This window comes from Salmo salar, chromosome ssa05, assembly GCF_905237065.1.
Source record: "Salmo salar chromosome ssa05, Ssal_v3.1, whole genome shotgun sequence".
Lineage (NCBI taxonomy): Eukaryota > Metazoa > Chordata > Actinopteri > Salmoniformes > Salmonidae > Salmo > Salmo salar.
The window spans coordinates 50351447-50633271 of NC_059446.1; the positions used below are offsets into that span (position 1 = coordinate 50351447).

At 42.6% G+C, this 281825-nt stretch overlaps 3 protein-coding genes across 3 annotated transcripts; 2 read left to right on the forward strand and 1 right to left on the reverse strand.

The window, feature by feature from the left end:
* Positions 1–44566: 44566 nt before the first annotated feature.
* On the reverse strand, positions 44567–105503 carry LOC106605058 (ER membrane protein complex subunit 2). Its single transcript, XM_014200315.2, has 11 exons — positions 105378–105503; positions 99413–99526; positions 90925–90989; positions 82019–82104; positions 75520–75577; positions 65837–65922; positions 65403–65462; positions 62397–62478; positions 62027–62137; positions 58955–59059; positions 44567–45156 (listed from the first exon to the last, which is right to left on the reverse strand). Exons 1-11 carry the CDS (start codon positions 105415–105417, stop codon positions 45076–45078), a joined length of 888 nt encoding a protein of 295 aa, XP_014055790.1. The 5' UTR covers positions 105418–105503; the 3' UTR covers positions 44567–45075.
* Positions 105504–114687: 9184 nt separating this feature from the next.
* On the forward strand, positions 114688–157360 carry LOC106605059 (eukaryotic translation initiation factor 3 subunit E-like). Its single transcript, XM_014200316.2, has 13 exons — positions 114688–114836; positions 117252–117369; positions 117665–117782; positions 126890–126932; positions 128848–128952; positions 134962–135087; positions 135466–135590; positions 139053–139179; positions 139926–140027; positions 149253–149362; positions 155234–155336; positions 155876–156010; positions 157148–157360. The coding sequence occupies exons 1-13, from the start codon at positions 114747–114749 to the stop codon at positions 157181–157183; spliced, it is 1338 nt and encodes a 445-aa protein (XP_014055791.1). The 5' UTR covers positions 114688–114746; the 3' UTR covers positions 157184–157360.
* Positions 157361–159876: 2516 nt separating this feature from the next.
* On the forward strand, positions 159877–242581 carry LOC106605060 (R-spondin-2). The gene is made up of 6 exons (XM_045718331.1): positions 159877–160454; positions 160753–161056; positions 199839–200027; positions 211643–211786; positions 212187–212375; positions 241303–242581. Exons 2-6 carry the CDS (start codon positions 160957–160959, stop codon positions 241416–241418), a joined length of 738 nt encoding a protein of 245 aa, XP_045574287.1. The 5' UTR covers positions 159877–160454; positions 160753–160956; the 3' UTR covers positions 241419–242581.
* The last annotated feature ends 39244 nt before the right edge of the window (positions 242582–281825 follow it).

Genomic DNA, 281825 nt, shown 5'->3' on the forward strand with positions numbered 1-281825 from the left:
TTGTAATGGACACCTATGATGTATGTAAAATAGTTTTGGGGTATTTTGTTGTACTGATTTTAATGAGCTAATGCTAAGCAATTTGCCAGCTATGTGTGGCACCATGTTTGTCATTCTGGGTGTCACGTAAACGTCTGTCAGACCAAAGATGTTATAATGAGGTGAAGGAATTGGTCACTTATGTTTTGAGTGAACTTCCAGAACTGAATGAAAAGAAGTGAATGATTGTAGGTGATACACCCCCTTCAACATGCATACTGTAAACATACCAAACTCATCTTGTCTCCTCTTATTCTCTTTGGTTGACACGAAAAAACAAACATGGCGGCGTGCACAAACTACCCATCATCAGATTACTTTTGATTTCTAGAAAGGTGTTTAACTCAATTATTTTGATCAATGTTGAGCTCAACCGTGATGGGGTTGAGCTCAAAAGGCAAGGGTCAGGATAAAGATGAGTCTTTAACAGTATAAGTGAAGTTTTTGGAAAAAGTGGACCCTCCATTTGTGGTTTCAGGGTGGCTGAAAACAGAGTTGGATGCTGTAGAATCGGTGAGGGTAACCAGAACTGGTCTTGTGATAATTGTTGGCATTTCTGCTGGACAGAGGGAGTAGGCACTCCGCATTAAAAGAATGGTGCAAGAGATGTGAATTGTTTTGCTCACAAGAAAAGGGCGCCATTAATAGGAGTGATTACTGGGGTTGCGGTAAATGTGAAAGTTGACCAACTGAAGAAGAAGATTCCAGGTGTTTGTGATGCTCGTCATTTGGTGCAATGCAGACAGGGTGGCATGAGTGGTGAAACAGTTTTGATGCTGAGTCTTTGCCCGACAAAGTGATGTTAGGGTATATAAGTTATCCTGTACAAGCTTTTGTGCCAAATACATTACGTTGTTACAGGTGTTAAGGTTATGACCATGTGGCCGCAAATCAAATCAAATTTATTTGTCACATACACATGGTTAGCAGGTGTTAATGCAAGTGTAGCGAAATGCTTGTGCTTCTAGTTCCGACCATGCAATAATATCTAACAAGTAATCTACCAATTCCACAACAACTACCTTGTACACACAAGTGTAAAGGAATGAATATGAATATGTACATAAAAATATATAAATGAGTGATGGCCGAACGGCATAGGCAAGATGTAATAGATGGTATGGAGTACAGTATATACATATGAGATGAGTGTTGTAGGGTATGAAAACATATAAAGCAGCATTGTTTAAGGTGGCTAGTAATACATTACATCAGGATGGCAAGATGCAGTAGATGGTATAGAGTACAGTATATACATATGAGATGAGTAATGTAGGTTATGAAAACATTATATAAAGTGGCATTGTTTAAAGTGGCTAGTGATACATCTAATTACATCAAGATGGCAAGATGCAGTAGATGGTAAGGCGTACAGTATATACATATGAGATGAATAATGTAGGTTATGTAAACATTATGTAATATAAATAATATAAAGTGGCAAGTGATAAATTGATTACATCAATTTTCCCATTATTAAAGTGGCTTGAGTTGAGTCAGTATGTTGGCAGCAGCCACTCAATGTTAGTGATGGCTGTTTAACAGTCTGATGGCCTTGAGATAGAAGCTGTTTTTCAGTCTCTTGGTTCCAACTTTGATGCACCTGTACTGACCTCGCCTTCTGGATGTTAGCGGGGTGAACAGGCAGTGGCTCGGGTGGTTGCTGTCCTTGATGATCTTTTTGGCCTTCCTGTGACATCGGGTGGTGTAGGTGTCCTGGAGGGCAGGTAGTTTGCACCCGGTGATGCGTTGTGCAGACCTCACTACCCTCTGGAGAGCCTTCCGGTTATGGGCGGAGCAGCTGCCGTACCAGGCGGTGATACAGCCCGAAAGGATGCTCTCGATTGTGCATCTGTAAAAGTTTGTGAGTGTTTTTGGTGACAAGCCGAATTTCTTAAGCCTCCTGAGGTTGAAGAGGCGCTGCTACGCCTTCTTCACCATGCTGTCTGTTTGGACCATTTCAGTTTGTCTGTGATGTGTACGCCGAGGAACTTAAAACTCTCCACCCTCTCCACTACTGTCCCGTCAATGTAGATAGGGGGCAGCTCCCTCTGCTGTTTCCTGAAGTCCACGATAATCTCTTTTGTTTTGTTGACATTGAGTGCGTAGGAGGGAGGTTCCTAGGTGTGAGAAGTGTGCAGAAGGGTCAAAGGAATGTGTAGCATTGGGGAAAGTAATGATATAGAGTTGAAGTCAGAAGTATACATACACTTAGGTTGGAGTCATTAAAACTCATTTTTCAACCACTCCACAAATTTCTTGTTATTAACAAACTATGGTTTTGGCAAGTCGGTTAGGATATCTACTTCGTGCATGACATCCCAAATTTTTCAATTAATTGTTTACAGACAGATTATTTCACTTATAATTCACTGTATCACAATTCCAGTGGGTCAGAAGTTTACATACACTAAGTTGACTGTGCCTTTAAACAGCTTGGAAAATTCCAGAAAATGATGTCATGGCTTTAGAAGCTTCTGATAGGCTAATTGACATAATTTGAGTCAATTAGAGGTGTACCTGTGGATGTATTTCAAGGCCTACCTTCAACCTCAGTGCCTCTTCGCTTGACATCATGGGAAAATCAAAATAAATCAGCCAAGACCTCCGAAAAAAATTGGAGACCTCCACAAGTCTGGTTCATCCTCCAAATGCCTGAAGGTACCACGTTCATCTGTACAAACAATAGTACGCAAGTATAAACACCGTGGGACCACACAGCCGTCATAGCGCTCAGGAAGGAGATGCGTTCTGTCTCCTAGAGATGAACGTACTTTGGTGCGAAAAGTGCAAATCAATCGCAGAACAACAGCAAAGGACATTGTGAAGATGCTGGAGGAAACAGGAACAAAAGTATCTATATCCACAGTAAAACGAGTCCTATATCGACATAACCTGAAAGGCCACTCAGCAAGGAGGAAGCCACTGTTCCAAAACCACCATAAAAAATCCAGACTACGGTTTGCAACTGCATATGGGAACAAATATCGTACTTTTTGGAGAAATGTCCTCTGGTCTGATGAAACTAAAATAGGACTGTTTGGACATAATGACCATTGTTATGTTTGGAGGAAAAAGGGGGAGACTTGCAAGCCGAAGAAAACCATCCCAACCGTGGGATGGCAGCATCATGCACGGGGATGGCAGAATCATGTTGTGGAGGTGCTTTGATGCAGGAGGGACTGCTGCGCTTCACAAAATAGATGGCATCATGAGGCGGGAAAATTATGTGGATATATTTAAGAAACATCTCAAGACATCAGTCAGGAAGTTAAAGCTTGGTCGCTAATGGGTCTTCCAAATGGACAATGACCCCAAGCATACTTCTGAAGTTGTGGCAAAATGGCTTAAGGACAACAAAGTCAAGGTATTGGAATGGCCATCACAAAGCCCTGACCTCAATCCTATAGAAAATTTGTGTGCGAGCAAGGAGGCCTTCAAACCTGGGCAAAATTCATTCAACTTATTGTGAGAAGCTTGTGGAAGGCTACCCGAAACATTTGACCCAAGTTAAGCAATTTAAACGCAATGCTACCAAATACTAATTGAGTGTATGTAAACTTCTGATCCACTGGGAATGTGATGAAAGAAATAAAAGCTGAAATGAATAATTCTCTCTACTATTATTCTGACATTTCACATTCTTAAAATAAAGTGGTGATCCTAACTGACCTAAAACAGGGAATTTTTACTGGGATTAAATGTCAGGAATTGTGAAAAACTGAGTTTAAATGTATTTGGCTAAGGTGTATGTAAACTTCCAACTTCAACTGTATGTTAATTGTAGGGGTGCCCATGGGGCTAGGGATGAGAAATGTCCGGTGCGAGAGAGGAAGGTTGAGGTTTCCAGGGTGATAGTAGTGCAGAAGTTGTCATATACTGAGGCAGTGAAGAAAGTAGAGGAAGATGGGTCAAGGGGGAGGGATCCTGAGAGTAGTGATGTGAGTAGTAGATCTGTACCAGTACAGAGGGATAGGCCAACAAGTCCCTGCAGTACAGTTGATAACCATTGCTATAAATGCTAAAAATCCAATCGTACTGAAACATGTATCACTTCAAATCAAACTGCATTGTTGATTAAGGACTTGTAAGTACGTATTTCCCTGTAAGGTATGCATACACCTGTTGAAATCTGAGCATGTGACAAATAAAATTGGATTTTATTTGAAGTGATACATGTTGCAGTAAGATTGGATTTGTAGCAGTTATAGCAATGGTTATCAAATGTATTGCAGGGATGGATAGTAAGTCGCAGAAAATTGAGGTTGTGGTGGCAGCTGCAGAGAGGTATTTGGGTGTGCGAGACTTGAAGTCAGAAGAGTTACAGGGTGTATTAAGTGGTGGTGTCCAATCCTTTCAGGCCTGAAACAGGACTAAATAGATTGAAATAGTGGAGTAGGGTGGTGTTTTATTTGTTTCGTTTTTTTTACAAGCAAAAACTAAAGCAGGAAGTACCAGTGACTCGCTCAATATGGAAGCGGTCAGATGACGCAGATGGTACGCTACAGGACTGTTTTGCTAGCACAGACTGGAATATGCTCCTAGATTCATCCAATGGCATTGAGGAGTATAACACCTCAGTCCCCAGCTTCATCAATATGTGCATCGACGACATCCGCCCCACAGTGACCGTACGTACATATCCTAACCAGAAGCCATGGATTACGGGCAACATCCGCACTGAGCTAATGGGTAGAGCTGCCTCTTTCAAGGAGCAGAACACTAATCAGGATGCTTATAAGAATTCCCGCTATGCCCTCAGAAGATTGAATCCGTCTCTGACACTCGTCGGATGTGACAGGACTTGCAATCTATTTTGGACTACAAAAGGGCGAGCTGCCCAGTGACGCGAGCCTACCAGATGAGCTAAATGCCTTTTATGCTCACTTCAAGGCAAGCAACACTGAAGCATGCATAAGTGCAACAGATGTTCTAGATGACTGTGTGACTCCATAGCCGATGTGAGCAAGACCTTTAGGGTCAACATTCACAAGGCCGCGGGACCAGACAGATTACCAGGACATGTACTCAGAGCATGCGCCGACCAACTGACAAGTGTCTTCACTGATATTTTCAAACTCTCCCTGACCGAGTCTGTAAAATCTACATGCTTCAAGCAGACCATCATAGTCCCTGTGCCCAAGAAAGTGAAGGTAACCTGCCAAAATGACTACCACCCCAGAGCACTCACGTCGGTAGCCATGAAGTACTTTGAAAGGCTGGTCATGGCTCGCATTAACATCATCATCCCGGAAACCCTAGACCCACTCCAATTCGCATACCACCCCAACAGGTCCTCTCCAACACCATCATTATGTTTGCTGACGACACAACAGTGGTAGGCCTATTCACTGACAATGACGAGACAGCCTATAGGGAGGAGGTCAGAGACCTGGCAGTGTGGTGCCAGGACAACAACCTCTCCCTCAACATGAGCAAGACAAAGGAGATGATTGTGGACTACAGGAAAAGGAGGGCCGAACATGCCCCATCCACATTGATGGGGTAGTAGTGGAGCGGGTCGAGAGTTTCAAGTTCCTGAAAAAAAAAAGACTGAAAAAATGTGGCATGGGTCCCCAGATCCTAAAAAAGTTATACAGCTGCACCATCGAGAGCATCTAGACCAGTTGCATCTTCGCCTGGCATATGGCAACTGCTCGGCCTCTGACCATGAAGAGCTACAGAGGGTAGTGTTGTATGGCCCAGTACATAATTGGGGCAAAGCTTCCTGCCATCCAGGACCTACATACTAGGGGGTGTCAGAGGAAGGCCCAAGTCATAGACTGTTCTCTCTGCTTTCGCATGGCAAGCGGTACCGGAGCGCCAAGACTAGGTCCACTAGGCTCCTTAACAGATTCTACCCACAAGCCATAAGACTGCTGAACAATTAATCAAATGGCCACCTGGACTACTCACATTGACCCCCCCCCCCCCCCCCTTGTTTTTACACTGCTGCTACTCAACTAACTTGTACCTCTGCACATTGACTTGGTACCCCCTGTGTATAGCCTCATTATAGTTATTTTATTGTGTTACATTTTGGAACTCGTGGACACCATTTTTTTGTCTCTGCGTTCAGTTTAAATGAAGTTGCCAACTAGCATTAGCGCAATTGCTAGCAAGCATTAGCACAATGACTGGAAGTCTATGGGAACAGCTAGCATGCTAACTGGTAGTCTATGGGAACAGCTACAGTGCCTTGCAAATAATTCATCCCCCTTGGTGTTTTTCCTATTTTGTTGCATTACAACCTGTAATTTAAATAGATTTTTTTGGGATGTCATATAATGGACAAACACAAAATATTTCAAATAGGTGAAGTCAATTGAACAAAAATTACTTGTTTCAAAAAATTCTAAAAAATTAAAAACTGAAAAGTGGTGGGTGCATATGTATTCACCCCCTTTGCTATGAAGCCCCTAAATAAGATCTGGTGCAACCAATTACCTTCAGAAGTCACATAATTAATTAAATAAAGTCCACCTGTGTGCAATCTAAGTGCCACATGATCTCAGTATATATACACATGTTCTGAAATGCCCCAGAGTCTGCAACACCACTAAACAAGTGGCACCACCAAACAAGCGGCACCATGAAGACCAAGGACCTCTCCAAACAGGTCAGGGACAAAGTTGTGGAGAAGTACAGATCAGGGTTGAGTTATAAAGATATCCTAAACTTTGAACATCCCATGGAGCACCGTTAAATCCATTATAAAAAAATTGAAAGAATACGGCACCACAACAAACCTGCCAAGAGAGGGCCGCCCACCAAAACTCACGGACCAGGCAAGGAGGGCATTAATCAGAGGCAACAAAGAGACCAACGATAACCCTGAAGGAGCTGCAAAGCTCCACAGTGGAGATTGGAGTATCTGTACATAGGACCACTTTTAGCCGTATACTCCACAGAGCTGGGCTTTACGGAAGAGTGGCCAGAAAAAAAGGCATTGCATAAAGAAAAAAAATAAGCAAACATATTTGGTGTTCGCCAAAAGGCATGTGGTAGACTCCCCAAAAATATGGAAGAACTCTGGTCAGATGAGACTAAAATTTAGCTTTTTGTCCATCAAGGAAAACGCTATGTCTGGCGCAAACCCAACACCACACATCACCCCGAGAACACCATCCCGATGTTTTTCATCGGCAGGGACTGGGAAGCTGGTCAGAATTGAAGGAATGACGGATGGCACTAAATACAGGGAAATTCTTGAGGGAAACCTGTTTCAGTCTTCCAGCGATTTTAGACTGGGACGGAGGTTTACCTTCCAGCAGGACAATGACCCTAGGCATACCGCTAAAGCAACATTCGAGTGGTTTAAGGGGAAACATTTAAATGCCCGGAATGGCCTAGCCAAAGCCCAGACCTCAATCCAATTTTTAGTCTGTGGCATGACTTGAAGATTGCTGTACACCAGCGGAACCCATCCAACTTGAAGGAGCTGGAGCAGTTTTGCCTTGAAGAATGGGCAAAAATCCCAGTGGCTAGATGTGCCAAGTTTATAGGGACTTACCCCAAGAGACTTGCAGCTGTAATTGCTGCAAAAAAGGTGTCTCTACAAAGTATTGACTTTGGGGGGATGAATAGTTATGCACAAACAAGTGGTCTGTTTTTTTGTCTTATTTCTTGTTTGTTTCACAATAAAACATATTTTGCATCTTCAAAGTAATAGGCATGGTGTGTAAATCAAATGATACAAACCCCCAAATAATATTTTTTAATTCTAGGTTGTAAGGCAATGAAATAGGAAAATTACCAAGGAGGCGAATACTTTCGCAAGCCACTGTATCATGCTAACTGTTCCTGGAGACCTCCAATCATTGCGTTAATGCTAGTTAGCATTGGCTGGCAAAACTACCTCTAATTTCCTTCATACTGGACATAGAGACATAAAAATAGTATCCACGAGTTAATCTGATTCTGGGGAAGCAGCCAAATATAATCCCAATAAAATGGCTATCCATGTTCGAAATGCAACAATCATGTCACTTAATGTCATCACCTTTCAGCAAATGTTTACATCCAACCCGGTACTTAATATAACTTGTCCCACTTGAAGGAATTATCTCTCAAACTACTTAATTAATCTTCACTTGTTGAAATTCATAACCAATAGTTATCACTAAGATTCTGACTCAGCACATTGATTTATGAAACTTCAGATCAACGTGGATCTTTGCTGGTTCACTGTGAATACATAGTACCTCACTCTTCTTCTTCAGAGCAAAGATTATGGATATACTGACAAGACAGAAACCTCTCTCCGCCCTAACAATGGGAGTTGTTGTCCACAAAGTGGCACGGCGGGCTGTCTAGCTCCCACTCATTTCTTTGGATTGGTGGATACCTCTCATTATTGTAATCCTTTTTTTAATATTCAATGAGGGTTGTTGACGTCAACTGCCTGTATTCAATGGAGAGAGGTGCTATGCTACTAGCCTCATTACAGGAATATCCATAGCCATCTCGAGATGAATCCGATGTAAAGTGTTTGTTTTTTTCAAGTTGCCAGGGCTTATATCAGTACACCCATAACAATTTAAGCATTACGAAACTTCTATTCGATCAAATAAACGTCACATAGGAAATATGCCATACTCTGACCTCCTTACAAAAACTCCTTGCTTGGTGGGCAAAACAATGAAAAATCGACACCTGCTGGAGGGAGCTGGATTTTCCGCCGAGTTGGGCCTCTCTTCCTCTTCCTCTCTGTTTCTCTTTTCATTTATCCATTGAGCTGTCAGTTGATGATGATTAAGAAGTTCTTTGTTGCATCTTTAGTCTGCACCAGTTGCTAGATTCGCGGGATGCTCTTAAAGGGGTACACACAAATTAACCATCATGAGTAAGGAACTATATAAACCATGAAATAAAATAAATAAACCCTATTTAATAATAAAAACGGTTTAAATATAAATACATTTTAGCCTTAACAGTGGTACAACTTGATGGGATATAAAATTCTGCAGCACACCTAAAATATCCACATAAATGTATTTATTTAAGCTCTTTTTATTTATTAAATATGTTGATTCCATTAGTTTTTACCCTGTGGGGAGTCACTCCCCTTCTCTCTGTCCCCTCCCTCCATCCTCCCGCCTCCTCTCTCCTACCCAGCGCTGGAGTCTTTTAAAACAATGGATCTCTCTCACTCGCTCTCTCTCACACTCTCACTCTCTCTCTCTCTCACACTCTCTCTCTCTCTCCAATGCCCAAGGTTACAGTGGCGCGAGGGAGACATTCGGTGGGGAGGGGGGGTGATGTAATGGGGGGGGGTCTAAATAAATCTGTGTCCTGCAGGACGTCCTCTTGCCAAGGTTTGTCTGGGGGGGGATGACGTGATCCCCTTTATCCCAGCCAATAAAAGAGAGTGGCCAGTGAGATCCGGAGCCGTACGTGCCGTCAAATTCAATAAGGTAGTGCTTTAATGTTTTATTTTAATCAATTCAATTGCATTATACACCCAGTGCTACCTCCCGCTGCAAGGCTCCCTGGCAGGAAAGCAGCAGGGGAGAGTCTGACTGTGCCAGGCAGAAGGGATCAACCGGACGCTCCGAGGGGGACGTTTACAAAAAAATTGTGTGACTGTGACATGTTGAACGTATGTCATATCCGAGTCCTATACCTTACAGACGGGCGGCTACGTCATCTTGATTATGAATGCCAAGTCAACTCCAGAGGATCAGTGCAGAGTGCATGTACACACACACATGGGCACACACACATGGGCACACACACACATGCAAGTGTGCCCTTGCGCAATGAGTCAATCACAACCCGTCCTCCTCCTACTCCTTCATCCCCCTTCCCCCACCCCTTCACCCGATGAGTTCACCATGCATTAAAGGTAAATCAGCGAAGTTCTTCCAAACGCTTCATTAAAATCAATTTTATTTGAGTGGAAAGGATTACAATGTACTGTAAACCAGAGAGGATTGCATTCCTGGATCTTGTAATTGCTACTTGGAATAGCATCACACATTCTGAGTTATTTGGATTTTAATTTGGATATAGGTTTTGTTGTTGGATGTTTCATCCACCTGCATCAAGCAGTGCTGTTGTAGCTCATAGTTTATACCCATTCGTCCACATTATATTATTATAATGATATAATAATAGCCTACTTCATCAAATGTAATCCAATGACGAATGATGAGTTTACTCATTGCCTAAGGCAAAATCCCATTGCCTAAGGCAAAATTCACAATGGAATATTTACCAATAATGACTATACCTCAAACCTGGGTTTTCTTTTAAATACTTTAGGTGAGCTTGATTTTCAGTAGCTTGCCTGGCATTATAGAAACAATAGAATAGTCCCAAAGGTGCAAGTCCTGCCCATCCGGCACAGTGGGTGAGCTAAATCAAGTGCGTCTAAAGTATTTGAAAACATACTTTTTCGACACAGGACTGCTACAGTAGGAATGAGGGCTTTACTGAAGGATGATTCAACAACAACAATAAGGTAATCTTAATCACCAGATCTACATGTCAGGAGGGCCGTTGCTATAGTGTGTACTGTGCACAACAACACAGAGAGTGGCTAGCCATGGCTAGTGCCTGTCGCTCCCAGGAAAATCAATGACTTCAGCTGCAAAGTCACTTCGGCTCAGCGAATCACGACTCAGGTAACAGGATCAGGCTACTTTAGGTGACTTCAAGTGAGCTGGCAGGTAGCCAGGTGAGCTGGACGCACAAATGGACATAGATTTTTCAATAAGGAGCCATGGAGCTGTCAGCCGACCAGGCAATGGTGATATCTTCCCTCTCAGGGATCGGCTTCTTCTGTCTGATGGCCTGACTGGCACCCGCCGACTACAGACCATACCTAAACGCACTCCTTCACCCCCATTCTTTATGGTCTCCTACCCTTACACAAGGGGGGGGGTCGGCATTGTACTTGTGTGAAGCATGTGATGTCAATTTGTGTCCTATACCGAATTCTGGGTGTGTCTGTGAGCGGGTTGACTTCTATTACCATTGACGTGAAGGTTTCAGTTCACATGCTCGTGGTCTGGTAGGATGAGGGAGGTTACACTCACCCTCTCTTGTCAGGTTAAACATATTTATCTAGTGGGGTTCTCTGTTAGGCCTCAGCCTGGCCTTCTCCAACCCAGGCCCGGAGGGGCCCTGCACCCTTAATGGTTTCCATCCATCAGGCCCTTCCCCCCTGGCCTCTGACCCCACTGGCCCCAGTACTGCAGCCCTGCCTGGGCTGCCCTCCCCCTGAAATTCTGCGGCCAGCTGGGCGTCCTGGAGGACGAGGGACTGACTGGACCCAACTTCACAACCCTGCAAACACACCTCGGGAACCTTTAAAAGAGAAGGATGAGAAAAAGAGGAAGGCAATGAGAGGAGGACAGGAAAAATGAGGGGGAGAAGTAAATGAGAAAGACACCGGGATAAATAAAGGCAGGGAGTGAGAAACAGTAATGAGAAAAAGGTCATAATTCTAAACGGTTTTCAGTTGGAAAGGTCTCCCTCAATTACATGCTGTACTGGCAATGGGGTATAAGCGCTTCAAGATGACCAGAAAATCCATGATTTACAGCACTGTTTAGTTGATCAACGTGTCCCCCACATGCAATGAATCAGGTTTCAAACAGATTTATACCTCATATCGCATCACAGGATTGAAGATGTGTCTGTTGTGCAACAGAAGCACAGGCTATATCTGTATTTGGCTAGGGCTCTCACTCGCAGGGTTATCAATTATGCTAAAAGGAATGAAAAACAAGGCCATTTTATTTATGTGCAATATGAGGTACTGGCCATCGGGAACATAGTAAAACTTAGCTAATGCTTACTGAGAAGTCCTATCCAATGAGAGGGCACTTTTCAACAATGCGGTCATCTTACCCAAAGAAAGAATGGTAAAATCTTACAGTGAGATAAAATTGTAATCTGTCTATCAAAAGATGAGGCTGTTGTCTGTTGTCTTTGTAGGGTGGGGCATCTAGGAGCCCCCTTATTGGAGTCATGGTAAACCAATTGTTTTATACCACAGACACTGTTCTAAGTGTTCCATTTCCCAAGAAGCACTTGTTCTCCATTTTGGTTTCTAATTTCACGCCCCGTCTCAATACTCTCCCCATCAGTCACCTCTGGAAGCACGTCATGTCCCTGTTTCTGCTATAGGCATTATATGAAGTCTGACACCAAATAGCTAATAATGACAAAACGTGGCAGCAGGGTGCAACCGAGCAACTAGCCTCCACAATGTTTGTATTTTTCTAATATTCAACTATTTTACAGATATTTACACTGTATTTACACTATATTTACAGATAGTGTTTAACTTAAATGCCCTGTAGTTTATACACTGAAACCTTACATGAACAGAGTATTATAAATCATACTCCCTGTCAGATGTCTCCAAGTAAGCCAGTCTCTCGTTTAGGAAATGAGCCGTCCTGTGTCAACAGTCTAATGTTCATAAAAACTCCTGCTCGCATTAGATATCAGGCTGTAAAAGAATCACCTGCAGCCTTTTGGAACTCCTCTCCCTCCTTACAGTATATCAATCAAGTGCAAAGCTTAGTTCTCACACCGGCCAGATTTTAATTTCTCTCTAAGCTTTATTGGAATTTGATTTGCCAAGATAAAGCTTGAGCTATTAATCGTTTTTTTTTCCCACTCCTCACTCGTCCCTTCCAATAAACTCAATAAAATGGGCATAAACGTCTCTGTGCTATGCATTTCTGAGGAGGGAATGAGAAGGTATTTTTTTGATGACAGAAGTTTGTGTTTTATTCAAATGTATACTGCCAATATTGAGCAGTGAATAAAACTCTTGCAGACATTTGAAACATGGACAAAATCATGACAGTAATCACTTTCACAGTTTGCAATGTAACCCCAAAGCCTCTGGCTGTATAACACAGCCCTACTCAGCCTAGACTAGACTCAACACGGTGCTCTAGCTCTACCTTATGCATAATTCATTCGGAATCGGTGAGATTGAAAAAGTGAATCCTCGATATTCTGTCAAACGATATTTCAAGATTGACCCAATACTCCACTCCTTGCAGACTACGTCATCTCAGAGCGTGATCTCACTCATTCTTTTATATGTATAGAACAAAAAAACGCTTCCCATTTTTATTAACGAAAAGTGCACTGGGTTCATGTCTATGGGAACTCTGCTTGCTCTGCTCTTTAATTGTTTTTCTTAGCATCTTGGATGAGCAAGCCCGTTCCACATCTGTCAACATCAATTACCCCTGGATTAACACTGCCTCTACACAACGACTTCCTCCACTCCCTGATGCACAAACACATACACACATGCTTATATAATTGGTCATAATTCTCCAGTGCTGTCTCAACATGGCCAGGGCTCAGTCGGGACTGCCACACAAGTTGCCATTGCAAGTCCAGCAAGGACCGAGCCCGCTGGATCACACCGCTCACCTCTGTCTTATTACCCGCACATTTCTCAAACAAATTTTCCCAAACTAGATTGTCTAGATTCCTGCAGCAATTAAAGCATTTCTCCCATTCCCCGCTCCTTTCTTCTCTGTCCCTTTGGCAGCAGAGGCAACCCATGTTGGTCAAGTCGTCTCGGTGTCCCTGGGCCAAAGCTGACACAACCAATTTGCGGAGGCAACTGTGATTTGACAAACAAAAGGAACAGAGGATTACTGCTCGGAGGACGTCTGAGGTCTGAGGAGCAGTGAGAATCTCACAGGGCGTGCCATTGTTTCCCAACCACAGACAGTTTTTGGCAGCCACCAGCCCTTTTCTATTCCTAAACTCGAGGAGTCGGCCTGCTCTGGCAAAAGCCTCATAAAAGAGACATACAGAGATTGCAGTGAAAATAAGAAGCACTTGTGGGCTTAGAGGCTGTTGGCGTTTCACTGGAATGTAAACCCTTTTCTGGAGGTGAAAGGGTGAGGGGGAGGGAAGGGAGAGGAATTCTGACGTATGCTAAGGCTGCTCTTCACAAAAATGATGAGTCACTTAGACTTGCATGTACAGTACATGACAAAAACAATGGCTAACAACATCAAATACCGTATTGCTGATAGGGTGATTGGTTGCAATAATAGTCTGGTTTATTTTAACATTAGTCTAATATTTGGGAGTCTTGGTCAGTTTTTTTCTCTGTTGGTTTCATGATCATCAGTGATAAAATTGTCAACACAGAATATTGAGAATGATATAATGGCACTCTTTCTACAATTGTGTGTGTGTGTGTGGGTGCGTGCATGTCTGTATATGTGTGTTTTCACTGTGACCCTCTGCCCTTCAAAGTTGATTGAGGCGAGTGATAGTAATATTTTAACCTATGTTTCGGAGGAAGGCTGCTCCGTGTTGCCCTCTGGCCCATCTGGTGAGACAGTAATGGCAGACTTTATCAACCATATACCCTACCTCTTTCTCAAACGACAAGGATATGATGGAGAGAGATGGAGGCAGCCAGGGCTAATGCAAACGGTCGACGTCAGACTATCTTTAATATCGTTAACTGCCTGTCCATTTCAAATCAAAACAAAGTTTATTTGTCACGTGTAAACCTTACAGTGCAATACTTACTTACAGGCTCTAACCAATAGTGCAAAAAAGGTGTTAGGTGAACAATAGGTAGGTAAAGAAATAAAACAACAGTAAAAAGACAGGCTATATACAGTAGCGAGGCTATAAAAGTAGCGGGGCTACATACAGACACCGGTTAGTCAGGCTGATTGAGGTAGTATGTACATGTAGATACGGTTAAAGTGACTATGCATATATGATGAACAGAGAGTAGCAGGGGCGTAAAAGAGGGGTTGCCGGGTGGTGGGTGGCGGGACACAATGCAGACAGCCCGGTTAGCCAATGTGCGGGAGCACTGATTGGTCGGCCCAATTGAGGTAGTATGTACATGAATGTATAGGGAGGAGGGCAGAGGGAGGAGGACAAGGAGGGCAAGGAGGAGAGAGGGGGAGAGTGGCAGAGGAGAGGACAGGAGAAGACAAATATGGCTGCCATTTTTCAGAGTGAAGCAGGACAGCGTCAGATTCCTGTCTCCTGCTAGACTGCATATACAGTATAGGCCGAAATCAACGTTGAGTACTTAACTATTATGTTTTCATTACAATATCCTGTCTTATAACTTCATAAACAATTCCAAAATGATGTATTATTATTTATAGAGCCAGGTGGTAGGGTGTGTATGGGCATACCAGTACAATAATATTCAATATCCTGGTAATAAACCGGTAAGGGTTTTGACGACGTGCAGGTTGGAAACTCCAAAATATTCCCACCTCATTCAGGTCAATAAAGTTCATCATAAAAGGCTATTTATTTTTGGGTTCCTGTGTTTGGATTACGTTTCTGTTTCTTGTGGGAAAGGTTTACTCTTGAAAAACACAAACTGACTTCAACTTAACACTTGAATGCAAATTGTCTGAATGATGTTATGCCGTTTTTTTTATGGACCTTTCGAGGGCATTGAAACATACTAATATTACCTTTTGAAAAGGATGGAGACGAGTTGATCACTCATGTTCTGGAGTGGATCCTCTGAGACATCCGTGTAAATGGACGCATGGAGACAGGTTGTGTGTAATTAGGGAGAAATACTTTCAGCAGCAGAGCTCGCTGTGCTAACGCAACAGAACACTCATCAGTTCGACGTCCGCAAACGGCAATATGAAAAACATCTGTTTCAACATCTCCCTCTTCCCAACAGCAATGTGCTTGAGTGGATTGTGGCACCCTGACCTTGATGGTGTTTCGTTTTTATTCGGCTTCTGGGCTCAGTTTAAATGGACAGCTCCTCTGCAGAAATACGACTGTGGGGTCTCGCTATCGCTATGCTACGACTGCTAACTATGGTTACAGTAATGGTCAGTCATGGTTATTCCCCTTCTATTCTTTCTGGGTGGGGGCTTGCTGGGTTCTTTATCCTGTACTCTGGCACTGTGTCAGACACCAGACTGACGTACAGTATATATTGTAAAACACTCCTTCAACGTTTTTTTCCGGAGCAGAGCCTTTAGCTAGTGTACAATACCCTTTTCACGCCATACCATGCAAATTAGTATTTGATCATTTATTTTTACATTGACGTTAAAAGCACAGTTCCACCAAATATGGTGGATGAATAACCAGAACTGCTCGCTACTGCTCAGCTTGGTTTGGCTTGACTTGGTTCTAGCTCAGTAGTGTGAAAAGCCCTTAAAACTGACCTGTTGAGAAATGACACAGGAAGGGAGAATCTGTGATCGACTGTGCAGTTTCCTGTATGAGTCTGATGGACAGGCGGTTGAGCACGCTCGCCCCCAGACGCCACGTCCAATTCAATCAGTGTTAAAAAGCTGTAGGACGAGACGTGAATGCCTAAGAGTGGCTGATCGCGTCTACTGTATAAGAGGGTTATGGTAAACCCCCCTTCCGCGATGTTCCCGACTTTGCTACTGCATAAGTGGTTCCATCGATAACATGTTGGTGTCATCCTGCTTATCTCCACTGGATTCTCCTCATCAACATCTTTTAGAAAAGCATAAAAAGAGGACATTTATTTGAGAGACTGTTTTGAGAAACATATCCCTATTTATTTGAAACCATATTCAAATGAAAAAATGAGACATTATGAAGACAGTATTTAGATTATTCTTCAATAACTTTCCTCAATATCAACTAAAGTAGGTTTCCTAGGCTGTATCCAAATACGAGTCTTTGTGAACTCACGGTACGGGTTACGTGAGGATATATTACAACTGGCACACTCTGTTAGCTGTGCTGTACGTCAGACCTCTTAGCCTAATGAGAGATGGTAGAGGGGAAGCAGGAGTAATGCCCAAGGGGATTGTCATACTTTCTTAAACACTGTTGAGACGGTTGCATCCTATTCTCCATTTTCACACACTGCTTCTCTGGGCTTCTGGGCCCAATGAACCGTCTGTACAGAATCTTGGGTCAGGCAGGAGTCACCAGGAAGTAAAATATTATTGCAGTGAAATCCAATATGTGGGCACGACTATGACAGTTAATAACTTGGCCCCCGCACTCCCCTTCACTCTGCCTGCACCACCCACAGAGAGACGGCCATGAGCAGCCTTACAGCTCCCAGCCTCTGACTGACTGACTGAATGACCTCACACCTTACAGGGTACACAAGGGTTCTTCTCGGTTGCGGCCCAGAAATTCACCCCATAACTCCCAAACAACGTTCTGTTCATTTGTCTCCCCCACTCTTTTACAATACAAACAGCACACAGTTACAGTTGCAATATTTTCAGTACAGGGTGCTCAATTGTCCGAAAATACTGTTCTAGGTGTGTCCAGATTAATTTATGCCGCGGCCGCCGACGCCTGCATTGTTCCTTCTTTGTTATTTTAGAATTTAAAAACCCATGAAGGATGGTTTTCTCTGGACACTGGGCGAGGGTCGTGTGAGCTCGTCTCCAGAGGCACCCACACCACACCGCCCCTCTTACGGTCATCTGTCTGGTCTGGCCTCCGGCTTCCTGGAGAGGCTCTAACTCTCAGGCCACACGAAGATATACCCATCGCCAACAATGTGTCATCGCGCTCTGACAGCCGTAATTACAATGTCTGCCTGTTTCAAATCGCAGCCTTATGGGAATGCTAGGGCCCTATTACTGCTCCGTCCCGTGCGCTAGGGGCTCATGGGACCATAAAGCGCTCATCTGTAACCAGCAATAAAAGCAGCAGCAGAGATTTTTTTTAAATAAATCTTGGCTCTGTTACAACATGGTATTTATTGCAATAATAACCATGCCCCCTTTTTGCTTTTATTGCATGTAAGCTTGATTGATTCATTGCCTTGGAAGGAGCACATGGGAATGTATTTGTCAGAGTGTTTCGTGACCCTAGTATCACTGTTTCCAGGGACCACGAACAGCCATGCAGTGTTTGTCTGTGTCCATGTATCTGGGATGAGAACCATAGGAGGTGAGACAGTTAGCCATATTACTGATGAAGGGGTCTACTCTACAGAACACCAAGCAGTCCTATGGTATTTAGTATTTATTTTTAAAGTCACCATTGGCCTCGCGGTGAAATCTCTGAGCGGTTTCCTTCCTTTCCGGCAACTGAGTTAGGAAGGACGCCTGTATCTTTGTAGTGACTGGGTGTATTGATACACCATCCAAAGTGTAATTAATAACGTCACCATGCTCAAAGAGATATTAAATGTCCGATTTTTTTCTACCAATAGATGCCCTTCTGTGAGAATCTGTGTTTGAAATTCACAGCTCGACTGAGGGACCTTACAGATAATTGTATGTGTAGGGCAGAGAAATTAGGTAGTCATGAACAAATCATGTTAAACACTATTATTGAACACAAAGTGAGCCCATGCAACTTTTTATGTGAGTTGTTACGCACATTTTTACCCCTGAACTTATTTATTCTTGCCATAACAAAGGGGTTGAATATTTATTGACTTTAATTTCTTATTAATTTGTAAAAATAAAAATAAACATGATTTCACTTTGACTTTATGGGATATTGTGGGTAGGCCAGTGACAAAAAATCTATTAAATTCAGGCTGTAACACAACAAAATGTGGAATAAGTCAATGGGCATGAATACTTTCTGAATCCAACCATGTGGTAGCTATTGTTAGATAGCAATTTAACCGGATTGTTAGAAAGTTTTATGTTAGAAAGTTTTTTAGTTTTATAAATACTTTATTGTGACTTTATTGTCACCAACCGATATACACTGAGTGTACAAAACATTAGAAACACCTTCCTAATATTGAGTTGCACCCCTTTTTGCACTCAGAACAGCCTCAATTCATTTCGGCATGGACTATACAAGGTTTCCAAAGCCTTCCACAGGGATGCTGGCCCATGTTGACTCCAATGCTTCCCACAGTTGTGTCAAGTTGGCTGGATGTACTTTGGGTGGTGAACATTTCTCGATACACACGGGAAACTGTTGGGCGTGAAAAATCCAGCAGCGTTGCAGTTCTTGACACTTTCAAACCAGTGAGCCTAGCACTTACTACCATACCCCTTCCAAGGCACTTAAATCTTTTGTCTTGCCCAATTACTCTGAATGGCACACATGCACAATCCATGTCTCAATTGTCTCAAAGCTTAAAAATCCTTCTTTATTAACCTGTCGCTTCTCCCCTTAATCTACACGGATTGAAGTGGATTTAATAAGTGACATCAATAAGGGATCATTTCTTTCACCTGGATCCACCTGGTCAGTCTATGTCATGGAAAGAGCAGGTGTTCCTAGTGTTTTGTACACTCAGTAGTTAAAAAATTCCACCTCTTCTTTGGAGCGCCACCTATACAAAATGTTTGATTGGTTGTGTCAACTTTTCTCCACTTTTTTGAGAATTTGGTTCTCCAAATGTACCAAACGGAGATGTGAGTAAACCTGGAACCGAGGTTACGTTAAAAGTAACACAATATGGACTAAGACTCCTACTTTTTTCACAGTATATTTTACTTGATCTAAAATGTAAGGATTCTGTCTCTCTTATATTAGTCAATTAGAGCATTTTACATTATTTTTTACCTTTCTCTGCCTTTAATGTCTATTAAACCCATCATATAAGAACCAAATTAGACCCACATGACCATTTCCATGACTAGCTGTCACGCCCTGATCTGTTTCACCTGTCCTTGTGATTGTCTCCACCCCCTCCAGGTGTCGCTTATTATTCCCGGTGTATATATCCCTGTGTTTCCTGTCTCTCTGTGCCAGTTCGTCTTGTTTGTTTTTCAAGTCAACCAGCGTGTTTTCCCGGACTCCTTTTCCTATTCTCTTTTTGCTAATCCTCACGATTTTGACCCTTGCCTGTTTTCTGGACTCCATTCCCGCCTGCCTGACCAATCTGCCTGCCCTGACCTCGAGCCTGCCTGCCCTTTGGTACCTCCTGGACTCTGAACTGGTTTTGACCTTTGCCTGTACATGACCATTCTTTTGCCTACCCTTTTTTGGATTATTAATAAACTTCAAAGACTCTAACCATCTGCCTCCTGTGTCTGCATCTGGGTCTAGCCTTGTGCCCTTATACTAGCTGCCAAAATAATATTGATCCTGTTAAACGACTGAGGGTAAAGATGGACAAAGCCCAGGATCAGAGAGGGACTCAAAAGAATCACTCAGCGATCAGCTCATCCCCAACCTGTCTTTGGCAACTTCAACCTGGCTTTATAGATATGGGGGTACGGCTCAATGAAAAGGCCAAGTTTTTGGATTTAAACACCAAGCCAACACAAAATAGATCCTCAGCGCTAACAACAGCCAATATGACGAAGAAACCCTTACCAAATCTATTCTTAACCACCCCAGCCAGACATACTTTTTCTATTTTCTATCCTGGGCCTGGAGAGCCTTATCTGATGAGTGACTTGGTCAATATCGCTCTGATTAGATGAAAATTCTGATGGCCCCTCCAGTAAGCATGGAGTCTCTGTGCGCTCAGTCCATTCAAACCTCCATGGGAGCGAAAGAGAGAGGCTCTGCTGCAGTGGAGATGGCGTGGAGTGGTGTGTAGTGGCCATTGAAGCCTCAGGGTGGAATTGTTTAACGGGCGGAAGGATGAGCATGACCAACATGATGGCCGACAGGATACACAGCTAAATTGAGAAGGGCACCCAGTATCGATGACGCACAAAATGCCATTCCAAGTGATTGGAAATAACTCAGAGATTTCCCCTAAAAGACAATATTCAAGGTTGACTTCATGTTGTCATTTGTTTTCACTGAAAGGGATGGAATTTCACAGATGGATTATGGTGAACCGATGCATAGATGTGTCAATGTTCCGAGGCTAAATGTTTCTATGTCATCAAACCAAGTAACCAACCAATATTGTGACTCGTCTCACATCAGTTCTACGTCATTTATGAGGAATAGCCTCAAAGTTAGTCATTGGTCTGAATGATCACTCAAAGTGGATTTATCGCCAATTCTATTTAACAACAATGACCATAAATAAAGGAAACAGGCCAGACAAAAAAGCAAGTACAGAGACATGCACGTTAATGCTCACTGTAGCATAAATCATGCATTTATATCAATGGGATATTTGCACACAAAAATAAGTTGCTTTCTAAAGTTAGAATTTTACCCTAACAAATATGCATTTTTACTCTCCATCTCTTTTCACGTCTCCTCTTACACTTATGTAACCTGAGTTGTAATATTGACATCCTGACTTAGCAACATAATTGAGATAATACCTACATGGTTATTATTATGACATTGTTATTACACTGCTATTATTCTGTAGACAGTAGACAGACAGAAAACAGGCAGATAATTGTAATAATAGCAAAGTCATTCAATTCAGTGGAGAAAGAACTCAAGCCTGTTTATCAATATTATATTGCTAGCTATACAGTATATCAATATTTATGATGCCTTCATAATCAATCTCCATCATACACTGTAAAATCTAAAATGATTGTGTTTCTTGCTGAATACCACATGAAAATATATCAACTATTTGACCTTGTGTGTTCTTCGGTTCATGTCGGGATATGTGAAAACATCCCAGCAACTGAGGATTTGATGCTTTGATCGCCGCACCGGTCCAAGCTGAGCTGAATCAATATAAAAGAACCACGGCAGACATCCAAGATTTTCGGAGAAGCACTGAATATCATTTTTCCTGCTCGCTCTGCTCGGTGCGTCCAAATCAAAGGTTTGGGCTGAATAAGGCCCATTTTTCACTCTCTCTTCGGTTTTTTGACTGGATTCCACGACAGAAGGCCTAGGCAGAAAAACAGGTCAATACCGACTGTTAAAAGCTCATGATTGGATGTTTTGTGGTCTAACCATTTAGAAGACTGCATACAATAACATTTTACTGGGTTCATAAACCTCTGGTGGATGTAAGAATGGCCCCTCCATAAATCCGAGGCAGGCGAGGGAGTAAAGCCGAAAGCTAAAGGAAAACAGAGAATGTATAGAGAAGCTGAACTCCACTCTTCACTCTCAGCCAGAACAGTTCACAGTTTGTTATGTGATCTTAAGATGATGGTGGAACCATGAGTGCTAGGCGATCATCACAGAAAAAAATGTGTCTATGGAGACAGCCATAGACACATGATATTCAGTCAGTTTACAAGTATGCCCGGGCCGGTGTGAATATGATTGTTTGATTGGCATTGCGTTGCATGGTAATGACTGATTTGATGTTACATAAACACTGTTAACCAGGCTAACAGGCCACTGGTAGTATAGGATGGATAAAGTATCACTGTATCGTTATACTGGCTGATGGAATGAATTCACCGTACCATGCATCACTTGATTTGGAACAGTGGTCTCTCATGAAGGACAATATTATGGAAAACGAAATACACTCTCAATGAACCGTCTAAGTTACAGTTCAAAGTAGATGTTCAGAGATCATTTTGGCAATATTTATGAAATATGACTCAGTGCAGTATTCTGGATGGATACACAGCCATTTCCACTCTTTTTCCTTTTATTCCCTTTAAAGAAAACAGGTCATTTGGTTTGACCGAGTTCATTATCACTGTCTCATGTTGTGAGGGGGCTCTCCATCCTCTTTTTTTACGTAGCACATAACACCTGCTAATCTCTCTTCTTCCCTCTAGGTAGAAGTAACAGAAGTTAACACGCACATGTGGAATCTAGCCCCATAGTGGTTGTTGGAGGCCATCCTCTCAGGAGTCGTGGCCCAAAATGGGAGGCCCCGCTGGGACCAATATATAACCCAGCATGAGTCATCCTGCTCTGCACCCGGAGGATCTGGTGTCCCCTCTGTATGGCTGGTTCAGACGGGCCTCCGTGCGAGGAGCGAGCATACACCCTCTCTGATCGAGTTCAGATGTTCCACTCGCCAGGGATGTGGAGACGAGGAGCATTAATCACTAACCCGGATGTCCTGGATGTCCCAGTTTCACGTTCTTCTAAACTACTGGCCCTCTCGGATATGTTTGGGTTTGCTGGAAGACACTGGCAAAACAATACAATGAATACAATACCACAATGAATCACCTTGTATAAATGGTTAATGTATGTGTGTGCATGCATCTGTATGTAAGTGTGTTTTTATGAATACAAAAATATAAATGCAACATACAACATTTTCTACTGAGTTACAGTTCATATAAAGAAATCAGTCAATTTAAATACATTCATTAGACCCTAATAGACTGGGAATCTGTTGGTTACAGATACCTTAAAAAGAGGCAGTGGCGTGGATCAGAAAACCAGTCAGTGTCTGATGTGACCACAATTTGCCTCATGCAGTATCTGTGCCTGGGTAAAACCACCGGGGAAGCCAATCCAGAAAAAAAGCCATATTAAAACTTATGTGTTGTGATAATTGCACTGTTTGCTCTGTAACCTGCTAGTTCATATGCCTTGAGACCATGATATATAGGCCTAACATGCTGACCACACCGCTCGTGTCACGTGTGCAAGCGTTGCAAAATAAATTGAAACATACATGTTATTCAATTATTGCACCCACACAGCTCGCACGCGCCAACGAGCGTCTGCTTTGCCAAGGGCTAAAATAGAAGTCAGTTCTATTTGTGACACTGATCGCGGTGCAAGTCCTGCCTCTCCCATCTCCTCACTGGTTTATAGAAGCAGATACCCACGTGTCATCTCCTCATTGGTTATACCCACGGGGGTGATTGAAAGATGAAATGAGTTCAGTCTGTCGTCATGGTATGAGATTCCAATCGCCATATAAAGTTCAAAGAAGAAAAGGCCTGGAAGGAGGAGAGATGACTAGAAACAATTTGGTTGACCGGTTTATGTGTGGATTAATTGTCGGAGTAGAGGACCTTGTGCATTTCAGGTAAAATAACAACTCAACGTTTATATCCCAGAACAAATTAGCTATCAACAGTAAGCTAGCTAAATAGGACAAATTAGCTAGCAACTGCAAGCTAGCTAGCTAAATTGAAATAAATGTTTAATGCTTTTCGACCTGTCCCCAAATTAATATAATTGGTTCAGAGTTTGTTTTGATATTTTACAAAATCAATTTGCGCCGCAGTCGGTTTGAGTACGGTGTAAGGCCGAGAAAATAAGAAGACACGGTGGCAGAATAAATTCAACCACACATTTCTTTCATTACAAAACCAGAGAGCAACATCTGTCCGCAAGTCCACAAAACATATTGCATGTAACAAGCAAGGTAATGTTTCCGACATTTTTGGACTACTATATAACTATTGATTTAGAACCACAAGGCACAAAGAAAACATGAGCTGCCTACACTATTCCAACAGCATTTCAACTTCAACATCAACTAATCACCCATGCTTAGTCTAATACAGTAACAACTAAAGATACCAAAAACGATTTAGTCCAATCAACATAAGCTACATATGATGTGGCTGTCCATGGTACTGATTTGTGTGTGTGTGTGTGTGTGTGTGTGTGTGTGTGTGTGTGTGTGTGTGTGTGTGTGTGTGTGTGTGTGTGTGTGTGTGTGTGTGTGTGTGTGTGTGTGTGTGTGTGTGTGTGTGTACGTGTGTGTGTGTGTGTGCGTGTGTGTGTGTAAGAGAGAAACGCCAATGTCATCCTCCTCTTTCATGTTGACGAAACGGTCTATGACTCTGTCATACAGTACACACTTAAATTTTTGTTGTACTTGGCTACCTGGTTAAAATACCTCTTCAGCGTCTCATCGGGTCAGCGGGATCAAAATCCAGCGAAAAATCATATCGCCAATTAGCATTAAAAAAAAATCATAATTTAAAAAAAAAAATAATAATATATCTATTTTTTTTTTATAGATACACCTCTCCTGAATCGACCCACGTCGTCCGATTTCAAAAAGGTTTTACAGGAAAAGCAAATCATTAGATTATGTTAGATGAGTCCATCGTAAAAAGCAGCTTCATAGCCATTTTCCGACCAACCACTTGCATCACATATAATCAAAAAACAGCTAAATGCAGCACTAACCTTTTACAAACTTCATCAGATGGCACCCCTAGGACATCATGTTATACAATGCATGCATTCTTTTGTTCAATAAAGGTCATATTTATATATAAAAACAGCATTTTACATCGGTCGCGTAACGTTGACTAAATAATTTCCCCTCAAATGCGTCCCGGTAAACAATGCTACATTTCCCTAAATTACTATCCGATAACGATTTTTTTAATTTCTATTGTCAATCTAACATTTATAGATGAATATCTCTTGAGAACACCTGTCATACCAGATTTTAAATTAACTTTACTGGGTAATCACACTTTGCGATAAAAGGAGATGCGATACTCAGAAAATGAGCTAATATACAGAGCTCGGCGCCATCTTGGAAACAATCGCATGTCACATCTCATCTTGTATAATATTGTCAATAATCGCCTACCTTTAGTTGTCTTCATCAGAAAGCATCCCAGGTCCACAACAGATGTATTTTCGGTCAAAAAGTCCATACTTCACGTTCCATTAGCCTGCTGTTGGTAGCGCGTCCTATGGCTCTCTCCAAGCGCAGGGCTGAAGTTCCGGATAAAATGAGATTCTCCCGCCTGTAGGTTCGTTCAAACATGTCAAACGTTGTAAAACATGAATCTTCAGGGCCTGTAACACCAAGAGAGCCAATAAGATTCGAGGGGGATGATTTCATGGCCTTTAAAACCGTTTCCAAAGGTGGGGGTAGACATGGCCGCCGGCGTCATAATGGTGATGGCCCATCCCCTGTGACCAATTTCCAATGCGTGTCATTCACTGAGTTTCGACTGTATAAGGCTCAAACCACTGTGAAAAGACTGGCGACATCTAGTGGAAGCAATAGGAAGTGCTCACTGAACCATTGTTAACGGTGTGATTAATAGGGAAAGATGAGAAGTCGAGTCCACAATTCAGAATTCCACTTCCTGTTTCAATCGGTCTCGGGGTTTTGACTGCCATTTGAGTTCTGTTATACTCACAGACACCATTCAAACAGTTTTAGAAACTTTAGGGTGTTTTCTATCCATATATAATAAGTATATGCATGCCCTAGCTTCTGAGTTTGATTAGTAGGCCGTTGAAAATGGGAACGATTCTTTTTCAAAATGCGCTGTGGCGCCCCCTATCCTAGGGTATCCTCAAGAGGGTTTACTTACTTGCTAGCCTAACTTCCTTTCATTGGCAATGATGTGCCAGGCCAGCTAGTTAACATTTGCACACTACATCTAGCTACATGTTGAACTTACATCCTCTCAAGCCAGGGGCACAATGTATGAATTTATGGTTGGATCAGAATCGCCGTTATAATCATTGGCCAGTACGGAGAATTACTGTAAGTAAAAGTCCAAATCCTTATCTCCATCCATGGCTAATTTAAGAAAGGGACAATTTTAGTTAGCTAGATAGCCACCTGAGGACAACAATACAACAAGATGCAACAATTCAAGTTTATTTAATGACATTTGGCTTGTGATGTGATTGGTCTGAAGCCAGATCCAAACTGGCTTCCCTTGCCACTTTTTTTTGGTGCGCCAGGACCATTCACAGCTGAGCTCACTCAGTTTAACTCAATGCAGATTGGCTAGTAGGTAGGCCAAATGCTCGCTGTCTTCTCCTGCATTCAGTGCTACAGGCGGCAACAATGCCATACACTTTCTGACCAGACAGCTTCAGATAGATACACTACACATACTGACACAGAGTGGCATGGTTTTGTTTGCTAGGATGCTTTCTCCGGTGAGATACATTCATCCTCTTGCGAATTAAGGACATTTATGAAACACAGAGAGATGAAAGATTAATTATTTTATATGTTTTAGTCTCTTTTTCTTGGATTTTTTTTTGGGGAAAGCCTAGCTTTCCTTGGGATCCATGAATACACGCAACTGGCCTCATGCAGTACAACACGTCTCCTTCGCATAGAGTTGATCAGGCTGTTGATTGTGGCCTGTGGAATTATTTATCTGTATTTATTTTTGTTCACCTTTATTTAACCAGGTATGCCAGTTGAGAACAAGTTCTCATTTATAACTGCGACCTGGCCAAGATAAAGCAAAGCAGTGCGACAAAAACAACACATGGGATTAACAAACATACAGTCAATAACACAATAGAAAAATCTGTATACAGTGTAGGGAGGTAAGGCAATAAATAGACCAATAGTGGTGAAGTAATTACAATTTAGCAATTTACACTGGAGTGATATGTGCAGATGAGGATGTGCAAGTAGAAATACTGGTGTGCAAAAGAGCAGAAAAACTAAAACAAATATGGGCATGAGGTAGGTAGTTGGTTGGAAGGGCTATTTACAGATGGGCTGTGTACAGCTGCAGCGATCGGTAAGCTGCTCTGACAGCTGATGCTTAAAGTTAGTGAGGGAGATATAAGTCTCCAACTTCAGTGATTTTTGCAATTCGTTCCAGTCATTGGCAGCAGAGAACTGGAAGGAAAAGCGGCCAAAGGAGGTGTTGGCTTTGGGGATGACCAGTGTAATATACCTGCAGGAGCGCGTGCTGCGGGTGGGTGTTGCTATGGTGACCAGTGAGCTGAGAGGGGGCGGAGCTTTACCTAGCAAAGACTTATAGATGACCTGGAGCCAGTGGGTTTGGCGACGAATATGTAGCGAGGACCAGCCAACGAGAGCATACAGGTCGCAGTGGTGGGTAGTACATTTACATTTACCTTTTAGTCATTTAGCAGACGCTCTTACCCAGAGCGACTTACAGTAGTGAATGCATACATTTCATACATTTTTTCTCCGTACTGGTCCCCGTGGTGACAAAATGGATGGCACTGTGATCGACTGCATCCAATTAGAGTATTGGAGGCTATTTTGTAAATGACATCGCCGAAGTCAAGGATTGGTAGGATAGTCAGTTTTACGAGGGTATGTTTGGCAGCATGAGTGAAGGAGGCTTTGTTGTGAAATAGGAAGCCAATTCTGGATTTAACTTTGGATTGGAGATGCTTAATGTGAGTCTGGAAGGAGAGTTTACAGTCTAGCCAGACACCTAGGTATTTATAGTTGTCCACATATTTTTTTGTCCCACTCCTCTTCAATGACTGTGCGAAGTTGTTGGATATTGGCAGGAACTGGAACACGCTGTCGTACACTTCGATCAAGAACATCCTAAACATGCTCAATGGGTGAGTATGCAGGCCATGGAAGAACTTAGACATTTTCAGCTTCCAGTAATTGTGTACAGATCCTTGCGACATGGGGCCGTGTGTTATCATGCTGAAACATGAGGTGATGGTGGCGGATGAATGGCATGACAATGGGGCACTCTGTTAACAACGTTGACATCAGCAAACCGCTCACCCACACATTGCAATACACTATGTCTGCCATCTACCCAGTACTGTTGAAATCGGGATTCATCCGTGAAGAGCACACTTCTCCAGTGTGCCAGTGGCCATCGAAGGTGAGCATTTGCCACTGAAGTCAGTTACAACACCAAACTGCAGTCAGGTTAAGTCCATGGTGAGGATGACGAGCACGCAGATGAGCTTCCCTAAGATGGTTTCTGACAGTTTGTGCAGACATTTTTTGGTTGTGCAAACCCACAGTTTCATCAACTGTCCGGGTGGCTGGTCTCAGATGATCCCGCAGGTAAAGAAGCTAGATGTGGAGGTCCTGGGCTGCCGTGGTTACACATAGTCTGCTGTTGTGAGGCCGGTTGGACGAACTGCCAAATTCTCTAAAACGACGTTGGTAGAGACAGTCCTGCAGTCAGCATGCCAATTGCACACTCCCTCAAAACTTGAGATATCTGTGGCATTGTGTTGTGTGACAAAACTGCACATTTTAGAGTGGCCTTTTATTGTCCCCTGCACAAGGTGCACCTGTGCAAAGATCATGCCGTTTAATCATCTTCTTGATATGCCATACCTGTCAAATGGATGGATTATCTTGGCAAATGAGAAATGCTCACTAACAGGGATGTAAACAAAATCTGGAACATTTCTGGGATCTTTTATTTCAGCTCATGAAACATGGGACCAACACTTTACATGTTGTGTTCATATTTTTGTTCAGTATCTATGGTTGGGGTGTCGTGAGTCAAATACACGCAGGGGAATGACAAAGGAGACAGCATACCCAAAATGCACTGTGTTGACTGCAGAGCCAAGTGGAGCAGAAAGAATGCATCCATTTGAGTGTTTTTCTTGTACATGGCTGGGTCTGTCATGAGTCAGATACACACAGATGTATCATATATAAAGCATGTACTGTATTACTTGAGGATTAATGTCTGTTGACGTACAGGGATCGATGCTAACAGAGGTCGTATGTTGTTGATTCATCTATATGTGAAGTGGACAAGTCACTGCCCCCAATATAATGGGTTTCAGAGATAGCACTTATCACTGTGGATATTCAGAATCACAATACCAGACTGACTCAGCCCTTTGTGTTATTTCATAGCAGTCCAGCCCTTCGTGGGCTCGGTTCGCCCACATGGGAGTGATTGCTGGACCTGAAGCTCTGTTCAATTCCAGACCCTGAGTGGTGCTAACCCCGTGCCTCCCAAAAGTCCCTGGCAGATGCCAGTAGCTCCCCAAACATAGATCACATGAAAGAGAAGTAGAGCTGTTGAAAGTAAACAAATGAACCATTGGTTTTTATACGCGGAGCAGTTTTGCATGCATTTCAGTTTTTTTCACCTGGATACAAAGAGCATTCGGTACGTGTTTGAAGTGATATCCATTAGATTAATACGGCGCTGGGTTAAAAAAAAAATACCTGCAGAGTGGCTGGAATGTGTTAGTCCAGGAGTTCACAGGAGAGGTTTTAATTTTTGTCTGTAAAATGAAGTGCCGCCCGCAATACGGTACTTATCTGAGGTAGTCTCAAACTACTCAAAAATCAACTACAGCAGCACTACTACGTTTTGTATGTGTTGTTTTTCCAATGAAATACAATCATGTCCACAGTTCAAGTGCATGTAATAACAATGCCATGTGCGGTAGACTGAAGATGTACTGTATGTTGTCCCCTGTGTTTCCTCCGCTGTAATGATTAGACCCAGTGACTGGATCAAACACATGCAATTCCCCCGCTTCTATGGACTGATGGGGCGATTTGCTTTACTAATTTCCTGTTGAAAGACAAAACCGTGCAATGCATACCTACATTATCTTCCTCCATTTCCATATATTTATTGCTCTCATAAGACATTGTCTCAGTTGTATAGCTGTTACAGTGCAGAGAGATTGTGAGGGGGAAAAAAGTGAGAACAAGAGAGAAAGAAAGAGAGGCCTAAAGAGAGAGACTGAGAGAAAGAGTCAGCCTAAACAAATTCAGTTGAAAAGGTCAACGATATTCAAGACAGAGACAGAAACACAGGTATGTGATGTATCTAGAACACGCACGTTTTCCCAGCCTTCCCTTTCTTTCTCCTGCATGATATCGTGTGGAGTGTGGACGGCCATGTGTCCTGAGCTTCACGCTCTCCCAGACTCCCGCCAAACCCTACTGACCCCCCTCCGGCCCCCCCTGGAATCCCATTGCTCACTGCTGTCCTGAGACCTGTCCCCCGGCCCTAATGAGCCTCTTTAGTAACCCGGCACCTTTCACGTCGAGCCAAGCGCTCTCCAGGAGACAAATCGGACACAGAAACCATATACACATTCCCACAGACTCCTCAACCAGAGGGCGGTTAATAAGCACCACCCCCATTGCTCAAACCTCCTTTCCCCACACCCAGAAAAATTGACAGTCACAAGGAGATTTCAGGAATGTGCTGATTTTTAGATGGATATACTGTGGGATCTATGACCTGCTGGGATCAGTATGGGAACTTACCACTGCATGGGAAAAGTCACACCACATTTTTCCATAAGCAAGGATGCAATAACACAAAGATAAAACAGCATAGAATCTAAAGGCCAGATGGAACATACCAAAAAACATCATAATGTTTGAAAAGTATACGGTTCCAAGAGCATGTGTTAAGTGTTCTCATGAGCAGCCTTTGCCATGTGATCGGGTTTGTCGGATTGTGTGAACAACTCAACCCAAAAATGGAGTCCTGTCAATCATGCTCTGTTTTGGACGTTCTCGACCCAGAACCTCTGTTCTCCCGTCATTGAGCCATCACATTTATTGGAAAACCATGAGAGGGGCTTATTTGGAGACAGAGGACTTGTGTTAATCACGATTTCACGATGTGGTTCAGGACGTGACTCTAGCACATTTCCGACCTGACTGGGCTCCACAGATGAGATCCTCTAGTAGGCGCTCCACTGGGCCCTGGTCCACGGAAAGCCTTGGCTCTCCACTTCACTGGCTGACATGTGAGTGACAGTGCCCCCCGCCCCCAGGACTTCAAAGCAGGCGAGGATGCAGAGAGAGCAGGCTAAGATGTCAGGGAGAGCTGCAGGGAGCATGCCATAAATTATAGTATTAAGGTTGGAAACTGGCAGGGACATATCACACCATCTCCTCTCCTCCACCGCTTATCGAGTACACTACCTCTCCTCATCCTCACCCTATTCTGTTGTTCACACGAGAGAGAGAGAGAGAGAGAGAGAGACCCCAGGTCACAGGGTCGTTGACATGGACAGGGGAGTTGGTGGTGGCTATGACGTTAATGTCTGTTCTGGACTGCACCGAGTAGCCTTGGTCTCTTAGACGCTGGGGAAGGATACGTCACCGGGGAGAGTTAAGTGTTAACATAAAATATGGCAAAAATGCCAAGCCTTGATCTGTCAGTGTGAAAAAATGGCCGACCTGTCTGTGGGACGTTGGGGTTTATGGAGGCCGCCTCATTAATCTCCTGTGACGGATTCCCAGGCAGTCAACCGTCAGAGATCAGGCTGTGCACCGCTCTTATACCCAAACCCAACACACATGTACCGTTGCAGGGCTCTTCCAGGGGAGAGGGGAGAAGGGAGAAGGAGAAATGAGAAGGGAGAAGGAGAAAGGGGAGAAGGGGAAGGGGAAGGAGAGAAAGGATAGGAGAGAAGGGGAAGTTGAGGCTTGCCTTTACTGTGCTCCCACTCTCCATTTCTGCCTCCCTACCTCCCTCACCAACCGACCCCTACCAAAAATACTTTGGCATCCACATGTTCCCTTGAAATAAAAAAAGAATGGCCCATATGGAGCTGACTTGAGAGGCAGATTTGAACACACTAGTTCTCCAACTCTGTTCTCTCAAGTTTGAACTGTGATTCGAAAGTGAGAGGTCAAAGCATTTTGACTTCTCAAATCAAATCAAATTTTATTTGTCACATACACATGATTAGCAGATGTTAATGCGAGTGTAGCGAAATGCTTGTGCTTCTAGTTCCGACCATGCAGTAATATCTAACAAGTAATCTAACAATTTCACAACTACCTTATACACACAAGTGTAAAGGAATGAATAAGAATATGTACATAAAAATATATGGATGAGCGATGGCCGAACGGCATAGGCAAGATGCAGTAGATGGTATAAAGTACAGTATATACATATGAGATGAGTAATGTAGGGTGTGTAAACATTATATAAAGTGGCATTGTTTAAAGTGGCTTGTGATACCTTTATTACATCAAATTTTCCATTATTAAAGTGGCTAGAGATTTGAGTCAGTATGTTGGCAGCAGCCACTCAATGTTAGTGATGGCTGTTTAACAGTCTGATGGCCTTGAGATAGAAGCTGTTTTTCAGTCTCTCGGTCCCAGCTTTCATGCACCTGTACTGACCTCGCCTTCTGGATGATAGCGGGGTGAACAGGCAGTGGCTCAGGTGGTTGTTGTCCTTGATGATCTTTTTGGCCTTCCTGTGACATCGAGTGGTGTAAGTGTCCTGGAGGGCAGGTAGTTTGCCCCCGGTGATGCGTTGTGCAGACCTCACTACCCTCTGGAGAGTCTTACGGTTGTGGGTAGAGCAGTTTCCGTACCAGGCGGTGATACAGCCCAACAGGATGCTCTCGATTGTGCATCTGTAAAAGTTTGTGAGTGTTTTTGGTGACAAGACAAATTTCTTCAGCCTCCTGAGGTTGAAAAGGCGCTGCTGCGCCTTCTTCACCACGCTGTCTGTGTGGGTGGACCATTTCAGTTTGTCCGTGATGTGTATGCCAAGGAACTTAAAACTTTCCACCTTCTCCACTACTGTCCCGTCGATGTGGATAGGGGGGTGCTCCCTCTGCTGTTTCCTGAAGTCCACGATCATCTCCTTTGTTTTGTTGACATTGAGTGTGAGGTTATTTTCTTAACACCACACTCCGAGGTACCTCACCTCCTCCCTGTAGGCCACCTCGTCATTGTTGGTAATCAAGCCTACCACTGTAGTGTCGTCTGCAAACTTGATGATTGAGTTGGAGGCGTGCATGGCCACGCAGTCATGGATGAACAGGGAGTACAGGAGAGGGCTAAGAACGCAGAACGCACCCTTGTGGGGCCCCAGTGTTGAGGATCAGCGGGGTGGAGATGTTGTTTCCTACCCTCACCACCTGGGGGCGGCCCGTCAAGAAGTCCAGGGGTCAAAACTATGTGGATTATATGTAAAGGTAACATATACACTCCTGGGCTCAATGTGATAAGTCCTTGATAATACTCCATGAGAGAAGCAAAACTAAACACAAAGAAGCTCAACTGTGGTGACGCACAAGGGAAAAGCAAGCAGTAATGGTCTCAGGGTACTTAATAGTTTTGGTTTTAATCTCCCTCCTCTGCCCCCCATCCGCCCCCAGAAAAATAGCTCAAAATTGGGGTTTGAGGAAACTAGGTCCATCCTGCTTTTTGGCCTGAGTCTCAGCCTCCTCCACAACATTTTTAATTAGTATTCAGGATCACTTGTCAATGGAAAAAGCTGCAAAATGTACACACCAAGTTGACAAATAAATAAAGCTCCAATAAAGTGCCAAACTCTTGTGTGAGAAAAAAGTCGGCCATGTTTCCCCATTTGACTTTAACAGTTAAAGGGATACTGCGAGTTTCTGGCAATTAAAAGGTTTTTCTGCTTGCAGTATGAAGGAAGTTAACAGTAGTTTCGCGAGCCATTCCTACCTAGCATTAGCGTTGTCACGTCTCCTCCCGCTCCCCCTCTCTGGCGCTCTAGGTCGCCAGGCTGCTCGTCATTACGGACACCTGTCACCATTGTTACACGCACCAGCGCTTCATCGGACTCACCTGGACTCACGTCATTGATTGTTTAGTTTCATGTCTATTTATTATTAAATCCTCACCCTGTACTTGCTTCCCGTCTCCCAGCGTCTGTAGTTACGGAACCATTACAAACGTAATGACTGGAAGTCTACAGGTAGAGTAGCCATGCTATCGCTAACTTCCTTCATATTGCATGCAGAGATATTCCTTAACCTCTATGGGATCGGTGTCCCTAAACCGGGACAGTTGTTGCTAATGTGTGCTAATGTGACAAAAATGATGTTGAATACAACAGCCAACGTTCCGGGACATAGACATGTCTTATATGGGCAGAAATTCTTGTTAATCTAACTGCAGTGTCCAATTTACAGTAGCTATTACAGTGATAAAATACCATTCTATTGTTTGAGGAGAATAGAATTGTTTGAGGAGAATGCACAACAACAAAACACTTTTAGCATGGCAACTGGTTTGATACATTCTCTGAAGGTAATTCAGTAATATTGCTCTGATTTGTCATCCTGAGGGTCCCAGAGATAAAATGTAGCATAGTTTTGTTTGATAAAATCTATTTTTATATTGTAGGAACTGGGTTCTACAGTTTGAACCCCAGCTGTCTCTGAAAAAAAGGGTCTGGTCCTTTTAAATGCCAGAATCTCGCAGTCTCTCTTTAAGAGTGACACTACAGTGTTTCTTCATGTGCAATGGCTTAGGTGGCGGGGGGACAGGGGGGACATGTCCCTCCCAAATAATAATAATTTGTTCGACTTTTATTTTGAAAGACGAGTTGCCAGATTGGCTGAAGTACTTTTCCCCCGCCCCTACTGACTGCTTCAATCGGACTCTCGGTTATTACAAGCAGTGTGGCAGTGTGTGAGTGAGAGAAAGTTCACTGTACAGCACCACCATCATTACTCACTGCACTGGGGAAAGTAATTGTTGTTCGCAACAACAAAGTAAGTTTAAGTACAAAGTGTATGAATGTGAATAAACTTTGATGTTAGAACATGCGTGAGCAACTATATGCAACTATATGCTTTCTCCTGTAGCTTTACATTTACAGTTTAGTAATTTTTAGCTGTGTCAGGTTTTATCTCTGGTTAATGCTGGGTGGGTAGTTCTGGCCCTGTGAAAACTGATAGTGAATGTTCCAGCAGTCAAGAAGAGGAAAAAAAGAGGTCGTAAGAATTTTTTCAAAGGAGTGCAAAGGACTGTAAGTAAGGTACAACCCGTACACCACCCCTGGCAAACTAGACGGCAAATTTTTGTGCTTTCAGCTTAGATGTCTTTCATTTCATCACAGTGACTATGGGTCATGACGGTGTGTTCCATGTGTTAAGACTTTGTTTGGTGCTATCATGATCATGGCAGGAGAGTGACAGCCATGAACAGACAGACAGGCAGCGAGGGAGAGAGAGGCCACAAACCAACAGGTAAGCTCATGAGAAGTGCCTCTCCAAGCTCATAGAGTTCATAGACTGATCATCTGTCATATTATATGATATCTGATGAAATGATAGCAGCTTATGTCTAGAGGATGTATTGCACGTGTTAACTTCATGTAGGAGAAAGGCAGCCGAGATATTTTATTTTTGATAATTGTGTTGCGGAGATTGATTTTCAGTTTAACCTTTCATGCATTTTTTTTATGTGTAATAACTGTATTATAAATTGGAAATATGAAGTTATATTTCAAACCATACAGTACGTACAGCAGCAGTAGTAACAACCTGACATAGCGGAAGTTTAAAAAAATACTATCGGTAGCAGAGAACGAGGACAAAATGGTTGTTTGATTGAACGTATGGACTGTACCGGAGTAAGTGCCCCTCTGCAAGGTCCCCCTTAGCCTTGTAAATTTGCAGATTTTTGTCTGTATCTTTTTCTCAAAAGTCACTAGAAATTAGCATTAAAAACCGGTAGCAAAATGTGCCCCCCCCCCTTTAAGGAGAACTCAATCTCCTCTTCAGATTCATTGTGGGGACATTGAAGCTCCACTGGATGTGCTGAATGCACAGCTTCTCCAACCAGAGCGGTTTCAGCCGTGTAATATTATCTCAAGACCGCGTGATGATATTACTTATCAATATGACATTGAATTTACATTTTCTATGACTCATTGCCACTTTGTGTTTTGAATCATAATTAATGATTGCTTAAAGGGATGGAATGGCCACCACAGTAAATGTGAGGCATTATACATCAATGCTTCGATTTTGGTGATTTTCCAATGTTCCAATTAAATGTTTCCTGAGATTTTTTAATGATAATTTAATTTCAATGTTCCATGTTTCACCCATAGATACCCCTTGTGAAAATAATACATAATACATACATTAATTCAAGCTAATGAGAAATCCTGTAATATGATAACAAATTATTAAATAAATAGTCACCTCAAACAAGTATTGAAGGCCAACTCTGAATTATATTCGAATAACTCAGCTGCATAACATCCACTTGTTTTTTGAATATTTCTGCTCATTTCAACTCTATTTAACAAGTTTCATTAGTGCCACTAAGAATATCCCTGGATAGATATTTTGTAGTGTCTGTGCATGATTAGTATTCGTTATGTGAGTCTACAGAGTCTGGTTGAACATAATTGTGTCTATAAAAGGGTGCCATTGATAATGACTTTGAATGCTTTTTATATTCATTTTCAGGCCAATGATTTAAAGTGTTCATTTGGTAGAGGACCCAACTCATAAAAATAAGTTATTTCATTTCATTTTTCTAATGCCTTTCTATTATTGGCTCAGCATATGGCTAACCTTTCTCTTTGGACCTGCTATATTCTTTTTCTCTCTATAAATATGTTATTTTTCTCCCCTTATATTTCCCAAGACCAAAATATCCTTTCCAGACAGAACATTCCCGATCAGCAGTTCATAAAAAGTAATTGGAAATAGGAGGGAAAGAGGAAAAATATTTTGTGAAGACAACATATGCATAAAAGATTTTGCACACCCAGTCGGCACGATCACAGACAACAAATCAAATCAAATCAAATTGTATTTGTCCCATGGGCCGAATACAACAGGTGTAGTAGACCTTACCGTGAAATGCTTACTTACAAGCCCTTAACCAACAATGCAGTTTTAAGAAAATAGAGTTAAGAAAATATTCACTAAATAAACTAAAGTAAACTTTTTTTTAAGTAACACAATAAAATAACAATGAGGCTATATCAAATCACATTTTATTTGTCACATGCGCAGAATACAACAGGTGTTTCACCTTACTGTGAAATGCTTACTTTACAAGCCTTTAACCAACAATGCAGTTCAAGAAATATTTACTAAATAAAGTAAAGTAAAGAAAATTATCAAAAAGTAACACAAGAAAAGACATAACGATAACGAGGCTATATGCAGGGGGTAGAAGGTGTTAAGGAGGTAGGTGTGAGCCGTGACCAGCCTTTCAAAGCACTTCATGGCTACCGATGTGAGTGCTACGGGGCGGTAGTGATTTAGGCAGGTTACCTTCACTTTCTTGGGCACAGGGACTATGGTGGTCTGCTTGAAACATGTAGGTCTTACATACTCAGTCAGGGAGAGGTTGAACATGTCAGTGAAGACACAAGTTGGTCCATGCATGCTCTGAGTACAACTCCTGGTAATCCGTCTGGCCCCGCGGCCTTGTGAATGTTGAACTGTTTAAAGGTCTTGCTCACATCGTCTACGGAGAGCGAGATCACACAGACGTCCGGAACAGCTGGTGCTCTCATGCATGCTTCAGTGTTGCTTGCCTCGAAGTGAGCATAAAAGGCATTTAGCCCATCTGGTAGGCTCGCATATATGGGCAGTTGGGCAACAATAGTATAATGGAAGTATTAGAGTAGTATGAGAGTGGTAATGAAACTTCTTAAATAATATACCATCAGTCAACATATCGTAAGTTAAGAGCCAATGTGACAACTAGCACATTTTAAATTAAATGAATCTTATTTCCAATCATAAAATGCTAGACAACAACAAGCTGTGAAGTTTCCATGTGCAGCATAATAATTAGGGCCCTTGCTTTCATTAGTAATTGCAGCGTCAGCCTGCCCCAGTGCGTAATTCTGGTCAAGGAATTAAGAGAAGAGTCCCTGCTACTGTCTCGGAGATAGAGACTAAGTGGAACCCATCACTATCACCTCGACTCCCCACAAACAGATGGTAACATCTGTCTCTTGCCAAGTTTACTGGGAGGAGTGTGTGTGTGTGTTTGTGTGTTTGCGTAAGCGTGTAAGCGTCTGTATGTGCACCCACGCGTACACACACAGCACTAACAACACTTTTAAAATCTCATCACTCGCCGCTCTGCTATTCATCTTGTCAGCCCAAAAATAAATATGATTGTATGTCACCTCAATCAGAAGAGCTCATCCTCTCTCAGAAGCAGATATCAGAGAGAGCGAGACAGGAATGTTAGTTGCTACTTTTACTACTTTTTATATATTCCCTGCCAAACATCTATCCAAGAGAATATGTCTGGCAACCTTAGCATGCCATACATTAACAGAGTGAATCAATTGCACACTATACACTGACTGAGAGAGTGGGGGAATTCATCACAGTCGACGCAACCGACCGCTCTGTCATCCTAAGCTCTCCACAGTTTGTCCTGCAAACGTACAGTTAGCACAGTTGTTCGTCAATCTCGATCTTTAATTTCAACCGATGAACAAATCACACAAAAGAGTAGCGAGTCCGTCTGCTCAGACGAGATCTTTGGGGTTAGTCAAACTCTTCCATGTTTCCCAATTATCATTGTTGGGAATTAGCAGTGGCCAATTACCCCTAGAGACTGTGGAGGAGTTTGAATCCCTTCCATGGGGCGAGGTCTAACCAGACTACTGATAAGTCAAACCATGCGTGTCCACAGATCCTCACGAGCCCAATGTGGATGCCGTCAATAACGCTGTTGTTGGTTTTAGAGATTAGAAAAAGAAGAAACATGTTGTTGTAATGAAAACAACAATACTCACATTTCCAGAGATGGGTGAGGGTTGCTTCAGTGTGCTATATAAAAAAAAGGTTAAAAAGATGATAAGGAAAAGCAGGAAAAAGCTGAGTCATGATGGAGGCAGGCAGGCGAGGCCTGCGACGTGTGGGTCCTGAGTACAGCTGTCACAGTGAAATCAAAGCCCTGGGGAGGAAGTGTTCACATCAAAGGAGAAATTGTGGAAATATGGAGAAAAATTCCTGTCATGTCCCATTGTTGCCATAAGGAATGAGGTCTGGCACACGGCCCCGGAACTCCCTTGACTCAAGCATTGTTGAAGCAGTTAAAGATATGTTACCCATACCTACCTACCTGGCTATGTTGTGTTGTGTTCTGTTGTGAGTTAAAACACTGACAAGGTGTCTGAAACACAAAACACCCACTATGTTGGTGAGCAAACATGTAACGGCTTGAGGGCGCCATTCATAAAAGTGTACTAGGTTACAGAAACCTCTCTCTCTATCCCCAACTCTCTTGACTTTGCCATCCTCCCAGTCTTTCTCTTATATCCAGCTCCGGGTACAAAATATCCCTGTGGTTGCAAGCAACGTTCACCCAGGAAGCTCAATCAGTAGCCGATCCTACTTTTTCCTTATTTTTTGTAATTAGGTCTTAGGCCTTTTGTGGGGTAAGCCGCATGCCTTCTGGCCGAGAAGACGCTCTGAGAGGGGATTTGTGGTCTGTGAAGCCTGGGCTGGAAAAGAACAACTGTCGACTGAAGCCAGCAGCCTGCCCCTTTCTATCTCTCTAATTCAGCACATGCCATTTGCTGTGACGGAGTGTGCAGACAGGATGCTGCTCGGGGTGTGGATGGCCAACCCATCACCACGGCCATGTGGAGCCCAATGCAGGGCCCAGCGACCAGACCAGAGCAGAGACAGGCCTCTAGAGGCCACAGAAGATCTCCTGGCTGGAAGGATATGGCAGCCGTCTGGAGCCTCATGGTCAAGTGGCCTGGGAGATGAGCTGCGTTCAGAGCCAGTCTCATTTCCCAATGCAAAGCTCACAGTATCTCAGAAATGACCACAAACACACACACACACACACAGAGATACACACGCACACACACACACATACACACTGGCTGTGAGTTGTCCTTTTGCTTTGAGAGAAAACTATTTCCCAGCATCATTGCCCTTTGAGAGTAAACTCAGTTTGTTCAGAATCTGTGAATTGGCAGGGTTCTGAAAGGAGACATTGTGCAGCAACAGAGAAAGGTTAGCATTTAGTAATTTGCCAATTGACCTCACAGTTTCATTTTTGCAATGTTGCCATTTTATTATGCAATAGCGATCTCTTATTTTCCAATGTGGAAAGTTATGTGATACCTATCTTTTATACTGAAAATAACCATACTCGCTACTAATGTCAAAACGCTGCATTGTGGCATAGATTCCGTCTCAACTAGTTGAATGAGAAATTTACTCAATTCTAAACCCAACTCTGTGTTTTTCATGGCATGAAACTGGAGGGTCACTGGTTGTCAAAACAGATTTTCCGTCATATGTATTTCACCCTGAAAAACAAAGTTACTTGAAATCACAATAAGTTACTGTTGACTTTTCAAGTGTATCCGTATGTAAACAGATGTGCATAAATTGGGGGTGAATTTATTGTTGTGGAATTAATATTCATAGATTCATGGCTCAGAACAACAGATTGAAAGCAGTCCTTTTTGTTGAGTTTTCGGGAGCAACATGCTGATCTTCTATGCTCTTTTCAATGGGGGTTTAAGCCCTTTTCGTGTAGGTAAAACAGGAATCTAATCACATCAGTAGACCAGGACCTCAAGATAAAATACTGCTTTTGATCCTCATGATAGGCCTGATTTAGACACACAAGCCTGTAGAATCTTGGTCCGTACTGATAAGTCATTGAATAGCTTTATAGGAAAAAGTCATTCATGAATTGCGGTGGCATTTGGGCATGTTTTTTTTATTTATTTAAATGTATTTGGGTACATCTTCCGTCTTGTTCTAAACTAATACCTTAATGACTTTACATAAAATGTACCATTATGATAACACTGTGCCACCAATAGGAGTAGTAACACTAAAGATGATAACATCAATGACAAATGTTAGGTAATTGAGGATTTTCATAGGCCACAGATGGTCAAATCTGAGATCATTAACCCTTTAAAAATGATTTACTAAAGTGATATGATTAATCATTTTGCTCACATTTAAATTGAGTAACACCGATGACACTTCTTATTTAGACACCATCTGCATCTGTGGGCATGTATGTTTCGGACAGACGAGCCCCTGACATCTCTCCACTTTGGGTCTGGTGTTATTTGAGCAATCCGTAATCGTTGGTCCCGGGGGTCTCCGTTCCTATCCAAACACTTTCATCACCTCGCTCTCACTCTGTGACTGGACAAGGCAGGATTTAGCACCGCATGTCTCATCCATCTTTAGCAGTCCCAGCCTGTCGTCCCCCCCCCCCCCCTCCCAAAACAGAAAGAGACGGATGGGCTCCCCGTTCCCCCGTCCACCCACTCCACTCCTTCACCTTGAGAAACTTCTCTCCAGTCCGCACCATGGATGGGGCGGGGCCTGTTCATCCTCCACACCCTCGCCCCGGTCCCAGAGTCAACATGTTTCACTGCGACGCATGACAGATGGTTCACACAAAGCTACTCAAGAACATCCACTCATAGTTCACATTAATGATGACATATTATTTTTTTCCTTCTCTTCAAGCCTGGCAGAAACATAATTTACTATATGGATTTCTTTGGTAAAAAAAAAATAGATATGCATTGCATGGTTCAGGATTTTTTTTTTCTGGAGGTCTTCTAATCGTGTCCCTAGCTCCCGATCAAGACGTCCAATCCGTGGCTAGCGGAGTTCAGATATCATCCCGATCTTGACTGATGTTCTGGCCGAGGACGGCTAAGTCACAGTGTAAGCTCATCACAGAGCATTATCCACTTCAGCTGACCTGACCACCATGGAGCCTGGATCCAATAGAGCCTCTAGACACTAGCAAGCCCTCTTCAAGCTAATCTCTTTGGGAATAAGGGATTACAGGCAACACTAATGGCTAATCCACTGCACTTTGTAACCCGCTGAGAAAGCCAACAGTTTAGGGCAGACTGGGTTTCCCTTCATGCTGCTGGTCTGTCTGGGAATCTTCACACTGCTGTGTGTGGTGCATAGCAGTGGACTGAAGCTGACTCTACAGTACATGTAGAGTACAAAAAAACAGAAAAGGACTATAAGGCTGCGTTTACACAGGCAGACCAAATCTGATCTTTTTCCACTAATTGGTCTTTTGACCAATCAGAACAGCTCTTTTGCACATAATTTGGCAAAAGATCAGAATTGGGCTGCCAGTGGAAACACTTGAATATAAAACGTTCACGTGCTAGTAGGAACTAGGAAACTCGTACATTTCTGACTTGTTATCTGGTTGTAGTTATACACGTTCAACCAGTTAGCAAGTCGGAAATTTCAGTTTCCTAGTTCCGACTAACATGTGAACGCGGCAACTGACTTGGTGGGAGTGCATTTATACAGGATTAGGTATTTCCTTTACGCGTCATATAATTTCTACCTTTTGACAGACTTATTATTAATTAGACCCTTTTCATATCCATGGGTCTGTAATTGATCATGATCCTTACATATAAGATGTTTATCAAGATAGGCTATCACTTCAAATGTATTATAACGTGTAGGAAAGAACTTCTGATGAGAGCGTAACCTTGCATTCCGACACTCATAGTCATAACTCCAAATTCTCTGAACTTCTTCCTTGAACTCCCAGAAGTTCTCAAAGTTCTACCTCCAGACTACAGATGGCACTATTGCATCAGTCACTATTGGACAGTGTCTCCATGTCAATGCATTGAACTGATCATTCACACATCACTAGGATTGACAATGAGCCTTTATGGACCATTTACAGGCAGCGTTTACAGGCATTTAATTACCCTCACCACAAGAACAGACCTAGTTGCCTGGGTCAGCAAGTAAATTACATCCTCTCTCAAATGAAACATCCCTTTAGCTCTTCAAAGGTGTCATTTACCTTCAGCGAATCCTGTAAAAGTGACCACTATCAGTTTATGCTCAGAAAAAGTCCCTTGGCTTTCATTGGTTCTGCCAGATTGGTGTTCAAAATCAAAGGCAGACACATCATACACTGACCAGGGTATTAAAAACTGGGGGGAAAATCGCTTTCTCCACGTCGGCTTAGAGCTCCACGACCTCTTTAAATCCCAAAGCTGTCCAAAAAAGGCCATAAACTCAACGCTCAACTTTTCCATCAGTCTGCGAGTGAAATTATGAGACAATTGCTGCAACTTAATAAACAAAAAGCGATGGAAGTACCAGCTGACCCTGCACGGGTGAGCGAGAAACAAGACATTCATTTGGACCAGCCCGGGTCCGACAATCACAAATGAGTGTGGTATAGGAAACCAGACCTCCTTTTCACAGCATTAATATCTATTTTTCCCCCCTCAGTTATAAATGTTCACAGTGGTATAAAGTACTTAAGTAAAAATACTTTTAAGTACTACTTAAGTAGTTTTTGGGGGGTAGCTGTACTACACTATTTATATTTTTGACAACTTTTACTCCACTACATTCCTAAAGAAAATAATGTACTTTTTACTCCTTACATTTCCCCTCACACCCAAAAGTACTCGTGACATTTTTCATGCTTAGCAGGACAGGACAATTGTCTAATTCACACACTTATCAAGAGAACATCCCTGGTCATCCCTACTGCATCAGATCTGGCAGACTCACTAAACACAATTGCTCCATTTGAAAATTATGTCTTGAGTGTTGAACTGTGACCCTGGCTATCCGTAAACAAAAAACAAGAAAATTGTGTCGTCTGGTTTGCTTAATAGAAGACATTTTAAATGATTATTACTTTTACTTTTGATACTTAAGTACATTTAAAAGCAAATACTTTTAGACTTTTACTCAAGTAGTATTTTACTGGGTGACTTTTACTTGAGTCATTTTATTTCAAGGTATCTTTACTTTTACTCAAGTATGAAAATTGGTTACTTTTTCCACCACTGAACGTTCCCAGATTCATGAATTTGATTTGTCTGTGTTTTTTAATTACTGGCAGCCAGTCCGTGTGCTCTGGGTCTCCCTAAACTGAAATGACAGAGGTGTTCTCCCACGCCACCAAGCGTTGCAGTTACAGAGCCCTTATGGTGTCTGGGTAATTGAAGGGCGGGATTCACAGCTGGATCCAGTGTGAGAAGCAAAGGCCTTTAACCTCGCTGCTGCTCGTTTAATCTCCCGCTCACTGGAAAATGGTTTAAGCAGAGTGCTCTAGTGTTGCTGATTGCTCTGCTGTTGCTACTGGTGGGGTAGAGTGGCTGGGGCTCAATCACCATAAGTTCAGAGAAAGCTTACAGAGAGGATTTTATCATTATTATCATCATAAAAGTAATGAATCTGCCGTTATCATTAGCAGTTGAGCCAATGTACTGATAAGATTGGTCCTATACACAAAACCTAATAGAACCCAGGAAAAACCCAACCCACTGAAATGAGAAAATTTGCTCCAGACTGCAAACAATTCAAACCTTTATTAAGACATCTGGATGGGCTGACAGAGAAAAAAATAACTATAGTTATGATAAAAACATTTGATTTTATTTCATTTACAGACAAGGAAATGTCAGAGGGCCAAGCTGCATACAGACGGACCTGTCTAAGCCCTCTCTTTACATTAGCATTTACTATAGCCTCTTCTCTACTCACATCTCAGTCCCTGATCTCAATGCGGGAGCATCCTCTACCTGTCCTACATCTCAAATGTCACCCTATATCTCATATAGTGCACTATATTTGCTCAGATAGGGCTTGGGTTAAAAGTACTACACTATAAAGGGCACTATGTAGGGCGTAGGGTGTCATTTCAGACACAATCCTGCTCTAAATCATTTAAAAACAGGGGGAGGGGAGGTGGTGGTCAAGTCTGGAGGGAGGAGTGGAGGGTGCACAGCATTGAGCCAACAGAGCTGTCTTGTTGAGCGATGTAGAAGGGGGGGGGGGTGTAAGAGTTGGGGGTGGGGCCTAGGACATGGTGATGGACTCCAGCATCTCCTCCACGGCCTTCACGGAGCATTTGTTCTCCTTTGTCCCGCGACCGGCCAGCTGCATGACAGAGAAGAGAAAAAAACATCAGCTCATCACATCTTTAAAAGAGACCAAAGCACAGGGCTGGCTGAGGGAGAGCCAGCCAAGCCAAAAGACTAGCGCACACAGAGTGTCACGATAACCTCATAGCCCCATATCACGCTACACCACATAAGGTCGAAACTAAACCGAGTATACCAAACATTAGGAACACCTTCCTAATATTGAGTTGCCCTCAGAACAGCCTCAACTCATCCAGGCATGGACTCAAGGTGTTGAAAGCGTTCCACAGGGATACTGGCCCATGTTGACTCCAATGCTTACCACAGTTGTGTCAAGTTGGCTGGATGTCCTTTGGGTAGTGGACCCTTCTTGATACACACGGGAAACCCAGCAGCGTAGCAGTTCTTGACACAGACCGGTGAGCCTGGCACCTACTACCATACCCCGTTCATAGGCACTTAAATCTTGTCTTGCACATTTATCCTCTGAATGACACACATAACACAATCCATGTCTCAATTATCTCAAGGCTTAAAAAAACATTCTTTAACTTGTCTCCTCCCTATCATCTACACGGATTGAAGTCGATTTAACAGGTGACATCAATAAGGGATCATAGCCTTCACCTGGATTCACCTGGTCAGTCTGTCATGGAAAGAGCAGATGTTCTTAATGTTTTGTATACTCAGTGTATATAACTCCACAGCATAATGGGGCAACGTTGGAATGTCACACCAGCAGCCTGACAAACCTAGAATGCTAACTTGACAGAAACACATGAAGCACCATGATGAATACAGATTGGCCATGTGCAATTCCAGAGTGACTAACAGGGCCAAGAGAAGAGAAGCACCACCTGGAATCAAGGATGTTCCTGGCCTGTTGCAAAAAAGCTGTGCGTCTGTGTGTGAGGAGGGGGAGAGGTGAGAGAGAGGGAGAGCCAGGACGTCCTGATGACTCATTGTCTCACGGCCCCTCGCCTGGACAGCCCCAAACAAACTCATAAAGCACTGCTACTAATCTCTGCCTCCCTCTCTCCCTCTCTGTGTGTGTGTGTACGTACACGGGCCAGACTGGACTTCCTCTGTGACTCACACACACACAGCCCCTCAATCTCCCAATTAAACCACAATCAGCCCTGCTATTATCAGAACTCAGGAGGGGGTCCTCTCCTCTCAGCCCTGTCCCCAAACTACAGAGACTAACAGAACCTAATTTAGCCACGCTAGGCTAGGACATGTGTCCCCTGCAACAACACCCACAGGCACTTGGCATTAGTGAGTTGTGCGGTAGACTACGCCTCTGTTCTCATTATAATAACTGCTACTTGGGCACAGGGACAGCAGCGTCGAGGTAAGCTTCCTAAGACTTGAGAGCAGGGTTGGTGTGTGTGTGTCTTGTGTGCGAGTGTAAGGCCACATATGCTGCTGGGTGGAGAGCACACAGACAAGTCAGAGCAACGCATCGGAGGACATCTTTGGCCTTTTCTCAATAAAATCATTATGAAAACTCACTATAAACTGGGTGCTTCGAGCCCTGAATGCTGATTGGCTGAAAGCAGTGGTATATCAGACCGTATACCATGGGTATGACAAAACATGTATTTTTACTGCTCTAATTATGTTGGTAACCAGTTTATAAACAGAAATAAGGCACCTGGGGGGGTGATATATGGCCAAGATACCACATCTAAATGCAGGTAATAAACCCTACAGGAAACCCTACAGTATAGGCTATAAAAGAATGCGTGCGGTTTCGTACTTGCGGCCCATACGAGACCTATGATTCAACAAAGACATTCTCCAGATGCACCCTGTGCGTAAAGAGTGCGCTCTGTGTCGAGGTAGCACATTTTAGAAGCAGGCTGAATTAACTGAGGAAAATGATTACTCGGAATTTACGAGTGGCCTGTTCCGCAATTCACAATAATGTAATTCATTGCCGATCAAAGACAGTTACTTCATCATTCATTACTAAATATCGGTTACATTTTCTTAGAATTCTTTACATAATGGCGCAGCCAACCCAAACAGGTGGCGCAGTGCTCCTCTTGTTTGGGGAGAACCCTGGCATAGTGACCATATCTTGGTTAATATCCTGAGACTATTTGTTACGTTCCCAAAAAAATGTCACTCAAACAGAAGGGGGAACTAACAAAGAGTCACTGACAACAACTAAAACGAAACAGGTGGAGTTTCAGGAGGTGTTCTAAAAACACTCATTGGGGTGTCCACTGAAATTTGCATAGCAACAACAACTGGGACCTAAAAGACAGCCACCATGAGCTCCCCACTAAATTTGCCCACTAAGAGGCAAACAAAAGAATAACCCACACCAAACCTAAAGACAGGAAGCAAACCAAAAAGTTGGCACAAAACGAAAATCTGGGAATTCAGAGAGGATTGTTTGCGTCGAAATCAAAATAGGGAGAGCCAACTAAAGGTGTTAAACGTCCGCATCTATCAAGACAACTGGAGCACTGGGCCAGCACAAGTGAAACACCTTCCAACTAACGAGATGGCAACCAGCACAGGTGTAACACATAATGACTAACGAGTTGTCGGCAATCGATGCGCCCTGCGTGCGAACGAGCTATACGTGCTAAAGCTCAACCTCATAACATAAATGGAAAAACCAAAACCTGTAACACCTTCCCCCTTCAGACTACAAATATATCCTATAGTTGCTCACCACCAACAGAAAACAACTTCCATTGCACAACATAACCAACATAAACCCATCACTACTAAAAATGAGTCGCCTTCTCCAATATAAACATGGCGTCTACTGGCTGTCAACAATTAAATACAAGACAAAACAGCCACCTCAATTGTTTTTCCTTTTTCTTTCTAAAGTTGCCGAACACACAGAAGTTTTCGAAAAACTCACATATGCTTCTATAACTCTCATCCCCTTCGAACGAGCGCAACCAAAACAAAACTGGTCTCCAAAACGGAAAAATGTGCAGTCAAAATCAATTGTGAGCCAGGGCTACACACGGGCTAAATACAAAACGTATTGACTGCCCATCCTTGAAAGACAAAATCAGCAACCAAGTTGTCCTTACCACGGACGTTTCAAAGGGAAACTTCTGTAATATACATACCAACTTTCCTCTCTTGATTTTATTTAGTGGAATGGAAAAGAGTGGCAGCACACATGATCAAATCAAAATGGATTTGTCACATGCGCCGACTACAACAGTGAAATGCTTACTTGCAACCCCTTAACCATCTATTTCTTTAACTGCATTGTTGGTTAAGAGAAACTGGTTACCACTCGTTGCTTGGGGCAAAAGACCACCAGAACCCTGCTGAAAGTCAAAAGCAAGAATAGGTTGCAAAGATGCAACCGGTACAGCTTGGTTCGGTTTACCCGTCCGGTGGAAAACGCGACAGGATTTACAGTAAGACAAAGCATCCTGTTTCAGACCAGAAGTTGTTAAACAAAATACGGTCACACATCTAAATGGCCTGCCATACTACCATCATGGGCAAAGGGCTGCCTTAATCGAAGTTCACGTCGACTCAAGGGGACATTTGTTGTTGTTTGGCAAGGATAGGTGATTTGGAAACGGCATAATCTGCTCTTTCTGATACTATATAGACATCAAACATCTTACCTGACAGTGACTCTGTAGGAGAATTTGATAAGTAATTTTTTGGCACTCACTTTCATTTCCCTGCCTCTGTGTCAATTCCAAGCTGCGCTGTTCATCAGATTTTTCATATACAATTAACAATTGATACTATTGTCACACATCAGACTATTATCAATGTAATATTGTCTTTAGGGTAACTATTGTATGTGAAATTAGTTTGGCTATATACTGAACAAAAATAGACGCAACATGCAACAATTACAATGATTTTACTGAGTTACAGTTCCTATTTATTACAGACAGAAATACTCCTCAGTTTCATCAGCTGTCTGGGTGGCTGGTCTCAGACGATCCTGCAGGTAAACAAGCCAGATGTGGAGGTCCTGGGCTGGCAAGGTTACACGTGTTCTGCGGTTTTTAAGGCCGTTTGGACGTACTGCCTAATTCTCTTAAATGATGTTGGAGGCGGCTTATGGTAGAGAAATTAACATTAAATTCTCTGGCAACAGCTTTGGTGGACATTCCTACAGTCAGCATGACAATTGCACACTCCCTCAAAACTTCCGACGTCTGTGGCATTGTTGTGTGACAAACCTGCACATTTTAGAGTGGCCTTTCAGTCTCCCCAGCACAAGGTACATCTGTGTAATGATCGTGCTGTTTAATCAGCTTCTTGATATGCAACATCTGTCAGGTGGATGGATTATCTTGGCAAAGGAGAAATGCTCATAAACAGGGATGTAAAACAAACTTGTGCACAACATTTGAGAGAAATAAGCTTTCTGGGATCTTTTATTTCAGCTTATGAAACCAACATTTTACGTTGCGTTTGTTCAGTATAGTTTCGATGGGCCATTAGCTGTGCACTCTGACTGCCAGTGAATGACTGGCGGTGAATGACAGGCAGGATGGGAAAAAATGACATGTCCTCTTAAAACACAAATTCTGTTTGTGATATTAAGATTCTAACAACGACAGAGTAATTAAAAATGTTAATTTGTTTTGAGTCAATATGACGCTATCAGGACTTCTCTCCTCTGGGTCCTTTACATGTCAAAGCCGGACCCTTTCTTTCAGTTTTAAATGTTTAACGGCCTTGCCCCAGTCGCTTTGACCCCATTGTGACGCTTGCTCCCACAACACCACTCACCTGCCGCCTTTCCTCACACTGAGGTATGACAATCACCAGGGACAGCGGGTCATAAAAGCGGGAGGGTTGACACGAGTAGCCCTTTAAAGACCCCATCAATCAGTCAGCACAAGCAGCCAGGCCAGCCCTGCGGAAGCCCACAATGTTCCACAGCGGCTCCCTTTCAAATAGCCCAGTGCCCATTTAAAAAGGAGAAAAAAACCCTTCGAGTTGGAGTTAAGAGTCAAGTCAACCTTGCGCCTTGTCATTTTTCCTCTCACACGCAGGGTGGGGTCCCGCTGCTCTGCTGCCCCTGCCATTACCAGCCAACTTAAAACAAACACAGCCCAACAGGTTGCTAGCCGGGCCCACCGGGAGCCTCTTCCTGTTCCCTGGCTGATAAGGGTGTGGCTCTGGCTCTGTCTGAGAGTGGAGACCAAACACACACATGGTATTTTCCCTTGTGCATTTACTCAAAAACCAAATAGAAATACTTGAAATGTTAACACATTTTCCACACCCACGATGTTGAGCTTAACATTGTAAAGTGTGCCTGACTGATTGTTTTTTACACTAAGTGTTGTCAATCAAACACAGTTAAGTGTTCTTGATTAATCAACACCCAAAGTGTTAGATACTAGTGATGCACCGATGACGATATCCACGCTTTTCCTTGCCAAAAAGAAAAACGATACCGATACCCGATATTTAAAATTATAGCGGTCTTTTAAGCATTCTAGTACAGTTAAATAGTTAACATGGACGCAGCGGTCTAAAGCACTGCATCTCAGTGCAAGAGGCGTCACTACAGTCACTATCCGGCCGTGATTGGGGGTCCCAAAGGGCGGCGCACAATCATTGTAATTAAGAATTTGTTCTTAACTGATTTGCCAAGTTAAATAAAGATTAAAACACACACTGACCAAAAAGTTATTTTGTTTGCATTTACATATGTTCCCATTACCTGTAAAACATAATCAAAACCTATTTCTTCACTTACTTGCTGTGCTGTTTCGTTGTTCATTTGTTCAGTCCTTTCATTCTCAACCAGGATTTCTATGGAAAGTCGTTTGGGTCTTTGCGTGTCAAAGAATATACTATCAAACACTATTTGGCGTGTCAAATAAGCTTGTTGACCAATCAGGACCTGAATATGACTAAGTCAGATAATTTAACGAGTTCATACATTTTTTGCATAGTTATTACACATTGATTACACCTACAATGCTGGTCATAAAAAAAAGCTATCTAGATCATGGATGCAGACAATGATCTTCCCCCAAAACATAGCAAAACCACAATCTGTTTCAGTAGCTAGCTAATCATACAGTAGGGGAAAAAAAGTATTTGATCCCCTGCTGATTTTGTACGTTTGCCCACTGACAAAGAAAGGATCAGTCTATAATTTTAACGGTAGGTTTATTTGAACAGTGAGAGACAGAATAACAACAGAAATATCCAGAATAACAACAAAAATATCCAGAAATACGCATGTCAAAAATGTTATTGATTTGCATTTTAATGAGGGAAATAAGTATTTGACCAACTCTCAATCAGAAAGATTTCTGGCTCCCAGGTGTATTTTATACAGGTAACGAGCTGAGATTAGGAGCACACTCAAAGGGAGTGCTCCTAACCGCAGCTTGTTACCTGTAAAAAAGACACCTGTCCACAGAAGCAATCAATCAATCAGATTCCAAACTCTCCACCATGGCCAAGACCAAAGAGCTCTCCAAGGATGTCAGGGACAAGATTGTAGACCTACACAAGGCTGGAATGGGCAACAAGACCATCGCCATGCAGCTTGGTGAGAAGGTGACAACAGTTGGTGCGATTATTCGCAAATGGAAGAAACACAAAAGAACTGTCAATCTCCCTCGGCCTGGGGCTCCATGCAAGATCTCACCTCGTGGGGTTGCAATGATCATGAGAACGGTGAGGAATCAGCCCAGAACTACACGGAAGGAGCTTGTCAATGATCTCAAGGCAGTTGGGACCACAGTCACCAAGAAACCAATTGGTAACACACTACGCCGTGAAGGACTGAAATCCTGCAGCGCCCGCAAGGTCCCCCTGCTCAAGAATACATTTACATGCCCGTCTGAAGTTTGCCAATGAACATCTGAATGACTCAGAGGACAACTGGTGAAAGTGTTGTGGTCAGATGAGACCAAAATGGAGCTCTTTGGCATCAACTCAACTCACTGTGTTTGGAGGAGGAGGAATGCTGCCTATGACCCCAAGAACACAATCTCCACCGTCAAACATGGAGGTGGAAACATTATGCTTTGGGGGTGTTTTTCTGCTAAGGGGACAGGACAACTTCACTGCATCAAAGGGACGATGGACGGGGCCATGTACCATCACATTTTGGGTGAGAACCTCCTTCCCTCAGCCAGGGCATTGAAAATGGGTCGTGGATGGGTATTCCAGCATGACAATGACCCAAAACACACGGCCAAGGCAACAAAGGAGTGGCTCAAGAAGAAGCACATTAAGGTCCTGGAGTGGCCTAGCCAGTCTCCAGACCTTAATCCCATAGAAAATCTGTGGAGGGAGCTGAAGGTTCGAGTTGCCAAATGTCAGCCTCGAAACCTTAATGACTTGGAGAAGATCTGCAAATAGGAGTGGGACAAAATCCCTCCTGAGATGTGTGCAAACCTGGTGGCCAACTACAAGAAACGTCTGACCTCCGATTGCCAACAAGGGTTTTGCCACCAAGTACTAAGTCATGTTTTGCAGAAGGATCAAATACTTATTTCCCTCATTAAAATGCAAATCATTTTATAACATTTTTGACAAACGTTTTTTCTGGATTTTTTGTTGTTATTCTGTCTCTCACTGTTCAAATAAACCTACCATTAAAATTATAGATTGATCATTTCTTTGTAAGTGTGCAAACGTACAAAATCAGCAGGGGATCAAATATTTTTTTCCCCCACTGTATAGCTAAGTGTCATGTAAAATAACCCGGGTATCCTGGAAGAATATCGACCTCGTCCCGTCAGTAGAGGATGCCTGGTTATTTTTGTAAAATGCCTTCCTCACCATCTTAAATAAGCATGCCCCATTCAAGAAATTTAGAACCAGGGACAAATATAGCCCTTGGTTCTCTCCAGACCTGACTGCCTTTAACCAACACAAAAACATCCTGTGGCGTTCTGCATTAGCATCGAACAGCCCCCGTGAAATGCAACTTTTTAGGGAAGTTAGAAACCAATATACACAGGCAGTTAGAAAAGCCAAGGCTAGCTTTTTCAAGCAGAAATTTGCTTCTTGCAACACAAACTCAAAAAAGTTCTGGGACATTGTAAAGTCCATGGAGAATAAGAGCGCCTCCTCCCAGCTGCCCACTGCACTGAGGATAGGAAACTCTCACCACTGGTAAATCCACTATAATCGAGAATTTCAATAAGCATTTTACTACGGCTGGCCACACTTTCCACCCCTACCCCGGTCAACAGCACTGCACCCCCCACAGCAACTCGCCAAGCCTTCCCCATTTCTCCTTCTCCCAAATCCAGTCAGCTGATGTTCTGAAAAAGCGGCAAAATCTGGACCCCCACACATCAGCCGGGCTAGACAATCTGGACCCTTTCTTTCTAAAATTATCTGCCGAAATTGTTGCAACCCCTATTACTAGCCTGTTCAACCTCTCTTTCGTGTCGTCTGAGATTCCCAAAGATTGGAAAGCAGCTGCGGTCATCCCCCTCTTCAAAAGGGGGGGACACTCTTGACCCAAACTGCTACAGACCTATATCTATCCTACCCTGCCTTTCTAAGGTATTCAAAAGCCAAGTTAACAAACAGATCACCGACCATTTCGAATCCCACCGTACCTTCGCCGCTATGCAATCTGGTTTCAGAGCAGGTCATGGGTGCACCTCAGCCACGCTCAAGGTCCTAAACTTTATCTTAACCGCCATCGATAAACAGTACTGTGCTGCCGTATTCATTGACCTGGCCAAGGCTTTCGACTCTGTCAATCACCACATCCTCATCGGCAGACTCAACTGCCTTGGTTTCCCAAATGATTGCCTCAACTGGTTCACCAACTACTTCTCCAACAGAGTCCAGTGTGTCAAATCTGAGGGCCTGTTGTCCGGGCCTCTGGCAGTCCCTATGGGGGTGCCACAGGGTTCAATTCTTGGGCCGACTCTCTTCTCTGTATATATCATTGATGTCGCTCTTGCTGCTGGTGAGTCTCTGATTCACCTCTACGCAGACGACACCATTCCGTATACTTCTGGCCCATCTTTGGACACTGTTAACAACCCTCCAGACAAGCTTCGATGCCATACAACTCTCCTTCCGTGGCCTACAACTGCTCTTAAATACAAGTAAAACTAAATGCATGCTTTTCAACCGATTGCTGCCTGCACCTGCCCGCCCGTCCAGCATCACTACTCTGGACAGTTCTGACTTAGAATATGTCGACAACTACAAATACCTAGGTGTCTGGTTAGACTGTAAACTCTCCTTCCAGACTCACATAAAACATTTCCAATCCAAAGTTAAATCTAGAATTGGCTTCCTATTTCACAACAAAGCATCCTTCACTCATGCTGCCAAACATACCCTCATAAAACTGACCATCTTACCGATCCTCGTCTTTGGCGATGTCATTTACAAAATAGCCTCCAACACCCTACTCAACAAATTGGATGCAGTCTATCACAGTGCCATCCGTTTTGTCACCAAAGCCCCATATACTACTCACCAATGCGACCTGTATGCTCTCGTTGGCTGGCAATCGCTTCATACTCGTCGCCAAACCCACTGGCTCCAGGTCATCTACAAGACCCTGCTAGGTAAAGTACCGCCTTATCTCTGCTCGCTGGTCACCATAGCTACACCCACCCGTAGCACGCCTTCCAGCAGGTAAATCTCACTTGTCACCCCCAAAGCCAATTCCTCCTTTGGCCGCCTCTCCTTCCAGTTCTCTGCTGCCAATGACTGGAACGAACTACAAAAATCTCTAAAACTGGAAACACTTATCTCCCTCACTAGCTTTAAGCACCAGCTGTCAGAGCAGCTCACAGATCACTGCACCTGTACATAGCCCATCTATAAATAGCCCAAACAACTCCCTCTTCCCCTACTGTATTTATTTATTTTGCACCCCCAGTATTTCTACTTTGCACACTCATCTACTGTCAAATCTACCATTCCAGTGTTTTAATTGCTATATTGTACTTACTTCGCCACCATGGCCTATTTATTGCCTTTACCTCCCTTATCTCACCTCATTTGCTCACATTGTATATAGACTTATTTTTCTACTGTATTATTGACTGTATGTTTGTTTTACTCCATGTGTAACTCTGTGTTGTTATATGTGTCGAACTGCTTTGCTTCATCTTGGCCAGGTCGCAGTTGTAAATGAGAACTTGTTCTCAACTTGCCTACCTGGTTAAATAAAGGTGAAAAAAAAATAAAAAATAAGACAGTTCTTATTTGATTAATGGTGGTCGGACCCATCTATGTGAAGCTAGCCAGAATAGTGGACTTTGCAGATAGCCTTCAAAATAAAAGTACAGCATAATTCTACTATTTGTATTCATTTGCATCACTGTCAATGACATACTTTTATACTGAAGGCAAACCGCACATCCCACTATTGTGCCTAATCCTGTTGCTAGCTTCACAACACATAACCCGGTCTGGTTGAGCCTCACTAGCCAGATTAAGCTAGCTGGCTGCTTATAACGTTAGCTTTGGACAACAGAGTTAAGTAGCTGGCTAGCTATTTATTTTCATGAACTGAAGTTCAATTTCAATAGCCGATCAACAAGTGGCAACCTAGCTAATACTTACTCACAAGGATTCATAAATCATTGCTAAGAATAATGAAAATGACTGCAGTTTTTACTGGTCATTGTTTTCAGGCTGGTTGTATTGGTACCAAGCTAAAGCTAGCTACCCCAGAAGTTGCGGTCGTACAAATTATGATTTATTACCAACACGGTATTGTAAACACATCGTTCGTGGCCGGTGTTTTCTTGTTTGCTGACTTTTTTTGTACAGCTTTGACAGTCCTACTCTATTTTTTTTGACACGCAAAGACCCAAATGGCGTTCCATAGTATGTATGTTGTGAAGCTAATAGCAGTGACGCTATTACTGTCTAACTCCGGTAGGGCAACATCGGAAAAATAGCGCCTACTTGATAGTGTGTACCGGTGCTCGACCAGTCGGCGAAAGCCAACATCACCCACAATATGGCATCATTACGTCATGTAGCTTTGACATCGGTTTTGCACATCGGGCGTTAAACTAGACATCCGATATGTTCACAGATATATCGTGCATCCCTATTAGATACCCAACACCCCTACTACAACTAACAGAGCCATTCCGTGCCTTTGTGGTGGAATCCCTCCCAGCACTCCAGGAGGGAAAGACGGCGCTGAGTGTGTAAAGACTTGGGCTTTAGTGGCTCAGCGTGGTTCCACTCTCCCGACAGAGTCCGCACATGCAGAGCAAGGAACTGCTTATTGCATGTTTAACTGTAAATGCCTAAATAAGCAAATTTATATCACCCCTTATGGCAGCAAAGGGTTATATTAAATACACATTTATGCCAAAGGTGCCATGGCAACAGCGTAAACCGGTTTAGTCATGCCATCTGAGCTGTGTTTCACTTTTTCCGCTCTTTCCCCACGTATCCCCCTCGCTCTTTCCCGACCCTTTTCTCAGAAAGGTAGACCCATCATACCTCCCCGTCCCACCACTAGACATCTTTGTTCCACTCAAATCTTACATGATTCAACTGTGTGTGGGGGGAAATTGATAGCCCAGCAGCACACGTAAAGGCAGAGTAAAAAAAAAAAATGCACAAAAAAAAAATCAGAGCGGGCCTTGTGGTCTTAAGTCAACACAGCTGAAATCTACCCAAACAGTAAGACACTGAATTGAGGTGGACCGTCTGGACCCCCCCCGCTGGTCAAAACCATTCCCAGTACAGCCGTGGCCTCAGAGGGTAAGTAAGGTGGTTCGCATAGACCAGGGGGAGGATACAGTAAGAACTCAAGAGTATGCAAGGGATTAAGTTACTGCATAGCATGGGTAGGTAAACCTGGTCCTGAAGTGCCACTGCAGGATTTCGTCCCAAACAGTCATGCACCACTAGGGCTGTGGTGGTCATATCATTTTGGCAGCTGGTTATTGTCAAGACTGCCGGTCTCAAGGTAAATTACTGTTAATTAACATAAACATGTTAGGCATCTCCAGGCCTCCACGCATACAAGCCGCTGATGCGGGCCTTTGGAACATCTACATTCTACAAAAAGTCAAATCAATCCATTTTATATACCCCAACACAATAAATCCATTATTTATTTTTGGCAGGTCTAAAGAAACATTATGATATGAAGAAAATGTATTTCTGAACAACCGAATATGAGTCGGCCTACTGTATGTTATCTGGCTGTATGATGTTATGATTTTATTGTAAGTATAATATAATTGAACTAAAATAGAAAGGACAGTGCGCATATGAAGTGGCTATGTTGGGCGTAAAAGTGATCATTGAAACAGGTCCTATACTCTATATTTAGAGTTCGTTGTGAATGATTCAAACCTTAGAATGTCTTAGAAATCAAAACATATATGGGCTGCATGATGAAACGACAGGCTATGGACAATTTTTTTTTAATTGCTAAAAAACTTTGCCATTCCTTGCCTCAGGCTGCACACCCTGTTCTCTCATCAAGTGATCATATATCACCCATCAGACTATTCTCAATTAAATCTTCACTAATATGTCAAATTGGTTTTGACTTAGAATGGCCCATTATCAAATGGGTAGTGGAAGGGGAAAAAAAGACAAGTCATCCGTATGCACTTGGATAGCGAATGGAGGCCGCGTTCCTGCAGTTAAATCATGCCGGGAAGGCTACTCCAGTTTAATAGTGGAGCAGCTGAGCAATGCGCCTAAATATAGTAGCAGCTGGGATCCTCCTCTTTTTAGTGGCAACCCATCAAAACTCTGCTTTCACACGGGATTGCATATAGAAATGTCTGGACTTATAAGAACACGCATCAACCATTGTTTGAGGAACATACAGCCTCTCGCTGCGTGACAGGTAATACTCCGCCCAAACCCTGTATGCCATGGGCTCTCCAACTTGTGTTCCTGCGGTTACTCAAGTGTTCATTTGGGAAACCAAGTGAAATCTGTTCGGGAACATCAATAGTAACATGTTTTCACAACAAAACATATTTAATTAAACTGTTGACAGCTCCCCATCTCTGCTCGCCGGAGAAAGGAATGAAGGAGAGAGGAGGACATGGAAATGCAGTGGTGAGATATTCTGTAGCTAAAAAGGTAATGTACCAGCCAATTGATTATGAAAATAGAAAACAATTCCCTATTACTAGGCTATTCCAAATCAAATTCACGATGGCACAATCATTATTTTAATTCATGTTTCTTTTTCGGGCATGGGCTGATACATAGGCAAATGTTTATGCATAAGCTGTAATATATGTATGGGTGTCCTACATGCGACCTCTTTAACGCTTTGAATTAATCATCACCTTAGAAAGCGCTGTCCATTTAGTTTTGTTTGGCTTTGAAACAACATCCACAACGACCATGTTTTTCACTCAGTTTCAACCTGTTGTTAAACTTCTTTCTTCAAACTGATCATCACAGAGAGGTGACTTTTTTTTTTTTCCTAACAGTGAGTTTTAAAAGCATGATTGTTTTGATGAATATGGTCTCCGCAACAGCCCTAGGCACCACACCCAATTCTGCCAATAACCTCACCAACAGTGATTGGCTAGATTAATGACACCTGGTCTAAAGCAGTGGCAGTACAGAACCAAGGCTGACTACCCTTGTTGTATAGGGACAGTTAAGTTGAAAAGGCAAGTGGGAAAGGTCCCATGTGGCTCAGTCGGTATAGCATGGCGCTTGCAACACCAGGGTTGTGGGTTCTATTACCACGGGGGACCAGTACGGAAAAAAAGTAGGAACATGTATGCACTTTACTGTAAATCGCTCTGAATAAGAGCTAAATGACTAAAATGTAAATAGTGTAGCTTTCATTATTAAAATAGACACCTGGCGTAACTCACCTGATAGGCTCGGTTGATTTGATTGGTGGCCCAAGTAGCATACTTCACATTGGCCTTTTTCACCGTGGCGTTCACTTTGGGGCTGGCAGCAATGTGGCTTGCCGACTACACAGGGGAAGAAGAAGGGAGTGGAAAGCAAGGGAGAGAGGAAAGAGGAGAGGAAAGAAAGTCATATCAAAAATCGCAATAAAAGCATAATTGAGATGAATGTGCAACCAATTCCACCGTGGGCAGGACGAGAAAAAAATTGGCCCGACAACACGAAAAAAAAACCGTTAACAGGAGAGGAAAAAGTGAGTGCTTTATTTAATTCCCCAGCCCCCAAGGGCAATGTCACCTAATGGGCCCTAATTTCTACAACACCATAGATAGCCGGTGATGACAGGGCCCGGCATGTCTTCAGTATGTCTTCAGAACCCGCGGTGCTGTGGCGAGCGAAGCGCGATGTGAATCATGCTCTCTGCCCGCCCCCAGCTCCCCTCAGAACCACAAAACCCATGTCTTTCCCATGCTACTGCCATCGTCTCCGAAGTGCAAACCCCACTAGGCTTGAACGGGCAGCACTCCAAAGGCGTCCCCATGGACATGCTGAAACTTTAACTACACCCCAATCAACCTTACCACCCCCCCCATTTTTTTTTTTTTTACACGCTTTTGCTTCTGGATTTCTTCTTCATAACCTCCGGCTTATGATGTCAGCTCTGACAGACTACCCCAGAATGATGTCGTCCTCTGTGAGAAGATGCCGCTAGTGCTGTGACACAGCACTGGCTAACACTAACCTCACAGTGGTCACGGCTACCAACAACTCAGCTGTACCAGGTGCTCTGAACGACTAAGCTGAACCAATCAAATAGCTCTTCGGTGAGGAGCTGCCCTTTGGTGGTGTTCACGAAGCTTCACTGTCGCCCAGAATCAGATGAAATGGTCAGAAAGTCATTGCCTTGGCACAATCCCATGTCAGGAACTAACTCGCACTTGTCAAGGATTTCAACTCTGGACCTTGTGGACACTAACTTTTTTATGATCAAATTTAAACCTGAAACCAGCGTTAGGCCAAAATACAAGTGGCAGTGGATGATTTGACAGGGGAACATAAAGTCCTCTACGTAACTGTGTATGCCTTTCCTTCGCACTTCAGTAGTTGTGGTATTCAGACTTACCTTATGCAGGTGCGTAATGGGCTTTGCAGGCGTGGTTCCCTTGCGCGCGCTGAATAAATTCAATTCAAACCACTGAAAACCCTCCCACTTGCTGGCCAACTGATTTTCTCGTGGAGTTTTCAGTACATTTATCTAAAGCCATCCCTTTTAATTTTGTGTACCTTTAATCTGAATTGTCTCGACAGGCTCACTAAAATAGATGGAGAGAACGGTTCAGGATATTAGGGATCAATTAAAGTAAGCCTTGTAGGCCTAAATGCATGCATATTTGTCTCATTTCCAACACCAATTGCTAGATTAAAAAAATATTCTGATCTTGTATATTATTTATGGTTAGGAAAGTATTTATGAATAATTTTAAAGAACACCACACACAAACTATATTGGTGAATCAAAAATACAGTGGTTCGATTCATCCTGAAAGCGGACATATTCAAATTGTTCAATCCATAGAATATCGGAAGGTGAGAAAAGTGTACAGTAGGGGTTGAACAGTAGTCATTAAGTCCACCCTAATAATCCACACTAATCATGGAACTGTAATGAGAACAGTCCAGTCGTTGCAAACCGTGCGCCAGGCCCCAGGTTTAAACTGCTACGTATGATTCCATAATGATTCAAATAGGCTACATGTCCCAAATGATTGCGCAACTTGTAATACGTTAGTTAGCCCAGTATGATCCACTATTTCTAGCGATCCTCAGGAACAACCACACAAATGTGACAGAGGAAAGAAAGCTAAACTAACTCCGTAATGGAATAATGCAAAATCTAAGGAAAGGAACACTAGTGACAGTTCTAAATGTGGGTATAACTGACAGTGGCATGGTGAAATAGATCTAAAACAATTGTCATTTATATTTCCAATCCCCTTATCCGAATGGCTTACTCATCTACCTAGCGCTTACCAATGTGTCGAGAGAAAAGTGCATACAAAGATAATTACGTTCCATTTACGTGCGCTTAACTCGGGTCGGAATTACCCCATAGGTGAACAGGAATAACATTGGACGTTATTAAGGGATCTGAAGGTCTTGAATTGATGCTGCTTTTTAAGCATGTTCTGCGGCTAGCTAGCACCTTGAAGACCTTTTTAGACTTACCTCTTTCTCCATTTACCCTGAAAGTAGTGGAGCGGCAGTCATTTACAGTTTGAATTTGTTTAAATAACATTAGCTAATTTTAACCCCATTGACTACTTTAAGAAAAATGAAAGGGTAGTCTATAAAAGTGAAGCTATCCCTTCAAAGACCATGAACAGATCCAGTGGTTGTGCCCCTTTCTGGGTATGAGATGTTTTACCTGCTTGAACCCCTGTTGCAATAGAGAGAAAACACTGGAAGGCCTGTGTCGCTGCTCCTCTCTGCTCTGGCCATCCACCCGCCCTTATTCCTGCACTCTCCGTTTGTGTTCTTATGTCAGGACTCACTTACATATGATGCATTGGTGCTAACGGACAACTTCCTGTTTAAATAAATATGGAGATGAAAGGGGGGCATTTGGCGCAGATTAAATTAAAACGTTAACCTGGGCTGGGAGCTGCCGGGACTGACAGAGCGCGGGAGGGAGGCAGTCGCCCTCTCTTTCCTTTTTTCGTACTACCACTGCTCTATTTATTTATTTTAGTCATTTTGGTCATAAACATGAAAAAAGTCCCGTACCAAAGCTTAGAGGGGTAATATTACCAAAATAGAGAGCTTGAAGGGGCAGACTTTTCCAAGCCGAGGGGGTTTACCCACAGGTCAGGTCAATGCTTACTCAATCTGAAAGCTGGGCTCTGTGGTCGCTACACAAAGGCAGTAGCAGGCCTGCACATTTTGACAAACCACAGGAGAAAAAGGATGAGTTGTTGCTCTTTCACCCCCTCCCTCGCTCCTCTATCATGCGACGGTTAGATGTTCGAACTCACCATATACAGACCGAACAAGGCCCTCATGTTTCTGTTGTTCAGCTTCAGAGCCTGGGCAAAATACTTTCTGGACAGCTCCAGGTTTTCCAGCCCACCTTGGGTGTACTTCACCTGTGAGACAAGGCATTAAAATATGGGTATGAGGCGTGCCGACCGGGGGGCTTACGCAATGTCTACATGGCATCTGAATAAGCACGACATGACAAGCCGTGTAAACATTTTTGACATTCATGAGCGTGTATTCCCACTGACGTTAAGAGCAGCGGCCAGCTCCTCCATGTGAGAGAGAGCATTCACGTAGAGGGCTGGGAGAAAACATTATTCCATAGTTAGGCCGCTTGATGATGGACATGCAGAGAGTCATACCTACCTCAGCGTACTGCTCACAGTACAAGTGATTGTGAGGGTTGGTCATCATCAGTTCCTCCAGACAGAAAGCTGCTTTTCCATAGCTGTGGAAACGAGGGAACAATGAATAGATGGATTGATGACCACTAGCGATGGACATTTAAATCTTTCAGCTTTAAAATAGTAAGGGGGGAAATGTGCTCTATTTCATCTGTGACGTAGTCTACCCATTCCAATCCGAGTGTAAATTTGTCCGGCAGAGAAGTTCTACTGCTGTCTTGGTTTACTGTACATTTTGGCAAGTTTGAGTCGAGGAAGATGCATCCAACAAACTAAGTTTATTTGCAGACTAAGGGGATCTGGTGGCCTATGTGATTATGTCTATATTGGCGAAACTCTTCAGTTTTGGAAAGTGGAACATTGAAAAGGAGAGGAGCGGGGGTCTCCAGACACACAGGATCAATCTGTCTGTCTGTCTGGCGATGTGTTTTTCACTCTGGTAATGTCTAGTTAAATACCTTCCTGTGGTCAGCGCTACAGTAGAAACTGGCACACTGTGCCCTACTCAGATGAGATCACTTCTCAGCAGACTGCTGAGCTGTTGACCTCACGCTAATCTACAACCATTACACATCTAATACACAGTTTCTCCTTCAGGGGACCCGTCCAAGGGAATGCAAGTTTATCTCTCCAGCACACACTCAGACGCACACAGTCAGAATTACACAGTCCACACACACACACAATTTCCCACGCCTTGACAGACTAGATGAACCCAGAACACTAAAACAGGGCTATTAAACCAAATCGAACAAAACACAAAACCCAGCACTCAATTCTAGTGTAGGGAGAGACTGTACGTGATCCAGCATACGCTGTATCAGTGCTTGGAAATGTGCAGATAAACCAAAAATTGTGCTTGTGGTGGTGGGATCATAAATGACGCAAGATAAGGATGCAAATTTGTAGCCATTTCACTGACATGGAGGGAGAAGGGGGGGTGGGACACTCTGACGCAACCTGGGTGTATTGGCGGGAACAGACACACCCAAATGCTGCCTCGCACGACATGAAGAGACTATCGGCCCATTTAGAATCTGTTTAAAGGACTTCAAAAGACAGAGAGCAGCAGCATTAGAGTGGTAGGGGAGAGTGAGGGGCAAGTTCGAATGAGAGGGAGAGAAGGGGGGGGCAAGCGAGATCGGGGTATTTGGAAGGTTGGGGGGGCTGTTTACAATTACCACTTCCTCCCCATAAAGACTTTCAGATGTGCTCCTGAAGTGGCCCCGGCCTGCAGCGGAGAGAGGAGAGGCAGCCTCCATCACCAGGCAGAGCCCTGGCTGACTGCAGTGCCGCACCGTCCAATCTCCACCCTCCGACCATCATCACCACCACTCAGCTCCAACTCCCTAAGCCTGGGCTCAGAGACCACGCTGCTAGCTCGTGGTGGTGGCACTGTTAGTTTGACTCACACATTTGCTTTGTTTTCTTTGAACACCAAACCAGACAATGGTTGGTTTTTGGTGCTACCAACTGTAATACCACAGTTGGACTGAATTCCAGCCCAAACGGATCAAGATTCCTCCATTAGAAAGTCATCATGCGCCATCGGATGACCAGGCAAATCTGAACCGATAGACAGTAGTTAAATAAAGACTAATTCAACAGCACTACAAGCTCAGATGATTCCCAATGAGTCGAAGCGTCTAAGCGGTTCAACGCAACAATAACAGAAAGGCGCAATCTCAACGTTTGAATATCACTCAGCGGTATGAGGATTAGTTAAAAAAAAAAAAGGCTATTAATTACTGTCAATGTTTGAACACTGATGCCTGTCGAGCCATGTAACAATGTCAGGTGAGAAACCATGAGTGATTTGTATATTTTTAGCTGGCGGGGCGCTACACAGTGAGGGCAGAGGCGTTTATTTCTCTTCCCCTCTTCTCCATCAGCCTCTGGTTTTTCTGGCTCTGGAAAGAAAGTGCTATCAACTTCTCCTGGGAATCTCTCCGCAGCCACTCTCCCTCCCTCTCTCTCTCTGTGTGTGGAAAAGAGAGGCGATAATGCCATGCTTTCCGGAAGAGGGTGAGGGGAAAAAAGGGAGTTTGCAACCCAAAATAAAGAAAAGAGAGAAAAGAAATGGACACGCCTGTAGATAAGGGGCTCGGGAAGTGAATGGGGTGATATTACAAAAGTTCGGCTAAGCTGGGAGATAATCCGCTCACCCCTGGATTTCCTCCCTCTACTACAGCAATAAAGCCCCTCAAGACAAAAACATGAAATATCCAATAAGCAGCCCTCTCACTGCGCTAAACATTCCTGCAGACACTGCCCTCCTGCCAGGGTGACCGCAGAGCCGGTGTGCTGCTCACACACACACACACACCAGAGCGCTTACACACACAAACACACCTCCGTGAAAGATGGCTGCTTCCCTGACTCCTAAGTCCCCAAGACAACTAAGGAGGGATAAAAAGTGAAACAAACAAAACAAAAACATTTCTTGCAATGCTCTTGTCTTGGGAGGCTGACAATTACCCCTGGCAACAGAGATATCAGTAGGGGGGTTGTCTTACCCCCATATGTATGAGCGGGGGGCTTAGGGTCAAAATCCTATTACCCTCTCCATGTGACAAACATAGACAGGGGCTCAATGCGGACCCCTGGCTGAGTTAGGTATTTCAACGCCCCTCTCCATTGTGCCCATCCTAATATATCCCCTCTGGGATCAAGCCGTCAATTCAGCCACCGAGACTGGGAGAGGAGAGGAGTTACTGCTTACAGACACTCCCCACTCCGTCTCGCCCCCGAGTCCGTTAGAAGCTGACAGATGCCCCTGGGAGATATGATAAAGGTGCCGCCTCCAGGTCTTGACACCAGGGAGTGCTGGCACAGCACTAGAGTGAAAACACACTCAAATCTGGAACGGTCACAGGTTTTTCTCACCACTGGACTAAGTCAGTCAAAACGTCACAAGTCATGTAGATAATGAGTTAAATTAAATGTGATAAAGAAATGCAATGCTTACTCGTGCTCGTTGATGTAGAGTTCAGACAGCTCGTGCCACGCTTCCTGGTCACCGACGAACCTGTAAAACAGTGAGAAATGTAGGGAGTCTCCCATTGAGGATGCTTTTCAGCACCATCCCACCATGCTATTTAGAATCCTTATCAGCAAGAGGATCATCAACAATAACCACTCTAATGTATAGTACAATAGCTGAAATAGCCACGTTTGAAATCAATCCAAATCGTGGCATTATATAACTAGGCTAACATAGACAGACATGTCAGACAGGCAGAGCTCCAAGATGGGGGGTTAAGTAGAGTTGAGGGGGTCTCATGGACAGGTTGTGGCCCAGCCCGGCTCAAATCGAATGCAAACCCCCTTTTAATTAAAAAGACCAGGGGAGGTGTGCGTGAGGAGGAGGGCGTCCAAATCCCCTTGTAAAACACTACTCACTGCTCCAGATACTCGTTGAGCTCGCGGATGGCCTCGGCACTCTTCCCCTGGGCCTTCAGAATCGAGATCTTCCTCTTCCTCGCCGCCTGTGGAGATCAGCATCAACAGAGGATTAGTAAGGTCTTAGCTCCTCAAGTGTTTGACCGAGGAGAGGGGGTCTTCCTCAGAGCTCACGCAAATAAAAAGGGAGAGGAGAGAAAGGAGGAGGGTACGTGTTAAATGAGTTAGGGAGTCTTGGAACTGTGCTCAGGTGGAAGTTGGGGAGGGGGTGGGGTTTGGGATGTTGGTCAAAGCCACCCCCCTCTGCTCCTGGCCAAGCCCCCTGGGGATAGGGATCGTGAGTTCACAGAACGCCAAATCTATGGGGAGTGGAGGACTGTAGTGGTGGGAATCAGGATTTTACATTTTCTCTACGGAAACATCAGCCAACAGCGTTGATGTGAAGTGGTGATGTTCAGTACCAAATCATTTCAGTTAAGAGATATCTTCAAATTAGGAGAGAGATATTGACTGCATGAACCAGCCTTACTGAGCACTTTTCTGTTACAGTTCTTACACAGCGGTGAGAAGCCTCGCTACTTAAAATGCTGATGTCCCTAATATTATTGATATTGTTATGGGGCAACTTTAAATTGATGTGCCAGCATCTCATAAGAGGTCATGGTTAACTAGGCTATATCTGTGGAAGGAAGAACACAAATCATGAGTCAACATTTGAGAGTCGGCGTGTGAGCTTAGCGTCTGAGATATAGTGGTGAGTCATCCCCGTCTAAGTGGGGAAAACAGCGCCTTACCCCAAATCCAACGGCCAGCGCATTCAGAATGAGCTTCTGAAGCCTAGCTAACTTACATCAGCCTCCACTTGCCTTTTCTTTCATTTTGATGTTGAAGTGACCTTAAAGTGGATTGGATTCTCATCAATCTGAATCAGAAAGTATTACGTTCCTGCTGACTTTTCCAGGCGGCGTTTTGGAGGGTGTGTGTGTGTGTGTGTGTGTGTGTGTCTAACGGCAGGCTGCTGTTGCCATTAGAATGGTGCTGCCCTGCCTGCCACGGACCACTTTATTTATGGACTGGCATTTGATTGAGTGGGGCTTCCTTTCTCCCACACTCAAAACCAAAGCCATTGTGGGCTGTGCATGAGTCATGTCTGAGCGGCCATAAATCTGGGAATCCACTGACACCACCGTCACAATAAATCCACTTATTCATCACCCTGGGACAGGGACCTGCACTACAGCCTGGCTATGGTGCTTACTTAGACAACACACACTAAAGTCAGCAAATGTTATAAATATCTATATTATTCATGACCTGTATTATTGTTTGCCTTTGTTCTAAAATAAACACATACCATGTGAATTTCTGTTTGAGAGTGGTCCTCACACAATTAAACACAAGCATTGTCAAGAAAATATTATTCAAAAGGATTAGGATTGGGGGGGGTGACACCAACTACTTCTCTCCCCCCTCTGCCCATAAAACACATATCTCCTCAAAAGATCAAACTATTCTACATGGACCATATTCTACTGGGGCTTGATGCTATGTGAGATTAAGGAATTTATACTCACTTCTAACCAAATTGCTAACATATGTATTTTTCCCCGTCCGATACCAAAACTATGTCAGAACACCAACTTTCAGTGTGGATGTTGCAATTGTTGGCCTACCCCACACCCCTCTCTTTCCCCCTTCCTCTCTTTCTCTCCCAGTCCTTCTTTCCCGATAAAGAACCACTTGGGGCTCACTCTGAACATATGGAAGTTGGTAGCCCCAAAGGAGTCACACCCCGAAGGAGTCACACAGATCTTTATTAAATGCGGAGCTCTTCCAAACCGCTCCTCTCGCTCTCTCCCCCTCTCCAAACTAATGATCCAGACGAACCTGGCAGCAGGGATAATCCTGCCGTTGTCATGATTCTTTTTTAATTAGGGTTCTCCAGGAGCACTCAGAGCACTGGATTGTTTAAATCACCCCTGGCTCTCGCTGAGAAGGACTGACCACAACCCAGGCTCTGACTGTGAGGACTACACTGGACACCTAGATAGCCTATGTTATAATAGTGTTATATAACATACATGGAGGGAGAGATGGAGGGGTCGAGAATGGAGGGAGGAGATGGAGAGAGAAAAGAATACAGAGAAAAAGGGAGGGACCATGAACGACGCTATGTGCCGCTGTTGTGAAATAGCTAGTAGATGAAGGTATTAATGCATTAAAGGCAACAATAACACTAAACAATTCAGAGTAAAAAATGTGTGTACAGTAAACGAATAAACTATTACACAGATGTTTCAGATGCCTAAGAGCTTAGGGAGTTTTACTTGTATTACTTGGAACCAAAAAGTATACTAAGGCATCCAGGAATCAAATACAGAAACATTGTCAAAATAGTGCCTAAATCATATGGTTGCAAAAAGCCAATATTTTCAATTTCAACAGGATCTAGTATCAGCTCAGTAGAAAACGGAGTGCATCTTGACCTCCGTAAAAACGATCTTGTCCTACACTCTAATTGCATACAATTCCCGTTCAACCTCAGTAAGGGATTCTCAGTGACCTCAATTGCTTTCTCAATAAATACTAGCTATGTTTCTACACACCAATTAGGATGAAATAAGGGTCGGAATTCCATATATTTAGATGAATCATCCACAGTGTCATTTGGACTCCGAATGAATAATTAATGAAGTTACCTTTTGTATGAAAATATGGTAGACAGACACTAGGCTAGGCTATAGCCTTTTAGTCAAAGTTCTCAAAGAAAAAGAAAAAAAGACGAGAGAAGCACAAAAATGCATTTACGCAAGCAAATGAGAATTTCGCCAGATCATTGCTGTAGGTATTGGAACACAATAAAACTATGGAAGGGCTCAGAGTTCGACACATTCTTTGGACACCGCCATGGCAGAGAAACCTTGAGCAATTTCTGTTGATTCAACAATTTTGGTTAATGGGTACCACATCTATTCCACAGCCTGTAATTACAACAGCTCAGTTTCCAATCTCCAGCTCGGGATGCTGGGATGCCTCACAAGTCCTTGCTGTGGTCGCCAATTTTCCGCCATTTCTTTGAGATCCATCCCCTCCCTCATTGTACAGAACATGTTAGAAAACATGCTGGACTGGGAGCAGTGGAGATCCTTCATTCAAAGGCAGGTGACCTAAATGATGTCAGCCCCCGTCCACACCATATCCTCACCACCCAGGACGGGTTGGTGGGAAAAAGCTGGTCTGGAAGACACCAGGGGACAGTGAGTATCTGTTTCCATTCCCGCCCTCAGGTTTAATAAAAGGGCGCTGGTGTTATGGGTGACATCCACCCTGCCTTTGGAGATCAGGAAACAGACCAATCACATCCCAGGACATTGCCTGGGTGGTGCTCTGACTAGCAAGTACTAGTACCCACCAATCCCTCAAGGGTACAGTTCCCAAGGCACCTCCCATTTCCTATTGGAGAAGATCTCACTACCCAAGGAATGAAAAGGGCAATGCATATTTTAACTTGTTTACCCATTAAGTAAACTGTTATGTGTCATAGGTAGAGCTCCTAGAAAGCCTTTGATAATTCAGGACCCGGTAGACTTTCAGCAAAGTCTGCCTAAAACATTGTCCTTTGCGAAGGCTGATTTTACGCTCTGCCCTTCCAAGTTCAGTTTAGGTTGAAATGTTTTACGGTATACCAGGGTATTTGGAAATGGCCACGTTTTTTTTTATACATTTAAATATTTGTAGTTTCATTTTAAGTAAATACCTGCAGTCAACTCGTGTAATACATTAGAAGGAAAAAAAAGACTGCATTCTTCATTTCACCTACCACATCATTTTTCATTATGGAGCTTACCAGTAGTCCCCAATCACGTGGTGTTTGTTAACAAGTAGACAACAACGAGAGACCGAAGCCTTGTGAGTCACTCACTGTTGTGCAGCACGCGCCAGGTGATGTAGTTACAGGCATTGACAACGAAATGTTTGCCTGCTAGATATCTTACCTTGCTGTCTAATATTTGTTTTGTGCGTGCAGCAAACTGAGCAGCATGTTTTTGTTACTTGTATACTTTTTGCATAGTTTAGGTCAGAAACGGTATAAAATGTTCGCAATTTGCTCGTTAGCATTTAGTTATTCTCTATGAGATTTTACATGTAGTTAATAGCATGGCTAACCTTCAAGTTGTAGGGCACAAGGTCGGTATAAAAGGTATGACAATTTGGATACCTAATTTTAATCAATTTCCTAATTTCCTGCACAAATTTGTTATCATTTACACACTGTGTCATGTTCACTGTCTTAGTATGCCTCTATTTTGTCAACAAAAAAATGATTATTCTCCTTTTTGATTGTGCATTTTCAGTTTAAACTGCAGTTCTTACTTTGGCCACTAGGGGTAGTCAGCGATTTCAGGCTGTCTATAAATCATTGACTTGTGTGCTAGCAAGTTAGCGATTCGTTCTCAGCTGTTAGTAGTTTCTTACTGTTAATAAAAACGGATGATTGCCATCATTACTTTGAGTCATTACTAAATTATACATAAAAATACCGTTATAGAAGGTAAAGTAAAAATCCAAACCGGTCAATGAATGGATACTGGTATATAGTCTCTTATGGTTTACCGCCCAGCCTTAGTTCAGTTTGAAGCCATAATACTCAAATACAGTAAATGGCACTAACAACTAAGCACAATTAGGCTAATTGACAGAACTATCAATGCTAACGCTAGCTAGCTAATGGGCTAACAAAAATACTGGGTGAGAGATACAAATTTGATGTCCCTTTTTAATGTATCCATTAGTTAATCTGACTGGGGAAACAGATAAAGGGCTTCAATTGCCAAAAACCCGAAGTATCCATTTAAAAGAGTTCAGTGTTTCCCAACTGGAAAACAACTAAAGTTAGCTTGAAGGTTTAAATCTAGCTACCATTATTACTTTTGTGAATATAAACCAGATGGTGGAAACACACTTAAATCTCTCTTCCACCTGTCACAGACACTGGTGGATTGGAGTTCGCCAGAGAGGAGTTCAGCAAAATATGTAGGCTGGGCAATCCACGATTGAACACATTTGACAAACACCTGACTTGATTTTTATGCCATTTTGTTGTTTAAAGCCAGCGAACAAAACCATTTCTAATACTTTAGACCCTATTGGTGATTCACTCGTGTTAATTATCTAAACTGAACAAAAATATAAAACGCAACCATTTCAAATATGTTACTGCGTTGCAGTTCATAAAGAAATCAGTAAATTGAAATATATTCATTAGGCCCTAATCTATGGATTTCACATAACTGGGAGGGCATAGGCCCACCCACTGGTGAGCCAGGCCCAGCCAATCACCATGAGTTTTTTCCCACAAAAGGGCTTTATTACAGACAAAAATACTCCTCAGTTTCATCAGCTGCACTGGATTGCTGGTCTCAGACCATCCCGCAGGTGAAGAAGCCGGATGTGGGGGTCCTGGGCTGGTGTGGTTACAAGTGGTCTGCGGTTGTGAGGCCAGTTGGTATGGAACGCCGTTTGGGTCGCGTTAAATAACATTTTAATTTGACATGTCAAATAACACAATTCTATTATAGAATGTTGTGTGTGCTGAATTTGCACGTGCAAGCCAAGCGCCACCACTACTATCACTAGCACTGTCAAAGCTGTACAAAAAAGTCTGCAAACACCGGCCACGAACGATGAGTTTACAATACCGCGTTGGTAATAAGGCATTATTTGTTCGACCGCTTCAATACACATAGGTTGACAATAAATGTGGCTCAATTCAGTTGTTTCAGAGTCCCGCAAGAAGAGCTACAATGCTAATGTTCTCTGGGTCTCACTGAGTAGACTGATACCCCATGTCATTGATCCACAATCCATAGGTAAGGCTGTACAGTGAAATAAGTATGCCCCTAATGCAATTCTAAAGTCTAACACAGCCAGTGTGATTTCAACAGATTTGTCAAATTAACAAATTATTGTCTTTTGTTGATTTCATATAACAACATTCCAACCTCGTTTATTATGATCTATTCAATTATGGCATAATTCTACTATTTGTACTCATTTGCATCACTGTCAATGACTTTTATTTTGAAGGCTAACCGCAAAGTCCACTATTGTGGCTAGCTTCACAAATGGGTCAGACCACCATTAATCAAATAACCGTTTTATAAATTTGGGTTATTTTAGATGACGAGACCTAGCTATATAGTTAGCTAGCTAGCTATGTAGCTAACTACAGCTACTGAAACAGATTGTCATTTTGCTGTTTTTGAGGAAGAACATTGTTTGCATCCATCAGCTTTTTTTATGACCAGCACTGTAGGTGCGCGAGGCAACTTTACCAGCATCATAGCATACGTAAATCGATGAATCGTTGTGACATATGAAATACGAGTGAGTGTAATCAATGTGTAATAACTTCGTAAAAAAAATGTATGAACACGTTAAATAATTATGTAAAGTGCAGTCATATTCAGGTCCTGATTGGTCAACAAAGTGTTATTTGACGTGTATCTTTTTTGACACGCAAGGACCCAAACAGAGTTCCATAGGTTGGATGTACTGCCAAATACTCTAAAACAACGTTGGAGGCCGGCTTATGGTAGAGAAATTGAACATTCAATGACCTGGCAACAGCTTTTGTGGACATTCCTGCAGTCAGCATGCCAATTGCACGCTCCCTCAAAACTTCAGACATCTGTGGCATTGTGTTGTGTGACAAAACTGCACATTGTAGAGTGCTGTTTTATTGTCCCCAGGACAAGGTGCACCTGTGTAATGATCATGCTGTTTAATCAGCTTCTTGATATGCCACACCTGTCAGGTGGATGGATTATCTTGGCAATGGAGAAATGCTCACTAACAGGGATGTAAACACATTGGAGAGAAATACGCTTTTTGTGCATATTTAACATTTCTGAGATCTTTTATTTCAGCTCATGAACCCAACACTTTACATGTCGTGTTTACATTTTTGTTCAGTATATTTATTGCTGAGGTTGTGGAAGTGCCTGCACTGGCAACTTGACGACCAAAAGCAGTTGCTCTGGAGGCATCACGGCCTATACAAACTAACTTGCGCTTCCCTTCCCACCACCTGTCTTGTCTTCCATGACAGAGTATTCAATGTGCTTATAATTGAAATAGGACATGGTGGATCTAACCTGTGTAAAACAAATAGATCTCTCATTTTAATAGAAGAACGGTGACTGGTTTGGTCCAACAGAAACAGAGAGAAAAATAAAGAATGACTGTAAATGACAAAGTGAAGGTGAAAAGGGCTCTGAACGAGGGGGAGCAGACAGTTACACTCCAGGGAACCAATAGAGATGAGGGGGCAATTCTTCCACACCAGAAAGAAGGGGAGGTGACTGCATCAGAGCATACCCGAGTTTATTGATTTTGTCAGCAAGGCCTCCGTTTGTTTGAAACAGACAGTCGGTGAGGTGCAGAATCCTCACAAGGTGTCCAAAAAACTAAATGTTTATGCTTCGTCTCTCGCACTTTGCCAGCCAAGAGAAAATGTTTAATATATCTAAGCAAGTCCATGTGTCGGTGTAACGCAGAAACTTGTCGAACGTCTACAGGAGGACTGCCAAAACAAATAAGGTCATGGTTTCTTTTGAAAACCCTTTAAAACATGTATTTTCTTGCGTGGCCACATGTCCTTATGGAAACAATTAACAGCAGGTACAATGTGTTTTGGGTTGGTGGTCGGGGATTAGCAGAACACTGGATAGACATGGTCTTGCAAGTCATTCAGCTGGAATTCAATATAAATTGAGAGACGATTGGATGGAATTTAAGGGAATAATAGTGTAAATCTAAAGGCTATACTCATTTATAATATGACAGACTCAAATGGTAAACTGCTGCGTAAACCAGAGGGTTGCATTTGTTTTGTGTTAACAGTTTTGCTACATCACTATGATAATGCAGACTAATTGGCAGATAGACAGTTATACAGATGACACACAAAAGACAACATGTGGATAGAACTGATACAGCAAGTGGCGATCAAGATAGTGGGAAAGTAGCAGCCTTGTCAGAGCCCAGATACTCTACAAATCTCACAGTGCATAGTGCATGGGCCTTAGATATAATATAACAAAAACATGAGTAAAAGCCAAATGGCTTCCTGTATCTGTTTCTACTGTTTAGAAGTGAACACTGGTCTTTACACCTGAAGGGATGCACATTTCGATACATTTTGCTGTCGACTAACCGACCCTCATTAACCGGTCAACAAAATGTAAAATATTTAAAAAATCCAAACAATAAAATTGTGTGACTAACAGAAAATACTATGCATGCATACAAGAAATATACATTTTTCATTAAGAGAACCATGCAACAATAGCAAGCCTATCGTCTTTCAGTCAAACGGTTTTAGCCTGTTATTGAACATGGAACTCCTGTAATGAAGCAGCTATTAATTTTCAAAATTCAATTTGCGGAAAAACCCTGTTCTAAAACAGCACACCTAATGCAAGGGGTTTCATGTGACAGATGAAAATCTCAGTTAGAAACACAGAACGAGGGGGACTCGAATAGCAACAACTAGGATGGCCACTGGCTTCTGGACAATGAAATAAAGTTGATATGAAAACCAATAAATCAGGAGAGAAATGCTGGTTAATGGCATGATGAAGTCAAAATAATTGCCTCCATGTTTCTATGGATGGATTTTGGCTACTAGGTTACTTTGAAGCAAGGTAAGACATGCCTCATTATTTAAGGTAAAGTAAAACTTTCAGGTTTCATACAATTATAATGCCTCATTGCAAAGTGGTGTGTGACACGCTGATAGCCTGCGGAGGTGCATTTTAATTACGAGTTGAGATTGAGAAACAAAAATAAAATCGTAGCCATCGGCTTACAAAAGCATGTTTCATTCAAGCTCTCGCAGTCTCACTGCAGAATTAGATGTTAATCCACGAGTCGTGGGATTAGGCACAAAGCCCTAGCAAAACAAAACTGACTTGTTAATAGTGCTCACTGTTGCCCCTAGTGGCTGGTTTTGAAGGCATTTCCCGACATCCTCAGGACATGGATAGACGTCCAATTTCGAAGTCAATCTTGAACGATCTCCCTGGTTTCACTCAAGTACCAGCTTTTTGAGGAGCTACTCTCGCGCTGTTTTAAAGGTGATTGGCTATTCCGCTCCTCAAACAAGGTTATGTATGCTGTGCACGTGTGATAAATAATATACATGATGACTAACGAAAATACACAAGTGCCAATTTAATAGCACTAACCTATGAAAATGTACTTATAGACTGATAAGCATGACCGGTAAAATGCATTTTCACTAAACACTCCTAACCTAAAGCCAGGACGTAATACAGGAGCACAGTCCTGCTCACCCCAGAAGGGGTCTAAGGACTACCTATACATCACAGTCTTCAAAGAGCAGGCATTTAGTTTAGCCTTAGTTCCACCACACATGTCCAACACTGCCTGAGACCATGAACCACTCCCCCCTCTCCCACTCCCTCAAACACTTGTCATTTGTGTGGGTGAGAGCCTGATCAGCAATGTGGTTGAGGTCAAAAAGGCCAAGGGGAGTTTAACTATGCAAACTCGCACCACTAATACCAAAGCTTTTCAGCAGATTCAAAGCTGTCCAAAAAAGTTTGGACCACAACTGTAACAAAATAAGAATAAGTGTGTGATTTCCCCTCTCTTACCGTATTGGTGGGATCGTCTTGCAGTATTGAATCATACTGCTTGCTGGCATCCTCGTACCTTCAAAGGCAGAAGGAGAAAAAAAAAAAGACTGACCAGTCAAGACAAATTAGGTGGTGTTGAAATCAAACAGAGTTCAAGGCAATCAAGTTTCTGTACACAATGCAGCCGGTCTCTATGGTTACACTGTGAACCCTTGCCGAAATCAGCAGTGATCTAAAAGAGGAAATAAACAGTCATTACTGTTGCTGCTCAAATAGCCTGTGTTGTGAGAGGCTTACGCCACTTAACAATGAGTCAAGAAACCAATACAAAGAGTAGGGAAGCACACTGATTTGATGAGTGTATACACAATTATTGCCTTTGATTTGCTTAAAAGGTGAATCAAATCAATCTGTTCAGTTTGCGTTTTAAAGGCCTTTCTTTTGAGCCGTGTAGAATAATAGTCTGATCAGAGCTATATTCAACACAATGTGTGTTTTAAAAAGTTACGGAGCAAAGGGGGAATCCATATGATTCTGTTTAAAATGAGTGAGTTATGAGCTGTAAATATCAAACCATGCAGAAATTTCCTGGCAACAGGGAGGTGGGGAGGCGTGTTCACTTCACTTGTCATGTCAAATCATGGGTCCGCAGGGATGATTTTGAACTTGTTTTTTTATTAGAGGCGAACTGCAATGCTAACGGTTTAGCAGCCAAAAAGCCGGGGCTCCATGATCAAAACCTGTTCTGCCCACCACAACCTACAACAGAAGCAACTCTGTTTCCCATTAGCAGTGAGCAGCCCCACTTCCAGTGCCACTCCTTCCCTCACATCCACTTTATTACTCAACTGCACTCTGGGAGATTTCAGATGGCACCAGGCAACCACTCATGAGCCACTTTGATATGCTTTATTTACAGGGGGGGGGTAGTTAGTTGTTTGAAGCTGTGTCATTCCAGTGTACCTCTGCCTGAAACCAATTAGAGGCCAGTGTGTGCCATTTATTTAATCTGACAGTGCAGGAGTTCAATTATCACATCAACTCCGACATAACCGATAAACGAGTCATGGTGATCAGGGGTGGTAAACAAATTGAATTACCCTTACTCCAGTTCCAGTCAAAAATACTGTGTTTATCTTGTCCCCTTACATTCACTCCCTTTCTGTTTTTATGAATCACAATTGCAGATGGATGTACAAGTAAACAGTGCTGAGAAGATACAAAGCTGAAACTGTGGTGGCATGTCAATATTTACAGGCAGGCAAGACCTCGTCTCTCAGCTCAGAGACGAAAAGCACAATAAGAGAATAATAATATATATTTTTTAAACAGAAGATTGAGGAGACCCCCAGAACAGCAGTGGGAGCAAACCACTTCCTTCCTGGAGAATCCGTCATACAGGATGAAAGGGCCGAGCACTGAACCATTCACTTATTTTTTCTCCCCCTTTTTGCCAGTGGAATGGTCGTTTCCAACACAAACAGAGCCCACACACACACACACACACACACACACACTCACCCAGACCATCGTACCACTTAGGATCAGTACACCCCACAGTACACCCCACCCCCCCACCCCAGGTCTATAGGGTAAATTCAGTTTAATTCAATCACTTTTTGACAGCATCCCTTTTGCTTTAAACAAAAAACTTTCCATATGTTCGCCCATGGAAAAAGTGGTCGGAAAGTGACTTTTTGGATGCCAAAACATTCAGGAGATAAAAGGTGCTCAAAGTGCAACCATTTTCCATTCCCCACCATACCATGTGACATCCATGTCTTCGTCACTGGAAAATATCAACGGTTGAGTTTGAGAATTTAAAAGCTTACAAAAAGTGGTCAAACTAATTATTTATTGAAAAAAAAAATCATAACTTTAACGTCAATTATATAAAAACACACATTTTTTCCATATTCGCATATGTTGGAGCTTAGACCCTATTTCACAAGATCTGTGTTTTTTTGTGTTGTGCCTGCCATAGGTTGAGACAACATGCTCTTGAATACAGGGTGGTTTCCATTAAGGGCTGATGCCATTTAGTCGACAGGTTGATTGTTTGGTCTATAGGCCTTTGGTCGGCAGAGATTTTTTTTAGTCGAGCGGTCGGTCGCAAATTGTTTAAATTTTTTGATGGCAGACGAGACACCTGTCTGATTTGTGCCTGTCTCAGTAGCCTAATCTATTGCGTAGGCCGTGGGGATGGCACAGTCCATCACCCTAAGACAGTGGTTCCCAACTAGGGGTACTAGGACCCCTGGGGGTACTTGGCCTATCCATGGGGGGTACTTGATTAGAACCATGAGACCATAGGCGTACTGATAAAATGCACATAGGGGGGTACCTCAGGTGTACTCCAGGAAGAGAAACATGCAATTGTTGGTTCAGTACGTGAAAAAGGTTTGAAACCATTGCTCTAAGACATACAGTGCCTTCAGAAAGTATTCATACCCCTTAACTTCTTCCACATTTTGTTGTGTTACAGCCGGAATTCACAATGGATTAAATCGATTTCTCACACATGCTTTCTCTTCTGGAGTGGCTTACGTCTGGCCACCCTCCCATAAAACCCAGATTGGTGAAGTGCAAACTCCACGCGGGCTGTCATGTGCCTTCTGTTTGGACACTACCATAAAGGCCTAATTGGTGGAGGGCTGCATAGATGGTTGTCCTTCTAGAAGGTTCTCCCATCTGCACAGAGCAACTCTGGAGCTCTGACAGAGTGACCATTGCGTTCTTGGTCACATCCCTGACCATTGCGTTCTTGGTCACATCCCTGACCAAGGCCCTTCTCCCCCGATTGCTCAGTTTGGCTGGACGGCCAGCTCAAGGAAGAGTCTTAGTGGTTCCAAACTTCTTCCATTTAAGAATGATGGAGGCCACTGTGTTCTTGGGGACCTTCAAAGCTGCAGAGGTGGTACCATTCCCCAGATCTGTGCCACAACACAATCCTGTCTCGGAGGTCTACGGACAATTAATTCGACCTCATGGCTTGGTTTTTGCTCTGACCTGCACTGTCAGCTGTGGGACCTTATATAGACCTGAATGTGCCTTTCCAAATCATGTCCAAACAATTGAATTTACCACAGGTGGACTCCAATCAAGTTGTAGAAACATCTCAAGGATGATCAATGGATGCACCTGAGCTCAATTTCGAGTCTCATAGCAAGGGTCTGTATACTTAAGTAAATACATTTTATTTTTTAATTATTATTTTGCAAAAGTAAAAAAATTAAAAATTAAAGAAATATAACTTTTTTTTTGCTTTGTCATTATGGGGTATTGTGTGTAGATTACATTATCATTTATTCTCTTCAATCAATTTTAGAATAAGGCTGTAACGTAACAAAATGTGGAAAAAAAGGGAAGGGGTCTGAATGCACTGTAGGGTACATACCATTTTGAGAACAGATTAATACAATATAATGGCCTGCCCTATTCTTCATTCACAATTGGTGATTACATAATTATGCATCTTTCACTTCACCTCGCTCATCAACTCACCCATTCTCCCTCATTATACTTAACTTCATCTGTGTGTGTGGTGAGTGAGTGAGTGAGTGAGTGAGTGAGAGAGAGAGAGAGAGATTTTTTTCTGTATAGTTTAAGTTCAGTTTCAAGGCAATTATCAGAGTGATTATCAACTGGACACAGCACCTTCTACTGTCGGGAGAAGGAACGGAGCAGGTCCTACTGTTGGGAGGAGGGGCAACGGGGGAAAACCATGAAAAATGTCCTGCTAAAACTGGTTATAACTCCAGTTCTGTTTGTGATATTAAGATTCTTACTACAGCAGTGTGTTGTAAAGACTTATTTAGGAGAAGTCAAGGACGGAGGAGGCCAAAATGGCAGAGATATATTTTTATTTTATTTTATTCATGAGCAGGCCAAATTACTGCTTTAGCGATTACAGTGAACTGGGTATCCACAAGATTGTTTTGTAGATGGCACATGCAAATGAGCCTAATTGTAGCCTAAGACTTACCTACCGGTACATACTGTAGTTACTTGATACTCTATAAAACTACCACAGTATGAGTCATAATACCCATAAAACCTAGTGGTCAAACAAGGAAATGTTTCCAATTGTTTATAGACCATTTATTTTTCCCATGGAGAATTTTAGAAACACTTAAAATATGGGGCTGTGTTTCATGTAGGCTTTCCCTGGCATTACGTTTTGATAACAGTGTAAATCACTCTAGGACAAGGTGACTTATCAATATGAATGAAACGCTAATTAGCAGCTTATGTGGCTATCATAAAGAACTACAAAATGTCATGATGATCTGGACGACACTGACGAATCGAGGCAAAGGTAAGCATCTCTGGATTAACCATTACATTTTACAATAATTTAGGAATGAATAAATTGGATACGTTTCTTTAAAAATGGACAATTCTGTGAACTGTTGACATAATATATGTTAACAAAAGGTATCAGCTAGAGATGACGTGCAGGACCTTGCAAGGATTTGTAGTCTTGCATGAGGTCTACTTTGTGGCTAATTAGCATTTTTGAAAGAATAAAGATCTGAATATATTGATAAAAGTCAACTTGTCCAAGAGAGATTTACATGGCTCACCCAGGTAAGCCTACACTAAACACAGCCCTTATTTTAAGTGTTCAAAAAATTCCCTACGGGAAAAATTTATGGTGGAAACCATTTCCCCAAATGACCGCTAGGTTTTATGGGTATTATGACACCTCCATTGTGGGGCTCTATTAGGCCTACTTAAGACAAAATATCTAAAAAGTCTGCAGTATGGCAGCATTTCATTGTAGTAAAGGATGACGCCAAAAAAGGGGAATAGAAAACCTGCAAACAGTGGTTTGCTTACCATAGTTGGACAACAAACATAACACTTGAAAACAGTAAATTAGTCGACTTTGTTTTTCTAGTTGCAGATTCTAGTTGACAGATTGTATATGCTTGACAGCGGCCGCTGCAGTGGATGGAGCTCTCCAAGGTGATGAACTGAATCTTCAGTGAGCGCTTTCTCCTACATTGGATAGCAGTCGCTCTCCTGCGTTCTGAAACAATCTTCGGAGCGCTGTTGAATTAGCGCAATGCTGGTTTGCACGTTAAACAACATAATGTTTTAAGATTTGGAAATGTGAAGTACACATTTGGACTGACGGGTGTTAGGCTAGCTTGTATGACATCAATGTGGTATTTACTATAATCTTCCATGTCTCATCTTTTAAAATGCATCAAGTCATCTCAATTTACAGCATTTCCCTCCCTCATACAACAACAAAAAATTGCAAAAGTTGCCCAATTACTGGGAGGGAAGGGGCAACTTTTTGTCATGTGAGGTGCTCAAATTCAGAACTGCTGTCAGTCAGAGCTCTAGCATGTTACTGTACAGCCACTAGGTTCCAATTTAGGCACTTAGTGCCCAAATCTTCCATTTTAAACCCGTATACGGTTACGAGTGTAAAGGGTTAAAGCATCAGACAAGCTCAGTACATATAGTTGATTTTATTAAAACACATAGGGTGTGTCTATATGGGAAAATAATTTTTTTAATATGTATGACCAATTGATTGTTTTTTTTGTAGGGGACAGCCCTAGTGTTATTTCAATCACAGCAATATAATTCATATAATGGACAAATCCCTTCAGACCACTGCAACTTAGGCAGTACATCATGGAAATGTAAAATTTTGACATTTCTAATTACTACCACAAATATGACCGCCTGTCCACCCACCAGCGAATTTCAACTTAAAATGGTCATGCCTTTTCTATTACAGTATCTACATTTCTATGATTTCAATAGGTTTCCTATGGATGATTGACAGTATAAATCAAAATAACATATTCCAATTCAAGTCAACATTCTGTGATGTGTGGACCTCCAACCATCTTTGCGGTACCATTTGAAATGTTAAATGTTATTCCCATTTTAGTACATTTATCAGCCAAAACATGACAACCAACCTATGTTCAAGAGAATGTTGTCTCTCAACTGATGGCGTGCACACCACAAAAACCTTAAATAAATGTAAAATAGGGTCTAAGCTACAACATTATTTTTATTTAACCTTTTTTTAACTAGGCAAGTCAGTTAAGAACAAATTCTTATTTACAATGATGGCCTACACCGGCCAAACCCAGAAGATGCTGGGCCAATTGTGTAACGCCCTACGATTTTTTTAAATCATTATAAAATAGTTTGACAATCCTGTTTGTAAACTTTTACATTATATAAATCAACTGTTTTTCTTTTCCAGTGATGAAGACATGTCTCAACGGGTCAACTTTGAAAGGGAAGGGAAAGGGGATATCAAGTCAGTTGCGCAACTGAATGCATTCAACCGAGCACCTTTATCTCTTGAATGTTTTGGCATTCAGGTCCAAAGTCACTTTCTGAGCACTTCAACAATGGGCAAATATGTATGGAAGGTTTCGTTCAAATCAAAAAGGATGCTGTCAAAAACTGATTGAATTCAAATGGATTTACCCTTTAGTCTTTCAGGCATTTTACAGTGAGAGACTCTGAAGCTTACTTCTCCAAAGCCTCCAGCCGCATACCCGCCAATCGCTTCACTCGTTGGCTACCTGGAAACTGCCTCTTCAGTTCCTGTAGACAAGTCTGCAAGGGAAGTGGGCAGAGGGGAGGTGCAATTAGAGTTGGCTGGGTGCAACATGCTACAAACATTCAAGACACATACACTTTATTTTACTTAAAGCCCCCATGCAGTCTTTGTAATTGTATTTTTAAATCACTGCAAATGATCACTCTGTTAATTTCATGAAAATAACATTTTGCATTTACATTCTAGTCATTTAGGAGACATTATTATCCAGAGCGACTTACAGTTAGTGCATTCATCTTAGAGATTCTCCGGTACTTTTGTAAACTTTTTTGCCATTAGTTCTGAAACTAGCACTCACGAACCAAAAATGGTCCCCTGAAAATTGCGCACTTCATCACATATGTGCACCACATTGCTCGCTCTATATCGGTCTCCGCGGTTCCCACTGTGCCGTTGGGTCCGCCCCGCAGATAACGCTGGGCAGGCCTCCTGATAGCTGTCACTCAAATGTGAGGAGCTGAAGCTCTTTGGCGAGAACTCTAATTGTTAAGGGATTGGCCTACGTGGGGGGAAATGTAGGGGAAAATGGCACAGCGTCAAGAAAACAGTCGCTTTCAAACTAGGGATTTCATGACCACCCCTACGTAAAATGTATTTTTTATTTCACCTATGAAGTACACAGACACATCCAGCCCTTAGTCGCCAGTGGCGAAGCATGTCTTAACGATAGTTAGCTGAGAAATGTTTTACATTTACATTTTAGTCATTTAGCAGATGTTCTTATCCAGAACTTTAAGGGCACTTTAAAATCTGTTATATTTTGTGCCTGATTCCAATCCATCTTTTCCCAAATTCCGTTTTCTCCTTTTTGTTTTTCCAGGTTTTCCCTTTTTTATCACACTTTAAATTAAAAAAAAACAAGTCCACAAAATGCTTAAACCACATCAGGACACCACTTTTGAGGTCTGGGAAAAACATCTAAGAAATGTTGCATTTTGGGTGTAGTTACCCTTTATTACAAGTGTGCACCATCCAGAGACCGTTGTTTGGTTAGCTGTGTTTCTGTAGCGCTCATGTGATTGCAGAGTTTGCAAAACAAATGGGCAGTGGATTGATGCAAAGAATGTCATTCTGCCAGGTAGGCATAGGCTACTTTGTAGTTAACATTTATTTTAAAAGGTTTTGGGGAAAGCCTTTCCATCTATCAGCAGACGATTATCATTAGCATTACCGTTAACGGCTACACAGAGTGCAGACTAGACATACTTGCATTGCACACAAACAGGCATTCCTGTGCTATTTCAGAAGGTTGCAGAAAAATAAGTATCACTGATGCATGTTCATATCTTATGATTAACTTCAGCAAATTAATACATTTTCTAATACGTTTAATACATTTAGTTGATTTCCTACTAAGTTAAATACATATTTGAATATTGCTGAATTACTTCTGGATTCCGTGATTCTGTCTGCGTTTTCCGCATTGCAGATTTTATATGCCCTACAGAAGAAGTTAGGGTTAAAACCTTCCGGTTACCGGCCCAACACTTACCCGCTAGGCTACCTGCCGCCCAATACATTTTTTTATAATTTATTTCCCTGAGCCTACTTTTGCCATTGAAATGCTCAGCCTGATCGTCTGGGCATATTGATGCAAATTTAAATAGATTAACATACACAGCCCGAGTGACGTGCAGTCAGGGTAGGTAGGGCCTACGCTGTGAAATGAATTAAAAATAGAACTAATGAAAAATAAATACACGTTTGATCAATAATCATTTTGTCATGCTTTTTATGCATGATAAAATCGATTTCTGAACATGTACTTACTTCACAAATTTGCGCAAGGAGGCCTGGGGAAAGGCAGCCTCGCTGTGCCTTTCTTCCGCCCTTCAAACTCATTGACATGACTTGTGTATCTGAGTTTCTTAAAAAAAAAAAATATTTCACCTTTATTTAACCAGGTAGGCTAGTTGAGAACAAGTTCTCATTTACAACTGCCACCTGGCCAAGATAAAGCAAAACAGTTCAACACATGGAATAAACAAGCGTACCGTAAATAACACAATTGAAAAAAGAAAGTCTATATTGTGTGTGCAAATGTGTGCAAATGGCGTGAGGCGTTATGGCAATAAATAGGCCATAGTAGCGAAGTAATTACAATTTAGTAAATTAACACTGGAGTGATAGATGTGCAGATGATGATGTGCAAGTACAAATACTGCTGTGCAAAAGAGCAGAAAAGTAAATAAAAACAATATGGGGAAGAGGTAGGTAGATTGGATGGGATATTTACATATGGGCTATGTACAGCTGCAGCGATCGGTAAGCTGCTCGGATAGCTGATGTTTAAAGTTAGTGAGGGAGATATAAGTCTCCAGCTTCAGTGATTTTTGCAATTCGTTCCAGTCATTGGCAGCAGAGAACTGGAAGGAAAGGCAGCCAAAGGAGGTGTTTGCTTTGGGGATGACCAGTGAGATATACCTGCTGGAGCGCGTGCTACGGTGGGTGTTGTTATCGTGACCAGTGAGCTGAGATAAGGCGGAGCTTTACCTAGCAAAGACTTATAGATGACCTGGAGCCAGTGGGTCTGGCGACGAATATGTAGCGAGGGCCAGCCGACTAGAGCATACAGGTCGCAGAGGTGGGTGGTATATGGAGCTTTGGTGACAAAACGGATGGCACTGTGATAAACTATATCCAATTTGCTGAGTAGAGTGTTGGTTGAAAAGGCGAACGGTTGTCGAACGGTTGAAAAGCATGCATTTGGTTTTACTAGCCTGTAAGAGCAGTTGGAGGCCACGGAAGGAGTGTCATATGATATTGAAGCTCGTTTGGAGGTTTGTTAACACAGTGTCCAAAGAAGGGCCAGATGTATACAGAATGGTGTCGTCTGCGTAGAGATGGATCAGGGAATCACCAGCAGCAAGAGCGACATCGATGATATATACAGAGAAAAGAGTCAGCCCGAGAATTGAACCCTGTGGCACCCGCATAGAGACTGCCAGAGGTCCTCCGATTTGACAGGCCCTCCGATTTGACACACTAACTCTGTCGGCGAAGTAGTTGGTGAACCAGGCGAGGCAGTCATTAGAGAAACCAAGGCTGTTGAGTCTGCCAATAAGAATACGGTGATTGAAAGCGTCGAAAGCCTTGGCCAGGTCGATGACGACGGCTGCACAGTACCGTCTTATCGATGGCGGTTTTGATATCGTTTAGTACCTTGAGCGTGGCTGAGGTGCACCAGTGACCAGCTCGGAAACCAAATTGCACAGCAGAGAAGATACGGTGGGATTCAAAATGGTCAGTGATCTGTTTGTACACATGGCTTTCAAAGACTTTAGAAAGGCAGGGCAGGATGGATATAGGTCTATAACAGTTTGGGTCTAGAGTGTCACCCCCTTTGAAGAGGGGGATGACCGCGGCAGCTTTCCAATCTGTAGGGCTCTTGGACGATACGAAAGAGAGGTTGAACAGACTGGTAATAGGGGTTGCAACAATGGCGGAAGTTAATTTTAGAAAGAGAGGGTCCAGATTGTCTAGGCCAGCTGATTTGTACAGGTCCAGGTTTGCAGCTCTTTCAGAACATCTATCTGGATTTGGGTGGAGGCTTGGGAAAGTAGCTGAAGGGGGTGCAGAGCAGTTGGTCGGGGTTGGGGTTGCCAGGAGGAAAGCATGGCCAGCCGTAGAGAAATGCTTATTGAAATTCGGGATTTATCGGTGGTGACAGTCTTACCTAGCTTCACTGCAGGGAGGAGGTGCTCTTGTTTTCCATGGACTTTACAGTGTCCCAAAACTTTTGAGTTAGAGCTACAGGATGCAAATTTCTGTTTGAAAAAGCTAGCCTTTGCTTTCCTGACTGACTGCGTGTATTGGTTCCTGACTTCCCTGAACAGCTGCATATCGATGCTATTGAAGTCCGCCACAGGATGTTTTTTTTTTTTCTTCCTTATACTGCCAGCTAACGGACATCGAAAGACAGTCAGAGAGCTTTTCTGCCTTTCATGTTTCAATATGTTCCATTAATTTTCATTGCACTCAAATAATAAATGGGCATGTGTATTGGCATGGGGGAAAAAATGAGATAGGCAGGAAGGACTCTGCCTGTGGACGTCACATGTCATCTTCCGCCTTTTGGCAGTTACGTTCGTTTATGAAGGCGCTGTACATATTCTTCCTCTACTTTAAATCGCTCTGATTTACATAGGATCTGATCAGGATGGCTAACATACTGCATCTGAAACGGTTTTCAATATGAATTTTCTAGAAAACGGGCTATTAAATGGATGGAAGACCAACACCTAAGCTTAGGGACTTAAATCAAAAGCTAGGGAGAAAATAACACGATCATTTCAATCTGAATGGTATCAAAAGAAAGACTGGCTCTGTGGCTGCGCTGCTAGCAGCCGACCACTGCTTCCCCTGCCTGCTGTTCTCCACCAGCGAGTTACACGCAGTGCAGCTTTAAACACAAACAAATATACTGTATCCATGTAAAACATGAATGGTTTTGAGATATCATGAGCAGTGTTTTGTGTTTTTTTATGACGCATTCACGTCCGCCCAGACCATTGAGAGCAGGGCAGGAGGGATAGTTGATGGTTTCCATTCATGGGATCCATGATAAAAGACAAACACAGTCCTGAAGAACTTACAGTGAGGGGAATAAGTATTTGATCCCCTGCTGATTTTGTACGTTTGCCCACTGACAAAGAAATGATCAGTCTATAATTTTAATGGTAGGTTTATTTGAACAGTGAGAGACAGAATAACAAAAAAATCCAGAAAAATGCACATCAAAAATGTTACAAATTGATTTGCATTTTAATGAGGGAAATAAGTATTTGACCCCCTCTCAATCAGAAAGATCTCTGGCTCCCAGGTCTTTTATACAGGTAACGAGCTGAGATTAGGAACACACTTAAAGTGCTCCTAATCTCAGCTTGTTACCTGTATAAAAGACACCTGTCCACTGAAGCAATCAATCAGATTCCAAACTCTCCACCATGGCCAAGACCAAAGAGCTCTCCAAGGATGTCACAGACAAGATTGTAGACCTACACAAGGCTGGAATGGTCTACAAGACCATCGCCAAGCAACTTGGTGAGAAGGAGACAACAGTTGGAGCGATTATTCGCAAATGGAAGAAACACAAAAGAACTGTCAATCTCCCTCAGCCTGGGGCTCCATGCAAGAGCTCACCTCGTGGAGTTGCAATGATCATGAGAATGGTGAGGAATCAGCCCAGAACTACACGGGAGGATCTTGTCAATGATCTCAAGGCAGCTGGGACCATAGTCACCAAGAAAACAATTGGTCACACTACGCCGTGAAGGACTGAAATCCTGCAGCGCCCGCAAGGTCCCCCCTGCTCAGAAAAGCACATATACATGCCCATCTGAAGTTTGACAATGAACATCTGAATGATTCAGAGGACAACAACTGGGTGAAAGTCAGATGAGACCAAAATGGAGCTCTTTGGCATCAACTCAACTCGCCGTGTTTGAAGGAGGAGGAATGCTGCCTATGACCCCAAGAACACCATCCCCACCGTCAAACATGGAGGTGGAAACATTATGCTTTGGGGGGTGTTTTTCTGCTAAGGGGACAGGACAACTTCACCGCATCAAAGGGACGATGGACAGGGCCATGTACCGTCAAATCTTGGGTGAGAACCTCCTTCCCTCAGCCAGGGCATTGAAAAATGGGTCGTGGATGGGTATTCCAGCATGACAATGACCCAAAACACACGGCTCAAGAAGAAGCACATTAAGGTCCTGGAGTGGCCTAGCCAGTCTCCAGACCTTAATTCCATAGAAAATCTGTGGAGGGAGCTGAAGGTTCGAGTTGCCAAACGTCAGCCTCGAAACCTTAATGACTTCCAGAAGATCTGCAAAGAGGAGTGGGACAGAATCCCTCCTGAGATGTGTGCAAACCTGGTGGCCAACTACAAGAAACGTCTGACCTCTGGATTGCCAACAAGGGTTTTGCCACCAAGTACTAAGTCATGTTTTGCACAGGGGTCAAATACTTATTTCCCTCATTTAAATGCAAATCATTTTATAACATTTTGACGTGCGTTTTTCTGGATTTCTTTGTTGTTATTCTGTCTCTCACTGTTCAAATAAACCTACCATTAAAATTATAGACTGAACATTTCTTTGTAAGTGGGCAAACGTACAAAATCAGCAGGGGATCAAATACGTTTTTCCCCTCACTGTATGTGAAAATAAGCAGTTGACGTGGTTGAAGACCATGTTGTCTTGTGCCTACCCACAGTTCACCACTTGCTACTATAAAAAGGAGAGGCAGGATGCTCTTTACGGCGAGTTTTTTTCTCTTCCGTCTCTATGAGGGAACTGGAGTCTGTTTTTTCACACACTCATGAGAAAGGTGTGGAATGGTTATCGTCATGTCCAACGATATCCTGGATGAGATGGAAAGTATGTCCTGCAGCCCTGATCTTTTGACCTGTCCAACAACAGTAATGGTCTTTCTCACTGGGAGCAGGTGATTGGACAACTTTCCGTAATCTAGTTGTCTTCGCCAATATTCTTTGCAATGCATAGGGAATCGTTGCAAAACATCCTCATATACTATTCCCATCACCCATAAAATTATTTTAGTTTATATAAATCACTCAATTTTAAGCAGATATGAGCAAAACTGACAGGACATTAACTAGGCTTCAATAGTACATTTAGCCAGATTCAAATCAGTCAAGAAGAGTGGGGAAATGCTATTGGTTCCTGCTCTTTGCAGTGAAAACGCATGTTTTGATTTAAATCGAGCTAAGCAGGAACAATGTTATATTCAACGCAAATTTGATTGAATTCCAAGCCAAAACGTATAGGAATATCAATACATGATGAATTGACTGTTAATACAGTATTAGTTCTGACTGTAACTCAAGGTGCTTTCTTCTTTTTCTACTGGATCATAGGAAGGACAGGAGATGGCCCTAAGTGATGCCTCAACAGAAATAGGCCCCATCTGCTCTCCTAGCATGCTTCTTTTCAACTGTGGGCATTCACTTCAAACGTTTCACTTGCGTTTGCATATGAGAATATATTGAACAGGAAAAATTATGAATTTCTGCTATCTAGGCATGGTTTCAGATCAACCAAGAAAATCAAAACCCACTTAATCACCATTCGGTCGTAAAATAATGTCTGTTTGCAATCTAGGCATGGTTCGTCATCAACCTAAAACTCACTAAATTACGATTCAGTACTAAAATGAGTAAAACAGAATAATCTCATTCTATCACAGGTGCTGAATTTGCAAATAATCAGATCTTTAAAATAAACTGGATAAAAACACTCATTAGAAATAACTTTGGTTTTAAATTCCCAATGTTATATTACAAAAGTGTGGTGGTCTTAACTTTTTGCTCTCGTCATATTGAAATGTAATACATTTTCATAAAGCCCTTGAAGCCTGAGAAATTGTTTTCAAGTATAATTTCTGTTCTCATGCCTGACACTTGGATAATTAAGAATAATCAATATGTGCTTCAGAGAAATAAAACCATGTATTTAACAGACTGGATGGACAAGGTCAATTAAAAACAATAATCATCCTTTTGTATCAATCTCTCCCCTGTATGTTATTCAATCAAAAGATGTGGGAGGAAAAATCATGGTGCCTTCAGAAAGTATTCACACCCCTTGATTTTTCCCCCCACATCTTGTTGTGATACAGCCTGAATTTAAAACGGATTGAGATGTTTTGGTCACTGGCCTACACACAATACCTCATAATGTCAAAATGGAATAATGTTTAGGCAAATTTTTACAAATGAAATGCTAAAATGTCTTGAGTCAATAAGTATTCAATCCCTTTGTTATGGCAAGCCTAAATAAATTCAAGAGTCATGTTATGGGGGGGATAAAGATAAACGGAATTGAGCTAAGCACAGGCCTTATCCTAGAGGAAACCATGGTTCATTCTGCTTTCCAACAGACACTGGGAGACAAGTTCGAATCCCCGAGCTGACAAGGTACAAATCTGTCGTTCTGCCCCTGAACAAGGCAGTTAACCCACTGTTCCTAGGCCATCATTGAAAATAAGAATTTGTTCTTAACTGACTTGCCTAGTTAAATAAGGGTCAAATAAAAAAATTAAAAAAATTATTTTTTTAAAACACTGGAATTGCTTACCAAGACGACACTGAATGTTCCTGAGTGGCCTAGTCTAGCAATGATCAAAAAAATCTCAAGTTGGTTGTTGTGTTTTTATAATAATGTGCAAATACTGTACAATCCAGCTGTGCAAAGCTCTTACCCATTAAGACTCTCAGCTTTAAATCACTGCCAAAGGTGATTCTAACATGTATTGACTCTGGTGGATGCATACTCATGTAATCAAGATATATTAGTGTTCTATTATTCATAATTCTTTTACAAATTTACAAATGTTTCTTCCACTGACATTACAGATGACATTGTGTAGATCATTGACAAAACATGACAATGAAATACATTTTAATCCCACCTTGTAACAACAAAATGTGTAAAAAGTCAAGGGGTGTGAATACTTTCTGAAGGCACTTTAAGTAACACAATCTGTAACATATCTATTAGTTAACTCTGTGATGGCAGATGAATCAACAAGAAAAGGGGAAGTTAAACGCCATAAAGGTTTACAGCTAACACTGTGTTCATCTATAGTGCGTTTTTTTACCCTCCATTAATCCAACACTGCTCAGCAAATGTTTGTTTTTTTCCCCAAAGTACAGACAGATGGAGTAATATTTTTGGCCAAATAAAAATAATTTTCAAATTTGCCATTGTGGGTGACGAAGTAGCAATGACTGTGAGAGATGGGTTTTGAGGACGGTGGGTATGTGTGGCAGCTGTTGGTAGTTCACTTACCCAAGCCAAATCATCCCGACTGCAGTCCAGCGCAGCTATCATCACCTGCTCATAAATTATCCATACTGGGCACAGGAGAAAAAGCACAGTTTTAATATTCCAGTACAGTGTCAGGCAGAACATCAAAACATGATCAATTGACATAGAACTAATACTGTATTAACAGTCTGACTGTAACACAAGGTGCTTTCTTCTTTTTCTACTGGATCATAGGAAAGACAGGAGACTGCCCTAAGTGATGCCTCAACAGGAATAGGCCCCGTCTGCTCTCCAACATGCTTCTTTTCAACTGTGGGCATTCATTTCAAACTTTTCACTTTCATTTGCATATCACAATATCTTGAACAGGGAAAATAATGTCTGCCTGCTATCTAGGCATGTTTCCTATAAACCCAGAAACTCATAACACCACTCAGTCCTAAAATAATGTCTGCTATCTAGCCGTTGAATCCTGGGGAATTGCTTTCAAGTAGACGTCGACTGATTAATCGGAATGGCCGATTAATTAGGGCCGATTTCAAGTTTTCATAACAATCGGTAATCTGCATTTTTGAACACCGATTGTGGCCGATTACATTGCACTCCACGGGGTGACTGCGTGGCAGGCTGACTACCTGTTAGGCGAGTACGCAAGAAGCCAAGTTAAGTTGCTAGCTAGCATTAAACTTATCTTATAAAAAAAACAATCTTAACATAATCACTAGTTAAACTAGTAATATCATCAACCATGTGTAGTTATCTAGCTTGTCCTGCGTTGCATATAAATCGATGCGGTGCCTGTTAATTTCTCATCGAATCACAGCCTACTTCACCAAACGGGTGATGATTTAACAAGCGCATTCGCGAAAAAAGCACTATCGTTGCACCTAACCATAAACATCAATGCCTTTCTTTAAAATCAATACAAGTATATATTTTTAAACCTGCATATTTAGTTAATATTGCCTGCTAACATGAATTTCTTTTAACTAGGGAAATTGTGTCACTTCTCTTGCGTTCCGTGCAAGCAGAGTCAGGGTATATGCAACAGTTTGGACTGCCTGGCTCGTGGCGAACTGTGTGAAGACCATTTCTTCCTCACAAAGACCGCAATTAATTTGCCAGAATTGAACATAATATTGAAGGTTGTGCAATGTAAGAGCAATATTTAGACTTAGGGATGCCACCCGTTAGATAAAATACGGAACGGTTCCGTATTTCACTGAAAGAATAAACGTTTTGTTTTCGAAATGATAGTTTCCGGATTTGACCATATTAAATGACCTAAGGCTAGTATTTCTGTGTGTTATGTTATAATTTAGTCTATGATTTGATATAGCAGTCTAACTGAGCGGTGGTAGGCAGCAGCAGGCTCGTAAGCATTCATTCAAACAGCACTTTCGTGCGTTTGCCAGCAGCTCTTCGCTGTGCTTCAAGCATTGAGCTGTTTATGACTTCAAGCCTATCAACTCCCGAGATTAGGCTTGTGTAGCCAATGTGAAATGGCTAGCTAGTTAGCGGGGTGCGCGCTAATAGCGTTTCAAAATTGGTGATGTCACTCGCTCTGAGACCTTGAAGTAGTTGTTCCCCTTGCTCTGCAAGGGCCGGGGCTTTTGTGGAGTGATGGGTAACGATGCTTCGAGGGTGGCTGTTGTCGATGTGTTCCTGGTTTGAGCCCAGGTAGGGGCGAGGAGAGGGACGGAAGCTATAGTGTTACACTGGCAATACCATAGTGCCTATAAGAACATCAAATAGTATATGAAAATCAAATGGTATAGAGAGAAATAGTCCTATAATTACTACAACTTCTTACCAGGGAATATTTAAGACTCATGTAAAAAGGAACCACCAGCTTTCATATGTTCTCATGTTCTGAGCAAGGAACTTAAACGTTAGCTTTTTTACATGGCACATATTGCACTTTTACTTTCTTCTCCAACACTTTGTTTTTGCATTATTTAAACCAAATTGTTTCATTATTTATTTGAGGCTAAATTGATTTTATTTATGTATTATATTAAAATAAAAAGTGTTCATTCAGTATTGTTGTAATTGTCATTATTACACAAATAAATCAAATGTAAAAAATATATTTTTTTTAAATAAAGAATAAAAAAATTAAAATCGGCATGGGCTTTCTTCGGTCCTCCAATAATCGGTCGACCTCTAGTTACAAGTAGAATTTCTCTCAATCCTCACACTTGTTTTATTAATAATCAACAATATGTGCTGCATAGAAATAAAACCATGTATATAAAGGACTGGATGGACAAGGGAAAATCTCTTCCATGTATGTTTTATGTAGTTCAATACAAATAAAAGTTATATTAAGCCTAATTTAGAGAATCAATCATGGTGAAAGACCACTGACCAAGTTAAGGCAATATAGATCAAATTCTGTTGGTATTCTAAGATTTCGTTCTTCATAGAAAATGTTCAAAACTTCATAAGATAATGTACAACTCCATACAAAAGACAACATTACGCAGCCCTTTCCTAAAACACAGAGAAAGAAAGCTTACACAGCTGTTATGCAGGGCAGCAGAATGTCATTTCCCCTCATTTCACTGTGATATTCTAACCAGTTACGGTGTGATGCCTTATTCACAACGTTTATCAACATTGCCCGATACATTTCATCCAGCGGTTTAAAAATAAAGATGAAATGTTTATTGAAGTGTTTATTCAATCCATCAACTGTAACAGTAAAAGACAGTGATTAATAATAGGCTTGGCTAATGGATCCAATTAATGGAATTAATGCTAAAATGTCTGTTTTGACAAGCATGCCAGATGTCCTCTGCCAAATGCTGTCTAACTGTAAATTGAGAAAGGACAATAAAACCCAACTCAACAAGAAAACTGATATGCCAAAACAAACAAACGCCTGGAGTTTTCCTTGCCTTTTTATGATTCCAACTCTTGTTTGACAATTGCCATCTTGTTTCACAGCCAATTTAAGAACTGGTTTCAATAAAACCGGGGCGTGTTAAGTGTTTACCCTGCTCTATAAAGAGTATGAATGAATCATAATGAGTACAAGGAAAATAGACATTCACAGAGTCGTTCAGCAAGACTACATAGTGAGACACTAGCAGGCTATTATATAGCCAAAAGGCAAAACTGAGTGTACCGCTACCAACCATCACATACGGGTTATTTTTTTTAATCAAGTAATGGCTTACCAAGCTTCTGCATCATTCAATTCAACAGTCGAGTCACATTGGTAAGCCTACTAAAAATACTGAATAGGCCTAGGCTTCTGAGAACTTGTGACATATTAAAGATGGAATTTGTGTAAGGTGAAACAACCCTGTTCGACCCAGCGTCTTATTGTTTTTGTTTTGTTGATGAAATGGAGGAAATGTTCAGCATCGTTGCAAAAAAAATAAAAATATATAAACCACAGTACATATTCTGCAGAGGGGTATACTACAAAGTAGGATCAAGGAATTAGCCAGCTAACTAACCTAAATATTTGGATAGCTTAACATTTTTAGAAAGAAACTTAAAAATTGGCATGGTCTAATTGATTCAATGGACAAAAACACAAGTTTGGCTTTTTTAATAAACGAGAAATGTGTTATTTCTGGTTGCTTTACAAAGATAGCTGGCTAACTTTTTGATCCTGCTTTGTAGTATACCCCTCTGTTCTAACAGTGTCTCAAGTGACTATTTGTTGTTATAACCCAAACGAATGTGGCAATTTCAAACGGATTTCAGCTTTAAAGATACTAGCCTATACTGTTTGTCTTTTGAGGTGGAAATTGATTATTTTGGATTAAAAATAACAACTTGAGGCTACAGTAGTGCCTTCAAAGTAGTCATACCCCTTGAATTATTACACATTTTGTTTTTAGTCTGAATTCAAAATGGATTAAATAGATTTCTCACCTATCTACACACAATACCCCATAATGACAAAGTGAAAACATCGTTTTAGAAATTCTTGCAAATTTATTGAAAATTAAATACAGAAATATCTTATTAACACCCCTGAGTCAACACTTTGTAGAAGCGCCTGTGAGTATGTCTGGGTAAGTCTCTAAGAGCTTTCCACACCTAGATTTCTCAACATTTGCTAATTCTTATTTTCGAAACATCTTCAAGCTCTGTCAAATTGGTTGTTATTCATTGCTAGACAACCATTTTCAGATCTTGCCATAGATACCAAGTATATTTAAGTCAAAACTGTAACTCGGCCACTCAGGAACATTCACTGTCTTCTTGGTAAGCTCCAGTGTAGATTTTCCCTACTGTTTTAGGTTATTATCCTGCTGAAAGGTGAATTCATTTCCCAGTGTCTGGTGGAAAGCAGACAGTCCCAGGTTTTGAGCTAGGATTTTGCATGTGCTTAGCTCCATTTGTTTCTTTTTTATCCTGAAAAACTCCCCAGGCCTTAACGATTACAAGCATACCCTAACTTGATGCAGACACCACTACGCTTGAAAATATGGTGAGTGGTACTCAGTAATGTGTTGCATTGCATTTGCCCACAACATAACACAACACTTTGTATTCAGGACAAAAAGTTAAATTCTATGCCACTTTTTTTTTTGCAGTATTACTTTAGTGCCTTGTTGCAAACAGGATGCATGTTTTGGAATATTTTTATTCTCTATAGGCCTCCTTTATTTATTTTGTCAATTAGGTTAGTATTGTGGAGTAACTACAATGTTGTTGATCCATCCTCAGTTTAATGGGTGTGAGAGGGGAAAAGTACGTAACAGTTTTAAAGTCACCATTGGCCTCATGGTGAAATCCCTGAGCATTAAAATGCAAATCAATTTATAACATTTTTGACATGCGTTTTGCTGGATTTTTGTTGTTGTTATTCTGTCTCTCACTGTTCAAATAAACCTAGCATTAAAATTATAGACTGAATGTCTTTGTCAGTGGGAAAACGTACAAAATCTACAGGGGATCAAATACTTTTTTCCCCTCACTGTATAGAAAAAGCGCTATAGGCTACAGTCAAATACAACAGAATTATTTTTTGACAGGGGGTGCAGAATTTTGTTTCTGCTTGTAATTTTTAACATTTTGATTGGCTATTTGTTAATCAACTTGTCTATAATTAGATACATGTAGCTTCTCGTTTGTCATTTTATGTTGCCCTAGAAGACTAAATAAACCCTTGCTCAACAGAATAATGTAATAGATGGATAGAATGAATGCTTCAATCAAGTTGATATCAGTAAAGTTCTCTCGGTCATTCACAGAGCAAATACGTTTAGGGACTTGGGAGAAAATACAATAACGTAAAAAAAAATAAAATAACGCAAAATGTCCAAATTACATCAGTTTGACCGGATGTAAGGAAAAAGAAAGCTGTGAAAAAGACTTAAGATTTCAGTTAAGCTTTGGTGCATATTTTATGTGATTGAAATACTAGCAGCTTTTATGAAGTTTTGATGATATAGACAGCACCTCTACAGATGGTATATAATTGAGCATTGCATTCTCTCAAGATACAGAAATAAAACAAATCCTATTTCTCACTCCTGTTCCCAAGTTCAAATTTTGCCTACATTTGGTGTATAATTTTACTGCAAGAAATGCTTAATTCTGCACGAGTTATTAATAAGGCTATGTGGTGAGGTTATAGACTTACAGTCAGTGTCCAGATTTCAGTTTCCATTCAACACATTTAAACAGTAGACCACAGTTTCCTTGACATGCCATAGACCTATTTGAAGTCCCATCTTGTGACTGTTGAATTTATGTAGTGCTTCAAAATCATCACACAACATAGCTGGCACTGCTATCATCCTCTTACCACTTCCCCAAAGAGGAATGGTCCAAAATTCCTCCTGACCATTGTGCAGGTCTGATCCGCAACTACAGAAAACATGTGGTTGAGGTTATTGCTGCCATATGAGGGTAAAGGGTTCACATACTTTTCCCACTCTGCACTGAATGTTTACACGGTGTGTTCAATAAAGACATGAAAACGTATAATTGTTTGTGTGTTCTTAGTCTAAGCAGACTGTGTTTGCCTATTGTTGTGAATTAGATGACCAGATCAAATTTTATGACCAATGGTTCACATACTTTTCCTTGCCACTTGTTAAGCAAACTTGTATTCCTGAACTTATTTAGGCTTGCCATAAACAAAGGGGCTGAATACTTCACTCAAGCCATTTCAGCCTTTTTTGAAAAACATAATTCCACTTTGACATTATGGGTTACTGTGTGTAGGCCAGTGACCAAAAATCTCATTTGAATCCATTTTAGATTCAGACTGTACAACAACAAAAAGTGGGAAAAGGCAAGGGGTGTGAATACTTTCTGAAGGCACTGTGTTGAGGCCCAAACTGCCCCTTTTCTGGCCCACAAATTGATTTTGACGAACAAATCGATCAAATTACATGAGAAAAGTATCAATACTGTGGCGTTTTGGGTGGGCAGTGTAAGCTTTCTGAGGCGAGAACTAGGCATTCAAAGAGCCAGAGTCAGACACGTTACCAATGCTCCAAAAAGAGTTACAAGAAGAAGTGCATGACTCCAACACCGTCATTAAGTTTGCTGATGAAAACAGTGGCAGGCCTGATCAACGACAACGACAGTCTATAGGGAGGTGGTCAGAGACATGGCAGTGTGGTGCCAGGACAACAAAGGAGCTGATCATGGACTACAGGAAATGGAGGGCTGCAGCACACCACCATTCACATGTTTACATCCCTGTTAGTAAGCATTTCTCCTTTGCCAAGATAATCCATCCACCTGACAGGCGTGGCATCTCAAGAAGCTGATTAAACAGCATGATCACACACATCTTGTGCTGGGGGAAAATAAAAAGGTCACTCTAAAATGTGCAGATGTCACACAACACAACGCCACAAGAATGTCAATCTGAGCTGTTGCCAGAGAATTGAATGTTCATTTCTTTAACATAAACTGCCTCCAAAGTCAGTTAGCTGAGGAGATTTTCTGTCTTTAATAAAGCCCTTTTGTGGGAACAAACGCATGCTGATTGGCTGGGCCTGGCTCCCCAGTGGGTGGGCTTGGCTGCCAAGTAGGTGGGCCTACGCCCTCCAAGGCCCACCTATGGATGGTCACTCTGACAGAGCTCCAGATTACCTCTGTGGAGATGAGAGAACTTTGCAATAGGTCAACCATCTCCGCAACATTCAACCAATCAGGCCTTTATGGTAGACGGAAGCCACTCCTCAGTAAAAGGCACGACAGCTCGCTTGGAGTTTGCCAAAAGGCACCGAAAGACTGACCATGAGAAACAAGATTAACTGTTCTGATGAAACCAAGATTGAACTCTTTGGCCTGAATGCCAAGGGTCACGTCTGGAGGAAACCTGGCACCATCCCTATGGTGAAGCATGGTGATGGCAGCATCATTCTGTGGGGATGTTTTTCAGTGGCAGGGACTGGGAGACTAGTCAGGATCGAAGGAAAGATGAATGGATGAAAGTACAGAGGGAACCTTGATGAAAACCTACTCCAGAGTGCTCAGGACCTCAAACTGGGGCGAAGGTTCACCTTCCAACACGACAACGACCATATGCACACAACCAAGACAACGCAGGAGTGGCTTCGGGACAAGTCTCAATGTCCATGAGTGGCCCGGCCAGATCCCGGACTTGAACCCGATCAAACATCTCTGGAGACACCTGAAAATAGCTTTGCATTCACGCTCCCCATCCAACCTGACAGAGCTTGAAAGGATCTGCAGAGAAGAATGGGAGAAACTCCCCAAATACAGGAGTGCCAAGCTTGTAGCGTCATACCCGAGAAGACTCGAGGCTGTAACCGCTGCCAAATGTGCTTCAAAAAAGTACTGAGTAAAGGACTACATGTATACAAAGTCTTCGCAGCATAACACAGGCCTAATCATCTCTCCAGCAGTTTCATTATGAGCTCAGGTTGGTTCCCTGTTATTCTATGCCTGTACAAAAGAACAGTCAGTACTCCTTGATTCCATACTGAATTAATGAATCATTGGACAACTAGTCATTTAAGAGATTGATGCCCTTCCTTGCTTTCATGAGCAGAGAACTGTGACAAGACCAAATCAGTCATAGGCCTACTGTACAACCTGTTCTAGCAATCATGTTGCAGTGAAACCACAAACCATAGCAGTCTATATTAAATCTAGATTGTAGCATTTCCATGTTTTCTGACAGACTAAGAATACAGTCTATTAATTAATTTCCCCTTCTGCCACTAAATGTTGTCTATATTGAACATGCTGCCTGACTGTAAATGTTGGCTTTGTGTACGTCTTTGATGCCTGAAAACACTATACATCTCCATCACCTATACGTCTAGGGTACATCAAAGTTTACATCCTTCCTATTATAATGCTACTTTTTCTTCAATTAATAAAATAAATCAAGAATGAAACCAAATTGACAAATCAAGTCCTTGTCTCCCAAACATCCTGTGATGGGTGGCTGGTGTTGTGGATCATTGTGTACAAACAGATTCTGCCTACTACAACAGCGCTAGAAATTGGTCTGATGTGACTCTTGATTTAATGCATATGTACTTACTGTCATCTCCAAGTTTGGACGCATGCTCATTTATCAATTCTTCACCAACATCCACGATTTGCTCACTGTTTCTGTGGTTATCCTCTCTCCACTTCCGCAGCTTGTCTCTCATTTCTGTGAACACAATTACCGAAACATTTCTCAGGATTCAGGCAATATAAAAGATGACATGCTTTCATATAACATATTGAATCAGGTAGAGCACGCGCACACACACACACACACACACACACAAAGAGTGAGCAGCACACCATCAGCCCCTGGAGCAATTGGGTTAACTTGCTCAATAGCACAAAGGTAGTGGATGGTAATGACCCTGACCCAGCAGCCCTCTACTCTAGTACGCAGTTCAGTGCACACTTTTTCTGGTTACTGGTCCATCTCTAAAATCTGGGCTACCTACTGGTTCCTGACATACAGTGCCATCAGAAAGTATTCACACCCCTTTTCCCACATTTTATTGTGTGGAATTAAAATGGATTTGTCATTTTTTGTCAACGATCTACACAAAATAAAAATTTACATTTTGTAAAATAATATATCTTGATTACATAAGTACCCTGAGTCAATACATGTTTGAATCACATTTGGCAGCAATTACAGCTGTGAGTGTTTCTGGATAAGCCTATAGAGCTTTGCACACCTGGACTGTTCAATTAGTTTGGCTGTGATAATAGATGGGCTGGACATGTCGGGAGATGAGTTTGGATTGGTCGGCCATGTAGCATGCTTCTATAACGTGAGCTGTGACAGTCCTTTCTACCGTGCCGGTTTTGAAAGATATAACATTTGCCATCGAGAACTTCAAAAGTTTTGCTACTTTTCTCAACAACATTGATGACCCAAATCGACAGATCAGTTGGATAAAGTGGTGGGCTACTTTCTGCACACGCCACAGTCAGTGTGAACCGGAGTGACTTGACACAACGCTGACCAAACAAGGGGTGTGTTCGTAAATTCACTCTGGCTATCTATTCCGACAGAATAACTGATGAATTTACGAACGCTCAACACACGTTGAATATGGCCGGTGTCAGTAAATGTCGGTAAACCGTCAGTAAATGCCGGTAAAGCACAATTAAAATTGTTGCCAGCAGCACAGTTACCAACGCTGTGGATACCATCCTAACCATGTCTGCTAGGGCGAGTAAAATGGTCAATGTGATTCTCATTTGTGTCTGGAAGTAGCCAACGTTAGCTTGGGTACTTGACTGCCATTGTGCGGTCTGAACGCTCCGAGAGCGAAACGCTCTGAATTTACGAACAGAAAATCTGACAACACTTTAGCTCCATTTTGTTTCTTTTCATCCTGAAAAACTCCCCAGTCCTTAACATGATGCAGCTACCACAATGCTTTAAAGTATGGTTTGTGGTACTCAATAATCTGTTGCATTGGATTTGCCTCAAACATAACACTTTGAATTCAGGACAAGTTAATTAATTACTTTGCCACATTTGTTTCAGTATTATTTTACATTCGTTTTTTTTACATCGGATCAAGCCCAAACTGTGTGATGTAGTAGGAAGTTGTAGTTTCCAACAGGCCCATATTCTACATAGTTTAGCGCATAAAAGTGGTAATTAACAACAATGACCATAATCTATTGTGCATCTACTTGTCCGGTCAGTTTCTTTTCGCCTGCTACGGAAGAGGCGATCGTAAGGTGATAAAGCGCAGTTGCTGCTTTGTGAGTTCTCTAACTGATAATACATGATCTAAGTGATTGATAGCTGGTATTCAGCTGTCATAAAAGTATGCCTTATTTACTTTGAAGAACTACAAAAAAATTTGATTTTGTCAGACAGTAAAGGTAGCAGCTCCATAGAGATGAGATGACTTCAAAAGAAATAAAGTAATCAAATAAAACAAATGTAATATACACAACTTAAATATTTTAAGTAATGTAATGTGAATAAATGGTTAATATGTGGTAAGCAGTAATAGGCAGTCACTACCATCATGGGAATTTAATTAATTGTTTTATTCTGTGTTACAGAATTCAATCCACATAATGCATAGTGAATTTAATGTCTAAAACAAACACCAAAATGTGATAATTTTTTAATAATCAAACTCAAAAAGCCCTAATCGTTTGGCACTACCAACAGGATGCATGTTTTGTAATATTTTGTATTCTGTACAGGCTTCCTTCTTTCACTCTGTCAATTAGGTTAGTATTGTGGAGTAAATAAAATGTTGTTGATCCATCCTGTTTTCTCCTATCACAGCCATTAAACTCTAACTGTTTTAAAGTCACCATGCTCAAATGGATATTCAATGTCTGCTTTTTTCTCTTTTTACCCATCAACCAATAGTTGACCTTCTTTGCGAGGCATTGGGAAACCTCCATTGTCTTTGAGATTGAATCTGTACAATAATTGTATGTATGTGTGGGGTTCAGAGATGAGGTAGTAATTTAAAAAATCATGTTAAACACTATTATTGCAAAAAGTGTCCATGCAACTTAAGCACATTTTTACTCCTGAACTTATTAAGGCTTGCCATAACAAAGGGGATGAATACTTATTGACTCGAGCCATTTCAGTTTTACATTGTTAATTAATTTGTAATTATTTTTTTTATCATAAAAACAATTATGGAAAACAATTCCACTTTGAGATTGAGGTATTGTGCATAGCCCAGTGAATTTTAAATTCAGGCTGTAACAACAAAATGTGGAAAAAGTCAAGGGTGTTAATACTTTCTGAAGGCACTGTATATACACGTTTAAAACAAATCTCATTAGCTAGGTATATAAATATCTACCTAGCAAGCAAGCTAAAGTAAACTCTGGAAAACTCGCACAACAATGCTCTCTCCTTCTGTGTCAACACGCAGGCTCTCTTGCTGATTTTAGCTAGCTAGTAATTAGTAGTAGGGACATCAAACTTTCAGCCTGTTGCACAGACCCTATGGACACTAGAGTGGCTGGTTAAATTGTGCTTAGAAGCATTTTTTACATCTAAAATGGTTTAACTAGTGAGAAATGTGATTATTAAAAGAAATCTGAGTTTCCATGATGTGGACAGTATGTATTACTACCAGGGGTTGGAACTGGTTCAAGGAACAGAACCGGAAACTGGAAAATAACTACATTTTGAGACGAACAGAAACAGACCCGGGAAAGTAAATTATCTATACCGTTCTGAAACAGAACCGGTATTTTAAAAGAATGAGAACAGGTTAACGTTCTTTTACGTTTTTTCCAGTCCCACAAAAAAAACACAACAAAGAGCCTATGCAAAGCCCTGACTGTCACTGAAACTTTTTCCAGTGTCTGACTGCCAGCTGAAAATCTTTGCCAGTGTGTAGTCGGACTATTTTTAGGGTCTTCCTCTGACACCACCTGGTATAGAGGTCCTGGATGGCAGGAAGCTTTGCCCCGGTGATGTACTGGGTAGTACGCACTACCCTCTGTAGTGCCTTGCGGTCAGAGGCCAAGCAGTTGCCATACCAGGCAGTGATGCAACCAGTCAGGATGCTCTCGATTGTGCAGCAGTAGAACTTTGAGGATCTGAGGACCCATGCCAAATATTTTCAGTCTCCTGAGGGGGAAATAGGCATTGTTGTGACCTCTTCAAGACTGTCTTGGTGTGCTTGAACCATGTTAGTTTGTTGGTGATGTGGATACCAAGGAACTTGAAGCTCTCAACCTGCTCCACTACAGCCCTGTTGATGAGAATGGGGGCATACTCTGTCCTCCTTTTCCTGTAGTCCACAATCACCTCTTTTGTCTTGATCACGTTGAGGGAGTTGTCCTGGCACCACACAGCCAGGTCTCGGACCTCCTCCCTATAGGCTGTCTCATCATTGTCGGTGATCAGGCCTACCACTGTTGTGTCATCAGTAAACTTAATGATCGTGTTGGAGTCATGCCTGGCCATGCAGTCATGAGTGAACAGGTAGTACAGGAGTGGACTGAGAACGCAATCCTGAGGCACCCGCATGTTGAGGATCAGCGTGGTGGATGTGTTGTTACCTACCCTTACCACCTGGGGGCGGCCTGTCAGGAAGTCCAAGATCCAGTTGCAGAGGGATGTGTTAGTCCCAGGTTCCTTAGCTGAGTGATGAGCTTTGAGGGCACTATGGTGTTGAACTCTGAACTGTAGTCGAATAGCATTCTCACATAGGTGTTCCTTTCGTCCAGGTGGGAAAGGGCATTGTGGAGTGCAGTAGAGATTGCATCATCTGTGGATCTGTTGGGGAGGTATGCAAATTGGAGTGGGTCTAGGGCTTCTGGGATAATGGTGTTGATGTGAGCCATGACCAGCATTTCAAAGCACTTTGTGACTACAGACGTGAGTGCTACGAGGCGGTAGTCATTTAGGCAGGTTACCTTAGTGTTCTTGGGCACAGGGACTATGGTGGTCTGCTTAAACATGTTGGTATTACAGACTGACAGGGAGAGGTTGAAAATGTCAGTGAAGACACTTTCCAGTTAGTCTGCGCATGCTTGGAGTACACGTCCTGGTAATCTGTCTTGTCCCGCCGCCTTGTGAATGTTGACCTGTTTAATGGTCTTACATCGGCTGCGGAGAGTGTGATCACACAGTCATCCGGAACAGTTGATGCTCTCATGCATGTTTCAGTGTTACTTGCCTCGAAGCGAGCATAGAAGTCATTTAACTCGTCTGGTAGGCTCGTGTCACTGGGCAGCTCGCGGCTGTGCTTCCCTTTGTAGTCTGTAATAGTTTGCAAGCCCTGCCACATCTGACGAGCATTGGGGCTGGTGTAGTACGATTCGATCTTAGTCCTGTATTGACGCTTCGCCTGTTTGCTGGTTCGGCGGAGGGCATAGCGGGATTTCTTATGAGCTTCCGGGTTAGAGTTCCGCTCCTTGAAAGTGGCAGCTCTACCCTTTAGCTCAGTACGGATGTTGCCTGTAATCCTTGGCTTCTTGTTGGGGTATGTACTAGGGATGCACGATATATCGTAAGTATATCGGCCCAACGTCTAGTTTAACGCCGATGTGCAAAACCGATGTCAAAGCTGACGTGCATACCTATATAACGTAGGTAGATGAGGGCCTTGTCGGGTGTCAGGAGTAAAACCCTCTCATCCGACTTGTTAAATAAAAAAGTATTTAAATACAAGGTGAGTAAATCGCTGTCCTGATTTCTAGAAGCTCTTTTCGGTCATAAGAGACAGTGGCAGAAACATTATGTACAAAATAAGTTACAAATAACGCATGGAAAGTATTAATTTCCCTTGACAAAGTCAATGCATCGCAAACTGTTTCTGCATATTGATTTGGACACTTTAAAACAGTATTTTGGCAATGTGCTAATTATCAATATGTCTAGGCAACAGGAAGCAGCTACATTATACTTTTAAAAGTCAGTTTTAGGTAAATAAATTACATTTACAACATTAATTTCCAATGGCATTATACTTAGCTAATCAGGTAACTGTTGAAAGATTCCAAAAACGTGCTGTGATTTACTTTGATGGACAAGAAATCACCAAAACAGGTATTCTCTGCCAATTAGTAATATCCAATGCAAGACCGTGTATTTTAGCAAGCCATCTAATGAGGCAGAACAATGACAGCAGGTAGCTAGCTAGCTAGCTAGCTAACTAACTTAGTTATAATCAGCTGACAGGCGTTAGGTACCTAGGCTGGCTAGCTAGCTTAGCCTGCTGTGTATCCTTGCAAACTCACACATGCTGTGAACTGTTAGCTACGACAATGGGATACAAAATGACAACAATAACAGATTAATCAATGCTTAACGTTAGCTAGCTAACGTTGCTAAAGAAAAATTGAAATAAGAAAGACAGGCAGAAATAATGTGCTAGCCAAGTGGCTCTCGTGTTAGCAAGCGGAGTTGTCTTGATGAGATGGACATACGCAGCTACATTCGCCGAACGATAGTTAAAATGCACTACGTCGAATCATACAAGGATTTAACAGCACACTTTCAGTCATACAGTACATTAAAACGTTTAATCGTCTGTGTTTACCTTCCCAGGTTACATCGTACATTTCTGATACCGACGCCATCTTTCTTGGCAGCACAGGTTCAACGTCATTGAACTGGGTGTAGCTTGTTTCTTTCTGCTCACTGAGCCTTTACTCTCTAAATAGTGTAAAAACAAATGATCATTCAATCTACGTACAAGCTCGAGAATAGTCAAACATATTTTTGAGACATGTTCAATGTATTTTATTCATTTCTATGGACTTTAATATTTCTGCTGCTTCTATTGTTTTTTCTGCTATTAACATGAGTGTAATGTGATTGAGTGATGGGGTGTAAACTGTCAGTTTTTATTGAAATGAGAAGATTCATGAAAGTCACATCATTTATGATTAAGGGGAATGGTAACAGAGAAGGACAAAATGTTACTTTATGCATGTCTTGCTCACATGCCATCTTCAAAAGGCTGTGTGTAATTGAGCAGGCAAGGCAATCATGGATGTTTCCTTTGAGGCAACTGTTCAATCATTGGAGTAATTGAATCCTACTATCTGATGCATAGATACATCAGGTCCCGGTCTATTTAATTTAACAATTGACACTCAGAGCAGACCACAGTTTCAACACTTCCAAAATCTCACTTTAGTCCCTGCGGAGAGGATCATAACAGACTGGTTAGCATAAAAGTTATGACAGTGCTGGATGTAGGACTAGATGTAAACAAAAGCAATGCATGCACTTGCTCTGACCCTTTCCCCCATCATACCCAGGTATTAAATCTGACAGCGCTGATTAACACACTGCCTCCAGTTATTATTTATGTAACTGTGCCTAAAATTACCTTGTTTCAACTGACCAGAAAACAGGGCCTGAACCGTAACACTAGCCCTCTCCAGAGGTTTAGGTCTCCGAGCTCTGCGATGCTGCTCACGCTAAATTTATATTCATGGTACACCTAGCTTTCATGAGGCTTGGTTAGATTTGTTGTTGTTACCAGGGAGGATTGGAAAGGGGTCAGAGATGCTGTATAGTCTCATGCTTAGTTGTGTAATTCATTTTCTTCTGAGGTAGGTTAAGCAGAATGTCAGGAGTGGAAGACTTGTGTGTTGAAAGCACATTTGAGATGCTGTGTTGTCCCTTTCTTGTCTTGATTTTCCTCTCAAGGGGCCTCTGACTGTCGATCCCATGTCTCTGACTTTGTAAGTTACACGCCACACTCCTCTACCACATTACGCACTTGTTGAGGTGGACTCAACACAAACTCACTTACAGAAACATTTCAGAATCCTGATGTCATCCCCAATACCTCTCACTGCAATGTAGATACTTTGTTAATGTTCTATTGTCTGAGCTCAACAGGACTATGTTTTGTTACAGGACACTGTCATTGTATAAAGGCAGAGCATGGTCGTTATTGGGCAAGTACAAGTGCACAAGAGGACTATAAAATGTCATCATCTCTGTCAGGGATACAAAAAAATAACATTATGTGCGGTTGAACTTACGTTCAGCTCAAACGATCCGTGGACTTGTAATTTTCAAGTCTGCACATGGCAGTCAGTTGATATATGGTCGGGTTTCCGCTGGAAACCAAAATACTGAGGCGACCACATTAAAACAAGCAAACACTGTCCTTCGGGGTAAAGGGCCTTTCTCTTCTCTGCCAGGGTGCTGTTAAAGGCCAGGGCCCTGCTCTCTTCCCGACCCGCACCAACGACCAGAAAAGACGGTGGGGCCTGACTCAGAGGATGAGGCCATGATGGTAAAGGCCCTCTGTACTGTGCACAGGTTTAACGTTGGCAGCATGAGATGTAGGTGTATCTGGAGGTAGTGAAAGAAAAATGATTAAATCTCAATATACGGCTGCTGTTTACCTTGGAGAGGGTCACTCAGCTAGAATGTCACAATGAGGAGAGATGAATAGCAACCGTTCTGAAAACCCAAATTGTGCTCCTTGACTGCTGCTTACGTAGGTTTTCATGCTCCGAGAGCCCCACATACGGCACATGGAACAGGCAATACACCGAGTGTACAAAACATTAATAACAACTTCCTGATATTGAGTTGCACCCCACCCCCCACTTTTGCCCTCAGAACAGCCTCAATTCGTCGGGGCATGGACTCTACACAGTGTTGAAAGCGTTCTACGAGGATGCTGGCCCATACTGACTCCAATGCTTCGCACAGTTGTGTCAAGTTGGCTGGATGTCCTTTGGTGGTGGACCATTCGTGATACACACGGGAAACTGTTGAGCATGAAAAACCCAGCAGCGTTGCAGTTCTTGACACAAACCGGTGTGCCTGGCACCTACTACCATTCCCATTCACCCTCTGAATGGCACACATACACAATCCAAGTCTCAATTTATCAAGGCTTAAAAACCCTTCTTAAATCTGTCTTCTCCCCTTCGTCTACACTGATTGACGTGGATTTAACAAGTGACATCAATAAGGGATCGTACAAGGCTCCACCTGGATTCACCTGGTCAGTCCATGTCATGGAAAGAACATGTTCATAATGTTTTGTCCACTGTATATATATTTTTTCCTTTCAGTCGCCTTTCCTTGTCTTCAAAAAGACAAGCTTACAGTAGAAACACTGCACAGGCATTATATTTTGATTTCTGACAGAAGCAATCGGAGTTGGCAATCACTAAAATGAACAGTTATGGCCTGAAAATTTATGTGGCGTTTAGGTGCTCTGCGGTTTTGAAACGGTTCCTGTTAGTTTCCAGCCTTTTCTTTATTTTTCACCGGTGTCATACGGTTGCGGGAAATGAAGACAGACGCAATTAGCAACAATGTTTGGGCTTAACCCTATGGAGCCAGCTGTGCTGTGTCTGCTTTGAAAGCTGACTACGACCCCTGTCTGACCAAGTTGCTTTCAGCTCACTGAGAATCACTCTCTACAGATGACTTCAGCACAGGTTGCCTCTGATGATCTCCTCTCCGTAGCACCCTTTGACCTCACCCATAGCCTGCATGAGAGGCCCAGAGCGGGAAAACTGTGACCCATCACAATTTAGCTACCTCAATCTCTCACTCCCTCTCCCTAGGTTTCAATGCCAAGAACAATATTCAGCTCAATGTCAGCCCCCGCACAAGTAATTGACATTACTCACACAGTTAGAAGCTCAGGATGTATAGCTCCCCTGACACCTAGTGTAGTAGTGTGATTGCTCATAGTAGAGTAGTGTATTACCACATGCAGTACATTATGTGTTGCTGGATTGAATTTAATGTCACCGTTCTTTCTCATTAAATTCATTTTAAACAAGTTTAACATCACCAGGCAAGAGAAGACTCTCAAAAGACTCATTCCCCATGTGTGTCCAGGCGTGTTCACCCACAAGTAACCCACTGCAATTTAGGCAGGTATGAAATGTCCCATCAAGATATGGGTAAATTTTAGAGGTACAAAATCAACTAAATCCCTGATTAAGTATGAGACTTGAAGGTGAATTCAGATTTCCTTGACTTTATCCTAGTAGTTGAGCAGTCTAGTGGAGTTAACTTGTCCATTTTAATTCAACAATAGTGTGAGTGAAATGTTTCATCTTTCAATGCCAACCTTTGTTAGCAATAAAAAAAAGGTGCTTGATATTATGCTGCAATATGGAACATTATTTCTTCTTTATCAATGACTGTATTGTTAACGAAAGGATCCAGATTCAGACTTTGAATGTTGACTTCTCACGCACATATGATACCCCATACAGTGACCAATCTGTCATCTACTGTAGAAAGCCTCTTTCATGTTTGGATGTTGATTTCCTCATATAACTTTATACTGGAACTGATTAAGATTAGGAAAAAAAAATTACTCTGAGTAGAGCCTAAATTGGAGTATCCTTAAAGAGGATACTTCTCAGTAACTGTATCCTGAGCAGTAGCGGTCTGACCTTCAGCCCAAAGCTATTGTTACAGATTGAAACATGGATCACTTCCACATCCTCCCGGGGGTCCGAGTTGAGGTTTACCATTCAGAGAAGTTATGGCTCTTGTTCACTCTCATAACTACTTTCCTCCAATTGTTTTGAGACTTGTTTTCTTCTGAGCCTTCAACTAACTTACATAAATATATGTAACGGCAATCATTCCAGAAATTCTGAATCCAGATGAAGAAGTATAAATGAATCCCATCCCTTCTTTGGCGGAAGCCATTGCTAAATGGCATGATCATGGAGTTATTGGATTTCACATTTCTTTTCCAGTAAGAATGTCCATGACCACACATTTGGAGATAACTGCATTCCCTGTAATGTCATGTTTTCAGAGATAATTCTAAAGGGGAAATCAAGCTATGCATATCATGAGGAGTGAGCATGGGAACAGGGTTTGGTGAGGTACTGTAGGGTTGGGGCCGAGGGGGTCAAATATTCTCTCTCTTTTTTTAGTGTATAATATTACTGAAGTGTACTAACTACAGGATTTCAGCATCACATGAACATACATCCTTACAACACACACACACACACACACACACACACACACACACACACACACACACACACACACACACACACACACACACACACACACACACACACACACAAACAACTTCTCCTCTATGTTTCCTAAGACATAATATGACACGTGGCCATGTGAGGATTCTTTGGGGTTAGAAAAGTATTTACATGTTACTCTTGGTGTAAAAAGTGGACATGTGCTGTGCAGATGTTCTGCCATGCTTGGTGCAACTGGGTGCCTTGCCTGTGAGTTTGTATTGTTTTCTGGCCCCCTGGCTCGGTCGATAACCCCGATCCCACTGCCATCGAATTGGACTCTGCTGATGTCAGCATTGGGCTCTGGATTAGGAGTGTGGGCTGCTGATTTATAACCTGACACGGACTGCGCGCGAGGTGATACATATCTAAAAGAATAATTGAAATTCATATGAGATACTGGCATTCAGATTGAGAGGAGATGCTTGGCTTTGCAACATCCAGCACAGAGGCATTTGTCTTCTGATCGTTTTGATATTTTTTTTGACAGATAATAGAGAGAAGAGAGGCTGGTGGTGGGTGTCTTTGGCACTGTCTGCCTTTATCCCTCTCTTGGAATCGTTGACTGAGGAGGCATTCAGAGAACTACAGAGCTGAGGTTTTTCATGGAATCCCTGGCTTATCACTATTGGCCCTTTAAGTTGATCCAGTTAGGAAAAGCTGAAAAGTATTTTTCCTCTGAAAGACACACACATCAAGAGATGGATCATTTTTCTGCATGCAGAAATATGTTGTTGTTTCTGACAGCATCCTTTTATTGGACTGGGATATACTGACAGTGGCCACAAACCCACACAGTCTCCAAAGGCCTCCGCCTATAGCGTTCACAACCTTTTCATTTTAATTCAAGGAAACAGAAATGAGCAAGTGGGTCTGTGTATTTACGCCAGTTATTGGTGTAGTGTTTTACAAGGCTCCACTCTGGATCACTTTCTTCATTAGCATGGATGTGTGATATTTCAGTGTCTTGCTGGGATCTCCTCTTTAGTTATGTGTTTTTGCCTTTCCTACATAGTTTGGTTGACCGAGAAGCTCCTTGGCAGTGGTCAACTAGACTAAGGTACAGTCAGAAATATAGCCCAGCCGCCATCGCTAATTTGGAGACCACCCTGCCTGCCCCACAGAGATTGAGTGTGATGCAGAACAATGGGGGAGGAGGAGGTTCAACTTTGTGCTTCAACAATAACTCCCCACAGCTACAAGCTAAACTGAGGCGCATGCAGCGGGGCCTTGCAATACACAGACAGAGAGTGTGGTGTCAGGCCCTCTAGCTGGAAAGGTCTGCTTTGGGTTGACCCCAACCTCCTGGTGCGGTCTCCAGAGTCTGGCACCAAGGTTCCAGTTTCTATTCTAGTCTGTCAAGAACATGGACTAGGCCCTCCAGTTCTGGTCGGTCCAGACTGGAACCCATCTAATGAGAGAACAAAATATAATAAATTAGGGGTAAATAATTGTGTGTGCACGTTTATGTATGCTAACACCTCTCAGTGTCAAAAAGGGGCAGAGTGCGTAGGCGTGCATTCTGCATTCACAAGTACATTCTGAGGAATGTGCATCAAAGTTTCCAGACAGAAGAAGTAGTAAAAAAAGGTGCAACATCCAGTACTACTAGGGCTACTATTGAAAATAGTTCTGCCTTCCGCAGTCATGTTACCACCCATTTCCATACACAGTGAGCAAACACAACATTCAAGAAGATTCCAATATGATAGGCAAGACCACCTTAGTTTTGGGCAGTACAGCACTTTAAACCTTTGTCGCAGGCAGCCCGCCAGTGAGGGCATATATCTTTGTATGTCAACTGTGCACGCATGAGCATGGGCTGTGAGCTATGAGCTCACTCAGCGCATTAGTAAAGTACAGTAGCCCTATAAAAAAACAACATTCAAAATGTGGTCTGCCCTGAAGTCTATAGACCTCAGAGCAGTGTTCAGGTCCAAGAAAGGCTTCGGTTCAGTAACCTCAAATGACTAACAGGTCCCCTATTTGCTGTGTAAGTGTTTCCCTCTAGTTGGAACCTCGATGTGTTAATCACCTTAGCTCTCACAGTTTCCTAAAACTTCCACCAAGCCACAATTGGGTATGATTCACTGTAAAACACATAGGCCTAATTCTGCTTTTCAGAGTAGGGAAATAACCCGCTGAAAGGATCCAGCAAGGGAAGGTGATCACAGCTTTTAGTGTGACTCTGAAACCTGATAGATGTTTATTTGGGGTAAATTGTGTAGTTTGTGTGATGACTTTTATCAAATGAAATTTGTGTGCCACATAATTCAAATCCAGCTCAGTATCCCCTTAGTGTTCTACTACGGGGAAATGTAAATAGCTTCTGAAATTAAAAAAATTCCCTTCAACAGAAAACTGATGCCATCTTAAGAGGAGAGAGTATTCCCTTGCTTTGATTTGTCCAACATACTCCCCAGGGCACCTTCATTTAAACAGTGGCTGGTTGAAATAAGAGAAAACAAAACAATTTAGTGTTTGAATCACTCTTTCAAACACAAGTTTCTTTGTCAATTATAATTTAGCTTGTGGTATTTAACCTATGGTTGAAACATATTTATTGGCTGTTGTTTGCAAATGTTAGGTTTTGCCTTCTCCAGATTCATTTGTATATTTCTGTACCATGGTGTGTTTTGTTGGGTATGTTAACAAAATAGGTCAAATATAAAATCTGCTGTCAAAGTTGGAAGAGAAGCACCAATCGTATCAGGGTTGGTTGTCATAATATTTACACTTTAACTTGGATTAAAAAAACTGAGGAAGACAAATCTTAACAAAAAAATATAAAAGACTAAACAGTGCACTTCTTCTGAGTAAAACCAAGCCACTTAGTAATAGATGGTAATTTATTCATAATAACCATGAATAATAATTTCACAGGTATTTTCATGGACGGACTCCCAAGAAGTAAAACTGGCAAATAAGTGAATAGGCAGAATTTGTCAAAGCAGTAAGCAAAAGTAATTTGGTGCCATTTTCACAAAAGGAACGCTGTTCAGTCAGTGGTGATCCAAATGCTAAAAGAGGTTAGGCTATATGATACAACAAAAAAACCATTTTCAGAGTGAAGCCACTGCTAGGCCTACAAGTACGTGAGCCAAATGGAGGCGCGTGCCTGCCAAATGGAGGCATGTTTGTCTTTTTGAAAGATGGATCTATTCTTTGGCAAATATTTTATCCACCTCAGAACTGGCTGGGTAAACATAGTTTACCATTGGCCAAAATAATGCAAAATGATCAGTGTGTCAGTTACTGATGATTGTGAGAGCTCAACATAAAATGTTGAAAGAAATTAAAGGTTTAAATCACTCCCTGAACAAAATAACAAACTAGCGAGCATCTAGAGATCAAATTACAGGGACATTTGTGAAATTAGCGCAAAAACAATAACATTAACAATACAATTAAAAGATCTGAAAGATCCTTCACTCAAAAAAAGCCTTACTCAAAACTCTTGGGCAGAGGACACAAAGGAGCATTGCTGGTGTTTTACTGAACTTTTTTTCTTCTTCTTCTTCGAGTTTTATAGAGTACTGACTTTAAGCCAGGGCTGGCTGTGTCTGAAGCCACGGTGAAACAGCATCAGCCATGGTGAGTGGTGTCTGTTTATGACTAATTTCTACCTGCAGTCGGAGGGCAGAGAGAGAGAGAGAGAGCGAGAGAGCTTCCTAGTAACAAGGGGGCAATTGTTTGGGGCTATAGGACAGGGCCATGTGGTTGTCAAGCAAACAAGGTAGTAGTGGAACCTATTAGAGATGTGCCCTTTAGTATCTGATATTGGCTCTTCACTGCTAGGTATGGCCAACACATGGGCATCTTTATGAGGCATCTGCTGAAGTGAGGAAAAAAGGGTTTGCTTTTCAAATCAAATCAAATTTGGTTTGCTTTTGAAGGCTAGTCAACACAACTAATAACTTTTTAGGCAGGCAGAAAACTAAAATGTTTAATTAGCTTTATTATTATTATTTAATCATGTCTATGTTTATTTAAATCTCTGTGTTTTCCCATGTGCTTTATTTCCTTGTGAAGAGTCACAGTCTTTGAGCTTGATGAACTCTATTAGATACTTCTCTGTTGGAGAAATATTGGTGGGTTCTGGGGAGGCCCAATGTTTTCGATTTCAACAAGTTCACTTGGCAAAGAACTCCCTCTTCATAAATGAAACGTTTCATTGTATCAACACTACAGTGAAATTATGGTAGTCTTGAAAGGTTTACTACATAGTCATGCTTTCTTTCAAGTGGGCCTATGCAGGAGAAAAGCTGAATACACATTTCCATATGAGCGTGCACGTAGTGCACACCACATTATAAAATATATTCATGAGACAGCCCTGCGAGTCACAAGAGAAGGAGTTGTACACTCACAACAAAAGTTAAACAGTATTAACAAATTGGTTGCCAAAGGGATAACTTAATAATGCTCTAATTGCAAGGTCTAATTAGAAGAAAATGCCTTCATGCACATGCCATTATCAGGAACAATTAAAAATAAATAAACTAAATTAGGACTTGAAAATTGTGAGACAGTGTTTGCACTGACCCGCAAGGTACTTTATCAGTGTTGGACATTTGTTTTATTAGTTGAAGGCTACTCAATCCACTCATTTGTTTTATCTTGTCTACAAAACTGTCTAAGAAAAAAAAAACATCTTGAATATGAATCTTGAACGCTACAATTAATCTTAAATGCTACAATGTGCTTCCAATTCGCTTTGAGGGAACAGCCGGGTCAGATAATGTACAGTATAATTAGACATGGTCATAATCGTCGTTATGCTCATTAAAATAGTATAATTTTTATCAATATGGCCAATCCGTGCAGGTACTGATGCTGAAAGTGACGCTGATTGGTCATTTACGTAACACGTTCTCGTGTCTACTTCCTCCTCTCTCGCAGTGAAAATGGCGGAGTACGACCTCACCACCAAAATTGCCCATTTTTTGGACAGACATCTCGTCTTTCCTTTGCTGGAATTCCTTTCTGTCAAAGAGGTAAATGCGTGTGTTATGTTAGGTTGTACATACAATCTAGATTTTCGGTAGAAGTTTGTAAATAACCCATGTAAATAATGTAAATGCCACGTGCGTGAAAGAGTCGCCCATGAATTGGGGCCTCGCGCTGTTTCAGGTCCAACAGCATAGACAGTTGAGCGAGCTAGCTAGCTTGCTAACTAGCATATGCTCCTTCTGTTAGCTAGCTATATATGTGATCTAGTAAACGCTATGTTTGGTGTCAGTGTGATTTATATTAACGTATGGCATAGCGTTAACTGCAGCACGCTAAGTAAACTAGCTAACGTTAGCTAACTTTATTTTAAAACCTAGGCTAACAGTAGTTAGCTACCAAACCTTAACCGGTTACTGTCGGCTGCTGCATCTTAAATTAAACTAGTTATCTGGCTAGTCTAGTGAACAAACATTTGCTACATGTATAGCTTTTACTTTTCAACATTGATGTATATGCAGATCTTGGTTACATGACTCCTAGATGCTAGCTAGATCCTCGTCTCGAGAATGTATACTGTCCTTTTCAACTAGCTAACGCGTTAACTGTGTTAGTTAGCTAGTAACATTCCATAGAAAGGTTGATTACTAGTTTACTATAAACACTAGATATGCCTCAAAGTGACGTCACCACAAGGCAATAGCAGAATTTCAAATGGCAAAGCAGGTATTGTGACGTAGAACAATAGGCTGGGAATAGAACTTTCGGAAGGCGAGTTGGTGCTCAATAGAACTAATAGGAGCTGGTAGGGTGAAAAATGCCCCAAAATAAGGCCTGTTTTTTTGTGTGTGATTACATCAAAACTATGGCAAGCAGCTGGGACATAAGGTAATATTATGAAACGGGGCTCCACGGCAGATGCAATAAACTAGTTTTTATCAGGAAAAAAAGCATTGTTAAAAATGTAATGTGTCCAGCCTACCAGCGGATCATTTATCATTCGGCAGGACACCAGCCAATCAATCAATGCATCCTACAGCACCCTGTAGGCCTATTAAGGTGTTAACACAAGACCTTTCAGTGCTTCAGGGTGTGTTCATAGTAACAACTGCACATAATACTTCAATGTACATGTTATATAGAAACTCATATTTAAATTTAGTAATGAAAAAAAACAGCCACTCAAGCGTGGTTTGCAAGTGAATTCCATTTTTCAAATGACTCAATTTGTTTGGCTCTTTTTTTTGCTGTGCTCATGTCTGACCTATGCGACAGTTCATTTGGCCTAGGACTATTTTACATTTAGCAAGGGCAAGCCTCCTTCACTCAAGGGAAAGGCTGTTAGGCTTAGTATAAACAATTCAAAAAATAAATATCCGATGGCTTTTCCTGAGATTTCACGTGAAGCGGAATAGCGAAGAGGCTTGAATAGCCTATTGCACACGGAAACCACTGGAAGAGAGGCTAGAGATGTGTTGAAGTAAGAAGCTAAATAAATAGTAGTTTATAAATATTTACCTGTCACAGTGCAAGAAACAAGTTAACCGACTAGGAAATGGCAGATCTACGCTCTGCAGGCTACTCTCTGCAGTCCCGGACACTAAAAGCTCCACTATTAATTAGGCCTACGTTTTTAGAAAATGCATTCCACTGAGTTGTTGTAGCCTAAGTAGAATAATTGTATTATTATGATCGAGAGAATGCACAATTGTCTAGGGCTGTAAACTGCGGTGTTTTAGGATAATTTGATTAACCACTCAAACATACTGTTTTGAATGCTTAATGACAAAATGACTGCTTACAGCCTAGGCATGATTCTACTTCCCCAGAGTCAGATGAACTCATGGATATAATTTTTAGGTGTCTGTGTGCAGTTTGAATGAAGTTGCTAGCGCAACTTCAAACTAGCGTTAGTGCAATGACTGGCAGTCTATGGGTATCTGTTAGCATGCTTCCTTCATACTGGACACCGAGACATAGCAATGCTATTCACCTACCAAAATCCCAAATTATCTCTAAGTTCCAGAAAGGTACATCAGCAGGCCATCACTCACTTTCTCTCCCCTTTCAAACTCTCCTTTTCTACATTCAGCAAGCAAGAGCAAGCTGGAATCACTCCTAGATAGGCTAGTAGTAAATGAAATGCTCAAATTAAGTCTACAACAAGCTATTGTAGTCTAGCTTTTCCTGGGACTCCAAGAGCTAAGGGATTAGCTGTACCCTCTAGGGCAGGAATTGCATCAAAATGAGGGTGGCGTTCCCCTCTGGTGGGTGCCTTTTTAACAAGCAGGTATCCATTATAGCTAAACACATTTTCTGACTTTGTTAGTCAGCTTAGTACCTGAACTCTGTCTTTGTCAGCAGTTCTCTTAAACTAGGTAGGCAAAGTTAAGAATTTGAAACGGTATATTCCAAAATAACCCCATTTTCCCCTTTTTTTAAAAAACTATTTCCACTTTCAGATCTACAATGAGAAGGAACTGCTTCATGGAAAATTGGATCTCCTCAGCGAGACCAACATGGTGGACTTCGCCATGGATGTTCACAAAAACCTCTTCCCTGAGAAAGAGATCCCCGCCAGTAAGTAGACTGCACACTGCGTAGTCTACCTCCTAACATTTTTGTTAAAGAAACCTGTACAGTGATAAGGATTATGCATGGTTCAGTGTTGTTTACACCGTTTCATCAATAAATCACAAGATGGTGGTGAAACTCATTGCACACCATCCCCCTCACATTTTAGTCATGTTTAATACAATCTTCACTGTTCCAAAAACTAGTATAAACAGACACAAATCTTTGTTGCATGTAATGGTATTCTCCTGGGTATTGCCTTGGTCAAAGCCTCTAATGGTTTCTCTCTGTCCATGTGAAGCCCTAAAGGAGAAGAGGATCACTGTGGTGGCTCAGCTGAAGCAGCTGCAGGGTGAGACGGAGCCCATTGTGAAGATGTTTGAGGACCCAGAGACCACGAAACAGATGCAGTCAACCAGGTGAGTTAGAACCTTCTGTCCCACCATTTAACCGATGGATGGTTTAGGAGTCATTGTTTGCATTTTATAGATGGTCCATCATTGACAACACCATTTTTTTTTTTACAATTCATGATGTCCCAGAGTAGTGGTCTTGCTGTCTGGTGTAAGATTCTCTGACTTTGCAGGCTTAATGAAGGAAGTTCAAGTGGTGTTAAATTGAGATGATGGTAATCAAAAAATTGATATGCCTACATTTTGGATCCATTTCCCTAGAGTGGCTTTAGGGTTAGATCTTACGAACTCTGCAAACGCGGAAGAGGAGACCGATACACGATGCTGCAGTGAATGTTAAGGATGGCGCTGACTTTGCTGTGATTAAAATAGTTTGGTTAAACTAAAGTCCTCATTCTTTACTTAGCTTCTTTGCAGTAGTGGGTTCAGTTCGTCAAAGGACACTTTTCATCCACTTGCCAATCTTGAATTCTTTAAAGGTTTGGCTTTGAGACATGTTTGTTTATCAAAGCAGGCATCTTATACTGACCGTTGTAATGGGAGTTTGAAGCCTTGTGTATGTAACTTCAAACTTTTTGTAGTGCAGCTACGGCTGTTTTCTATTCAGATTCCTTTTGAAACAAAACAATACTAGACTTGTCCCGGGTCACCAAAAACCTTTTCACAACACCAGAAGGGCAAGCCACACCAATTTTAGCGTACCGCGCATGTATCTGCTAGAGTTACTCTCGATGAGGTAGTGTGTTTTTGATATGATTTTAGATTTATTTAGCGGATCATCCCTGACTGGAAATTGCAGAGGAGTTCAATATTTAGATCCCCTAGTCCTATCATTTGGGATAAAACTGTGATGTAGAGATAATGGTTTGTGTTGGAGAGAGACTGTTTTAGGTGCACTGTTTGCCAACATGCTTAATATGAGGCCTGCCCTAAACTTAATATCTCCAGGAAGCAAATCCAATATATTTTAGGCCTAGCCAAATTCTGTCATTCACTTTCTGGATAATTGCCTTGTTTCTGATCCATCTTGATAGGTTAAGGAAAGTAAACAATTCTATGGATCTTGAGTTTGTCAACTTCCATTGCTTCTTTGCTCTTTTTTTGGTCCCGAAGTTGTTGGTAGTAATGCAATGCTGTCTCTTTTTGAAAGGGTTTTCAAGGCACAATGTAGATCTTTACGTTTGGATATGTGGGGTTTCTTGCCATTGTTCCTGTGGGGACTGTGGCTTGCAAGGCAGTTGTGGATGTGATAACCTGGGTCACCTAGGTCTTGGTGAAGACTAGGGCTGTTACGGTGACCATATTACCACCACACCGGCGGTCATGAGTCATGAAGGCAGTCAAATTCCATGTGACCGCTTAGTCACAGTAATTACGCTTCTCCAAGCTCTGATGCTGCTGATGGTCATTAGTAGCCTACCAAACTTGCTAATTGTCTGGTACTCGGCACTCTATTGCCCCTCTAATCACTCTGACCACTCTGACATCAATGCAAATCTAATCAAACACTTCATGAGGACTCATGTTGCCCACCATTTCTATAGGCTATGCAATTGTGAGAAAACGGTGATGGCTTTTATAACAAAAGAAGGATCCCATCAGCTTTCTATAGCTAGGCAAGTCATTTATATGTATACACAAGATTAAATCAACAATAGTATGATGGGTGAAAATATTAGCCTATCACTTGTGAATGATGCCCAGGGTAAGGCAGAAACAATACAAACTTTTTTGTTGGAATTCTTCAAATCAGTCGCACACCTCATGTTTTTAAGGAGGATTGTATCACAACTAAGGTGGCCAAATAACTTCTTAAAATTAAGCACATTAATCCGCTTTACAACGGGTGTAGAGCCTAACTAGCATGCATATCCGGCGTGTGAGTTGGAAGTTTGGGGAAGATTATTTTGACCATAAATGCACCTTTTTTCTAATTAAAGCATTACATGCATACTTGCATTTGAGGTCATTTTTGGTAATGGTGTTAATGGAACATTAGCGCTCATCGCCTACTGCCGTGTGTGCATTGCTGTGCTTTATAATGTGAAAAAATAGCCTAATAGTTTTATTAGCCTTTTAAGCTAAACATTCTGATCTGTTGCGTCAGCCTCCTTGCGTTTCAATAGAAGTTTTTTGGGGGATGCTAGTGGTTGTATACATTTTGGCTCTATTGCATCCCACAACTGTCCCAGACTGTTTGAAATATTTATTTCTTGCATAGAATAGGTCAACTTTTGTACCATGGGGATAGTAGATTGACATCGGCTAGTGCTTTTGCTGTTTGTTAGGCCTAATCCTCTTGTTGGGTGACAAAGTAAATGTGGACAGTTCGTCCAATAACTTCAATATGCGCCTCGGAATTGGATAAGGACGCGTGCATTTCCGTCCCCGATGTGTCTGTTTTCACTTGTAGCCTGTGAGAAAGACCCAATCAGTGACAGAGCCGTGAGAGGTTCTTTGGCGCAAGCAGGGAGAAGGGGATTATATTTATCATATTCACCCCGAGGCCACAATGGCTCCAAAAGGCATGACATTTTTTCGGGGGACATTACGACTACACGGGTTGCCGCCGGGAAATTCGAGGCATTAAGTGCTTGTCAAATTGTGAATGAGAGCCTGAAGTGTCGTGCCTACACAAAAAAAAAAACGAGGCAGAGCTCACCTTTTTAATGCAGCTTTTTCCAAATCATAATTAGTTGCATCATGCAGCCAGAGGATGTATTAACGAGCCAAACATGTATATAGCCCAACCTTTGTATCATAACTAAAGTTATATAAATAACTCTAAGCATATATGATTAGCTGTTTCTTTGTTAACCGCTCATAACAGAACAGCCGCATGTGCGCACTCCCTCAAATCGTTTGGAGAAAATATATTTTCTATTGTATTCCTCATAAAATAATGCCATGGAATTCTAAGCATATCTTGCCTGATAAATGAACTACTGTAGCCCACAGCCATATAGCATAGCCAGATCAGTACCTAACATAAAGACAAATGAGAGTATGCTATTCTGTTCTTCTGAAAGACATTTTATTCATGTTTTTTTTAGACCTGTTTAACATAATGGCTTTATTGTGAAGGGGTTAGGTATATTACATGCATTTATTAGGCTTGTTAAATTGTAGATGTTCCAAAGGTCTGCATCAGTGGCTTGTAGGCTGTGTGGAAGCCAGAAGATATTAAATGTTTGTTAATTATTTCTTGCGGATTAGTGGGACGCTACCGTCCCATTTCGACAATTTCCAGTGAAATTGCAGAGCTCCAAATTCAAATTAAATTACTATAAATATGAAACTTTCATGAAATCACAAGTGCAATACATCAAAATAAAGCTTAACTTGTTGTTAATCCAGCCAAGGTGTCAGATTTCAAAAAGGCTTTACGGCGAAAGCAAACCATGGAAATATCTGAGGACAGCGCCCAGTACACATGCATAACAAATCATTTTCAACCAGGGAGTTGTGACACAAAAGTCAGAAATGTCGATATAAAAAATGCCTTACCTTTGAAGATCTTCTGTTGGCACTCCAAAACGTCCGTTACATTACAAATGGTCATTTTGTTCGATAATGTCCTTTATATCCATAAAAACTCAGTTTAGCTGGCGCGCTTCAGTCAATAATCCACTCGGTTTCCCTCCTTCAAAATGAATCCCAAACGTTACCAATAAACTTATCCAAACAAGTAAATCAACGTTTATAGTCAATCCTTAGGTACCCTAATACGCAAATAAACGATTAAATTTAAGACTGAGAATCGTTATTGTCTTTACCGGAGAAAAATACCAAAGAACGCGATCTGTCATGTGCTTGGAAACACTACAGCCAAAATGGGAGCCACCTAGAAAAACTACAATTTCTTGCAAAAAAAAAAAAAAAAACGAGCCTGAAACTCTTTCTAAAGTCTGTTGGCATTTTGTGGAAGCCCTAACTGCAATCGGGCACGATTTCACCATATTATAAAAGTGCCAGCCATTGAAATCAGTGGTAGGATGAATTTGTTTTTGGGGGGGATGGTTTGTCCTCGGGGTTTTGCCTGCCATTTCAGTTCTGTTATACTCAGACATAATTTTAACAGTTTTAGAAAACACAAGTTTCTATCTAAATCTACCAATTATATGCATATCCTAGCTTCTGGGCCTGAGTAGCAGGCAGTATATTTTAGGCACACTTTTCATCCGGACATGAAAATAGCACCCTCAAGCCATAAGAAGTTAATTTAGCATCTCACATCAAGAAATTTAACTGAGGGATTTGATCTGTAGTAATCACAGAATTCTCAACTTCTCCCTTCATTATCGTCTCTCACTCAATTCCATTCTGACTCTCTAAACGTGTGCATGCCACGCACTCAAGCTCCTGAGTACTGAAATGACAGTCATTAAAAATGAAAGATCTAAGTAAAAAGTATGTAGGCAAGCTATATTCCCTGCCAAAATCACAACAGATTTATCACAAATTCAGAATTGGACTGATTTTGATTTGAGGTAATTATTTAGCATTACACGCTATTCAACCGCAAGCACCAGCAATTCCGGTAAAAGTGTTTCCCTCCAGTACCCCCAACAGCACACACGTTTGTTGTAGCCCTGGACAAACACACCTGATTTCAACTGCTTGGATTAGTTGACAAGTTGAATCAGGTGAGTTTGAGGCTACAACAAAAATGTGTGCTGTTGGGGCTGCTGGAGGATTGGGTAACACTGCAGTGAAACATACACTATACAGTGCATTCGGAAAGTATTAAGACCATTTTATTACATTACAGCCTTGTTCTAAAATGAATAGTGTTTTCCCCCCATCAATCCACACACTACCCCATAATGACAAAGCAAAAACTGATATTACATTTACATAAGTATTCAGACCTTTACTCAGTACTTTGTTGAATCACGGTTGGCAGCGGTTATAGCCTGAAGTCTTCTTGGGTATGAAGCTACAAGCTTGGCACAACTGTAATTGGAGTTTCTCCCCTTTCCTGCAGATCCTGCCCCACAGCTATTTTTCAGGTCACTCTTGCATTGTCTTGGCTGTGTGCTTAGGGTCGTTGTCCTGTTGTAAGGTGTACCTTCGCCCCAGTCTGAGTTCCTGAGTGGTCTGGAGCAGGTTTTCATCAAGGATCTCTGTACTTTTCTCTGTTCATCTTTACCTCGATCCTGACTAGTCTCCCATTCCTTGACGGTGAAAAACATCCCCACAGCATGATGCTGCCACCACCATGCATCACTGTAGGGATGGTGCCAGGTTTCCTCCAGACGTGACGGTTGGCATTCAGGCCAAAATTCAATCTTGGTTTCATCAGACCAGAGAAACTTGGTTCTCATGGTTTGAAAGTCTGTAGGTGCCTTTTGGCCACCTCCACGTGGGATTTCATGTGCCTTTTACTGAGGAGTGGCTTCCATCTGGCCACGCTACCATGAAGGCCTGAGTTCTGCATAGATGGTTGTCCTTCTGGAAGGTTCTCCCATCTGCACAGAGGAACGCTGGAGTTCTGTCAGAATGACCATCGGGTTCTCGGTCACTTCCCTGACCAAGGCTCTTTTACCTAGATTTCTCAGTTTGACTGGGCGGCCAGCTCTCGGAATAGTCTTGCTGCTTACAAACTTCTATAATTTAAGAATGATGGAGGCTAGGGATGCATATATCGGTGAGCATATCGGAATCGGACGATATTAGCTAAAAATGCCAACATCGGCCCGATGTCTAGTTTAACGCCAACGTGCAAAACTGATGTCAACGCTGACGTGCGTACCTATATAAATATATCTACCTACGGGTAGATGTAATGACGCCACACAAAATACAGAGCTACACAGAACAAAAGCTGAAAAATACTAAGCACACACTTCCAACAAGTTCAGGTCGAGCAGTCATTTGAAAGTTCAAGAAAATTTCAGTAGGACAACTCAAAGGCGAAATCCATTAATGCCAAGATAATGGAATTCTTTGCCCTTGACCTTCAACCGTTCTGTTGTGGATTATGGCTTTCGCCAACTGGTTGAGCACCGGTACGAAGTTGGCGCTATTTTTCAGCTATTGCCCTACCGGAGTTACACAGTATTGTTGAAACTCATCCATGAGCTACTTGCAATGGGTGTCACTGCTATTAGCTTCACGACTGACATTTGGACCGGCGATGTCAGCCCCATGAGCATGCTGAGTCTGACAGCACAGTGGGTTGACGAGATTTCATACTGAGGAAAGTCATATTGCATGCTCAAGAATGTGCTGGTTCTCATCCTGCTGCTGCCATTTTCAATGGCATTTGAGAACTTGTTTGAACCATGAACACACTCCAAGCGCAATTTGTACAACTGACTCGAAATAAGCTAATCAACTGCGTCTGCAGCCGACGTGATACCCTGTCATGGCATTGAAATGCCTGCTCAACATTACCCCACAGTCTGTCTGCATTTAACTTGGAAAAGTACTCGAGGCTGAACAAGTGATTCGGTTACATTCTCTCTGAGCCTCTTTACTGTTGCCACCATGCTCAATGCTAGGTACAAGGACCACTACTTCGATGCAGACACAGGGTTTACGTGAATTGTTACATACACAGCTGGGCAAGATGGAAACTGACATGGTCACAGTGCGCACCGAGGAAGAGAGGCCACAGACAGAGCTGAAACTTCACTGTTTGACATGTATGATGAAATCCTGGCTGAGAATGAAACGACTGAACAAATGAACAATGAAACAGCACAGTCAGTGAAAGAAATGGGTTTTGATTGTTTTACCGGTAATGGGGACATGTAAATGCCAACAAAATAACTTTTTTGTGTGTAACATGTAACTAGGCAAGTCGGTTAAGAACATATTCTTATTTACAATGATGGCCAAACCCAGACGACGCTGGTCCAATTGTGCGCCGCCCTATGGGACTCCCAATCACGGCCGGATGTGATACTTGCTGGATTCGAACCAGGGACTGTAGTGACACCACTTGCACTGAAATGCAGTGCCTTAGGCCGCTGTGTGTGTTAACTATTTAACTGTACTAGAATGTGTACAAGGCTGCAAAAATTTTTAAATATCAATATTGTTTTTGGGCAAGGAAAATACAGGATATTGGTATCGGACAAAAAATGTCATATCGGTGCATCCCTAATGGAGGACACTGTTCTTGTGAATCTTCAGTGTTGCAGACATTTTGTTACACTACCCCGGATTTGTGCCTCGACACAATCCTGTCTCGGTGCTCTACGGACATTTCCTTCGACCTCATGGCTTGGTTTTTGCTCTGACGTGCACTGTCAACTGTGGGACATAATATAGACAGGTGTGTGCCATTCCGAATCATGCCAATCAATTGAATATACCACAGGTAGACTCCAAGTTGTAGGAACATCTCAAGGATGATCAATGGAAACAGGATGCACCTGAGCTCAATTACGAGTCTCCTAGCAAAGGGTCTGAATACTTATGTAAATAAGCTATTTCTTTTAATTCGTTTTGCAAATAAGTCAACCTTTTTTTCGCTTCGTTATTATGAGGTATTTAAGAATAAGGCTGTAATGAAACAAAATGTGTCAAGGGGTCAGAGTAATTTCTGTTGGGGGGGGGGGTTGTATACATATATCTATCTGGGCACCCCTTCAAATTACTGGATTCGGCTATTTCAGCCCCACCCTTTACTGACAGGTTTATAAAATCGAACACACAGCCATGTAATCTCCATAGACAAACATTGGCAGTAGAATGGCCTTATTGAAGAGCTCTGACTTTCAACGTGGCACCATCATAGGATGACACCTTTCAGTCAGTTAAATTTCTGCCCTGCTACAGCTGCCCTGGTCAACTAAGTGCTGTTATTGTGAAGTGGAAATGTCTAGGAGCAACAACTGCTCAGCCACGAAGTGGTAGGGCTCACAGAACAGGACTGCCAAGTGCTAAAGCGTGTAGTGCGTAAAAATTGACAGTCCCCGGTTGCAACACTCATTACCGAGTTCCGAACTGCCTCGAAGTCGGCACAAGAACTGTTCGTGAGGGGTTTCCATGGCCGAGCAGCCGCACACAAGCCTAAGATCACCAAGAGCAATGCCAAGCGTCGACTGGAGTGGTGTAAAGTTCGCCGCCATTGGACTCAGGAGCAGTGGGAATGCGTTCAGTGGAAATCGCACTTCACCATTAAGCAGTTTGATGGACAAATCTGGGTTTGGTGGATGCCAGGAGAACGCTGCCTGCCCGACTGCGTAGTGCCAACTATAAAGTTTGGTGGAGGAATAATGGTCTGGGGCTTTTTTACATGGTTCGGTCTAGGCCCCTTAGTTTCAGCGAAGGGAGACCTTAATGCTACAGCATACTGACATTCTAGAAGATTCTGTGCTTCTGAGATGGGAGAAGGCCCTTTCTTGTTTCAGCATGACCATGCCCCTGTGGAAAAAGCGAGGTCCATACAGAAATTGTTTGTCTAGTTCGGTGTGGAAGAACTTGACTGGCCTGCTCAGCGCACTGACTTCAACCCCATCGAACACCTTTGGGATGAATTGGAACGTCAACTGCGTGCCAGGCCTAATTGCCCAACATCAGTGCCCGACCTCACTAATGCTCTTGTGGCTGAACATTAAGTGGAAAGCCTTCCCAGAAGTGGAGGCTGTTGTACTAGCAAATGGGGGACCAACTCCTATATGCCTGTGATTTTGGAAAGAGATGTTTGTTGAGCAATTTTCCACATAATTATGGTCATGTAGTGTGTATTTTTGATGCCTCCCCTGTGTAGACATGATTGGCGACTGTTTATGGCATATTAAACCATATTTATTTGGAGTCATAATCTATGGCTGCAATTCCAGTTTTGTAAAGTCAGATTGATCTTCCTCCTAAATGTTGTTGGACCATGTGTTTTAATGGTGTCAGTGATGAATGTTTTAAACAGCCTGTGAATGTTCACACACAAAAGTGCTTTTACTTCCCTGTCAGACTCTTGAAGTACAAAGGTGCAGCTCAAACTGTTTTGAAAATGAAAGGCCCTTGATTTGCCCTGAACTCTAGACCTGCTACAGTCCAGAAATTGGAAAAAGTACACCTGAATGGGGCTCAACACCCAACCTGCATCAGCCAACTCTAATGAAACAAGGCCACTAACTGTGAAAATCTTTTTCTTTCAGGGATGGACAGGCCCTTTTTAACTATCTGGCGGAGAAACACAGCGTAAGTTTGGACCGCTTTGCTGACGTTTCACTTCTAAACTGCATTTCTCATAACTCCTGTGTGAACCCGCTATTTAGGGAAGGGGGGACGGGAAGGCCCAAGCAGGGAGACGTAATGACTTCCCAAAACTTTAACTTTAACTTTTTTTTTTTGTAAAATTTTGAGCTTTACAGCTTGCAGAAGAAACTGTGGACATTTTAGTCTGTGGTGAATTGTTAAGAATATACAGAACAGCTCGAGACACATTGGTCTACCCGCAAAAATGCTGGGTGTCTATATTTGGCGTGACACCCTGGCATCCCGCTGACCTGCACTCTGTCCTCAATGCACCTCAGCAGCGTGAAGGCCACTCGGCTGTGGGAAAGGGCGGTCTCCCTCCGCTTCGCAGCGGCTCACAACCACTGCCTGTCAAAGCCACACTGCGTCTGAGACTGGCCTCGGTTCCCAAACTGACGTCAGCGCGCTGTGATATGTCCGGAGTTAGCAGGAGTGTACCGTTCAGAGATATTCTACCCCCCCCATGAACATGTACCCGGCCCCCACCCACCCAATGGACATTGATCATTGTTACGGCGTAAAGAGATTTTTTTATTTTCACTTCTCTCTCCCACCTGCTGTGCCCCTATGGACATTCCCCAACGTACTGTTCCCCTACCCCCACCACCCAATGGTCATTTATCATTGCTACAGTTGTGTGTACTGAACATAAATATAAACACAACATGCAACAATTTAAAGTATTTTACTGAGTTAGAGTTCATATAATTTTGAGACAGCACTTATTAATAAAATATTTAATCTGTTTTCCTAAAATGATGGGGATAACTCTTGCGAGAGGGAGGGAGATTCAGGATAAATGTACTTTTTTTTTGTCATTTTAGCAGACGCTCTTATCCAGAGCGACTTACAGTAGTGAATACATTTCATTTCATGCATTTTTTTTGTTGTTTTTTTGTTACTGGCCCCCGTGGGAATCGAACCCACAACCCTGGCGTTGCACACACCATGCTCTACCAACTGAGCCACAGGGAAGTAGAGTTGGCTCTGAGTTAGCCTGCCCCAGAGCAGGTTAGTTCTGAAGGATTTGTACTCATAGAAATGTTTCTTGGCTAAAAGGTTAACTGGTACCAAAGTGGCTATCTCAAGTTGAACTCAGACTTGACCAAAGTTGACTCCTCATACCTTATCCGTAGTATAGGGCTCAGGTCGGTTGTTGAAGGCTTTTCCCAAATAGCCACAGGTGACAAGTAAATAGGCCTACATGTGGCTCAGTTGGTAGAGCATGGTGTTTGCAACGCCAGGGTTGTGGGTTTGATTGTATGAAATGTATGCATTCACTACTGTAAATCGCTCTGGATAAGAGCATCTGCTAAATGACTAAAATGTAAATGTAATGCTGTGACATTCCGTATGGGATGTTGACATGGAGCTACTTGTACACACTGAAATTGCTCAAGTGCACAACAGCAGAAAACAGTATCTAGGATGTTACCAGCAAACCTCTGGTTGACTGTGCACTCTGCACCATGTTTTACCTTCTAAGCAGGGATTCGAACCAGCAACCCTCCCACTTGTGTAAATGGTCTAGGCAGCAGCTAATGGGGATCCATAATAAATACAGATATGAACTGCTAGGCTACATGCTCACCCCAATGATTAGTGATGGTAATCAAACAGAATGGGCTGTGAAATTGAACACAATTCTAGAATTGCCCTCCTTAGTTCAGCCACTCTGTTCCCAGTGGGGTGGTCTGGCATTGACTGGATATAACACCATGGCTCTCATCTTGGACTATAATCTTACATGATGCCTGTGAGAAAGCTGACAATATGGCCATCAAATAAATAATTGCTGTTGTCTATTCTCTGAATAGTTATTGGAGGAAACCATTGATCCAGCCTTTTTCTCTTCCAGTTCCGTCAGGAGTACCTGGACACTTTGTACAGATATGCCAAGTTCCAGTACGAGTGTGGAAACTACTCTGGGGCTGCCGAGTACCTCTACTTCTTCCGTGTCCTGGTAAGTCTAGTACCCCTCATTTCAGTGTACTCTTATGAAATATCAAACTGGGGACCTTGGATACTAGATGTTCACAGCAAGTTAATAGATCTAGAGACATTATTTATTTGATATTACAGATTTGTACCCTTGAAACTTCAGTAGTTTTTGGAATAAAAACTGGACCACTGACAAATGGACACTATTGGGCAGTGCTTTATATTAGCAAGCTCTTTAAGGGCAAACAGACGATGATTGAAGCTTCATTAAGAAGTATTAGTTTCTCAGGAACGACTCCCATTTGTTATGCGATTTTCCAGCAGTGGACAGTGTCAAGCGCCATAAATTATGAGCAGTATACATCCACTTAACATTGCATTTTTGGAATTAGACAATGTTTCCGTTGATGTATACTTTTTTGGCTCAACGCGTTTTATGAAAAATGGAATTTCCTACTTCACTGCTCGGTTGTTTGGCCAGGGTTCTTTCATTTTTCAAAGGGCTAGCACGTGGAAGAGAACCCCCTCAGTTAATTGCATGTGAAAAGCTGCCGTCATTCTCTCATTCAATTCTCCACACGTCTTCAGTATTAGGATGAGCTGACGTTCAAGGACAAGGGTAGGATTATTTTTCTTTTACTGTGCCAAGTGTTCAGCAGCAGACTTCATAATCTTTCTTTAGTCCCCTCGCTGGGCGGGCTGCAGTGGATGACTTATTGATTTGAAGCCAGATAGCTCCTTGTCAGGCTTATGAGTTATGTAACGTGTTCTGGTGGGCTTCGAAAAAGTGTCACATACATACATACATACAGTGAGGGGGGAAAAAGTATTTGATCCCCTGCTGATTTTGTACATTTGCCCACTGACAAAGAAATGATCAGTCTAATTTTAATGGTAGGTTTATTTTAACAGTTTAACAGTATTTTACTTTTTTCCCTCACTATACATACATGCATACATGCATACAATAGGTGCACTCAAATATAGTCTACTGACTGAGAGAACAGGTTTACTAAACAAAGAACTAGCATACCAGTTAGGCTATACATTTACAAAGTCCACTCATTTAGGCCCATCTTGTTTTGAACTAGGGATGTACATTTTTTTGCCTACTAACTAACCCCGGTTAATTCGTTCCAAACTGTAAAATGACGTGGCCAACAGGAAATACAATGCTGTTTAATGTACATTTCTAAATGCAAATGTCTGAATTTCGCTTCAAGCGGCAACCAGCTGTTTGAGGCGCTGCGAGGTAATATTCCACTCTAACTATACTCTGTATGCGGTGCCAATTTAATTCCACTAAATTATGCAAATTAACCTATAGACTGAGCTTGACCGGTCAAATGTATTTTCAGTTAACCGTTAACATTGCTAGTTTTTAATGTTTTGCCGCTAATTCCATTGCGTTTCTCGACCTGTGTGGCTATACACAGTATTTCCTTTTTGTTGTTTTTGCTAACATTTTGAGAGTCCGCGGTGATTGGAGCAGGGATTAAATCATTTTCACCAGCAATGAAATACTTTGGAAATCAGGTAATACCAAAGAGGGTTGGGGTGGCTGGTAATTACAGTTCACTGAAAGTACATGCGTACATCTTATTTCCTCTGAACAAAGGGATCATTGCGCTGGTGTTTGTGGCTTCTCTCCTGCTGCCATCAGAAATCAGTGAAAGATGAACTACACAGAGAATGGGCAAGGTGCAGTAGGACTGTGTGCACTGCTGTATAGAGTTAGAAACCTCTTAGGCCAAGAGAGGTGGTAACCTGACTGAGAGGGGAGGCCAGAGGAGTGTTTTGTGTCACAATAGAGTGGTGTAACACTAGATAAGTCCTGGGAATGGACAGCCTGTGACCTCAGTGGAAGGTGCCACCAGATCTTCAGTGCTGCCTTTGTTAGTCTCTCTCCAGGACCAGTGCCTTGTAAGGGCTACTCTAGGTCTGAATGCTCAGCTGACCTTTTGTGCCATCTTTGACTTTAACAAGTTAAGTCACCTAATGTTCTTCAGAAAGCCTTGGCGTCGAACCTAATTTCCAAACAAAAATAATATGTTGGCCAATGAGGTTAATTTCTACTGTTGGTACCACCAGACCCAGTGTTGGTGCTTTTAGCCTGAGGTGTGTGTTTTATATCTTTATGGTCACGCTTTTGAAAGGGGAAACAATGTTGTTTTTTTGCAAAGCTTTTTGCAAGTTTGATGCTCAAACTTGCCTATGTTTTTGGTGGTAGATTTCACCATTGTTTCTCCAAAGCCAGGGTTTACCATTTCATCTCTGTGTCTTGTAATTCCTCCAACCAAACAAGCACAACCAGTGTTTTCCAAGTCTTATTCAATTGTTTTATTTTTTGGGTTGCGGCTGTCCTCATTTGAGCTCTGTGGTATAGGAAAGACTTGTGCCAAAGAATGCAAGAATGCAAAGAATAAAATCAACACTTTACATGTTCATCAGAATGACAAACATTACAATCAACTTAGGTTTCCCATTTTAATTGACATTTGATACTCTCCCTCTGTCGTGAAGATGTCTGTGGCTAGTCATGCACATTGGTGATGCTGGTGTCCTCTCCTGAAAAACAGGCTTATCAGAGACTCTGAGCAACGAGCCCTACTCTCTGTAAACTGCCTCTTAACCCAAAGCAGTTGTGGTCCTTTTTTTTAATATGATTGATTCTATGTGATGCGCTCACATTTAAGTATGCTAGTGAGAGACATTGAAGACCAGATGATGGCAGCTCTTGATTAAACATGAGCAACCCCCCCCCCACATCAAAAGCATGCAATTGATGCGCTCCCTCTCCGCACAGTTGTTTATGGTTTACTCCTCAAATCATTAGCTCCTCATTTTAAATTTCAGCCAGGGCAGTTACTGTTACCAGTTAGCTGCTGCCTCCTCGTGACAAGCCGAAGGCTCTTATTTAAAAAAAAAAATACAAAAAATAGTTTACAAAATATATATAAAAAAAAATATATATATATATATATATATATATATATACCCCCACACCCCCATTATTGTGGACCTCCCATTTTCTAACTGCCCCTGTAAGGTAGAGGTGAGGCTCCGTAAGTCATCAAACGTGGGAAAGCCAGTCAATTAAACAGAGGAAGCCAGGCTTGCAAAATCCAGGCCTCGGGTTCTGTTACAGTGTGGCGTAGCGCGAGAAGAGCAATTTATTCATAGCATCATTGGATGTTGCGAATAAAGATTGCGTTTCCCGACGGCTCTTCAGCACAGTAAATTTGTTGTTGCTGGTCAGTCGGTGAAAATGTGCCCCTTTTCGCCAACAAATGGAAACTCTAGGTAACTGCTGGAAAAACCCTGGTATTGAAACTATTGTTGCGTGGCCACTAGTGAATGCCAGGCAGTGTCTAGAAAGCTGCCACAATGACATGGAGATTGGCCAAACCTAGCAGGCAGGGACTTCCAAGGCAGAAGAAACCACAAACAAACCTTAGTTTTTGTTGTTGTTGATGAAACGACAACGTTTAAATTGGCACCGTGGCTGGCTTTTCTCCTAAGTTATAATGCTTAATCTTATGAGGTCATTTATTTGATAAGTAATTTAAAGCAGTCCCAAGTTTTGTTTTATGATCAAAGAACTCCACTGTTGTGAGTGGATGAATGACCTTTTGCCCCTCTTTGTGTGTTTGACTCTAGAAGACTACCATGCCGCTGACTTTCCCCACTTGTTTTTTCCTACCAGTATTCTTTTCCACCGGTCACCCTTTTAATGTAGCAGTTCATTTAAAAGTTACTGTGTAGCCTAATAAAGTCTTCATGTAGCCTAGCAGGTAACCTAGCGGTTAGAGCGATGGGCCGCTAACCGGAAGGTCGCTCATTCAAATACGCAACCCGACAAGGTAAATCTATGTGCCCTTGAGCAAGGCACCATAATTTGCTCCAGGGGTGCTGTTCTGCTATGTCTGACCTTGTAAAACAACATTTAATTGCACCTATCTGTTGTATGTAATATAAATATATATGAATCCTTTATCTTGATAATGTTTTTCTCAATTACTAAGAAATCCCAGCTGGTTTCCGTCTCCACCTATGGATTATTCTAGTCTCACAGTCCACTCTGCTGGCTGTCTGAAAGAAGGGATGGGTTGCCTCTAGGTTTCTGTGGCCTTAAAGCAGACACTGCCCTCACTTCCTGGTTGGCTCTTGTCACTGACTGCGTTTGGTGTTTATCATAAGCTACTGTGGGCTGGCGGTTCCCATGAGCCATAGGGTGGAGGCCTAGCTTTGATTAAGCCGCCTTAGGGTGGCACACAATTGGTCCAGGTTTGGCCGGTGTTGACCGTCATTGTAAATAAGAATTTGTTCTTAACGGACTTGCCTAGTTAAATAAAGGTAAAAAAAAATAAACAGCAACTCTTGACTTTGAGGATGGCGTACCCCTCAACTGTTTCTTGTTAGCATCATTTCATATATCAATGCATTTAGCCTGTGATAATGGAATAGTTGGAATTAAGACTTTATAGTTAGCATGATTGGTTTCCTTTTGTGTTAATGGTAGGAGATGTATTACAATTATATTTTAACATGCTTGAAAAGCTGTAGGAGTTATTGAAATGTTCCTCTCAAAGACATGCAGTTTGCTGTACAAACTGAAATTAAGTGTTCTGGCAATGTACCAGGCATAGACTTTGGAAAAGCATTTTACCTGGTTAGGACTGTTTTTTTGAAAAGCTTGATTTCCTTAGGGCATTAACAGATTTCTTTGATGCCTTTTTCCATCAAGTCAAGCATCCGAACACTGTCATTTATCTAGACTAGACGGATTACCCTGGCTCGGCGTAAATTATTAACTCCTCCGAGATGGTGTTGAGAAACCCAGGCTGTTGCTGGTCACAGTGCATCAAGGTTTCTGTGACTGGAGCAGGACCTCCGTTGTTGGTGAACTCCAAGTGATAAACATTTTGATAACTCTGCCTCTACTGCATGCTTCTCCTTGTAGCCTTGTTGATCAAAGTTATCAGACATTGCGCAAAACCACCACCAGAAGTAGTAGCAGCATACACACTTCATTAAAGTCCATTCAGAGAGGGGCAGAAGACCAGATGGTTTTCAGCAAGAGGGGATTGACCGGAGGTCTGAGGAACAGCAATGGGGTATTCTCTCGACGATGCTAGATGTGCCCTCCCCTCCATTTACTCTCATTTTGCGGGTATGTCTTCAGTGTTCTTTCCAATTGCAACTGCTAATTTAAATATCCAATTGAGTTACTTTTAAAGGAGTAATATCTGCATCCAGAGTTGTGAACTCAAGGTTTCTTCAAAACCATTTCCTTTTTCGATAGAATCTGACCCATGTAATTGTGGTATGGAGATGTCAAAGACAAGCTGACCTTTGACCTGCTGCCCCAGAAACGTCACAACCAAGGGGACCGAGGTGGTAGCTTGAACTAGGCAGAGCTAAATTTAAATGAGATATTATTTTCTTGACTAGAGAGTTGGACCAAAGCAGAAATTCCCTAGGTCCATCTTTAGTAATGTGTGTGTTGTCTTCCCAAGGCCGTGTGCCACCCTTCACATTTTTCAAGAGTTGCAGCATTAAGTAAATAACGGTGACAATGTTTTAGCACATTATACAGAGAAGCTCACATATGTTTCAAATGTGCTCCTAGTTACGGTGGTAATCTGAAAGGATCGCAGAACATCTGCAATGCAGCGGTTGCCGTATCACAAAGTGCAGCAAATTAGGTTTTATAAAAAGCTAAACATTAATTTCTTTCTGTCAAGCCCCATTCCCTCAAGATGACATAATTTAATCCGTTTATCCAGTATAAATAAAAGTAACTCCACCGAACAGTTTTGCTTGCCAAAGCCAAGCGGCGGTGGCAATGGCCACTACTTCACGCACTGTCCCTGAGCGTGTGTGTGCGAGCACACGGTTTGTACACTGAGGCATTTATCAGGATTAGATCTGCCAGTGCCTGGTCATTTTGCAGGTGGGTTGAGTTCTGCTGCTGTTTGAGGTGATGCTGTGTTTCATGTTCTAACAAGTATGACATGTCTTTTCCCAGGTCCCGGCCACAGACAGGAATGCCCTGAACTCCCTGTGGGGGAAGCTGGCCTCTGAGATCCTGATGCAGAACTGGGAGGCTGCGATGGAAGACCTCACCCGCCTGAGGGAGACTATCGATAACAACGTAAATGCCCCACTTCTCAGAATTTGACACTGCACTTGGATTCCCTTACATAGATTCGACTCCCTTATTGACCGCTTCGGGTTTCAGCAAAGCGCTGTTGCAGCTTGATGCCCCACCCCCTTTCAGTCCTGACTCCACTCCAGAGGATCTGCAAATGGAGCAGTTATGTGGATCTAGTTTAAAAAATAAATACAAATATTTATTGGATGGATAGCTGGGAAGGATGCAGGGGTGCGGGCTCTGGCTTGGAAGGAAAACGTTTGAAAGGGAACAGACCTCACGTTCTTAAAGTACTCTGAACTTTTTAATTGTCTTACAGTATACTGTATTGTCACCTCAATCAGAACTAGTAAATAATGACAACTCTCTCCTGTCCAGTCGGTGAGCTCCCCTCTCCAGTCTCTTCAGCAGAGGACCTGGCTGATCCACTGGTCCCTATTTGTCTTCTTTAACCACCCCAAAGGCAGAGACAACATCATTGAGCTCTTCCTGTATCAGCCACAGTAAGTATTTTCATCTCTGACACACTGGAGTTCTGTGAAACACTGTTGATTTATTTAGACCTGATGACTAACCCTCCTTAACATATTGCACTGGAGAAGCTGCCGTCTCTACAGTTTGAGGCGCAGTGTCTTGACTGATCCACACTAAACCCTTGAGTGACCCAAGAGGTGATTGTTAAAATGTGGCCTGCTGGCATCCTTGGTGGGGAGAATGGAAGAAAATTATCCTTGAAGAAGAGGCACAGTAGAAGGCTGAACCTTGGGCCCCAGGGTTTGCTGCTGGCCCAGGAGAGACCAAAAGTGGTTCAGCTGGCAGCCGCCTGGGTCAGGTCCTGCTAACTGTGGAGAAAGTAGACTCGTTTTTATTAGACTAACTTGATTTTGAAAAGGAAGCCATTTACTCTTAACTTTGGGAAGGGGGCTGCTTCAAAAACCTACTTGGGGTATTTTTTTAAGTGGTTTCAGTCCGTTTGTTTTTGTGTGGTCTATTTACTCTCGAAGCTGCAAGTTAGTCCATGTGTATTGCAGATCGGAAACTCAGCACTGCGTAAAATTTACACACAAACTATTATAATGCATCCCCCCATTATGATTGCTGGTTTGTGTAATTGAACCGATTGTAGTCAACTGAAGGTATGACATGCCACCACAACATAGCAGATAGGGGTGTCTGGTTCTCTGAGTTTTACTTAGTTTTTAATTTAATGAAGGAAAGGCTGCCCAATAATTAGTCATGAGAAATTCACACAAACATCTGTTTGGACAAACTTGAGGGAGTGTTGTGTGCGTTGCAATTTCAGTCAAGAAACCACTTAATTCCACAGTGAGGCTTGGCCTCATTCCCTCACCCCTTGACCATTACTTCCTTTGGCCAAAGTTGGTGACCAGTGGCTAGGCCTTAGTTTAATGTTTGACCTCTGTTACCCACGTTCAGCAAAAGTTGCATCAGGCCTTCCTAGTTTGTTATTGAAAACCTCTACTGAGTTCAAGGGTACTCATGGTGAGAATATTGTCACGCGGTGATCTATGATGTAGGTGCAAAGGGGGAAAATTAATGCTATCCAAGCACTCGCAGTTGGTTTACATTGTTCTATCATTCTCAGATGGTCAATGAAATCTCTCCCTCTACCCCTCATCTCCACCCTCCTATCCTGTCTCTCTCCTCGTTATTCACGCTCTCTCACACGCACTGGAAATCGTTTTGATTTTGAAACTCTAATTCCTGGTTCAATTCTTTTGAAGCGTTCTCTGCAACCAGTACAGCGTTGTTGCCTCAAACTCCAAAATGATTAGGTCCCTTAAGTGGGGTATGGTGAATGTTACATTTCTCTTTTTCCTCGCAGCTAGTCCCAGATTGAAGACCTGCCAAGATGCACGCATTTTGCATACCAACTATGCAATTCTCTGTCTATGTACGAGATCCAAGTTAAAAGTACGCAGAAATGATTCTGCGTACTTTTAACTTGGATCTCGTACAGAGAATCGCGTAGTTGGTACGCAAAGTGTGGTGTGTGTGTATATATGTGTGTGTGTGTGTGTGTGTGTGTGTGTGTGTGTGTGTGTGTGTGTATATATATATGTATGTATATCTCTATCTCTATATATCCAACGTGTTAATCTAACATCCCGGTTCTCGAGCTGCAAACACACAGACATGTACCGAGTTTGTGTCAACGGACATGTAGATTAATATTCGACGTAGCTACCCCGTGTCTGCCCCTCCTGTTGTGATGCGGACTTTTTTGACTGTCAGCTGTAGGTTAACACATCCCTTTTCGACTCCGTGTGTTGTGGAAAGGTAAACCCTAATTGTTTCAAGCTAACGCTAGCGACATAGTTCAGTGGGTTCTAAAGTGCCAGCAGTTCACTCGCTTTTGCTCGTGAAAGAAATGAAATGCAAATACGAAAAATAACTGGTCGCATTTGTGAGAGTGTGATTATACTTTTCATTCTGCGTCTCGTTAGTTGTATTTTCCACGTAACATTACGAGGATCACGCAACCTGATGCACTGTAATTAGTATCCACGTCACAAAAAGCATTACAAAAGTTTTATCAAAAAGAAATATATCTTGGCATTAAATGGAGTGGGAAGTTTAGAAGACTGCGCAATGAAGAATAAGTGTCCGGTATTAGCTATATAGGAAATGCTTCTAAAATGAGTTTGCACTAGATTTGAGATTTTATCCATTTTGAAAATGTGAAATGTATGCACTGCTAATTAGATCTTGTTGGTGACTTTTACCATATGTGTAATGCTGTCAAAGTATTCCAACCTTTTTATAGACTTGAGTTGGTACAATTCTATAATTGCAATCAGACTCCAACTGCACACACAAGCTTGCGGGGGCCCAATTCGGCACAAGTTGAATCTCCCAATTTGCCGCGCTCGTCTGGTAGTCTAAAAAGTTGGACAGGGTTGGCAGGTCTGGTATTGCTTGCTATTGGAGACCCCCTGGAGAGAGTAGGCGTATGTTCATCGGGAACAGAGCATGGAGTGTTGTGGTCTGCCACTAAGTCCGACAACTACAAAAGGAGAGGCAAGGGGGCTTCTCCTACCAGGTGGATGATCGCTCACGGCCTAGCCCACCTGCTCACTGCTGATTTTAGACCCCAACATCATAAGTGCCACAGGCCCACTTGTCCCTGTAATTGTTTCAACTAATTAAACAGTCGTCTGCGGTGTTCCCTCCTTGCTCTGAAAAACATGTTTCTCTGTCCTAATCTATCAGAGTGAAGGAGCCGGAAGTGGCAGGGAAACCCCACTTCCTCTTGAAATTTAATTTGGTCAGTGGATTGAATGGGTGGGGGGGGGGGTCAATGATAGCTGTTCAGATATGGATGAAGAGATGTTATACAATTAACACAAGTCAAACTCCTTTTGACAAGAGGTTGTAAGTGTGCAAGTTTTTTTTTTTTTTTTACAGAAGCGTGTTGGGAAAGGACTTGCATCACTGTCTGCAGAGTAAGAATGTTGTCTAAGGTTCTAATTGGCTTCTAACAAGGCCCTCTCTCGTGCTCAGCCCTTAGCAAGTTGACCTGTGGCTGAAAAACAAGGCCCTGAAGGATAGGGTTTCAGCTACTGGGCAGATCCCCTGCTCAGTGATCTGTCTACTGCGGAGGCCAGGGTTTCCTTTCCTCCCCTCTGCTTATACAGGGGGTAGTGAAAAGGAGTGCTTAAACCTATGTCATGCAGAGAATGCGCTATTACAACGCACATATCTGTTTGGTCTAAGGTCAGAAGTCCTAAATGCCATGGGCCTAATTTGCTTAGTTACTTGCGTACCAAAAATAGACCTTTATGCCCTTAAACCTATGGATTCACCAACACAGTTTATCAACTTCGTATAGCCTTCACCTCCATAAATATCAACTCGCTTTTTTTTTTACCATGTAGTTCCTCCAGTCCTTAAAACCCCTGATTATTTGTTCTTGTCATGACCTTTTTGTTTTGTCATTTCAGGTACCTCAATGCCATTCAAACCATGTGCCCACACATCCTGCGTTACCTGACCACTGCTGTCATCACAAACAAAGACGTTCGCAAGCGGCGGCAGGTCCTGAAAGATCTGGTCAAGGTCATACAGCAGGTGTGTGTGTGTGTGTGTGTGTGTGTGTAATATATACATCTCAACATATTCCTTACCCCAATTTCTCAACACATTTCCTATCACAGTACCATGTTTGTCAACCTTAGTCAGTGTAGGATTGGTCATTTTCACACAAGATGTCACCAACTATTAGGGAAAGAGGTTGTACAACTGAAAAGTCTTCTGCATTTAACCCAACCCCATTAAAGACCAGAATCCACACATCTATGAGCAGTGTAAGGCCCTGGCTGTTAAACATGCTGTTCTTCGAGTATACTGTATCAGAGCTCTGGTCCTGGCTAGAGGTCTTGAACCCATTACGTTTGATGAATGGCAGCAGACGGTCTGATTGTAGAGTACCGATTTCTTCCCAAACCCAACATCGGTAGCTTCTTCAGAGATCAATGGCTCTGAAAGCGAAATAAGCGCCGTCTCTGTGGGCTCTGTGTAATCACTAAAACATGTGCTCTATGCTTGTTCCGTCTTTTGGGTCTTCTTGGGTCTCTCCCTACTAGCATTGGTTTGGAATTGTTTAGGGGACTTTTTGAATCTGCTTTTATTCATTGCCTTGTAAATTCTACTATTTGGTTAGCCATGGTTCTCCACATTTGACTTTTGTTTTTAGTAATGGGTTGGAGGCATGCTGCCCTGCCTGTCGAACCTGTGCTATGTCCACTGCTGAAAAATAAAGAGCTAGCACACACAGGCATGTGCAAATTGTTAGAAATCTTCTTTTCCATTTCCAGGAGTCCTACACCTACAAAGATCCAATCACAGAGTTTGTGGAGTGCCTGTATGTGAACTTTGACTTTGACAGCGCTCAGAAGAAACTGAGAGAGTGTGAGTCGGTAAGTCCCAGCTGCCACCCCCCACCCCACACGCACGCACCGACCCATCAATGTGCAATAGATTGAGTCATTTATCCTTTTCAGAATGGTTGTTCTGTGTCCCGCTCTCTATATATTCCTTGATTTGGATTGGCCAACCAGCCCTTCTAACGTTCCCATGTAGCTAGCACAGAAGTAAACACCATTAGTGATCATGCAAGATTGGCCAACCTTTCACACTTTCTCATAGCGTTGGGCTTTTTTTAAATTAATTTTTAAACATGGGTTTATACATATTGTCCGATGGTAGAATTGCATTAGGTCACTTGGGTGATACAGAAGTCCTCTGGGAAACCCTATGACTCATTGGTCTGGCTAGATTTTTATGGTGGCCTGTAATTGTCCATCAGCCTGGTAGTTAACAGTAAAAGCTTTATAAGCAAAGGTCTATGCAGAGGCGTTCAGACACTCGAGATGTGTGTCATAAACAGCCATTGAGATAATTTATTTCCGTTTTGGTGTGTAATGGCTTGATGTGTACTACCATTGAAGTAACTAGTGCATCAGCTAAAAATAAAGGCTGCACTTTACTTCCAGCAATGCCTTTGTCCATCTAGGCCTAGTTCTCAGTGACAAAAATTAGGTAGTAATATCGAGCCAGCTGTTCGTCAGAGGTGTTGGCTCGCGGTGGACTGTGAAGATGACATTTTTTCAAAATGTACAAAAACAACTCTGGGCAACGCCAACCGCCACTTTGTGATGGGTCAAATTAAATGTTGGGAGGGTTACCGGTGGTTGCTGCCTTGGCTGCTTCTAGCAGAACTCTTCACTAGTGCAGACTGTAGTAGGTGGTGAACATCTCTGCATACCAATCTGAACTACTGACCTTTCTCTGGTTTATGTTCACACAAACAGTTTCCATAATGATTGTTAGTGTTCTTTTATGCTAGCTAGTTATTTGCCACTAGCTTTAGCTAGCTAACAAATACAGTTAATTTCTAAGAGTTACATGCTGACTGCTCGTTCGTGTGCCATCACGCACATGTTGATAAAGGGTAAATTGAGTTTGTTTCTAGTAATCGCTCCTCCTTAATGCTGCTTCTTCTTTGGACTTTATATTGCGGTTGGCAACCAACTTTGATTGAATAACGTATGTGTACATTTATTTTGCACAGCTCGCGATGCGAGTGGTGTGGTCAGCATGTTAGTTTAACAAAACCTAACAAGTCTGGTCACTTAAGTTGATTTGTTTATTGCAAGAAATTATTAAATACCATGTCATAGAAAAGTTGGCTGCTTAGCTAGCTAGTAGTACTGTCACAAATCAACTCTGACCAACAGAAACTAACGCATAACACCAATCGTTCACAACGCCATCTACTGGATTGGAGTGTCCCAGACACAAAATCAACTTGGAAGCTGTGTGCGCACGCATATGCATGCATGCACACTGAACAAAAATATAAACTCAACAATTTCAACGATTTTACTGAGTTAAAGTTCATATAAGGAAATTGAAATACATTCATTAGGCCCGTTTTATCTATGGCTTTCACATGGGTGGGCCTGGGAGGGTATAGGCCACCCAATTGGGAGCCAAGCCAATCAGAATTTGTTTATCCCCACAAGGGCTTTATTACAGACAAACAATCCTCAGTTTTATCAGCTGTCTGGGTGTCTGGTCTCAGATGATCCCGCAGGTGAAGAAACCAGAAGTGGAGGCCCTGGGCTTGCGTGGTTACACGTGGTCTGCGGTTGTGAGGCTGGTTGGACGTACTGCCAAATTCTATAAAATGTTGCTGGAGGGGGCTTATGGTAGAGAAATTAAAATTAAATTCTCTGGTAACAGCTTTGGGGGACATTTAGCAATCGCTAAATGACGTACAACCAACAATATTGGAACTGTATCCCGTTTCAGCGAAGACTTTACACATGCCCTCAATCACCAAGCTCGTTGAACACTGTGGACACTGTATTAACTAACCTCCAGACGAGCTTCAATGCCATACAACTCTCCTTCGGTGGCCTCCAACTGCTCTTAAACGCAGGTAAAACTAAATGCATGCTATTCAATCGATCACTGCCCGCACCTGCTCGCCCGTCCAGCATCACTACTCTGGACGGCTCTGACTTAGAATACGTGGACAACTACAAATACCTAGGTGTCTGGCTAGACTGTAAACTCTCCTTCCAGACTCACATTAAGCATCTCCAATCCAAAATTAAATCTAGAATCGGCTTCCTATATCGCAACAAAGCATCCTTCACTCATGCTGCTAAACACACCCTCGTAAAACTGACCATCCTACCGATCCTCGACTTTGATGTCATCTATAAAATAGCCTCCAACACTCTACTCAACAAATTGGATGCAGTCTATCACAGTGCCATCCGTTTTGTCACCAAAGCCCCATACACTACCCACCATTGCGACCTGTACGCTCTCGTTGGTTGGCACTTGCTTCATACTCGTCGCCAAACCCACTGGCTACAGGTTATCTACAAGTCTCTGCTAGGTAAAGCACCGCCATAGCTCAGCTCACTGGTCACCATAGCAGCACCCACTCGTAGCACGTGCTCTAGCAGGTATATCTCATTGGTCACCCCCAAAGCCAATTCCTCCTTTGGTCGTCTTCCCTTCTCGTTCTCTGCTGCCAATGACTGGAACCAACTGCAAAAATCTCTGAAGCTGGAGACTCGTATCTCGCTCACTAGCTTTAAGTACCAGCTGTCAGAGCAGCTCACAGATCACTGCACCTGTACATAGATGGGCTGTTTACAGATGGGCTATCTACCTACCTCATCCCCATACTGTATTTATTTTATTTATTTATCTTGCTCCTTTGCACCCCAGTATCTCTACTTGCACATTAATCTACCATTCCAGTTTTTTTTAATTGCTATATTGTAATTACTTCGCCACCATGGCCTATTTATTGCCTTAACTTCTTGGGGCTATGTGGGACGCTAGCGTGCCACCCGTGGTGCACCCTATCAACAGCAGGTGCATTTCAAGAGCGGCAAATTTGAAACCAAATAAATGTCAAAATTCAAATTTTTCAAACATACAACTATCTTACACCCTTTGAAAGATAAACATCTCCTTAATCTAACCACGTTGTCCGATTTCAAAAAGGTTTTACGGCGAAAGCATAAAGTTAGATTATGTTAGGAGAGTACATTGACAATAGCTGTGTAATGTTTTGTCAATTCAAAGACAGGGTCACCAAAACCATAAAACCAGCTAAAATGATGCACTAACCTTTTACAATCTCCATCAGATGACACTCCTAGGACATTATGTTAGACAATGCATGCATTTTTAGTTCTATCAAGTTCATATTTATATCCAAAAACAGCGTTTTACTATGGCATTGATGTTGAGGAAATCGTTTCCCTCCAATAACCGGCAGTCAAGTCAGCACCACAAATTAAATAATTAAAATTAGAAAACATTGGTAAAATATTATATTGTCATTTAAAGAATTATAGATTTACATCTCTTGAACGCAATCAACTTGCCAGATTTAAAAATAACCTTACTGGGAAATCACACTTTGCAATAATCTGAGCACTGCGCCCAGAAAAATATGCTTTGCTATACAGACAAACGGCCATGTTGGAGAGATCGAAAATACTATGTAAATAATCAATTACCTTTGATTCTCTTCATCAGATGTCACTTCCAGGTATCACAGGTCCATAACGAATGTAGTTTTGTTCAAAAAAGCTCATCATTTATATCCAAAAAGATCCGTGTTGTTAGCACATGATCTAAGCCAGCCGGACTTCTCGTCATGAACGAGGGGAAAAAATATATTTACGTTCGTTCAAACATGTCAAACGTTGTATAGCATAAATCATTAGGGCCTTTTTTAACCAGAACATGAATAATATTCAAGGTGGACGAATGCATTCTCTTTTAAAACGTTTTGGAACGAGGGTACCCAACATGACCTCGCGCCAGAGTCTAATCGGCCATCACCGTTCCAAGGCTCTTGTTCGGTCAGATCTCATAGTAGAAGATTCAAAACACTTTGTAAAGGCTGGTGACATCTAGTGGAAGCAATAGGAAGTGCCAAAACATTAATCAGCCCCTGTGTTTCAATGGCATAGGCTTAAAGGTAATTCAACACATCAGGTATCCACTTCCTGTCAGAAAATGTCTCAGGGTTTTGCCTGCCAAATGAGTTCTGTTATACTCACAGACACCATTCAAACAGTTTTAGAAACTTTAGGGTGTTTTCTATCCATATATAATAAGTATATGCATATTCTAGTTACTGGGTAGGATTATTAACCAGATTAAATCGGGTACGTTTTTTTATCCAGCCGTGAAAATACTGCCCGCTAGCCCCAACAGGTTAACTTACCTCATTTGCACTTACTGTATAGACTTTTTGTTTTCTTTTGTTCTACTGTGTTATTGACTGTTTTGTTTATTCCATGTGTAACTCTTATGTGTCAAATTGCTACACTATCTTGGCCAGGTCGCAGTTGCAAATGAGAACTTGTTCTCAACTAGCCTACCTGGTTAAATAAAGGTAAAATAAATTAAAAACTCGCACACTTTTTTAAAGAGCCCTCTAGGTTGGTCTCGACTTCGCAGCTTGGGGTCTTGTTTAGAGACTTCATGTGGTTGGAGCAGACGCTGCTCCCTGTTACTCCTCAGGTTGGACACCAGTTCTCCGTGAAGTGCTTTAGCAGCATTGCCTTGGGAGTAGTGTCCTGTCAGTCTTCTCAGAGCAGGCCCAGCACACACACAAGCACCTTTTTCACACATGAGTTCCAAATATCTCAACAACAACAACAACAAATTATATGCGCATGTCGTCAGAATGCACTGATTTGTTATTCAACAGGACAGTTAACCCCCACTGCCTTTAAACCAAGGCATGCTGCCTGCTAATTATCTATAGGCTATGGTTAAACTTGTCATTTGCAAATTATTTTCTAACAGTTTGAATTAGTGTGTAAATGAATTCACACGAGGCAGCCCATTTCACTGTTGCGCACAATTTGAGGCTTTACGGAGTCAGACAAATTTCTCTTCGAGAGCCCAAGCACTTCCCCAGTGTTTCCCCAGATCAAGTATGAAGACATTGCGCATCTCTAGTTAGAACAGGCCTTGCACGGCCTCCCGAGTAGCGCAGTGGTCTAAGGCACTGCGGCGCTTGAGGAGTCACTACAGACCCGGGTTCGATCCCATGCTGTCACAACTGTCATTGACTGGGAGACCCATAAGCTGGCACACAATTGGCTGAGTTTCGTCCGGGTTAGGCTAGGGTTTGGCCGGCCGGGATTTCCTTGTCACTCTCTAGTGACTTGTTGTGGTTGTCCGGGTGCCTGCAAGATGACATTGTTGCCAGCGGGACAGTGTTTCCTCCTACACATTGGTGCGACTGGCTTCCTGGCTAAGCTAGCAGTTTATCAAAAAGCAGTGTGGCTTGGCAGGGTCTTGTTTCGGAGGACGCATGTCTCTCGACCTTCGTCCGTAGGGGAGTTGCAGCGATTGGACAAGACTGTAACTACCAATTAGGGAGAAAAAGAGGTAAAATAGACCAGGCCCCCCCCCGGCACTTTTTCTGGTTGTCCTATGCATTACCTTCATTGTTTTCCTTACCAATAATAACTTTGGACATGTGTGCCTTCCTATCAAAGTAAGTGCCTTATGTTCTGTATATCGTCTTGTCGTTTCTACTGTAGCATACTGTATGTATGGAGCCTCGTGTTCACATGTTTTCAAGTACTGGTGTCAAATCATGCATTCCGATTCTTGCAAAACATATTCCAAGTCACCAGACTTCCCAGTTGTTTTGGATGCGGTATCAGATTGTAACTATGGTACCTCAGGGTTGCCAGCTCAGATACCCCTTTCCAGGACTTGAATTTTAATTTAACATCTAAACTTCTCTCTCCCCCCCCCCCCAGCTAAAGTTAGGCTTGGCGGTAGGCTTGTTTTTGGTGATCTATTTGCTTTAGGATTTGTCAAAAGGTAAAAAGTAATGTGCTTCGGTTCTTGAATACACTGTAACAAGTACATAGAAGATTTGTAATATGCTAAAAAAGTGGCCAAACTAAGTTTTTCATGCAATGGGCACAGCCATATTTGGCTAATTTTATTTGTCTTACATTGAATGGGATTAGGGAGTTTTCGCTTGTCAAATATAAACATATATATATATATATATATGGCTGCCATCAAAGAATTTAGCTGCTGTTAGCTAGCTGATGGCATCTTGTTTTCAAACCATATTTAATTTCTCCTTTGTACCCCCCACTGAGCACATTTTAAACAAGTCTAGCTGTTAGGTTATTTTTTATTTTATTTTGCGAAATCTGTTATTTAGACTGATTTTATGGAATGAGATTGGATGTGTTCTGTGTGATGTTTGGATGATGACGTTAGCATTTCTTACAATAAAAGGTGAAATTGAGGAATACGGTTGAAGACCTTTATTTCCCATCAGTACATACCATTGTTTAGATGCTTTTCAGACAATGTTTTAGCATCATATGTCCAGTTGCTACTGTTCCAATCACATTTTTGCGACGGTTTGCCGCAGGGACCGCTCAACAATTATCACAAATGTGATCGTACACGCCAAAGGGTTAATCGGAGCGCGCTCCGTTCACACGCAGGACCACTTGTCTGTCGAGGTGGGTAGCTATGCAACAGTTAAGCTGCTGCAATCCACCTTTAACCTCTCTAGGCTAGAGACCAACATCCAGTGAAAGTGTAGGGCGCCAATTTCAAACTACAGAATTGTAAATATTTAACATTCTTGAAAATACACATGCAACATGTCAAAATAAAGCTTAACTTCTTGTTAATCCAGCCAAGGTGTCAGATTTCAAAAAGGCTTTACGGCGAAAGCATACCATGCGATTATCTGAGGACAGCACCCCATCAAACACATGACAATCATATTTCAACCCGCCAGGTGCAACACACAACTCAGAAATAATGATATAATTCATGCCTTACCTTTGAAGATCTTATTCTGTTGGCACTCCAAAATGTCCCATAAACATTACAAATGGTCCTTTTTGTTCGATAATGTCATTTTTTTTTACATCCATAACTCGGTCTTATAGCTGAGTCTATAAGTCGCATCAGTCAATAATCCACTCAGTTTCCCTCCGTCAAAATGAATCCCAAACGTTACTAATAAATTTTTCCAAACAAGTCAAACAACATTTATAATCAATCCTTAGGTATCCTAATATGCAAATAAACGCTAAAATTTAAAACGGAGAATCGTTGTCTTTACCGGAGATGAACAACAAAACGCGCTTTCCTCCACGCGCTTGGAATCACTAAAGCCAAAATGGGAGCCACCTAGAAAAACTACAATTTCCAGGCCATTTTCTCTAAAAACCAGCCTGAAACTCTTTCTGAAGACTTGACGTCTAGTGGAAGCCCTAGGAACTGCACTTTGGGAGGACTTGGGCTTATTATTAAACATCTGACTCCATATGCTCTTATTCTCTCCCCATTCACAGTAGAAGCATGAAACAATGTTCTAAAGACTTGACATCTAGTGGAAGCCTTAGGAAGTGCAATATGACCCCATAGACACTGTATACTGGATAGGGAATCACTTGAAAAACTACAAACCTCAGATTTCCACACTTCCTGGCAGGATTTTGTCTCAGGTTTTTGCCTGCCATATGAGTTCTGTTATACTCACAGACATCGTTCAAACAGTTTTAGAAACTTCAGTGTTTTCTATCCAAATCTACTAATAATATGCATATCCTACCTTCTGGGCCTGAGTAGCAGGCAGTTTACTACGGGCACGCTTTTCATCCGGATGTCAAAATACTGCCCCCTACCCAGATGAAGTTAAGTGTGATGGGTCTGCGAACATTTTCATGAAATGGGCTCATTTGAAAGCAATAAAGGCAGGGGGATTTTGTAGACGGAGACACATGCCACGAAAAAGAACATCAGTCAATTTTGTGGAGTGACGGTTGAGCAGTAAAAAGATATTCCATTTGGATGAGCATGTGTAATGCATCAGTTTGGTGTCATTGAGGAGAACAAAAGGGCTACATTACTCTGGGTGATACCCAACTGATTGCTGTAATAGTCAATAGTCATAGCCTACCTCAAGTTTAGCTCATCAGATTAGGCATAAGAGGCCACTTCTAGCCCTTTCAAAACTTGTTTGGGGATCTTGGGCCGAATCCCAGATGACAGTGATTAGGACACTTAGCTGTTCAAAGTTTATCATGCATAGATAAGCATTGTCATAGCTGAAATGTGGAGTTGCCTGATAGTGCCATGTAATTGGGTTTTCTTCAAGCAGAAATGGAGGGTGAAAACAGTTGTCTAAGCTTTAGGCAAACAGAGTTTTGAGTTCTTGGAGAACTTATGAAGACTGAGGTCTGTCTGTGATGTGAACTAGTACTCATGACAGTAGGAACGCAGTAATGACCACAAAGGAATGTATGCTTTTTGAAGCAACGTTTGAATGCACAATGGTGTCATGAACACTTAAAGTAGATCTGTCTTACTGCTATTTTATGGCGGCGTAAACGTTTCAATTTTTCTGTAGCTAGACCTGGAGTGCCCTTAACCCATGTGTTCTAATGTTGGGCAGAGGGTGTTCTTGCCCCTATGGTGGCTGTAGAACCCCTGAGAGTGTGGTGTATAAATTGGTTTCTCCCGCACTGCACAATTGACACTGCACCCTTGGGCACAGATGAACGGTGATAAGTCATTCTTGGCTCCATTCTTGTCTCCTGTTTTCATGTGGAGGCAGCTGAATTAAAAGATTTGTGGTCGATTTTGGAGCACCCCGTGTGGCCTGGGATTACTTTTTTGCAGATGTGGGTTTCTCCTTAAGACTTTTGCCAAAGTAAATCGCTTGGCAACTTAAATGTGGCTAGAGCAAGACCCCCACCCCCCTATACTCTGCATGTATGGAGAATTTCTTTTGACAGTGACTTGGGTTTTCCCACAATTTTAAATTGGGCCTTCAATCACAAATAAGGACTGCAAGGGGGAAACCTGTTGCTGCTGCACTTTTATGGCTCTCCTGGGCCACTCAGTCAGAACCCAATTTTGATTGCAGTAATGAGTTTACGAATTAGCGTACCTGTCATTTAACTCTGTCCTCATTTAACTGCTTTACTTTCCTGAAACCCTGCAGTGGTATTTTATAGAAATGCATACACAGACAAATACTCACTAATATTTGTGTTACTGTTAACTTTTTTCCCCTCCATCTCTTCCAGGTGCTTGTGAATGACTTCTTCCTGGTGGCTTGCCTGGAGGACTTCATTGAGAATGCCCGTCTGTTCATCTTTGAGACTTTCTGCAGGATCCACCAGTGCATCAGCATCAGGTGAGACCACGGGAGTGACGTAAAGCACTAGTTGGGCAACTGACAGGAAGGAAATGTGCTGCAGGACCTAAGTATGGTGAACATTGCAAGAGATCAGTCTTTGCTAGACCGTTGTTCGCCATCACTGTCCAAATGCTACAGTGGTCAGCTCAGACTAGCTAAAGACATACACAGGAAGGTCATCACCAGCCAATGAGCTTGCTAAGCAGACCAACTGCAGGAAGAGGGTGGATATGTGCAGTGATTACAGGAATGCCCCCCCCCCCCCCACAGATAAGTGTTTATTGCCCCCTTCCCCAGTCAAATACTCACATCTCCACATACACATTTTAGGGATTAGGCAATGGAGCTTTAACTGCTTCCTGGTTGTTCTGCTCACTAAACTTTTAAAGACCACCTGAGTGAGAGACCAAACCAGGGACAAGTTTCTCTAAGGAAGAGGTCAAGGTTTAGATGGGCCTTGATGGCTTCAGAGTATGCTGGGGAGATCACATTCTGCAGGGAGTTAAGGCCGAGGTGAACTCCCCGTGAGGAAACGGGATCATGTTTGTCTTTGTCTCGGATCTGAGTCTGGTTTGACTGACATGTGCCCTCCACTTGATGGAATTGCCAAACAAACACTATCCGTACCCCTCTGCGGCAATCACAAATCTCTGGGGTTACATTTTGAAACGGATAATTTAAAGAAATTGTAGTGAGTGTCAGGACTAGGGTGTTCAGACACTAACTGTGAGTTTGTCCACCTACACTGTTTCCCGACTGACTGTTTTGTACTAAACTTTTAAAGACCACCTGAGTGAGAGACCAAACCAGGGACAAGTTTCTCTCAGGAAGAGGTCAGGGTTTAGATGGGCCTTGATGGCTTTAGATTTTGCCAGCTGCTGATGCAGGGGACAGGAACCGCGTAGCTCCACTTCTGAGTCGTGCTGGGTCAGGGCGGCCGGTGTTCGGCGGGTTCTTCTTTTCACTCTCTTCCCAAGCCTTGTCACATCCACTACAATAAATTTGGATAGTCCTCAAAACAATACATTTAGTCAATGCTAATTATGGTGAGCATTAGGGGGGAAAGATAATGGTCCACAATTAAGGATTTGGCTGCCTCTTGTACATCAATTCTAGAAAATAACGAATGTATAGCTATACAGATTAGGTGCACTCTAGTCTGATATACTACTTTTCTATTTTTTACCTCAATGCTTTTAGTCTACACTGAACATTTCTACTTGTGGAAATGCATTTAGAAAGATATCATAGTAACTGTACTAAGGCAAAAATGGTTAGACTCAAACTTTGAATGGAATATTTGGAATTTGCTGTCATGGACATTGAATGGAAAGGGTGAATGAATTGTAACTTGACAAATTATTGCACTGCCTGTTATACAGAGCTGTGGGGGTCTGTAGTCAAGGTTAAACCATGGAACACGATAGGGCTCTGTCAATCTCCAGATTGTCTGGAATTGATTAGGAGTCCCAGCTTTTTTTTTGGCCGACTTGCTGCAATTGGATACATTTACTTGTTAAAGACCACAAAGGTTAGTGGTAACAGTAGGAAGTTGAAATGTGACGTTTCTAAAAAATAAATAAATAAAAAAAGTAGGTAACAAGCTGAGTTGAGGTACAAACACAGCGGCGATCGGCAGTGTCAGGGATTCCCGTGTTTATTTAAAGCCGTTGTGATGACGATGGACAGAACACGTAGTTTATTTTTGACAAGCGCTCAAATTCCATGTCATTAGTCGGCTACCTAGAAGCTCTCTGCATCCAAGCATGGATTCAAATGAATCTGATGCCTGTTTTTAATGAGGACATTTTTACAGCTGTTGGCTATGAAGGTTTCACAGATATTTAGCTTGCTTTTTTAGCCCACGGCATGGGACAAAAGTAGACCAGAAGTGTGGGTAATTTAGTTACTTTATGCAGAGAGGCTCATGTAAAAAAGGAGGCAGTGAAAATGTGACCCCACGATTTGATCTTATGCTCCGTAATTGCATCCACATATCCTTTTGTCTAGACTTTGGTATGTTTTTACAATTTGGTTTCAATTTTTTGGATTCACAAACTTAATATTACAACATTTGACTTTCTTTGAATGTTGATAGCCAGTCATATTTCATTGACCCCAATTGGTACACTGTCCCGTGACTTTGTCAGTACGTACATAAGACAGTCTGTAACCCGACATTGAACTGTGGCACATGGAAAGGTAGTGGACGTCTTTTCCCATCACTCAAAATGTTTTCCTAACACTTAAGTTCTCTGATAGTTGGAGTAGTATTGTTGTGTACTTGGATGTAAAATGGAAGATCTTTCCACTTCACAATTGAGTCATTAGAAAGACCACACGGTCATTTTCCGTTTTCCCGAAAAATCTAGCCGAAAGTGGGGGTCGTTCCAAATGGCTCGGATTTTCTTAATGCTATCATATGGTAGTGTTTAACAATGCATTCGTCTGAGCCCAGCCACTTTAAGAAGGGGGCACTTCTATGGGAGTTTTCCCTCTAACACAGTTATCCGCCCCCCCACGCCTAACCTCTCTCCCCGAGTGTGAGGGTGGATGAGAGACTCACGGGAGTCTGTCCGTCTCCCCAGCCCCAGCCTGAAATTGAACGCTGAGAAGCCAGAGTGAATAAGAGGTTGAAATGAAAGCGAGCCCCCCCCCAAGGAACAGGGCTATGGCTGTGTAAAACAAAACCAGTCAAGAAGGCTGTCTAGTTGGCTTAAGGGCCAAGGGATATGTCTATAGTTTGTAGGTCTGACCTCCCCTTCCATTCATATCCCCTTCCCCATCTTCTGAAGTTCCAGGTTAAGATAAAAGTTAAGACATGATCCATGAATGCTCTTCCCCAGGAAAGCATTGCCAGATTTCCCTTTATGAATTACATAGGTTGTTACCACTGAAGTCGTCCTGGGTGCAGGCAAGGGCTGCCCTGGGCCTTTTGGGGTACTGCGTGTTACTGTGGTATGCTGGGGAGATCACATTCTGCAGGGAGTTAAGGCCGAGGTGAACTCCCCGTGAGGAAACGGGATCATGTTCGTCTTTGTCTCGGATCTGAGTCTGGTTTGACTGACGTGTGCCCTCCACTTGATGGAATTGCCAAACAAACACTATCCGTACCCCTCTGCGGCAATCACAAATCTCTGGGGTTACATTTTGAAACGGATAATTTAAAGAAATTGTAGTGAGTGTCAGGACTAGGGTGTTCAGACACTAACTGTGAGTTTGTCCACCTACACTGTTTCTTGACTGACTGTTTTGTACAGTCTTCAACAAGGGAATTAAAAGTTGGATAACGCCTACTACCGTTAGACTTCCTTAAACAGATTATCTGTTAAATGAATTGGCTTTTGCTGTGAAAATTGCTGTAATTATCAATCAATGCCGAATTTACACTTCATGAACATTTGTTATAGACCTACACCAGAGTCTTTTTGCCCCCACTGGCGCAGCCTCTGTCTCCTTAGTGTTGATTGTGTCACACCTGAATGGCAGACACATGTCAGCCATCACAACCTAAACTCACGTGAGTGGACAACTGACCGTTTTCCTGCTTGTTAGATCCTACATAATGAGCCGTAAGTGCAATTTCGTTTTCCACAGCATTTTGCCGTAATCGGCTGTCCGGCCGAGGCATGGGGGCACATTTAGTTATTTGGGTGTGAGTGACAGGTTGATCGTGCCCCTCCAGCCCGTGGGGATTCAACGTTAATCAATTCTTAACTGGTGTTTTTCTCTTCTGGTATCCACCTCCTTCACCACTGCTGTGGTGAAAGTGGTGATGGATCATCACGCTCTTGTTACTTGGAATGCCCCTGAGGCAGTGCCTCTTTATGCTGAGGTAATGTTGTTTATTATTTGTTGGTGTTTATTTTTTTTAATATATACCCCTTCCAGACACTGATGTAATTTCAACCCCCTCTGTACGTGGTTTTGCTACGTTTTTCAAAAAAGATGCCAAGCTGGGTCAGAGAGCGGCGAGAATGTGTTTTTGCTGTCGGGCCTTGAGGTAAGGCAAACATTATCCCAAATGAGGTTATTTCCAAATGGGAATTTACGAGGGAGAAAGTCTTAAAGAAGTCAGCGTTTGGGAAGTGACATTTGAAACGGGCCTGCTGGTATTGGCGACTATTGTGGACTGGGTCTAATCCCATACCGTGAGAGGTGGTTTGGGGTGGCGAGGATCTGGCTTACTCACAGGTCTCTCTCTCCGAACTCCTCCGTGGGGGAGAAGGAACTTGATTAATGGAGCAGGAAACTGTAAATAGTGGGGTGCACTTTTCATACAGTCCTCATAACCACACGGTCTCACACACACACACACACACACTAGTATCTGTTGTTGAACGAGCGTATTAATGAGGTTCATTCAAAGCGGAGTGTGTTCCAGGTGTGTGTTAGGTGACTGGGCTGTGGGATGAGAATGAACTAGCTGTACTACTTGTGGTGGAAGAAATGGGTATATTTATAGGCCTCTAATATGAAATGGGGGACCAGCAGGAAACGTGGGGGGCGGTACAGAGTGGGTCTAGATGATGATGGTGGTGGTAGCAGTATCAAGGGGGTTTAGTTATTTTCAAAGCCGCAAGGGAGGCCAGCTGCACTAGAAAAGGCTTTGGTTCAAAGCGCGCCAGGCGCCTCCCACCTCCCTCTCTCCCTCGGTGACACATCCATGTCCCACCGCTCTATCAAAGAGCACCCCGGCAGAAACCTGGCTTTCATTTGGGGGACAGTAGCAGGTCCCGCTCTGTCACGGCAGGCTCTGGGCCAGGTGGGGAGAATGTAAGTGTGTGTGTCCAGGAGAGGACATCAAAGAGTAAAGTGACTGGCTGGGGGAGAGAAACCGGGATTCCCACTGACTCCTAATTGAGTTAGCCTGGGGAGTCATTAAATCTTCTGTTCTAGTTCACGTAAGACCATTTGCTATGTTCCCCTGATCGCGTTGCTTTGACATGTCATTGTATTTTATTTATATGCCTTTTAGCCTAAGAATGTGTATGACTTAGTAATGTATTAGCATTGTCCTGTTAGCTTTGTTACGGTCCTAATGCAGCCCATTCATCATATTGAGTAGTGTAGCAAATGTAGAGGTATGGCATCAGACCTCCACTGAAAAGGATTGTCATATACACCAAGTGTACAAAACATTAGGAACACCTTCCTAATATACAGTTGCACCCCCTTTTGCCCTCAGAACAGCCTCAATTCATTGGGGCATGGACTCTACAAGGTGTCAAGTGTTCCACATGGATGCTGGCCCATGTTGACTCCAAAGCTTCCCGCAGTTGTCAAGTTGTCTGGATGGCGGAACATTCTTGATGCACACAGGAAACTGTTGTGCGTGAAAAACCCTGCAGCGTTGCAGTACTTGACATACTCAAACCGGTGTGCCTAGGCACCTGCTACCATTCTAAAAATAGTTCTAAAACATTCCTCCTCCCCTTAATCTACACTGATTTGAAGTGGATTTAACAAGTGACTTCAATTATAGATCATAGCTTTCACCTGGATTTACCTGGTCAGTCTGTCATGGAAAGAGCATGTTTTGTACACTGTTAATCTTGGCTTTTTTCCTTGAGTGGATGAGTGGTCTTTTCTACTGTCTGCTTCAGTACATTAGAGGCTGTACTGAACTTTTGCCCCTGGGCAAAAAGGGTCCCCTGAAGGGACAAATATTGCCCAGAAATGAACTCATTGGACAGAGGGGTACACCTTTCCACACCCCAATTGATTAATGTGATGTCGTATGTGTGTATATGAACTTTCCTTTAAACAATTAGTAACTAAACTTCTGTACCACCTATTTAATCGGCGAACACGCGTATTGTTCCACTCACCTTCTAAAAACCCTGTTTCTCCTCTGCTCCTCCTTAGCATGCTGGCAGACAAGCTGAACATGACCCCCGAGGAGGCGGAGAGATGGATTGTCAACCTTATCCGCAACGCCAGGCTGGATGCCAAGATAGACTCCAAACTGGTAAGACTGACGCCCTGTGTCTTCTTCGTCAATCAATGACCTCTGCTCCCACGCAATTGATTAGTCCATTTTTTAAAATTATTTTTTAGAAACTCCTTCCTAATCGGGGAGCTTATTCTGCGGTGTACCTCAAGATGCCGTATAAGTGCATAACTGTAGAATGATTTGGATGAGAATACCAAGGCATGGGATTTGTCTGCCATTATCATAGTAGGAGGGTATACAACACAGTATGAAGTAAGCAACCACAATACCTTTTATTTCCTTGTTCTCCTCTGTTCAGCTCCACATTGGGTATTTGCATGTTTTGGCATACCCGTCACGGCGCAGAGTTCTCTGTAATCAGCAAATCATACCCTAGCCACTCAGTCTGGAATGACATAGAATTACCTTGATGTGCACTGAGATTTACATAATGTGTCCCGAGAGGCTGGCGGTTGGTGAAACGGTGGTGTCTATGAGACCAGATGTGATTGGCTCTCCCCACTGTGTGTTTAGGCCTAACTGCGCGCCCCTCGCCCTGTCCTGTTTTTATCCAGGGTCACGTGGTGATGGGGAACAACGCTGTGTCGCCGTACCAGCAGGTGATTGAGAAGACAAAGAGCCTGTCCTTCAGGAGCCAAATGCTGGCCATGAACATCGAGAAGAAGATGGCCCATGCCAGCAGGAACGAGGTAAGCGAGTTGTCACCACTACCCACCCTCCAATCCCTTGTCAAAGACTAGACTACCTATTCCCTTTTCCAGCTGACTGTGTCTCTTACGTGGGTGACAGAGTTCAAAGCCCTCTCGAAATGATCAGCTCAGAGAACAGGGCTAGAAGAATGTGAACGAACCAGCTTCAACAAAACACTCCACTTGACACTGAATCAGCCAGTGGCGGGCACTTTCATCATCCCTTTGATCTTCATAGGCCTAATGACAAGGTAGATGTCAACTCTGCTGTAAAACAGGGCCTGTGCCCTGTGACTCAGCGACCTCTGTGCAAATAAGGTTGATTCTCACCCTAGCCTCACTGAACATCACTCAAACAATGCAGTTCCCTCCACTTAGTACAGGTCCCCACAGATGTTTGGCTTGGGGTCCAAATTTCGGTCTGTTTTGATCTTGACTCTGTATGAGTGGTCTGTAAGACTATTCCACGAAGGCAATCCTCAATGATCGCACACATCCCTGAGCCCAACCCTCTCCCCTCGCCAGCAGTGCTCCTTGAAGTTGGGGAGAGGACATGTCTGTAAAACCAAAGTTAAACACATTCTTAACCTTGAGTCAGTCCACCGCCTTGAGTCAGTCCACCGCCTCCCCGACCCTCTCAGATTATATTTATAATAACTATCTAATCACGACGGGGCCAACTAGTGTGCTTTAAATTCCCCCCCCTTTTAACTGTCCAGTTCTGGGTAGGTATCTTTTGACTTGTTCAGTTACCACCTCCCTATTGTTTGGATATCTGCAGTAAGAGAGCTGCTATAACTCTGTTCAGTGAAAGCAGAGGCCCTCATTAAGTGATTTCTGTAATTAGACAAGAGACCGCAAACAACAGTGTCATTACATCCTCAGGGCTACAAATCACTTCTAATACATTTACTGCCTGCCATCTGGATGGGCTGTTGGGGGTTCGGCATGCATGCAATTTTAAGTCCACTTCAAGTGTACAACTACATAGACTCATGGATTTCTATGTTTCTAATTCGTCACAGAATTTATTTGTAATGTGGACACAGAATTCATTAAAGCTCAAACAAAATACTGTATGTCTGTCAACTGGTAGTCTAACCTCTCCTCCCTTTTCTCTAACTTCTTTTTCCCTAGACACCCAACTGGGCAGGTCAAGAGACTGGCTTTTAGCAAGACACAACCGAGAATGTTTTTATTCCTGTTTCTACACAGCATTCCCATCCAGCAACAACATCCTGTTTTTTTTCTGCTTGTCCCTCAAGGAGCAGAGGATTCTTTTTATTCTTTTTTTTTTTTGTTCTTGGTTCAAGTCATCAGTGATTCAATAAAACAGACGTGCAAAAACCATTTTCACCAATGATTGCTTTATTTCTGGACATTACAGATGGCGGTTGAGGCCTAAGTGGTCTGACTGCATTGGTAATTCTTGGAAGTTTTAATGTGCGCATTAAGTCACTGAGTGGGACGGTTAACTGTTTTGGGTGATACGGCTCATGTATACCCTGTAATGATGAATGACTGTTTAGTCTATTGGGTTTTATGGTGTTTTAGTGGCCCAGTTCACCATGGCAGTCACATAGGAGGGGAAGTGGGAGGAGGGGGCAGACAGAGGTGATGTACAGTTAATAGTGGTCACATTCTTTGCCAGTCATCTTTCCCTCCGAGGACATGAGGAACTCGTAAACCTCCATTAGCCAGACTAATCAGTTTAAATGTGCCTCTAGCTCTCTATACCTCTTGCTCCCCCCCCCCCCCCCTTCTCTCACCAACTCTTCCTTCAGCTTCTGTGTTCTCATGTAACTTTTTTTCTTTCCCTTTACCTCAACTTTACCTTGTTCTTGAAGGGGAGATGGTTTCAGGTAGGTGACTACTCTTGTGTTGTGACTGGTGGTCCTTTCGGTAGACTGAAAGTTCTAGACTGCTGCATCTCTGGAGAGAAAGCAAGAGGTGCTTCCAGCTTTCATGGCACTCAGGGCTCGGAGCCAGACGATTCAAACACTGACGTCACCTTGGACCAGGCCAGCGGGGAGGATAAAGTGATTGGTTTACCGGTCCTTCGCCATGACGCATCATGAAAATAAGTTAGCCTAGCCCTTAATTATCATTCACCTTACCAGTGCACTCTCCTGTGTTGTTTTAGTAGGATGTCCAGACCAATACCAGACTTGCCGCAAACAGCCCTTTGACCACAATGTCTGTCACTGCACTAGAATAAAGTAATAAACAGGCAGAAGTTCACTATTGGTTTTGGCTGGGAAACTTCCATGATTTTTGTTTTTACATATTGTCTGAGGTTTTCCTCCCACAAAAGGTTTGCAAGCGGATCCTGTGATGAAATGGAAAACGTGCATTGTGTTCTTACTTGAGGTTAGAACACTCTCTCCCCTTTTCTCCTGTGTCTTCTATAAAACCAGTGTGACAAAATGTGTAAAGATGGTAAATGTCATGGAAGGTCTCTGGTTTTCTCTGTGGGGTGGTATTCCTATGACACAGCTTCTCCCTCCATTGTCTACAAGAAATCATTTTTAACCGTGCTCTGTTCCATGGCTAAATGTTATAACGCAAGCATGATATTGGTAAATACAAATCATTTCATGGTTTTCACTACAAAGCCTTTGGTAGTGACAAACATTCCTTGCAAAAATATTTTTTATTTACGATCCTTACTGTCCTTCATTTTCTTGTTGACTGGTCAAACTGAATTGACCTCTGGCTTTTCAGAAGAAAACATCCAAGGTTTAGACGTGTGCTTCATATACAAGGACTACGTATGGAGCGTAGCACATGCGTTACACCAATCTGTAACCCCTGTGCCTCAGTCATTTCCTAAAACACTACCTCATGTCTGTTTATTTTGAGTAGAATATTGCTTCCCATCTGGTGGCAGACAATCGTGTCCTGATAAGCGCCCGACAAACTAATTTCCTAGAATAAACAAAAGATTAAGTGCCACACCTAGTGGTCAAATGGGGTACAGCATTTGCAGCCTATTTCTACCAGAACAGGAGGAGAAAACCGGACATATGTCCGGTATCGGGAAATCTCAACTAAGGCCTAACCTGGGATTTTTCGAGTCTTTTTTTTCAGGACCGGTAGTAGGCCTATCCTCAGGTATCGCTTTTGATTTACCTTTCAGTTAGTTTTGAGGTAATGCAAGTTGCTAATGGTTTCTAAATAGTTTTTAGTTTTGTGTCAATTGATTAGGTAGATTGTTTAACCGTTAAAGTCACCAACTTTATATCGCATTCATTAGTGGAGCAAATAGTTGTCCAATCACATGATATTCTCCCAGAGTAAGGCCTTTGCATCTTTTGAAGTTGCATGCATTCTTGTTTCTTGGAAGCAAATGACAATGACGGCAACGATGAAGGTAAAACATTGATGATGGTTATGATCATAGTCTTCCCAATTTATCCATTCAAATTAGACCATTAAATACATTAGAATCAACGCCATACAACTATGTTTTCTTCGAAATCCTAAAATGAGCATGACTTGCACTGCAATTCACTAGCTTTTTGAGACATGAATAGACATTTGTCATATAGTGGAAATAACAGTTTAACCATGCAGGTACTACCGACAAGATTTATCGTTGAGAATAAGTTTCCTGTTGGTGTTAAATGTGATAGAGAAGGTGCCCGCTTGTCGGTGATAGGCCCATTTTGAGCAAGACCACTTCTCATTGGTCAATTGTTCATAATTGAACGACCAAACAAACTCCGTTTCCAAACCACATAGAAAAAATACTTTAAAAAAACGTGTAAATTGAATTTGGAATTTGAGAGCGAGTGCCTATAGGTCATTCAACTTCCAAACTAGGGGTGATAGCCTACAACAATACCCCCACTCAAACGTCACGTGTTGTGCCTCATTTCACACTAGAATCAAAACGGCTGCGATGTATTTCTTTCCAGCACTAGGACCCTGGGGGAGCCTCGGTGTAGTGTGAGGACCTAGGCAGCTAAATAGCATGTGTCATCTTCATTATCTAAAATAATAAGAAAAAATACTTCACTCTGGTCAAGGGGCTTCTAATTCTGAGCAGCCCCACATATCTAGAGATCTCCACGTGACAGGAGCAGCTATATGAGAAAGCAACCCAAGCATCAGGACCAGTAGTAGCCTACCACTTCACCTCCGCTCGAAGCGCAGATGCAGCCAATCTAGAGGAGAATCTACTGGCTTTATATCCTTTGCTTTTAACCACAAGGTAAAACGGGACGTCTGAATGGTGTAGACAAGTTTGTTGGAAGTGAAGAAGGACACGCTTTCACCGGGGAAACAGGTATTATCGGAATAAAAGTCGCGTGCATCTCAAGGAGAAGGAGATCACTCGGACCTCTGTTCTCTTCAGAATAACTTTTCATACAAGAGGGATGCTGTATGCTCCAAATCCACTGTGGCTTTCTGAAGTGGATTTAGACTGTCACATATGCAGGTATGTTTCATATTGTGTTCATTGTTAAACGCAGCTTCTTGCGCTCATTATATTGGAAGGTTATTGCTTGTTTGAGAAGCGTTAGAATGTTATGCATTCATTTCATGCCAAGCTCTTTTGTCGAGAATGGAGAGTAAATTAACACATGGGGCAGAAAAATGTTTCATTATTGCAGTGTATTTAAATACAATAGGCTTAGCCTCCTAAATTCCTTAGAGCAAGTATTCTTCCCATGTTTGGATAGATGTTGATATCGTCACATTTGTTATCGCAATAACCCATATCTTTATTTTTACAGCACTCAAAGGGACACTTGTGAATGAAGGGTGAACTTCATAAACTTCATAAAATGATATTATTCAGTGGTGAGATACTATGTTGTCGCTGCTCGTTTAATGTGTGACAAATTGGAATCATTCAAGAAACTGGAGGACACGAACCAGATAATTCATCCCAAACACCATTGGCACTTCTTATTCGAGTCGGAACACCAGCCGTCCAGATGCAGTTTCGACTTTTCTCATTGGCTTTAATCGTGTTGAACTGTATGGAGTACAGCAACTGTCAAACGCAGTCAAATCGCTGGAGGAGGAACAAAAGAGGTAAGTGAAAAATCGTCTATATATGCATACATCACCCTTGCCAATGTGACAGTTGAGAGCGAGAAGTTTTGGATAGTTTCTGAGCCAGCAACATTAGAAACAGAAAAATTGACATGGTCGAACAGCTAATATTAAACATTTTGAGACCAAGAGTTTAATCAACATTTGTTGCCATTGTATATCCGGTTCTGCTTATTGATTAGATAATTACCTTGCCAATTTATTCAAACATAACACTATCATTGCCCTGAGCACAGTGTATTGATCAGGATACAGTGACCGTCCAGCATCCTGTAGAGTAAGGCTAGGGTATTTGAGGTGATGCATTTCTGGTAAGTGCGCTCGTGAGTTCCTGGATGAGTTTTATGCACTCTGATATTATCAACCAACTGCCAATATAAGATTAATACCGCAATGAAAAAAATTGATTCGAGCCACCTAATATATCCATCCCGCCAAAACGAAAAGTGCCACAGCGGTGTAAAGCAGTAGCCGAGTCTGCCCAGACTGTGGGTATATTTTACAAGGCAACTGTTCGGGACTTCATGAGTTCAACGTGGAAAATATTTTTCTGAATTGTAACAAATTGGCTAGACTTCACCACTCAAAGACATAGTTAGTTGTATTACTGGATTACAGGTCATTCTTGAAGTTCTGTTTTGGGGACATTTTGGCAAATTCGTGTATGTGCGTTTTGGACACATAACGGTCATTGTTTGCTGCCAAGCCAAGTATGCCTGATCAGATTTGTGATGTTGTTATCTGCTTCGTGTTTTTTACATAGTTGCTGTTGGTGAGTCGTTTGGTCAAATAGCCTAGGCTACCCCACATTGCTTCGGGCTCTCTGTGCTTTTACCTGTCCGGCTGTCCTGTGCCAACAAAGAGAGATCTGTAGCGACTAGACGGTAAAAAGCTGGTAGTGCGGCTCTGTCTATCTATTGTCGGGCGCAGCGGCTTATGGGGGCGTATTGTGGGAGTTTTAATGAATAGATGCGGAACCCCCTTCCCCTGTCATGAATTCGACCTCTCCAACCTCCTAAGCTGCTTTTAATTGATCTCATAACCGCAGTTATCTTTGAACAGTTGGTACACGCATAACAATCGCCCCTGGGGAATTAGCCCATTGGTAAAAACAGCAAGGCGGAATGAATGAGCAGACTGTGACATCAGTGTGCCTGCTGTTAGCGGCACCCCCCCCCCCCATCTGTGACATAAACAAGGTCCTTACTCCGGTGGTGGCAAGGGAGAGAGGGAACACTGCTTAATCTGAAGTGTGTGTGCTATTCCTGACTGACCCCTGGTTACAGCACAAATACCCTAAACAGAACATGTTACAGTGTGGTGTGGAGTACAGTAGGATGATCCTCTTCTCAATGCAAGTTTTTTTTTTGGGGGGGGGGTTGTAAATTGTAAGGCAATCACAGATTTAATCATATGCAAGGCATGCCAGGGGGAACCTCCACTCCTGGCTGCAATCCTTCCACTGCCCATCTGCAAATAATCAAGCAATCACTGTGGGGTACTGGCACACACCCACTTTTCTCTGCTCCTCTATTTTTCTCTCAGGATTGGTGATCTCAGATGCTCCATAATATAATGTTCTTAATGGGATCAAACCTTTTGGCACGTAGTGGAACTGGTTAAGTTTGGGATGTTATAGGGAGAGAGGCAAATTGATAATGTTATAGGTGTGTGTGTTTGTTTGTGTTTCTGTGTTTGTTGTTGATAGAAGTGGTTGAAATGCTTTTGGCTAGCAGGCTAGAGAGGTATAACCCTTACGTGTGTGTGTGTGTGTGTGTGTGTGTGTGTGTGTGTGTGTGTGTGTGTGTGTGTGTGTGTGTGTGTGTGAGACGGAGGGAGGGGGTGGTGGTTTGAGGTGGAGGTGAGAGCAAAAGGTTAACTCATACATTTGACCCTGAGGATGGGATTTGGCTGAGCTGTACCCACTTTACTGTAAACTCTCTGAACATCTCAAACTGGATGCTCCAGCCCTCAGCAATGTATGGGTTTTGTACAGATTGTTTTTTGGGGGGAGGTGGAGGATTGGTTCCTGTTGTTTTGGAATGGAATGGTCCAACTGAGGCCAAAAGCAACATTTAGCACACATTGGCAGGCAGCCAAGCTTTAGGTTTTCACTTCCTTCCTTTATTTATTATGGCTATTGAGAGAAGCATGTGAGAGAGAGATCACTGTTCAATATGCTCTGAGAGGGCTGAATATTTGTGCCTTGCCCTCAAGGTTCACTATGACAGCTCTACATACAGTATGTCTGGCAAGCAGCAGTAACATAGTGAGGTTTCCAAATCAGTCTGGAGTGTCCAGTCCCAGGCACATTTTAAAAACGGAATATGGAATTGGTCACGTTAAGCTCCCCAGGCATATATATTTTATGGGTAAAGAAAAATATCCTGTGTGTAGAGGAACAAATGTCTTTACCTTTCAGGCTGAAATAAATTCAAATAAGTTGGCTGAAGTAAGTAGTAGAGCCTTTGCCGTTGACATACAGTATATGATTGGATTAGCTAGGGAAGTGTATTCGAAGGAGACGGGTGTATAATAAGAGGATGCAAGAGTGAAAAGCAGGGCTGTTCTAGTCGGCAACAGTCTGTGTTCAAAGGCAAACTGTAAGAGAGTCAGGCTAAGGCTAAATGAAGGGAATCTGTGGTGTAAATGGTTTGATCATGTCTTGCAAGCAGCTCCTATACTCTACTACATGACTCAATCCTCTGTTCCACTGTAGTTATTGTTTTTTTTTCTCTTCATATAAAACCGATGATTTACACCTCCTTATTCCCCCACCCCGCCCACTAAAAAAGGTGAACTCATGCCAATGAAGCCTCCTATGATATCATTGCTACACTCAAGGATATTGGTTTTCATTTTTATTCTCTGGCTAATGATGCCACCTGCTGACTACATAAAAACAGACTCAAGTACCAATGTTGCCTGGAGGAAGAGATGCACCATGGGTCAGGGGAGTTTGTAAATCCACTACTAGGAAATGGCTATAGTAGTGAAAGACTGTACAGCACTAGGGTTGCACATTTTGGGGAATATTCAGAGGTGGAAACTTTCCGTGGGAATTAACGGGAATATATGGGAATTAACGGAAATATATGCAAATTAATATTAATACCATTTAAATGTAGATGTTTTTTGCATTGGATATTTACCATATCATATGGAGACAGAAACATTAACCTTTTACCTTATCATAAGTAGACATAATTGCAAATGATTAAATTAGAAATGTAAAAAACAATTTAGTTACGAATTGAACTTTAATTAAAAGAGTGGACTCTTCACATGGGATGATTTCACTGAACAACAAAAGAAAGAATATTGAATGATCCCCAATGATCCATCGCATCTCCCAAAAATGTTTTCAACATACATCTGTAAAATTATAGTCTAGAAACTAAAGCTTTGGTTGTCTTCCTCTCAGGCTTCCATGTCTTCTCCCTGGACCTCCTCAATGTCCAGCTCTTGAACATCAGACTCTGAGGCCTCATCTTCACTGTCACTTTCCAACCTTGTTGAGGATGGCTCGTTGTCAGGCTCAAAAAGCCTAACATTTTTCCGGATGGCCACCAATTTGTCAACCCTTGTATTGGTCAGCCTGTTGCGTGCTTTGGTGTGTGTGTTCCCAAACAAGGACCAGTTGCACTCTGAGGCGGCTGATGTTGGGGTGATTTGGAGGATGATGGAGGTAACAGGGGAAAGAGCCTCAGATCCACAAAGTCCCTTCCACCAGGCGGCTGATGAGATATGTTGGCACGACTGCCATATTGCATCTCCATCCCAAAGCCCTTGCTTAGAGGTGTACTTCGCCAGACTGCCAAGAACCTTGCCCTTGTCAGGGCAAGGTGGCAAGACACGGTAGTGATGACACCATAGGCCATGTTGATCTCTGCACCAGACAGGATGCTCTTGCCAGCATACCTGGGGTCCAACATGTACGCTGCGGCGTGTATGGGCTTCAGTCAGAAGTCTTCACGCTTTTTGATGTATTTCAGAACTGCAGTTTCCTCTGCTTGGAGCAACAGTGACGTGGGCAGGGCAGTACAGATTTCTTCTCTTACATCTGCAAGCAGAGTCTGAACATCAGACAGGATGGCATTGTCTCCCTCAATCCATGCAATGGCTACTGTTATAGATTTCAGGAGTTTCAGGCTGCTTAGCACTCTCTCCCAAAATACATCATCCAGTAGGATCCTCTTGATGGGGCTGTTCATATCAGCAGACTGTGATATGGCCATTTCCAGGAGACTGTCAAACATGATGACAACACCACCCCAACGGGTGTTGCTGGGCAGCTTCAATGTGGTGCTCTTATTCTTCTCACTTTGCTTGGTGAGGTAGATTGCTGCTATAACTTGAGGACCCTTCACATACCTAACCATTTCCTTGGCTCTCTTGTAGAGTGTATCCATTGTTTCCAGTGCCATGATGTCCTTGAGGAGCAGATTCAATGCATGAGCAGCAGAGCCAATGGGTGTGATGTGAAGGTAGGACTCCTCCACTTTAGACCAAGCAGCCTTCATGTTCGCAGCATTGTCTGTTACCAGTGCAAATACCTTCTGTGGTCCAAGGTCATTGATGACTGCCTGCAGCTCATCTGCCATGTAGAGACTGGTGTGTCTGTTGTCCCTTGTGTCTGTGCTCTTGTAGAATACTGGTTGAGGGGTGGAGATGGTGTAGTTAATTATTCCTTGTCCACGAACATTCGACCACCCATCAGAGATGATTGCAATACAGTCTGCTTTCTCTATGATTTGCTTGACCTTCACTTGAACTCTGTTGAACTCTGCATCCAGCAAATGAGTAGATAAAGCATGTCTGGTTGGAGAGGTGTATGCTGGGCGAAGAACATTCAGAAATGTCTGCCAATACACATTGCCTATGAGCATCAGAGGTGAACCAGTTGCATACACAGCTCGAGCAAGACAGTCATCAGCATTTCTTTGACTGCGTTCCTCCATTGAGTCAAAAAAAACATCTGATTCCAGGAGGACCATGAGCTGTTGCTATCGATAAGGTTTCTGATTCATCATTGTCACCTCAAATAGAAGTAGAGGGACTTTTGTCAGAGGTTGCTTGTTGTGAGCGCTGAGGGAAATGTAAGCACTTGGCCAGATGATTCTGCATCTTTGTTGCATTCTTCACATATGATTTGGCATAGTATTTGCAAATGTATACAGCTTTTCCTTCTACGTTAGCTGCAGTGAACTGTGGCATTTTCCTGTAAAGATTAAATGAGAAGAAAAAAAATACAATTTGATGTACATATACATAGTTAAGCAGTTAGATTAAACAGCTCCTTTGTAAGATAAATGTTTTAAAATGAAACATGTATGGAAAAGGGTGAATTAACACTCCTCAGTTAGCAGGCTCAAGCAAGCTAAAACCCACATGGTAGCAAAAACTAACTAGCAGAAATGGTTAACAAATTATAAATTATTTAAACACACTTTGCTGTAGGCTACTATTTACTATTTAACAAAAAATAATGTATGTCATAAAATATATTCACCCCACCCAGTATTGTAATCAAAACTTACCAGAAAGCATGTAGTCCTTGGCTCAGGCAGTGTAGTAGTGTGGGCTCAATAGCATCTCATTGGTGTGCAAGATATTGAGAATCAGCTGTACATGTGATTGAACAGTGCACTGCACATGTGATGGAAGAATGCACTGTGCATGCAGAGGGTTGCAATTCTATTAAATTGGGGATAGTTTAACCAAAATATGCCACAAGACCTAGAATTGCCTTATGTGTATCCCACAAAAATGGTTCACTGTTATAAGCTAACATTTTTTAATGAATTTAAGCAAAATTCCCCAAATTCCAGGGCTTAACTTCCCATGGAAATTTTTTGGAAGTTCTCATCAGCCACCTGGTGGAAGGGACTTGGTGGATCTGAGGCTCTTTCCCATGTTACCTCCAATCTCCTCCAAATCCCACCAACATCAGCCGCCTCAGAGCGCAACTGGTCCTTGTTTGCTAACACACAAACCAAAGCACGCAACAGGCTGACCAATACAAGAGTTGACAAATTGGTGGCCATCCGGGAAAATGTTTGGCTTTTTGAGCCTGACAACGAGACATCCTCAACAAGCTTGGAAAGTGACTTGTGTAGATGAGGCCTCAGAGTCTGATGAAATGTTGAAAACGTTTTTGGGTGATGCGATGGATCATTGGGGATCATTCAATATTCCCTTTCTTTTGTTGTTCAGTGAAATCATCCCATGTGAAGAGTCCACTCATTTAATTAAAGTTAAATTCATAACTAAATTGTTTTTGAAAAATTTTTATTGGAAGAATTTAATCATTTGCAATTATGTCTACTTATGATAAGGTAAAAGGTATATGTTTCTGTCTCCATATGTTATGCTAAATAAGAACCTTGGCGTGATCCTGGACAACACCCTGTCGTTCTCCACTAACATCAAGGCGGTGACCCGATCCTGTAGGTTCATGCTCTACAACATTCGCAGAGTACGACCCTGCCTCACACAGGAAGCGGCGCAGGTCCTAATCCAGGCACTTGTCATCTCCCGTCTGGATTACTGCAACTCGCTGTTGGCTGGGCTCCCTGCCTGTGCCATTAAACCCCTACAACTCATCCAGAACGCCGCAGCCCGTCTGGTGTTCAACCTTCCCAAGTTCTCTCACGTCACCCCGCTCCTCCGCTCTCTCCATTGGCTTCCAGTTGAAGCTCGCATCCGCTACAAGACCATGGTGATTGCCTACGGAGCTGTGAAGGGAACGGCACCTCCATACCTTCAGGCTCTGATCAGGCCCTACACCCAAACAAGGGCACTGCGTTCATCCACCTCTGGCCTGCTGGCCCCCCTACCTCTGAGGAAGCACAGTTCCCGCTCAGCCCAGTCAAAACTGTTCGCTGCTCTGGCACCCCAATGGTGGAACAAGCTCCCTCACGATGCCAGGACAGCGGAGTCAATCACCACCTTCCGGAGACACCTAAAACCCCACCTCTTTAAGGAATACCTAGGATAGGATAAAGTAATCCTTCTAACCCCCCCCCCTTAAAAGATTTAGATGCACTATTGTAAAGTGGTTGTTCCACTGGATATCATAAGGTGAATGCACCAATTTGTAAGTCGCTCTGGATAAGAGCCTCTGCTAAATGACTTAAATGTAAATGTAATGTAAATATATCCAATGCAAAAAACATCTACATTTAAATGGTATTAATATTAATTTGCTTATATTTCCGTTAATTCCCATATATTCACGTTAATTCCCACGGAAAGTTTCCACCTCTGAATATTCCCCAAAATGTGCAACCCTACTTAGAAGGATATGCCTTACATTTACATTTTAGTAATTTAGCAGACACTCATTCAGAGCTACTTAAAGGAGCAATTAGGGTTAAGTGCCTTGCTCAAGGGCACATCAGCTGATTTTTTTTCACCTAGCCGGGTATTGGCCCAACGCTCTTAACCGCTAGACTACCTGCCGCCCTGAAAGCACTCAGATCGCACTTGCTAATTCTCTGTATTTTCTGTGAGAGAAATGGATACAAATAGCATGACTAAGTCCCTTTGGATGAAAGCGTCTGCTAAATGTCATATTATTATATATTAATAGTTTATGACTGTCTATTAAATAGCTTATTGTCCCTCGTATTGTTTGGTGGACGTGAAGCCATTTTAAACTGACTCCAACAGGGAGAGGGAACGCTACACGAGGCCACTCTTAAAGCAGCTTTGCCACTCTGAATGTGAGCAGCATCTCCTGAGAGGGATTACTGCTCGCCAAGTCCTGACCTGAGCCCCGGCTGCAGCGTCTAAGAGGAACCGTGTTCCCTTTCTCTTCCCAGGCCCCATCAGCCAAGCCGTTAATGTGTGTAAGGGTGTGTGTGTGTGTGCATGCATGCAAGTCTTTATGCAGGTGTGTTTTTGTGTCTGGACAGTGCCAATTTTGTGGAAAATCATGGTAGGTAATTCAAGTTTTCAGCTGCATTGACAAATAAATTCAGTACCAAAACAAAACCTGTGAACTACAGTAACTGTTGCGGCGAGGTCAGTCTGGTGGGACCCACTAACCCAAGCATGTCCATCCTGTCTGTCTGTAGTGTAGGAGACCTACTAGGTCTCATTCACAGCCGTATCAAATGAAGCCAGTGAAAGGGTCCTCAGTCCTCAGTGCACCGATGCCATGCTACACTGGTGGAAATCCCCCGAGAAAAAAACAACACAGGTGTCATGAACTTGTAGTCAGGCTCGGAGAGATTCCTCAGGACCCACGTGACAAGCTGTGGGTTATCTGTTTCTGTTTTGTCTTTGTTTTCTCTCACCACAAAAAAAAACATTGTCTATTCACCCTCTGCCTATTCACCCTCTGCCTCTTCACGCTCTGCCTAGCCCCCTTCACCCTATAAACTCAATTAGCCCTAATTCATTTAAATTGGCACCAACACGTAGCTTTCTGATTCGATGGCGGTGTAATAGGTTTGCGAACTAGAGGGCTTAGGTTTTTCCGCTTTCTCTCTCTCTTTTTTGTGTGCGCTGTTTTGTGTCTGAGCGAAGACTGAGGAAGATCCATTTCACACAGAGGAGAAGGCTGGTTTTAGACACTTCTACACATTTCCATTTATCAGGTCACTGCAGAGAAACAGTCATTGTGTGTAGATTTGGTCCCTGTTTTTAATTTTTCTCTGGGAAATGAACAAGATCTTCTCTTCCACCCTCAATCATTGTCATCAGAGGATCCCATATGCCAAACAGATGTTTTTCTTTCAGGCTACATTTTACCACACTGTGAAAGTTCATTTTCGGAAATGTGAAATAAAATGGATCTTATAACACACTCCATATTTCCCAGTGGTGATTGGAAACTCCAGAGCTGCAGACAAAAGGTCCAGTGTCCCTTTCGAGTGCGAGGGAAATTTTTGTAACGCTCACCTATGTTATTCTCACAATAGCACGCCTGCCTACAGCAATTACACGTTAATACGTTTTCGTATAAAGCTACTAAATATGGCCAGCCAGTTTGGTTCGATACTCTTGAGTTTATTGGGCCATAAAAGTCATAATGTGGGGATCGTTTCTAAGTGGTGCGCATAAAACAACGAAAAATAAGCATTTAAACACAAAAGTGAGTCATGCGAGGGCTTCGGAGGTAGGTGAGCGGGCCAGAGACAGAGAAAGGGAGGCCCTCGTCAACTAACCTCTCACTATACTCATGTGAAGAACAACACTCAAGCATTTACTCAGCATTTACTGAGCATTTACTCAGAACAGTGCATTGACAATATGGTCATAACTGGTGTGATTCTTAAGTAATACTATAAGTATTATAAAATTGTCATAGACTCCATCCACCCTAGTCATAGACTGTTCTCTCTGCTACTGCACGGCAAGCGGTACCGGAGCACCAAGTCTAGGTCCAAGAGGATTCTAAACAGCTTCTATCCCCAAGCCATAAGACTCCTGAACATCTAATCAAATGGCTACCCAGACTATTTGCATTGCGCCCCCAACCTTTTACACCGCTGCTACTCTCTGTTGTTATTATCTATGCACAGTCACTTCAACAACTCTACCTACATGTACATATTACCTCAACTAACCGGTGCCCCCACACATTGACTCTGTACCGGTACCCCCTGTATATAGACTCGCTGTTGTTATTTTACTGCTGCGCTTTAATTACTTGTTACTTTTATTTCTTATTCTTATCTGTATTTTCTTTTAACTGCATTGTTGGTCAGGGGCTCGTAAGTAAGCATTTCACCTTAAGGTCTACACCTGTTGTATTCGGCACATGTGACTAATAACATTTGATTTGAAGTATGCGGATCACTATAAAAAATGAGTGTGCCTGCAGACTAGTACCTACTTTGGATCGATCTCTGCAAGGCCCTGGTAACTTGAGATCAGGAGCCCCCCTCCCCCTGACAAATACACACACACACACACACACACACACACACATACACATACACATACACACACACACAGAAAAGCCTGTAGGGTTGGTTTTTGGCTCTGCAGAGTATTTACATCCACGCCTGCTCTAATGGCTGTACAACAACAGACAGGGAGGCATGGTGGCCTGGGGATAGGGCTGTGATCCGGTGAGCAGAGCAGGGCTCTCTCTACCCCCTCTCCACCCTTTATTAAGACTCGACAGATGGACATGCCTCCTTTTTCCCTCCTCTCTGCTTTTATTGGACCTCTAATTATGCTTACACGCCACATCAAAATAAGGCCCAGCATGCAATGCCTTTGGTATGGGGAGGAAGTGAGCCGGTCAGATGCAATAAACCGTCTCACTGTGTGGAACTTGCCTGTAATTTAGGAATCCGCCGGACATGGATGTAGTGTACTGGAGGTGATGGTGGTGGTGCACCCAAACCCACCCACCCACTGCGTGAGGCTGCTGGATTGATGAATGCAGCTGGGGGTAGGGCTGGGGCTGGACCTGTGGCTTGACTGAGGCTGGGCTGGGGATAGGGCTGGGGCTGGATCTGCGGCTTGACTGAGGCTGGGCTGGGGGTAGGGCTGGGGCTGGACCTGTGGCTTGACTGAGGCTGGGCTGGGGGTCGGGCAGGGCTTGGATCTGAGGCTAGAGCTGTAGGACTTGGACAGGGGCTTGACTTGGGCTGAAGCTTAGGCTGGGATATTGGGCTTGTGCTGTATAGGGCTGGGACTACTCAGCTGGGGCTGAGGCTGGTACCGGGGCTGTATTTGTATTTATTAAGGATCTGTGCACTAGGTTGGATCTAGGATTAGGTCTCGGGCTGGGGCCAAGTGCTGGTAGTCATTACAGGGCCCTGATGCTGAGCTTAGAGAGAGAGAGAGAAGAGAGAGAGAGAGATTGGTTCGTCTTGACAATGAGATGCCTCATCAATCATCTAATTAGGCTCACTATGTTGCTTCTATTAACAATGTTGACAGTTGACAGTCCCATACTGAAAAGGACTGTCAACACAGCACCGTCATTCTGCTCTAACAGAAGTGAACAGAGCACTTTAGCCATGCCATGCATGAAACCATATGGATGACACTGGCAGTATATACAGTATGTAGTTACAAAGTTGTAGATAGACAGTGATATATTCCCACCAAGTGCTGAATATGAAATGTACCATTTAGATGCACCAAGTTACTTTCTCTGGATGATTATCCTGGCAAGACCCAAATATAGTGAAGGCAGAGCTAGTTAAAACCATGGTTCCTAGTCCTGTGTACTTGGGGCTTCTGATGCATTCTGCTGAGTGGAAGGCATCCGAATAACCGTTCTCCTCTCCCTCAGACCTCGTCAGAGATGGAATGCATCCCGAGTCATTCCACATGGGCCCAGACATAAGACTGTCTGTAATATAGCTTACTGCATGGTTGGGTTTTGGTCATTGTGTGGTTGTGGTCATTGTTGTTGTTTGTCTTGTTGTTGTCTGTGTTGACTCAAAGGCCATGTTCGTTTGTGTGCTTTGCTCTGGCTTTAAGCCACACAGCCAGGATACACAGAACAGACAGAGAGAGAGAGAGAGAGAGAGAGATAAAAAGAGAAAGAAATAATGTGAAGTTTAATCTAGGGAAATGTACAACCTGCATTATGATTTTAATGTCGTGTGTGGCTACCTCACATTTCCAGCTTGTTTGGTTACTGAATATGCTTTTGTTGTGGTACTTTTATGCATTCTCAACTCCATTCAGGTTTTTGGTTTAGAGACCAGACAGTGGAGCAAAACTGCGGTAGGGAAGATTGGTGAAGAAAATGTGAAAGGAGAAAAAAAAAGAAAAAAACTCATTTAACATTTTTCAAATTCCTTTCTATTTCTTACAGCTATTTGTATTACATCTTGGCTGACTTCTCCTTAACTCAATATGATTTTTTGGAACGGCAGCCAGGTCTCATGAGCACACTGTATAAACTACTTTCACAGACAGGAGCCCTATCTAATAGGTGTAAGTAGGCAGGGGTCACATGTAGTTTACATGTTTACGCACTAATGGGTTTCGAGATGGCACGGTCATGACGCGGTAATGGACAGTAGCAAAGTGTAATTGACAATTTAGGGCTGATATCATCATTAAAGCACAGTCGCTTGTACATGCGCACACGCACACACTGTCAGTATGTGTATGGTTTTAGCAAGCAGTGTTTGGTTGAAAACAACTACCACAATTTAAATGTAAGAGCCAGGGGAAGGATTATGCCTAAAACCCATCAGCTTTTAAGGATGTAGAGAAAGTATGTAGAGAAGATGGCACCTTTTTTTTTCTAAGAGTGTATCTGGAACCTAAAAGGGTTCCTTGGCTGTCCCCAAAGGAGAACCCTTTGCGGAACCCTTTTTGGTTCCAGGTTAGGGTTGCAAACCTAACAGTAAGATAAAGGAAACTTGAGTAATTTGGGTAATTAACAGAAAATGTATGGCAATCTTGAGTAACTTTGGTCATTTATAAAAATGTATTCATTTTCAACATTTATTTATTATATCTGTGCCCATATTTTCCATGAGTTTCTAGTAGATAGACCATATGGTTCAAGAGAAAATAGTCAGATTAATGAAAAAAGCATTAACTCTACCAAATCTTCCAAATATTAAATCCACCAGTTTGATGCCTAAACATTGACAACAAATACATATTGACATAGTCAAATAATAAAAAAAAATGTAAAGAATATTTCATGCTGAAACCCTCATATTTAACATCAATGGTATTCACTAAATTGATGGTTTGTATTTAGGATAATGCTTTTTCAGCTTTGTCATTATATTTTTTATTTTAAAATGATCTTATTTCATATGTTTTACATGTGATAAGGCCACACCGAGGGACAGAGATTATTACAGACACCTGTGATAATCTGAAGTACTCAAAAGCACCACTAGATGTCTTGTGATAGATTACATAAAAACCTTGAAAGATATCAAAATTCTAGTAGTTTACTGGTAAACTTACAAAGCTTCCAGTAAGCTTCCCTTTGCAACTCTATTCCAGGTAGAACCCTTTTGGTTCCAGGTAGAACCCCTTTTGGTTCCATGTAGATCCCTTACAGAGGGTTTACATGGTCTATCTATTTGAAACTCAAACAAAATATGGAAACAAAAAGGGTTCTAACTGGAACCATAAAGGGTTCTCCTATGGGGACAGCAGAAGAACCTTTTTGGAACCCTTATTTTTAAGAGTAGTTTTCTAAGGTTGTATGGTAACCCTACCACAACAGGGCTAGGAATTCCATCAGGCAGGATTGTTTAGACAAGAGAAGAGACTCCTGTGGTTTGAGTTATCATAACTCCTTAGCACAACCAGTGCCTCGGGGGCTTGGGTAATAGCTGCGGCCCTTGCATACATTTTTTGTTGTTGTTGTTAATTTGTAATAGTAATTAGTGTGGCATGTTGACACCTGCCAGGTAGGGACTTAGCCTACTCTAGGCTGTTGACTTCTTTGTAATAAGACACTAAGGGCTTACATACCACCCATGTCTTTGGATGGAAGCCACCCCCTAATTCACACGTATCGCATTATTTATCCTATCTAACACGTTTTGTTTTGTTTGTTCGTTTTTTTAGGAACTCGGTCCGGGTCTCAACTTACTGTTTAGTTAGAATAGTAGAATACACAAGGTGCAATTTTGAAATTTGGTTGTGCATCAGCAGTTTTGTTCTTGTTATGTCACTCACTGACAGTCACTCTATTAGCCTGTGTCAGCAAAAAAAAAAGATTGATAAATTAATCTAGCCAGCTATCTAAACTTGTAGTAATCATGGTTGAATTACTGACCGAGTGGCCCCCATTGGTTTTGTTAGTCACTCTCACTTAGATATCATATTCAAAGCTGCAAATATTTCTCTCCAAACTATGGCAAAATGTGATAAATTGCAGGAAATTAGCTGTAAAACTGCAAATGTTTCAAATTTCAAGCAACATTTTTTTCACTTAGGGCCCTCAAAAGGCATGACTGCATGTATGGGAACGCAGACCTGCTAGCCACTGCGGCCCCTCATGGTTAGTTCAGATTTTTTTGTGGCCCCCAACCCCATCAAAGTTGCCCATCCCAACCATCCATGTGAATTAGACATATGGTTCACTATCCTAATTTGAACACCTATTGCACGTACCATACTGCCCCAAGAGGTGCGGAGTGTTTAAAAATTTTTCTGTATTTTGCCATCCGATTTTATTACTTCCATGGGAAATGCTCTCTAATACAGTCTTATCCACCTTTCAATCCAATATGTTTTCCCTCCAACTTTAGCATCCCGACACCTTTTTGCTCAATTTTCTTGATATATGAAAGGTATTGCCAGCGATAAAGCCTCTACTTTTATTTTCCGACAACAGACCTAGTCATGATTGCAGTAAAGTTCTGCCTACGGTATGAAATGTAGCCGTAATGCTGAGGCGTCATTGACACGCACTACGCTCTTAATGCTTGCTAGGCAGCGCCGGTTACTACCATTTTCCTGCCAGTTTTAAACTTTGCGAGGCATGTCACTTCATCCATCTTTTCTCATAGCCCACCGCATGCAGTGTTTCCTTAACCACAACTGGATGTATCCATAAAGAATTACTGTTCCACTAAATATCACTGAATTCTGAAAATATTGGAATAAAGTAGGCTAATGCAATTTAAGTCATCAAATTTTTGCTGACTGAAACTCAGGATGAAAGTCATCCAATTGTTAGAATACATTTGAAGCAATAGCCTACCCGCGTGTATTCAACTATTTCAGCACCGTTTCACGCTTTTTTGAGACAAGCGTGGGGACTCGTCTTGATGAATCCACATTTGAATATTGGTTAGGCTACAATTAGGCTGTAGAAATGTTAGCTAAGTTGAGGTGAACGCTGGTGATGATCATCTTGGGCCGGCAGGGTAGCCTAGTAGTTAGAGTGTTGGGCTAGTAACCGAAAGGTTGCAAGTTCAAATCCCCGAGCTGATAAGGTACAAATCTGCCCCTGAACAAGGCAGTTAACCCACTGTTCCTAGGTCGTCATTGAAAATAATAATTTGTTCTTAACTGACTTGCCTGGTTAAATAAGATCTTGTCTAGTTGGCTCATGTATTAGCACTGGTGAACATTGGCCAGCATGTTATGTAGCTTAACAAGTGGATTATATTGCTCTTCACTTGCAGTCACTTAGTAGCCTACACCCGACCAAAAGCCTATGACTCGTCTTAATCAATCAATATGATTTTGTTTCATTGAATGTGTTGACTGTGATCTAAGCCTTGTCTGTTTAATGAACACAACTATTGATTTCATGTGCATGGCACAGCCATGTAGCATATAGGCTGCACAGACCAGCAACATAATTCGACTCAAAATATGCCATTCTATTCTTTTGAAAATAAATGAGTAGTCTTATGTTTCTTAGGACCTGCCTAAAACAAATTAATAATGGATGTCTTTGTGATCAATGGATTTATTCAAATATAAGTCCACCCACATTGGCAAACGTCTACTCAAACTCATGTGCACGGAGATATAAAAGGCTTCAACAAGAATGTGGTAGAAATGGGACTGTATGAATTGAGCTAAAAAAATTTGGCAGATTATTATTATTTTTTTTACAGGCAACATACCATGAAGTCTATCTGTAAAGGGTAAGAAACAGTCCTCAATTACTAAAGTTTGAAAACCCAAGGCGGTGCAATTCTCACTCTCAAGTGGAAGGTGGTGGTGGGATTGGAGATATTGGAGCCGGGGAACGATGCTTTGAAGTTGGCTTTTTGTGGCGTGGACCATGTGTGAAAGTAAGACCGTGTCTCAGCCATCGGCCCCCCCCCGTGGAGCGCTCCACTTTTGACCCAGATCTCCCTCCAGGCCGCAGGGCCGAGCGGGGGTGTGAGGTTGTATCTTGTTAAAGGGTTAATGAGGTAAAACTGTGTGGCACGGTTCATGTTCACCCAGTGGAGAGAGGGAGGGCCGTAGTGATAGTCGGTGTGACTATGTATACAGTGTGTGTGCAGGGCTCTGAAGTGCAACCATTTGTCACATATGCTCCTAAATATTTTGCACAAAAAATGTTTACCAGAATAATTGTTGTTATGATTAGGCTTTGCTGTACCACTGCCTCCGAGTGCCATACCCCTCGGGCCCGGAGAGCAAATCAAGTGCACCTATAGGCCTATGGCTGGCTAATCAGATAGCTCAGATTACCGTGTCTGCAGCTTCCTCGAGCGCTGATACTATGAGATTTCAAAAGTTGTAAAACCAAGACTAGAGACTCAGCTAGCATATTAGGTTCCTTGGAAGATGTGGGAACATACATTTTTTTGTTTACCATTGGTTCTGGGAACAAAGCCTTACGTTTCTTGACCGGTGAAACGGAAGTGAACATTTCACCTTCTTCTGGGAACATTTATTTTTAGGTTGATAACGTTTTACTCTTGTTCCTTGAAAGTTTTCCTGGGAGGTTTTATTAATGCTCTGAGAATGGATATTATAGGTTATTTGGAGGTTTTTAAATGAGTTCCTTAACTTTCACTGAATGTTTCAGTAAGACTTTTTATAACACTGCTAGCTTATTTTTGATTAACGTTTTTGAACTCCAAGCACAGATAGAAGATGGAAATTAATTTGCTTAGGCATTAATCATGGAAACATTCGTTTTTTATTGTGACACGGCATCAGTGAGATTCAAACCTATAATCCTCTGTTTTCTATTCATGGATTTGGTCCACTATACCACCAGGATGGAGCTAGCATGCCATGTTTTTTTTACGCATACAAAGCTGTTAATTTTTGTCTATTCAAACAGACCCCATTTCAAAGGAAACAAGCACTCATTAAGATCAGGTGTGGCCAATTAGTGGGTGAGGCCAACACACCAGAACACACTTAACAAGATAGAGGATAGAGAGAGTTTTGTTGATGCTCAGAACGGAATGAATGTTTTTAAATAACATTCTTAGAACGTTCTCTGAACGTCACTAAAGTTTTCTTGTGGTTTTTATGGAACATTTTCTTAACGTTCTCGGAACAATGAGAATAGGAATTTAAATAGAACGATGAGGAAACCTGTAGGAAACGTAATGCTGAAGTCTTGAAATTCCCACAGAATAACTTTTGTTTCTTAGCGTTCTTAGAAAAATTTCAGAAAATGACTTTAAATAGAACCGTGAGTAAACCTGTAGGAAACATAATGCTGAAGTACTGAAATTCCCACAGAAGAACGTTGTTTCTTATGTTCTTGGAACAATTTGAAATAGAACCATGAGGAAACCTTTAGGAAACGTTATGCTGAAGTACTGAAATTCCCACAGAAGAACTTTGTTTCTTTACATTCTCTGAACTATTTGAGAACATTCTCAATGTCACACAAGTTGGAGAACTTTCCTAGAACATGATCAAAATTGAAATGAAATGTAACCATGTTTGAACTTGTAGGAAACGTTCTGTTAAAGTAATGAAATACCAAGAAAATAACTATTCCCAGAAAGTTGTGGAAAGGTTGTATGCAAAATAATCATATGACAACCACGCTCTAAGAAACATATGGTTCTCAGAACATTATGTACTAAGTGGAGAGAGACTGTCATGAATACAGCAAAGAGCTGCTGTTTTTAAGAGCAGTTCATGTTTACATTTGTATTCAGCACTGTCAACACTTTTTAGTCAACACTTTTATATGCCATAAAATGAGCTTCTCCCTTCGTCCACTCGCACTTTAACCAGCACTGCAATGAACGAATAGCAATATGTATTGAAAGTCTTGCATTGTTAATATTAGCGCATGAGGCTGAAATAATGGGGTGCGACTCCAGTTCCACCATCAACTAGAAGATCGCGCTCACTGGGCACAGACGTCAATTCAACGTCTATTCCACGTTGGTTCAATGTAATTTCATCGAAAGTACTTGGAAACAACGTTGATTCAACCATTGTGGTCACGGTCAGTCTCGGCGGAGGGATGGGGAGAGGCGGACCCTCTGCTGCTCCCTCCCTCTGCTGAAACTGACCATCAGATGCAGACATCAGACCAGTAAAATGCAAATTATTTAAATGTATGCTCACTCAGCTGTGCTTCATGAGTAATACAACAACTGATCTGTTACCAGTCTGATCATATACGGTAACTGCCCAAATAAAGGAAACACTTGAATAAATTAGGGATACAAAGTATATAGAAAGCAGGTGCTTCCACACAGGTGTGGTTCCTGAGTTAATTAAGCATTTAACGTCCCATCGTGCTTAGGGGTCATGTATAAAAATTCAGAGTTGCCCATTATTTTGGCTACCATGGCTATAAGAAGAGGTCTCAGTTACTTTGAAAGAGGGGTCTTAAAGGAGCGTGCGCAAGTGTGTATGTCACCGTCTCAACCCAATTGAAAACACCAAATTATGGAATTTCTCATGGAAGAATGTCGCATCCCTCCAATAGAGTTCCAGACACTTGTAGAATCTATGCCAAGGCACATTGAAGCTGTTCAGTTAAAAAAATGATCTGCAGTAAATCTTGGCTTGCAGGTGTTTGTATAAACGTTTTAGCTTTTTATAATAAACAATATCTTTATTAGTGTCTAGGGCACATCATTGTGCTTCAGAAGTACAAGTGAGGGAAAAAAGTATTTGATCCCCTGCTGATTTTGTACGTTTGCCCACTGACAAAGCAATGATCAGTCTATAATTTTAATGGTAGGTTTATTTGAACAGTGAGAGACAGAATAACAACCAAAAAATCCAGAAAAACGCATGTCAAAAATGTTATTAAATGATTTGCATTTTAATGAGGGAAATAAGTATTTGACCCCTCTGCAAAACATGACTTAGTACTTGGTGGCAAACCCTTGTTGGCAATCACAGAGGTCAGATGTTTCTCGTAGTTGGCCACCAGGTTTGCACACATCTCAGGAGGGATTTTGTCCCACTCCTATTTGCAGATCTTCTCCAAGTCATTAAGGTTTCGAGGCTGACGTTTGGCAACTTGAACCTTCAGCTCCCTCCACAGATTTTCTATGGGATTAAGGTCTGGAGACTGGCTAGGCCATTCCAGGACCTTAATGTGCTTCTTCTTGAGCCACTCCTTTGTTGCCTTGGCCGTGTGTTTTGGGTCGTTGTCATGCTGGAATACCCATCCACGACCCATTTTCAATGCCCTGGCTGAGGGAAGGAGGTTCTCACCCAAGATTTGACGGTACATGGCCCCGTCCATCGTCCCTTTGATGCGGTGAAGTTGTCCTGTCCCCTTAGCAGAAAAACACCCCCAAAGCATAATGTTTCCACCTCCATGTTTGACGGTGGAGATGGTGTTCTTGGGGTCATAGGCAGCATTCCTCCTCCTCCAAACACGGCGAGTTGAGTTGATGCCAAAGAGCTCCATTTTGGTCTCATCTGACCACAACACTTTCACCCAGTTGTCCTCTGAATCATTCAGATGTTCATTGGCAAACTTCAGACGGGCATGTATTGTGCTTTCTTGAGCAGGGGGACCTTGCGGGCGCTGCAGGATTTCAGTCCTTCACGGCGTAGTGTGTTACCAATTGTTTTCTTGGTGACTATGGTCCCAGTTTTTGAGATCATTGACAAGATCCTCCTGTGTAGTTCTGGGCTGATTCCTCACCGTTCTCATGATCATTGCAACTCCACGAGGTGAGATCTTGCATTGAGCCCCAGGCCGAGGAAGATTGACAGTTCTTTTGTGTTTCTTCCATTTGCGAATAATCGCACCAACTGTTGTCACCTTCTCACCAAGCTGCTTGGTCTTGTAGCCCATTCCAGCCTTTTGTAGGTCTACAATCTTAAATTCATATAGACCCAATATAGGCTTTATCTCAATCAATTTAAAAAAATCTGCTTTTCTTGTGTTCCTAAATGTTATGTTGTGCTCCTACATTATTTTGGGTTGGAGGCATCAGTGCTACCAATTTATGTTCATTTAGAGCCAGTGTGTGTGAGAGAGTGTGTAGTGTGTGTTCACTTGTGTGGATGTTTTTGCTTGTTTGGGATGCCTCAAATAGACCCGAGGTCTCAGGGATGTTTATTTTTGTGCTACACAGCAGGGAGAAGCTTGGTATCCATCCACCTTTTCCTTCAGATGTGAAGAACCTAAAGTATCCATGGCTGGTAGAGTAAAAGCAGTAAGAGCAAAGGAGGGGATGGAAGATGCCAGACTGAGCCATGCTACGTGTGGTGCAAAAATGCCAAGCACGCATGCCCATGTCCACTCTTCATAGGCTGTCATGTCCCCTCTCCTCTCATTCTGAGCCGGGCGTTGCGGGGAAACCCATGACTCATACACCATGTGCCACACTCAAACACCATGTGGGAGTGAATTACTGGGACTCACAGCACATTGAGCTACAGGTGTGAAAATTAGGTGTGAGGTTTATGTGTGATAAATTACCAACAGGTGTGCTAATTTGAGCCACTTCACCACCATCCATCTCATTCTATATTTCTTCCCCTTTTCAGAGAGAGGAAAACACATTTCACTCGCAGCTTGAGAGGAATTATGGGAGTGGAAAATACCAAATATAAAAAATTCTCCCCCAAAAAAGGGCGAAAAGAAAGAGAGAGAAACATAAACCACAGGGCAGAAACATAAACCACATGTTTGTGTCTTCGAGCAAGGCCAGAGAGTGATAAGATCCATTGTGTTGAGTCACCCATTAACTCTTTCTGTTATCCTGCTCTGGAGAGTAGTAAACCCTGTAGCACCTGCACAGACCTACATATTGGCCATGCTGGCATCTAAACAGCATAGCAACATGACAGAGGCAGATACTGTATAGAACAAGAGCACCATGCCAGTCAGTAGCTGGAAGATCATAAAGAGTGATAGGAATAGAAGTAGATCACAGAGCATGCTCTAGAGGAGATGTTCCACAGAGGGACAACTATACACGGTTATAAATGCATCATGTAATGAAATTTGTTTCATCGAAATATCAAAATTGTCATGCTTTTTAATGGGATGTTTAAGTAATGTGATTAATGACGTTAAATAGTATTGCTGTTGTTTCTACTTTCCTCTCCTGATTGCACCATAAAATATTTGATGGGACCTCATGTAGAGATGACACTGACTTGTCAACTGCACATCAAGGCAGTTCTCACTGCTTTTCCTTTTGCAGTTCAGTTCAAATGGGGCTATTAGTCTTTCCAGTCCTTTCAAAGGCACAATCCTTCATTCATTTTCTTTATTATGCTAGAGGTATTCTTTTGAAGCTATACGTTCTGAGTTGACAACGACTATTGTTAACTATTGAGTAAAAAAACAGATACATTTTGGGTTATGTTAGGGTAAGACAATTGTACTAAGCTAATGGGGCTTTATAAGTTATAGTCTTATAGAATCAATGGGTATATATTATTAATTCATTGAAATGACCACATCTGTAGGATATTGCAAATTGTACCTTTGAAGTGACACTTCCACCATACAGCAGGCTCTCAACCAACTAGCCGACTGTTCAGAACAAAACAAGATGAAGCTCAACCCAACAAAGTGCAAAGTGCATAATGCTGACCCACCTCTGCCATTATCCATCTCCGACCACACACTTGAGGTGGTGTCCAGTGCCAAAGCCCTCGGTGTGACATTCCAAGCCAACCTAAAATGCGAAACACACATCTCCGACATTACCAAAGGGATCCGAAGACATGATGAACCGTCTTCGCCACTTCAACCTTCCCCTGAAGACCTTCTGACAAACTACACCTGCTTTGTCCATCCAGTGCTATAGTACATCTCATATTTGATATACTTACGTAGGCCTATGTATGCTGCAATTCAGATTTTTTTAGCTACAAATGTGTACAATACAAAATAAAAAACACACACACACATATATATATATATATACTACCGTTCAAAAGTTTGGGGTCACTTAGAAATGTCCATGTTTTTGAAAAAAAAGCAAACATCAAATTGATCAGAAATACAGTATAGACATTGTTAATGTTGTAAATGACTTTTGTAGCTGGAAATGGCAGATTTTATATGGAATATCTACATAGGCGTACAAAGGCCCATTATCAGCAAACATCACTCCTGTCTTCCAATAGCACGTTGTGTTAGCTAATCTAAGTTTATCATTTTAAAATGCTAATTGATCATTAGAAAACCCTTCTGCAATTATGTTAGCACAGCTGAAAACTGTTGTTCTGATTAAAGAAGCAATTAAACTGGCCTTTAGACTAGTTGAGTATCAGGAGCATCTGAAGGCTATTCCATGCGAGAAATTGCCAAGAACTGAAGATCTCGTACAACGCTGTGTACTACTCCCTTCACAGAACAGCACAAACTGGCTCTAACCAGAATAGAAAGGAGTAGGAGGCCCCGGTGCACAACTGAGCGAAAGGACAAGTACATTAAAGTATCTAGTTTGAGAAACAGATGCCTCTCAAGTCATCAACTAGCAGATTCATTAAATAGTACCTGCAAAACATCAGTCTAAACATCAACAGTGAAGAGAAGACTCCGGGATGCTGGCCTTCTAGGCAGAGTTCCTCTGTCCAGTGTCTGTGTTCGTTTGCTCATCTTAATATTTTATTTTTATTGGGCAGTCTGAGATATGGCTTTTTCTTTGCAACTCTTAATAAAATGGTCACCCAGATTAACTTTTTCTAATACAGCAAACAAATTTCCACTCAACTCTGTCGAAGGCCTTTTCGACATCAAGAGAGACAATGAGTGCAGGGTCTTTAACTCTGCAAAGGTGGTTTATTATATTCAAAGCACCTCTCACATTGTCCGTTCCAAATCTGGATTTGACAAAGCCAGTCTGATCAGGTTTAATGAGGTCTGGAAGTAGGACCTCCAACCTGCGCGCAAGTGTCTTAGTGATTATTTTAACATCAACTCCTAGCAAACTGATAGGTCTAAACAAAGAGCAGTTTAATGGGTTTTTGTCCTTTTTTAGAATCAGGATGCAGATTTCCATGACTTTCGAACATATCATTTAGAGCAGGCATATCTCAGGCCAGAGCTTCTTGTAGAACTCTGCAGAGAAGCCATCTAGGCCGGGTGCCTTTGCCAGAAGGCATTGCCTTAATTGCCTGGGGCGGCATGTAGCCTAGTGGTTAGAGCGCTGGGCCAGTAACCGAAAGGTTGCTGGCTTAAATCCCTGAGCTGACAAGATAAAAATCTGTCTTTCTGCCCCTGAACAAGGCATTTAACCCACTGTTCCCTGGTAGTCTGTCATTGTAGATAAGAATTTGTTCTTAACTGACTTGTCTAGTTAAATAAAAGGTTCAAAATAAAGTAAATGTTTTAATAGTTTCGTGAACTAGGTGTAAAGGGGAGCATTTACTCTATTTCTATGCTCATCTGATATAGTGGGCAAGATGATCTTATTCAGGTATTTTGTCATTTTTGTCGTTCGATCTTGTACATTGTGAAGTATAAAGAGAATATTGATAAGCAATGGATCATAAGAAGTGGAGCCATCTGCCCTCCTTGTAGACTTAATTGATCTTTCATTCTGTTATTTGTTAAGTTGGTGTGCAAGTAGACGGCTTGGACGGTTACTGAACTCGTAATATTTTTGCTTGGTGAAAATGCTTACATGCTTTGTATGCTCTAAATTGAGTTTGGCCTTAGCACAAGCTAGTGAATTCCAGTTCGCCTGGGTTGGTTGTTGTTTATGAAAAAAAATCTCAATGCTTTAACCTCAGCCTCCAATTTTTTCTTATTTTCAATTCTAAGCTTCTTGATCAGAGATGCTTGAAGATTATATAAACCCTTATGGTTACTTTAGCAGCATCCCAGATAGTTGCAGCTGAAACAGGAGAGAGTAGATTGTCAAGCCAGTAATGTGATAATTTATCTTTTATCACAGAGCAGAAGCCTTCATTGTTAAGCAGAGACATATTAAGTCTCCAAAATCTAATTTTGGGGAATGTTTTGCAAATTTCAATATCTATATACACTGGGGCATGGTCAGAAATTACTATAGAACCAATAGCACATAACTGGACAACATGCATGTAAGCAGAGGGCATAAAAAAATAGTCCAGTCTAGAATATGAATTATGGGGTCTTGAGTAAAAGTATAGTCTCTGACATTAGGATTTAGCTCTCTCCATACGTCTATTGAACCAGATGAATCACAAACACTTCTGAGAGCATTTGAGGCTCTATTATTTGAGACTGGAGCAGTTGATGATTTATCCAATTTACCCAAACTACAATTAAAATCTCCTGAAATAAACCCAAGTCCCTTGCAGTGTTGATTAAATAATGCCAGACATACATTTGGGGGAGTCTGTGTTCGGGCCATATACATTTAGTATAGTATTATGTTGACCAAGTATATTACCTGTAATCAAAATAAATCGTCCTTCAGGGTCTGTATCTTGGTGCTCAAATATAAAATGGGACATTTTTTGGTTTGAACTAAAAGAAGAAAAGTACACCTGGCCCACCCAGTCCTACTTCAGCTTATCATGTTCTGTTGAAGATAAATGTGTCTCCTGTAGCATAGCAATTGAAACCCTTTCCTTTAAGAATGTTAGAATTTTCTTCCTCTTGACCACATCCTTACTGCCCCGAACATTCCAGGAGACTGCTTTAAATGAACTGTTTATGTTACAGTAGTATTAAAGAATGACTTAACCCAGACTGAGTAGTGCATCACAAAAACAAAACAATTAATAAAACATTTGTGTAACCCTAAACTAAAATACAACCTAAAAATACAATTTAGAAAACACCCATTGCTGAGTCCCCAAATGAAACGACAGACCCCAAAAACAGTACCTACCTTGTTTTCTGTCACATTACTAAAATCCCACTAAGGGTTTTTAATAAAAATATAAATACGTTTCACAATGTCCTATGTTGAATAAAGGGGAATTAACATAGATCTGTGGACATGTGGATGAAAAATGAATAACCTAATATTTTAAATTGTCCTAAGCATTAGCGCTATTGTACTCACATGCACTCCCGAACACACACACCATACAGTCACATGTAGCCTAGCCTATATAATAAATAAAAAAATACAAATTGCGGTCCTGAAGTAAAATGAACATAGCCTAGTAATTACGCCCCTTTGTCTACCTTGAGGCCCAACTAAAAGAGCAAATTAACAGGAACGTCATAGAGATTTGGCTTATTCATTCATGAACAAATGAAAAAGAACCTCAGTTCTATAAATGAAAAGCTTAGTTACATTACACCATAATGCTTATTAACTATAACTTTGTATATCATGGCATGGTAGACAGTTCCATCTCGAGGTAGTCAACCATCTATGTACGGTGCATGGACTGCCCAAATAGGGCAAATAAAAGTTACTCACGTTCACGTCCATAAATTGACCATGTGTGCACCCTAATAACATACCTAGCACCCTAATAACATACCTAGCAACCTTCACGGATCTGGGTTCTGTGCCGCTGTTAAGTGGATATTGTCCCAGTAGAAGGTGAGCGCAGACTGGGGGTCGTCAAATGTATGGCTAGCCCCCTGGAAAGTAATCCCCAGTTTAGCCGGGTGTATCAGGCCAAATCTGACTCCTGCCTTGTGAAGTTGGGCTTTCACATCTTTGTATGCAGCTTTGCGTCTTGCCAGGACTGCCGAGAAATCTGGGAAGATATGGATCCGCTTGCCGTTGTAGTTCAGCTGTCCTCTTTCGTGGGAGGTCCGAATAATTTTGTCTTTGTGTAACCGATGTGAAATGGCTAGTTAGTTAGCGGTGGTGCGCGCTAATAGCGTTTCAATCGGGTGACGTCACTCGCTCTGAGACCTGAAGTAGTTGTTCCCCTTGCTCTGCAAGGGCCACGGCTTTTGTGGTGCGATGGGTAACAATGCTTCGTGGGGTGTCAGTTGTTGATGTGCGCAGAGGGTCCCTGGTTCAAGCCCAGGTTGGGGCAAGGAGAGGGATGGAAGCTGTACTGTTACATTTGGTCTGGAAGTAATGTCGGCGGACCAGCATTACTCTGGGAGAGCGACCGGTCTGTGGTTTTGCCGCTAAAGTGCGATGCACCCTGTCGATAACTGGGGGCCTGTCAAACGTCTCTCCGCCGAGGACGTCTTGCAGGAAAGAGGCCATGAACTCGGTAGGATTGCGCCCTTCCCTCCCTTCTGGGATTTTGACCACACGTATGTTCTGTCTCTGGCAACGGTTTTCCTGTTTATCTAGAGTCTAGACTAACCTTTAGCTTCACGTTCTCAGAGGTAAGCTCGTCGTTTTTGGTCTCCAATTCAGTAAGCCGCTTATTGATGTCGGTCAACGAAATTTCCATATCCTTTATTTTTAGTGTTTGTGTCGCGAGTGTTGTTTGTAGTGTCACCATAGTTGACTGGACTTCTGTCATAATTTCAGCTCGTAGACTTGATACAGAAGAACGAAGTTGGGTCATGAAATCAGAGCGTAGTGTAGCCATATCTGCGCAGATGGTGACTAGCATCTCCATATCATTGTGTTGCTAGTCTTCGTCATGTATTCTTGTTTACCGTTTTGTCTCGTTTTCCCAGTTGCCGACATATCCAATAATGCCACCCAAATGTTGCTAGAGCCAGTAGGTGTACAAAGTGTGTTCTCATTTTGATAGATAAAAGGTTAAAACAGAAAAGTATCAACCCTTAGTGGAGAGGCCTCGGAACACGTCTTTACGTAGCCATGTTGAAACCGCCAAGGAGTTCTTTTCAATCTGAGAAACCAACTGCCTGTGTAACTGAGCAGTCCGTTTTCACTATAGCTCTGCTGTGCTCGCTCGACAGGTCATCATTGCAAATAACAATCAGTTGTTAAATGACTTACCTGTATACAAAAGTCAAATAAATAAAAGTATAGGGTTGAATATGAATCAGGCCTTGAGTAAAATATGCTTTTCATTAATGAGGACCGAGGGCCTCTTTTATGAAGAGTATGTGAATAGAATCTTGACAGTTGTGCTGTGACACAGTTTGAATTCTAAAAGGGAAAGGGCTTTTAAGGACTGAGTAGACTTGGTCAAGGGAGTGGCTTCAGAGAGATGAGAGTATTTGATTGAGTCATGGTTTGTTTGAGTAATTGATTGAGTAATTGATTGATTGATTGATTGATTGATTGATTGATGGGAGGGAGGCCAAAGCCAGAAAGAAGCTGTGCTGAGGCCTACTGTAGGCCAGGAGTCTTCAACTTGTGGCCTGCAGGCCAAATCCGCCCCACAAGCCAATTTAATGTGGCCTGCCAAAGATGTGTATCCACCTGACATGATTGTATCTGCATAATTTTTCTCTGCATGGAAATGGGCACACATGCTAGGTACAGGCCATGCCACAACTCTTTATGCCCACCCTATTCCCTATTATAAGCTGTAGGTTCCTACTCATATAGCTGCCTGTTTTCCCCATTGCTTTGGAGATATCTAGCTCCTTTCAAGGGATGTGATCAAATATCTCCGCGCCTGCTTGCTTGCCTGCCTTGTCTTGCCTTGCCTGGTGGGTCTGTGTCACAGGAACACTTTGGCTATAATAATAAGTCTGAAAACAAATGTGTTTGCTCAGACACATGCAGCAAAATCATTATAAGCAGCAGAATTGTCCTAAATTATAAACATGTGCATACAGTACGATCTGTTAAAGTAAACTCTGAAAAAAACATAGATCCTAAATCCTGACTGTTTCCAGCTGGAAAGGAGTCGGAGCCGAGTCCAACATATTTTCTGCTAAATTGGAACAGAAATGTGCCTTCAGCGCATAGGGCTGGTGCCCCCCCCCCCTCCCTTCCATGTACCGACTTTAACAAGCTAGAACAATGTGTAGCCGTTCCGGGGGCTGGTTAACATTGGGTGGACGGTCTGAGAGTTTTACAGTGTAGAATTGGCTGTTCAGCCTCTCGCTGCTACAGCGTAAGCCTCAAGGGTTACGTGGTTTGAAGAGGGATACAACGAGCGGTCGTGTCTCCAAGTTCGATACGAGGCCAGCCTGTTGGTGGTTGTGATGGTGTCCCGCACGTCTCTCGCCCAGGGGTGGCACATCCAGACCCACTGAAATGAGAGGGATATGACTTCTCTCTCTCTCTCTCTCTCTCTCTCTCTCGCTTAGACTGAATAACAGTAAGCTTATACCATCATTGCGGGGGAAAAAAATTACAATAATCGCCTAGATGCTATGAAGAAAAGTCCACATATATAGTTCTGTTGGCGAATGTTCTTCTCACCACATAAGAAGAGAGAACCTCCTAACCAGGCTGCGGCTTTGTGACTTATGAGGCCTGAGGTTTCCCTGCACCATGTCCTCCCTCGCCATTTGCATCCAATATGAATAAATCCATACATTAATGTAAAGTAATGTAAACTCTTTCAAAACTCTGGTTAGCTACTAGAGATATAGCTATCCTAGTGTTATTAGATTGACATACCAGGGTACTCCCGGAGTAGATAAGGATATAACCTCTTGTGTTATGTTTGGTGCGTTTGACCCTGAATCCCCTGTACTGTATCATTAGCACAAGCTTCCCAGTCACAACAGTCCGAGTAAGGGTTTTCCCCCTCCACAGAGAAACATTAGTCATTAATCAGACCCTGAGTGAGTTTTGATGCATAGCAGCTTTAGTTACTCACTTAAAGAAAGCCTGGACCCTGGCCCGGGCAACCCTCTTCCTCTGCCCTCTCATGACATCCCATCTATCCCTGCCTCACACAACTTCAACAAATGGGATCAACAGTAAATGAGCCCTAGTAATGTGGGCGGGATGCTCCCTTTTACTTTTCCATCCCGGGCGGTAGATGGATCGAGGGGTGACTCAGTGTGTGATTCCTACAGGGAACAATCAAAGTTCTCACATAAAAGAAACACCAAAAACGGATCTGCAATTTGCCTTATTATGGTTTATAAGTTGCAGAGCGTTATAATGAGTCAGTGTGGTTGATGATGTCATGGAGAGCGGTAGGTGCGTGAGAGGCAGGAGGTGGTTGGCTCGGACCAGGCCCAGCTAACTCCCCTGCCTGCATGTGGGGCTTTGGCAGCTGCCGGTGATACCCATTACGCTTGTTTCAGAGTCGTTAAACGTACCTGAGACAGACTGTGTTCCTGCTGGATCTCACCGTGGGCCTAATTGCTCCTGAGCTGCGTTCAAAACAAACCTCCCAACAACAGCACCGCTGCCCTGCTGAATGAAACCGCTACCCTCCAAACGTGTTGTCATAAATCACATTATGGGCCTGTGTTTTGCATGAATGGAGGACCAAAGCTTTGTATTCACCTGAATGAACTAGAATATCTCTCTCCAAAGTGGGCAGTGAACTGGAACACTGTTGGAGGAACATGTTGCCTATGTTGCCTATCAGTTTAAGTTTGTTCTACCAGAACTGCTTGTAAAATGTCTCATTGAAGCCCAGAGAGAGAGTCAAATGAAGAATGATTATTACTCAACCCAAGCAATTGATTTGTAGAACCTTATCGGGACTTCCCAGCAACACAAAAACACGGCACATATTGGTTCAGTTGAGAAACTTAGCATAGTAGAATTGAGGCTGCCAACACAGTGGAGGACTTCAGATATATGTTAAATTGCTCGCTGCATATCTCACACTGGCACATACAAGGAGAACCCTCAAACCCACTACCACAAACAAATAGATGTCTGTGGCAGGGGAGGGATTTCTCACATGATCTACTGTATGTGGCGTCAGTAAGAAGACCAATATTAACCAGCAGCTATATGTCAGTCCCATTTCACTATACAACCGTCACACTCCAAATGATTTGTAGTATTTGTCTTGTCTGCTTGGTTAGCTTGCTGTGCTAAGGAACCATTGTGGTGGTGTCTTCTCCAGTGATGTTCAAAGGGGCCCTGGTTTTTGTAAATACAGTACTTGAGGCACAGAGGGATCATTAGATAACCATCAGAAGTGAGGACTGCAGAGATGTTTTTGTTTTAAGTCCTATTTATTCTGTGGTTGAAACTGTAAACTACGTTGGTTGATCATGGGGAGGGAGTGGTTTTTCTAATGGTGTGTTCACTGCTCACATTCTCTCTCTCTCCACAGTTAAAAAAAACGGGGTGTTCTATGGTATCCATAATCTCACGATGACCATTTCGGTTAGGCCTATGTTCTGGTGATGAAAGATGAAATGATAGAGCTGAGAGCTACTACAGATGCCTTGAAAAAGTCTAGCATGTGAACATGTCAAAATATGGTTTGCATAGTTGATTGGTTGGTTTCAAATGTTTCTGCTGTTCGGGAAAACTATTTATGTACAATGTCAACTGCTGCCTATAACTTAGAGCGTTGCAAGTTCACACAACATACCATCGCTGTGTGTTTAAAAGCACACATGGGTGCCAAATTAGGTTATGATGCTGTAATTTTCAGAGAGCCCGAAATTCCTCCAGACCGATGCACTTTTGATCGTCTCCTCTCTAGTGTGACTTGAAGACATGGCTATAGATGCTGTTTACACATCAGAGCCGAATGGCTTTCACTGTTTCGGTTGGAGGCACTGCAGCATGCGAGCTAAGGGAGTAGAGGCTTCTCTTTTGATATCTACAGTGAGGGAAAAAAGTATTTGATCCCCTGCTGATTTTGTACGTTTGCCCACTGACAAAGAAATGATCAGTCTATAATTTTAATGGTAGGTTTATTTGAACAGTGAGAGACAGAATAACAACAAGAAAATCCAGAAAAACGCATGTCAAAAATGTTATAAATTGATTTGCATTTTAATGAGGGAAATAAGTATTTGACCCCCTCTCAATCAAAAAGATTTCTGGCTCCCAGGTGTCTTTTATACAGGTAACGAGCTGAGATTAGGAGCACACTCTTAAAGGGAGTGCTCCTAATCTCAGCTTGTTACCTGTATAAAAGACACCTGTCCACAGAAGCAATCAATCAATCAGATTCCAAACTCTCCACCATGGCCAAGACCAAAGAGCTCTCCAAGGATGTCAGGGACAAGATTGTAGACCTACGCAAGGCTGGAATGGGCTACAAGACCATCGCCAAGCAGCTTGGTGAGAAGGTGACAACAGTTGGTGCGATTATTCGCAAATGGAAGAAACACAAAAGAACTGTCAATCTCCCTCGGCCTGGGGCTCCATGCAAGATCTCACCTTGTGGAGTTGCAATGATCATGAGAACGGTGAGGAATCAGCCCAGAACTACACGGGAGGATCTTGTCAATGATCTCAAGGCAGCTGGGACCATAGTCACCAAGAAAACAATTTGTAACACACTACGCCGTGAAGGACTGAAATCCTGCAGCGCCCGCAAGGTCCCCCTGCTCAAGAAAGCACATATACATGCCCGTCTGAAGTTTTCCAATGAACATCTGAATGATTCAGAGGACAACTGGGTGAAAGTGTTGTGGTCAGATGAGACCAAAATGGAGCTCTTTGGCATCAACTCAACTCGCCGTGTTTGGAGGAGGAGGAATGCTGCCTATAACCCCAAGAATACCATCCCCACCGTCAAACATGAAGGTGGAAACATTATGCTTTGGGGGGTGTTTTTCTGCTAAGGGGACAGGACAACTTCACCGCATCAAAGGGACGATGGATGGGGCCATGTACCGTCAAATATTGGGTGAGAACCTCCTTCCCTCAGCCAGGGCATTGAAAATGGGTCGTGGATGGGTATTCCAGCATGACATAGACCCAAAACACACGGCCAAGGCAACAAAGGAGTGGCTCAAGAAGAAGCACATTAAGGTCCTGGTGTGGCCTAGCCTCCAGACCTTAATCCCATAGAAAATCTGTGGAGGGAGCTGAAGGTTCGAGTTGCCAAACGTCAGCCTCGAAACCTTAATGACTTGGAGAAGATCTGCAAAGAGGAGTGGGACAAAATCCCTCCTGAGATGTGTGCAAACCTGGTGGCCAACTACAATAAACTTTTGACCTCTGTGATTGCCAACAAGGGTTTTGCCACCAAGTACTAAGTCATGTTTTGCAGAGGGGTCAAATACTTATTTCCCTCATTAAAATGCAAATCAATTTATAACATTTTTGACATGCGTTTTTCTGGATTTTTGTTGTTGTTATTCTGTCTCTCACTGTTCAAATAAACCTACCATTAAAATGATAGACTGATCATTTCTTTGTTAGTGGGCAAACGTACAAAATCAGCAGGGGATCAAATACTTTTTTCCCTCACTGTATCTGATCGCTTCGCCATGAATCGATCTCCCCACTGGCACAGTGTCTCTGTCTACAATGCATTGGACTGGTGGTGTTGGTGGAGGCCATATTCCTCTAGAACAGTGGTTCCCAAGCTTTTATAGTCCCATACCCCTTCAAACATTCAACCTCCAGCTGCGTACCCCCTCTAGCACCGGGGTCAGCACACTCCCAAATGTTGTTTTTTGCCATCATTGTAAGCCTGCCACACACACTATACAATACATTTATTAAACATAAGAATGAGTGAGTTTTTGTCACAACCAGGCTCGTGGGAAGTGACAAAGAGCTCTTATAGGAACAGGGCACAAGTAATAATATAATAATAATCACTCATTTTGCTCTTTCTTTAACCATCTTACATATAAAACCTTATTTGGGGCGGCAGGTAGCCTAGTGGTTAGAGCATTGGGCCAGTAACTGAAAGGTTGCTAGATCAAATCCCCAAGCTGACAAGGTAAACATCTGTCGTTCTTCCCCCGAACAAGGCAGTTAACCCACTTTTCCTAGGCCGTCATTGTAAATAAGAATTTGATCTTAACTGACTTGCCTAGTTAGATAAAGGTAAAATAAAAAAAATGTGTTCATTGAAAATTGTGAATAACTCACCACAGGTTAATGAGAAGGGTGTGCTTGAAAGGATGCACATAACTCTGCAATGTTGGGTTGTATTGGAGAGAGTCTCAGTCTTAAATAATTTTCCACACACAGTCTGTGCCTGTATTTAGTTTTCATGCTAGTGAGGGCCGAGAATCCACTCTCACATAGGTATGTGGTTGCAAAGGGCATCAGTGTCATGATACTCTGAGTGCGGTCCAATCCAGAAATCTGGCAGTGGCTTCTGATTAAACAACATTTTCACAGAACCGCTTGTTGCAATTTTGATGAGGTTCTCTTGTTCAGATATTGGCAAGGGGACTGGAGGCAGGGCATGAGAGGGATAACGAATCCAGTTGTTTGTGTCATCCGTTTTGGAAAAGTACCTGCGTAATTGCGCACCCAACTCACTCAGGTGCTTCGCTATATCACAATTGACATTGTCCGTATGCTTCAGTTAATTTGCACACAAAAAATCATACAACGATGGAAAGTCCTGTGTGTTGTCCTTGTTAATACAGATAGAGAAAAGCTCCAACATATTAATCATAGCCTCAATTTTGTCCCGCACATTGAATATAGTTGCGGAGAGTCCCTGTAATCCTAGATTCAGATCATTCAGGCGAGAAAAAACATCACACAGATAGGCCAGTCGTGTGAGAAACTCGTTGTCATGCAAGCGGTCAGACAAGTGAAAATTATGGTCAGTAAAGAAAACTTTAAGCTTGTCGCTCAATAAAAGAAAACGTGTCAATACTTTGCCCCTTGATAACCAGCGCACTTCTTTATGTTGTAAAAGTGTTGCATGGTCGCTGCCTATATCATTGCATAGTGTATAAAATACACGAGAGTTCAGGGGCCTTGCTTTAACAAAGTTAATTAATTGACCCCCATAAACCTAACAGACATCTACAGGAGCTGTGCCAGCCCGCCACGTTTGTTGACTCATTCAGCTGTAACGCATAGAATTCACTGGCTTGTATGTGAAGCAGTAATTGTTTCAAAACATCTCCTGCCATGTCACTGATGCATCGTGAAACAGTGTTGTTTGATGAAGGCATTGTCTGTATAGTTTTCTGGGGCCTTTTCCCCCTGCATTGGCCCAGCCATATCCATGGCAGCAGGAATAATTAAGTCCTCCACAATAGTATGGGACTTGCCTGTCCTAGTCACTTGGTAGCTCACCATATAAGACGGTTCTAGCCCCTAGCCCTTATTAATGGTATCTGTTGCTTTGATACACGTCTTAATTGTCGCTCAAAAAACTCCTGTGGCTTATTTTTCAAATTGGTATATTTTGTTTCTAAATGTCTGTGCAAGAGTGAAGGTTTCATCGAGTTGTGAGATAGTATTTTTGCACATATAACACACTGTGGCTGAGGAAAGGCACTACTCCCAATATAAGTGAACCCCAAATCAATGTACTGTAGTTCTCATCATTTTTGTGCCTCTTCGATGGTCCAACGTCCCTGTCTGTTGTTCGGTGCTTTCCCGGGTAAGGGGGCAGTAGCTCTTCGGCTGCATCAGATTCACAACTGTCAGTGTCCATGCTAGCTGGGCTAACAACAAATGTAGAATTACTGATGCGAGCATTGGATGTGCTCGTGGAAGCAGAACAACTTGTGTCGTCGACAAGTGCAGGTGTAGTACTGCTGGTAGTAGCAGTACTACCAGTAGAGGTGGTATGTGTCTCTATGGACGCGGGCCTTACTTTTTTTTAACCCTTTATCCATTTTCGAGCAAACGGAATGAGCAGCAGCTACGTTTGGCTACATTCGAACCGTTAGGGCAATTCCTGCTAGAGAGTAACGGTTAATGTGATTGGATGTTATTTATGTTTGACTAGGGTACCTGTATTTGACATTGTGTTGTTATTTCGCTGAACACTAGATGGTTTCATTTTATTTCTGACAGTGAAACGAGGCTAGTCAGGTGAGAGAAAAAAACTCACCCAAATGTAAATATGTTTTTAATTAACAAAAAAATGTGAATCACATTTGTATTTGGTGTACCCCCGACGGCATTGCTCGTACCCCTGGGGTGTTGATATTGTTGGTTTTCTGCACGAATATTGTGAGAGGTTTGTATCTTGAACATATGTTCCTGCTAAATATCCAGGTCTTTGTAGGCATGGAATTGGAGAGAACTCGTTTGGACACCTTGTCGTCCTTAGAAGGCAAAACTGTTTTCCTTTTTTGAGCTGGTTTAATGTTTGGTTCACATCGATGTGTCTGAGAATTGATAAATGACTGAAACCAGCTGGCAATATTGATGTTTGAATGTGTTTGACACCGTTCCAGTAGGTTTAGTTGAGTTAGACAGGGCCACTCCAAACATGCAGACGGATGAACAGACTTAATCATTGCCTCCCTTCTGACATACCTGTGGGTTGTGCTTCGATTGCGCTCCAGACTTCGACCTGATCCAAAGAACGTCTCCAAAGAACAGTTACCAAAAAAAAATCTCATTCGCCTGGAGAGTGTTTCCTTCCTTTCCATTTCTAACTGTAGGATGTGGGATCTGCATCGGATCCAAACAGATAACAATATCCTTCATCAGCATGTGTTGCAAGATTAGCAACGAGCAACATTTTTTTTTCAACAGGATCAAAGAGGAAAGGCATGGAGTGTGAGCCAGAGATGTGATGAAGCGATTCGCTGACAACGTTCTCGCTGATTGATTGACCAGTGGGCTGTGGTGATCAGGCATAATGAACGCACAGTTAAATGGCGGCTAATAGAAGGCAGCAGGCATATTAGTTATCAACCACTATAAAGAGGTGAGCCAGAGTCACCGCTGGGTCAGATCAAGTGAGTAACTAACCCTCCCAGATGGCGAAAGCTCGGAACATGCTTTGTGATAGTAGTGCCCCGCATTCGCCACGGTTAGAACCCAGAACCCCTTCTCTGCCAATGGGTGGGAAATGAACTCGCTAACTTCTCACAATTTTCATCTTCATTCCAAGCCAGGTTTCCCCTGCTCTCAACGTTGTGTGTGAGCAATCATGTTTGGATGGGGTTTGGGAAAGGGGAGTACATTTGGCCAATTTACAGTGAATGTCAGGTCAATGTAAACATGCCCAGAGTGTATATTCTACATTAATGTATGGCTGTGTGAGGCGATGAGAAAGAAAAATACCCTCGTTTATTTTCTCTTTATGGAGAGATTGACAGCATGAAGCCAGATACACCGATACAAAAGTACTGGAACAGGGACACATATATATTTTTGGTCTCTGTACTCCAGCTCTTTGGATTTGAAATTATACAATGACTATGAGGTCAAAGTGCAGACTGTCAGATTTAATTTAAGGGTATTTTTAATCCATATCAGGTGAACCGTTTAGAAATTACAGCACTTTTTGCACATAGTTCCCCCATTTTAGGGGACCAAAAGTATTGAGACAAATTCACTTATATATGTATTAAAGTAGTCAAAAGTTTAGTATTTGGTCCCATATTCCTAGCACGCAATGATTACATCAAGCTTGTGACTTTACAAACTTGTTGGATGCATTTGCTGTTTGTTTTGGTTGTGTTTCAGATTATTTTGTGCCCAATATAAATGAATGGTAAATAATGCATTGTGTCATTTTGTGGTAACTTTTATCGTAAATAAGAATAGAATATGTTTCTAAACGCTTTTACATGAATGTGGATGCTACCATGATTGTGAATTGTGAATAATTATGAGTGAGAAGGTTACAGAGGAATAAATATCCAACCCCCCCCAAAAAAATGCTAACCTTCCCTGTTATTGTAATGGTGAGAGGTTAGCATGTTTGTGCATCTGTAACTACAGTATCTCACTCATCATTATTCACGATTCATTCAGGACTATCCGTAATCATGGTAGCATCCACATTAATGTAGAAGTGTTTAAAAAGCATAATATATTCTTATTTACAATAAAGGGGACTCCAAAATGACACAATACATTATTTACCACTAATTTCTATTGGATACAAAATAATCTGAAGCACAACCAAAAGAAACAGAAAATGCATCCAACAAGCTTGTGGAGTCAGAAGCTTGATGTAAGCATTGTGTGCTAGAAATATGGGACCAAATACTAAACCTTTGACTACTTTAATACACCAATAAGTGAATGTATCCCAATACTTTTGGTCCCCTAAAATGGGGGGACTATGTACAAAAAGTGCTGTAATTTCTAAACGGTTCACCTAATATGGATGAAAATACCTTCAAATTAAAGCTGACAGTCTACACTTTAACCTCATAGTCATTGTGTCATTTCGAATCCAAAGTGTTAAAGTACAGAGTCAAATAAACAACACAATTGTCACTGTCCCAAGACTTTTGGAGCTCGCTGTATATTGTCCAAGAATATCATTACTTTGGATATCATTATGTTATCTTTGAAAATGACATCAACTTCCCATATGATTTCTCCGTCAGAGTACACAGAAGCAGGTTGGGTTTTAATGTCCTGAAGCGAAAGGAGAAAAAGTGGACGGCCTGTTTAGATTTGGATGTTACAGTACGTGGCTGCAAGGAATCCGATCTTCTCACAATTCGGAAATATCTTGAAATGTGCTATCTGTCTGACGTATTGAGGTCTCTGTTCGTTGCTGGGTGAGTAGTCGTGCAGTATGGAGATGAGCAATCAGTGATAAATAGGCCACGGAGTACATTGGGTGCTAATCTGGACGTGATCGACGAGGTGTCAGGGTGAACTTAATCCCTGGAGACAATCACAGACACACTCTGATTAACACTAAATCTCAGTGTCTCTACTCTCTCCATCTCGCCACTCCCCAACACAGATTTTGTGTGTGTGTGTGTGTGTGTGCGTGTGTGTGTGTGTGTGTGTGTGTGTGTGTGTGTGTGTGTGTGTGTGTGTGTGTGTGTGTGTGTGTGTGTGTGTGTGTGTGTGTGTGTGTGTGTGTGTGTGTGTGTGTGTGTGTGTGTGTGCGTGTGCGTGTGCGTGTGTAGTCTGCCAGGCGGGTCTTCTCTGTAAATCCTCAGTACTCTGCTTCAGTCTTCAACACTGTGGGGAAGAGTGAACCCCATGTCAAGCACTGACATCTCCTTGCTGCTGCTTCTCACATGATCACAAACTGCTGTTATAGTTCCACTTAGCAATTTCTTGTTGCCTTTAAACGGGTTGGAGAAATGTAATATGCGAATTCATGGCCAATGGAGAAACATGCTCTGTTCAGTCTCCCACAGTTGACTTCTCCTCTATGATGTTTTATTAAGCACTGTGGTAGGTTGCCCATTCGGTGGGAGCTGTTACCCTATATCTGCCTGTGATATTTAAAACTTGGCTCCGATCGATAGCAGTCTCTCGTTTGCAGCTATTGTGTTCGCCCAAGGACATTTTCTTGTAAACGGGATCGCTAAGGAGTTTATATTAAGAGACGCTTATTGTGGAATGGACTGGCTGTTACTGGCTCCTTTGTCCTCCACCAGCAACTCGATCCGGGCCCATAGTCAATGTGGTTTGGGGCTTTCATCGGCTGTCTCAACACAGCGTCAATACAGTTCTCAGAAGGGCCAGTTCTGACCAGAATTAATGCAATATTCACGTTCAAAACCAATCACTATTCAAAGTTGCAGAGGGGATCCAAAGTTTGCATGAATGACAAATTGCTGAATCAGACGGATTTCCTACAAATTAGAAAATATCTTCGTTACTATTGTTTGGCTTATATTGTGTGATGGACTTTTCAACTGCTGACTTTTTCCTCTGGTTTAGTCTGTTGCCTCAAGTTTACCTTTGTCCTCAGCTCTGAGGCCATCCACAGTTCTGTCTTACCACCGTGACAGGAACATGTTGTTGTTAGGCCCAGTGAACTCAGCTGCACTACCACATGTTAGTTACAGTAGTTACAGTGGAATATACTATCAAAGGCAGTTTTCATTCATACTGACGGTGCCTGTATTCCACACTCTCAAACTCAAACATTGTTCTAGGGTTTTTTTCCCTTGCCACTGTGCTTCTCCCTGCTTTTTGGGGTCTAAACCGAGTTACTGTAAGGCACTTTGTGACCACTGCTGATGTAAAAAGATTTTATCAGAAATTTGATCGACTGATTGATTGATTGCATTGCTTTACATGTAGTTGAAACTAATCACACTTCCTGTTTGTGCCTCCTGTCTCTCGTCTCTCTCCTGCAGCTAGCTATGGAGTGTACCCCATCTGCAAGGGCTGCTCGGTGTGCTCCAAGGACAATGGCTGCGTGAACTGCCAGCCCAAGCTTTTCCTGTTCCTGCGGAGGGAGAGGATGAGGCAGTACGGCGAGTGTCTCCACGCATGTCCGACGGGATACTATGGTATTCGAGCTCCTGAGATCAACACATGCTCCCGTAAGGCCTACCTCCTTCAGACCTCCATCCCCTGCTCTCTCTTTTCTATCTCCTCTCTCCTTCTCTCGTCACATGATTTATTGTCTCATTACGTGCTCCTTATGCAGGGAAGAGGGAGACACACACGCTTCACATTTTGAACGGCCGAACCATTAGTACAGGTGGATGATAGTGCCGAGACAAGACTTTATTAAGAAGGGCCCTTTCCTCCAGTGGCGACCAGTATAGGCCTGGATGTGGGATCTGAGGATCTGAGGCTGTAGATGTCTGATTTAATCCAGCTTCTCAACCAACAGTCACGCTTGGTGAACATTTAGAGGCTTGTTAGAGCGTGTTGTGGATGGGCTTCAGAACGAAGGCTAGGAAGGATATTCAGACGTACTTAAATGGGCTGTTATTCAAGTTCGAGGCATACCTTGGTGCTTGGTTTTATGGAAGTAACGCTTACCAATAGTTTGTAGACTTTGCACAAACAGAACGCCGCCGTGTGCAGATTAAAGCGTTAAGGCACTCGCAGAGGGCTGGATGATGTCATTCTGAGGAAGAACAATCCTGATGATGGAAAAAAAGAACAATCCTGATGATGGAAAAAAGATAAAATCATATTAGATATTTCCATTCATCGATGTCAATAGTATAAATGTATATAATTTTGTGTGGGCTTTATGTGCTCATGTGTTCAATGTGTTTTCTATGTGTAGTCAGCTGTATTCGATATCAGAATTGTTTTGGTCCCATGACCACCTAAAACAGACAACAACTTTAGACACAGATCTTTTTAATTATGTTTTCTATATTAAAAACTGAAAGGGGAAAAATTAAAACCCAACAATGGCTCTCAGCAAAAAAATATATAAATAATAATAATAATAATATTACAAAATCCAATTAATTAAATGTATCCCTCTCCTCTCCTATTGGACCAGGCTGCGCCCCCATCTCATAACCTTATTTTAACATGGAGTCTGGCTTGAGAGAGGCAGGCTTTATAGGTTTAGAGAGAGCCCGTGGTGTTGGCTGAGTGTTTCATGTGAAAACTGAGAAAGAACTTGAACCCATTGGGTTCTGTTAGCCAAACTCCTGACAGACATGCTGAAATGAGGCCCCAGAGGAGCGTGTCAGGACCTCTAGGCCCAATAATCCAGACGCGCAGCAGACACCGGAGGAGAAACCATTTTGCTGCTTACTCACTCGCTCGCTCTCTCCAAACCTCCATGCAAATACGTCCGCTGGTTTTGTCAGTCAGAAAAAATTGAGCCGATTGACGACTGAAATGCCTGGCTTGTCGTAAACCGCTGGTATCAATTGGATTTTCCCCTCGCTGAGACACCCTCTCCCCCTGCACACACATGCTCATCTCTCCATTCCCCACAATAAAAGAGGAGAAGGAAGGGCCTGCAGTCATTTCACCCTATCTTCACAAGTCAGGGAAAATCAGAGGAGAAATACATTTTGTTCTTCAGCGGATAGTAATTCTTCCCCATCCCTCACCACACCGTCTCCCTGTCCTGCGTGAAGTTTGATTTTAAGCGGTACCGACGTGCGGCATCAACGTGTGGCAAGTTAATCTGAGTCCTTTTCAGAACAAACTGCTCCCAGAACAAAAATCTTACCATTGTCAAGTAGCATTAAATCTCGGCGGTCAGGCCTACTTTGATGTGATCGCAATTTGAGTCGTAACTTTGTAATCCCACTTCGCATTTGACCTTCCTCCTCCAAGTTGCACTTTTTATGTAATTTCCACTAAACAGTTTGGGTCTGTCGGCCATAACGGGCCCTTCTATCAGGTCGGCTCTACGAAGCTAATTGTCGGGTCACTGGGAACGATTTGTGGGCTGACAAGGCAGCTGGATTCTCCTCTGAGCTCAAAGACACCAGGGTTCCTCCCCACCACCAGTGCCCCAGACCCAGAGCCAGTGCCTGCCCCTGCTCTCTAAGAGGCCTGGAACGTGGCATTACGTCTCTGTTATCATGGTCTTTCAAAACAGCCTCTGAAATCACTTAAGGAGCAGCTGCTTATTATTACACCAGAGTTTGTCTGTGTGATCTTATCTCATTCAAGAATGTTTTGTGGACTGCCTGGGTAAAGGAAAACCAAAGCCACACGGGAGAGAGAGAGGTTTGCACACTCACTCCCAGGCCCAGTCGTGATGAGGCTGGAACCCCATGGCTAAGTTCTTCACTCTCTTTCAGCCGCCACTTGACAGCTTGGTATTAGGAGAAGAAAGAGTGTAGCCACACACTTTAACCTGTGTGCCAATGTGCAGTAAGACTAGGTGACTGAAGCTAACCAGGCAACTGAACCAGCCAGTGGCTGAATTTAAAAGAGAGAGGGGGAAAGTTAAAGCTTGGGAAATGTGAGGGGAGGAAGATGCCTGATTCCGTGTAGTTTTTTCTCAAATTCCGTTTTCTCCGTTTAGTTTTTCAAGGTTTCAGTTTTTAAACGTTTTTCTTCTGTGTATACACCACACAGACAAGGGCATTCCTGTGCCGTTTCAGAAAGTTGCAGGAAAATACAAATCACTGATGCATTTTGTCCAATAAATGTAGTTCATTTCCTACTAAGTTCAATAAATGTTTGAATATTGCTGAATTCCGTTTTAATGTCTGGCTTACGTGATTCCGTCCGCGTTTTACACATCTCTCTCTCTCTCTCTCTCTCTCTCTCACACATACACAAACACACACCTTTCAGCAGCTGATGGTGAAGAGTTTGATATGATCCATAACTCCATAACAGCTGCAGTCATGGAGGCCCTTATCAGCTCAACAGACTAATACTGCTCTATGCTCTTCTGTCTCTATGTCAACCTCCACCTCCACCAGTGAGATTTCTAAGGTAGAGATTCACATATGGTTTATATACAGCCCTGTCCTGGTAAGTGCACATATATACTGTAAGGGATGTGTAAGTTGGCAAACTATGTGTAAGTTTGTGGCAGTTGCACCAGTGCTAATGCAAAGTAATCTGTCTACTTGCCTGGGACATCTATCTGCATGCTTTAGGTTTAACGCATGCTTTTATATCATTATTTAATTCCCAAGCTATGGCATAGACTGTATCAGGCATCAAATGTATTTTCAAATGGGTTTAAAATATGAAGGAGGAGGGGGTGAATGGTGGATAACAGTGTGCTGAGTTTAACGGGAGGGAAAGTGTTGACAGGGACAACATGAGAGTAATTCTCCGAGCAAAACTTCCTCCCAGGGGCTGTATAATGGTTTTAAACACGGTGGGGGGGAGTTTTGGAGGGTATCCTGGTGGACAAGGCTTGAAGTCTGGCATAGACTGTCCCTATGTGCACCCCCTTCAACAATCGCACACAGCCACAGCCGTCCCTTAGCCACACGCACTCGTGCACACACACACACACACACACACACACACACACACACACACACACACACACACACACACACACACACACACAAACACAGCTCTCCCTCAGCCACAGCTCTCCCTCAGTCACAGCATGCTGTAATGCTCACAGAAACCCCAGCAACGAGCATTCCCCTGCCAGGATGGAAACCCTGTCAAGCTGAGGTCATAGATATGGCCAATATTCTGGAAGTGTGGTTCAAATATCACAGCTCATCCAGTGCCAGTATATAGGCCACTCGAGACTCCCCTTGTCCGAGGTGATTTCTAAAACTCAATTTCTGATTTTATTTTATTGCCTCTCTCGTACTAAAAATTGGTTACGGAATGTCATTGTTGCATTTTGTTTCTGGTTTGTACCCTTATATATTTATTTCAATGCCAGTTTTGGATGATTGGTTACATCATTGTTCATTTTTAAAGTGCATCATGGGAGTTTGGTGGATTCTGAGTTGGACAGTAGCCACACGGTAGTTCTCCGGGCCAATTGAGTACCCGAAGTATGAAGCTCTGTAAAGGAACTAACTCACAATACCATGAGCTACGTTGGCAGCACAGGCAGAAACAGGCTACTCTGCATCTCTGTCTTCCTATGTGTATTTCTATTGCTCATTTTAACCAGAAGAATACCATTTGCTTTTGGCCTTTGCACCTTACCAAGGGACAGTTAATCACAGCTTTTACAAACCGCAGTTTAGACACACTGCGAGACAACACAATGGACACCAACTGACAGGCCTGTCGTGTCTCTTCTCCACTGGCCCATTCTGACTGACAGGAACACCGGCAGCGAGACAGTGCCCGTGTCCACGTGGAAAGAAAAGAGAATGTCAGAGGGGACAACATGCAGCCTTGTCCTGTGCCATGAACTCCTGCCATCCATCAATCCACATGACATGGCTGGGTGGCAGCTAGCAAGCCAAGGGTTAAATGTCAGCCAAACCTTCTGGTTAAAGAGAGTAGGTCAAAGCGCTATTAGGCTAGTACTAGGCTAGCTGCTTCCCTCAGACCCGCTTGGAGAGGAAGGCTGGAAAAATGGGGTTTGTTTTCCCCCGCTTCACTGCCAGAGCTTCTTTTTGTCTGGTCATGGACATGGACACTGCCGCTGCCTGCCTGTTCAACAGCAGGCCTGGTTAGCATCCTGGAAGACTTTTCATTAGACTGATGATTGGCTTGACAACCTAACCCCCATAGCTTACAAGAAAGGCCCTCTCTGGGTTCACAACATATTCTCCATCTTTTGAAAAATGATTTACAGTTTTTTTTAACATGAATATTCATATAAATAAATCAAGTGATGGCATATGTCCCATGTCAACCCAATCGCACACAGAACACAGAAATTAACAATTGCTTTGAGTGTCCCTGATCAAATTTGCAGATTTTCGATCCAGACCACAGCAGAGAGAGAGGGGAGAGTCGTTGCCAGCTAGATTCGCAGGATTAGATCACGCTTTTAAAGCTCCGTGATTCACCTCCAAATGCAGTTGACATGAATACCACAAACTGAAAAAAACAAAAAAATGGAAACAGTCACATTCATACAAGTGCAACCATGACTTTCCTTTAAAAGATGTTAACCCCTCAGCTCAGCCACTGTCTATACTCGGTGGCTTTGAATTCCTATCTTAGCAGAAACATCTCGTTTTTTAATATCTTGTATTAAAGGTCCAGTGCAGTCAAACTAGATTTGCTGTGTTTTTCAGTATATTTCCACATTATGTTGTTGGAAAAATACTGTGAAATTGGGAAAATTATAATAATGCACTAAGAGCTCTTTGAAAAGACAAATGTCACGACTTCCGCCGAAGTCGGTCCCTCTCCTTGTTTCGGGCAGCGTTCGGCGGTTGACGTGACTGGCCTTCTAGCCATCGCCGATCCACTTTTCATTTTCCATTTGTTTTGTCCTTTTCTTACACACCTTGTTTCAATTCCCCAATTACTTGTTCATTATTTAACCTTCTGTTCCCCCATGTTTGTTTGTGAGTGATTGTTTATCTGTTCATGAATGCGCACGTTAGGCTGGTTACGCTGGGTTATGTTAAACCCTTATTTGTATTTCGTGTTAGTTTGTTCCGTGTGCTTTTGGGTCGCCAAATAAAAGGCTCCGTTTTGCTACCAACTATCTGCTCTCCTGCGCCTGACTTCCTACAGCCCTTCACGCATACCATTACAACAACCTGAAATTTCTGCCTGTGTTGGTGGGTTGGCGTTTTGGCCTAATATTACAATAAGAAAGAGTTCCAAACCTCTCTGCCAATAACAACTAGTTTTCAGTTTTCCCCTCCCCACTCCCAGACAGTCCTAACAAAATTCATGCTTGAGAAATTGCACTTTACTAAGAAGCTATTTATTTTTCTTTTTGACCATTTTAATTAAAAACAATCACAGTACGGTACTTAATTGTTAACCAGAAATGATTTGATATTGAGTTAAAAACTGAGAAACAAGGCCAAGAGGAGATAAAGTGTTTTAAGCCTCAAGAAGAACATTAAGACTTCCTTTCATCAGATTCCTGCCAGATCTGATGACCTCATTATTTCTTATTAGTCTCCCAGAACGGCACCTAGACGAGACGTTGGAGGTGGCACAGAGGTTAATCCCAAAGAGGGCTATAACCTGCCCCTATGCATCTGAGGGCCATGCGCCCCTGGGGGCCTTGTCTGGGGCTCTCCGTTGGGCCCCTGGCCAACGCAGAGGCAGACAAGCAACAGGGCAGATGCAGCACCCTGTGGGAACTTCCCTCATATCCATCTAACTCTGACCCCACAGCCATATATATATATATATATATATATATATATATATATAGTTAGCGCATATATACACACACACACATACGTGTGTGTGTGTGTATATATATGCGCTAACTATGGCTCTGTCTGATCTCAGATAGCCTCTCTGTTCCCTATCTTGACAGAGGGATGTCTGTCTGTCGTGGCGTCTCCCCCCACCTACATCTTCTTCCGAGGACCTTTGACCTCGATCACTGACTAAGAGGAAGGTCTTCATCTTGGGAGTCTCTCCCTTGTCAGAGCTATATGCATATGTCGTATATCTGTAAAGGAATGACGTATCTTCTACCTTATCTGATAAGGAGTAGGACAGGAATCGCTACCACCAGTGTTGGCTAATAAATGTGACTATAAGCTTGATTTTGACATCTAAACTCAGTAAAAAAAGAAATGTCCTCTCACTGTCAACTACGTTTATTTTCGGCAAACTTAACATGTGTAAATATTTGCATGAACATAACAATATTCATCAACTGAGACATAAACTGAACAAGTTCCACAGACATGTGACTAACAGAAATGGAATAATGTGTCCCTGAACAAAGGGGGGGTCAAAATCAAAAATAACAGCATCTGGTGTGGCCACCAGCTTCATTAAGTACTACAGTGCATCTTCTCCTCATGGACTGCACCAGATTTGCCAGTTCTTGCTGTGAGATGTTACCCCACTCTTCCACCAAGGCACCTGCAAGTTCCCGGACATTTCTAGGGGGAATGACCCTAGCCCTCACCCTCCGATCCAACAGGTCCCAGACGTGCTCAATGGGATTGAGATCCGGGCTGGCCATGGCAGAACACTGACATTCCTGTCTTGCAAAAAATCACGCCCAGAACGAGCAGTATGGCTGGTGGCCTTGTCATGCTGGAGGGTCATGTCAGGATGAGCCTGCAGGAAGGGCACCACATGAGGGAGGAGGATGTCTTCCCTGTAACGCACAGCATTGAGATTGCCTGCAGTGACAACATGCTCAGTCCGATGATGCTGTGACACACCGCCCAAGATCATGACGGACCCTCCACCTCCAAATCGATCCCGCTCTAGAGTGCAGGCCTCGGTATAACGCTTATTCCATCGATGATAAACGCGAATCCGACCATCACCCCTGGTGAGACAAAACCGAAACACATCAGTGAAGAGCACTTTTGCCAGTTCTGTTTGGTCCAGTGACGGTGGGTTTGTGCCCATAGGCGACATTGTTGCCGGTGATGTCTGGTGAGGACCTGCCTTACAACAGGCCTACAAGCCCTCAGTCCAGCCTCTCTCAGCCTATTGCGGACAGTTTGAGCACTGATGGAGGGATTGTGCGTTCCTGGTGTACCTCGGGCAGTTGTTGTTGCAATCCTGTACCTGTCCCGCAGGTGTGATGTTCGGATGTACCGATCCTGTGCAGGTGTTGTTGCACGTGGTCTGCCACTGTGAGGATGATCGGCTGTCCGTCCTGTCTCCCTGTAGCGCTGTCTTAGGCGTCTCACAGTACGGACATTGCAATTTATTGCCCTGGCCACATCTGCAGTCCTCATGCCTCCTTGCAGCATGCCTAAGACACGTTCACGCAGATGAGCAGGGACCCTGTGCATCTTTCTTTTGGTGTTTTTCAGAGTCAGTAGAAAGGCCTCTTTAAGTGTCCTAAGTTTTCATAACTGTGACCTTAATTGCCTACCGTCTGTAAGCTGTTAGTGTCTTAACGACCGTTCCACAGGTGCATGTTCATTTATTGTTTATGATTCATTGAACACGCATGGGAAACCGTGTTTAAACCCTTTACAATGAAGATCTGTGAAGTTATTTGGATTTTTACAAATTATCTTTGAAAGACAAGGACCTGAAAAGGGGACGTTTCTTTTTTTTTTGCTGAGTTTATATTGTAAGATGAACTTTAACGTTGTGGCACTCGCTAGTCGTGTGTGTTTCGGTGTACCAGCGTCTCCACTGCTGTTTGTTGTCAATAACAGCAGGTTGCGCAACAAGCCGGTGCTTGAGAGTGTAGTAGCGCCAGATGTTCTTTTTTCTTTTATTTCTTCAGAGCGAAAGAAAGAAAGACTAAGGTGATGACAGGCCTGGGAAGGCTTGTGTTTGACGGGTAAAGAGGAGCGCTACTTTCCAATTTACTCTTTTGATTTATTGGCTGTTGGGTCCCTGTCTTGGGCCTGACGTGTATTGACACCGAGCACCAGCGATATCTAATTTCAGCAGGAACAAAGAGAGGAGAGAGGGATGAGAGCTAAAAAAGTAGAGAAGAGGGAGGAGAGAGCGAGCGCATCCTGCCTTTGTGTGGGCCTCTGCCTTACCTCCCCTGTTTCACTCATTCCATGCCAGAATCTCTACAGCACTGCGTAACTCTAGTGGCCCAGTGTGTTTATCAAACAAGAGATAAGCAAGTGTGTGTGATATGTTGGACCAGGGATGAGATAATGAGAAGGCAGAAATGTCTATATTGTAAATGTTGGCTGCCTTCCATGTGTAGTTTGTTTTGTTCTATCTAGGTTGTCTTCAATTGGCACCAAACGGAATAAAACTATTTGTACTTGTCCAGTGTTGGGCAATTCCACTGTAACATAGTTATGCTGAGACTCAGATTTTTCACTTTAAAATGTACAGTATATCCAACAAAAACCAATGATTGCAAGGTTAAACACACAGAATGACTGTTTGTGCTGTTTGTGGCGTCATTCTTTTACCAAACTTTGCACCAGCACTGTTCTTCAAGTAAATGTGTTTTTGTAAAATGTTCAGTGGAAATTGTTAAAAGTAGTCCTTGTGCATAGAGTTGTATTGTCTGTTTAACTTTGCAATCATTGTTTTTTGTTGGATATACATTTTAAAGTACAACTCCGCTGCCGAGTCTCAGCATCACTCTGTTACTGTGGAATTGCCCTACAGTGTGCCCTAATGAACACAACCCAGGAGCGCAGTGAGGTCTTACAGGCTGCCTCAGACCACCTCTTGAATCTGAGAGTGTCTGTTGTATGCCTCCATATACCACATCCGCACATCCGTTCCAGTAGCACTGCATTTACACTGTTCCTACCCCAACATCCCGTTTCTGCAAATCCCAGCTGGTTGTCACATATGGTTGTCACCTCCGGAGAGTTTCTCTCTTTTCCTTTGGATAAAAGCGTATATTAAATGACATTATATTGCCCTAGGTTGCACTGTGCTTTTACCATTTATATAATTAAGGTTGTAGCTGATTTTATTCATGTCCCTAAGGTAAAAACTATTTTTACAGCTTTTTTGTTACATATTACATACTATGTTTTACATACTACATGCATGGTGCTTTTATATACAGCTTTCACATGACAAATATATTATGTATACATGCAGTACAAACATACATGCATATACATACGTGTGTATGTGTGTGTGTGTGTGTGTGTATATACACATTTTTTTATTTATTTTATTTCTCCATTGAACCTCACTGGATATAAGCCTACAGTAGGCCTATATATATCTCGTCAGGAACATCATTCATTAAACTTTGATGAGGGTGATAATCAAGCATTATGCCAATGACCAGCCAGAGAGCCAATAGATACTGTATCTAGGTAAAGAATCAAGAACAGTGTGGATGCTGGTATTCGAACATCTTGTCATCTTTTCAGAAGGTAGGCGACAGGGGCGATGGGTGTGTCCCCAACCAACTCTGATTTGAGTGTGGTTAGTTTATGTGACATGTTTGTTTGTGTGTGTGTGTGTCTGTTTGCATGTGTGTGTGTGTGTGTGTGTGTGTGTGTGTGTGTGTGTGTGTGTGTGTGTGTGTGTGTGTGTGTGTACATGTTTGTATAATTATATGTGTGTGTATATGGTTGTGTGTTTCCATTGTGTGTGTGTACGTGACGTGTATATGTGTGTACGTGTGTACTTATGTGTGTGTTTGCAGCGGGTTTGTTTAGACTGGTCAGGATTGGAAAAGCGTGAGAGACAGAGTGAGTGGGTAGAGGCCATACTTAGGGGTTCAAAGTGAAAAGGGGAGGGACCTCCGTCGTTGCGGAGGAATGCAGAGCGAGCAGAGGAGGCCTGATGGTTAGCTGGAGATGGTGTAATTAAGGGGCGTGATTGTGAGAACCTTCTCCGGGCCCGCAAACGGCTCCTAGATAAAAGACTCTTGGGCCTTGTACTCTGTATCTGTTACATGTGGATAATTACTTCAACACACAATCACACACTCACATGAACACATGGTGACTCTCCGGGAGACACAGAGAAGACCAGATGCCACCACCATACCTGCGAAAGCCTAGTGAAGCGAGTGATTGAGATGACTGCTGCTAGTTGGCTAGCTTATAGGCCAGTGGAGGCTGGTGGGAGGAGCTGTAGGAGGATGGGCTCATTGTAACGGCTGAAAGGGAATTGGTGGAACAGAGTCAAACATGTGGTTTCTATATGTTTGATATGCTTGATACGTTCCATTAATTCCATTCCAGCCGTTACAATTAACCCATCCTCCTATAGGTCCTCCCACCAGCCTCCTCTAATATAGATTGGGGTTAGCCAACCAATCAGGCCACTTAGGGATTCTGAGGAGTGTCATAAATTAGACAGCTCGGGTGAGGGCTTCCTTTTAATCAAGCAGCCCAGTGCGTCGACCCGTCGGTGCAGCTCGTGTAATTTGGGCCCCTGCCTGAAAGTGCTATTTGCAGAGTAAAAGGCTTGATGACACATCGCATTCGCCGCACAGGGCTGCGTTTCAGCCCGGCAGGGTGGGGCGTGGGACGAGAAGTGTGGCGTTGTGTTTCTCACCAAAGACATCAGTGTTGGTTAGTTAGTTTGGCAGGGGCTCGCAATGTTTTTGTTCCCCAACCCTAACTAACACAAAACCGAGGATTCTATCACAGCTGTATGCCAGCTTCCTAATCACAAAAAGTTCATTCTTACCCCCATCAATGATGCAATGTCTGATAACACTAAGCTTAGAATAAACCATATCAAACATAAGTTGGAGGCATGGGTAACACTAACTTGCTTAAAAATATATATTTAAAACCAAAACAAAATAGAATCCCTCAAACCCATTTGTGGCTAGGACATCAGAACCAGGCCCAGACCTCTGTGTTGTCTCCAGACTGTTGGATGTCAGGCTAGTGATATGTTTTCCTGTCTGTGTTGAAAGGGGTCACAGTGAGGTAATGTTTCACTAACTTTGCTGTTGTTATTTCACAGTTCACACTCTTCCCCCGCTCACACTGAAAACCGAGTGTGCTGAAGTACAGCACAGCCCTGGAGATATATAGTTATGTAATTCACAGGACATCAACACAGAGGCTTTCTTTTGGAGGGGGGGTGGTTATCCTTTCAAGAACTCCATCTCCTTCCCCAAACCCCTTTAGTCTTCTATCAACGCTGCCTAGCCCAGGCCTTGCCGAGACCTCTCCTCACTTCACTTCCCCTCCTCTCCCAGCATCTCCTCTCATCTCGTCTCCTCTTCCTCCCACAGGGTGCAGGATAGATAACTGTGAGTCCTGCTTCAGTAAAGACTTCTGCACGAAGTGCAAGGCAGGGTTTTACCTGCACAAAGGGCGCTGCTCCGAGAAGTGCCCCGAGGGCTTTGCGCCCCTGGAGGACACCATGGAGTGTGGAGGTAAAAGGGAAAAAGCAAAGACATATGTGCATCTGAAATATCTCCCTATTCCCTATGTAGTGCATTACTGGGCTCTGGTCCAAAGTAGTGCACTATATAGGGAATAGGGTGCCTTTTTGGAGTAATTCATACTGTGTTTGAAATGTGGAAAGTCGACAATGTGGATCACATTGAGGCAGGATCTCCTAGAACTGATTGACTTTACCCAACAGTCTTTAACCTTCTAACCTCTTGTATATGTTTTTAAATGAAACAGTAGAAGGATGGAAAGGTCCACACACCAAGATGTTATGGCCATCCTAGTCTTTTCACTATGTACAACCTGTAAACCTTGATTTGGACCCTCCATCAAGTATCCCTGGTGTTACCCCTTTAATAACTCATGTCTCTCCCCACACAGAGGGCTGCGAGGTGGGCCAGTGGAGCGAGTGGGGGTCCTGCACCAGGAGAAACAAAACCTGCGGCTTCAAGTGGGGTCTGGAGACGCGGATGCGGCACATCGTGAAGAAGCCGCCCAAGGACACGATACCCTGCCCCACCATCGCCGAGTCCAAGAGATGCAAAATGGCCATTAGGCACTGCAGGAGAGGTAAGATGTAACATCGTATTGGCAGACAGCTGTTTGGGTGGGTAGATGGATAGTGTGTGTGTGTGTGTGTGTGTGTGTGTGTGTGTGTGTGTGTGTGTGTGTGTGTGTGTGTGTGTGTGTGTGTGTGTGTGTGTGTGTGTGTGTGTGTGTGTGTGCGCGTTTGTGTCATCCATCTCTATCTTTATGGTGTTTTTGGTCTGTGTGTGTCATGTGCAAATCTAGCCTCTCCTCAAGGATTATAGTACTTTAGAGCAGGGGTGTCAAACTCATTCCATGGAGGGCCTAGTGTCTGCAGGTTTTTCTTTTTTTCCCTTTCAATTAAGATCTAGACAACCAGGTATGGGGAGTTCCTTACTAATTAGTGGCCTTAATTCATCAATCGAGTACAAGGGAGGAGCGAAAACCTGCAGACACTCGACCCTCCGTGGAATGAGTTTGACACCTGTCCTTTAGAGACTTGTATCGAGGGTATGGGGCCAGAACCCCCTCTTGGGAGAAACCATTTCCCCTTTCTGGTCTCAGAGACCCACCAGGTATGTCTGCTGCTCTAGCCCACATTAACTCTGCGTGTCCCTCAAACACAAACCCACCACTTTCTGTCTTTTTTTAACCTTTTGGTTTTTAGGTGCACAGTGGCATTTTCATGCATGAAATATCAGTATTTTTCCATGGCCGCCCCATTCAAGCCAGCTCACCAGGTTTTTCTGGGTATATTTTTCTCTCTCTCTCCCTCTCTTCAGTGGAATTCTTCAAAGTATGAACTGCAGGTTTCCTCAATGGCACTCTCTGTTTCCTCCCGTCCATTTGAAAGTTATTTGCGGTACGCACAGCATGTACGTCGACCATTAAATGAGAAGTCAGATCTGGAAATATTTTTTTTTTGTAAATACAGCTAGGAAAATATTTATCCTGAAAGTATTCAGTTCTTCACAGATGATCCAAACACACCATTTAGAGTGATGGCCTCGTTCAAGTATGCTTATTGATGAGGTGATGACAGAAAAGCTGTCCCTAACTCAAATATGTCCCTAACTCAGTCAATGGGATTTTGGTTTAGGATACAGTGAGGGGAAAAAAGTATTTGATCCCCTGCTGATTTTGTACGTTTGCCCACTGACAAAGAAATGATCAGTCTATAATTTTAATGGTAGGTTTATTTGAACAGTGAGAGACAGAATAACAACCAAAAAATCCAGAAAAACGCATGTCAAAAATGTTATAAAATGATTTGTATTTTAATGAGGGAAATAAGTATTTGACCCCTCTGCAAAACATGACTTAGTACTTGGTGGCAAAACCCTTGTTGGCAATCACAGAGGTCAGACTTTTCTTGTAGTTGGCCACCAGGTTTGCACACATCTCAGGAAGAATTTTGTCCCACTCCTCTTTGCAGATCTTCTCCAAGTCATTAAGGTTTCGAGGCTGACGTTTGGCAACTCAAACCTTCAGCTCCCTCCACAGATTTTCTATGGGATTAAGGTCTGGAGACTGGCTAGGCCACTCCAGGACCTTAATGTGCATCTTCTTGAGTCACTCCTTTGTTGCCTTGGCCGTGTGTTTTGGGTCATTGTCATGCTGGAATACCCATCCACGACCCATTTTCAATGCCCTGGCTGAGGGAAGGAGGTTCTCACCCAAGATTTGACGGTACATGGTCCCGTCCATCGTCCCTTTGATGCGGTGAAGTTGTCCTGTCCCCTTAGCAGAAAAACACCCCCAAAGCATAATGTTTCCACCTCCATGTTTGATGGTGGGGATGGTGTTCTTGGGGTCATAGGCAGCATTCCTCCTCCTCCAAACACAGCGAGTTGAGTTGATGCCAAAGAGCTCCATTTTGGTCTCATCTGACCACAACACTTTCACCCAGTTGTCCTTTGAATCATTCAGATGTTCATTGGCAAACTTCAGACGGGCATGTATATGTGCTTCCTTGAGCAGGGGGACCTTGTGGGCGCTGCAGGATTTCAGTCCTTCACCGCGTAGTGTGTTACCAATTGTTTTCTTGGTGACTATGGTCCCAGCTGCCTTGAGATCATTGACAAGATCCTCCTGTGTAGTTCTGGGCTGATTCCTCACCGTTCTCATGATCATTGCAACTCCACGAGGTGAGATCTTGCATGGAGCCCCAGGCCGAGGAAGATTGACAGTTCTTTTGTGTTTCTTCCATTTGCGAATAATCGCTCCAACTGCTGTCACCTTCTCACCAAGCTGGTTGGCGCTGGTCTTGGAGCCCATTCCAGCATTGTGTAGGTCTACAATCATGTCCCTGACATCCTTGGAGAGCTCTTTTGTCTTGGCCGTGGTGGAGAGTTTGGAATCTGATTGATTGATTGCTTCTGTGGACAGGTGTCTTTTATACAGGTAACGAGCTGAGATTAGGAGCACACTCTGAAAGGGAGTGCTCCTAATCTTAGCTTGTTACCTGTATAAAAGACACCTGTGAGCCAGAAATCTTTCTGATTGAGAGGGGGTCAAATACTTATTTCCCTCATTAAAATGCAAATCAATTTATAACATTTTTGACATGCGTTTTTCTGGATTTTTTGGTTGTTATTCAGTCTCTCACTGTTCAAATAAACCAACCATTAAAATTCTAGACTGATCATTTCTTTGTCAGTGGGGAAAATGTACAAAATAAGCAGGGGATCAAATACTTTTTTCCCTCACTGTATATATACTTCCTTAGGCAAAACAAGGAGATATAGGAGTTATAGTGACAGAATGGCAGATTTGCTTCAAGCCTTCCGGAAAAATTATGAAAAAGAACATTGTTCAACAAAAGCAGGAAAATATCCTCCTTTCTCTCCAGGATTTTCCTCCATTTTTGGTATTGCATGTTAAATCAGAGTACCGTTTAGTGAGGTGGTGAGAGAGTAAATATACTTGAAATAAACCATGATTGTCTCTCCTATTGCAGCAATATTGAGGTAGGCAGTGCATTCTGGCTTGGAAACTGTCCCACTGGGAAGTTTCTTGACTCTAGGTGGACCATGTGCGTGGAACCAATGTGGAATAGACGTTGAATTAACATCTGTGCCCAGTGAAAATGACGTGGAAACATTGAAATAATGTGGAAACAAAATTGATTAAAATACTGTGTGCCCAGTGGGGTGATTATGTGTTCCTATCCCCTGTCCTGTTTTTCTTTAGGAATTTCCCCCTCCTAATTTAGCACTGCTTGCTTGACCTTTTCCAAAGTATTTTATGGTCTTCTTGAATTAAAACCTGGCATTGTTGGGCCTGTGTTACTGGCATCAATTATCTAGTCTGAGGTCAGTGATGGGGAGTTTTGTGAAAAGTCTCAGTTGAATGCAAAGCAAAGCTATTTTTCTGCTTGCCTGTATAAACCAAGTGTGGGGGCCTCTAACGTCGACCTTCCTTATCACTCCTGTCTTATGTTTGATACGGTCATCTATTAGTGTCCTCATCCCATTCAATGTCCACGGGAATGGTCCATGGCCTATATTTAGTTGTGTAGGTAAAGTCGTCTGTTGTCGTCGCTGTGTGCTCTTTTTGGTTACAAGAATGGCAGAGGTGGCTTGTGCCATGAAGTTGAGTTTTAGACTTAAACGGCACTGTTAACTCCCCGACCCTCAAGCCGCTTAACCCCAAGTGGTAGTGAAAAATCCTATCCCCCAAAACTAAGCCTGTGAAACGAAAGACTTGTCCATGTCAAGCTGTTAAAATAAATACTATGTAAAATGGAAGCCATTTAAGTCGAGCGGGATAAGAGAATGCCAAGAAAGCAAAGAAGAAGAAATACTCAGGGTTCCACACAGCAGAGAGATTCATTTCAGGCAGGCAGCATGGACCCAGTCCCAGTTCCAGACCAACTGACATTGTAAAATAATCACTTCCCATAAGTGATAATAAAGAGTAATCCAATAGGAGGAATGTCTGTATTTCCCTTTGGTGTGCAGGTGACCAGGAAGTGGTCCAAGCCGGTGGATGAAGATCAAGAGGTTCATGGAAAGGCCTCATTACGCCCGGGTTCATTATTAAATACCTCCCAGTTGACCTCTTAAATTACAACAGATTCCGGGGACTTTGGGCAGTAAGGCCCTCCAATGCTATCTAATACACCATGGCTTTGCTCCGCAATATAACAAATTACGTCTCAAGACGTAAATAGGATTATTCCCAGGCTATAACCACAAAGTATGTTTTTTTCTTCTAAATATACATTTACAACAATACAACCCAACAAGAAAATAAGTCAGAGTGTGAACTAGAGTAGAATCGCGATTGACACGAAAGAAAGAAAGGCTGGGTTAAAAAAATATAATTTGGACTGCATGTAATTTCTTCCCATGAACACCAGTATTTTGGATAAGTATTGGATTAGATTGCTAAGGATAAAAATGACACAGCAAATATATATACTACCGTTCAAAAGTTTGTTGTCACTTAGAAATGTCCTTGTATTTGAAAGAAAAGCAATTTTTTTTGGTCCATTACAATGACATCAAATTGATCAGAAATACAGTGTAGACATTGTTAATGTTGTAAATGACTATTGTAGCTGGAAATGGCAGATTTTTTATGGAATATCTACATAGGCATACAGAGGCCCATTATCAGCAACCATCACTCCTGGGTTCCATGGAACGTTGTGTTAGCTTATCCAAGTTTATCATTTTAAAAGGCTAATTGATCATCAGAAAACCCTTTTGCAATTATGTTAGCACAGCTAAAAACTGTTGTGACTAGTACACGGAGTTGTACGAGATCTTCAGTTTCTTGGCAAATTCTCGCATGGAATAGCCTTCATTTCTCAGAACAAGAATAGACTGATGAGTTTCAGAAGAAAGTTCTTTGTTTCTGGCCATTCTGAGCCTGTAATCGAACCCACAAATGCTGATGCTCCAGATACTCAAATAGTCTTAAGACGGCCAGTTGTATTGCTTCTTTAATCAGAACAACAGTTTTCAGCTGTGCTAACATAATTGCAAAAGGGTTTTCTGATGATCAATTAGCCTTTTAAAATGATAAACTTGGATTAGCTAACACAACATGCCATTGGAAGACAGGAGGGATGGTAGCTGATAATGGGCCTCTGTACGCCTATGTAGATATTCTATTTAAAAAAATCAGCCATTTCCAGCTACAATAGTCATTTACCACATTAACAATGTCTACACTGTATTCTGATCAATTTGATGTTATTTTAATGGACCAAAAATGTGCTTTCCTTTCAAAAACAAGGACATTTCTAAGTGACCCCAAACTTTTGAACGGTAGTGTATATGTATATATATTTTACATGTATGTAGATATACACTATTTATGTTAATGTTTATCTGATTGCCTCCGGCTTGCATTTCTATGCGCTTAAATAACACTGGAAGTCATTTACAGATTAATTTCTCCCAGTTTAACCCTGACTCACATTGCCCAGAGTCAAGGATCTTTCTTCCTCAGTGTCTTCTGTGAGACATAATCCCTCAAGAAAATATACATGGAGAGAGATATTCAAAGCCCAGATAATGTCAAGGACGTCAAGAAACAAAGCATTTCTCAACGAAATGCGAAGATGTGTCTAAATACAGTTCCTTGCAAAAGTATTCATCCCCCTTGGCGTTTTTCCTATTCTGTTCGTTACAACCTGTAATTTAAATTGATTTTTATTTGGATTTCATGTAATGGACATACACAAAATAGTCCAAATTGGTGAAGTGAAATGAAAAAAATTTAGTTGTTTAAAAAACAAAATTCACAAAAACAAAAAAACTGAAAGGTGGTGCATGTATATGTTTTCACCCCCTTTGCTATGAAGCCCCTAAATAATATCTGGTGCAACCAATTACCATCAGAAGTCACATTATTAGTTAGATTGCACACAGGTGGACTTTATTTAAGTGTCAGTAAATAGCCTAAAGTTAAGGCTATCTTACAAACGAATGTAACATTCAACCTCAATAGTAGTTACACATCCATGGCCACATTTTGAGGTTAATGTAGCTATACATTTCTTATGTAATTATATAAAGTGCGCATGTTTAAGATAGGATGAATAGGTTGTCGCAGGTTTGTGAGATCTTCACAATCGCTGTAATAATCTGTGCAGAATCTGCAATCCAGGTCATTTGGTTGTGCTATTAGATGAAGCACAGTGATTACACATTAATATGTTGTATAAATAAACATACTATCTGACATTGTATTCTAATTTGAACCTTGCCATGCTTTGAAAATGATTGAAAGCACTGTGATAAACTTTGGATGACAACTAAACCAAAAATCTGACATGATTTTTTAAATTGGAATTTGGTTTTGCTTTTAAATGGTTGAAATCATAGTGATAGGACATTGGAAATTCAATGTGCTTTTGGCTGTCTTTTTTAGCGGGTTAAGTGCGGTATGGTTACATGAGACACAATGTTACAGGAAGATGTTACATCTACCCCTGAGTCCAGGTTTCAGTGACGCCATGCTAGCTGAGTCAGAATATACCCAGTCATATCAACGTAGATCATTTGGTAATAATTGGTTGACATTGATCAATGAGATAGATTACAACCTATATTAACCTCTTACATCTAGACGTTCCGCTAGCGGAACACCTGCTCCAATATCCAATGATAGGCGTGGCGCGAATTACAAATTCCTCAAAAATACAAAAACTTCAATTTTTCAAACATATGACTATTTCACAGCATTTTAAAGACAAGACTCTCCTTTATCTAACCACACTGTCCGATTTCAAAAAGGCTTTACAGCGAAAGCAAAACATTAGATTATGTCAGCAGAGTACCAAGCCAGAAATAATCAGACACCCATTTTTCAATCTAGCATATAATGTCACAAAAAACAAAACCACAGCTAAATGCAGCACTAACCTTTGATGATCTTCATCAGATGACAACCCTAGGACATTATGTTATACAATGCATGCATGTTTTGTTCAATCAAGTTCATATTTATATCAAAAACCAGCTTTTTACATTAGCATGTGAAGTTCAGAACTAGCATACCCCCCGCAAACATCCAGTGAATTTACTAAATTACTCACGATAAACGTTCACAAAAAACATAACAATTATTTAAAGAATTATAGATACAGAACTCCTCTATGCACTCGATATGTCCGATTTTAAAATAGCTTTTCGGTGAAAGCACATTTTGCAATATTCTCAGTAGATAGCCCAGCCATCACGGCTAGCCATTTAGACACCGACCAAGTTTAGCCCTGATCAAACTCCGATTTACTATTACAAAAGTTTCATTACCTTTGTTGTCTTCGTCAGAATGCACTCCCAGGACTGCTACTTCATTAACAAATGTTGGTTTGGTCCAAAATAATCCATCGTTATATCCGAATAGCGGCGTTTTGTTCGTGCGTTCCAGACACTATCCGAAATGGTAAAGAAGGGTCGCGCGCATGGCGCAATTCGTGACAAAAAAAATCTAAATATTCCATTACCGTACTTCGAAGCATGTCAACCGCTGTTTAAAATAAATTTTTATGCCATTTTTCTCGTAGAAAAGCGATTCATATTCCGACCGGGAATCTCCTTTTCGGGCAAACAGAGGAAAAAATCACAAAGACGGGGGCGGCCAGGTCACACGCCTAAGCCCAGAGTCCCTTGATCGGCCACTTGAGAAAGGCGATAATGTGTTTCAGCCTGGGGCTGGGATGACGACATTCAGGTTTTTCCCGGGCTCTGAGCGCCTATGGACGACGTAGGAAGTGTCACGTTAGAGCAGAGATCCTTAGTAAAAGATAGAGATGGCAAAGAAGTTCCAGAAATGGTCAGACAGGCCACTTCCTGTAAAGGAATCTCTCAGGTTTTGACCTGCCATTTGAGTTCTGTTATACTCACAGACACCATTCAAACAGTTTTAGAAACTTTAGGGTGTTTTCTATCCATATATAATAAGTATATGCATATTCTAGTTACTGGGTAGGATTAGTAACCAGATTAAATCGGGTACATTTTTTATCCAGCAGTGAAAATACTGCCCCCTAGCCATAAGAGGATAACATATCATACTAATTTGAGTGTCCTGGATTTCCGTTTACTGTGTTACGTCTAGTCTATGAGACCAGGCTGCCTGGAGTTACCAGACAACCAAAGAGTTGGTATTTTTGCTTGGCTGCTTCTCCCTGTTGGGCAGTGGTGTAAAATACTAAAGTAAATATACTTTGAAGTACTACTTAAGTCGTTTTTTGGGATATCTGTACTTTACTTTATTATTTATATATTTGATAACTTATACTTTTACTTCACTACATTCCTAAAGAAAGTAATGTACTTTTTACTCCATACATTTTCCCTGACACCAAAAAGTACTCGTTACATTTCGAATGCTTAGCAGGACTGGAAAATTGTCCAATTCATGCACTTCTCAAGAGAACATCCCTAGTCATCCTTCCTGCTTCTGATCTGGCAGACTCACTAAATACATATGCTTCGTTTGTAAATTATGTCTAAGTGTTGCAGGGTGCCCCTGGCTATCCATACATTTTAAAAATCAAGAAAATTGTGGCGTCTGGTTAGCTTAATATAAGGAATTTGAAATGAGTTTTATTTTTATATTTGATATTTAAGTATTTTAGCAATTACATTTACTTTTGATACATAAGTATATTGAAAACCAAATACTTTTAGACTTTTACTCAAGTAGTATTTTACTTGGTGACTTTCACTTTTAAGTCATTTTCTATTAAGGTATCTTTATTTTTACTCAAGTATGACAACTGGGTACTTTTTCCACCACTGCTGTTGGGTGCCAGTCTTCTTCTCCTCACCTCTTCCCTCCCTCAGGGTAGGTAGACAGACTGCTGTTCTGTTGCTTCCATCCTCTCCTCTCTCCCCAGGGTGGTCTGCTGAAAGGGCCATAAACATGCCTTATTAATAGCTGTTCCATTGGCCTCTGCAAAATCTAATTCAAGAAACAAAATTGTCTATTATAGTACATGGAGAAATTAGTACAAACACATGTAATGTTTCTTCCCTTAGCTTGTGGCAAGCTGTGACATATTGTGCTGCAAACTCATACACATCAGATCTTTTCCCCCAAAAGTATAAAGTATAAGTTTATCTTTGTTTGATTGTTCTGTGAATGTGGACATGAACATTTTTCATTTGGGGAAGAAGGAATCTCTAACCAATATGTATTTGGGGCAGAAGATTAGAAAGTGTTCTTCGATTTCTATTTCTCCCGACCCACAGGGATGACATAGTCGCTCTGGCCAGCCATGTTTTTTTTATGGCGTCATGTTTCAATTGCCAGGCTATGATTACTAATTCTGTATTTAGTTAAAGATTAAATCTGCATTGGGGGGAAACGGCACAATGTTCACCCCACCACCGTTGTTATTGTTTCTGTTGCCAAGCTGAAGAGATGTCGCGCAGCATGGTAAAAACAATTGCTGTACATATGATGCAATGATTTCAGAGGGGAAAAAAACTGTATTTGTTGTTTGCAGTAACTTCTTTGTTGTTGTAATATTGCAAATGGGCGTGGCAGTGTCACCATTAAGGATTTCAGCTTCAAGGTGTTGCTTTGTTTGGGGACTTTTAAATGGGTTAAGTACAGTGGCTTGCGAAAGTATTCACCCCCTTGGCATTTTTCCTATTTTGTTGCCTTACAACCTGGAATTAAAATGGATTTTTGGGGGGTTTGTATCATTTGATTTACACAACATGCCTACCATTTTGAAGATGCAAAATATTTTTTATTGTGAAACAAACAAGAAATAAGACAAAAAAAACAGAAAACTTGAGCGTGCATAACTATTCGATACTATTCAATACATAACTATTCAATACTATTCAAAAGTCAATACTTTGTAGAGCCAACTTTTGCAGCAATTACAGCTGCAAGTCTCTTGTTATGTCTCTATAAGCTTGGCACATCTAGCCACTGGGATTTTTGCCCATTCTTCAAGGCAAAACTGCTCCAGCTCCTTCAAGTTGGATGGGTTCCGCTGGTGTACAGCAATCTTCAAGTCATACCACAGATTCTCAATTGGATTGAGGTCTGGGCTTTGACTAGGCCATTCCAAGACATTTAAATGTTTCCCCTTAAACCACTCGAGTGTTGCTTTAGCAGTATGCTTAGGGTCATTGTCCTGCTGGAAGGTGAACCTCCGTCCAAGTCTCAAATCGCTGGAAGACTGAAACAGGTTTCCTTCAAGAATTTCCCTGTATTTACCTGCCGATGAAAAACATCCCCACAGCATGATGCTGCCACCACCATGCTTCACTGTGGGGATGGTGTTCTCGGGGGGGGGGGGGGATGATAAGAGGTTTGGTGGGCATCCCTTGCCTGGCAGGTTTGTTATGGTGCCATATTCTTTCCATTTTTTAATAATGGATTTAATTGTGCTCCGTGGGATGCTCAAAGTTCCAAATATTTTTTTGTAACCCAACCCTGATCTGTACTTCTCCGTAACTTAGTCCCTGACCTGTTTGGAGAGCTCCTTGGTCTTCATAGTGTCGCTTGCTTGGTGGTGCCTCTTGCTTAGTGGTGTTGCAGACTCTGGGGCCTTTCAGAACAGGTGTATATACTGAGATCATGTGACATATCATGTGACACTTAGTTAAATAAAGTCCACCTGTATGCAATCTATTAGGTAATTGGCTGCACCAGATCTTATTTAGGGGCTTCATAGCATTTTTTGAAGTTTTTGAAACAAGTCATTTTTTTCATTTCACTTCACCAATTTGGACTATGTTGTGTATGTCCATTACATTAAATCCAAATAAAAATCTATTTAAATTACAGGTTGTAATGCAACAAAATAGGAAAAATGCCAAGGGGGTGAATAATTTTGCAAGGCACTGTATTCAGTGAAGTCTCTTTCCAATGCTCGATATCATTCCATCTTTCTCTGATCTTTAACCTCACTTCGCCAATAGTCAATGTACAGTTGAAGTCGGAAGTTTACATACACCTTAGCCAAATACATTTAAACTCAGTTTTTCACAATTCCTGACATTTAATCCTAGTAAACATTCCCTGTCTTAGGTCAGTTAGGATCACCACTTTATTTTAGGACTGTGAAATGTCAGAATAATAGTAGAGAGAGTTATTTATTTCAGCTTTTCTTTCTTTCATCACATTCCCAGTGGGTCAGAAGTTTACATACACTCAATTAGTATTTGGTAGCGTTACCTTTAAATTGTTTAACTTGGGTCAAATGTTTCGGGTTGCCTTTCACAAGCTTCCCACAATAAGTTGGGTGAATTTTGGCCCATTCCTTCTGTCAGAGTTAGTGTAACTGAGTCAGGTTTGTAGGCCTCCTTGCTCGCACACACTTTTTCTATAGAATTGAGGTCAGGGCTTTGTGATGGCCACTCCAATACCTTGACTTTGTTGTCCTTAAGCCATTTTGCCACAACTTTGGAAGTATGCATTGTCCATTAGGAAGACCCAATAGCGACCAAGCTTTAACTTCCTGACTGATGTCTTGAAATGTTGCTTCAATATATCCACATAATTTTCCTGCCTCATGATGCCATCTATTTTGTGAAGTGCACCAGTCCCTCCTGCAGCAAAGCACCCCCACAACATGATGCTGCCACCCCCGTGCTTCATGGTTGGGATGGTGTTCTTCAGCTTGCAAGCTTCCCCCTTTTTCCTCCAAACATAACGATTGTCATTATGGCCAAACAGTTCTATTTTTGTTTCATCAGACCAGAGGACATTTCTCCAAAAAGTACGATCTTTGTCCAAATGTGCAGTTGCAAACCGTAGTCTGGCTTTCTTATGGAGGTTTTGGAGCAATGGCTTCTTCTTTGCTGAGAGGCCTTTTAGGTTATGTTGATATCGGACTCGTTTTACTGTGGATATAGATACTTTTGTACCTGTTTCCTCCAGCATCTTTACAAGGTCCTTTGCTGTTGTTTAGGGATTGATTTGCACTTTTCGCACCAAAGTACGTTCATCTCTAAGAGACAGAACGCGTCTCCTTCCAGAGCGGTATGACGGCTGCGCGGTCCTATGGTGTTTATACTTGCGTACTATTGTTTGTACAGATGAACGTGGTACCTTCAGGCGTTTGGAAATTGCTCTCAAGGATGCACCAGACGTGTGGAGGTCTCCAATTTTTTTTCTGAGGTCCTGGCTGATTTCTTTTGATTTTCCCATGATGACAAGCAAAGAGGCACTGAGTTTGAAGGTAGGCCTTGAAATACATCCACATGTACACCTCTAATTGACTCAAATGATGTCAATTAGCCTATCAGAAGCTTCTAAAGCCATGACATAATTTTCTGGAATTTTCCAAGCTGTTTAAAGGCACAGTCAACTTAGTGTATGTAAACTTCTGACCCACTGGAATTGTGATACAGTGAATTATAAGTGAAATAATCTGTCTGTAAACAATTGTTGGAAGAATTACTTGTGTCATGCACAAAGTAGATGTCCTAACCGACTTGCCAAGACTATAGTTTGTTAACAAGAAATTTGTGGAGTGGTTGAAAAACAAGTTTTAATGACGCCAACCTAAGTGTATGTAAACTTCCGACTTCAACTGTATGTGTTCTTATTATTCACTTCCAGCTGTCTAAATTCTGCTCTTGGGGCCTCTCTCTCTCTGGAGTCTGAGGCTGCTCAGTATTGGCACCATTAGGATTCTCCCTCAGGAGATTTCACTGCAATCATAAAAATATATAAACATCAATCCTGTCATCAGACTCTTGTTTACAAACAGGGATCTCTCCATATCCATCTTTCTTTCTCTCTCTCTCTCTCCCCCCGGCTTCACCCACTCTCTCCCTCTCTCTCCCTCTCTCTCTCTTTTACACTGTAACTTCCTCTTTCTGCTTAAATTCATTGCAGTCAGCCCTCCCCTCCATTTTCTCCTAACCTCCAAGTGATGGGTTATTCCATTTTAATAGTATTAGATGTAGTGTAAACAACTTAAAATGTTTAAACTCTAAAAACGCCTACTTTATCTTTCTGTAATGCCTGGTTTTTGGATTTAGGCTGAGTAGTAAGGTCTTACACAAACACGCCATTGAAACTCATTGGCTAATTTTCTACTGCTCGGCAAATCTGCTTTCAGATTCACAGACGGCTCCAAAGTCACTAGTTGTCATTGACAAGCGCGACATTTGTGTAACTCTTGTTTGCATTTTCTGTGTAAATAGGCAAAATAATTATTAGTCAGCCCAGAGTGGATCATTTCTAGCCACACAAAGACAGAGAAATGAGATGAGCAAGACTCCCAGGCACCATGGCGACAGGGTGGAGAGGGAGAATGTAAGGCAGACTGTTAGAGAAAGAGAGACCCCATAATGATTATCTATGGTCATTGGATTAGGTACCTGTGCTGGAAGCAGAGAGGAGCAGCAGTAGTAGGCCAGTGTGGTGGGGGATAATGATCTCCCCTGTGTGTAAGAGGAGAAACCTTCTCTGCTGTAGAGCTCATCTGAGGCCAAGCCCTCCATCGCACTATCATCAATCATACACTTAGCTAAACTTCTCAGAACAGGCCCGAGCACTTGCCTTGCCTTGCCTTAGCCAGGCGGCAAATGCTTCTCGTTGGAAAACCACTTGTGTGTGTGTGTCCGTGTCTTTACAAGTGTGCAATTCATACTGTATGTGTACTGTACATTTTCTTTCCGTAGAGAAATCATCACAGCCTATGGAAAAAAGTTGAAAGTATTGGTAACTTGTTATACAGTATTAGTACTTCAGTATTTGTAGTATTTCAGTATGTCAGTGTCCGTATAAAGTAACATGGCTAGATGAAAGCTAGAATGCCTGTGAGGTCTTCGTCAGCTGTTAAAGAGCTATGGAATCTGACAGAGAGTGATAGGCAGCAGCTCGGTGCTCAGCAGCCACCTCAGTGTCTCCACAGGTTCTGTCAAACCCGGTGTGGTTGTGAAATAAACACACAGGCCTGTGGACCAGGTTCTGTCTAACTCTAAGTGTGGGTCTTATAGATTGTGTCTACCCCAGTGTGGTTCTGTTGCGTGGTTCTGTAGGGAACACACAGCTCTGTGGACCTCCTGGCCGTCTCCGTCTGGGTACCATGTGTGGCGGTCGGTTTGGTCCTCCTGTAAAACGATGCACTGAGAAGTGTGACTGCCCCAAATCCGTTTGGGAGGAAGCGCGGCCGCCTGTCTGTAACACACACCGTCCGTGACACCAACAAGCTCAAGCTAGGATTCGCTCGACGTGTGTGTGTTTATGTGTGTGTGTCGAATCAAATCAAGGTTTATTTGTCCCATGACAGAATTCAACAGGTGTAAGCCATACAGTGAAACGCTTACATACAAGTTCTTATTTACAAGCTCTAGCGTGTGTGCGTGTCTGTGTATGTGTACTGTGTCACACAGAATTTGCCTGTTTACGGTCAGAAAGCCAAGAGATTTAGGTGCTGGCAAAGGCAATCCGCTGATCGAATCTGACTCTGGCCTGTGTTTGTCGGTTTGGAAAATCAATATCCCCCAACTCATTTCTGGATGTTTGTGTGCCTGTCAGACATAGCCCGCTCCCTCTCCTGCTGCCATCATCATGCCAGTTCGCAGAACACAGGCTGACAGACTTTCACTGAAGAGCTAACTCCTCTCTTATGGAGTGCGCTCCTTTTCCTCCACAGAGAAGTTCATGGGACAGGCCTCGTCCAAACCAAACAGCAAGTGCTTTGCCTCTGCCTCTGCCACCACTCAACCAAACCTCTTAAATGCTCTCAGGAAAGAAAAATGATGATTTGTAGATGATGATTCCTGAGTCCTGATGATTCCGTGGCAGATCCGGAATGGGGCCGATGATTAACAGGCGAACTCCGGCCCGGGTAATATCACGGAAAATCCAGATAAATGTATTTCCCGCCAGCGGGAGTGGGCCCGCCAAGTGCTTTCCCAGGGCAGACAGAGAGCACTAATTGGCTGCTGGCCTGTCAGAGTGATTATGCGTGCCCCACGCGGCATCCTGTTGTGACTGCGAGAGCCATGGCCTAATCTTCATTTAATTAGCCCGCTCGGCACGTCCGACACGGTAGCTTCGAAGTGGGGCCTTCAGGAGTGCCGCGCCCTGATGCTTCCCGCCTCGCCCTCTCCTCGCAGACACAGGGCAGCTCTGTCCGCCTCTGACATCACCGCTGTTCTCCAGAGCTGGTGACATGTAATGTATCTGGAATTATTCATTAAGATTATTCATTAAGACGTGATGAGTCAGGGATATTCAGGAACAGGTAGCTCTCGATGATAATGAGGACGTCGTTGAGCATTGTGTGACATTCATCTTACCTCTGAGCTTGAGATTTGGAATATGTTAGAATGGCGAGGTAGAGAGGTTAGAGAGCGTTTACTGCTGTGTTTCTGAGACTCAGATAGAGGATCACGGGTCAGAAGGAAAGACATCAACCTGTCATTGGATTGGCCGGGACCTCTGCAGCCCTGGGCCAATGGCAGTTATAGCCAACACTGCGGTCGCACTCACAAATGAACACAGAAGTTCTGCTTCCGTCATCCTCAGTCCCTACCGGTCGCAGCCATAGAGCATTCCTTTTCCTATAATCACTTATTATATTATTCTTTGCATCTCTTAACCGGGTGGAAATTGATTATCCAAGCGCATGTCTGGACAGCCAATCAACACTTGATTTATACTGACGGTTCCCTGACCAAACTTTGGGTTTATTTTTCTGCCTCTCGAGCATTTTCGCAGTGTTAAATCTTCCACTGGAGGAGAAAGTCATTACCAGTAGTCTCCGGTCCTTCTCTGCCGTGGTTGCATTCCTCAAAGGAGGCTTCGGAGGAGGGAGTCTCTGATTAACTCCCCACAAAGTGCCCTGCTCCCTGACCAAAATAAATATGGCCACTGTCATTTTGTCAGCAACTGTCTTTGGAGAGCAATATTTGAAACACCCCATGATCCTTGCTGGCTTTTATATGGAGAATCCATCGTCATACCACAGGCATGAGCCATAAACATGTGGAGGCCTTTCAAAGACCAGGGGGGTGGAGGAGGAGGGGGTGCATTAGTGCTCACTGGGGCTCCATACTCCACATTATTGTCATCTGGTCGGTTCCAAGCAGGAAGAACTAGTGGGGGGAGGCTTTTTTTCTCCCACTCTTTGGCCCGACAAACTAGTCGTTTTACCGAACGGCCTCTCTAGGCGCATGTAGTCACATTACAACATGGAAATCCCAGGCATTTTTTTTTTTCTCATCCATTTTAACGGCGATGACCATATTAATTATTGCTTTATTTTCTGCCATAAGGTTGCGAACGTTTAGGGACGTGTTAAGATGAAATCTCATACGTTATAACATGAAACATCCATGGAACAACAGACAGATTTAATGGGTTTAATCAAGATGATTTGTATGTCACGGAGTAGCCCAACCAGGTGTCTGATTGTTTGTCTGTTTGTGACAGTGTGCATAGAGCGATGTAACACTGTTCAGGAAAGCCTCCCTGTCTGAGGTTCTGGCTGGGAGGAAATGAGGCGACATATGCCCAAACAGCGACAGCCCCATCAAAAACAGACGTACACAAACAAACAAAGTGGCAGCACACTGGAGGGGGAGCAGAGCAGAAGGAAAACGTTTCAAGTCCCCATCAACATGTTTCACAAATGGGAGAAATGTACTGTCACAGTGTGATATTGTCCATTACATCGTTAGGGCTGTAAAGCCAGGTTCTCTGCTAAGGGTTCATTGGAGGTTTTAGGGCATTGGTGGTTTGTCGGTAGTTTCTGTATCTAGAGATGAGATCTGAGGCAGTCTTAGGTGCTTCAACAGACTCACATTGAGTTGATGAGTTCAAATGTAAGTAACCTTCTCCATGGCCCCTGTGAGGGCCCTAAAGGCCCCAGTGTGGCCCCTGCCCGGGATGCATCTCTGCTTGCCAGACCTCCAGCTCTCTGACTGTGGCCCGCACACGCTTTCATCGCCACGTACAGACCACACATAGCATACCAACACACACACACGTATTAACAAACACACATACACACACGTATTAACAAACACACACACACACACACACACACACACTTGCGTGTTACAGAAAAGGACATAGTGTAGCTTATGTTTATCTACTCTACTCTACCCTTGTCTTCTCTCTCTTTCTTTCTCTCTCTTACTCAAACATACACACATCTTTCACACATGCAAGCACTATACGACAATGACAATCGGAATGACAGACAATGTGCAGTGCACACAACACAGGAGAACATTTTAGTGTGGTGGTACATTTTCGAGGGGAACATCAGCGTGCCCGCGTCCGCCCCCTTGAGTGTGCTGGCTGTAAGGAGAAGGGAAGGGGGCCGGCTAGGAACATCTGGTGCACAGTTGCACCGGCACAGCCACCAGAAGCCCCTCTCCCTCCCCCCTCCCACTCTCTCCCCTCTTTCTCTCTCTTTCTTTTACCCCCCCCTTCTCTCTTCCCCCCTCTCCTTCTCTCCATCCATCTCTGGCGGGCCTGGTCTTTATAGAGACATCACAGCTTTTAATTAGAGCCTGATGATTCACAGAGAGAGGCTGCGGCTTTTGACCCACTCATGTCCAGGAGCTTGGACCCAGGGAACAGACACACAGACACAACAAAGCAACAAGTACAGGCCTGCCAGCTGCTTCTCAGTGTGTGTGTGTGTGTGTGCGTGCGAGCGAGCATACGCGCGTGTGTGTGTCAGTGTTTGTGAACACAGACAAATACAGGGAAGGAGAAGCAGAGCACTTAAGTAGAAGCCGGCTCATAAAGGTTGTACTCAACTCAACACACCAAAGCAATACGCCATGGGCTCTGAGGAGACAGCAACCGTTTGGACTGTCTGTAACTGTAATACGTGTTTTATTACACGGCTGAGGTGAGGGGATGGCTGCCGTTTACAGGCTCCTAACCAATTGTGCTATTTTGTGTGTGATTTTGTACATAATGTTTCTGCCACCGTCTCTTTTGACCGAAAAAAGCTTACCAGTACCGCCTGTATATAGCCTCGTTATTGTTATTTCATTGAGTTACTTTTTTTACTTTAGTTTATTTAGTCAATATTTTCTTAACTCTTATTTTCTTAAAACTGGATTGCTGGTTAAGGGCTTGTAAGTAAGCATTTCACGGTAAGGTACACCTGTTGTATTCGGTGCATGTGACAAATATCATTTAATTTGATTTGAAATGTGATTGTGTATATACAAAAGGGAAAAACTTGAGAAACCATAGATTCTTCCATGGCTCGTCCAACCTCTCAGACTTCTATGTGAATTACTCAAAAGGGAGTTTGACCAATCCCAGGTGCCCTATCGTTGATGTTTTAAATCCCCTTGTAAAGTGCACCTAGTTTGCTTCGTTGGTGGCAGGCTTTGGGATCATAACCCCACCCCAATAGGCCTTGAGGTTGGGTATTGCGGTTGAATGGGATCACGAGTCACTCTATGAGCATCATACAAATCTCCTTACCGTCATACCTCTCTGGAAGGATGTTGGTGCCTGAAATACACAACTCTCTCTCTCTTATTCGAGGTGAGACCCTGAAACGGCCATCGAAATGGAAACTTCACTGTAATCAATGGAGGACATAGGACAAACCCATCAAATGTTTTCCGTATGTCAAGACGTCAGGAAAGCCGCCTGTTTGTGTTTGAGTGTGTGGATGGGTATTGGGAGTATTATTGACAGACAGGGAGATGGCTGGTGCCTGGGTAGGAGAGGAGAAGAGACTACAGCAGCAGCCTATAGCTGGATGATACAGGATCTGTGAGATCTGTCAGCTTCAGTCAGCTGTCTGCTTGACTGGCGCTTGACAGGCTTCTGATGGAGCTCAGGCCTTAGTGAGGATCAGGGACTACTGAGTACTGACTGCTCTGGGTCTCTAATGAAAACATACACACAACAGGAGCTCTGCTAGGACATCAAACAGACTGAGACTTCAAGGCTCAAATTAGACTTTGTCTAGTCGAGAGAATACCACATTTTACAAAATGGTTTGTGGTGTTTTCTAGTCTTTCTAAGTGCATTGTCGAAGGAGATGGGGTGAAAAAACGTCCAGAGTTATGCAGAACACAAAAACAAAGTTATATCCTTATCCTTGAGTCCCTTGTCATCCGCTATAGCACGGGGATTGTGCCTGTGATCCCCACAGCCCCTCTCTCTGGTTTAGCGTCTAAGCCCGTCTGACTTAGCATGGCTCCTTCTTCGTTAGAGCCTAGTTCCTCTTTACGGGACAGTTGTGCTCTGTGTCCAGACATGGGGGGGGATTCCCTCCTCCCCTCCCCTCCGTTTTCCCAGAGGATGAAGTGGAGGATAGTGGGATGAAGGGACATGGTGGAGAAATTCGGTATAAAGCGGTGAATCATGCCGGACAATTTCCTCTTAGATCCCCCCCCCAGGCCCCAGGGGGAAGTTGTGGTGTGTGTGTATGTGGTGGTGGGGGGGTAGACCAGAGGGGCTGTTGTAGGCCAGGGAGCCAGGGAGAGGAGAGCACACACACATGCCCCAGACAGCAGACAGACAGGCTGTGTGTGGCAGACTCTGGGTCGCCCGTTATGCCCCCTTGGCGTCCTCACAATGCAGACATGATGTTCTTTATGTATGTATAATGCACTGTTGACACAGCCTTGTTATTTCAGTGTATGTGAGCCCCTCTGTCTGGAAGAGGATACACTCAATTGTGTGTGCGTGCGTGCGTGCATGCTTCTGTGTGTATGCACCATAGTGCGTACATACTCAGCGGGGCTCATGATAGTGTGAGTACAATATATATTACACAATTTATGTGTGTGTGCGTGTTAGGAAGGGTCTTCCAGACGGCACCGTGAGCGTTAGCAGAAGAACCCTCCTCCTTGTGGGGTCCAGAGATCCAGAGAACCTCCCACCACCCAGAACACGTATTGCCTGCCCCCTACCTGCTCTTCTCCCCACCTTTGGCCCCCGACTCAGGCCCACTCAACACCCCCAGCAGGAAATGCATCTTCACCGTCCTGAAATGAAAAACAATGTTCCATCCAATAGTTTGTTTAATCCTTAGTGTGAGGAGGTCAACTCCATGGCAGGATACGTATGTTTTGTCTCTCGGTGCTAGCGAGCGGGCTTTTAAAAGTGTACAGTTAAGACTGGGTAGGTGGGGTTTTACGAAGGGACAGAATTGGGGTGCTCTGGAGTGGGAGTTCTTCATTCTCTTTAGTTAAAGGGTGCCAATGCTGGTTTTAAAAGGCAGAGTGTGTAAAAGTGCACTGCCAAGTCCTGTTTTTATTAGCTTTTACTGTTTAATGGCATGGCGTAAAATAATGAATCGCAGAGGCAATCATTGTGCTTCTACTCCAAACAAAGGGAGAGTCAAGAATGCGACCAAGTCAGCACCATGTTTCCCTGTTTTTAAAATGGTTCATTTCATTAGGGAATTACCCTGCGTCTATCAATTGATATGTAAACGGTGCGATGGAACGAAGATCAATGATTCTGTTTCTACCCCCCCCAAGGCACCTTTCTAAGGCATGCAGGAAATATTGACATAAAATTGATTAAATGAAATGAAATGAATGAGTGAGATCAAATCATTTATTGTGATCCGAAAATGGAAGACACCTCACAATGAAAGCATGAGAATGAGAGCCCCACCCTCTCCTCTGCTGTGTGACTGAAGTGGAACGTAATTGACATCTGCCTTATTATTCCAGCCAGGATGATAAATGTGTAATATTCCACCCATAGTCCCCTTGAATGTTTAATTGGACCCCCGGTCTCCTTTTACACCACCCCCTGGTTTGCTACAGCTATCCACAGCTCGCTAACACTCACACACACACACCCGCTCGCACCAGCACACACACTAGCAGAGCCACACACATACACGCACACATACGCACACGGGCACGCTCAACCACTGACACACACACACATAACGACAGAGCTTTTTATTTTGCTCGTCAGAAATGAAACACAACATTTAGCCATTCGTTAGTTAACTCAAGCGAATTATTCCTCCTTTTCTGATGGTTCCGCGGGGTAGCAGCTCCATGTATTTAGGCCCAGATGTGTGTGAGTCAGTCGGGGGAAGATAGCAGACCGTAGATGATGTTGTGCAGCTCTCTTTTGAGTTTCAGGTGTATCAGACACAGCGGACTTGTCATCACGCCTGCGCTCTGCGTGGCCCTCTGATGTTGCCGTAGTGACACCATCCGTAAAGTAGAGCCAGAGGTGGTGAGCAAGCGCCAATTTAACCCAGAGAGGGGTACCATTCAGGGGAGCAGAGTTGTGAGTGACTCTGCAGAGGTTTCCGTTATGATTTCCAAAATTGAGGCCTGGTCTGCTGGCTTGCCTATCTTAAGGTTGTTAGCGATGTGGTGTTAGCGGTTAGCCACATATTGACCAAATATTTACAGGTAGCTCTCTCATTAGCAAAGTCTAAGTATGCATACTCAGTGTTGACAGATCAGAAACTGACTGAGCGTTGACTGAAAGTTCACTGAATGGTTTCATCGTCAGACGGTGCCCTTCCCTCAACACCGGACCATTCCTGGATAGTGATCCTGGGGAACGTTCCATTGTCTTTGTCACAGTCATTCAGCAGCTCGAAGGAGGAAAAAAATCCAACTCCATATTACCCATCGGGCAGATTAATCACTGTGTCAGTCATGCATTATTTTCCGGGGCTTCTCCCTGCTAAAGACGCTAATCTCCGAGTTGGGTTTTCGATTTGACTTATTGTCAGCGAAATGGAGCTTCAAAGGCAGGACCGGTGGACTGACCTGCTGCTTAATCTCCCGACAGAGCCTCCGCCGCATAGATGAGAAAATAATGACCCACCTAATCCCAACATTAGCTTTTTAAATCGGAATGCATATGTTTTAAATCTTCCCTGCTAAGCAGGATGGATGATTGTAAGCAGAGCACTGGAGGAAAGAGAATGAGAAAGAGAAGAGAGAGAGAGGAGAAAGTACGATTCAGAGTAATCTTGTTAGGCTAAATGACGCTGTGCAGATAGCCTCTTGTCATCCGGTTGGCAAGATGGACTTGTTCTCGTAAAAGATTGTCCTCTCTGGACAAAGAGGGTGTTTTTTCTTTCTCTTTTTGGCCCGGCACATCTCTATCTTTCCCAATTCCCAACTATTTTCCCTTTTTTCCAAATGTCTTTGTCTCTCTGCTTCCCCCCCCCTCTCTCGCCCTCTTTCCTACCTCTCTCTCTCATACACTGTCACTCAAAAGCCCCCGCTACATTTCTTCCTTTTTCTTCATTATCATCCTCCTCCTCTTCCCCCTCTTCTCTGTTACTCACTCTCTAAACTCTCTGTCACTTTTAGATCATATCTTTTCGTGTGAACATCTGTAGACCTTGGCTCACCACATGTCCTTACCATTTTACATACACTCCATGGACAGTGTGTGTATGTGGGTATCTTCCTCCAGACAGAAGAGCTCGTCGGTGTGAGTGAGAGGAGCTGGCTAGAGATACGTTCCCCTTCACGGCATTATAAATGTATGTGTGAGGAGGCCTTTAATGGCTGCTAATCCAATTTCGGCCACTGAAATCAAATCTCGCTGGCGCCAGTAGTCCCCTCCTACCCTCACAAATAATGGCTTTCGCTTTGGCATGTTTATGAAGCAAAATTCCAGCTTTTCCGTACTAAATCCACCAGAATCTTCTTCGGAATTGTTTTGATCCCCTACCCTCAACCCCCTTCTCCTAAGAAATATATGAATTGATGGTCTCGGGATGATTGCGGCGTTTACTGGCGGGATGAGGTAACAAAAGGAGTGGAGAGGGTTCACTTCAAGAGGAGGAACACATTTACCGTTCGTCTTAATGCCTTCTCGAGGTTGGTCCCATCGATTTCCTCCAACCGCAAGCGGAGCAGATAAGATTAGGCCTTTGATTGGTGCACTGCCTGCTGGAGCCCGAGCACTGGGTGGATGAAGTCACTTGGCCGTGCTGCCAGTCAGTCAGTACACACACACACACACACACACACACACACACACACACACACACACACACACACACACACACAGTGGTCATGGTCTCAGCGATTATAGATTTGCATGCAGGTACACACTCCCACAGTGGCAGCCATCAGGTCTGTATTTCGAAATAATCATCCCTTTTCTTTTCTCTCTCTATCGAGGTCTATTTTTGTCAATGTCCTCATTGAACTGAGCCCATTCTTGGCAGTGTGTAGAACAGAACATTAACCTAATGATGGAAAAACAGAACGTTATTTATTACATAATTCAAACACTCACTCATCGTAAGGAATACATTTCTCCGGTTTATTCGGTTCTCGAAAACAAAGATATTGGATTTGGAGATAGGTGAAGGGAGTTTTGGCTCCGTCTTTCTCCCCTGTGTAAAATGCTGTTCAATTAGACAAGTTGAATGGACCGCAACTCAAGAGTGCCATGGGCATATCTCCTGAGAGATAGCATAGTGTTATTGTTACTATACAACAGGCCTACAGAACAGCATTCCTGTAGGGATATCTGGCTATGTCTCAACCACCATCAGAGATAGAAAGAGAGAGATGTGAATGGGAGAGAGAGAGAGAGAAAGAGAGAGATGTGAAAGAGAAATGGTAAGTGATGGATCTCAACCGGACTTGTCCTGGAATGTCCCGGTCAGCAGAGGTCAGGGTGGAACACCCACCCCAGTGCATGTCAGGAAGTCTAATCTGCCTCTCACAGGTGCTTTGGCAGCTGATAAGATTGTATGTGACATTAGAGGGTCCAAGACACATTTCTCAAAGACCTTGAGCTGATATGGAAGACTGTACACACCCAGGCACACATGTACATAGCCTAGTCTTAGACAAACACACAGATACAATGCAGGCTTGGAGCGCACTCCAGAGCTTTCTTCAGGTAGCAAGAACTTTACCAGAACCAGACCTGGCTCATGCAGTGAAACCAAGATTGGGCTTACTCACACACCGGCACAAATACTAATATAATAATACACATACAGTGATAATGGTGGGGTCATCCTCTGCCACCACAACAGCTTCTGCTTTTGATTCAGAACTACAAAACATTTTGATTTGCTTATAATGTTTTGTTTGGTTCAATTTACTCTGACTATGAACCCGTCCACATACAAAGCTTTAGTTGGCAGATTTTATCTACAAAACAAACAAAAAAAACATTATGCAATTAAGGATTGCAGAAGTGATGCGAACTGGGGCCAAAACTGAAAAGAAAATGGGGAAAAAATAGTAAAAGTATTTTCTGAAATGAAAGCCATTCTTCAATTTTGGCAGTAAGTTTAAATTCTGGGTCAGCGTGGGGTAAAACAAAAATAGCAATTTTTGAAGATTTCTGTTCCTTCCAAGATAAATTATCTGTACTCGCTCTAAGATTTATGAATTTGTTCCTTGTTTGGAAAGGAATTGAGTTTACTTCTTAATCATTTATTTCCTGGTAAATAAAAAAAGAATAATTCTAGGAACTCTGGCTTGTATAATCATCTTAAGTGTTTACATTGGTTGTAAATATACCATCATAAAAGCGTGTTACGCCGTAGTAAATGCTAAATGTGAAAGAGACAGACCCTGATACGATGTGCCGTCTCACAACCCTTATATCAGATGCAGAGGGGGGAAGATCTATGTTCTCTTGGTATTGGTTGCCCTCTAGCTGTCAGCCTAGAGAACTCTGGTTATGAAATAGAACCCAGCGTAGTCCATGCTTTCATGGACACAGTGGTCAAACCGAAACAGAAAGGTTCATCAGCTCACTTGGACAGCTCTGATGACATTCCGGACATTTGGTTTTTACAGTTCACATTGTCCTGGAATAAATGAGATAGTTTGAAATATGAGAAGCATATTAATGACGTGAGGCAGACAGACCTCAGACCTGGGACAAATACATAATATGTCATGGTAATACTTTGAGGGGTGCTCGATTTATTTTGGTATTTTGGGACTCTTCCTTCTTTTTTTTATCCATTGGTTACATTGTACCGGGGCAAACCAAATGAGGAACAGCTCAAGCTTTTGTAAGTGTTTGACAAAGTCTGTATATTTGACCCAGGTCTGGAGGCAGCCTTGACTTACTTACACAACTTACTTACTTACACCTTATGAGATGAGCAGTACTGTGACATAGAATCGCGGTCTATATAATGTCAAGGAGATGTGTAATCCCTTGTTTTTCCAAGAACACGCTGTAGTCGTGTTTGTGCATGGTGTAAGACAAGTGTCATGTAGTTCACAAACATCTTAAAGCCGTGTGGATTATATCCTTTCTGTGACCTTGACTATCCAGGAAAGCTATACTGTAAGTCTTTAAGTGAGCTCTCACACATTTATTTGCAAACACGCAGACAGCCTAATGGCTCCATGGAATGGCCCATATGGGCCTAGCCCAGCTACAGAGGCCTTTTTTAATACAGCAATGTTTGCTTTATTGCCATCAAATGTAATTCGTCTTGAGTTGATTGTACTGAAGGCTGTGTTTATGAAGCGCATAGCAACACTGTTTCAAATGAAAATGACCTCTTTAAATGGCAATTAGGAAAAGAAACCTATGGTCCAGGTTGACTTGAGCGTTATGCGTGCACTAACAGTCATAACCATACTGTAACTCACCCAAAGAATCGAAGGCGACATTTACTAAACAAGCATAGCAACTTTGCTGTTAATGTTTTTCAATTGGAGGTCATGGAAAGTTTAGAGCAAGATGTATGTTTTCCCCATGAGATGTGATTTTAAATCCTTTATGCTCTGAAGAGGGGATTTTTTTTTAATAAGATATTGCGTGTCGGCAACGTTATTTTTCGCCCTCAGAATGGCCGATGTGACCAAAAATAGCTAGCTACATTGAATTCATTGCAGGAAATGGCTCTGAAATGTGGAAGTGAAATTGTTTGATATTTGTGCAACTGTAACGTTACTCTCGTTAAAAGAGCGAAAACAGATAATTTGTAATAATTTTATATGTCCCCATTTCTTGGAAATAATATTAAAAAAATATATTTTACAGTGCGGTGCTGAGATATTCAATTGAACCAGACTTTTTTGGGGCGGCTTTAAATGGCTGGCGTTTGGCCAGGCCATATGTGTCACAACTTCCGCTGACGTTGGTGCCTCTCCTTGTTCGTTCGGCGGTCGACGTCACCGGCTTTCTAGCTACCACCGATCTACGTTTCTTTTTCCATTTGTTTTGTCTTGATTGTACACACCTGGTTCCCATTACGTTTTCATTTATTCCCTATTTAACCCTCTGGTTCCCACATGGTTTTGTGCGTGTTTGTTCTTTGTTTAGTGTTCTAGACTTCTGTGCGCTGGTGTGTTTTTCCCTGCATGGAAATTATTGTTGTTTCTTTTCGAGTAAAGTACGTCTTTTACTCAGTTCTGTGTCCGGCGCCTGACTCTGTCCTACCGCTGCACACTGCACCTGACAATATGAGGAGGTAATTCTGCCACATATTACACACTTTAGCCTTATTTTCCTTAGTGAAATGGCATGAACAAGTGCAATAATAGGACACGGAGCCAGGTTTTGCAAACCTACCGTTGAGACATCCATTTATGTAGCATTTTTCCGTATTTTCCCCCCTCGGCGAACCATAGCATGCCTTGTTTCTTGCTGTGCCAAATCAGGATCCAGATAGCATCTCATCATCCAAGCCTGACTCTAGTTTTCCCCCCATCAGATTTCATTTTTCTTCAGATCACTTACCCAGTCAAAACCAGCAGAGCTATACCACTGGGCAGAGGGGTTGGCAGCAGGATTGTGCCCCCACCACCACCACCCGAAGCCAACCTTTATTCAGCCCCATCACTTCTCCCTCTCTTTATTTCTCTCTCTCTCTCTCTCTCTCTCTCTGTCTCTCTCACTCACTCACTCACACACATACACACACCTCGTTATATTATTTGTGTCTTTTGGCAGCCAAACTGTTGCCTTTTGGTTCAGTAGGCTCTGTCATAGGGAACCATGGGTACCGAGGTACCACCGCACACGGTTCCATAAGCACAGATTCCCAACATGCTTTGCCCACACCAGTGACACCAATGACACCTGGGATACATTAAGATACATTAACCCTGGGCTTGTGAACGAGGACCTTTCCAGTTCTGAAAGAGTGTTATGCAATTTCCCCAGAGAGAGAGATAGAGAGAGAGGTGATGGGGCTGAATAAAGGCAGAATCTTGCTGCCAACCGCTCTGCCCAGTGGCATAGCTCTGCTGGTTTTGACTAGGTAAGGAGGGGACCAAGATATATATATATATATATATATATATATACATATATATATATATATATATACACATTAGCATTATATATATACAGTGGGGCAAAAAAGTATTTAGTCAGCCACCAATTGTGCAAGTTCTCCCACTTAAAAAGATGAGAGAGGCCTGTAATTTTCATCATAGGTACACTTCAACTATGACAGACAAAATGAGAAAAAAAATCCAGAAAATCACATTGTAGGATTTTTTATGAATTTATTTGCAAATGATGGTGGAAAATAAGTATTTGGTCAATAACAAAAGTTTATCTCAATACTTTGTTATATACCCTTTGTTGGCAATGACACAGGTCAAACGTTTTCTGTAAGTCTTCACAAGGTTTTCACACACTGTTGCTGGTATTTTGGCCCATTCCTCCATGCAGATCTCCTCTAGAGCAGTGATGTTTTGGGGCTGTCACTGGGCAACACGGACTTTCAACTCCCTCCAAAGATTTTCTATGGGGTTGAGATCTGGAGACTGGCTAGGCCACTCCAGGACCTTGAAATGCTTCTTATGAAGCCACTCCTTCGTTGCCCGGGCGATGTGTTTGGGATCATTGTCATGCTGAAAGACCCAGCCATGTTTCATCTTCAATGCCCTTGCTGATGGAAGGAGGTTTTCACTCAAAATCTCACGATACATGGCCCCATTCATTCTTTCCTTTACACGGATCAGTCGTCCTGGTCCCTTTGCAGAAAAACAGCCCCAAAGCATGATGTTTCCACCCCCATGCTTCACAGTAGGTATGGTGTTCTTTTGATGCAACTCAGCATTCTTTGTCCTCCAAACACGACGAGTTGAGTTTTTACCAAAAAGTTCTATTTTGGTTTCATCTGACCATATGACATTCTCCCAATCCTCTTCTGGATCATCCACATGCTCTCTAGCAAACTTCAGACGGGCCTGGACATGTACTGGCTTAAGCAGGGGGACACGTCTGGCACTGCAGGATTTGAGTCCCTGGCGGCGTAGTGTGTTACTGATGGTAGGCTTTGTTACTTTGGTCCCAGCTCTCTGCAGGTCATTCACTAGGTCCCCCCCCCCGTGTGGTTCTGGGATATTTGCTCACCGTTCTTGTGATCATTTTGACCCCACGGGGTGAGATCTTGCGTGGAGCCCCAGATCGAGGGAGATTATCAGTGGTCTTGTATGTCTTCCATTTCCTAATAATTGCTCCCACAGTTGATTTCTTCAAACCAAGCTGCTTACCTATTGCAGATTCAGTCTTCCCAGCCTGGTGAGGGTCTACAATTTTGTTTCTGGTGTCCTTTGACAGCTCTTTGGTCTTGGCCATAGTGGAGTTTGGAGTGTGACTGTTTGAGGTTGTGGACAGGTGTCTTTTATACTGATAACAAGTTCAAACAGGTGCCATTAATACAGGTAACGAGTGGAGGACAGAGGAGCCCCTTAAAGAAGAAGTTACAGGTCTGTGAGAGCCAGAAATATTGCTTGTTTATAGGTGACCAAATACTTATTTTCCACCATAATTTGCAAATAAATTCATAAAAAATCCTACAATGTGATTTTCTGGATTTTTTTTCTCATTTTGTCTGTCATAGTTGACGTGTACCTATGATGAAAATTACAGGCCTCTCTCATCTTTTTAAGTGGGAGAACTTGCACAATTGGTGGCTGACTAAATACTTTTTTGCCCCACTGTATATACATTAGCTGGTTTTAGAGAGACACCAAAGGGATGGAATAAATGTTTTTACTGTGTTTCTTTTTTACATTGCACTGCTCTTCTAATAGGCTCTCTTTTCCGTCTTGTCTTTCTGCTTCAGGAGGATCAGGGAAGCACCGACCCAAAGAACCAAAGAAGTCCAACAAGCAGAGGCTCCGGTTCCAGGCCCAGAACCAGCATAGTGACCATTTGGCCTCCATGAGCTCCAGCCAGTAGAGGACTGAGTTCCCCCCCCCCCCACCCCTTGGAACCTAAACAACACAAAGCTGCTAGCTGCTGCTCCACAAACCTCCACTCCTCACGCCTCAACCCCCTCCCCCCCCACCCCAGCACACAGTCACACTACACCATCTTAATGACCCTACACATGTCTATGGCTGTAGTAAAGTACACATATGCCCTCTGTCCCTGTCTCTCTCTGTCTTCTGCTGCTTCCCTCGTACCGCAGAGTGCCGCATCGTAGTGTACCGCTGACAGATCAGCTCCCCCCTTTGACCCCACTGTGACACCATAGAACTCATAGAAACACTCGTTCCCTTTGCTCACACGTCATGTACGTCTGGGGAGAACAAACCAACGAGGGGAGACCGACACACACCGACTGACAGACTGAGGACGCCGAAAGAGCAGAAGGAGAATGAGCAATGAGATGGATGTTGATAACAGTGATGACGGTTCCGCTATGGGGGCAATGGAAGACGTCAAGGCGACGATTCTGACGGAGAGAGGAAGAACGTGCGAAGAGATAGAATGAGAGGAGGATCAAGAGAAGAGGATAGATTTGGCAGAAGCAACAAGGGTGACGGCTATTAGGTGACATCTTGAAATAATTGAGACTTTTCTGTATTTATTTCACAGCAAACTCTTATTTTCCCCCATTGGAGGCGGAGTGTTCCGTGTATGGCCTTTTTGTTCGTTATGTCCATTTTTTGAGAGTCATGTTAAGAAATACCATGCGTAGTTGCAATGTATTTTATTCTCAGCACAAAATGTTTACGTCCAGAACCGCTTTAATGCTCTAACTGTATGGTGTGGATAAAGACATGTTAGTTGTTCGACTTAGCATGGCAACAAACTCATGTGTACATAGTTGATGAGTTTATCTAATTGCAAAACCTATTACTGTATTTTCGGTATTGACTCCTTCAGCGTTCAAAATGTTTCAGAGAAAAGGATGTAATACAAGCTACAGATTCAAAAAGATTGAAAACGAAATAATAAACAGCCAACACATAGCTATTACATTTATATGGTATATATTTGATTTATTTATTGATTCTATTTTGTACTTTTGTGTTCGGTGACAATTTTGTCTCGTACTGTTACTCCTCTGTGCTGAAATATTATTTGAATCCCACAATACAGATATCTTTAAAAGAGCCTCTTGTTTGTGTCTGGTCATGCGAAACAGTTTGAGTGTTGTATCGTGTTCATTTGAGCTCATCTACTGATTTCGTTGTTTAAAAAAAACGACAAAATAAAAGTGCGTACTTTGTTTGACATTCTCTAGGTTTGATATTCAGGATTCGACCAATATATGGTCACAGGACGACATATGTGTTTGATTAAAATACATTTCATGGGACTGTTGATGTAGCTTTTCAGTCTTACAGTTCATGAGCAGCTAGGAGCGCTAGCTTTAGCTTGTCCCTCCCGCATTAGTATATAATTATGTAATTTGAAAAACATTTGTGATATCAATCATGCAATGTGCACTGCATGACACAAGCTGCCTTCGAGCCAGGGAGATTCGATATGGTCAATTGACCGTGACAGCGTGACGTCGCTGTGAACGGCCTGTAAGCCGTCTTTGACTTGACGTGTCCTCACGGATGGTGCAATGCCACATTGTGATGTCACCCCCGTATCATTAATTTCCACCCTCATTATCTTATACATGATTTGGCAATACAACTGCCTACTGTGCTTCCTTCCTTCACACACACACACACACACACACACACACACACACACGTGAGTATGCACATATACACACACACACCCCCATTCACCCCCTCTTTATTTGAGCACACATCAGATCTCATTCATTTTCAGGGTTTCAAAACATCAAATAAATAAGTATAAAAATCCTAAATGTGCTGGCTTGCCAAGAAAGGTTTAACGCCAGTCATGGCTAATTAACCTAGTGATGCATACTGTATAATCATTGCCCCTTAAAAAATGTGAGGCCGTATCTGCCAGACAGCTTATGGACACACAGTAGCGAATGAAACAACGTTGTGTCCTATATCATCCTGGGAGACACCGACCACAGGTTTCCTGTTCCTAGTAATCCTCTGAAGTCACACATGATTTTTCCAGAGGGAAAGAGGCGACGGTGTTGATGCTCAAGTAACCCATAATACCCGGTTCGCCCATGTAGCCTTCTCTGAAAAGGAGTGAAACAAACCTCTTACAGTGAAACAGTAGCCTCAGCTAGGAATGGCGAAGGCCTCAACGTACAGTAAGGTCTTTCACAGGTGTTGGAAAGGAGCACGGAGAAGGATGCTTGACATACTCTTCATTTTAACAGCTTAACACTTCCCTTAACCTTTCCCCTTGAAATGTATGGGTACTTATTGTCATAAAAGGGGAATATCATCTTTGATGCGCCTTATAGAAATTAGAGATATCCATAAAGCCTAGAGTGCAGAACAGTGAGTGAATGGAAATGTTAAAGTTATACTAAGTGTTTTAAAAGACATCTGCTGCTGGTTAAAAGTTAATGAACGATTTACAGATGTCATCCCCAGGGCCAGACTGTCACTGCTTCAGACTGGGAATTAACTGCACTGAAGTGGATTCATTAAGGAGAAGACCACCAACACCACTGAAACACTACACAATGTCTAGTGGGGGCAAACCAAGTGCACACTGGAGAATCCCCACAATACATCATTCTAAATGTCTTGTTTCCCTTACCTTTCCGCTTCCAATTATTCCTCTGTCTGTCATCTATTCTGGGTGTATTTGTGTCGTCGGTGAGAAACTGCATTCAGGGTTTCTTTAATGTTGGTTAGTGCATCAACATTCACCCAGACATCAGAAGGTAGCCCTGCTAATCCCTTTTTATTAGTGAAACCACTTCTGTAAACTTTGAGGCAGCTTAAAGGAAGCGTCTGTGTTTCTCACTGTGTGTGTGTGTGTGTGTGTGTGTGTGTGTGTGTGTGTGTGTGTGTGTGTGTGTGTGTGTGTGTGTGTGTGTGTGTGTGTGTGTGTGTGTGTGTGTGTGTGTGTGTGTGTGTGTGTGTGTTGAGGCTGACGCTCCCTTTTAATGTGACTGGTGCATTTTCATTAGTTCAGTTCAGTCCTATTATTAAAGCCCACTTCAAAGGCCCAACAAGTGAAACCACAAACAGGAAATGTCCCAGTGGGCTCTGCACACTAGAGATCCATACTGTAATACACAGTGAAGCACAGTGAAGTAGTGTTAAAGGGATAGTTCACCTAAGTCGTATACTAATATCGAGTTTTGACAGGTCACCAAAATGCCCAAAACATGTAATTTTGTAAATTTGGTGACTCTATCTTTAAGATCTGTGTATCTTGCAGGTAATAAAGGTAAAAGCCAATTTATGCTCCGAATGGAGGTTGTGACACAGTTGCAGAACCTCCGGAGGCATGAAGAGTCCAAATTAGGATCTGTACTGCGTCGCCGTGCGCCTCCCAAATTTTGTGACAATATGGAGGGCTCCGTATTGCTGCGAATTGACATGATTGGTTGACGGTAGGTGGGGGTGGGAGGTCCTGTATAAACACAAACTCACTTCCTTGACAGCTTCCTTCACAACAGCTCTGCTCAACAGCTCTGCGCTGCTCTGCGAAGCGCAAGTAGTAAGAATGCCCTGACTTCTGCAGAGGCCGTATCACCATAAATGCTGCACGGCCAATGTAGATGTCGGATTGAACATGCAGCGCCTTTAAGGTTTTTTAAGCATACATATATTGCAGTCCCTCTCTTCAGCTACTTCAAATGTGCAGCACTTTGTGAGTGACACATTCGTTCCAACCCCAGATGGCAGAAGTGGAAGTTATGACATCGGTGGGTTAATAACATTGCCCAGGGACAATAAATGTTGAAATAATTTTCTGTGTTTAATAACTATATAATTGGGCATCGGTTGTCCTTTGAGCTGAAGGAAATCTGGAACTATTAGCGTTCACATGGGCTATGATGACGCTTGGCATGGCCTGTTGCAGGCAGCACAGAGTAGGTACAATGAAACCAGTCTAAGACTTTCTACACGTTTACCATATGTCAGCTATCACAAGCAGGGGTACAGAATGGAGGCAAAAACGCCATGTCTTTCATCCACCAAATTCGGACAAATTCCCTCATAATTGCAAAATGGTATCCGGTATCCACGTCCTTTTGAAAAGCAGATTGGCTTCATTAAGAAAAAGTTGCTAAGTAACACGTTTATTACAGGCATAAATAAATATGTAAATAAAAGGTAATTGTCCGTGACCCTCTCTCTGCGTTCTCGGGAGACAAATCGGATGGGAAATTGAAAGGGACCAGGCCCGGTAATGGGACTCCATAGCTAATGCTGGTGTGTTCTGCCTGAGTGCAGCTGAAGTGAGGCTTTGAAGGTGGCTATCTTAGGCAGTGCTCGTGATTATAGCTGTCTTATATCTGTCCCCACTGCTGGAGAGAGATGGATCAACCTAATGACTCTTACTGAAGTCAATTGTTTCCTGTTTACATTGCGGGTCATCGTGTTCTGTTTGATTCTTTCAAATGTCCAGACTTGGATGTCGTCAAGCAGGGGGATATTTATGATGTCCAGACTTGGACGTCGTCAAGTAGGGAGATATTTATGACTTATTTCCTTGGGCTGTGTTTCTTTGGTTACATTTCAACAGGTGCAGAAATGGGGCCATGGGGTTCCATAGTACACTCCCCAGAAGGGCAAATCTATATTATATTCCTGACCTGGTATGAGGTTTACTTAGGGGCTTGGCAATCGTTTTCGGTCGGTTTCACCTAAAATTCCTCTTCTCCTTTCCAATGACTAATTTGATGGTGTACCACCACCAGCAGCACCATGAAGTGTTTATTTTTTTCTCGAGTTCAATAAATCAACAGTGAGGCCCAAACAATGAAAACACACAACCATTTTCCCTTACCTCCACCTACCTTCACCTGAGGGAAATAAGCACAGGGACCCTGTCCTTCCATTCAGGATGTGACACACATGGTCTTTATGACCCCAGCTGAATCATACTAGTGCACTTAAAAAACATTAGTGATTACCTAGCGGAGCAAACAATTCCCCTTACTGGCAGACAGAGAGCCATGGGCATAACTAACTGTACTTAGCTCGGGAGCCAGCTGGTAAGGACGTCCACGAAGACTACTATTTTCCCCCCTTTTTTGGCAGCCCTTCTCCATTCATTGACTTTTTATATGTGCCAAGTAGCTGCATTACCACTGGTTTCAAGGGAGAATTAATCAAAAACAGCTCTTATTAAACCATATTAAAACCACTCAATGTTGGATATAATGTGACCAGCAAAGGCCCCAAAGGGCCATTTCTATTCCACGGAGCTGACTCAAGTGGCCCCTGAAGAAGGGGCTGTCCGCTATCATGTGGGGGAGCACAGGTTCCAGGGGGGCCATTTGGGCATTAGAGCCAAGAGTCCTGCATTCATGGTGAGAGGGGTTATGGGTGGTTAGGAGGGTATAAGTAAAGTAGGGGTTAAGAGGGTCTCATTGTCCTGGAATGCTCACCCCACCTTCCCCCATGCCTTCATTGAGAGGGGGATTATGCAGCGCCATGCTTCATAGTCAACCTCTGCCTCGACTTGGAGGATCTTGAGTGGAAATCTTCATCCAGTCACACAGCACACACACGCACGCACGCACGCACACACACACACACACACACACACACACACACACACACACACACACACACACACACACACACACACACACACACACACACACACACACACACACACACACCACACATAATCTACACCACAATAAGGAGCCTGTTGTTTCCTGCTTCCAGCCAGCGATGGGGGTCTCCTCTTAGAGGTGGTAGGTGTGCGTCTGGTCTGGGCTGGAACCGGGCCAGGCTGCAGCAGGGTGTCATGGCTGCTGTCTCTCCTGACTCCTCTGTTGTCTGGAGCCATGGAGCCAGCCATAGAACACCCTCCACTCCATCAGCCCCCCTCAGACTCCCGCCTGCCCGTCATTCCTCCTCAGCAGCCAGCGCCAGCTTTTATTGGCTGCATTGTGCGGTGTGTCTCAGAAATGGGTTTAATCAACTAACCATAGGGGAGGTCGTGACCTCATGTCAATGGTTCCCAGGCCTGGGTGTGAAGTGTGATCTGTGGTTCAGCCACTAGTTCACACTCAGGACTTATTGTTGGTTAAAGTGATCAATTGTATGAAAGTAATGACTAATGGGAGGTAGCCTGACAGACAGCGCAATCCATATAACTGCACATTATCCACAACAATCAATTTAAATTAAATGCTAATAATTATCGCAAGGCACTATAGTTCCTCTGCTTCTAGGACAGGGAAAGATTGCAGATGCTTGTAATGTTTAATCTATAAGTGTGTGTGTGAACAGAACAGGCGATATTTCAGTACATGTACAAGCTACATCCCTCTGGTGTGTGTGTGTGTGTGTGTGTGTGTGTGTGTGTGTGTGTGTGTGTGTGTGTGTGTGTGTGTGTGTGTGTGTGTGTGTGTGTGTGTATTTTAAGGTGGTCGTTTAATTATCCCAGTGATTTGTTTTTACAGTAGGCTGACCAAATCCACCTCCTACCAAACAAACATACAGTAGATTTTCTGGGATATAAATCAATAGCATGTACTTATTCTCTGGGAGAGTGGAGGAATAAGCAATTAATACATTGGAGCAGAGAATATAAAATGCTATATTCAGGCTGTACTATCAAATCCTCACTAAAGTACTTCAGCAGGACCGCCAGTAGCATTTAACAGGTTTGGTAAAGCATCCAGCGAAGAGCGTCTGCTAATCAAATGACTAGCAATGGTAGCATCCTGTGGGATCCTCAGTTTGCCGCCCTGCGTGGAAATGTCTTCCCTTTAAAACACTACCGTGAAGATTTATAGAGCCAGTATACTGGAGCAAACCAATGAGACAGACATTTAATTGCTGTTGCCTGCCTGGCTTGTATGCATTGTGTGAAATAAAATAAACCACATGGTCTGTGCGTGTGTGTGTGTGTGTGTGTGCGCGTGCATGCCTGTTTGTGCATTCCCGCGTGTGTGTGTGTGTGTGCGCGAGACAGCTGCCGGACCTAGCTCTCTGCTTGCATTGTCTGTCTCCCTGTGTGGCTCGGCTTGGCAGCGGTTGTGCTGGTACGGGGGTGTACAGCAGGCATCTGTCTGGGCGCGAAGCATGGCAGTGTACTGCTCAACCCCCTGCAATGGTTGGCTGCTCTGAGGTCTGTCTATAAGAGTGGGAGTCTAGCAGGCAGGCTCCAGTCTCTGTGGTGGGGTTAAGCCCCAATCTAACAGGCTTATTGGAGACCATGGATTTACTAGTGCCCACCCACATACGCCATTGACATCCACTCACAATCAGACAGATCACACATATGCCACAGCAACTGGCAGCTGATTACAATGTGTGAACACACAATGCCTTGACCTCTCTGGCCTATGTCCGTGTCACGCATCTGTTTGTGTGGCCATGCCACTGAATCTCAGTCTATGTTTTCTATTCATTTTTTCACAAAATTAAACACCATGCCATTAACGAACTTAGTGGTCATTATAACGGCGAGGTGCGATCCATCCATGCCTAACATAATACAATAGCACACATGCCACCCTGGCCAACAGCCATATCTCCCTGTTGGTGAACAAATGAAGCAGAGTGGGGCCGTGCTTGGTTAGCGCTTGGATGGAAGACCACCCTAGGAAAATCAAGTTGCCTCAAGAATGGTTGTTTGTTGAGCCTGTAGATAAGCTTTTTCCTATGTGGATCTCTATTCCCCTGTGTGGTACGGTACCCTAGTGGAAATTCTAGGCTGGAAAGAGGTAGGCTCAAAGTCTTAACTGTTTTGTACAGGTTCTGTTTCCCTGTGCTCATTCTTGAACCTATATTTAACCATGAAAGACCCGAGGTTAGAAACCTCTTTGGTAAGGCCGACCTGACAAGAGGTCAGAAGGATAGTATGAACGACAAACATTTACATGCAACTTGACCACAAATATTGAAGCGTTAACCCCTCCAGGGCACCTACAGCACCCAATGTCACAGGAAGGCCAAAAAGATAATCAAGGACATCAACCACTCGTGCCACGGCCTGTTCACCCCGCTATCCTCCAGAAGGCCAGGTCAGTACAGGTTGGGGCCGAGAGACTGAAAAACAGCTTCTATATCAAGGCCATCAGACCGTTAAATAGCCATCTCTAGCCGGCAACCACCCGGTTACTCAACCCTGTACCTTAGTGGCTGCTGCCCTATATACATGGACATGGAATCACTGGCCACTTTAATAATGGAACACTAGTCACTTTAACCTCTACAGGATTGGTCCCCGCCCCCCCCACTGGACGGTTAAGCTAACGTAGGCTAATGTGATTAGCATGAGGTTGTAAGTAACATGAACATTTCCCAGGACATAGAAAAGCTTAAATTCTTGTTAATCTTACTGCACTGTCCAATTTACAGTAGCTATTACAGTGAAAGAATACCACGATATTCTTTGAGGAGAGTGCACCGTTATGAACTTTTATTATTATTAATTACATTTATTAATGAACCAATTAGGCACATTTGGGCAGTCTTGATACAATATTTTGAACAGATATGCAAAGGTTCATTGGATCAGTCAAAACGTTGTACATGCACTGCTGCCATCTAGTGGCCAAAGTCTAAATTGTGCCTGGGCTAGAATAATACATTATGTCCTTTCTCTTGCATTTCAAAGATGATGGCACAAAAAACAAACAAAACATATGTTTTTTTCTTTGTATTATCTTTTACCATATCTAATTTGTTATATTCTCCTACATTGTTATATTCTCCTACATTTCCACAAACTTCAAAGTGTTTCCTTTCAAATGGTATCAATAATATGCATATCCTTGCTTTAGGTCCTGAGCTACAGGCAGTTAGATTTGGGTATGTCATTTTAGGCAAAACATTTTTTTTAAAGGGGCAGATCCTATTAATAATGTTTACATACTGCTTTACTCATCTCATATGTATATACTGTATTTTAGTCAATGCCACTTCGACATTGCTCATCCTAATATTTATATATTTCTTAATTCCATTCCGTTAGATTTGTGTGTATTGTTGGGAATTGTTAGATACTATTGCACTTTTGGAACACAAGCATTTCGCTACACCCGCAATAACATTTGCTAAATGTGTGTATGTGACCAATACAATTGGATTTGATGTCCTGGTAAAAAAAATAAAAAATAACACAACCATTCATTACCCACATTGACGAAAACATTCGGTCCCTGAAACAACTCAAAATGGTTCTAGAAGGTGGGAGCAAATCATTGACAATGGTTGATATGGTAAATCACCAGCAGGCTATCAAGAGATTTGACAAAGCACTAGGTCAATGCAGGGCTGAATACCTCATGGTTGTGGGCACAACACAACTGGGTAACACGGCTCAAACGGTCAACCGTTTCCAGACTTGAGTCCACCAGTAATGAGTTCTAGACAAACTGCCTACTAAAGGTATGTCAAGTGACGGAAAAAGTGAGGTTCTTTTGGATCTGGGTTGAGCAGGCAGAGTGAAGTAGAGACCAAACAATGTATATATATATATATATATATATATATATATATTTTTTTTTAAAGAATATTTAATAGAGCATGTGGCTCAGGTAGGGTACATTCCACAGTTTTGCTTTTAGCCAATGCATAGTTTAAAATACTGAAATCACCAAACCAAACACAAAGGGGAACAGGAAGTGATGCAGCCCAGGAGGCAGGCGTCCAATTTCTAAAGTTCCCCAAAGCTCTAACAACTCCATTATCCATATGCACTAAGCAAATGACGCCATTTGCTCTCTGCACACAAGGACCTGCCATTAGCTCTCTGCACACAAGGACCCCCCCATTTGCTCTCTGCACACAAGGACCCCCCCATTTGCTCTCTGCACACAAGGACACGCCATTAGCTCTCTGCACACAAGGACCCCCCCCATTTGCTCTCTGCACACAAGGACACGCCCTTAGCTCTCTGCACACAAGGACCCCCCCATTTGATCTCTGCATACAAGGACCTGCCATTAGCTCTCTGCACACAAGGACCCCCCCATTTGCTCTCTGCACACAAGGACCCCCCCCCATTTGCTCTCTGCACACAAGGACACGCCATTAGCTCTCTGCACACAAGGACCCCCCCATTTGCTTTCTGCACACAAGGACCTGCCATTAGTTCTCTGCACACAAGGACACGCCATTAGCTCTCTGCACACAAGGACACGCCATTAGCTCTCTGCACACAAGGACACACCATTAGCTCTCTGCACACAAGGACACGCCATTAGCTCTCTGCACACAAGCACCTGCCATACCTGTGGACTGCATTCACTTCCTGTGGACAGCCACCTAGAACACAAAAATAGTAGGTTTTTACATACATTGAAGTCACATAATCAGTTCAATTGTCCAATGAAAATGCTTGCTGCATTAGCTGAATGAAAAGGGGCCATCAGTCACACCTGTGACAGTTACTCCTCACATCCAACATGGTCTCATTAGAATATGTCATCTTGAGGCATGAGGTCTTGCTACCAGGAATACATATCTCTAGGGATTATTTTGTTTTCTGGAGAATTTGCAAACTGCTAACCATTAGAGCAGGGGTCCCCAACTGGCGGCCCAAGGGACGAATTTGGCCCACACGTGGTTTTATATGGCCCCCCATGCTTTCTGAGCCCCCAACAAAATATATATATATTTGTATTATTTATCATTTTCATTGTTGGACATAAAAGACTGCAAAAATCAGATCCAAGTGCAAAAAAATGTGGAAATCTGTATTCCCATGCATAATTGTGATTGTAATGGTGATCGTATACAAATGTAAGCAAGGTTTGAAATTATTTGAAATTATTTTAGTCAACGGCTTCTAGCAGTCAATTTGCAGTCTATACATTATATTATTTGTAATTATGATCTGGCCCCTCAAACATCAGCTCAATAAAAAAATTGGCCCGCGGCTGAATCTACATATAGTTGATGATCCCTGCATTAGAGGATATGCAAGTCAAAGTAATCTTGGAGGAGGGGTGGGGTTATTTCCGCTCTCATCTATGTTTTTTCATTGGTTGAAGCAGCCAAGAGGCGTTGGTACAAAGGTCACGCTCTCACTAACACACGTGCATGCATACACGCACGTATGATACTGTATTTCCTCAAATACAGTGACATTTAATATAGTGACACCCAAGCTGACCTATTAGCTACAGTATGTCACGTATGGTGGGTGACGTCACATCAGAGTGAAGGTGAACAAAGGGCAACCAGGGCAAACTTCTCTCCATAATTCACATTGTAGGCTAATGTGCTTCTTTCCCTCCTTCCTCTGGCAATGTGCACAGCCACGGATAAAAAGACATTGTGACATGGGAACTCTGCCAAGGCATCTGTGAACACAGGAAGAGAATTCAATGGGAGACCGGTGTAATTAGTCTAATAAATGTTTTAACGTGGATGTATTGGAAACAAAGCAGAGCTTACTGCGGCACGCATGGCTTTTATTGTGAGACCGTGTAAGCGGATGATGTCTTCTGCTCCGAGTCAAAGGGCTCTCTCATTCGGTGGCAATGAAACTAGTTAACGGGAGCACTTGCACTAACAAAACCGGTTTTCTACTACTGAGGAAGCGAAATGTGGAACTGCTCTCCTTTTTTTTTATAATATGAGGATGCAATAAAAATGCGTGTATGGATTTTGTTTTAATTCAAGACCTTTTTTTTATGATCGCATTAACCCCGATAAAAGATATATGAATGAACGTGGATGAGGGATTACATAAGGAGAGCATGCTGATTTTATTCCGTTTTTTTTTTAATGATGTGCTAAGTAACATGGATGCTTGTTTGGAGCATCCATTAAAAAAAAGCCATGTGAGACTGTATGAATGGTGGTATATAGAGTTACTGAGGTACTGAGCAGGGTGACGTGTTTCTGGTTTAATGCTGTTACAATAGGCTGCCATGCTCATTACCGAGGAGGAGGCTGTACTGGTTAGGAACAGCTTGCCCAGAGCCTCTGGTTAGGACCTGCACACACACCAGACTGCCCTCCTTTAATGGGGCTGGGGCTGCCAGTTAGTGCTTTGCTGGTTCCTGCCCTATAGATGTGGCTTTTCAGAGGGTGTCGGGGGGGGCAGAGAGGGGGTCAGGCTCACTCTCCACTGAGTGTCAGCCGGCCAAATTGCTGCCACATGAATGCCTTGTGCACTTGTGATTGGGAAAATAAGGAAAATATATATATATATGAAAATGGCTTCCTATGGCGCATAATTAAGCCCTAAAGGGACACGGCCAAACTTGAACGCATCTTTAGCATCTACACAATCCAAGGTCGAGGGATGAACAATGTGTAGACACAACACAACCATGTAAGCAGGGAGCTCTGAGCATGGAAGAGGGAGGGTGAGGTATGCGAGAGGAGCTGGTCACATCATGGCTACCGTGTGGATCCATCCAGTTACACAAGTTGTTTACTATGTCCTGTGCAGTGTTGGGGAGTAGTGAACTAACTACATGTAGTTCCTGTCAAAATGTCATTTCACTACATTTTGCAGTAGCTTGGTGATACATTAGTTGAACTAAATTGAAATATTGGTAGTGTTTTCAGTAGTTAATTACTTTCTTGCCATGTAGTGTGAAGCTAACGACTGGAGCAACACACTACTTTCTTTTCAAAAATAAAATGTGTGAAGTAGGCAAGAATTTCCTTTCCCTTTCAGCATCAGACCTGCCTAATTCTCACTTGAAACATTGTTTTTGTGTTTAATGGGATAAATTACACATTCTATTAACATCTGACTACAGAGTGATCTGTTCTTGCAATTTGTATTCTATGACATTTCAGAATTCTATATGCTTTTATTTTTCATGAAGTAAAAGTAGCTTTAGTTAAGTAAAGTGTATTGTTCTTATGGGTAGCTTTAGTGTAGATTAACTTCTTCTAGTGTGAAGTAATTGGTAGCTTGGTAAACTATATTTTGAGAGTAGCTTCCCCAACACTGGTCCTGTACTGCTTAATTAACCCCCGACGGGCTAACGTCGTCAGGCTCAACTGTTATATATCTTCCTTTCTTGATGGAGGCAGATATATTTAGCCATTTGGTGTGGCACTGCGGGGTGGTCGTTTAGAGGAGGTTGCTGTGCGCCGTGGCCTTCTCAGTTGTAGATTACAGTTGAAGTTGTAAAAATGTTTGTGAAGTGAAAACCTCTCAGAGCTGCGGTGCTCATGACAACAAAGGCTCTTCACAGCAGCCATCAAGTTTGTTCAGCTATCTATCTACCCAAGGAAATTACACACACACACCTGTTCTTATTTTAGCTGTCAATGAACACAAGTATTAAACCTTTTCACTACTAAAGCGCCTAAAAACCATGTCTACAAAACGATGCTGTAAAGTAAGAAGCTTAACCTCAGGCAAGCCAATAAACGTCCTATATTCATTCAATGTCTCTCTACTGGTGGAAATAGCTTTGTTGTGGAATCTCCATCCTCTGTCTACATCTCATTCGTTTACTACTGTAAGCCTAGCCTACCTACTAGACTAGAATTAGCCTGAAATCTTAATTTGCTTGCAAAGTTAAGTCATCAAAATAACTCTGAAAGCAGACTCGTAAAGACATACACCAGCATTTGTATTACTTTATGGAGACATTCACAATGGAAATGCTTAGTCTTGTCTTGCAGCCACGCAGGACCATTTAGTAAGCAAAATTGCTTTTTCAACACCACGTTATGTCCTTCTTTCGTTGGTTTCTCGCCCACCATTTCTTCCAACATGCTGTCAAAATGAGGCACATTGGAAATCGCTCCTATTTTATCCATGTTGCTTTACACCCAGCTTTTATAACGTAACGTGGCAACTATTACATGGTAAGGGACTAATGATATATTTTCTCAGCTGGAACGTGGGAATCGCACCGCGGACACGGAGCAGTGTCGGGTCTCAGTAAATTAGTGCGTGCCGCTAAGTGAAAAGTGAGCCGCTTGCCAGCCCAGCGCCGCACTGGTTTGTGATCCATGGGGAACCCGCTGCCCACATGTTATGAGAGGGAGGGAGTTGCGAGGGATAGAGAGAACCTATAGTGAAACGAAGTCCTCTTTCACTGGAGAGACACACAAAACCCAGACCCTCTGACAGCTCGGAAATATCCATTTTAATATGGGGGAAAAGTGGATTTGGCCAGACAGTTTTGTTCTTCATGTGGAAACTCATCTGTCCTGACTCTCGTCTCTCTCTGATGTGAGGCGACACCCAGTGACTTTAGGGAGAGGAGAGCATATTCGGGCAAGCACGGAGTTAGGTCACGTAAATGAAGGTTCTTCTGAGGTCTGGTAATACAGGGTCTGGGTCAGAGGCCATAGAGGGAGCTGGAGACATTGGTTTGAGACGAAGGTTTGAGTGGCTCGCTTTTCACAGCCTTCAGCATTCTAGATTATCCCGCTCTGATGTGCACCGTCCACATATGCCTCTCTATTGGTCTTTATTTAATCAAACCCTGAGTTTCTGAGACTAAAATCTGTACACTGTACGAATGCATATTTGAAATGTAATGTTTTACTTATGCTACATTGACAAAAGTATGTGGACACCCCTTCAAATTAGTGGATTTGGCTATTTTCCGCCCCACCGTTGCTGACAGGTGTATACAATCGATAGACAAACATTGACAGTATAATGGCCCGTACTGAAGAGCTCAGTGACTTTCAACGTGGCACCTTCATAGAATTACACCTTTCCAACAAGTCAGTTCGTCAAATTTCTGCCCTGCCAGAGGTGCCCTGGTCAACTGTAAGTGCTGTTATTGTGAAGTGGAAACGTCTAGGAGCAACAAGGGCTCTGCCGCAAAGTGGTAGGCCACACAAGCTCACAGAATGGGACAGCTGAGTGCCGAAGCGCGTAGCGTGTAAAAATCATCTGTCCTCGGTTGCAACACTCACTACCAAGTTCTAAACTGCCTCTGGAAGCAACGTCAGCACAATAACTGTTCATCGGGAGCTTCATGAAATGGGTTTCTATGGCTGAGCAGCCGCACACAAGCTTGATCACCATGCGCAATGCCAAACGTCGGCTGCAGTGGTGTAAAGCTCACCACCATTGGACTCTGGAGTGGAAACGAGTTCTCTGGAATGATGAATCACGCTTCACTATCTGGCAGTTGGAAGGACGATTCTGGGTTTGGCAGATGCCATGATAACACTACCTGCCCGAATGCATAGTGCCAAATGTAAAGTTTGGTGGAGGAGGAATATTGGTCTGGAGCTGTTTTTCATGGTTCGGGCTAGGTCCCTTAGTTCCAGTCAAGGGAAATCTTAACTCTGCAGCATGCAGACACTCTAGACGATTCTGTGCCTCCAACTTTGTGGCAACAGTTTGGGGAAGGCCCTTTCCTGTTTCAGCATGACAATGCCTCCGTGCACATATGGTTTGCCGAGATTGGTGTGGAAGAACTTGACTGGCCTGTACAGAGCCCTGACCTCAACTCCATCGAACCCCTTTGGGATGAATTGGAACGCCGACTGCAAGCCAGGCCTAATCGCCTAAAATCAGTGCCAGACCTCACTAATGCTCTTGTGGCTGAATGGAAGCAAGTCCCCGCAGCAATGTTCAAACATCTAGTGGAAAGCCATCCCAGAAGAGTGGAGGCTGTCATAGCAGCAAAGGGGGGACCAACTTCATATTACAGTTTTCTCAATCGCTTTGGTCCAATTCTCTAATGCTAATTATTTTTTTCAAAACAATAAGTTGAAAAATCTCTGAACAATTAGTTTCTTGTTCACACCAGATTTGAATTCCTTATTAATTTAAGCAAATTGCACATGTTTTGGCACACGTGTGCAAAAGAGGAAGTACAATTGTCTACAATTTGCATAATAACTACATGCACATGGCTTGGTGATCAAAACTGATGAGATGATTCTCCGAGTACAGCCTAATGTAGACAGGTCCACAGTGTCATCTGTCACATGGAATTGACGCTGGAGAGACGAAGCAGGTACGGGAAGTCAAACATTTAATAAGGAACGGACATGGAACGAGACAGGAACAGCGTCAGCATACAAGAAAACAAAGGCAAAAAACAATCAATGCATCAGCAGGGAAACTGACAAATATAGGGGAGGTAATAAACAGATGATAAGTGAGTCCAATATCGCTGAAGCGCGTGACGAGGGAAGGCAGGTGTGCGTAATTGATGGCAGGAGTGCGTGACGCAGGGCAGCCTGGCGCCCTCAAGCGCCAGGGGAGGGAAGAGCGGGAGCAGCCGTGACAGTCATCAATTGTGCAAACATTCCGTAGGGAAAACAGGTAAATATGTACTCGTTGTTTACTTTTGTTACAGCATTTCATTCACAACAATACGGAAACTGTGGTAAAGGTAAATGCAAGTCTGAAAATCACAATGTACCGTATGATACATATACAGTAATACAGCACAATTTGAATACAATATACTATCTGTAACATGATCTATTTGTGAATTATACATGTCATATATGGGACTGCATAACGACCTCATGCTGGTGGCAGAGCAGCAGTATTCAGCCATCAGCAAGAACAAAACATTTGCAACATGGTCATAGCCAACAATTCCATCAGGCTAAGAGAGATCCAAAGTGCAATCATAAATGACGACAATATCTTCGCAAATCAATTCTGTCAGCATTTCCACTATAGACAGAGTTTTGAAAACAATCGAATGCCTATGAAACAAGGTGCCATTTGAGAGGAATAGTGACAGAGTGAAGGAGCTGTGGTACCAGTATGTCCAGGTAAACCATTGGTGTGCACATGGTATATTGTACAGGGAGTTTTACTGTACTTCAATGATGCCTGTATATACTTCTTGAAGTTGTAGATAACCATAAGAACAGAAAACACTTCTACTTTACTAAACGGTCTGACTCTAGAATAGGCTACATAAAACTAACTTTATATTCTGTTTCTGTGTTACTATATAGAGAATAACGGAGCTGGAAGGACATGAAATTACCCACATTCTTGTTTTTTTGTGGACGAGCCTGGGTTCAATTTGGTCAAAGGCAGGAGACGTGGCAACAATCTCATTGGACACCGAGTCACAATTGGCACACCAGGCCAACATGGGGGCAATTTTACAATGTGTGCTGCCATTTCTGAGAATGGTGTGAGCACACATATTCCACACATTAGGCCCTATAACACCCAACTTCTCCTAGCCATCCTAAATACACTTTACGGAGACCTAATACCAGAACACGAAAGAGGTTATGTTAGTTCAGATTTGTCAAATTATGTAATTGTGTGGGATAATGTCAGCTTCCACCGAACCAACATTGTTAGGGAATGGTTTGCTGCGCATGAAAGGATAACAATGGAGTTCCTTCCACCATCCTCCCCATTCCTGAATCTGACTGAAGAGTTTTTCTCAGCATGGCGGTGGAAAGTATATGATTATCGGGCACAAGATCAGATGTCTCTGTTAGATGCCATGAATGCTGCTTGTGAGGACATCACAGGCGATCATTGCAGGGGATGGTTGCGCCACGCAAGGAGATTTCCCCCCCGGTGCATCGCAAGGGATAACATCAGCTGTGATGTTGACAAAAATCTCGGGCCAGACCAACAAGAACGACATAATATCCACCATGAAGATGGGAATTTGTGGTGTTACGTACTGTGAGGAGGTACAATTGACTGTTTTTTACAGAACTACCGCAGGTTTTTTGTTTTTTTGCATGGATATCATTATGTGGCAAATTTTTCTGTTCACTATATGACTTTACATGTAAGAAATATGTAAAAATGGTCATGCAAATGTGAATTTTCTGTTTACATGTAAGACATTGCTACAAAATAAATGTACTGTATACATACAAATGTGCATATCCTTTTTCTGTGTACTACAGTATTGTACAGTATTGACTTTTCCCAGTAATCGTTTACCTACTGTTGAAATCGTTATCTAAAAAGCTCAGTGTGATACACAATAGTATTCAGCTAGACAAAACTGACCTTATGGTATAGTACAGTAATGTAATGAGGTCTGTGTGTAGCTTATGTAGAGGAGTCAGGCGCAGGACAGCAGATATGAGTGAATAAATGTAGTTTACTCAAAATAGGCAAATACAATACAAAAAAGCAAGCCCACATAATGGATCGTAATACAAAAAATCACTCACAAAAAAACATGGGGGAACAGAGGGTTAAATAATGAACAAGTAATTGGGGAAGTGAAACCAGGTGTGTAAAAAAACAAAGACAAAACAAATGGAAAATGAAAAGTGCATCAGCGATGGCTAGAAGGTGATGTCGACCGCCGAACGTCGCCCAAACAAGAAGAGAGCCGACTTCGGCGGAAGTGGTGACAAGTAAGCAGTCAGTGTCAACAAAAAAGTAGACCAAACTGACATTTGTACATAACAAACATTTCCAGTGTTGACTGCCGTGGTGAAAAAAACATCGAAACATTTTGACCAGTACGGCTCACACGATGACAATTTTTTCACCATTTTGGTGGCATTGGCCAATTTACTGACACAATAACTAGGTTTCGAAGCATGAATTAAATGTTTTGGGTGAGTTACTACATTTTGCAGACATACAATAGAGTTGTGATGTCCCATTAAACAGTTGTGACAATTGCACTTCCAGTTTAGAGAATGTTTAGAGACTGTTTCAAAAAATTAGCCAAAGCGATTGAGAAACTGTAATGCCCATGATTTTGGAATGAGATGTTCGACGAGCAGGTATCCACATACTTTTGGCCATGTAGTGTATATCCGGTCATCTGTTTGGATTTAATAAGGCCCTACTTCTAGACTTAAATTGAATTTCCTACATAGGATTGTTTTCTTTTCTCCAGAGTATGATATTGCCAATTGTTACATGATATTCTGAAAACTCAAGGTTTGATTAGGAAAAGGTCTATTTAAACTGTGAAAACTGAGCACAAGAACAAGGAGTACTCAAGTGCAAGAATCATCTGTCCCCAGATAAGAATAAGGCTCACAAAATATACACCCTTTATGTACTGTAGAATATACATTACCTTGTACTTATAATTGCTGCTGAAGCTGTTTTCCTTGAAGTTATTCAATGAACGACTACAAAAACAACACAAATATATGAACTTTGTGTTTTGATTATAATGGCGCCTTATTCAATACACATGTATGTAGTAATATTCAGCAGCTACGCAACCCTGCTCCAGGGCATTCTTTGTTTTTCACTAAAGAGAAGAGAAAGAAAAAGAAAAACCGTCCACATGCTAACATTTATACAGTGATTTCTTTTAATTGCCCTCTACTTTTTAATTTGCCTTGGACTAATGCTTTTAAAAGCGGTGCTGGAGGTATTTTATTGAAGTCGTGCATAATTGCAGGACAGAGTTTTCCTAATTGCTGTGGGCTCATAGCCACCCAGCTCCTTCCTACCTGACAACCTGTGTTATTCGTTTCATTCCCAATGTCAAACATGCCACATAGCATTTAGAGTTGGAACAGCAAGGGGAACACTTAGTGAGCTTCCTCCAGGTCGAAGCTTCAAAGGATTACCATGAATTAACGTACCTAGATTCTGGGCGCCCGGTAAAGTCCAAAAGGAAATACGTTAAAATGTAAAAGTCAGGTTGACCTTTTCGGTTGGACTTTAAACGCAGATGGCCTAATAGATATATGTTGCGGTGAAGAGAAAAGATTATGTTTTATAGATTTCAATCTAAGCAGCCAGGAGGAAAAAGTGATATTTAGTTAAAGACTTCCAGTTATAATAAAGCTTCTGTCAAAACAGTGAACATAAACTCTACTTGACAAGCTAAGTCCCTAACTCAGCCTCTCTGACATCTTGGATGTCTTCATTCTTCCAGGGGAATACACGTCCGTTATTAAAGTAAATATCACACAAAGTGACAGTAACTATGGCTCCATCCAACAGCTTTCAGTTGAATGCGTCAATAGAACAAGCTATGACTTCTACTCTTCTATCTTGATGGAAAACACTTCTGCACTGATGAGAAAAACAACAAAGTAAATATCCTCCTAATATTTATGATTATGAGCTTCCAGTTCCTGTGCTGTACAGAGGCCCTATATCTCCCCCAATGGCTGTGTGTCAGCTACACACTGGGTGTCAGGAAGGCCAGCCAGGCCCCACATCTGCAGTAAACTAACTCTGCACTGCCACGCTTGACAGCTCCAGCGTCTGTTAGCTACGATACCATCCTCCTCCAACAGGAAAAAAGAGAGAGAAGAGCTAGAGAGTAAGAGAGAAAACGGAGAGTCATTCTGGATGTTAGGAGAGAAAAAGGGTGAAAATAAGTGTTATGCCGAGGAGTTATGGCTGGGGTTTGACCCCTCGTGCCTTCTGAGCCACAGTGCTACTGTATCTCATCCTCACTGCTGTAAAGACCTCTGTTTTATGGTCTCAATTTCCCATGTGAGAAACTAAGGAGCAGTCCCAGCCAGCAGATGTTCTGTTCTAGGTCCCAGTGTTTCTTCGTCTGATTCTCACACTCTCTCTCTGTGTGTGTGTGTGTGTGTGTGTGTGTGTGTGTGTGTGTGTGTGTGTGTGTGTGTGTGTGTGTGTGTGTGTGTGTGTGTGTGTGTGTGTGTGTGTGTATGGTCGAAGGACATAGTTAGGTGGTTGAGGCTGACGCTCCCTTTTAACGCGTGCCTGCGTGCATGTGTTTGCCTGCATGCACGGGGGAATTGTGTGTGTATTTGCATCCTGGTATGTGCATGTGTGTGCAAATGTTCAGGAACGGTAAGGTGAGAGGTGTTACGAGTTTCGCTGATCAAATCTTATTGGGTGGTAAAAACGTCTTGAAGAGAACTTAAGTGGCGGCAGTATTTTGGATGAATTTGTGCGCTCAAAATAAACATGAACGCTTCATTATAGGGGTAAATGGAAAGTGAGTGTTTATGGTCTCAATTACCACCTTTGCTTTAGTGCCTGCTTTAATCACAGCCATATCCCTCTAACACTCACCAGAACGCAATCTCCCACTGCAACACACATCAATACGGAGACTAGGAAGTTAGAGTTACTAAATGGCCATGAATTTGTCAGCAAGAGAACAGAACATTATGTAATGTGACTGCATACACCTTGGCCCACAGTGGACGTTGCACCATACACATAGTACTGAAACCATCTATACTTTCAACAAAGAAATATATACACTGAGTATACAAAACATTAAGAACACCTGCTCTTTCCATGACATAGACTGACCAGGTGAATCCAGGTGAAAGCTATGGTTAAGGAAGGATTTTTTAAGAGACAATTGAGACATGTATTGTGTATGTGTGCCATTCAGAGGGTGAATGGGGATGACAAAAGATGTAATTTCCTTTGAACAGGGTATGGTTGTAGGTGCCAAGCTGTACCCCGGTTTGTGTCAAGAACTGCAACGCTACTGGGTTTTTCCCGTGTGTGTATCAAGAATGGTCCACCACCCAAAGGACATCCAGCCAACTTGACACAACTGTGGGAAGCATTGGAGTCAATATGGGCCAGCATCTCTGTGCAACTCAATATTAGGAAGGTGTTTCTAATGTTAGGTATACTCAGTATCCTGTATATCTGAATATTTGGTGTTTATTTTTGGGTTGGTTGAAATGCCTTTAAGAAATGGAACCAAAACGATTCACTATGTCAAATAAATATATTGTAATCACCAGTAATATCAAGTGAGAAAACATCAAATGTTCTTTGGCACTCAACATTTCACATGTACACCCTGTAGTTCATCAAACTTAATCACCGTTCATTTCCAGTTTCACAAGAACCCACAAGATCAGACTTGGGTAGAACATGTTTTGAGTTTCCTATCGCATGGTCTTAAACAACAATTCGGAGAAATTGAAACAGTATGTGCCATATCAACACTTGCGGTCACTGAACCATCGCCACATAATGGGGTCATATTGTTTTCTGTTTCTGGCTGCCACAAGAGTCAGGCATTATGGTTCATGCTCATACATGCTCATACCAGTGACCCCATCTTGTGGACATACTGTGGTAGGTAACCTCATGCAATACAAATGGGAATTCATAGTGCATTCATAAAGTATTGAGATCCCTTGACTTTTTCCACAATTTGTTACGTTACAGCATTAATCTAAATTGTTTTTTTCCCTCTTCAGGTGTTTAGAAATTGTTGCTAATTTATTACAATTAAAAAATGAAACATGACATTTACATAAGTATTCAGACCCTTTACTCAGTACTTTGTTGAAGCAGCTTTGTCAGCGATTACAGCCTCGAGTCTTCTTGGGTGTGACGGTACAAGCTTGGTACACCTGTATTTGGGGAGTTTCTCCCATTCTTCTCTGCAGATCCTCTTAAGCTCTGTCAGACTGGATGGGGAGCGTCGCTGCACAGCTATTTTCAGGTCTCCCCAGAGATGTTCGATCGGGTTCAAGTCCGGGCTCTGGCTGGGCCACACAAGGACATTCAGAGACTTGTCCCAAAGCCAATCCTGCGTTGTCTTGGCTGTGTGCTTAGGGTCGTTGTCCTGTTGGACAGTGAACCTTTGCCCCCAGTCTGAGGTCCTGAGCGCTCTGGAGCAGGTTTTCATCAAGGTTCCCTCTGTACTTTCATCCGTTCACCTTTCCCTTGATCCTGGCTAGTCTCCCAGTCCCTGCCAATTAAAAACATCCCCCCCATTATGATGCTGCCACCACCATGCTTCACCGTAGGGATAGTGCCAGGTTTCCTCCAGATGTGACGCTTGGCATTCAGGCTAAAGAGTTCAATCTTGGTTTCACCTGACCAGAGATTCTTGTTTCTCTTGGTCTGAGAGTCTTTAGGTGCCTTTTGGCAAACTCCAAGTGGGCTGTCATGTGCCTTTTACTGAGGAGTGGCTTCTGTCTGATTGGTGGAGTTCTGCATAGATGGTTGTCCTTCTGGAAAGTTCTCCCATCTCCACAGAGCAACTCTGGAGCTCTGTCAGAATGACCACTGGGTTCTTGGTCACCTCCCTGACCAAGGCCCTTCTCCCCAGATTGCTCAGTTTGGCCGGGCGGCAAGTCTTGGTGGTTCCAAACTTCTTCCAATTAGGAATGATGGAGGTCACTGTGTTCTTTGGGACTAGCGAGCCAAGTTAGGCATTGCTTACTATGCACTGAATGGAGCTGTATGCATGCTACCTAGTGATGCTTAAGTAAAGACTTTCTAATCAACATTACCTTGGTCTTGTATAGAACAAGGTATAGAACACAAAACAGGGACCTTCAATGCTGCAGAAATGTGTTGGTACCCTTCCCCAGATCTGTGCCTTGACACAATCCTGTGTTGGAGCTCTGCGGACAATTCCTTCGACCTCATGGCTTGGTTTTTGCTCTGACATGCACTGTAAACTGTGGGACATTATATATACAGGTGTGTGCCTTTCCAAATCATGTCCAATCAATAGAATTTACCACAAGTGGACTCCAATCAAGTTGTAGAAACATCTCAAGGATGATCAATGGAAACAGGATGCACCTGAGCTCAATTTCTAGTCTCATAGCAAAGGGTCTGAATACTTATGTAAATAAGCTATTTCTGTATTTTATTTTTATACCATTTGCAAACATTTCTAAAAACCTGTTTTCGTTTTGCCCTTATGGGGTGTGGTGTGTAGGTTGATGAGGAAAAAAGTACTTTTATCCATTTTAGAATAAGGCTGTAACGTAACAACTTGGAAAAAGTGAAGCGGTCTGAATACTTTCCGAATGCACTGTATATGCAGCTGTATAGCTAAACAGTATTTTGCATCTACCACAGGAATAAACTGTTACTATTGTTTAGTCCATAACCTTTGTCTGAGGTCACATCAAAGTTACCGTATGATGAGAACGATTTTCCAGATTAGATGCCTCTAAATTTAGATATTAAATTTAGGACAGGCCTCATGCCTGTTTATGGGATTAAAACCAGGTTTAAGAATACACAACTAAAGGCATTCTTTATTGTTATTGGTAAACAGTTGTGGTCTTTTTTTTACAGCGACTACATTTCCCAGATTTAATTTCAAGCTTTCGTATTTTTCTTATTTAGCTCTGCACATTCCTTTTCATGTTGTGCATGCCAGTGAGTCGGGTTGACCTGTAACATGGTGAGATGTGACAGTTCAAATACACTGTGGTCAATAAGGCATCCTGTGGGACCACATGGAAGCAAGGACCAATGAAACTCCTGCTCCAGAAGAGTGCCCTCTAAACCCACACTGGGCCCACCACATCAGTGGCTGAGGGGTGAAATCACAGGACGACCGTGGTACGGCCACGCTCACAATACCGTTTCCATTTTGTTCTTTTTCCTCCCACTCGTGCTCAGTCCTCTTTACCACTTGCGACCGCAAGGCAACCGTAGGACCCGTGACGTGACATCAGCCAGTCAGACCCATGACGTCCTGTCATCCTTAATGTCAGGTTTTACTGCAACGGAGGAGCCCACAGGGATGAAGGACACAGCGGTCACAGCAGAACCTTAAGCACTGATGAATTGCACCCTAAAAATACTTTACACAATGCTGTATATCTACTTAACGAGACAGATTGTGTTCAAAGTCAATCTAATAAGAGGGAACGGCAGTGTAACTGAGACACAGCGCTAATGACATTCAGGGGGACACAGCAGAATTTGGGGCATTAGCAGTAAGCAGAGGAGGAGGGCTTTGGTTTTCACAAGGTCATGTTTTAGAAATAAGTCAAGAACCCAGTTCAGGGGATACATAGTAAATAAGTCAACTGCTTTGGTTGGATCAGAAAGTACTGGGTTGGTGAGGGCAAGTCAAGACAAACACCTCCAGAATCCATCCCCCTCACTAAGCCTGGGTTGCTTGAGTGATCGGGGAATGTATTGTAGGCCCTTGGTTAGAGAGGGAACCTGTGAAAATGTATTTGCCGACCGTTCTTCACCAGACAGAGTTATACCAGTCATTATAAATACATTTCCTAAGCTGTGACTTACAGTAAGTATGGTAAATCTAACGATTTCCAAACTGAGACCTGTTCTGGTCAGTGTAGTGTAGTATGTAATCAGTTGGATAGCAATGCGCTCAATAGTAGTAGCTCGTACATGGTGAGTGTGACACGGGAACACCTACTTTTGTGCGAAGGGGTATTCAACTTCAGGCCTGGATGGCAGACATACTTCTTATCTGGCTTTCATTCATTCCATCTAATCAGGGACTGATTCAGACCTGAGACACCAGGTAAGTGGACCCTCTGGCCAATCAATTAACTAGGTATAAAGAACCGGAACTTTGTCCCTCCAGGGCCCCTGGACAATGCTCAAAAAAGTGTGTGTGTGTGGGGGGAATGCATGTGTATCTATGTGCATGTATGCATATATATGTGTGTGTGTGCATGTGTGTGTTTGTGTGTGTGTCATTCAGTAGCTGTGTACTTAAGGCTCTGAATCAAACAGCTGGTGCCCATCTGTTGCTGCTATTGCCCCTGCTGCCTGTGGCTCCCTGTGTGAAGTGCACTGGCACGCGGTGTCTGGGTCTGCAACACAGAGAGGGAGGATGTTTCTGGTGTGCGTGCAAAAATGGTTCCGAAAGGGTTCTTTGGCTGTCCCCATAGGATAACCCTTTTTGGTTCTAGGTAGAACCCTTTTAGGTTCCATGTAGAACGCTCTGTAAAAAGGGTTCTACATGGAACCACAAAGGGTTCTACCTGCAACCAAAAAAGTGTATTCAAACGGTTATCCTATGGGGACAGCCAAAGAACCCTTAAGGTTCCAGATAACACCTTTTTTTGTAAGCGGGTACGCATACAGTATGTGTGTGATTGTGGGAGGGGTATCTCCAACTAAACATTCCTCTCAGTGAATAGAATCCAAATAAAGCACTCTGCTGCCCTCCAGGGCCCACATGCTAATGTATCCTACCATATCAGTCTTACTATCTGTTCCAAAACACTACTTTCTCATTTCAAAGTGCTCTGGCTGATGTGTAAATTGAAATTGGGGATGACTTTGGGAATGTTTGAGCGAAATGCCGCATTACCGCTTAATCTTGTGGCCATGACCATCCATTGCGGTCACTTTTTGGCTCCGTCTTCGTGACTAAAATACGACCATAACAAGGGTATCACAGCTCTTTGTCCAATCATATTTAGCATATTTGTTATGCTAAATTACTTGATATACAGGTGGAATATTAGACAATAAAAAGACAAGAGACGGAACAGCTCTGTGTAATGTATTTCCTCTTCTGTCCTCTAGAGGACATTGTAAGTCTGATAATAACAATGTCCATGGGTCTGCAATCATCTCCTCCCTGGTTCCAAAGATCCTTTGTGTGTATCCCACTGCCCTAACCCTTCCCTCTCCAAGAAAATGACCACTCCTGTCTTGACCACTAAACTGTCTCCTTAAAATATGATGTTATACGAAATGTAAATATCCTATGGAAATATGTGAGAGACAACTATAAATATTACAGTATATGTGAAAGAAAGAAAACTTGAGATCAAACACCCATGTCAAGTTATTAGCTAAGTAATTACATAATATGATGTTCAGTGAATATTGAATAGTCAACCTATTTCAGAGTGGTATAGAGGGGACTTAGGTCAGGTCTGGGGACTTTTGGACTGGACTGACTCCTCTTGGCTCTTGTGGCAGCCTTGCTGGACAAGCCAAGCACTTTACGATGACTCAGCTCCCTGTGAAAGTGGGCCTGCTTGGACTCCTGACAAGTGGGCTATTTCTGGATGGGTCTTAGGGACAGAGACTTAGTGTCAGTGCTGTTTCTCTGAAGCCCACACTGAGGTGAGAGGGCTGGATAAGTGAGGCTCCAGACAATCCGTTACACAGGTGTGTTCTGTGCTACTGAATGAACTGTCGCAATAGCAGCACCCCCACACAAGCAGAGGGGCAGCGGCAGCCTAACCACTCACAGAGCACAGCTTTGCTCTGTCATTCTGATGCTTTGGCTGCATGGCCACATCTAGGGGTTTTATAGTGAGGGTTTGGATCCAAACAAAGACTTCAGAGAGACTGAAGAGAGGACTGAGTGAGCTGAAATGTTAGATGAGCCCAAAGAAAGAGAGAAGTTTGCAGGAAATTACTGACAGAGGATATAGTCAGATTGCCGTGTGTCACGTCCTGACCATAGTAAGATGTTATTTTCTATGGTAGAGTAGGTCAGGGCGTGACAGGGGGTGTTTTTCTATGTTTTGTATTTCTATGTTCATGTTCTAGTTTTGTATTTCTATGTTGGTTTTGTTTGGGATGATCTCCAATTAGAGGCAGCTGGTCCTCATTGTCTCTAATTGGAGCTCATACTTAAGTATGGTTTTTTTCCACCTGGGTTTGTGGGAGAATAATTTTGAGTAGTGTATGTTTCACCTCTGCGTCACGGTTTGTTGTTTTGTCATTGTTTATTTATGTATTGCATAGTTTCCCAGAATGAATAAAATGTGGAACGACACACACGCTGCACTTTGGTCCTCTCATTCCTACGACAACCGTGACACTGTGACTTTAGCCTAGAGTGGCTCCATTGAGATCTGCTCTGAATGATGGCATACATGCAATCTGTTACTTTTGAGACTATAGCCCTAAGATACAGTATCCAAGAGCCCATCAAATAGCTGTGCTTCATGGAGCTTTAGTGATGAATCATCGGCTGAGATGTATATTATTTGATCTCTTAAATGCTCAGTTTCACTCCACATCAACAGGGCAGAAGGCAGAGAAGTGATCATCGGAAAACTAAGGTTATCAACCGAACACCTCATCTTTATAACAAGGGCAAAATATATTTACTGCAGTAACTTGTGATAGGGTTCCACTGAGGCCCCAGGCTAATAGCTTACACTCATCTTAGAAATATAAAAAATACCAGAAATGGTCCTGTGGAATGATTTCAACCAACCCACACTGCACAAATTTTAGTTTGAAAAACAACGCATTCTCATTTAGAAAAAGATAAGGCCCATCCTTAGTGCAGAAATAAGGTTAAACGTCAGTCCCACAGAAACACAGCCATAAAACTGATAATGTTGATGGTGTCAGCTAGTTCTGCAGTCTTTTTGTACAACATGGTCAGTATATCAGAGCCAATCAATTAATTTAGGCTTTAAATTGCAAGATAATTTATGTTGTGCTTTTGCCACAAGGAAATCTTCATCATCATAAGCCAAGTGCTGGAAGCCAGCAGGGCTCATCTTTTCAAGGAGCAAACTAATCTTGTTTTCACTTTCTGTTTTAATTACTAGTGTTCCCAGAAATCAGAGAGCCCCCTGGGGTTCTCTCTCTCTGGCTCTATAAGTATCATTAACATCAGCCATAGATAATATCTTTGGGTGAGTTTCATTTCAGAGTGACTGGTTGCACCTCTTCATAACCCCTCTATTACAGGAAACATCTGTATCAGTCATTCATTGTTGCTGTGCTTTCCTTATCGCATAAGTCATTGTTCTCTGAATCCTTATCAAATAAAACATCCTCCTGTAAATAAGGATTTTGTTTTTCTTTCATGAATAAAGCTTGCCAAGGGCCTTTCTTGTCCAGAACTAATTTGTAGGAATGCCTATGATCATTATCATTATCTTATTGGCCTTACTGGCATGCTTACCCTAAATGACTCCACCTCCGACAATTCCTGGCTGCAGCTCTGGAAACAGCTGTGGTGGCCATTTGTAATTACAAAGGCTGTCACGGCTGTCTAAAGGATCGGACCAAAATGCAGCATGGTTGTAGTTCCACATATTTATTAATTCCGTGAAACGTTGCAATACACATAACTTTAAGAACAAGACAACAAACCGTGACGCAGAGAGAAATAAACACTACTCAAAAGATATAACAACCCACAAACACAAGTGGAAAAAACCCCTACTTAAATATGATCTCCAATTAGAGACAACGAGGACCGGCTGCCTCTAATTGGAGATCATCCCAAAAACCCCAACATAGAAATAGAAACCTAGAATAACCACATAGAAATAGACAACATAGAAAACCACCCAAAAACACCCCCTGGCACGCCCTGACCTACTCTACTATAGAAAATGACATCTTACAAGGGTCAGGACGTGACAAAGGCATTCTCTACCAGAGACGGAAGAGGAAGCGAGACACCCCACTCGCTGGATTTTGTAGTTTTTTCTGGTTCAATGAAAGTCAGTGAACTAAGTAGACCAGACCCAGCTGCTATTGACCGGAACTGACCATTTTTTTCAATTGTAAAAGGCCTGAGTGAACTATCTTCATTTATCCACCATTTTTACTCTCTACTAAAACACAAGGAAGACAACTCCACAGGACACCAAGGGAGAATCTCAATTGCATACTCCTCGCATTAAAAAAAAGCTAACATATGGAATTGTTTTAAGATGGTCATACCATGAATCATCTAGCTATTTGATTTAACACATTCATAAATGTAAAAAAAAATACAGTCAAAAAAAAAATCTGATCCTATATCTAGGAGCTATTAGAAAGCTCAGGAAATATTTTTGTTTTTTTTGGACACATATTTAACCCCTATTTTGTTGGCACAAAACTACCTCCATACTTCCATTCATTTGTATGGGTTACCTTCAGACAAGTCCTGTGACACTTGTGGGGGTTGTAGAGTGAAACGGTTCATGATAGTATCATCTTGCCATATAAGTTTGTAGGCCAAACCATTTGGCTGCTACAGACGTTTTCATGAAAAGACCAATTAACGGGATGTCTCATGGTCTGACAAAGACCACTGTAGCTCGGCCACCTTACACCGCAGATGCGGTTGACATAGGCAGATGCGGTGGATTGAGACGAAGCCCATGCCCAGATATCTCTAGTTTAAACTGATGGATTTTGATGGGGATTTTTTTATTATGTTAGATTGACGCACGGGTGTCAACCATAAATACTTGTAAAATCACCCACACATCTGATCTCAATTGCAACCAAATTGACCACTGAAGCCTTGTTCAGGCCTTAATGCAGCCCTTAATACTCAAATCAGTTTTGTTTTTCAAATCCGTTTTGTACTACTGACTGTCCAATCAAGTTACCAAATTGGATTTGTGTGTGTTCAGACAGCGGTCATTTGCTGGCAAGGCTACACTAGTTGTCATAGTAACGACTGGTCTATGTGTCCGGTGGTGTAGACTGATTGGTGGTGGTGCTCTTGCTTCCTATCACTCAGAAGTTATGTAGCAAGCTAAGATGACAACAATGCCTGCCATGGATGTTTCCCAGTTGCATTGAATGTTCAAAATCATAGGGTAAGAACACTTTTAAAGCCTCAAAGGATAAGATGATCCAACTTTCAAAACAAGTCCTTTTTGGCTAGCCACAGCAGTCAACCAGCTAGCTAGGTAGCTGTTTAGCTTTCTACCACATTCACTAATTTGTTTGTAAACTATTAACAAGCTAGTTATCTAGTACATGTTCTTGTCAAACTGTCAACAGAGTAGTTAGCAAGCACAAGATATGCCGAATAACAATTTAAGAAGGGCAACTAAATCAGATTTGACCATTCAGACACAAAGGTGGTTTGAAATGTGGCTTGACATTGCCAGTTCAATGTGCTTTTTGGCTGTTCAGACTGCAGGGAAAAAAACAGATTCGAATCAGATATGCAAATAGGATTTGAGTTATTTCAAACTGGTAATGTGAACACGGCTTAATTGACCGTTCCTTAAAGCTGACGTAGTAGTCAGCTTTATTACTGTGGTAATTTACCCTACATGTTGTATGAATGGAAAACACATGTTGTGCCTCTTCTAAATGTTTTGTTTGCAATTTATGTAATCCATTCATTACAATTTGTTTCTTATCAAGATGGGGGGGTATATCCCTGCACTGTGCATATGAAATGTGTAACTAAATCAAGTCAATTGTGAGTTATATAATCTATCATTTCTATCAAATTAATTTGTAGTCTAATAAAGTTATTTCAAATGGCACATATTTTGACATTTAAGATGCAATGAATGAAGTATAGCCCTACTACGGTTCTTATAATAACAATTTTACGTCCATCAGCCTTATGGTATCCTATGCTCCTGATAGGTTGTTATTTAATTGGGGGCAGGAACAGAGAACCTAGACAGCGAAAGTTGCAGCTGTGTGGTACAGTATGAATGTAAGATCAGCTAAATCACTGGCATATAATCTCCTGTTAGTATCGTTTTAAGAAAACTGTCACCACTGACAAAAATTGACATTCTCAATGAAGGCCTTATTTACAGGTCTCTACACATATTTGCTACTGTACAGTTTAAACTATAGAAGTTATCACCAATAAAAAGAGGGAAGTTTTGGAATTCCCAGACCATCTACTAATAGGATCCAGTGTCATATCATGAATATTTGCATCATTAGGTGTTTACTGATGACCTATATACTATAGGTCTTGGAACATATTTGTCACTGTACCATTTGAACTATAGAAGTTGTCATCAGTATAGGAGTTGGATTGTGATCCTCAGACCCTCTACTGATTTACATTTTAGTAGACACTCTTATCCAGAACGATTTACAGTAGTGAATGCATACATTTCGTGCATTTTTTTTGTTATTTTTTTTGTTGTACTGGCCCCCTGTGGGAATCAAACCCACAATCCTGGCATTGCACACACCACGCTGGCGTTGCAAACACCATGCTCTACCAACTGAGCCACAGGGAAGACCTGATAGGATCCATTGTCATATCATGAAGATTTTCATCATTAAGGAGTTTTTTTTTATATTACTAAAATATAAGTAACTTTAAACTATAATTTTGGTGATTTGTAATCAGAAAAACATCCAGTAACAGTCAAATAAAAATATTTCAGGTGGACTTTTACTTTTTTATTAGCAATATGATCATTTGACCTTAATACCGCTAGCGTCACAATGCTCATCGGTACATTGTGTCGGATCAGTAGTACTTTGGAAGCTGCATCTGAGCATCACAGCTCTGGTATCAGGCTTCCCATCACTACACTGAAGTGGACATGACAACTTTGAGGGTCTGAACCTCTTTGGCTGATCAATGATAGGACTTTTTTTAAATTTTGCTTGTTGAAAATCTCTGTTGAAATGTAACAGTCTAAAAGAAGCTGAGTTGGACTCGTGCACCGTTTACATTTTATAGAAAACAAGTGGGGTATCTGCGCTTATAAACACAGGGTCGCTGCACAACTCCCTCTTTTCAAAGAGCGCTTCCTCGCACTAGCCTTAACAGAACCACGTCTTACAGGAACACGCTCAACGGCCAAGCACACGCACGTTTGTGGATGCAAGGGCCGATCACTTCCGACACCAGTATTGACAGGCAGGCAGGCAGGGAGCGTGTAGTCTGACTAACACGTGACTCTCGAAGAGCTCCTGACTTCTGAGTTTGGAATGGCTCTTTGATGTTGTCGGCACAATGTGTCAATAATGAAGGGGGCTGTGCTTTTACTGGTTGGCTCTTCTCTGTGTCTTTCTCACTCAAACATCCATACGCACAGTCACACAGCCCCCGAGCACCACCCCTATTCTATTACAACGGTTAGATTTTCAAATCCAGACAACGACAGGTCTCAGCCCCCAATAATTGTTGTTGTTGTTGAGAGAACCAATCAAAGAATTTCTGAGCGAATAGGTTGTTTATTTGAGTGTTGTTTCCTTAGGTTACCGCTGGAGGGCACTCTTACCTTGTTTTCCAGTTTCCAGGTTACCCTGATTATTTCTTATTGGTTTCACCTGTGTTTAATTACCTTCTCTGTTCACCTGGTTGCCTTGGTATTGAGGTTCCTCAGTTGGCCTGTATCATTGCTTTAGTCTTATGTGTTGTTAGTGTGCTCTTGTCCTGTTTCTTTTAAGACTCTAAGTAAAAGTTCTGGATTTACCCCTACCTGTTGTGTGTTCTCTGGGCCTGGGTTTGAGTTCGTACAAGCATTACTATCACAAATACTGCATAAACAGCCTCCTTTCCAGACCAGCGTGGTCACAGCTCTCCCTGCACTTTGATTCACATGGGTTGCGTCAGCCAGGCTAGGAATTATGCTTGTCCACAGTGGTATTTGAACCCCCAACCTTCTGGCCTGTAGCCCAGGGTGCTATAGACTGTGCCACAAAAGCATGCTCATGTGGAAGAGTAGATCAAGCGGTTATAAACACAGGGTCGCTACAATACTGTCGAGGTGGAAACCAAAATTACTGTACCTTTGGGCCAAGTGCTGGTTCAAATCCTGCCTATGAAAATGTAACAATTGAGTTGTCTTCTTGTCAAGCAGAGGGTAGTTGGCCCAGTGATAAGTCTTCAGGAAGACAGAGTCATGTCTGTGCACTGTTTATGAGTGAGTTTGGATTATATCAATTGCAGTGAGTCAAACACAATGTCAATCAACATGATGATAATCAGACACAAAGAGAGTCAACCCTGTCAGTGTCTGAGAGTTAGTGTGAGTGAAAATCAAGTGTAGTCTCGTTGGGTGTAGCCTAGCTCTCGTTCACCAAAGTGGGCTTCGTCTTTGGTTCTCAGTTGAAACATTAATGAAGGCATAGGAATGTTTACAACAGTCCCAATGCTCTGTCTAAACGTTAATAATCCTTGCTTGCGATAGGTTTTGAAAACCTTTGGAATTGTACACTGCTCAAAAAAATAAAGGGAACACTTAAACAACACAATGTAACTCCAAGTCAATCACACTTCTGTGAAATCAAACTGTCCAGTTAGGAAGCAACACTGATTGACAATAAATTTCACATGCTGTTGTGCAAATGGAATAGACAACAGGTGTAAATTATAGGCAATTAGCAAGACACCCCCAATAAAGGAGTAGTTCTGCAGGTGGGGACCACAGACCACTTCTCAGTTCCTATGCTTCCTGGCTGATGTTTTGGTCACTTTTGAATGCTGGCGGTGCTTTCACTCTAGTGGTAGCATGAGACGGAGTCTACAACCCACACAAGTGGCTCAGGTAGTGCAGCTCATCCAGGATGGCACATCAATGCGAGCTGTGGCAAGAAGGTTTGCTGTGTCTGTCAGCGTAGTGTCCAGAGCATGGAGGTGCTACCAGGAGACAGGCCAGTACATCAGGAGACGTGGAGGAGGCCGTAGGAGGGCAACAACCCAGCAGCAGGACCGCTACCTCCGCCTTTGTGCAAGGAGGAGCAGGAGAAGCACTGCCAGAGCCCTGCAAAATGACCTCCAGCAGGCCACAAATGTGCATGTGTCTGCTCAAACGGTCAGAAACGTTTGGCATTTGCCAGAGAACACCAAGATTGGCAAATTCGCCACTGGCGCCCTGTGCTCTTCACAGATGAAAGCAGGTTCACACTGAGCACATGTGACAGATGTGACAGAGTCTGGAGACGCCGTGGAGAACGTTCTGCTGCCTGCAACATCCTCCAGCATGACCGGTTTGGCGGTGGATCAGTCATGGTGTGGGGTGGCATTTCTTTGGGGGGCCGCACAGCCCTCCATGTGCTCGCCAGAGGTAGCCTGACTGCCATTAGGTACCGAGATGAGATCCTCAGACCCCTTGTGAGACCATATGCTGGTGCGGTTGGCCCTGGGTTCCTCCTAATGCAAGACAATGCTAGACCTCATGTGGCTGGAGTGTGTCAGCAGTTCCTGCAAGAGGAAGGCATTGATGCTATGGACTGGCCCGCCCGTTCCCCAGACCTGAATCCAATTGAGCACATCTGGGACATCATGTCTCGCTCCATCCACCAACGCCACGTTGCACCACAGACTGTCAAGGAGTTGGCGGATGCTTTAGTCCAGGTCTGGGAGGAGATCCCTCAGAAGACCATCCACCACCTCATCAGGAGCATGCCCAGGCGTGCTCCTGATGAGGTGGTGGATGGTCTTCTGAGGCCACACACACTACTGAGCCTCATTTTGACTTGTTTTAAGGACATTACATCAAAGTTGGATCAGCCTGTAGTGTGGTTTTCCACTTTAATTTTGAGTGTGACTCCAAATCCAGACCTCCATGGGTTGATAAATTGGATTTCCATTGATTATTTTTGTGTGATTTTGTTGTCAGCACATTCAACTATGTAAAGAAAAAAGTATTTAATAAGATTATTTATTTCATTCAGATCTAGGATGTGTTGTTTAAGTGTTCCCTTTATTTTTTTTAGCAGTATATTTTCTTATGATCGAGAAATACATTTCATAAAACAAAAGGTACAATTATTACACTCCCCTTTAACATGATTCCCACCCGGCCATATTTCTATGTTACAGCTTGTTTACAGAAGAGAGAGATGACCACCTGTTCTAATTAGCTCTAGCTCTCCAAACACCTGTGTATAACGGAAGAAGGACTCCAGAAAAGTGTAGCTGAGAAATACTGTCTGCTGCAAATGTGTTAAAACAATATACATTAAGTGTATATTTTGTATTTGTAAAATTATTCTGATGTGATATGAAAGGAGAGTTTTATGTTTCTAGAACCATATAGCAATTGAGAATGGATTCAAGTTTAGATGGAGTATTTAGATGTTTTGGCTGCCAGAGCCAGTTTACCTCTGAACAAGTTCCTTGGATATTAAAGGAATAGGCTAGCCTAGACTCCTTAATTAAAGGAGCTGCGTTGTCAAGCCGACGTCTGCATTGGCCGTGCACCATTTACAGTGATAAGGCGTCTCCAGAAGCCAGAACTTCGCGGAGAAGCGCAAAGCTGTTGTGAAGGAAGTTGTCCGGAAGTGATGTTGTGTTTATACAGGACCTCCTGCCCCCACCTACCATCAACCAATCATGTCAGTGCTGAGCTATACGGAGCCCTCCGCATTGTTATAAACGGCGATGCGTTACAGAGCAAAATTTGGGCCTCTGCAATTGGCTCCGCTATTGCGTCACACTCTCCATGCAAAGCCTCCGACCACATTTTCGGAACAATCATAAAGCCCCAGTGCAGTCAAAAATGTGATTTCCTTTGTTTTATATATATTTCCTCAAAATTAGGTTGGAATAATACTGTGAAATTGTGAAAATTATGATAATGCCCTTTAAGTGGAAGAGCTGTTTGAAAAGGCTGCCTGAAATTTCAGCCTGTTTTGGTGACATCACCAGTCGGTAAATTAGTTAATAGACCAATAAGAAACAGAGTTCCAAACCTCTCTGCCAATAACAGCTAGTTTTCCATTTCCACCTCCCCACAGACCAGTCTCAGACAATCCTAGCAAAATTATTGCCTGAGAAATTGCTCTTGGCTAAGAAGCTGTTTGTTTCTTGTTGACCATTTTAATTGAAAACAATCACAATAATAATTGTTACCCAGAAATGATTTGATATTGAGATAAAAATGGCTGCATTGGACCTTTAACAGTACATCTTGGGCTAGGTGTAGCCTAGCACATTTTGTCCTGTTCGTTAGACAGAATGATTTGTGAAGTTTGTGCCAGTGTGTGACAGTGACGTATAATCTGGTCGGGCTGTGGGTTTAAAGGAGTGCTTTCTTGGGGAATAATTCAGTGCGCTCCAACGCCTTGATAGCAAGATAATGTAGTCAGCAATACATTTTACATCATCTCTGGATGACTCAGTGGCCGAAGACATCCGGCTTTGTCAAGCACTCCTGTTACCCGTAGAGCCTACCTATTCATCACTGCAGTGCAGTATGAGACTTCTCCCCTGTGTCTCAATTTCTCTATGAGAATACAGCTATGGATTCAGTGAAATGCTATTGCAGGCTTATGGTTTTCCTAGTTAAATACTGTACTTTATATACAGTAAAATGTGAATGTGGCAAGCATCGTCATTAAAAGGATGGCATGTTCACTAGATTTCTTCTCCATTACACAGCTGTGCAGGGTGCTATTATGATACATGTACTTGGGGGACCTAGTGGTTGATGCTTGTGGGCTCAGCTCTTGCAGCTATGATCTCTTCTGTGGACTACTCTCACTTTCCTCTGTTTCCGTGGCAGAGGACCTGACCACAGAAATAGAGAGAAATCAATCATTCCATTGTGAATTGTTTCCACCGGAAACTTCTAAATCATAGCCTACCCCACAATAATTGTTTTTGGAATTAGGAAAATAAAAAGTGCGTTTTATGTGGGATAGTCATATGCATGTAATAATTTATAACATGTAATAACAGCCATGCAATAACAGCCATGCTACTGATGATGAGGAAGATGATGATGGTAATGATGATGATAATGATGACGAAGGCATCATCTGTTCTGTCAAATTGACAAATGGGCAATCACTCTATTAGATTAATCAGTATTTTAGGTTAGTCTTCTGATTTCAGAAACATGAGTCAAGAGCATCTCTCTAACCTCGACTGGGTTCTAGCTCTCCTCAGGACCAGGATAACTAATCGATCAACGAAGCACGTGCTCCGGGTTAAATTCACTGCATCAGATTCTCGCATCAGATTCTCCCAGCAGACCCAGCCCGTGAAGGTACCGTCAATTACTCTCGAGCGGGTTTTTGGGTCAGTGAGTCGAGCCGCCACGCAATGAAGTCTGATCTTCTGCCTCCATCGTTAAATGATGAAAGGGGTAGATGTTTCTAATATTCTCTATCGGTTGATAATTTACCGCTAACGTTTATAACTAACAACAGACGCGGGAGGGGGTGGTGAGTGAGACAGCGAAGGAGACGTTCACATTCACAAATGCGCCGAGTGAACATAGTAGAGGACTGCAGAGTCTGCAATTCGGCTCGTCTCCCAAACCCTGCCTCCTGAAAAGGAGTGGCTATTTTAAACATTACATACGCAAGCTGACAAGTTTATTTGTTTTGGTTGCAGCCATAGCCATTGCAGCGAAGTCGTATGGACAACCGCATTCATGGCTATTTGACAGGAGCCCTTAAAGCAGCAAGCTGAACCAACATAGGCTACGGTAAGGCTATTTTGTCACTCACAACAACTACACAGTACTGTACTTTAATATTCAGTTTGTGCATCACTATTTAACGCAATGTCGAGTAGCCTAGACTACAGAGTTATCAATACTGTAGCTTCCATGGTCGATTCACTTATCCACAGGGGGGAATTATGGGCTGCATTTGCCACAGGTGCTCAGTGCTTTCATAATGCAACGTCATTGACTTTTTTCAATAGTAAAGTAGTAGTTCTATGAGATGTTTACTCGCTTTGAAATGCACCCAAGAATTTGAAGCTTAGGCCTAAAGGTGCTATGCAATTATACTTTTACATAGCATCATGCCTTCATGTAAGGGACAATTATTGGTCAATAGTTTGGTAGGAACCCATCAGTGGCAGTTGTTGCTGTTTTAAGATTAGGGAGGATTCTTTTTTTAAATGAGCATGGCCTTATTTCTATTAAAGCATATTGGAAGACTGACATTCATATTCCACTCACCCAGCTCAATGTAACACTGATAGATTTAGGCTACTACATAGTACTCAAATTTTCCCTATACCTATCATGAGATTGGTACAACCTAGCCTATGAATAAAAGTTGATAACGTAGGTGCACAGGTTGAGAGACAAATTGGAGTAATCAAGATGGCAAATAGTGACACATTCAATACCACCTTGTACACTCTTGCCTGCATCTAGCTGATCTATGGTGTAATCATTATTTCAAACAGGAGTTTCTATTGGACAAATTCAGGTAGGTTTATGACCGCTTCGTTCTGTTTGCTTCTTATTAAGAAACTATTTTCTACAGAATCGTCGGAATTAATACACCACAGATCACCCGCACACACAGTTCACTTTCATAGCAGCCACAGCATCATCACTTTGCTCGTTGTATAATTCCTTCTTGCATCTCTCCTCCACTCACCACTCCACAACAGCTGTCTGTGGCAAAAAAAAACTTTCCAAACCTACATACCATAACCGCCAGTGCTTGACTTAGACTGAAATAGGTGCCAGGACTCATTTTGGGTGCTGGTACTGATTATATTCAGTTGCAGGAGCTCCACAATACTTTTGAGCTAATATTCTATAAGAGGAACAGGAGCTGAAGCAGTATAAAACTTGAGGTGCCAGTACTCAGCTCTGGTGAGCTCCTGCTAACCGCTACACAGTCTACATCGTTGTCACCATATTATCTAACATCATAGCCAACATAGTGTATGTACTAGAACTAATGCATAACTAAACTTGCTACATGGAACAATCCTTGGATAGCTTTTCAGAATTAAACTGGTCCACATGAAAAACTAGGCAAGTAAATGACTTGGTAACAGGAAATACATTTATTTCCATGACAGAATAAAACATTTATTTTGGACTGACCAATGTAAATATACATAACAAAAATATAAATGCAACACGTAAAATGTTGGTCTCATGTTTAAAATAAAAGATCCCAGAACTCTTCCATACGCACAAAAAGCTTATTTCTCTCAAATTTTGTGTACAAATTAGTTTACATCCCTGTTAGTGAGCATTTCCCCTTTGCCAAGATAATCCATCCACCTGACAGGTGTGGCATAACAAGAAGCTGATTAAACATTACACAGGTGCACCTGTGCTGGGGACAATAAAAGGCTACTCTAAAATGTGAATTTTTGTCACACAACACAATGCTACAAATGTCTCAAGTTTTGAGGGAGCATGCAATTGGCATGCTGACAGCAGGAATGTCCAGCAGAGCTGTTTCCAGAGAATGTAATGTTCATTTCTCTACCATAACGTCGTTTTAGAGAATTTGGCAGTACATCCAACCGGCCTAAGAAATGCAGACCAGGTGTAACCACGCCAGCCCAGGACCTCCACATCTGGCTTCTTCACATGCGGGATCGTCTGAGGGACAGCTGATAAAACTGAGTATTTCTGTCTGCAATTAAGCCCTTTTGTGGGAAAAACTCATTCTGATTGGCTAGGCCTGGCTCCCAAGTGCCCTCCCAGGCCCACCCATGGCTCCGCCCCTGCATAGTGATGCGAAATCCATAGATTAGGGCCTAATGAATTTATTTCAATTGACTGATTTCCTTATATGAACTGTAACTCAGTAAAATCGTTTGAATTGTTGCATGTTGCGTTTATATTTTTGTTCAGTGTAGTTATGGTCTTTGATGTCAATTAAAGGCCTGTATTTCACTACTTGAAAACAGTAAAATAAATACAATTAATTTGTGGGCCTAATGTATGCTCAGGCTGGTCACTAGGTCGCCCAGCACTCATGAGGCTTGTAGTGCGCGACTTAGACCACTGCGTTACGACAGTTCACAAGCACAAAAAATACTATGAATAGGCTCGTGATGATACATAGGCACACCATTTTTTATTATTTTGTTTTAAGCCTTCCCCAAACCATAGCCCTAACCTTAAGCACTTGGAATTAATGCCTTAACCGTTAACCTTTGAGTTGTTTCAGTTTTAACCTTGTAACCACGCGGAATTAATGCATAAAAATAGACGTTCATCCATGAGTCAAAGGGCAGTGAGACGGATTCGAACCCATGCCGACTCTGGGATATGTGTAATGGGCTGTAACCGTAACTGACTGACTTGCCTAGTTAAATAAATAAAAAAAATAAAAAAAGTTAAACTG

What these genes read in the sequence shown, in the direction of transcription:
- LOC106605060 (XM_045718331.1), top strand. Translation starts at nt 160,957, where the DNA reads ATGCAGTTTCGACTTTTCTCATTGGCTTTAATCGTGTTGAACTGTATG. An exon ending in TGAGATCAACACATGCTCCC is followed by an intron (nt 200,028 to 211,642) that starts GTAAGGCCTACC and finishes TTCCTCCCACAG; the next exon opens with GGTGCAGGATAGATAACTGT. An exon ending in GGACACCATGGAGTGTGGAG is followed by an intron (nt 211,787 to 212,186) that starts GTAAAAGGGAAA and finishes CTCCCCACACAG; the next exon opens with AGGGCTGCGAGGTGGGCCAG.
- LOC106605058 (XM_014200315.2), bottom strand. Translation starts at nt 105,417, where the DNA reads ATGGCGTCGGTATCAGAAATGTACGATGTAACCTGGGAAG. An exon ending in CGGCTGGAGGCTTTGGAGAA is followed by an intron (nt 75,578 to 82,018) that starts GTAAGCTTCAGA and finishes CTGCCTTTGAAG; the next exon opens with GTACGAGGATGCCAGCAAGC. An exon ending in CTCTACATCAACGAGCACGA is followed by an intron (nt 62,479 to 65,402) that starts GTAAGCATTGCA and finishes TCGTTTCCACAG; the next exon opens with CTATGGAAAAGCAGCTTTCT.
- LOC106605059 (XM_014200316.2), top strand. Translation starts at nt 114,747, where the DNA reads ATGGCGGAGTACGACCTCACCACCAAAATTGCCCATTTTTTGGACAGA. An exon ending in AATTCCTTTCTGTCAAAGAG is followed by an intron (nt 114,837 to 117,251) that starts GTAAATGCGTGT and finishes TTCCACTTTCAG; the next exon opens with ATCTACAATGAGAAGGAACT. An exon ending in ATCTGGCGGAGAAACACAGC is followed by an intron (nt 126,933 to 128,847) that starts GTAAGTTTGGAC and finishes TTTCTCTTCCAG; the next exon opens with TTCCGTCAGGAGTACCTGGA.